General features: G+C 40.4%; 6 protein-coding genes across 15 annotated transcripts; 2 read left to right on the top strand and 4 right to left on the bottom strand.

The window, feature by feature from the left end:
* Window positions 1-32,302: 32,302 nt before the first annotated feature.
* Window positions 32,303-38,951, bottom strand: oat (ornithine aminotransferase). Of its 4 annotated transcripts, none has more exons than XM_008437144.3 (10): window positions 38,794-38,951; window positions 36,875-37,066; window positions 36,558-36,782; window positions 36,351-36,446; window positions 36,114-36,241; window positions 35,775-35,897; window positions 34,203-34,331; window positions 34,006-34,119; window positions 33,719-33,863; window positions 32,303-33,500 (listed from the first exon to the last, which is right to left on the bottom strand). In XM_008437144.3, exons 2-10 carry the CDS (start codon window positions 37,059-37,061, stop codon window positions 33,340-33,342), a joined length of 1,308 nt encoding a protein of 435 aa, XP_008435366.1. In that variant the 5' UTR covers window positions 37,062-37,066; window positions 38,794-38,951; the 3' UTR covers window positions 32,303-33,339. The 4 variants fall into 4 exon arrangements, with proteins under 4 accessions (XP_008435366.1, XP_008435365.1, XP_081456318.1 ...); XM_008437143.3 differs by having other exon boundaries at window positions 38,741-38,864; XM_081600192.1 differs by lacking the exon at window positions 38,794-38,951 and adding an exon at window positions 38,178-38,655.
* A 1,376-nt stretch (window positions 38,952-40,327) lies between these two features.
* lhpp (phospholysine phosphohistidine inorganic pyrophosphate phosphatase) lies at window positions 40,328-64,443 on the top strand. The gene is made up of 7 exons (XM_008437140.3): window positions 40,328-40,486; window positions 40,769-40,956; window positions 41,309-41,462; window positions 41,563-41,626; window positions 41,725-41,817; window positions 42,397-42,488; window positions 63,797-64,443. Exons 1-7 carry the CDS (start codon window positions 40,356-40,358, stop codon window positions 63,897-63,899), a joined length of 825 nt encoding a protein of 274 aa, XP_008435362.1. The 5' UTR covers window positions 40,328-40,355; the 3' UTR covers window positions 63,900-64,443.
* A 7,905-nt stretch (window positions 64,444-72,348) lies between these two features.
* On the bottom strand, window positions 72,349-89,492 carry fam53b (family with sequence similarity 53 member B). 2 transcript variants are annotated; one of them, XM_008437138.2, is made up of 5 exons: window positions 89,302-89,492; window positions 81,593-81,786; window positions 80,929-80,977; window positions 78,009-78,754; window positions 72,349-73,424 (listed from the first exon to the last, which is right to left on the bottom strand). In XM_008437138.2, exons 2-5 carry the CDS (start codon window positions 81,680-81,682, stop codon window positions 73,116-73,118), a joined length of 1,194 nt encoding a protein of 397 aa, XP_008435360.1. In that variant the 5' UTR covers window positions 81,683-81,786; window positions 89,302-89,492; the 3' UTR covers window positions 72,349-73,115. The 2 variants fall into 2 exon arrangements, with proteins under 2 accessions (XP_008435360.1, XP_008435361.1); XM_008437139.2 differs by lacking the exon at window positions 89,302-89,492 and having other exon boundaries at window positions 81,570-81,689.
* Window positions 89,493-92,486: 2,994 nt separating this feature from the next.
* On the bottom strand, window positions 92,487-97,013 carry hpdl (4-hydroxyphenylpyruvate dioxygenase-like). The gene is made up of 5 exons (XM_008437137.2): window positions 96,282-97,013; window positions 95,003-95,169; window positions 94,768-94,919; window positions 93,332-93,459; window positions 92,487-93,260 (listed from the first exon to the last, which is right to left on the bottom strand). The coding sequence occupies exons 1-5, from the start codon at window positions 96,974-96,976 to the stop codon at window positions 93,074-93,076; spliced, it is 1,329 nt and encodes a 442-aa protein (XP_008435359.2). The 5' UTR covers window positions 96,977-97,013; the 3' UTR covers window positions 92,487-93,073.
* Window positions 97,014-98,629: 1,616 nt separating this feature from the next.
* Window positions 98,630-116,139, top strand: zranb1a (zinc finger, RAN-binding domain containing 1a). The gene is made up of 10 exons (XM_008437128.3): window positions 98,630-98,958; window positions 100,706-101,556; window positions 105,047-105,234; window positions 107,937-108,090; window positions 109,449-109,520; window positions 109,791-109,989; window positions 110,586-110,706; window positions 113,143-113,272; window positions 113,775-114,004; window positions 115,127-116,139. Exons 2-10 carry the CDS (start codon window positions 100,740-100,742, stop codon window positions 115,340-115,342), a joined length of 2,127 nt encoding a protein of 708 aa, XP_008435350.1. The 5' UTR covers window positions 98,630-98,958; window positions 100,706-100,739; the 3' UTR covers window positions 115,343-116,139.
* Window positions 116,140-117,930: 1,791 nt separating this feature from the next.
* On the bottom strand, window positions 117,931-235,271 carry ctbp2l (C-terminal binding protein 2, like). Of its 6 annotated transcripts, XM_081601020.1 has the most exons (11): window positions 234,898-235,271; window positions 187,629-187,853; window positions 140,617-140,771; window positions 135,447-135,591; window positions 132,429-132,635; window positions 125,519-125,733; window positions 123,590-123,720; window positions 121,858-121,985; window positions 121,524-121,641; window positions 121,168-121,242; window positions 119,417-119,553 (listed from the first exon to the last, which is right to left on the bottom strand). In XM_081601020.1, the coding sequence occupies exons 2-10, from the start codon at window positions 187,684-187,686 to the stop codon at window positions 121,179-121,181; spliced, it is 1,221 nt and encodes a 406-aa protein (XP_081457146.1). In that variant the 5' UTR covers window positions 187,687-187,853; window positions 234,898-235,271; the 3' UTR covers window positions 119,417-119,553; window positions 121,168-121,178. The 6 variants fall into 6 exon arrangements, with proteins under 6 accessions (XP_081457145.1, XP_008435351.1, XP_008435355.1 ...); XM_081601019.1 differs by lacking the exon at window positions 121,168-121,242 and having other exon boundaries at window positions 117,931-119,553; XM_008437130.3 differs by lacking the exons at window positions 187,629-187,853; window positions 234,898-235,271 and adding an exon at window positions 173,560-175,345.
* Between the last annotated feature and the right edge of the window lie 3,987 nt (window positions 235,272-239,258).

Below are 239,258 nucleotides of genomic sequence, written 5' to 3'. Positions count from 1 at the left end.
AGTGGAAGCTTAAATTCTGTCTGGCAAAAGCGATTTTTAAAGGTAATAATATGAAGAGCTCCAGTAATTGTCAAATATGTGATGTTGAAAGAGAAAGAGATTTGTATTTCTCCCTATTAGATTGATTTTTGATTATTTTATTTTTACACATCATATCATGGGTGTCAATAAATACAGCTGTTTGATTTCCAACATTAAAATTGTTGGAAATTGTATATTATAATTACACATTTGTTTAAAAAAAAAAACATATGGTGGTCCAAAGCTGTTAGATCTTTTTTACAGTGTTAATCAGTAGTGCTGTGTAAATAAGTTGAAAGCAACCTGAGGAGAGTTCTGGAACCTTTGCCTTGGAAACAGGAGGCGAGTGATGACCTTGGACATGAGCTCCTTTATCTTTCAGTCAGCAGAGTCTGTTCTGCTGCTGCTGCTGTGGGGTCTGCTGCTACAACACCTGAGTGAGTGTGAAACAGCAAGCCATCATGATAATGCTCAGGAGACAGCAGGTGTGATTGAATGCCTGTTTGCGTGTGTGTGTGTGTGCGTGTGTGTGCGTGCGTGCGTGCGTGTGTGTGTGTGTGTGTGTGTGTGTGCGTGTGTGTGTGCGTGTGTGTGCGCGTGTGTGTGTGTGCGACTCGTTGAAACACTGAAAGTTCACGAGCGCACACAACGCATACATCCTAGCTCTCCATTACTCACTGACTTGAAGTCAGCCAACACATAATGAAACAAGACAAGCCATTTGTGGTGATGAGAATCCCCCCTACCCGCGCTTCATTTGAAACAGGTTTAATTAACTTCCTCTTCTGAGTCACATCTGTCTGAAGGGTCATTGTCTGGGATTCAAGCTGTGGCGGGATGAAAAAGAGAAAAAAACATTTCCCATTCTTTTTTTTTTTCTTGTCATTTAATTTCTGACGGTTCGTGAATGTAGACTTGTCAAGCGTTAATAACTGGTTGGTAGCCAAGAATGTTTAATAAATTCTGTTTTCCTGAAAAGTTCAGTTTTACCTAAGACCTACAAAAAAAAAAGATGTTTAAAGCAGAAATGTAAGCTTGTTGAAAAATATGTCTTTGTGCTGCACACAATCTGTGATGAGTTCTTGGCTGGGGCTGTTTTTGCATGAAGTACTGCATCAATGCAGCATGGCATGGATGCCTCCGTCCTTTAGGTCTGCTGAGGCTTTCAGGAAGCCCAGGTTGACTTTATTCTCCATCAATGAGTGACAGACTGCAGGTGCTCAATGGATAAAATGACCCTATAACAGGCAAAGAATCACCTGTAATAGGTACATGTATGGAAAGTGTATTATAGTACTTACTTTTCAATTGATTGTCTCCATGTTTGTGCTGCGATTTATTACTGCAAACTAAAAGAACTAATTTCTGAAGTTGAAAATAATGCTGAGCTCTGTGCTTGTCCCCCTCACCTAACGTTTCTCCAGCTAGTAAAAATAAGTCAGTGGTTATAGAGGATGTGAAGTCACCCATGCTGGCAGAGGAACACGGGTTGGCACCTGGACGAGACAGCTGTCTCACTGTCTGTGACTGACAGACGGCACTTTGGGAACCTGGACGGGTAGGAAGCATTGCCAGGCAGACAGCACCGGCCTGGATACCAGCCATTAAATTAATCTCAAGCACCATCAGCCTCACAGCCATTCTGACTCAACCTCCGTGGTGCAGATTTCCCCACCTGTGTTTCCACTCCAGGCCCGATTACAGAAGAAAAAAAAAAAAAACATTTTGAATAAACACAGACACACATTCAAATAGTCTTTTTGACAGGTCTCATAACTTAAGTCTAATACAATGTATTTTTCTACTGTAACATGATCAGATAATATCTTGCACAGAAGTTGATTTTGGCTGTACTTACAAAAAAAAGGCATTCTGCTCATAATTCTTAAAGTATGTTAAAGATATTCCATAGCCTGTCAATCCATGGACAAAGTCATATTTCATTTATTTTGACAGGCTTAAGTTAAATTCTCCATTCTTAATGTTGAATTGAACTTGGATACAAGCCAAACTTTGAAAAAAGATGTGGTTGGATAATAGATGTGAAGTAACATCAGCCTTTGTGAAAGAATTAAGATTTCTTGCACATAGGGAGAAAAAAAAAATTCTTTTCAACATCAAGGATTTTTATGTTTTCAACCCGTATGTGTATTAAAAGCACATACATACTTTAAAAAGCCTTAACGGGTCATTGAAGATTTGTTTAATCAAGCTTCTGTAAAATAGTGATCTGAAGTCAGTGTCTCATCCGATGTGGAATGCAGTCAGAAGAATTTCACTTTAACTGAGGATTCAAATTAGTTATGGAAGGTAGTTCGAGGGTGAAAGTCTTTTATCTAAAATAATTTAAAACTCATCAGCAGTTATATGCAGTAATATTCAGGGGTTTTTTTACTTTACAACACTACATCAAAGATAAAAGTCAATAGAAGATTATTAAAGAGCCTACATTTACCAGCTGAACACCCACTATTTAAAAGAAAATCACTAAAAGATTGAACAGTAAATAGCCTATATGATTCAGTGACAAAAGATATATTTTTAAGTGTAACCGGGTGGTTTTACTGGAAAACATAGTTTACATCCAGTGGTGGTAAATTCCCACCCGTTTTGGGCCCTTGAACACATCTAGGCCCCGTTCCCCACCTTCACTTCCGTTCTTGTCGGGCTCATTAGCGTATATAGGCACCGGGTGTGCGCGCCGATCTGAGTGCGTTTGTCAGGTCCGTTGTGTTGCAGTTGGCTCTCAGTCAGATGAGCGCTGGCGCCGTGCTCATCGGGTTGCTGTGAGAGGGTTCGGATCGCGGACATTTGATACTGGTAGGATACATGGATTTTTGATGTCACTACCCTACCTGTCTGTATTATTGTCAGCCGAAACGTCATTGTTTTCTTTTGGTATTGCAGATTGCTGCTGTGCTGTTGCCTATTATGCTCCCACAAACGGTGCAGAACCAGAACAGTGCATAGCTCCTTATTTTTATTAGCTTATTGGGCCCAGCCAGGACTGGGTTGGGGCAATGTGGGATTTGGTTTTGATTTGTCTAACATTATTTTGTGTTTCTACTAATTTGGTTTGCATTTGTTTTTGATTCCAATTGCTTCAGGTCTTGTCCTGGGTTTGTGAGCTTTATTGAGTTTTTAATTAGAATAATAGTCTATTTTTAATATTGTAAAAGAATGTGTAAATATATATTTTGTATACTATTTCTGTTTCATCAATCTGCCAGACCTACCTGGGTATTATTAATAGGGAAACTCTAGACCACTTGATATTTCAGTGGTCTACCAGTTGGCTTTAGAGCCACGTCCTCAGTCACAATCCGGGTTCTTTCCCCGGTGTTGCATAAGGAAAATGGAGATGATGCATCAGCAATGCAAGTCTTCTATTCTAACACATCACCAAAGTCTACTGGAAATAACTGACCAACGTTCTTCTGGTGGACAGTATTGATTAGTTCCACGTAGCTTTTATTTCCTTAACGTAGACCATCAGAAAACGCTGAAAGTTACTAAGTCAAAGTGGGGACAAAACATTTATTATAAAAGATTTGTTACACTTTAAAAGAAAAAAGTTTCCTATAAAACAGGATATTGCAACAAATTTTAAAAGACTGGCCCTTTGAAGCTACACCTGCAACAACTACAGCAGTAATTGGCACTGATTTAGCAAAACATTGCTTCAACTCTGCAATTAATGCCTGCATCCCTTCACGGAATGACCTAATGCTCAAGACGTTGAGCACTGGCACTAGCCTTTCTTGTCATTAAAAAATTGTGCAGCCCAGCCTCCTAAAAGTACACACTTTCCTTCTTAATGACATTTGCATGCATGCAAAATCTCTCACCCATCTCTCCTTTCTATGCTGTCGTAATCTGCAGGTGCCGCTGTCCAACAGCAAAATTACTAATTTTTGACTCGGCTCTTTCTTTACCCAGACATACCGCAGCAGCGCACACTTTGATGCCAACAAGATCCAGTCATTTCATCCGTTTCCTATCCTCCCAATCATTGTTCCAAAATAAGACACCAGCTATCCTCATCCCGAGGCTTAGACAATCCGCTAATGCAGGAAGAGTGATTCACCTTTTTCCGATTTTCTTAACTTGGTGGAGGATTTAGAATAATGGGTGTTGCGTTAACTAGGGCTTTTGCTTCAGCCATGAAAAAATTGGTTTCAAAAAGCAGTTCAACAATCTTAATAAATAGCAGACCACAAGCATAGGCAAACTTTACCCAAAATAGGGAGCCTAAGGCAAAGATCTACAGGGCCAAGGCTTTAGGAGGACGGGGGAATCACCAGCTTTGGGCTCATCGGGGAACATTGGGGTCTGGTGACATAAAGCAGAGTTTCAGCCAAAGTCTAGGTCTGAGCTTACTCAAGCCCAATAAATTCAGAATTGATCTGGCCACTTTTCCAATGTCCTTTTGACCTAGAGCTCTTTGTATATCCAGTTTATGTTTGATTCAAACAGGTATCCATTAGAGTTTTTGTCTGATGAGAAACATATTTGTTATTTCATAGTCAAATCTGGAGGTAAAGGACATTATCAGACAGTTGATGTCGCGTATGCACTGCAAGAATCATTTCAGTTAAACCATTTACTTCTGCTTGATCTGTGACCACAACGTCAACCAGGCCCGGTGTCTATCTAAACAGCTTTAATCACATTAATTTGCATAGAAATAGATATTGATTGGCAGAATCGGCCGCACAGCTGTGCACTGAGCCATGAGGAAAAAACGTCTCTCCTTCCTTACCAATTCCGGATTCTCATGTGATGCACTGTAGACGAGACGAAAAAACAAGCTTTGTGGCTTCAAGTTATCTGTATTGGTTCCAGTAGGAGGGGAAAAAAAACGGCATGCTGGGGAGAGAACATCAAAGCTGGATATGTTATCAATGTGTTTCGCAGGAAGCAGAGGGAATGCGATCCCCCATGTGGTTCACCTGAAATACTGAGCGGCTCTGTCGCTCCATGTGGCCTCGTGTGCTACAAACGTAAACCACTGCCATGTGTTTCCCATCAAATATGTAAGAACCTGTCAAGCCGACGTCTGAAAATAAACCGGCCCTGACTGATGTGTTTTCATTACTTTGAGATAATTACTTCTTTTGTAGCCTGGAGTTTATTAAAATATACAGTAAATGCCATTAAAAAATCCTATTAAAACATGTTTGAATTTGTATTTGTATCTTTTAGTAAATGTTTTTGTTCCTATTGCTGTGTACATTTATATGCCCTCTCAGATTTGTCCCCCAAACTTGTGTAATTGCCTTGCATTTCAGCTGCATAAAAAAATATGCTACATCCATGAAATAATGCCACATCTGGTAAATAAAGAAGCATCACAGAAAACGGATACAGATACAGAACCTTTCAAATGGCCAAATGAAGCTCCAACTCTTGGTCTAGAGACAAGTCAGTTGCTGGTTTCCATTTCCCATTTGGTTGAACAATGTTTCCCAATAGATCATTTCAGCTTCAATTACAATTTCATAACAGATGTTGGCTGTACATCACATGCAACTATGGTTGTATTTAGTTTACATGGATGGATGGTAGGAAATTTTAGACGATGCAATGAGAAATAATGTCTGTTTGCGCCATTTTTATTTAGACCTGGAGCATACAGCCATCAAATTCCATACCTTTCCAGGCTCAAAAAAAAAATTATATATATATATATATATACATGCGCAAATTGCATTGCAAATGTGCAAAAGCTTTCACACAACCTGTGAACTGCAGGAAAAAGACGTCAACATTATAGCTAAAGTATGTGACATTTGGCCAGCCTGCTGTATTTTTCTGGCTTTCACACTGATTACCAACTACAGCGTCGCTTCCTGTGAAACTCAGATGTATAATTTTCACTCCATGTTTTCAGAAAACACATAATTCAAGCCTTGAAAGAAAAATTGACCCTGAGATGGCTTGCTTCTATTACCTAAATATCTTAAAGCCGGTCAAAGAAATCTGTCCTCATAAACAAATTATTCAATTCATAATTTCAGTTCAAAGAAAATATGGTTTTAGTGTAATGAAGGCGTCTTCGTTGTTTTTGATAGGCTCGTGAAAAGCTGCTGCATTTTTTTAGATCCAACGATCCTAAGATGGAAAGAAAATCAGGAAATCTTTCTCTGCACATCCCAAAGACGCTCAACGCGGTTAGGATTTGGATTCTGTGGTGGTCAGTCCATGAGAGCTAAAATAATACCAGAGTCTCTCTGAACTGATATTTCACAATGCGAGTCCACCGAATCCTGATATTATGTTGGAGTGTTTCCATGCCTTCGAGGGAAATAAAATCTGGTTGTTCAGCATATCTAGGTTGTCAGCTGAGCAGATTCTTTGGGCAATTAAATTTGGGGAGCCTGTCCAAATAAGCTCAGCTCAGGTCATAACACTGCACCTCATGTTAGTTGATACCAGAAATTATGAATAGATCAAAAACTGCCAGTCTTACCCTGATTGTGCCTTTCAGAGTTTCAATCTGAACTCATCAGATCACTAAACCTTTTACTGGTGCTGCTCACTCTCCACGTCGAGAGGAGCCAGTTGAGGTGGCTCGGGCATCTGGTCAGGATGCCTCCTGGACGCCTCCCTGGTGAGGTGTTCCGGGCACTTCCCACCGGGAGGAGGCCCCGGGAAAGACCCAGGACACGCTGGAGGGACTATGTCTCTCGGCTGGCCTGGGAACGCCTTGGGATTCCCCCGGAGGAGCTGGAAGAAGTGGCTGGGGAGAGGGAAGTCTGGGCCTCCCTTCTGAAGCTGCTACCCCTGCGACCCGACCCCGGATAAGCGGAAGAAAATGGATGGATGGATGGATGGACTAGTGGAGTGACTTATTTGAGCCTATAAAGCAACATGAGTTTTGATTTTATTATTATTTGACGAGTAGCATTGATGCATATATCACGGGGATATCTGCGTATGACAAAACTAAATATTTACATTTGGATGTGAGACAGTTTGTTGTTTGAGTTCCTCTTGGTTTCAAAATAAGCTTCCCATTCATTACCAAAATTACCATGGAAAATGTCCATGTTATATAATGCCCAGGTTAACTTCTCAAGAAAAACTTCTAAAAAAATGTTGCTAACCTTTTGCAACTATACGTATCTTAGTCTTTGAATGAGCTCTACTTAATCAAGTCCAATCATTTGTGCAGAACGTTCTGATTGCAACTGCAATTAGTTTTGTGAGATCATTCTGGAATTATTCGGTGCCTTTAACTTACCAGTTCTACATAACACATGGATTATATTAATATTTCCAGGAGTAGCAACTTATTTCTCTGCCTTTTTGGGCTCTAAAAATGTTTGAAGAAAAACTATTGTTGACCCCTCCTAGGGAAAAAAATGATTTATGGCGCTCCTGCTTATGGCTGTGTTGGCTTCCTCCCAAGAAAAACAAATGTTCAAAGAAAATAAACAGGCAATTATAAATCAATTGTGTATTTCAAAGAGAACCCTTCTGTTTCCCCTCCAGCGACCCCTTTAGATTCGCTAAATCAACATAGATGTGGTGTATTGATTTTTTTCCAGCCTTGTAAGAGAAATATTCAGTTTTTACTTTTGATATTGATACTAAGAGGACCTGCTTCCGAAAGACAGAGAGATATGGGAAAAACAATGAAGTGTGGCGGGATCGATGGAAAGTCTGCTGAAGTGCTGAGGTAGCGCTGATAACTGCAGGTACCTGTGTATGTGTGAGATTGCTCAGCCATACATCCTAGAGACATCAAAGCCAATTAACATGCGCTATAATGTTTTCCGCTTTATTCAGAGCTGAGGAAACGCATCTGGTTAAGTCTTTGTAGGGCTGCCTGTGTCCAGACAAAACAATTGACTAAAATGCGACGCTGCTTTGTTCCTTAAAAGATTTTCTATGCCTTTCAGACGGTAACCCATTTTAAACCAGAATAAATGGCAAACATTAAAACTACAAGTTGAAATTGTAGGTAATACTTTATTTATTTAAATATATTGGAGAATCCCTTTCCTAGCAGAGCAAACATTAGTTAAAGAGCAGTAACGGTTTGTTTTTTTTTTCTCCGAAACAACTTAGGAACTATAACACTTGGTATCATCTATTTTGAAAGTAACAACATTGCCAAAGTATTCATACTCATTAAACTGCATTTTCTACTTTTACAGCTTCAAAATTCAATTTCTTTCAGTGGCACTTTAAGTATTAGGGTAGTTCAAACTAGTTGGGAAGTGACTTAACACTTTATAGAATCAGACTGCATGAGGATTTGGTTTTTCCTGTGCATTAATTTAGGTTTTTGTGTTCAGTTGAGTCTCCTTGTTGTCTCTCTACCCCTAAATTGTCTCCAGTTGTCCCTTGTTTCCCCCCCCGATTGTTTCCCTGTGTATTTAATCCGACCTGTGTCTCTTGTTCCTTGTTGGGTCCTTGTCTAGTCTCGTTAGTCGTGTTATCCTGTTCGGTTGCTACCAGTGTGAGACTCCTTGCCTTTGCTCACCTGTGCTGCCTGGATTATTGGGTGTATTTCTCCATTAAAATTATCATCTACTCTTCAAACCACATCTACCTCACCACCACACGTCATGACAGAGTGATTACAATTGTAAGTCTTTGAGGTAGTCCTCTACCAACTACTGTTAAAAATCCCAATAAGGTGCCTTAAAGTAAAAATAATAAAAATTCATGTCACAAACGTACTCTATCTTTTTGGGATACTTTCAGCTTCATATGTGCTGTCTGGCATAGGTTCTGTAGACAAACTGTTTGGATGCAAAAAAATAAAATAAAAGATTGCAGTGAACAAAGTGCAAACGTAAAAAGGCACGCGAGGGGCAGACACACACACACAACGCTTTGCCTAAACTGTCTGGGGTTTTTCTAACTGACGGAGCCATTCAGCAGGAGGGAGAAAGAGGGCAATCAGGGCAATGGCTTTGCTGTCAACAGCAGATTGAACAAGCTCAGGACTCTCTGGAAACTTGTTCCAGTTCACTGAATCTTAGGTTTCTGTTTGAGACATCTCTTAACGCCATTACACAGAGGGGTCATGGGTCTGGACCACTGTGTCACGCTAAGCCTATAGTAATTCTCAATTAAAAACCCAAGCCTTATTGCTCTCAGTACATTTGGATACATGAATCTCCACCTCTTTAGTGCAGAAACTCAAATTCAGACTGAATTTTCATGTTTACTTGGAACTTCACCGAGGGGGGGATTGGGTGTTTAAAACGCCTCTGATGTCCTGAATGCAATGTTTAGACTCTGAGACTCTCTCTGTGTAGGCACATATTGATGGACCTTAATGGCTTGTTAATAAGGATTGCTCAAACATGAATGACTGAGTACGTTTTTCATCAGTGGACAAAATCCAGTTGTGAAATACAGTGTACGCCCAGCATAAAAAGAAACTGCATAATCCAAACAGGGCCCCGTTATAGGTCAGCCTTAGCAAAGTGTTGATACGCTTTTGTGTTTACAGTGGGGGCCACGATGGTTACTGGCTCATAGTGGTAGTTTATCTGCTGATGCCACATAATTATGCCTGCTTACAGAAATCCTCTCTTTCCCTCTGTGTTTAAACAGCAATTCCAGGCTGATCCTGGGATTTAACATTCACACGCTTGTAAGTTCCTACTCCTTATGGGGGGGGGGAGTTGTTTGCACAACAGTGTGTGTTCTCCTGTGTTAAAAAGATAGCGGCATCATGATACCCAAGCTTAGTGATCACCACAGGGTCACCTCCTAAATGTTTTCAGATGGGTGGAGAGATAACAAAAAACTGAGTTTTAATACCCGTTTTTGTTTGACTGTGCTTGAGCTATTTTGTAAAGAAGATAGCAAAATTATTATTTTTTATTTTATTTATTTTTTTGCCTTGCAAATTAATGAAGATGCCCTGTCTTGCCAGATCCTTGGTGGCACCAGCTGAAAAACACAGGCAGTGATTTAAGCCTCAGTAAAAGGTGTTTCATTCTGTCAGTTTAAAAGAAGCTCTATAGGACAACTTGTCAAGTTTACTGTGAGCTAGAGGTAAAATGGATCTGATTTGCTTAGTCAAAGCTTGTTCCCACATCTCTTTCATGTTAATATAATTCCCTTTGAGCCTTTGATGAGAGGATTCAGGGATGGTTGACATCCATTGAAGCTGTCAGTCGCAGTAGTCTCTGTTCGGCGTGCTGTTCAGGTCGGAGACTCTGGAGATTTACCTCGTATCTCTGAAACTCTGTCATCAGACCAACAAGTGCTTTAACCTTTGATGGGGGGAAACCGTCAGTCATTGTAGCCTCTCTATCAAAGATTTTCTTGAAAGATGCAGGCTTCCCTTTAGACGAGATTAGAGCTCTGAACTTGTTAGATAAGAGGATTGGAGGGGGGGGCGAAAGCTGCACATTTTTGGCTAGAGTTGTGCCAACAGCCAAAGGCTAAAAAAGCTTCAGAAACTTCCCAAAGAGTGGGAGAAGATCGGATTTGACTATTTTAGAAATGTAATGACTATAAGGATTAAATGTTAAGACTTAAGTTTAGCTTTTGGATATTCTCACAGTTGTCTTGGAGAAACGGTCCCATTAATAATCAAGAGTCAATATTTTCACTGGTTGTGTTTGTGCGGTTTTGATATTGAAGACTCTGATGGGCCCTCAGGAGGAGCATTATAGAAGCGTCTCCCCCCCCCTCCCAAGACTATTTTAAGCGCTTTCCAACGGTCTCTAAATGCAACTAAATATAGGCTTGTCTGTTACTATGGACTTGGCTGGAGCTCTGAACAGTCAAACCACTGTGCAACAAACCTCAGGAATGTCTGATGCTGTCATATGAAAACCTGGGGGCCTCTCATGGATGTAAACTCTGGTTTGGCCTGTCACCAAGGTGAGGGTGAGCTGAGTGGAACAGCAAACCTCTCAGAGATTTACCAGAGCGAGTCACTGGAAGGGTTGGACCATAGCACCATTATCAAGGAAAAGAGTGAGGTTATCATTGACTGCACTTAGGCTATTTAAGTGTGTAATTATACTTCCAGCTCATTATATTTACAGTCACTCCACTACACTTGGCCTCACTGTTAGCAGAGAAAGCTAGAAGAAAAAAAACTAGTCTTTCTGGGGGGGTTTTGAGCTGACAGGTAAAACAAATATGGTATATTATAAGACAAAAAAACATGGAAATCGCTTCTTGTTTCATACAATCATATCAATATTTTTCATAAATATGTCATTCATGCAATGATAATTTGTTATGGAAGCTGATGTAATAACACAAAGCACTGACAAATTATCCTGAATTATTACGTAGCCTGAATCGGGTCTCCGAGCTCCTTCCTAACTGCAGCTGTGAGAGACGGCATACAGCAGTGCAAAATGAGCTGCTCATATAGTTTCCCACTGCATTATTGCATACTCCCTGAAACAGCCTTTCCGAAGTCCAGGGGGAAGCACAGCGAGAAACCTTCAGCTGATGTTTTATTCATGCTTCGTATTAGCCGAGCCTGATTGTGTTCCGTCTTTTATTTATTTTTTTCCCTTTGCAAATTGTTTGTTTCTCAGTTCAATAGAAAAATGCTGCACAGAGTTTGCCATCAAACATGGACGGCCGTCCTAGCAGCGGTGGAGGTGCTCATTAGGAAATAAGCTTAACCCGGCTGGGCTGTTTACAGCGAAAGGGAAGCCTGGCAAAATAATGAAACCACATACAATAGGTCAGTTCTCTAGCGCAAATGCTGGGTTTTCACCAATTTACACATTAGGATTATGACCACCTCCCAAACGGTGTGCTTGGGCTCTTTTGTTGCAAAAACATCACTGATTCACCAAAGTGTGGATTCAAGTGTACATCTGAAGGTGCACTCTGGTCTCTGGCTCCAAGACGGCACCAAATTCTTTAAGTCCTGCAAGTTGCAAGGTGAATGCTCTGACCCAGTCGCCTGTGCCTCATACACTCACCAACCAATTAGCGACACTGGTTTGATTGGTTAAAACAAATAGTTAAATGGAGTTTATGTTTTATGTTTTTTTAAAGGTTCTGTCATCTCGAGTGCTGTTTGACAGTGGGTTGTGAGAGAGGGGGAAGACGTGCGACAAAGCTAATGGGAGAGGACTCAAATCCTTGTAGGCCACATTGAAAACTAAGGCCTCTGTATATGGTACTGTGTTTTACCCCTGCACCACCCTCTTGTCTATTTTTTATATAATTATTTTAATGCAGAATTAAACTTGAAACAAAGATCATTCTAATCCAGATGTTTCTTGTTAAGTAATCCTGGTCATGTATATATATATATATTTTTTAAACCTACTAAATGCCAGTCATAATGTTCGACGTAAACAACTTTAAGCCACTTTTTCTGTTTATAAAGCTAAACGTATGTGATGAGTCAAACTCATAGCCCAACCCTGCTAGGTCGACTGAAGCCAGAATATGCCCTTATTTGACCCGAGAGTTAAAAGATAACCCATAATGAGCTGTTTTACACTCACCAGATATCGGAGTGTTGGTAAAGCTGTTGATGAGGCCAGATTCTGTTTTTCTTTGAAGAACACTTGTTGGTTTTAAGGTTGGAAATGATGAAGAATCGGCCTTCCCCGTTTACCTCTTCCTCTTGAATTCTGTTCTTTTCAACTCTGACCCTTCTAAAGAGTAGAGTGCACGCATTTCCTATACTTGATTAGTGAACTGCTGGGTCGGGTTAAAGCGTCTTTCCTTCATTACTGACACAGGAGGTTTTGTTTGCCCTGCAGCTCACCACCCATGACGACACACTCTGAGCTGAGCTTTCCTCTATCCATCACTTCACACCACCACAGCCGTCCTCTCCAGGTCCACTTTTCATTTCTCCTGACCTGCTTTACTCATACCAGCTTCTCTGTGAGATTTTGGAACCGCGACATAATTATAATCTTTGATCTGGAACGTTAAAAAAGTGATCTTAGATGATCTCTTTGAAGTCAACTTATTTGCCTTGTTTTCTCACAATAAAACTTTTCAAATTGAATTTCTGAAATGAGGAGAGTTTTGAATGTTTAAATATCTTTCGATAATGGGGTCGGTCTCTATCTCAGTTCAAATGTTTTGCGGGTGCAGCGTCAGTCTTTGGTGGTAAAGAAAGATCTGAACTGAAAAGTGAAGTTCTTTATAAGCCAGTAATTCTCCAGTCCAACAGCAGTGCTTTCATGTTGTTTACGCCACATTCTGACCCCACCATCTGATCCCAGTAGATCCACAACATTTTAAATCTTCAGAACAGCCTGTCTGGCACCAACAACCATGCTGCATTCCACTTCACTTATATCCCCATTCTTTTCCATTATGTTCGATTTAAATTTTAGCAACTCTTTTGCTAAATGCTCTGAGTTGCTGCCACTTGATTGGCTAATTTCTGTTTGGATTACCAAGCAATTGAACATAAGGTCCCTAATAAAGGGCCTAGCATTCCCTTTAGCCCTAGAAGGTCTTGGGATCCCACAGAACGAGAGAAAAAATTAGCTGGGAAGATCGAGATTTGACTTTCCATCCTGAAACTTTTATCATTGTGATTTTATCTCAGATAAGTAAAAAAATTATGTATGCATGATATGCAACCAAGCCTTTTTCACATCTTTTTAAGGGAGCATTTTTCAACAAAAAGCTAAACATCTGATTTGGTTGTGTGACATCGTTAGGACTTGGTCTGTTTCTGTGTTTTGTGCAGACAAAGATTGTTTTGATGCCTCAGATTGTTTTCCTTCTGGTTAAACCTATCATCAACAAAGCGCCATTTAGAGTCCCTGAAAGTGAGTGAAAAACAATAAACCTCAAGACTCGGTGAAGATTTTCCCTGGCTCTGACAGTGAGATTTTGGCATGTTTTGGAAAAAGAAAGCAGACGTTTGTATGTCTGAGTTCTTTTGTTTTGTTTTGTTTTTCTTGCCTTCTTCATTCTTCCAGTCTCAGTTTGAAAGATTAAACACCTGTCCCGTGTTCCACATTCACTCTCTTGGAGAAGGAGCAGCCATTTTGTTCTTAGGTTTCTTAAGCTCTTTCCACCGAACACATCCTGTTTTTGTAGCACGCCCTATAAAGAGGGAAAAGTCATTGTTGGAAATTATGGACAACCACACTTGTTAATGTAATTAACCATCTTAATCAAATGAGACAAGGATTGGAGTTATTTTAAGATGATGGCAAATTTCCTTCCTCTAGTGACCCACTCTAATGAGCCGTTCACTCTAAAGCTAATATTTGTTTCCTTATTATGAAGCCACTATGGGAATAATGGTGCCACTAAAAATACTTGTAACTTTTCACATTTTGTCAATGGGAATTGGAAGAGAAACGCATGCATGGTTTTCAAAATGTCATTTGTCCGTTTTGCTCTGACACCCACAAAATAAAATCTAGGGTGGCAAAGTATTAAAGGACATTCATTGGTTAGTAAGTCAAAGTGTGAACACATGAGCTCTTACTAAATGTAAATTAAGGAGAATGTAAATATTTTAGCTGTGAATGATGCCCACCAACTGTTCTTCGGAGTTTTCCTCAACTCTGATAACGTTTTAAAACAGAAATTGCTCAGAAATGACGCACACGTGCACGCGCGCGCACACACACACACACACACACAGAGACTTTACCATCAGCTCCAGTCAAGTAAGAGTTTTTTTTTTTTGCATCACTTGCCTGACTCTTTGGCCACCACACAATGAAGACAGAGACGTGTTCTGACATCGCAAGAAGAAGTTAGATCCATATCACTGTCCTGAGGACGGAAGTAGTAGCAAAACATGACATGATAAACATTTCAGAATTAACTTTATTGGCCAAGCTTTATATGCACACAGCCTCAAAGTATACATATAAAACTTTAGAGGGAATTAAAAAATTATTAAAAAGAACAGCATGTACAGCCTACTGTATTTGAAAGTAAATGAAGAAAATAGAAATAGGCAGGATGTGGTCATGCAAATATGCTCATTTTCTTTCACAGCAGAGTAGCTGACTTCTGTAAGGTGTTTATTGTGTTCATTAGAGTGGTGTACAGGTGGAAGAAACTGTTTCTCTGACGACTTGTTTTTGAAAATGGTGCTCTGCAGCACCAACCCACAAGTAATTCCTAACAGATTGTGTCCAGAATGTGTGGTCTGCAGAGAAGATGGCTGCCCTTTTCCTGTACACGACCTGGATGGAGGGAAGGTCAGCCATGATAATTCACTCTGCAAACCAAATTTTGCATTATAATTCAGTCTTGTCCTGTGTTTTTGGATGAGACAAACATCACAGTGATTGATGTTCATGGGACAGACTGAATCATGGCCATTAAGAAGATGACTAGGAGCTCCTGTGGAAGATTGTACTTTTTGAGTTGCCACAGGAAGCAAGAAAGTAGCCGCATGTGAGGACCAGCTCAGGTCCAGAGAAAGGGAGGCTCCCAGGAACCAGATGTGATCCACAGTAGACACAGTGTTGCTAAGGACGGTGAGGAGGAGCAGTGTGAGGAGTGTTTACTGCAAATCCACTATCATCAACAACATGCGCGAATTTATATTGTTCATATGATTCAAATTTGGTCTTCACCTACATACGGATGTCCTCACAAAAGCTGATGTGTGGTACCGCAGTGTGAACAAGCTCATTTAGGTCAGTGGCTGAAGTTTCCAAAAACACTCCAATCTGTGCAGTCAAAGCTGCCCTGTAATTTCTGCCTTGACTTATTAGTTTACTTCCTAGCCTAGTACGAAGCACAGGCTTAAAGGTTTTCAGTTATTGTCTGCAAGCTGGATAGAGAGAGTGGTCAGAGAGTCCTAAGGCTGAAAGGGGAACTACGTGGTACGCTTTTTTTAAGTCTGTCTAACAAGGGTCCAGTATGGAGAGAAGCTCATTTGAGGGGGTTTGCGCTGTTAAAATTCTCAAGAAAAATAATGAGTGTGTGGCTGCTCCTTCTCCACGTCTGTTGTCAGCTCAGCGAGCTGTTTATCAGCTTCTGATGCGCAGGTTTGTGGTGGGACGTGAACAGCAGCCAAAGCAAACAAGGAGAACACCCGGGGTAAATAAGAGTTTACAGTTTCTAAAGCAGTGACTCTAGGTGAGGGTTGCATGTCTTCTTTGCCCAAACTCGAGTCTGTCAGAGTTGCATCTGCAACATAAACAAAGTGAAAATGCCTCATTTGTGGTCAAATGATGTTATTCATAAAGGGCATTTATTTTGGTGATAGAGCAGTTGCTCAGCACAGGCAGAGTGCACTTCCTTTATGATGATGACCGTCTTCATAAATAATGTCTTTGGGGTCAAGTGGAATTCAGTATTTATCACACAAAGCTGAACAATGACTTAACAAATTCCTCAGCCAATGACAAAGGTAAGCAGCAATGCTCTTAAAGTTTTAATCAAATGAGACGTTACTGGTATTGTTCACTCAAAATTCTTTTATTTCTCCAGAACCTTTTTATTTTTTATTTTTTCAAATCCTCTCATGAAAACAGTCCACATCCCTTGAGCTCGTTTAATGCTGTGTTCACTAACAATGAAGTAAATGTTCAAAGGCAGCTGCTTCACTTCTTATTTAGATCAGGTTTCTTTTTCTGTGAGGGCAGGTTTGTCTGTTTACTCCAATTTAAACGACAGCCTATTATACGCATATGCACGTATACACAGCGGAATGAAATTATTCACCAATGGGTTTTTTAATACTAACTTAATTAAAAGTGACTTTTATAAAGTTGCGAAAGCAAAATACGCCACTTAGCTTTGGTAAGGAATCAATCCCTCTCGAATTGTCCCACATTTCTCACTTTACGATTGCAAGCCTCACTATCAAGATTCTATGTGATGGTCTAATGAAATATAGTGCAAGACTCCAACATGGTTTCAAAGCTAGCTTTAGCAACCACTTAGTTTGTAAATAGTCTGCCTGGGTGAAATGTATTCTCATTTTAAATGCAACAGTTTCACAAAAGCCTTCGAGGTTTTGTAGAGAATACAAGAAATAAACGGCATCATGAAAACCAGGGAGCAGAGAAGAAAGATCAGGGGTGTTGTTGAAATTTTTAAACCCGGGTTTAGTTACAAAACATTACCCTAAGCTTTAACATCCCCCAAAGCACCATGTAAGCATCACGTCGACCAAACAGTTGAAGTTTTTGGTCTACATGCAAAGAGCTGCACAGTACACTGAAAATAATTCTCTCCAGTATTATGCATCTTGAGTACCATCACTTGATTCTGGTGTGGGTTTAAACGGCTAACTATTATTGTAGTCCAAGCAACCCTTTGTCAGAGTTTTTTATTGCCCAGAAAGATATTACAATAACTATATATTTGTAAAATATCCTGCAGCTCAAAAGCACTCTACACTTTTTGGTTGTAAAAATTAAAAAAAAGAAAACCCTGTATTTAATGTTCTTTTATTTCACATTTAAGCAGTACTTTGGCGCATAACGCAACATTTTAATGTCATAGATTAAGTTTGTCTGTGCAAAAACCTGTACAATTTCAAGGGGTATGAATATTTTTCCAAGCCACAGTGAGTAGCTGGTTTCAGTGCCTTCATTACACTTGTGCTCATATTTACATTAAATTGTTCAGTGTGGTTCAGGCTACGCATGCATAAAACTCCCTTAAATCCACATTCCTTCTTTTAGACGGAGGTGCTCACATTTTAGCGCCGAACATGACTGAAGGACTGCTCCCTGAGGCTTCCCCAAGTAAAACAGGCCTGGCCGTCCCTCAGTCTCCTCTGCTGTTCTCCTGACTTTGTTCAATAAAAAATTGCCTCTCCACTTTAAAGGCTGCCATATTCCACAGCTGACTGCTTCTACAATTATGCGCAGCATTTTATGCATACTTTCTTTTTCATTAGCACTTCAAATGCATCTGACAGCACAATCAGCACTGCCCTAATCTGTATGATGCAGAAGCTATTTCAGTCCTTCTCTGACTGAGGTCTCCTTGGAGAACCCTCTCTTTATACGAAGCGAATACATCCACACAGGATGTTGTGATCCAACTGGAATTTGCCGCGGCCCAGAGGTGTTCTAAAGACGGAGTCTTGTTTCTTTTGAATTGGAGTTTTCTATGCGAGGAATTTAGTCACAGAAGGCGTGTTATCCACCAAGGATTGTGATAATAAAAGCAGCCAAGGTTCCCTGCGCTGACTACTCGCTTTATTCTGATTTGCACAAGGGCACCTCATGAAAAAGACCCCCCGCTCGAGCAAATCCCTATAATTATGAATTGATGGCCTTGCAAAAAGCAGGCAGATCTGTTGAACTTTTTTTTTACATTTTGTCCCTTTACAATTATAAATGTCAATGCATTAAAGTGGGCTTCAAATTTATACATATGAATATGCTTTGATCTGATTCAAACGTGTCAAACTCCAGTCCTTGAGGGAAAGGGTCCTGCAGACGGATGTGTCACAGCTTAAGCAAACCTGAAATAAATAGCAAAAGCATCGTCAGGACTCTGAGAATTTGATGATAAGCTGAGGCGCATAGACAGTTTTAGACCTTTTTACAGATGTTCAATCGGATTCAAGTATGAATCCGATTGGTCACCGTCCTGGAGGAAAATCAACTTTCACCCCAGTCTGAGATCAAGAGTGCTCTGGAGAGGGTTCTTATCCAGGAAATATCTGGATATTTTTTTCTTTATTCATCTGTCCCTCTTCATTTCAAAGACTGTGAATACTTGAGTAAATGTGGGTTTTTTTTGTTTTGCTTTTCAAATTTCAATAAATTTAAAAATATCTGAAAAACTTTTTTTTCCACATTGTGAAAATGGGGTATTTGAGAGCAGAATTATAAGGAAATAGAATAATTTTATTCAATTTGAAATGAGGCTGTAACATAACAGAAAGTGGGGAAAAAATGAAGCACCTTGAATACTTTCTGTATGCACTATGATGGAATTTAAGGGTGAAGAAATCAGCAATATAGAAGAGGAGTAGAGTGAAAACACCATTTTCAAAATTAATCCCTTGAAGAAAATGCGAAGAGTTAAAAGAGGAAAAAAACAAGAGGTAGGTCATGTTTACAGAAAAAGAAACCCAACAAAAGAACGGCATAATTGTGACAAGATCTGGCACTCTTATGGCTCCTGCTGTCAGCACAGTAGCAGCATTGTCCATCTTTCACGTTCTAACAAAAAACCTGGGGTCTTTCATTGCAAACCCCCTCTACTCTGTCTGTCCACCGGGGAGGGGATGTTGGACTAATGCTGCCCGCACAAAGCGGGAAATTTTCTTTCTCCCCTCCAAGGACACTGAGAATGTCTTTGTGCTGCTATTTATTTTAGTCTTGATGCCATTTTGAGGAAAAACAGAAAAAAAGAAGAGGGATGTAAATGGTACAGCTTTTACAAAAACATGCAAATCTGACTGCTACAATGGATAAATATAAATGATACCCATGCAATGCACCCCAATGAACCAATAAAGTGTAGCAGAGAGGTGAGAATACTCAATACCTCTGTATACTGTTTTAAAATTGTTGCTTTTCTTAATGTAAAAGGAAACTGTTTCCAATCCTGGCATTTACAGCTCTTTTCTGGATTCGGTGAAAAAAAAAACAATGATTAGCTTATGCTGGGAGAATGTCAAGGTGGATAATATTACCTGCTATCTATCACAGGTTCAGTACCAAACTTGGCAACCCGTGAATTCACTTTTAATGGTTGAACAAGAACAGTCAGAGTGGGGGGGTGGGGGGGAGGCTTCCCAGTGCAGAACCACTTTGGAGCTTTGGTGTTATCCCCAGCGCTCTTGGAATGTGTTCTGATTCAGCGTAACAACTTGAAAGTGAGCAGCTCTGGAGGCACAATAGTAAGCCTGTTCCTAAATCTATTAACTATTATGTTTTCCGGCTGAATTGTTAGAGGGGCTGGGGGGCATGTCAATGAAAAGTGAGCTTTTGTAAAACAATTTTTTTTACACTTGACCCAAATCCTTAAATATTGTTACAATGTTCATGAAAGAAAAAAGGCTCATTTTCTAGGTCCTTCTAAAACTTTCTGCAATGTTGGCTCTGCTATAGTCAAAATCCAAAGTAGTTTAAATGTTAAAAGGTTTCTGTCTAAAGAAATTCCTTCCCGTTTCAAAATGACTTCCAAACAATGCACAGATGGTGTGAGTTAGTTGAGAAGGACCTCGACCAGTCGGCACAGAATCTTGAAATAAACCCAACAATCTGAAATAAAGTGGAGAAGGCAAGCCATGTCCCTTTTGTCCAGCATTAGTGTCTGACCTCACAAATGGGCTTCTGGAAGAATGGTCACACATTCGTATAAGCACACTAGTACATTTTAAAAAAGACTTCCCAAAATAATTAAACTTGTTATAGCTGCAAACGGCGGGGTAACACATCATTAAACCCTAACGATCCGGATGTCACTGAAGTTCATATGACAAGCAAACATTTGGGAATAATGGGAATATCTTTTCAAATTGAATTTTATGCAGCTTTATTTAGATTTTCAGAATCCACCGTTAGTCCTCCATTTAAAAAAAATCCCTTTTGGGAAATTAGAATATGTAACATATATTTAAGATTCACAAAAGATGAGGTCCAATTATCACTAAAATGAATAAAAGTAAAGTTTGCATCTTCAGGTATCTTTAGGCTTTGTCCATCTCTCATCTCCTAAGAGTAGAAGCTGAAGAGCCAGTGCATGTTAGCCAGCATATTTCATTTCACCCTCTGGCACATAAAATTCTCCATCTGACACCGAGGTGTACAGACGGAGAAAGAGGGAGGAAGACTGAGCTCCAACTTCTGTCACCAAGCCACACCGGGGGCATACTAATCTCAGTTTAGTCCAGCATCTCTGCACGGTTGGATGGGATTGCTTCAATCAGAAGCATTAAAAAGCCGTCACTGCTGCAGACAAACCATTGAACTCTGTGTCACAAAAGTGATGGGTCACAATCCAGGGAAGCGACTGGCCAATTTGAAACAGTAGAGCTTTTTCAGTGTTTGAACGCTTATTATTCTACCAATGTCTGACAGCACCTAAGGCGGTTTTAAAGGGAAATTGTGTGTCGTTTGTTTGGAGGAATTTATATGTCGGATTATCTTTCACTGGGAGCAATTTAGGTTTTATTTAGAGGCAATAATTTGTTGTTTCTACTACGTGTATTGGTTCGTCATTGTTTGTGACGGTTCCGTCTGATATAAAAACTAACTATAAATTATTTTTATAGAGCCTGTCATTGGAAGCCGACTACTTGAATTTATTTTCAATGAACATATACAACAAAGCAACATTTATTTGTTCTGACTAATTGGACAGATGCCTCACATGGTAAATTTTGCCATCTTATACACTCTGAATGTCTCATATTTCATAATCTTCATGTTAATGGGGATGCACTGCACCAAGAAGGATCTTAGAGGGTAAAATAAACGCTCCACCTGTCACAATGATTTTCTTCTGGTTTCAACTTTTTAAAGCTCAAAAATATATATATATAAAAAAAAGTACTGCACATGACTTAATACTAAAAAAATCTGTAATAAAAGTGAATTGTGTCGGTTCATAGGCTTTCATAAGTTTTCATAATTCTCTCATTTTAAAGCACATATGTAATATACAGATGCGAAATGGTATGATTAAAAAAATAAAACTATGATACTAAAGAAAAATGTAGTTGAGTTTCAGATTTTTGGGGCTAACATGTGTGACTTTGTTCCTTCTATTTGCAAATAAGCAACAGATCTCAATCTAAACTCCATTTGCAACAGTCAAAACTGGTCAGTTAGAAAAGACAACCAAATTAAGTTTGACATGGACAATTTCCTTCTCTGATTGCACTTATTTGCAGTTTCTGGTTAATTTCTGAATTTGACTCGCACCAAATGTTTTTACTATTGGTTATTTAGTCAGTTTATAAAGGAGGTTTATTTTTTATATATATATATATAGTTTCCAGATTTTTCTTGTCATCTTTATTTAAAGATAAATGACAAATTTATCATATCATTTAAGAATTGATAAATGACTAGTATATGAACTGGTTAGGCTCATTCAAAATATTTCTAAAGCAAAATGAAAGATTTGCTTAACAGCTTTTTACTAAATATGCATATCCTTATACTTCAATGTTTTGTACAGAAATGAGGAAGAAGTTCCTTAATTAGTGAAGCCAAGAGGTCTTTTGCAACTTTGAAGGAGCTACAGAGGTCCACAGCTCACACAGGAGAATCTGACAGGAAAGCAATTCATTACACACTGTACAAATCTGGCTTTAAGGAGGCGTCTGTCTGTTTGCAGAATCATGGGGGGGATCATTGTGGAAGATGAGTGGAGATGAATACAGAGCATCACTGGAAGAAAACCTGTTAGGGCTGCAAAAGACTCGAATGTCCCTAAACACACAGTTATTGCTGCAATAGATTGGTTTACATCAAAGTAGAAGTAAGTCTTCAATTGGCCCAGTCAATGTAAAAACTTAACCGGGCCAATTGAGAATCTGTAGCAAGAGATGGAAGCCAATGTTCACAGATCGTCTCCATACAAGCTGGTTGAGCTTGAGCAATTTTGCAAAGAAGAATGGATACAATATTAACTTGAGGCATAAGCCAAAAGGCTGTAGCTCTAAGAGCACAAAGATGTCAAAAACTTCAAGGCTCTGCTCTCGTCTTACCACATTAGGTCTCGTAATTCCTTCCAAAACTGGAACTTAATGTGTCTGTAAATGGTTTGACCAGCAGATCAAACAATGTCACAAGCCCTCTGATGGACACCAGGCAGGCCCCTCAGAATGAAAGCATTGGAGAATATTGAGCCGTTTACCTCTGTAGAGCTCCAACGATTTGCAGTCAGACTTTGTGAGGAATTTTCTAAAAGGTTTCCTGCAGTGTCAACGCTTTGATGAAGATGGATGTACACTTTGAAAATAAAGCAAGGTACACCTAATCACCCCATTAAGCCACTCTAAGTGATTTCAGGCATCCAGTTCTTGTGAGAAACGCATTAAGGGAGAAAGGATAGTAGTGGTAAAGAGTTTGTATCACTTAAAGAAAGGATTTCAAGAAGTTTGCTAGTAAAAATACACAATGTGCTGACTTAAAGGTATGCTTAGAACATGTTTGTTCATGAATAATGTTAAGTGTTTATGTTGGCAATAAATTTCATCCTTGAGAATATTTTACATGGAGGAATTTTACAAATTTATGGGCATCAAAACATCTTTTACACATGAGAAATATTGACATTGTTTCACCCAGTGACCTCAAGTCTCAAATGTTTCAGGGTCAAAAACTGGGATACCTCCAGAGTTGGATAAAGTGGTTGGCTGGCATTAAAATTCCCCTTTGGAGAAGTGATGTCAGAAGGCCGTGAACACGCAGGCTCAGCAGGACTGTGGGGGACGCCAAGGATCAAAGCCAGAGAGTGCCATTGCAGGTTCGGAGCTTTGCGTGAGCTAGAAATTAAAGTTTCAGAGCGTGGAGAAGCTGTGAAGACAGGATTTTGCCAGTTTATGAACTTCTATTTCAGGGGGATTTGATTTGCATATAGAAAAGGTGCATGGAATGAGAAGCTATGTGAACGTGCTCCAGTTGAACAATGACGAGCAGCGTCCACTGTGGGAGCAGTCTTCAGATGTTCACTCGGATGGGTTAAGGAATTTGATGTTCTCATCGTTGTAGACCTACGGGGAGACCGTGTTCTCATTGAGCTTTACTTGTAATCGTTTTCCTGTGTGTGGGTCTCCGTGTGTGTGGGCTCCCTTCTACTGTACCTTTCCGTGCGTCAAAAGAAACTGATTTTGAAAAATAAAAATAGCATTTTACTTTTAATTACAGCCTTACTCTGTGGCAGTGCTTGTGGGAGGCCCAGATGAGAGATGATCGTCAATCCGGTCTCCAAGCCCCTATGTACAGGCCACGGCTAAAACGTTTCATTACACCTAACATAAAGGATGATTATGAAGCAGCTTTGATGAGGAGTGCCTCAAGTAATATTTTCACTTCGTATCAGCAGCCGAAAGAAAGAAGAAAAGAAAGAAAGAAGTGTACACTGAGGCACGGCAACAATGCTGCCGAGGGTCAGGAAGAGACTGAGGGGAGGGGAACGCCAAGAAAATTCTGGACACAATATTTGCTTAAGAAAAAGATGAATCTTCATTGTGATGCTTCCCAGTGGTCTGTTTGACAATCCCTCAGTTTCGGGTTTGGTATGGGACATGGCCTCAAAAAGGCATGAAGAGTGAGTGGAAAAGAAGACGATAGGATAACGCTCATACATCTCCTACCTGTCCTGTCCACCTCTCCTCCCACTCGCCAACGTTTGCGCGCTGTTTGAGAGTAAGAAAAACAAGGAACACCGCAAGCAAAAAAAAAGAAGAGCCATAGCTGATGTATGTTTACAGACACTCATTATCTAATCTGACTATCTTTGTTCTGTTCTCTGAGAAAGAATGGGGGAAAAAGTGTCTCTCTATATTTCCAAAGCAGATAGTGACACCTCTAGACCAAGCGTGCTCTGCAGTCCTTAAGTCCTACTTTCCAGCAACTTTAAATTGCATTCCTTATTCAAACACCAAACAAAGGGCTCGTTACAAGGCCTCTGCAGAGTTGAAAGACTGCTGATTGGGAAATACAGCCATTTCATTCAGTTGTGTAAGAGAAGCGACGCAACTGAAAGTTGTAGGAAAAGTAGCTTTCAAGGAATTGACTGTCTTAATTTCCTTCCATGTTACAATATTGACATTTGTAGTTGCAACATGATAAATTGAATAAAAATAGAATAGAAATACCCTTTATTGTCTCACTGTATAGTGAAACTCAGGTGCAACAACAACAGCAATGTGGAAGAAAAAGTGAAAATATCCAAGAGGTATGAGTACATTTGCAAGACGTTTGGGATTATGCAAATAGCGCATTTACATTTAAGGAAACGGGTGAGCAAATTGAAAATATTTTAAGCTCTTAAAAAAAAAATCTAATAATTTGGTTTCATTATTAAAGAGTTAATTTTTCTAGACGTTCATTTTTAAATCCCGGCTCTCTAAAGGGCCTCCAGAGCAGAAATAATTGAACAACCATTCCCAGTTTATCGACTGGCCAAAACACTATGATTTAATCCCCTGGACGAACTGTCTGTGAATGAGTTTCTAAAATGAAATTTGACGTACCTCATTAGCGATTAATTAGCTCAGACAATGAACAGGAAAAACATTACTGATTAATTTTACCTCCGGGTGACGATAAGTGGAGAGCTCGCTCCCTCCGGGGGAGGGGGGTGAATGGGAGCTGACTTTTTTTTTTTTTTTACTCGGTATTTAACTTTAATAGCATTTTATCTTGCAAATTATCACGTAGATTTAATGCACTTTAGTGACTTCTGTCGTGAGCGAGGTTAAAATGTGTCGTTTCGTGTTTGGAGAGCCCGAAGTGCCACGGCTATGATGCTTGAAGTCTTGATGTATCCCTTTATGATGCTGAGAGCCTCTGTGGCAGCTTGCCCACCCCGGGCTTGTGGAGTCCTCATCACTGCCAGCCTCAGTGTGATACTGTAGGCTGCCAGTCTTTTCTTTCTGAACAGCCCTCGTGTTTGCGCTCTCCAGCACACCAACGCCTTCTTTTTCTTTTGCTTTGCAGGCCTCAACATCACATTCATTCACTGAATAAACAAATCCTTTGTGTGTGTGTGTCATTTTCTGTAAACTGTGTCCGACTGTCCTTTTCAAGTGTTTTTGGCCTTAAACTTGGATTACTGTGGGCAACCCCAACGTCCGCCTGCTTCCTGCTGCCGCCTTTTCTTCCCTCACCGAAATCCACACAGTGGGACTTTGTCTGCAGTTGTTGTGGTCAGACTGTCACTGTAAAGTCCACATAAAACATTTTTCTGAGCCCTGAGTCATTGGACAGCCACTTCAGTTGACCTGAAGGGGGGGGGAGTGAATGTCTGTGGCTTGTGTTTCTGCAGATGTTCAAAAACACACATTTTCAAGCCAGAAGAGGAGGAAACGCTTGTTTTTCTGTGGTTTCCATGTTGTGCTTGCTATATGTTGACGTTCTGTTCCTCCTTACTAGGGAGGAATCAGCTTCTAACTACAGGAAATCAGTAAAAGATTTTTTTTTTTTAATTTTAAATCACTGTGATCATCAATAACCTAAAGTAATAGTAAACTTAAACCAAGGAGGAAAATATCTGTGACATCTGTTCAAGATAAAGTCTTGAAAAGAGGTTAACATTAAATTTCCAGTAGGAGGTTAAAATCAAGAACACAACTATAAACCATACTGGGGTGCAACATCGAAATTCTGATAGAGTCCAGAGCAATATTTATATTTATAAATATTTGGATAACAAGAAACATATTTGTCCTTGCTGCCTCAACCTTTCTTGTTCTAGGTCAGTTAGGATTAACAAAATCATTACTCTTTCCTTAATGTCATATTCATAATTTATCACTTCAATTTCAGAAGGTTAGATTTCCTTAGTATTTGGTATATTTGTTTTAAACTGTATGACTCTCCTTCCACAACCTTCTTACAATAGTTTGATGGGACTCATGATTGCAAGCTCCCCCTTTATCTTAAAAATAAATATATAACAGTGGCATTTTGGCTGATTTGCTCTTTTTCAGACCACAGTACATATTTCTAAAAATGCATCTACTTGTCCCCGAGTGCGTTTGCAAACTGTAATCGGTTTTTTAATTATGGCTTCTTCCTTCCTGACTAACCATTTGTAGCCAATGTCGATACAGGGCATGTTTTGCTTTTGATAACACTGTCTTGACAGTATCAACCAGCACGTCTTGTTCTAGTGCTGAAACAAGTTCCACCTTCAGGACACCAGACATGTCTCCTTCCTGAAAACTATAACTGGACATTCACCTTAAGCAATAAATCAATTAATTGTGTGATAAAATGAGCTTGATTGTTTCCACTCTGATTAATATTTTTTGAAGAGCAATTTTGCTTAGAGACTTCATAATCCATTTTATTCATGGTTTTGGGTGTGTGTGTGTGTGTGTGTGTGTGTTTTGTTTCCTTTTCATGAGTTATTCTTGGTTGTGTTTTATTTTGGATATTAAAAAATGTCTTCTAGTTCCAGTGTGGAGTGTTCTTTAAAAAAATGTAAGTTTATTGACTTTTGAGAAGGCAAACTTGCATTACACCATTATCAGCGTACTACTCGGAAATGCTCTCAAAACAACAATTATATCATTTATCACAATAATTTGTGGGACAGTTTATTGCTGTGACAGGCCTAACTTTTATCTAGTGTCAGCTATCCATGTGTTGAGCTTGAGTGTTTTTGCAAGGGGGAATGAACAAAAATATCAGTTTCTACATGTGTGAAGCTGGTAGACAAATATTAGAAAAAGACTGTCAGCTTTAATCACAAAAAAACATGATTCTTATAAACTCTTGCATGCCTCACATTTTTGTTCCTTCAGATATAAATATTTGGCCATGGCAGGGGTGCACATACCAGCACTCGATGCGTTGTTAATCAGATTCATTATGTAATGTAGCGGAGAAAAAAAAATCTCTGAACCTCTGTTGCTGTGACACTTCTGTAGTTTTTTCAGGCAGACATAAATCAAATGGGCCGTGACAAATGGGATAATTTTCTGAAAGCACTTATACGGAGAGTCAAGTGTCCCCGTGCTCGGGGTGTGCAGGGAGAGAGGCATGTCCTTCGGAAGACCTTGCCTGATAAATGTATGTACATTTATGCATCCCCTCAGACGGGGAAGGTCTGCAGCTGTGGGAGAAAATTAGCCAGTGCATTTCCTCCCTTACAGTCCATATATCGTTTGCACTTTAGGATGTACATGTATCTCATCAATGCATTCAGATGTCATAAACTTAATGCAAAAGCCCCATTCATTTGAGTACTGGCAGGCAAGCCCAACATTTTAAGTGATTTATCTGTGGAGCTACAGGAAGCAAAAAAAAAAGAGGAATAGCTTTTCCTGTACTGCACAGCATCCGTCATCATTCTCAGGCTGGCACCTTGCTTCTCCGGACCTGTAATGGATACGGGGGCTTTTTAAATTTATCGTGGTTTGAATGCAACTTCCACCACTTTGATTGCATCCCAGATAAGTACCACAATCTGACTTCTGCATTATGTAAGACGGGGAATGCAAATGGGCGTACTGAGTTGGAGGGAAAGTGCCAGAAAGTGAGAGATGGAAAGTGGTGTCACATAGAGGGATAACAAATTAAAAGACTCGTCAGCTAAAAAGACTGGGAACAAAAAAAAAGGAAAGATTAATTTCTGAAAGAGGGGAACAAAAGAAGCCATTTAGTCTGGATGAGCCTCTCTTGACCCTCTCGGTGTGAGAAATAGTGATGGAGCAGACAGCCAGCTTTGAACCCAGCCCCGAACCTCACGCTCAGAAGGAGACTGTCTGCTGGCACTGAGCGCATGGGAGGGGATAAGCAGTAAGAAGCTGCAGGAGAATCCTCAGGTTTGGCCAGGACAGTTCGAGCCTTGAGCCGGACTTCAAGTTTTCCCAGCTCCTCACAGGGCCAGCAGGCCTGTCAACCCCCTGCCAAATCTGGAGCTCATTTGTGGAATATAGTGTGTCTTCCTGCCGTGGCAAGGCAGGATGCGGGTCTGAGCAGAGTGTAGGATCAAAGTCTGCTCATTTCTCAGTGTCACCTGGTAATAACGCTCATTTCTCCTGCCAAACTGGATTCCACTCATATTTCTCAAGCAAACTCGGGACAAACCTGTTCGTCTCTCGGCTCAGTTAAAAAAAATAAAAGACACGGCAATTTGCACAAGTAGCCGTGCATCTTAGAACTGTTTTATATTTTATTGTGCTACATCTAAAAATGTTAATGTGTTTGGGGGGGATTTTCTGCTACATTTGGGAGTGATTTCAAGTTTCTGTTTGCAGTGCATTTCCTAAAGATCACTATGAGATGATCTAAGAGGTTCTTTAAATGCAAAATCAGACTTTATGTTCCCTATTTTCAGCTGACCTTTAGATAAATGTCAATGTTAGCAGACCGTTTCCAAATAAACAAAACCAGCTTAGTTTTAGCTTTGAAAAGATTTTCAAGAGTCCGAAGAAAAGGTAAAATAAACACAGTCTTGACAGTGGAGCAGAGATTCATCTTCAAGCAAGGCAAGTCTATTCGTAGCAGCAAAACAATTCAAAGTATTTTACATAATAAAAATATTGTAATAAAATTTGTGTTCCAGTGATTACTACACAAGGGTAACTCTAAACAAATGGGGTTTTTAGGCTTGATTTAAAGTGAAACTCACCCCCAAATCAACTTTTTTCCTAATAAGCTGTCCAAATAGGTCATTTAGGGTTCTATCTTTACATTTCTGTGTGATTATTGATATTTCTGTGCAATTCTTTTAGTTTGGCATTGTTTTATGTTGTGATTTCTATATCTGAGCAATATATCTTTTGGCTCCGCCTACTTTCTTGGAATTGTTCAAAATGTGTCAGGGTGGGCTTATGCTAAGGGAGGTTAGTTTACACAAAGTGCAACTAAGCCGCCCATGAAAGCCAGACCCTCTGGCAAATTTTGAAAAACTTCCAAGAAACTGGGCGGAGCCAAGAGACACTAAGCAAGTGTGGGGTTATGCAGGACTGGTCAGGATGAAAAATGCTAATTTATCCACTTTGTCACCATACTTGGTGACTTTTCAGAAACTCTGCAACAAGAGTTGGTAAAAGTTGCTTGTTTACTTAAAAAAGCAACAAGCAACAAATCATCTAGCAGCATTTTTATTTTGAGACTTTTTATTTTGACATGTGCATTTAAGGACATTTTTATTCCTTCCAGCTTTTAGTTAGATTTGAGGTTTTACAATATGCTTTCGGGATTTTATTATCTTTTGTTTTGACTGTGTAATTTTTTGGGGGTCAGCTTTTCTTGTGAAGCATTATGGAATTTGTCTATGGAAATGTGCTACATAAACTTTTACATACTTTTTTACTTTGCTTACATAGAGAAATACTTGTAGCTGTACGTGCTGCTAAAATGATTTATTGGGGAAGGGGAGAGTTGGGGGTCAATTATGCACCAAACTGTGTAGGTTTCTGGTATATCTAATCCCAATGCTGTCTTTGAGGGGGTATAGACACTTTGCAGTGCTCTGTATTTAGTAGACAGCAGTGCTTTGTTCTTTTTTTGTCCAGAACTAAATAGATGGTTTGATGGTAAACTTGTAAATACATGTACATTTTAAATGATCTTTTACCAAACATTTGGGGGTTTAAAAAGAAACAACGAGGTAACAAAAGCCTTAAATCTTCAGAAAACATGCTATTTTCTAAATTGTTGTGGTTTCAGACCACATACTTACAGGGCTGACCAGAGTCCAACCAGAGGAAAACTGAATGTCAGCTTTTTTTATTTTAATGTTATGATTGAGAACATAATCAACAAATGTATTCCTACAGCAAATAATTTAAGTCTTTCTTGGCTGAGTGAAAGTTCCCAAAGACAAAATCGATACAAAGCATTTAAAGAGGAGTACGTCATTAAATGTGCAAAACATTAAACAAGATTGAGTGAACTTTATCGATCTACTATTACAAGCATTATTTTCTGTTTTTTAATACATTTACATAGCGTAGACTTTTTTTCTATCCTGAAAGTTGTAATTCATCCAATCTGACAGAGTTTGAGCTAGTTGAGAGGAATGAGGAGAAATCTCAGTCAAAATGTGACTCTATGAAGCATGTCATATTTAAAAATGCAAATATGTACCCCTTGGTTCTGTTTCACAATGATATACTGCTTTGTTTTCATAAAATCCAAATGTAAATCACTGCAAAAAGAAAAAAAAGAGGGGTGTGAATATTTTTCTAAGGTGTTGAAACTTATGGGCACGTTTTAACTGGTTGTACTGAGAGGAAAATCATGTACATGTTGACTTGACAGCTCTTTAGAGTTTTGATTCTCCTAAAATCCAGCTCAAATCTGTTCCTTTCTTCACCGCATGTTAGTCCTCGCACGGATTTACTTTGGTAAGAACACAGCACCACCTAGTGGCAAATGATGGCATAAGCTCGATTCACAATTCAAAAACACAGTTAAATAAATTAAATCACATATTTAAATGTTTCCAACCTGTCAGCGGGTTAATAATGATCACACAGAAGACCAGCTTTTAGAAGGAAGCTCAGGTTGTTTGTTTGTCTGGAGTGTTGGGTCCAGTTCTTCTCATTCTCCTCTGGACAACGATCCATGGGTTAGGACAAATTTGCCGCCCTATCAAACACATGAACACCATGATCACAAAAACCGGTGTTGTTACTTTTTGACAGTTTGGGAAGAGGCAAAGTCCGCCAGGGAAAATAAGATCAGCAGATTCATAACACTTGTCAGCAGAGGGAAACATTAAGTGCTTTAAAAATATTCTAGTAAACCATGTCACTGACTTTGAATTTGATAAAACACATTTTTACCAACAGCAGCAGATCACATGGCTCCCAAATCAAACTTGATTCTTTTAATTTTTTTTAAATTCTTGGATCTGAGCCACAGTTTCTTTTTGCCCTTTGCCCAGAGCGGCAAACAGAACAGTGGTTACTCATATCCTGGTTAAGTCTGTGTGTTTCGGCTCTTGGAGCTCCAGCTCCAGCTCCTTGCCACTTCTTGTGAATCTCCTCAAACTCTTAACGGGCTTCAATCAACATTGTGTTTTGTTCTTTTTTTCTTAAACTCCACTTTCCATTAACATTTTTAGACAAAAGCAACTCTGCAAACAGCCAGCATCTTTACCAATTACCTTTTGAGACTTACAGGTTGTCATCAATTACTGTCTGCTTGACAAATTTAGCATTTTTTCCTATGAGAAATTGACATAAACCATTCATATAAGTAGTAGTCGTAAATCTATATCATAATTTACTTATTTTAGTGATGTTTTTCAATCATTTATTTGCACCTGTACATTCCTTACTCTATTCCCACACTGAAGACCCCTGCAGTTTTCCTTATTTAACTAAAATACACTTAACTTAAATACACTTAATTTAGTGCACTGTTACAACAGGAAAATATTTTAATTCATCTCTACATGATTGGGTTGCTGTGATAATATGCGTTTAAATTTGCTTTGAGATCACATTTGATAGGAACTGGTGTATCAATAAGTCATTTGTTTTGTTTAACCTGTAACTACACAAGTTTCAAGCAACAAAAAAAAATAAGGTGGCTTAAAAGACTTCTGTACAAAAAGCAAACAAGTAAATAAAAAAATAAAAATTATTTCTAAAAATCCCATTGGGTGTGTTTTAATTTAATTTAACTTCAACTGGACAACTTTGGCTCATCGCTCAAAAAAAAAAAAAAAAAAAGAGAGAGTAGCAAGAGACTTTGTTGAAACTATTTATTTGGAAAACAATGGGTTTTATTTTAATGTCTGGTGTCTTCAAAAAGACCATCTTCACATACATCCTGCACAGACAGCAAATAGTTAAAACTAAGCCAGCCTCCGCCAGCGCCACTGACATCCAAACATTCTTTCATTTATCCTAAAGCAGCGTCGGAAGTGACGTTTCTCACATATTTTCTTTTTGCGGCAGCAATAACGGTTATAGAGAGAACGCATGAAATTTGGTCAGTTGGATTATGAATTCTTGCAACTTTAGTTATCAAAAGTGGTAATTACAGTGCAAATGCAGAATTACATAAATATATATATAAAAAAAAAAAAAGAGAAAAACCTAAATCGCAAGATATCTAGACTTTTGACCTCTTTTGTAACAAGACCGTTTTCAGAACGTGTCAGCAGAAAGCAGTCGAGCTGAAAGAAATGCAGCAGTGTAAACACTTAAATGATAACCTGTTATTGGGTAAGTCCTACTAGAGTTGGAGCTGTAGACGCAAACACAACTCAACGTTAACATATCAGACTAAATGTAAAGGATGGTGGAAGACTGACGGTTTGACCTCACTCAACCTGTGCGGTGGGAGCTTAAGATGATTTACATTTTTTTTTAAAAAAGGTGCATTTGCTTCTTCACTGTCCTATAGGAGGTCTTTTCCCTTCTTGACCAGACCATAGGCTTCAGTAGTAACACTGTTTCTATATATTTTTTTAAACTGAAGGTTTCCGAAAACCCCCCCACAATTATAGTTAAAAAATCACACACGGTAAACTAAAGCACATCAAAAGTTTAAGATCTTCCTGCAACCTCTCCTTAGGAAACCAAACTCTATTCTCTCTCTCTTCTGCAGCAGTTACTCTTACAAAGGTGTCTGTGTATCTTTATACAATTCCTACTAAACTCTTTCGAATAGCATGAAAACAGTCTCGAAAGTAAAAAACACAATCTAAATGAAAGCGACTAAAACATTACGTGTGGCCTTCCTTGGCCTCAGAAGGTTTGGGCTACGTTTTCTTTTCTTTTTAGAAGGACATGATGGTCCTCTGAATGATGTCGATGCATTCCTGGAGCTCATGCTCTTGGATGACCAGAGGCGGGGCCAGTCGGATGATGTCCCCGTGGGTGGGCTTGGCCAGGAGTCCGTTGTCCCGAAGGCGCAGGCAGACCTTCCAGGCATCGTAGTCTGTTAAGTGCGGAAGACAAAGCAACTTACTGACTTGTAAGGTTCAATATATAGAATGTCAGGTGTTGCAATAGTCCATTTAAAACTCTTTTTGTGACGGGGCTAAACGGACAGTTCTCCATTAGTTAAGTTTTTTTTTAGCAAACACGATATTTGCCAACATTTTGACTCCTGCAAAGCTTGGTCTTTGTTCTCTCAGAAATAGTTTTCTACGTCACCTTTAGTCTCTTTGATCACAACTGCATTGAGGAGGCCTTTCCCTCTGACTGTTGTCACAATGTCTTTGGGCAGTTTCCTCAACTCGGACCGCAAAAGTTCTCCCATCCTCTGAGCGTTTTCCGCAAGCTTCTCTTCCTCCATCACCTGGGGATAAAAACAAAAACAAAACAAATAAAAAACACCATTTTGGTTTAATACAGAGGCTCAGATAAAACACTTTTGACATAGAGAAATACTTAAAAAGGCAAAAACAACGTTAAAGTTAAAACTGCTGCGAAATGTTCACCTCCAAAGCTGCAATAGCGACACGACAAGCCACAGGGTTTCCTCCGTATGTGGATCCGTGCTCCCCAGGCTTAATGGTCAGCATTACGTCATTGTCACTAAGTACTGCAGACACCTAAGGGAATCGAAAACAGCTGAAGTTAAAGCCGACATGGGTGTAATCAAGTGCCATCTGATGAAATTACAGACGACGCTCACTGGATAAACTCCTCCGGAGAGAGCTTTGCCCAGTATCACCAAATCCGGGCGAACACCTTCGTGGTCGACGGCCAGGCGCCGGCCAGTCCGTGCCAGGCCCGTCTGGACCTCATCAGCGATCCACAGCACCTGCAAAAACCACAAGGTTTTTTTTTTTTGTTTTTTTTTAAGTGACTGCAGAAACATCTACACTCAGTGATGTTGTCACGGTCAGCACGGTTCTGATCAGTTTTTGATGCAGCAGTAAGATCACCTCAGGCCGTTTCACACTAAACCACAGCCGAGGATGCCCTGTGAGCCAGTAGTTGTTGTTGTTGGCAACAGTTTGGAAATGGACAAAAGGAGAAAAATCATTCCGGGACTCGAGACACAGCCAATAACTTTCTTTGAGCAAATACTTGTTGGCAACATCCTCAAGACGGCTCCAATTCAGATTTGATTGCAATTTGGGTCTTAGAAGTTGGAATAAATCTCCCAGTAAAGTAGTCCGCTCCTGGGGCCAGGAAGTACGATTACACGCCGCTAAGAGAGTTAATCTCTGTGCTTGCTGACACAGCTGCAAAATATCCATCTGCAGCACTTCCCACACACAATGTTAGCTTTCTAGGGAAAAGAACATGCTGTGGTCACGGAAACAGTCTCTTCTTAGAAATATTTGCTGGATGCCTTTTATCTGAGAATCTTATCAAACTCTGATATTTCATTTACTTTCATTCTTCACGCTCAGTTTCCACAACATTTCAGGGTTTTTTTTTTGTTTGTTTTTTTAACGTGACATATTTTGGTGTTGAGAATTTTTAAAAGGAAGATTTCCTTTTATATTAAAGCAAGATTCATAAAGCTTAATAAAACCTTCGATTTGTCTACTCATAGAAGGACAATTTATTTATATCTGTTGGCAGCTTAAAATTAAACAGAGAATATTAAGGAAGATCACTTTTCCTAGCAGGAGAAATGAAGTTTATTTCTTAACTAAAATGAAGGTCTGCCAAACCGTCCAAAAATGTTTTGGAAAAAAATATGCCGATGTCAAATCAAAAGTAGGTGGTTGTGCAGGTGTGTGTACTCTACACACACCTAAACCTGTACCTCTATTGCAGGAATGTCATTGAACGGGAAAAGCTCGAATCAGGGCATGTACGGCCCAAAGGGGTATGTCTAAAAACATTTAACCGTCAAACACCTTACAGCCATGTAAAAATACTTTAAAAACTTACTTTGCATAAACGTTGCAAGCACTCAACATTATCTCTGACAAATGGATGGATTTTGAATGGATGGATACACATTTTTTAAAATGGGGCATTTAATAAGATTAGAAAATGCCCATGTTTTTCCATGCTCTCTTCTCATTTTCCATAATTATCCAGACCTGGGAAATAACATAAAAATAATACTGTAGATTCTGTTTAAATCTCGCTAGTTGTAGTGCACCTTAGACACTATACCATGTAAAAACATGAACATTTTAAGCTCTTTGGCATAAAGGTGGAGGTTTTTAAGATATTGCTTGATACAAACATCAACCTAGTCATTATACTCTTTAGTTCTAGTGCCTTCATATGGACTTACGTTGTATTTTGTGCAAAGTTCTCTGACTTTAGTCAGGTAGCCTTGATCGGGCACAACCACGCCTGCTTCTCCTTGGATGGGTTCCACCATGAAGGCGGCGACATTTTGGTCCTGAAGAGCTTTCTAGAGAAAGAGAGGGGCATAAAGCAAGTTAAGATTTTTAGACACATTAATCCGTGGAAAGACAATGTCTCAACTCAGAGTCAATGTTTCTCAACATTCTGCAAAACAAGTTAACCCTAAACTAAGCTGATGGGAACTGTATTTGCACAACCTAAGCTGCTCCGTGTAAAAAAAAAAAGAAAAAGAAAAAGAAAAAAAAACCCATATAACCTGTACCTCTAATGCAGGAATGTCATTGAACGGCACAAGCTCGAACCCGGGCATGTACGGCCCGAAACCCTCGTAGCTGCTGGGGTCAGTGGAGCTGGAGATGGCAGCCAAGGTGCGACCCCAGAAGTTTCCCTCTGAAGAAAGAAAGAGAGCGAAATACAGCTTCAACAACAGTCTCACCAAACTCTAGGCAAAATAAACTGTGGCATTCTGGAAATATTCCAACACAGGATGGCGACTTGCCTGCGAAAATGATCTTGGCCTTATTGTTTGGAACCCCCTTCACGCTGTAGGCCCACTTCCTGGCAAGCTTACAGGCCGTCTCACCGCCTTCAACCCCTAAATCCATACAAAATAAAAAGTAAGTAAGTAAGTAACAGCAGGAGCTCCTTTAGATTTTATGTCAAAGAAATTTGAAAGACCCGTCCCAAGGTGAACTTCAGGACCTACCTGTGTTCATGGGTAAAACTTTGTCATATCCAAACATGTTGGTGATGTACTCTTCATAGGCTCCGAGCACATCGTTGTAGAACGCTCTGGAAGTCAAAGCGAGCGTAGACGCCTGCTTGGTGAGCGCAGAGACGATCTTAGGGTGGCAGTGACCCTGATTTACTGCACTGTATGCACTGAGGAAGTCGTAATATCGGTTGCCTTCCACATCCCACACATGGATGCCTTTAGTGCATTAGAAAAAAAAAAGTTTAATTATTTCTTCTTCGATATGGATCAGCATTATTCATAGAAGATTTGCAAGTTTTTGAACTCACCCTCGCCTCGCTCCAGGGCCACAGGGAGCGGATGGTAGTTGTGTGCCCCGTGCTTCTCCTCGCGGGCGTAGATTTCCTCCGAGGTGAGCTTGTTCACGGCGGCGGGGCGTACACGTGTGTGGATGCTCCTGCGGAGAATCAGCCCGGCACGGCTCAGGCTCCCGAGTTGAAAAATCATTCCCTTCATGCTCGCTGTTTTGTGTGGTTGGGCACAGAAAAAGAAGAAAAAAAAAGAGCTTTGATATCTAACACGATTGTGAAGATACTTATTCAGTGGAAACACATTTTAGGTTTTTGTAGCAAAATTGCTTTTTTCTTTAGCGACAACCGCTTCGAAATTTCTTACAGGATTAGAATGAAAAGAAGGGCTTTGCATGCTCTGCTTCACGCTTAACTAAACATAGGACCTAAATAATTTGTTCAGCCCTGCGAACTCTGCGGTGTCAAGTTTAGTTTCCAGCAGATACGAGAAGCTGAAGGAGAGAGTCAGTTGACTGGTTAATCAAAGCTGATTTGATAGGAAAATACCAAAAGTACCTTTGGGAAAATGATAAGATAGCATTAACTAAAAACATGATAAATCAAAAACTCCTGGACATATTTTATTTTACAGTAGGAATGATTGTTACTTTTAAATGAATGAATTAATTTATTTCAATATTTCTACAGATAACCTAATGACTTGGAGAAAATGAACCAAACAGAAGTGGTTAAAAAGAAATCTATTGCTACATGAGTTTCCATGGATCACCGAGGATTTGCAGGTCTGCTGAACCAAGCTTCTCTTTCATGTCCAATACAAAGGAAGGGACTGAATACCGGTTAACAAAAGCACCAACACTGCAGCTCCAGATTTTTCCATTTGCACAGAAATGAAAAGTTTACAACTCTGGTTTGAAAGAAGAAAAACGACTTGATTTGATAGTGTGACTTTTAGGAGATTTGGGCATTTAAATGCAGGCTCATCTGAACAGTCAGCACTGAATTAGCCAAAACAAATATATATATATATATATACATACATACATATTATGTAATATTCTAATTATCCAAGAACCAAATTTTGGGTTTACATTAGTTATAAGCCATGCATATAAATTATAATGAATAATCACCTGAAATAATACACATAAATCTTTAACTTGTGAGTATTGCAGAGTTTAATTCCTGAAAGAAAGCGGAGAAAAGTAGTTGACATTCTGAAAGTTGTGGAAAGCTGCAGTATCCAAGACATGCCAGCCACCAACCTGTTGGCAGCTGCACACGACCTCAAATATTTCAGGAGCTATGTTACCTATCCTACCTCTTTTAAAGTGTTGAAATCCACCTTTAAATGAAGATATCAGAGTTTGTCGATCAATGAGCCGAAACTTCAATAAAGCAAACATGCACCTTCTATCGGGGAGTTGACCTGAGCCTGGGCTCATCCCTCGGTCCCTAACAGCTGATAGGTTCCTGAGGAGCTGCCTCCACCGCACCCACTGACCTCACGGTGCCAAGCTAAATAAAGAGCTGCATGATCATTTTCAACCGGTTTCTAGAGGGAACTGTTCACTCCTTAGCATCCAGACATTATGCAACACGGAGCGGTTACATATCGGGAAGACCTGAAACAGCCTCACGGAAAACCTAACTGACTGCATTCGATGTCAAAAAATAACAAAATGCATTCAAAAGTGTATGTCAATCGTATAAATAAATAGCCGCGTCTCCAAGCTCCCGAGACTAATGATACCAGTTCAGAGCCTTGTGGTGTATCATCAGTTGTTCTGTTTTTTTTTTTTTTTTTTCCTGCTGGTCTCAATCAATATTTTAAACTCAGTCTATCAAAATAAGACGACGAAGAAAACAGGATTGAAAATGCACCTGGTGTAAACGGAACAGCAGTTCAGAAACCCTCTTTGTTGATGTTCACTCACCCCGCTGAAAAATATGATGCGTGTTCTGTTCCGGTGCGGATTATTTGACTGCCCAACTTACCAACGCTGGGGTTCTTTGTGCGTGCTTACGTCAGTGGAGACGCACGCCTCCATTGTGCAATCTCAGCCGATGATTTCACCGATATACTTCATACCAAACTACCAGAGTTAACCTGTGTTCCATAATATAATACATAAATATTGTACATAATACTTAAGTATCTATGCCACTTAATGTTATTTATCTAACGACAGCTGATAGTCACATAGTTAGGTATTATGTAACGATCTCGAAAATGACTAGAACCCACATGCATAAATGAAATCCCACGTGAGATTCTATAGAGTCCTATTAGTGCCAAAGAATGTAGATGAAATTCTACAGACTAACGTTAATTTAAAAAGGCAGTAAAACAAATTATAAATAAATAAATACAGTCAATGTAAAATAAACAAACAAAGAACATTGTAGTGTATAAAAACAAAATATAAGAATGAATCAATAAGCAACATAGAGTTAGGGTGAATCCAAAATAATCCTCGCTAATTTGGTCAAAATTCAACAAGGTTATGTGATCACTGCTGCTTATGTGAAAAGAGTATTAGGACAATCTGCATTTTCCTTTAAATCAATTACAATATGAAGTATACTCCCAACTGAGTTAGAACTATGCAAAGACAAAAAAAATATATAGTAAAAGTATGTAGGAACTTTTATAAATATCTAGATGTGTTAACGTTAAAAATAAATGGAACAAACAAAAAACAAACAAACCCAAAAGGAAACAAAAGTCATCTCTATTTAATTAGATGTCATCAGTGCAGGGTTGAGCACAAGGTAATAGGTTTTTATGTTTTAAGTGCCTTTTACTGAGTGTACTTTTTATGACACATATTATAGCACCGTCTTTAAATGGTATAAATTGCGTAGTTTTATGTACACTGTTGCTCTGTGTTTTAAGGACTGCAGATGGAAAATAGCTCGAAGACCTAAAGTCTGATGGAAAAAAGCATCTCTTCATATCGATATTATTAGTCCTCCTTAAACAAACTAAACAAAATATTTACAGCATGTTTTCATGGAGTCATTGCTTACGATCCAGAAAGGTAACACCTCAAAGAAGCACTTAATAAATTAAAAATTAACTACACAATTGAAAATATTTTTCGAATTAATATAATTGAAATAAAAGATGAAAATTTTGTTTTCTATCCACCTTCATAGGTGGTCTGCCAACTACCATAAAACACTATAAGAAGAAATATGTATTCACTTTCTACGACAGTATACACTATAGTATGTAGTGTATACTATGGGTTATAGTGGCTTCAACCATAGTATATTTTTATATACTCACACTTTTTTGTTTTACTTATGTTTCTTTCATTTAACCTAAAGCCAACATATTTACATACATATTCTTTTTTTTCCTTTGCAGACTTTTCTTTTCTTTCTTTCTTTTTTTTCTTTTTCTTTTTTTAGTTTTCATGGCACTGTTATAGTTCTATACAGGTTATCTTCGCCACGTTACAGGTCACGCAGGCGCAGTACACAGAACGTCATGGCTGACACAGGCTGGCCAGGCTGTGCGAAGAGTTTGAAAGGTGTTATTTTGGACTTGTGTGGAGTTTTGTATGACAGCGGGGAGGGAGACGGAGTTGCTATCCCTGGCTCCATAGAGGCTGTGAAAAGGTCAGTGTATGACTGTTTGCTTGTGGCGTTGTTTGAGATATTAAAGTTTATTTTTGCAGAAGTTCATATAGCACGGAGCGAAGAAATCGTGTCTGACTTACGACGGTTGTGCGCATTTTCTTATGGGATAGAAAGTCAAAAGTTGTGTATGCAATGCATTCATTCTGCATTGATTTAGCCATTTATCCCAACAACACAAGAACAGGCAAACTTTATGTTGCTGAAATTGAGTTTATCCCAGTAACCTTCATATCACTCTTGCTTTTTTTTTTTTTTTTATAGACTCAAAGAATCAGACCTGCAGCTGCGTTTCTGCACCAATGAGACCCAGGCAACCAGAGAGAAGTTCGTAGCCAAACTCCAAAGACTGGGCTTTGGCATTTCTGTATCTGAGGTCTTCCCTCCTGCCCCTGCAGCCATTGCTGTTCTCAAGGAGCGAGGTTTGAGGCCCCACCTACTGGTGCATGACGGTATTGCCCCTAAATATCCTAAAATAATTTTTAAAAAAGCAAAATAAATAAAGCTGTTCTGAGAAAATCTTAAGAGGCTGGAGATTGCATATCACTCTGAACATCCCATAATCCTGTCTTCATGGTGGCCAGTGGTGGTAGCAGCATGAAGCTATTCTTTTGTATGGTTGGAGTTGATCCATAAATCTTCCCTTCAACTCTGACCAGCTTCCTAATGTGGAGTTAGTAATCGATCTAAACATTAATAAAGCAATAAAAAGAATAGTTCTATTAATCTTTAAAAACAAATCCTCACTTGCTCATTCAAATATGACTTTTTGTTTTTTTTTTTGTTTGTTTGTTCTTTTTGCAGGACTTCTCCCTGAGTTTGATGCAGTAGATAAGACCAACCCAAACTGTGTGATCGTTGGAGACGCAGCAGAAAACTTCTCGTACCAGAACTTAAATGAGGCATTTAGGGTTTTGATAGGATTGGAAAAGCCAGTGTTATTCTCCCTTGGCCAGGGGTAATGATTTCTTTAAGCGCAAGACAAGACTGAATGTATTTCACAGATTTAGCTAAATGCTTCTGATTCTTTTTTCTTTTTTTTCTTACTGCTTTCTTAGGAGATACTATAAGGAGACAGATGGGTTAAAACTAGATGTTGGTGTTTACATGAAGGCCCTTGAGGTATGTTTTTTTTGTATCACTTGTTCAATTTGGCAGTTAGAAATAATTCTATCATAATGCCATCCTACTTATAACCTGAAGTTTCTTTTCCTTTCTAGTATGCCTGTGATTTAAAAGCAGAAGTAATTGGGAAGCCATCACCAACGTTCTTCCAGAGTGTTCTCAGTGACATGGGACTGAAACCACACGAGGTAAGTAGCAAGAAAGGATGCTGCATGTGGTCAGAGCACACCGATGAAGATTTGTCCTTAAAACTACACTAATTCGTTGGGTCAAATACGACTTCAAATTTAAGAGGAATTTGATTTGACCGACTCATAATCATATGGTTCCTTACACAAAGTGGTAAATTCAATTAGTCATTTCCTGATCTGGATAATTATGGTCGTACGTTCTTCAATTCATCCATTTGTCCATCCAATTGTAAAATTTTCTATCCTCAAATTTGCTCATCCGTTTGTCAATCCGATCGTCCATCTTTCTGTCCGTCCAATTTCTCATTTATCCGTCCGTTCGTCCACCCACCCACTCCTGCATTTAACTAATCATAGATCTGTCATCTATCCATCTGTGTTTTTCTTAAAAATCCATCAATCTGCGTATTTTTCTATCTGTCCATCCATTTGTTCTATTGCTATTTTTAAAAAAATCATACTTCAGAAATCTTAAAATATTTACTCACAAGATCGGTACACAACATTTCGGTATGCAGCCATTAAGCACTCAAAGTTTATGTACCAATATTCTTCTCTTCTTCACCACAATTTCAGGCTCTTATGATTGGAGATGACCTTGTGAATGATGTAGGAGGGGCCCAGCACTGTGGCATGAAAGGTGTGCAAGTCAGGACAGGCAAATACAGGTCAGTGATATCCTCAAGCCTGATAATTCATTTCATTTCAGCCACAAATGGTGCTATATCCAATATTTCCAACTCCTTTGCAACTGGGTTTGTTTTTTGAAGTTTCCTTAAAAGTTGAAAAAGTTTTCCAAATCTCTTAGAGATGTTGCAAAAAAAAAAAACACGCAGCAGTCTATTTTTAGAAACGTGTACCCCTTTAAAGGAAAGACGTGACCATATTTGGAGCAAAGTGCGTTGAGAAGACGAATGCTTATTTTCCACCACACGATGGCGCACTTTGAACACGTTTTCCTCCACAGACCCTCCTGTGGCCCAGACGACCCCGTTCTTTAATCTTCCAGATTTGTTTGTTTTAAGACTCTGCCAAAAATAGAGTTTATTCTCTCCCCCCACGTTGACCGCAACTTTTGAGTCACTGAGCGATTTATTGGCCCCAACCTGGGGATTACTGTAAGGCAGCTCTTAGGGTGTCATCACACGGAAGTTATGGCAGATTATTTTTAATGGTAAATGCTGTGCTTATGGTTTGAAGGAAATAGAAACATTACTATGGGAATATGTTGATGCTTGTGTGGAACTGCACATTATGGCATGTCTGTTATGTGTTCCAAATCATAAATCCAGATCTTTTTTTTTTTTTTTTTTGGATCTAAACCAGATTTCAATGTGTATTTTAGCTCAGATCGCCACTGAAATTTACATTGAAGATAATTTTGACACATTACCACAGGATTTGATGTGATGGATCCTCTTGTAGTTGCTCATGTTAAGTGAAAGGAAGTTATACATGGCTTTAATTATGTTTTATAGATAATAGTCAATGCTTTGCAGAAACCTCTGAGGCCTTCAGAGCGTTCTTTGGGTTTATGCTGGAAATAATTTCTCACACTCTTTTTTTTTTTTTTTTTTTTAATATTAATTGAGTGACTTCTGAAGACACTTTTGTGCACTGGATTTTATAGGAGTATCAGAATCAAGAGTACTGCATCCCGCACACTATCTTTTCAGATTTTTGTTTTTATTTTATCAGTGAAGTCTTTCAATTCGTAGCTGTGCTCCACTTTATGTCGGTCCATCGCATAAAATCTGAATAAAGGACATTAAAGTTTGCGGCTGCAATATAAAACAATTGAAGACTTCGTCCCAGGAACAGCAAAATAAATATCACACATTGTGCACTGTGAATGTGTTCGTGCTCTGTCTAAAGTGAGCTAAGACCAAATTAAATCTATCAATCATTGGTGGCTTAAAGCCATCTCACCAAAATGGGGTCACTACTATAATGTGTCTAATCATGAATCAACACCTACCCTCAATTGGCCAGAATCGGAAAGCAGCGTTTGTTCAGTGCAGATGTAAACCAGCTGGGTTTTGCCGTGGCATGGCAGGGCCTACTGCAGACTGTCACGGCAGTTTGTTTTTTTTTCTTTTTTTTTTTCTTTTTTTTTTTTGGTCATGATACCGAGACAACACTGAGTAATTTGCAAGAGCATCCGTCATTTTAACCCTGTAGTCAGACAACAGTTTCTCACAACTCAAAAACTATACCTCACCTTTGTGCAGTTATTCTTGTGCATTTATGGGATATTTGGATTTGTCTGTTTGCACTTTGCTGTGCTTTTTGTGTGTTTGGCTAGCATGCACATGCATGTATAGTTAACTCTACTTTGTGTTTGTGCCTGTATATAAGCTGGAAAGCCATCTTTGTATAGTGATTCAGCACAAGCTTAGGAGACGAGGCTATTCTGGGTGAAGCTCTCAGTGGAATAGGCTCAGTTCATGTGGTTTATGTTCCTCCACAATGTTGCTCTAACAGTTTCAGTCAGTTGGGCTCCAGAACGCAGAGACTCTGAAGAATGTCTGTCACATTTAAGCTAAACACAGGATAAGGCCGATTATATTATATCACCTCTTGACTCATCTCATTATGTGGATGTAAGCAAGATGAATGGAGCAAAGGAACGTATGTGCTATCAGTTTTTGGCCTTATCGCAGCTGCTGCTGGATATTTCTATAATCGCTAAGCTCAGGGACTGGTGTAGCCAGTTTGTCGCATGTCTGGTAAAAAGAAGAGGCTGTTATGTAGTGGAACTGTCTTGGTGCTTCTGATATCAGGTGTGTCAGTGCAACAGATCATCCAAATGTTGCTCTATAGCAGCTCTTGAGGACTGAAGCTGGCAACCCCTCATCAAGGAGAATGAATATTTTGCCCAACTTTGAAAGCCTTCGCCTGTGGATTCAGGTCAATGTTCTGGTTGTTGACCAATAAGTTTTCTTTTCAGTTCCCACTACCCCTACAGTTATTCCAAGATTATCTTACAAGTCAGACAAGGTTTTGAGAAAATTATCCCTTTTTACAATGTAGATTTCCTTTGTTTGCAGTTAAAGGTTTTCTAAAAATGTAACTTCGTTTCTGCTTTTGTCACTTATTATGGCCACAAATAGTTATTTTGTAAAAAAAAAAAAAAAGTCTCAAAGTTTAATTTAATCGATTTTTCTTTTAAAATGAAGAAACCGCTTTGCTAATAGACGTAAACTAGAAATGAAAAAGGGGATTATGTTGGTATTTCAAAATAAAAGAAGAAATAAAACCCATGATTTCTTCAGTTTTTTCTTAGTAATTTTACCAAACCAGTAATTAAGAAAGAACGGATTGTGTTGAAATTTCAACATAAAACTCAAGACACCAATAAAAGAAAATTCTATTTTATATAGTTGTATTTTATAGTTTGGATCACTACTAGTAGATTCACTAAAGATTAAAAATTTATTGTCAAGTCTTTTCAAAAAACCACATTCTGCACATCGTCTTCAAAGTAAAGGTTCAGGTTTTTCTCAGAATACATTGTTGCAAATCTAAGTTCCACATTTCTAGTAGGACTGAGAAAAATCACCTGATGGCATTTCAAATTAAAACTCAAGCATCATGTTTCCATTGCTTGTTTGGGCCAAAACAAGCCCAAGCAAGAAAAAAAATTACTCGTTTTGCTATGCACCAAGTGGCAAGCACTATTAGCTTATCTACTTTTTTTTTTTTTTTTTACACTGCATACAGCAATTACAACAACTTTAGGACATCTAAACAGACATTTATGTCTTAAACAGAACCAGCTCATAATATTTAAAGTCTCTCAAATGGCCAATTTTACATACAGCGTGTCTGAAAGAAATAAGAGTAACTGTGACAGTAATGGTGTTTCAGAGAGCCATGGGAGACGTGAGATTTAACATTGTTTAGGCAAACAGCCCGGGTGAACCCTGGCCTGCTCAGAGGAGCTATAAACCCTCAGTCAGATCTGTGAAAACACAGCTGTTTCCAAGTCAACCAGATGCTGCACAGACCTCCAATTCCCATCAGGTTTGAATGAAGGCAGCCTCAAAATACCCCAGACCCAGTGACGGGGCAGGAAGGTGAAAAGGATACAAATATTAGACAAATCAGACATAAGGGGCTATTGGAAAAACTGTGGCTGAGAAACGCTCCCCGGTTGGTTTCGCTTAAGATTTACGGCTACAATGAATACATAGTACCATTTAAACGTTTTGTCTCATCTCTTTTCTTTTTTTTTTCTTTTTCTTTTCAAATAAAACCTGAAAAGTGTACGTTGCTTTTATATTCATTGCTTCAAAAATATAGCAAGGATTACATTTTTCACACATGACAAACTTTTGGCAGATGCCTACTGTTAAATTTTTGTTGTTGCTGCTACTGAGGAAAATGTAATAATGTTGACTAAAAGACTTGTCGCGAATAATCCATTCCCCCCCACCTCCCCAAAGTCTTTTCCTCAATCTTTAAGTTTCCATACAGCATGTTTGCATGTTACATGCATCGTTGCTTTCTAGAAATAACGAGGCTAAGGCCTTGGCAGAAACGAATGCCGATGTGTAGGCAGATCATGGGGATAATTGTAACAAAGCCGTTCTGCTAGTGCTCAGCTTTTCCTGGTTCTGAAATAATGAGCTACAGTTAGTGCAATCCAAAGGAGCCCTTTGCTCTTTAATATAGAACAGGTTTTCAGAGTGGGGCCTTTGAGTGAAATGTGGCTGGATTTTACATGAGGTGTGTGGGAAACCTGAGTCCTGATGTTAATCAGCTGCATGGAGACAAATGTGCCAACAGCGTGCTCTGCTCCAACCTTTGTTCAACCTTTTAGATTTTTGTTGTTGAGTGTTGAGTTGCAGCCAGGGAGTTAGAGGTGTATAAAATTTTAAACATTATTTTCCCTGTGTAAACATTTGGGGAAAAAAAACAAAAAAAAACTCACAAGCGGCTCCTTTACGCTAACTCCAACTTTATCCCTACGCTTAGAGATGCTGTAAAAGCTGCAAGATTATGGCAGGTAGAGTCATCATTCAGCTTTTTTTTTTTTAAATAAAAGTGTAGTATGGATTTTTATTCAGTCTCCCTGAACAACAAACCTCCTTTTGGCTGGGATTACGGCTGCGATCGTTTGGGGATTTATTTTTGCCGGCTTTGTACACGCAGACTCTCAATAACTCGAGCTCAATCAGATTGGATGGGTGGGGTCTGTAAACATGAATTTCCGATTTTTTTTCCCCGGATATTCTTTGACTGGGCCATTCTAATGCATGAATATAGTCATGTAGGATACTATTGAAAAGTTCATTTATTTTAGTAACTGGACTTACTAAGTAAAACACCATTCAGCTTAATTACACAAAGACTGATGTTTTAAAGCCTTGGTTTCTGCTAACTGTTATGAATAATAAAGACAATGACATTTAGAATTAGAATGTTAGATCAGACCAATAAAAAGATTAGCTCAGGCATGTGGACTTAATGGGAAAGTATGTATAACAGCTGCTTAAAGGTCATTTCTAAAATATGATGTTAATCTGAATAACAAGTGTCATCATAACCTTTATTCTAACTTAATTAATATATCTTTACAGTAAGCTTTGATTGAAACAATTTCAGTATAGCTCCGACTATGCGTTAAGGTTTATTGTTCTGCTAACAATTTAACCTCACTTCCAGTATGAACTATTTTATAGCTTCTTTACCGTGTTTCTGACAGGACTGTCTTTTATTTGGCTCTATCAATATTCCATTAAACTGAGCAGCTTTCCTGTCCCAGCTGAAAACAGCATCCCTACAGTGTTGCATGATGCTGCAACACTGTGTTTCATCATAGGCATGGTTATTGGCTTTCTTCCTCTCTTCCATAAAGGTCCAATTAGGGGAGTGCACGAGTCCTTTCAACAGATTTTCCCACCTGAGCTGTAGCTCTCTGCTGCTCCTCCAGCTTATAATACAAATGAAAGTACAAGGCCTCTTGGCTGCTTCTCTGATTAATGCTGACCTAGCCTGGTTTAGGTTAGGTCGAATGTTCACACTATGTGTCACTTTCCATTTTCAGATCAAAACAAATGCTCGCCACACTTTGTTTCTATGAAATGTTGAAAAGATAATGTTGTCTTTCGACTTTGTATTGTGCAACACGCTGTGTTCGTCTTTTACATCACATCGACTGAGGCAACACTGAAGGTTTTGGTTGAAATGTAACACATTGTGAAAATAGATCGAGGGGTGTGAAACGTTTTGCAACAAACCAAGGCAGGTACTGAACCAAAACAGCTAAGTTGCAAGCAATAAAAAGAAAGAATCTTAAACGGAAGATCTCAAAGTGCCAATCAAGAATTGAAAAGAGGAACTAAACATTTGGATCTTTGTGGTCTCTTCACGGGGCTGTTTTTGTCATCACACATTTTATATATTAATATAAGCAAATTAAAAGCCGTATTCTAGATTTTAGTACCGTGTGTTACCAGAGTATGACGCAGCCACTTGAATTCTGTGTTTTTGTTCTTGCTTTTTCTGTCCTGTGGCTTCTTGCTGTTTTCTCGATTTTGGACAGGGCTCTCCCACAGTCTCTGACCTTAGCTGGTCCTGTGCTCTTTGTTGCTTGTTCTCTTATCTTCAGGGAGCTGCATCAGCACGGAACTGGGGCGCTTTGAAGCAATTTAAAAGCGGCTTCACGTCACACTGCCTCCTTACATCCCATTTTGTAACATGATTTCATTGCTGCTGCTGCTGCTGCTGGTTTGTTTGCATTTTCTTTTTTCTTTCAGATGAAACACAGATTTGCTAAAACTCTCCGTACACGTCGACATCCTTTTTGTCTCTGTAGCAGTGTGTCAGATCTTAACCAGCCATTGATGAGTACTTGTTGCATTTCTGATGAAATCTGGCAGAGAGTTCATACACACAGCAGTAACCGTCTTTACTGCTGTGTGTAGGTTTACACTGTAAACCTCCCACTCTGGCCAGCACGTCACTGCTAATGGGAACATTGGGAAACAAGCAGACCGAGCCAGATTAAGACTCTCAGGAGGGAGAGAGTGCGAGTCCCCGATGATACGAAACCACAGTGCAAGTTCACTGAAACCGCACCCAGGCTTGTGCCCTCTCAGTCGGCGGTCGTCACAGAGGGACGCAACAGGAAGCAAGCTCTGCACTGGGGGGGTCAGTGGTCATGTGATTATAATCCAGATAAGTGTTCCTCCTGCAGTTTAACTGCACTTTTCTCAAGGAACAAAAAATCCACATGACAACAAACCACATTTTTTGGCAATTGGCATAAAATTATCGCATAAAAAAAAAGGGTTAGAAGTATTTCAGGGTGTCGGAACACCCTGAAGTGTGTGCTACTTTAGGATCATAAATAGGAAAGGAAAGGATTTGCGTTTTTAATAAACGACTCCCTCTGAGCAAGCCCTTGGCAAAGAGCTTGAGAACTGCTTTTGCAGTTGTTGACACTACAGCAAATATGTAACTTCCCTGAAACGTCCACTTATTGTAACCACAGCTCTCTGTTCCTTTTAATCAGTATTATTAGTCCAACATGACTCATTTCCAGAGGCCAACTTAAAGATTTTTATTTTATCTACAGGAACAGTTTTCATTCATTTGAAGTTAAATAAAAGTAGTATGTGTGGCAGTTTTATATAAACAGTGCCCTCCATGATTTTTGACACCCCCAAAAGGAAGGTGTAAAAATCATGCTATGAGGCGGAGATTTTATTACGCAACATTAACAGTAGTGCAATATTTCTGCTGTCGAGATTGCATGCAGCTTTATTTTGCTAATTCCATAGAACTTTGTCATCTATAAAATTTCACAGTGTCTATACTTAGAAGGAGGGGGACGTTTAACTCTTCTTCCCGGAATTTTTATTTTTTATTTTTTTTGTTATGGAGAAATACTCCATAACAAATTTTCGGTTTTCTCCTCCGCCAAATTGTCATTTTAAATACTCTGGTATTTTATACAGTGTATGATGCTTTCCAACAAGCTTTCCACGTTCTTCAGAATATAAATACACCCACAGAATCACACCTTCGCCTTTCTACTTACCGGTATCCATGAGATGGATTTTCCGTTGCTCACCTTTGTTTTACATCAAATATGCTAAGGAGTGTTTATTACCAAATAGCTCAATCTTGTCTTATCTTGGACCTTGTAGTATTTAGGACTCTCCACCTGTTTAGGTTCATTATAAAAGTCTTTTTTTAGTCTTACCTTTGGAGCAAGCATTGGTAAATGGTTGCTGGAAAATTTGCTACATCCAGCAGCTGTTTTAGAGTCATGATTCAAAGACGCATCTTTTTGGTCCAGTTCTTTAACACTGAGCGTTGGAGATTTTGCTCTCTCTAACAATCCTTCTCTTAATTCATGGTAGTTAAATTATCTTTGGTCCCCATCCAGTCTGGTTTGTCATTGTCCCAGTCGTTTTAATCTTTTCATTTATTCCATTCGACTGCGTACATGTCTAGGCGACTTCTAGGCGATGTTTGTAGATCAAGACACACCTCTTGTCTAGGACTGAGATAATTTAACTTTGTTCACCTCATACTTTATCCAAGGCAAACAAGAACTAAAACCTGAAATGTTAAAAAAAAAAATGCTTGAGTTACATCTGTTTCATTAAATTGGAATATAAAGAATTGCCATCTAGACTTCACAAAGGAATTCCCCCATATCTGAAACATACCGTCATTGACCATGTTATTTGGTGCACCCGTTCAATTGCTTGCTAAAAGAAATGGAGAATTGGCCAATCACATGGCTGGAACTGTTTTCATCTGGGCAAATAGGTGTAGTAAGGAAGGTTTACTGAAGTTTGGGCCAAGCATCATGAAGGGTAAGAAAGGTGATATGAACACCAGGTAGCAAAAAATATAACCGAGGCTCTTTATTTTACAGGGTCACCAAAATTGGACAATGAGAGATTGGAAAAAAAACATTATCCATCCAAAATAAACCCACTACCAACTTTACTTGCCTGTGGATGTTTTGGGAACTGTAATCTGAATCTAGACCCAACTCTCCAGGAGAACTGGTTGTCTTGAATAAAAAAATATTAAAATTAATTGTAAAAGGTAGTTTTCCTTTTGAATGGGCCTACATTTTGTATAAGCTCAGAAAATGGATCTACACTAACGTATCTAAAAAAAAAAAAAAAAATCCCTTCTCAAAATTTGTTTTTAATATGTTAGGCAGTGGCTTGCATTACAGGCAGCTTACTTATAATGCACTTCCTTATTTAGTTTAGAATGAATGGTGGGAATTGTGTAACCAGGGTTATAAAGTACAGAGGTTAGTGCGTTCTATCAGTGAAGCTGTTGTGTTTGTGCAAAAAAATCACACATATATGCACAAGTGCAAGCTTGTAAATGAATAATATCAGTTGGTGCACAGTTACCCCCAGATGGTCACTATGCAAATATCCAGACATTACTGTAACTGCTCCATTTTCCTGCAGTCAGTCGTCAGAACCACGATGGCCTGAGACTGAATAGGGAATGAGCGTAGAAGGAATGTGGGTCAGCGTCACAGTGAGGCACTGCTACCCGTAGAGGTGGTACAGTATATTTTGATGGAAAGGTACACAAGAAGGCTTAACACTCATTTGTCACACATTGTACTACTAAAACGCCTGTTATCTATTGCCGCATGAGGAATGTGAGGATCCTGTAACTTTGAAACAGTGTGAACATCTAGGAGTAGTTTTTGTGGTCCTAATGCTACAGTGGCGATAATTGTTGTCCAGCCTCCACATCAAAGTGTTTGTGGAGATGAAAGGAAAGTCTCCAGGAGCAACGACCTTTTAGCAACTGATCAAAGTTGGATATTAGAGTTGGATCATTGAATCATTAGAGCTTCTCTCTCTCTCTCTCTCTCTCTCTCTCTCTCTCTCTCTCTCTCTCTCTCTCTCTCTCATATAGAAATTGCTAAATCGATGTGTTCACCGTCACATTTACAGTAGCTTGGTTGCAATATTTTGTTGACTTATATTTTTTCAATAATAATAAAATGATAAAAAGTTGAAACCAGATATTTACAGAAACTGTACAAAAAGACTAAACCTTTCCTATTTAGTTGAGTTAGCTGTAATTTTGGCTAAATCCTCTGGACAGAGCTGGTCTAACTTTTAGGCCTCTTTGATATCAAAGACATTTTCAGCTCTGAGATCATGGCTTTGTGATGGCAACTCCAAAACATTGACTTTGTTGTTCTTATGCCTCTTTGTAAATAATTTGGTCCCATACCTGGGACTCATTTATCACTGTGCCCACCGCTGCATTTGACAATAAACTGTTTTACTTCATTTACTGTTTTTGGTGCCACCATTTTGGATGGTAGCACTATTGTGCTGTTAAGAGACTGCAGTCAGAAAAACATAAATGCCTGGTGAATTTAACATTTAAGTGTAACAGACATTGCATTCTCTGGTAAAGGACAGGACACATTTTCAGAGGACATTAACAGAGCAGCCTGATCAGTCAGGCTAGGGATTTTGTTAAAGCAGCTATAAAACACCGTAAATGTGTTACTGTAGGATTTATGTGCGTCTGCAGAAAGCACATGCTCTTTCCTATCCAATCTCCTCCTCATTGACTCGACTAGGCATCGGACCGAACATAAGACCGTAGTGATTACGGCTGGCCTTTGTTCTGTGCAGACCTGTGTCACTGAACCTCGACAGGGTGGCTATGTCTTCTGTAGCAGCAGCTTAATCTTCTTTACAAACCGAGCAGTGCCCCTAGCTTAGCTCTCAGGTACATACTGTATTTCAGCCTGGCTTATCTTTCATTCCTCCATCGGTGTCCGATAACGTCTGTAACATAATTTATGTCACCTTCTATATTTAATACCCTTCTCTGTAGGTTTCACCTATGCAACTCTATAATCTCTCACCCACTTATTGTGCCTTTAATTCTCAGGGTAGTGTTTTTTTTGTAGAACCAGATTCTTCTTCTTGCAGTCATGCCTTTGCAGGTTCAGTCTGAGTCACACTTTGACCACACAATTGCTCGGCTTTGTGACGCCTTTTCCTCCGTAGGCAAGAGTATGGTCGAGCAGAACGGCGCAGTCCCACACACCCTGTCCTTTTTTAACCACTGTTTGCAGATGAGTTTTGTCTGTGTGGGAAGGAAATGGAGTTATCTCAGTGCAACTCGTCTCCATTGAGGTTGTAAACTTGTCAAAGGATCGTCAGCTCACCAGTTTGTGTTTCTAAATGTGTCACTTCAGTCGGTTTGCTTCCACGGCACAATCCACAAAGACACCGTTTTATGCTCACAACCTCATTCGAAGAGAAAATGAAAAGCATTCTGACTCATTTAGGGATTTTTGTTATCGAGCTAGGGCGTTTTGAGTCGAGCTGTTTATTTTTCAATGATTTATCCCACCCAATTTCGACATAACAAATTTTATCTGTGCGTTTATTCAAATTTTGATATCGAGTTGTGCCAAAACAACATAAAAATATAAAAATGCATATTGAATATGCATGTATGCACATTCTTGTCTGCCAGCTGCACATTTCTATGCACCTCCTTTGTGAGCAGCTGGTGAAACACTTGCATGGTAAATGGGAACATGCATTTTACAAAAAGGTTAGTATTTCCTTTGCTGTATCTCTTTTATTTTTAATAGATGGCACAAGAAAGCTTGTTTTTGTTTTGTTGCCCCCCCTCCACTCCTTGCATCTTTACTCCACACTGATCTTTTTTTTGCTTACAAAGAATTAAAGTGCATTAGGATGCCACTCTTTTCATTTTCATAGAATTACACAGGTTACAACATTTACAAATGGGTAAAGTTCATAGGATTTTTATTTTTCTTTCAATTGAAATTTTAGTTTTATACCTGGATCAGCTTCTTTGTACACCCATTTCATGATTGTGTGCTGCCATTTCATTGCTATACCTTCGTTGAGTTTTGACATGGTTCTACCTTTTAGAACTCTTAATTTCTGGCATATCATTTAAAGTTCAAATCCAGGAAAGAGAGTGAAAGTAAATTGTGCCTGTATAGAGTAATGCAGTATTGCCCCTCCTCTACTTGTTGCTGATGCACAATGCTAGCCAGCTTCCTTTTTTTTTTACAACAAAGGCCGTTTTGGTTTTTGGAAGAATTTCTAATTGCCAAACCAACTCCAGTTGCTGCTGTGCCAGACAAAAAAAAAAAACAACTGTCAGTCTAATAAAATGTTGAGGACTATGTTTAAAGTTTTAGAGCTTTAAACATGGTGGTAAATGAAGGAATTTGTCTGGAGAAATGTAGGAAATCAGCACGCTGAATTATGAAATCTCAACTGTCAGCAGACAGCACACTTTTTCAGAAAGCCTGTTGTCCTCAGCACCATGTGGTGACTGTTTCCTCCGGCCTCCTTCGAAGCTTATTTTTTGTTGGAACTCAATAAGATATCAATTATTAACCTAGGTTCTTTCTCTTTTTTTTTATGGTAATACCAGACTGCCACAACAAGACAAAAGAGCTGACCGGGCCTTAGCCTCTGACCTCCACAACTGTACTTTTCCACCCTTTGACAGAGAAAACAAAAAGTGTTGAAGAATCTGAGCACTAAAGTCCACAAGCAAAAGCGTTGAGCAGCTTCTTTAACACACAAAGGAAAATTCTTTGCCGTTTGAACGGATAATCAGTCCTGCTGAGCAATTCCTAATTGCCAACCTAATCAGCCAAGCATGGTGTGAATTTGGGGATATGCCTAGTTAATGTTATTTGCCACCGTTTATCCAAATGCATGTTTGCTTGGGTGTGCACACGAATGCATTATGCGTGTCTGAAGCAAGTGACTCAGCAGAACCGCGTCGCTATCTTAAAACACTCATTCAGAGAGATACTCAAATAAAAGCTGTGCAACTCGTCAGCAACACTGCAAATAATAACACGCTGGTTAAAAGCCTGTGGTAAGATCTGGGTCACTTGAAGCTCCGCATACTGAGCAAATACCAACAGCTGTGAAATAATGAACTTCTTAAAATGCATTTAAGAAGACGAAGATGTTCAGTAACGGTTTGTGTCCTCTGGTCTGTAATGTTTGGAAAAGCTGAAAGTTTCCAGTGGGAGGGAGTTGACGCTTCTGACTTTCTCTCTTGCAAAAAACTCTGCCTGGCTCTCTCAGGAGGCTTTTTTTTTTTTTTTTTTTTTTCTATACAGCAGCAGGGTGAGTGGAAAAAGGAAAGCAAATCTAGTTGCTCATCATGCTGCACGTAGGGAACCCCCTTTGAGTCCAGCTCGCCTGAAAACAGCGGTTAATCAGAGTGAAGTGTGAACACCGTACTGCAGCTGTTTGCTGCTTGTGAGTCAACATTGCACATCTTTACAGAGAAAAGGGATACGTCTGTTGCCACAACATGCGAAAAGATGGTGGTTCGTCATTGTTCCGTTGGGCTGTTTATTTTAGTAAGGCCTTGTAATACAGATAAAGGAGGGAGAGATATGAAAACATAGCCTTGAGTTGATTGGGATGAAACCACGCTGCATCTCGGTTGGCCTGGAGCTCTTCACATTTTTGAGCATTTAAACTGTGATCACATTCTCGCCCTCAAGGCCATTAAGTCTCCCGTAGCGTTACTGGGTTTAGGGAAAACACGAGCAGCTGCTCACCTTCGTTGCGACTGCCCCGGGGTTGGAGCAGGGAGCTTTGTCTTGTGTTTGGCATCTAATATCCACCCACAAGGCTTGGCTGAACATAACGGCTATAGTTATCATGCAGTCATGTTTGCGTTCAGGTTGTGTGTCTGTGTAGGTAGCTTTATTATGAAAATACAATCCTTCCCATTACTCTTTCCCTGATTCACTAGTTTGGTATGAAAATTTCCACTTCATCTCCGACGGTTTGCTGTCATAACAAATCCGCCCTCGTTGTTGTTTTTTGGTGATTTGCAGCAGTTACACGTAGGTGTTTTTTGCGAACTTTAAAGCTTTTGTGTTTTGTCATGAAAACCACATTTGGAAACATTTAATAACCTTACTGCAGCAGTCAGATGGGAGCGTGACATGCAAAACCGCCCAATCAAGAAATGTTCGGTTACTTTATTTTGGAGATTAACCAAGAACTCGGTTGTTGACCGAAATCGGCTGGTTTTCTTGCTTGCTTGACAGACCAAGTGGGAAACTCAAAAAATGAATAAATAAATAAAAATTCCCTGTTTGGTTATACAGAATGCTCATGCTATCAACATCTCTTTTTCAGCGTGGAAGCTGTTACTGAGGAAATTGAACCCAAAGTTAGCAATCTATAGTATCGGCATGATCAGTGAGGCGTTTAAAAATGAGGTCAGAGGAAGAACAAGATTCGATTAGCTATTTTAAAGTCTTTTCCGCAACATGTGAAAACACATCTGTGCTTCAATTAGGTTGAGAAAGATAACAGTAAAGTATGGTGTCTGTGTTTTTTTATGATTTTCTCTGTCTATTAATGAACATATTGGATTTAAAATGTTGGCAGCTTTTTTTTGGAAATCTGAGTGTGAAGATCATCATCTGCAAACTAGTGAACATCAAAGGAGACTGATGTGTTTTTTTTTTCAGTGGTATCAGATTTAGAAGTGTTGATCTCTAATATAAGATAACATAACATAGAACTGACCCTGCTAGGAGAAAAAACGGTTTACTTTTACCAACACATTATTTGTGTGTCATTTTTCAAATCCTTTCTTCTGCACTACTATCTTGTTTAATTATGGAGGAGAAATAAGAGATGTGTGCTTCCAGTAGATGAACAAAGTAGTGACCTACATTCAACTATACCTCAAACATGGTTTATTTTCCATTGCATGTTAATCATACCAGCATCCAACAAATGGGACCAAATAAGACAAATTGATACCAGTCAGAATTTGTCATAGTAAATTACAGCACCCCATTCAGTTTCACATAAAATCTTTTCTAACTTATGTTTGCTTCTGTAGAAATTTTTATAAATATGGAAGCCACAGAACACTTCCATATTTCTGTTTTTGTCACTGTAGTTTTTCCCCATTTGGGACAGGGGAAGTAGAACTAAAGTAACAATAATTGCACGCTTGCTACTATTACGCAGGGGTCATGAACATGTTGATAAACGTTTGTTTATCCAATTTGAATGTGCTTTTGAATACTTTGCTGATATGAATCAAAATGTTCTTCATGTAATGTTCTTTAACCAGAGGACATGTAATTCAGAAACAAATGCCGTCTTTAGACGTTTTTCCTTGCACGTTATCACTTTAAAGTTAGCTCTGATTGCCTGGCCTCCTTCATCACAAACAAAATGGTCATTTCAGTGTGATGGGAGCAATTTTTTCCTTTTTTTTTTGCCTAATCTGACATTTTTAACTTATTTTAGTTTATGTCAGCTTAAATTGAATTTTCAGTACAGTTTCTAGACTTTTATGGGTGTTTGTTGTGGTAAATCCCACCTATCCACAGCAATCTTGAATCATTTTACCCTCATCAAGAGTTCCAAAATTCTGCCAACATCTGTTTTTAGTGCAGTGGGAAAGTGTATCAGTCCAGCATCAAATTACCATGCGACACAGTTTTGGGCAGTTACAGTACCTTGCCAAGTTTAACTTTTCCACATTTTGGGAGATTAAAACTACTAACTACCATGCCATTTGTTGGGATTTTATGTAATAGAAGAACACGCGTTACGGCACAGTGGTGATGTGGAAGGAAAACGAGATATGGTTTTATATAAGTATATATTATTTTACAAGCAAAAATCTGAAAAGATTTTGCCGTTGTTATTTATGATGCATTTGAGGATTAGGTCAGGCTTGAGGTTTTGCTAGTATGTCCGCATTTTTTTACAAAAGAGGTCCCCAGCATAGTGAAATGAGCTAAATACAATTGCACGAAGTCCCGCATTGTCGTTCCAGGTCAGTTATGAACCATTTTATGACGCTTTTTTTTATTTTATTTTTTTTTTGGCATAAACCCCAATAAAAAAGTTTTGTATTTGACATCTGTAACAGCTCAAGGCACATGAGTACTTTTGCAAGACCCTGTATAATCCTGAGCTCCAATTAACGTTGATGCATACACAACTTTTAAAATCTTTAAAAGTGCAGGCTCATTTGCTGTCCTTCCCACAGGCTCGTCTAGATGTTGCTCTTATTTACCAAGTCACAGGTTTTGTAGCAGTCAAGGTTAAGATGCTACAACTAACAAGGGGAAAGAGTTACCATTTTTTGGACATATTGCATCTTGAAACCGGCTTTAACGTCATATTTTATTTGGGACGTAGTTTAGGAAACACATTCAGGTAGGCATTTTGGTCATTTGACACCAAGTCCCCATATAGATAATCAAGGTCAAAACAATAATAACCGTGGTTGTCACGGACCAAGATTGTTTCCATTTACATTGCAAGAAAAACAAAACAATTTTTTATCCTGGTTTGTTTTTTTGTCACCATCTTCCCACCATAACTACTAAGTAGTTCACTGCTGGCTCTGGTTGAACTTTTTATCTCAACCCCCTGCTTCATGCCTGCTTCATATCTGCGCCATCTGCACTCACTCAGCTGAAACACCTACTCAGCAAAAAAGGTGGAGAGGTTAAGAGAGAAGTATAAATCGAAACTAAGTTTACATTATGTGACAGATTTGCTTCCCTCGGTCTTGTGCGCGTGTTTCTCATTCATGTTTCCTGTGTGGTGGCCAGTAGCGTTTGGGAGAGTTGTCACGTCTTCTTTACCTTGCGGGCAGTTGCCTTGACAATGCATGCAATCAAAACAACAATGGAGTAGTTCTTCTAACGAGAGGTTTAATGATCCCGTTTCCCTTTTTTTTCTGTGCGGTGTCTTATCTGTGTTTATCTCCCATCCACAGCTGACTTTCACAAACAAGTTTGCACTTTTTATGACTCATTTGGGTCCACTTTCATTTCATCATGGCACAGTCTGTACTCACAAACTGTTTATAGAGACTGGTGGTATATTAACCACCTGTAAGTTCTCTAAACCACCATCGTCTCAGTAATGCATGAAGACCGTTCACTTGCAACATGGGTTCAGCTTTTATAATGTCTGACATGGGCAGGATTAGAGGTTTACAAATGCATCTTTAAAACACATACAGAGCAGAGAAGAGATTAATTTCTAAAACATTAAGTAGTTTAAGTCCTTGAGTCATTCCAAATACACAGCTATGAAGGCCCAACTTTCAGTTGAGTAAATCAAAATGGATTTCAAATGGTGTGATAAAAGTGAAATCAGTCAGACTTAAATGTTGCTTGTACAGAGATAATAAAAAATAAAAAAAAAGGTTTGGTTGTACCTTTGGTTAAAGATCAACCACACAAAGATGAACCTCTTGTATTTCCTTCTATGCAGAATTTTATGGTTTGCATATCAGTCTGCTAACTGGTTCAAGCTAGAACAGGGGTTCCCATTTTAATGTGCTTACTCAAAGGGATTTTCCAAGTGTCTGTGTTAGACATACCGTCTAATCTGCCTTTATTAATGCATTTCTGTAGGTTGTCCATTAAACGGATTTAGAGTTTTGTTCCTAATTTGACAATTTGCATTCTTTCCCGAACATCTCGTTTACCATGTTTCTGACTGGGGTTGTAAATATTTTGAACACTAGTAAGGTGTGGCATTTACCTCAAAAGAAATTATGCTGTAATTCACTTTAGTCAGCCCCTACAGGTGGCCGGGAGGTTGGAAATTGCTACCATATTGTAACACTCTTTTGAAGAGTAACTGGTGTTAATCAGTGAAAAATATTTAGGGTTTTTTTTATTTTTGAATGTTAATTCCTTCCAAAGGATGTTTAATTGTTTCAAACATACATGTAGGAAAATTTTAAGTATATGCTATGACCTGTGGATAATTATTTCAGGCTCACATGAATGATAACAGCAGATAACAGGAAGACTTAATTTTTGTAATGAGTAAATATACCATATGTATCCTATCGGTGGGGATAAAAACCTTTTCAGTATGTGTAGGTAAAGATTTTTGCAACACAGAGCTATAAGAAGCATTTGGAAAGTGTGTTTCTTTATGACATCTCTAGACATGTCTGCAGTTCATTCATGCTGCAAGAAAGCAAGAGAGAGCAAGACTTTCAGCACACAGCAGTTCCGTTTTATCATAGGCAACAACTGTACATTAAACTATGTTAACATGGACTAATGGCATGTTAGATTTGCCTTATAATGCATAGAGAGCATTCACTTCCCACATCCATTAGGATACTCATGTCCTATCAAATGCGCAAGACTCAACTGTTCAAAATATGCATTAAGCTTAATAAGCCCAGGCCAGTGACTGGGGAGGTCATAAAGTCAAATTTCTGATCTTTTCCTGAGCAGGAAATGCACCATGCTTAAGCACTGCCAGGTCAAGCCAACAATAACACTGCTAGTTGTGGATGTTGTTACTTTTCAACATTGCTTTATCTTCCAGGTTGCTATGGTTTAACTTTTCTTCTGCGTAACATCTGAGTTTTGTTTTTTTTCATCTAATTATTTTACCCAGTTGTTTGAATGTATTTATTTTACAACTACTCAGTATAACTTCCAAGTTGCAACTAATCAAATAAGATGATATCACCCTATACTACATGTGGTGGATAAAAGACAAGCTAAAGCTGAAAGTAGTTATCATTTTTAAACATATACGTATTTTAGAAACTGAAAAATTGTTCTAATCTTATAAACTTTATTCTCACAAACGGCTTATTTAGTTACCTGCCTGGTAACTTTGTTAAAGCTTTGTCTTTGTCATGGGAGGAAGTATGTTGTGTTCTTTTACCTCAGGCTTTCAGTGATTTTTTTGTTTTTGTTTTTAATAAACAATAAAATAGCCAATTTTGATTGAATTTGTCTTATGGCTCTAAGTTAAATGTGTCGTTTAAGGAAGCAAATTCAACTTTATGGTGTAATCTTATCTAATCTTACAGAGAACATGATTTGGAATGATACTCCAAGCAATTCTGTTGCTATTATGTGTACCTTTGTAACAGTACAAACAAACAAACTAAAAACTCCCCAATTATACAACAGAAACAATAATTATTATTTTTAGCAAGATTTCTGCCCGGTGCATTATAATTATACACTACTTTTCCAGGTTCCACATGCAAAGTAAATCTTGTGGTGACTTAATAACTTTAATTCAGAGAAACACTTTGCTCTGTCAACGTGTTAGCAGCTGTGCTGGCCAAAATCCCTGACTGCTGCTGCTGTCTACCTCCTACTTCATGGCTGACCTCATCGCTGCACAAAGGCTGCGCAGTGTCGGTCAGTCGCGGAGGCCGAACGGATCTGCTTATGCGGTATTGATATTGCGCTGACCTGAAGGGCACGGAGCAAGCCGCAGATTACCTCACCGGTAACACTAGATGCGTTGTCCTGAATTTTGCATGGTCACATTGACCTGGTTGCTCCTCTATTATTCATGGCAGAGATTGGAAAGCAGCAAAATGAATACACGCAGACATGCATGCATGCGTGGATATCTGGAGGACGGGAGCAAAGGGACATTTGAAAGATTTAATAGCGCAAAAGGTAAAAGAGGCAATGCGGTTGAATTCACTGCTTGAAACCTAAGAGCCATGTGACCGACTTGCTTGTGAGTTCATGCCTCCGTGTGCGTGTGTAAACTCTATCAGTCCTCGGGCAGAAAAGGGTGCGGGAGTAATTCTGCACAGGAGACATAACACCCCGACCATTAGTGCAGCAGCTCACATAACCCAAGCGCTGGCAGCTGACAGACATGCGTAAACACATGGCACCGCTTCCCCCGTATTCAACGTGGCTTCAGTATTCAACACCTCTCTGCCCCCACCACCACCACCTCCAGGCCTCTTCTTTCTAGCGCTACACTTGGGCAGCTCACAAATATTTGCCATGGTTCTCCGCAGGCTCTCAGAAGCGAGGATTAATGGTGGTGTGTGCCGCACGGCCGTAGCCAGACAAAGAGTCCCCATCTGGAGCTCCAACCCGTGACTGAGGGACAGAACAGAGGCAGCACACAGAGTCTGGTCTAGGCCAGTCTGAGAAGCGGGTGTGTGTGTGTGTGGTGGGGGGGTATCTATAGGCTCCCCTTTATAAATGAACAGGACTCCTGTAGTTGAATGAAAAGGGTGTCCATGTCTTTTGATGTGATTGGGAGGAAAAGGGTCTTGCATGCCGACCCTGGGCCGGGTGCCACACCAAATGGATTACATTTCCTCCACCAGCTGATTAAACAGCCATATCTGCATCCATCAGTGGACCCTGATCCAAAGAAAGGCATTAGTCAGTGGGGGAGATGTGAACCATTGGGGCACGCTTTGTGAAGCTTTCCCACAATTTAGGAGCAAAGGCAGAGCCAAGATTATGATTGTAACCTCAACCAGTCTGAGACCTTTTTAGTTGAGTTTTCAACAGCAAACAGTTTTCACTTAAAGAAAACCTTTTCCCAGGCATAACTTTTATGACCACTGACAGATGGGCCTTCACCTACGCATTGCTATTTAATCACTTTCTACTTCCATGTCAACTCTGTAAGCAAATATTTTCCTGTTAATGTTCCTGTTTCAGTTTATTTTTCATTGTAGTTCAGCGTTTTCTTCAATTATCATTGAATATCTGAACAGCAATCAAATACAGCGACTTACAATCTTGACAAATGTGTTTATATCTTTATATCCAACAAGATGCCAATGCCTGTGTGTGGCTATTTCCATTAAAGATCAATTGGAGGGTATTTTTTCTTTCACGGTTTGATAACTGGATAAGGGAATTGTTAAATGCTTTTTGTGTCGAGTCCATCACTTAAAGTTGACTCTTGCTAATGTTACACAATTTCTCCAGTTGGACCATATTCTGTAAAGTGTGTCTTTATGTGGTCTCGGGGAAAGGTGAATCTTTTTTTAAGGAACATGTTGTGTCAACCCACTCTTCTCTAGTGGGTGGTTCTTCTTTCATGTGATAGTATTCTTACTTCCAGCCTACGGTTATTCAGGATTATCATGAATTTTTGTCATAAAAGAAGTCAAATCTTCCATAGCTTATTTCAACCATGTAATATTTTCTGAAAACGTTCTAAGACACCCCATTTACTCATATCAGTTTAGACCAGTTGACTCATCCATGCAACCTCCTGCTGGTAGATATCATTCATCAACACCGTGAGTAGACTGTCAGTTGTCAAAGCAGGTACGGATAAAGACATAGTTGGTTAAAAAAAACAACAAAAAAAAGCAACTACAAATGTACAACATGATAAAAAGTCTAAATCAGAACAGGTAAAGTGAACACTGGTTGTCATAGCATTTAGAGGCAGGGATATTTATATAGCATAGTTTATTGGGTACAATGGTACTAGCCTTGTTTTCTGATTGCGATTTAGTGATTGTGAAAGCCTTTGGCGTAAATTGAACTCATTGTCATGTCCAAGAAACCTGTTGGAGATGATTTGAACAGAAAGGTTGCATTTTTTTTTTTTTTTTTGCTGAAAGTGGCCAAATTCAGGTGTTGGAGCCAAAATGAGTTGTAGAATCTGGTATTTATGTCTTGAAATGTTTTCCCTTGGGTGTGTGTGTTCCAGTTTGTCTGTTTCAGTTAGATGCCAAAATAGTAAAGGTTTAGAACGCACCGTTGCAGCTGGTGATGAAGGTCAGAAGCATGCACTGCCCTGCATTTCTGTAACACAGGCAGCTACACGGATACCCTCTTTTAACAGCACTAATAACTCCGCAAAATTTATTGCAAACAAACATTATTTTTATTGCTCTGCTATTCCTTCTTAGAGACTATAAAGCTGTTTCTACTGGGACATATTTCCACAGAAGCTCATCAGGGTGGTCTGTATTCTAATTCTGGCTTGTGTGGGTTATTTTTAAGCCATCTTGTCCACTTTATAAGCCGCCATTCTGCGTTTTTTTTTTTTTTTTTTTTTTTCACATGAGAGCTAGATTCCATGTTTACAGATTCTCGTGTAGCAGCTGCTCCTTCCTGTTTCTTACGGTTTCACTTGTCACCCTGCAGGCCAAGTGACGAGAGGCACCCAGCTGTGACCGCCGATGCAACTGTGGACAACCTGGCCCACGCTGTGGATGTGATCCTCGGTCAGAGAGGGCGTGGCGCCTGAGAACGCTCCGCTTGCTGTGGCCCAGAGCCATCCGGGCCCACTGTCACACTGCAGCGCTAACTTATGGCTCATAAAAGTGTCGTTTCGTATGAGGAGGTTCCTCTGTGTTGAGGTCGTTGAAGAAAAATGTGAAAAAAATTACCAGAACTATTCCCATGTTGTCTAACCACTATAAACTGTGCTGTTAAACATGGGAGCGGATCAGCCATCTGCTTGCCCTACATAGTGTTAACCTAACTGCAGTGAAACTTATCCTAGATGGTTGTAAATGCTCTCGAGCTGCGCTGTTCATTTGTCGGTACACGATTGGCATAGACGGGATACCTCCAGCTTGACACGAACGAGCACGTAACCAGCTGCTGATCGACGGTTAGATGTGGAAAGTCGAGGCGTTCAGAGTCGTTGGAAACACGTAGAGAAGTGCAGCTGAGAATGACTGGTGATCAAGTTGTTGTACGTGTCATAACACAAATGATGACTGTGCTTATCAAATGGATTATATCATGCATTTAGTTGGAAAATAAAGATATTTTATCCTCTTGAAGTTTTCAGAGTAATTGTCACGGAAACCCCAAAGGTTTCAAAGCACCTGGGAAAAGTTTGGCTTTCGTTTCTTTAGTCTTTGAACCTTAATTTGTAGCAGAGAAGCCTTTTGTTTGCACAGCAGTAAAACTCTCGAAATGGGAAGTGAGTTAATCTCAGAGAGACATGATGATTCACAGTGATGTTGCATTTATAACCGCAAAGTACAATGTGTTGTGTTGGAATTTTATATCCTAGACCAGGGGTCAGCAAGCTGAGGTTCCTCAACCTCTCTAGGTCCTTCACGGTGGCTCTTCATAACTTTGTCCAAAAGAACTGAGTGGTATTCTTAAATATAAAATCAATACAAAAGTCCAGACATGGACAGCTATGTTTGTTTTGGGGTTTTTTTCTCCAAGTTATCTGTGCAAAGACTTACGAAAACAGAATTGCTGGATTTTTTTTTTTTTTAGCTCATTCCTTTGATCATTAGGCTACGAACTGCATGCTTGTCCACTTTATTTAATAAAACATATGAACCTTTTATTTAAGAAGTTAAATTAGAAGTTAAAATTTATTTAATGTGTTAAATTAAATTTTTTTAACTGTTTAAACTGATACATTTTGCATTCTAGGTGCTCATAAAATGTCTTCAAAGGGCAGAGTAAGTTTTGTAGCTCTACATAAATTCTATGTACTGACAGTGATTTCAAAAATGGTAATATTAGCTGACCCTTGTAATAATAGAGTAATAAAAATGTGTTTAAAAAGAACTTTTTGGTAAACTAGCATTTATTTTTATTCCAATCTCCCTTTCCACCTCAAAATAAATCTAGGGCTTACCAATTGCCTTCAAAGTCATGTTTTTTTAGTGATTATTCTCAGTAAAAATCCAGAAGCTCTCTGAAGGCCTCAAAGGTTGACCAAATGATGACCAAAGAACGCAACAGGCAGGTCAGAGATAACATGATTGAGTTGTTTAAAGTAGGATTCAATTATAAAACAATATCCCAAGATTTGATCACCACAAAGGCCTATGGCTAATGCTAACTTTATGTGTTAAATCACATAAAATGAGCACGACACAACTACAAACTTAACAAGATCGGGCCATCAAGCTAAACATGCAAGGAGAGCTTTAATTGTAAGCAGCCAAGAAATCAAATAAGAGAAGAAAATGATTATGGCACAACTTTTAGTTTTGCAAAACACAAATCATGTTTTTGGGGAAGTTGAATTGCTGAAAGAAAGCCAAAAGAATTCCCCGCTGCATTTGGCCACAAGCGCCTTTTTAGACGACAGCGTTGACGGGAAGATGGGTCCAGAAAATTACAGGGCAATTCTGGTAGAAAACGTGTGAGGCTGCAGAAAACCAGAGACTGGGGCAGATGTTCACCTTCAAGCAGGACAGCAACCTTAAAAAGAGCTACTGCTTTACATAATTAGCTAAAAACTACATCCCCTCCTCCCCCCCAACTTCAGGATTGCGTGCTGAATCAAAGAAAACGAAGCAGGCACGCCATAAGAGAAGAGGGAAGAATCACAAATCTCTGCTTATGTTTATTGTTTTGACTTGAATTCCTCCCCTGCTGGCCTCTGATGGTTACGTCACATGTTGTCTGCACTGCGCCGTACAGCTAGGGCTGATAAAATGATGAGTGTGTAAAAATCCCTGCGTGCCAGCTGGATCACAGAGGCCTTTTTTTTTTTTTTTTTTTTTGAAGTGGGGCATAAAACAAATGATTCTCAATTGCCTGCCCCCAAGGTCCCAGTGTACATTCTGCGAGAACAGAAATCCGCTGCCAAGTGATTCATTGAGGTCTGACTGGTTCATTTCACCATTAGCTGACACACATGCTTGAATGTTATTGGACAATTAGAGGTAATAAAAATGCTGCAAAGTGTTATGAAACCGTGCCTGAGCTGGCTGTGTCGCTGCTCCTTCAGATTGCTTATTAAATATTAATGCACCCGGCAAAGTGCTAGCAGCTGGTGCTGCTGGTGCTGCTGGTGCTCTGTTTTCTAACAGCTTATGCTCTGCTTGAATGAGTGTTTTTGTCTGCGATACTTTCCCTGCCTGTTGTTGGCCTTGTATGTGAAGCAATTAAACATTAATTTCACTGGTTTTATTTGATTTTTTTTTTTCTCCCAATTTTTCGAACGGAATCTAAAACGGAAGTTCTCTTGGAAAGTTCAGCATTACTCCGTCTCAGACACAAACGCATCTCATGACCCTGAGATGCGGCTGGTTGTTAACCGCACCTCTCAGGAATTGCCAGAGGTCTTTTTTTTCTTCTTCTTCTTCTTCTTCTTTTTTTTTTACACGAGTTACAAATTAGTACGAGTTAACCCAATTCAGGTTGCCATGTTGGGTAAACAGTGGTAAGTAAATCCTGCAGTCCAGCGCATTGATTCCTTCGCTGTCGCTGCAGAGCCGCTCCAGATAACAAGCAATGACCTCATTTTCAGCTGACATGTCCGGACATGTGTGAGCTCACTCCCATTATTGACAGGCTGTCGAACAATTAAGCAACCGGCCGCTCTTCTTGTCACCTCTTTACTCTTCTGCATGGTGAGATTTGCTCGCTGCCTGGTTTTGGTTCATGACGTGACGGCAGGCCGACCTCACTCACTGACTCACTGACTGACTGACATGCACTTGTGACCTTCACGTGCGGCTTCTACTCCTTTTCTGTGGCTTCTTCGCAGCTCAAAAAGAAAAAGGTATTTGTAACAACTTTAGCAACCTGGCTGCGGGCTGACATGTTCTGATAATTCCGACTAATTTCAATAAGGAGTCGCAGAGCTGTTTTTACGGCTTTCAAACTCCACAGAGAGCCGTTACCTACAAATGGAGAATGCAGAAAACGACTCTGCCTCTTCCGGCGTCTGGCATTTACCCCGCAGCGATCTTTTTGAACAACTTTCACATATTCATAAGGATGTAAGGTTTTGTTTTTTAAAAAAAACAAACAAAAAAACGATTCTATGCGACTTAAGAAAGCAATTTTTAAAAATGCTGTAGTAGATATTCGTTGCACTTTTTAGAAAAATTGGGAAAAAACTTTTTTTTTTTGGTTTTCCCAGCAGAAATGACGCCCATGACGTCCTACTTGGCACACATCATGCAGCGTGCTCCCTGCAGTCAGCCTGAGCCAACGTTCGTGCTCGGCTGTATGTCACCTGGTTGGGTTAGCCTCCTCTTTAACTGCACGCACACTGCCACACTTGTGCCACACCTGCACTCACCCACCTAAAACAACTTCCAGCTGTGTGCTACCTTGAACTTTCATCTCCTCTCATTTGCCTCTTCCTGTTTAACAGGAAATGGTGGGGTGAGGTGACCAGACGGAGCAGAGCACCTGCAGCACTGAGCGGCTCCGTTATCCATGGAAAACTTGAACTTGTTTTTTTTTATTTTTTTATTTTTTATAGCGGCCCGTTGTTTGTCACTCCTTCTCCTCCCTCCTGAGTGTGGAATATTTGCCTTTTGCTTGCCAGGCTTCATGCTTTCCTCCACATTTCATCACTCTCCATTCCTCCTCCTGGGCAACTGTGCCAACAGTTCCAAGAGGTGTGGTACGGTTTTTAAAAGTCTGAATAGTTACGGTTTGAGCCAAAAACCTGATTTTTTTTTCCCCCTTCTTTTTCGTTCTCCCTCCAAGTCCAATCCCAGTTTCCCCATGACAGCCTTTACAAGCAATCTGAGAAGCATCCCAGTTCAAACACAGAGGAGTCTGTATTCTGCTAATGTGGCCCACAGTCGTCACAATCCCCCCGCCCCCCTCCAGGGACACGACCCCTTCTCATCTGCCCACTGAAGCCTCTGAGGCCTCGCGCTCTAGACACAAAGCACGTCCCCATGATGCCGTTCTCAACCTTGTACGTATGCATAATCCGGGTGTAACGGCGGTCGTATGTCATCATGCAATGTAAACCGATTGTCTTGGTATTCAAAACATCTGAAAGCTTACAGCTGACCTCGGCTTTGTAGCCAGGTGTCTCTCTCTCTCTCTCTCTCTCTCTCTCTCTCTCTCTCTCTCTCTCTCTCTCTCTCTCTCTCTCTCTGGGCTCCTTTTTTTGCAGAGGATTTCCAGTTGCTTTGTTGTCGGAGTGAAAGGAGGCCTGTTGAGTGCTCCTATAATGGCTCCTGCAACCATCCTGGAAATGGGATCTTTCTTGACATCGGGAGAGCTTTTATAGCCTTAAATTGTCCTTTTTGCGACAGCTTAGCCTTGAATCAACCCAATAAACGAAACGTATAAAAGTTGGTGCCCGGCCCACAGGAGAACGTAGGAAGAAAAAAAAAAAACAAGTTTCTGGCACGACTTCAACTCCCCAGGTGCACGAAAAAGGGTCAAAGGTCTGATGAGACGAAGACCCACATGAAGTTCCAGAAAACAGTTTAGCTTTATAAAGTTAAATGAATCCCTGAACTTAAAATTAGTAATTAAAGGAGTGTGTTTGTTGTAGGTCTGTGAAAAGATGTAGTCCTCCTTGCATATTTTTTTTGTCACATTTTACTGTAAATGTTTGACACCCATCCATCCATTTTCTTAACACCCTGGTCCCTCAGTGGGGTCGGGAGGGTTGCTGGTGCCTATCTCCAGCTATCGTTTCGGGCGAGAGGCGGTGTACACCCTGGACAGGTCGCCAGTCTGTTGCAGGGCAACAGAGACACACAGGACACACAACCATGCACACACACACTCACACCTAGGGGCAATTTGGAGAGGCCAATTAACCTGACAGTCATGTTTTTGGACTGTGGGAGGAAACCGGAGTACCCAGAGAAAACCCACGCATGCACAGGGAGAACATGCAAACTCCATGCAGAAAGACCCCAGGCTGGGAATCGAACCCAGAACCTTCTTGCTGCAAGGCAACAGCTCTACCAACTGCGCCACTGTGCAGCCCTGTTTGACACCATCAAACTAATTTTAATATCAGACACAGATAACCCAGAGAACAACCTGCAAAATAACTATCCTTGTTTTTTTAAAGTTAACTGCTACTACACGTTAAACCTTTTTTTTGATTCAGTTCAACTAACCAGGTGAATGCAGGTTCTAGCGTTCATTTTACATTTTAAAAGTTACATTTCTGAATGGAATGAAGAAATTGCTTAAACAACACTGTATCAAACACCACCAGTCAAGAAAGAAAAGGAGCATTTTTGAAAGGTTGCCCTTGTAAACCAGAATTAAAACAAACGGCGTTTGTTTTATTACAAACCGACAGTCAAGCGTGGTTGTGTTGGTGCGATGGTCTGATGCTTTGCTTATCCTGGATATGAACGACTGTACCAGAAAATCTGGAAAGATTCAGTTCATGAAATTCAAGATCTCTTTGATTGTCCAGCAGAAAAAATTCTTCAGAGCAAACAAACAAACTCACCTGCGAATGGCTTACAGTTTTTGTAGTGGGCAGAGTCAAAGTCTGAACTTAAATCTGATTGAGAATCTGTGATAGAATAAAGCTGTTCATTCTCACAAAAAAATAAAAAATAAAACTTATGACAGTTCTCCGCTCTGAGTGCACTTTGTTTTCCACACAGGGCCAGGTTGGTTTAGATAGCTTTTTCATCATTTGAAAACTGGATTTTGCGTCTACCCTGGTTATCTTTATCTGACATTAAATTTGGTTGATGATTTTGAATCAGTTAGGTGTAACAAAAAAAAAAAAAAAAAGCAAACGTAGCGACTGGAGCAGAAAGGACTGTGTGTATAACCCCTTATGACAGTTCAAAAGTGACCAAAACTCTGCTGAGTTAGTGCTTGTGTGTGTGGGGAGGAGGGGGGGGGGGTTGTGAGAGCATGCAGAGCTGGACCTTGACATAGCCCACCCCTCCTGTTGTATGCCTATCTTCTCCCAGAACACAGCCTCCTTTCACTCCTGTCACTTCGCTGATTAAAGCCCAGGGGCCCTCGGTGTGTCAGTCTGCCGCTCAGCACGTTTTTAACAAGGGCCATGTTTACCCATTTCCAGGGCCGGTAAGTGGCTTGCACGTACCACAGGCGGCTGACAAGAGTGAATGTGACCTTACTGTGCAAGCATATACAGATTCTCGTAGGACAACATAATCATCCATTCCATGAACACGCAGTGGCCTTGGAGGCCACTTAAATTCCCCACAGATGGGGCTTTGTGTGCTATTTGAGCCAGGAGAATAGCATGTCAAGCAACCTTCGAATTACTCAGCCGGACCTTTAATGATGTGACTTCATCATTCCTTCAGAAGGTACCTTACACTTTCAAAGAATGTGGAGCAGCATCACTCTCAGTGTGAGCACGCTACAAAAGGGTGTGCAATCACAACAGAGCCCAAAAAAAAAAAAAGAAAAGAAAAGAAAATGGAACAATACAAACTCTTGAGGTCTACACAGGCACCAGAGCCGGGGAGGGGAAGCAGACAAACGGAGCAGCAACAGCCCTGACACATGGCCCACATTCACTGCCGCCTCCCACGTCACCGCGCTCCTTAGAGAAAAAGCCCCTTTTGTTTCCCAGAGCGGGGAGGGAGCGAGGTCTTTGGGGTGAACCGTCGCTCAAGCTTCACCTCTCCACCCGCCATCAAAAAAAAAAAAAAAAAAATTATTTTGGAAAAAAAAAAAAAGCGGACTTCCCTCCCCTGCTCAGCGTCCTCCCCGCTTCAGCACACAAACACAGGCCCATCAGCCGCACCACGCTTACTGCTGCAATTGTTTTCATGCAACTTAATTGGGTCAGTCTGTATTACTGCGGCATTGACGAGTAAACCAACAATGGCATTTGCTGCTAAATAGACGTGCCCTACTAATACCCGTGTTTTAAAACTCGAATGTGCAGTTTACTGGAGAAAGGCTGTAAAAGAAAATCTGTGCAGAATAATCTAATCTATAAACTCGCAGTGCATCCACATCTAAAACAATTATTTGCCTGCTTAAAAAGCAGCGTGAGACCAAAGTCCTCGAGTAAACTGTTGAATCTATTTCGCGTGTAACCTCTTTCATTGTGAAACTGTTCCAACACATAAAATGTCAGACCTCATGTCATCTCGTAAAAAAAAAAAAGTAGGCCGGCTAAGGAAACATGGCATACAGTGCTGCGCAGAAATATTTATGACCCTTGAACTTTTTCCATATTGTCGCATTACAGCCGCAAACTTAAAAGGGACCATATTTGGAGTTTATGACACATCAACACAAAGTACTCCATGATTGTAAAGTTTGATGGAAACAATTCTTTACAAATAAAAGCCAGGAAGTGTGGCATCTATTTGTGTTCGACCCCCATTTTATGCAATTGTTCGTACTTGTTTTGTTAATAGTATATATGCATTTTTAATTTTTAAAGCTTACATGCAAAACACATAACCTTGAACACACAATCCCCATTGTAAAAGCATGGTGATGGCATCATCATGCTGTGGAGATGCATTTCTTCAGCAGGAACAGGGAAGCTGGCCAGAGTTAATAGGAAGACTAAAACCAGTTGGACTTGAACTCTAAAGTAGGACACCAACAATAAATCTACAGCCAGAGCTAAAACGAATTGAATTCATGAGTAAAAATGTCCCAGTCAAAGTCCAGACTTGCATCCAATAGGTCGATATCAAATCACGTGAAGACTAATGATCCAGCTTACTTTGAGAAAGTTTGCAAAAATGAGTAAAAACTTTGCATGTGCAAACCATGAAAAGACTTGTGGTCTGAATACAGATAAATATTTCTAGATTTTCATATGTAAAATCTGCACAACTTTGCATTTCTTTGCGGTATTTGTCAAACCAAACCAAACCCAAATAAAGCGGTTGTATCGTGAGAAAACGTGAAAAACTTCAAGCGATATATTTTTTGGCACAGCACCTGAGCACAAAAACAAGACACAAAACAGCAAAGCGTGCAAAACAGATTGTAAACATCAAGTCAAATAAAGTGACTACAACTTACACTTTCAAACCTGTGTTTATTTTTATTTTTTTTATAGAAATTATGTTCGTGTTTTACATAACTTTGTAGTTACAAATCATAAGAAAGAAAGAACATTAACACAGTTAGCATCTCAAAGCGTCTTCCAGACATTCGGGAGCTCAGATCTCAGAGTTGAGCCTGAAGTTACTCAGTAAAACATGAAGCATCCGGATACTTTATAGGCGTTTTGTGCTGCTTGCTGCTCAGCAAAGAGTGAACAGAGCTTCAACAGTAGCTCGATAAGTGGTGTTCATTCGTCCCCATCATGTACCTATGTGCTAGTGAGGAACGTCAGAGGAAAAATAAAGACACTCTTTCTAGTGCAGAGAATTTATACAAACCTGCTGTGAATTCTCTCCAAACAAAGCACAAGTAGGCTATTCAGGGTTAGAGTGATGTCAGAGTATCTATTTTGTTTTTTGTTTTTTCTTATTTCAACTCAGATCCTTCTTCCCTGACTTCCGTTTTATCCTGAGACACCGCACAGTGGGAATGGGGGTGGGGGGCTCGCCTCTAACAACACAAAGTCCCCAAACATGGACATTTAAAGCACAAAACTCCTGTTCAGTCTCTCCTTAAGAAGAAGGAAAAAAAAAAAAAAAGAAGCCCTGGAATGCTCTCTGCATGAGCTCCCCTCTTGCTTTGTCCTTAAGACTATCAGCACTGTTTATTGTACCACCTGGTGATAAACTTCCAGTCCCGTGATTAGCTTCCCCGCCGGAGGAGGAAAAAGCAGCTCAACTCAGTTCCTCTCAATCTGCTCGATGTCGAGCTCTCCTCCCAGCTGGTACATGTCCCTCGTCATGCTGCACAGCCCCACCCACAGGGTCTCGCCGTCCTTCCCTCCGGTCGTTCCCGCCACCGTGTTGTCGCCGCGGCCCCTGGGGTTCCAGTCGGCGTCGGACGACTCGTTCCCGTTGAGCTCCGAGCCGTCCTCGTTGTCGGACAGGTCGTCGGCGTTGGGCCTGAGAGAGCGGGCCGCCGGGCCGGACTTTAGCGGGTCGTCGCTTGTGATCCCAGGGCAGCTGAGGCTGTGGAAATTCCGAAGTTTCTGTAGAAAAACGGGGGGGGGAAAAAAGAAATCAAAACAACCTTGTGAATATCCTAATTTCTGAATCGGAACAAATTAGTAACAATAAATTACTCATTTCCTCTATGAAAGGTCTGCCTGAACTTTTGATATGAAAAAGAAATGACTAATAAAGATTATATTAACAGCACCAAGATTACATAAAGGTGACTCAGCAGTGCTGAATATTAAAGGCAGTTTATAAGCCACTTCTTAAAAAGATATTTATACTTTACAGCCGCATCTAAATGACCTAGAATATCTTTGAAATGTTAATTTATTTTAGTAATTCAGATCAAGAAGAGAAACTCAAAGGTCCATTACGTGCACAACGATGAACCTTATTAAATTTCATTTATATGGATAACTTAAGATAAAAAAACGTTTTGTAGAGATATGGGATGTCATGGCCTCGGCAGTCACTGGGAGTGGGTTAGTTGACAGTTTTCCAGCAGACGGTCAGTAATTCATCCCTAAAGAAACTGTGGCTGGTCACAAAGTGCATCACCCAATAATATTAAAGGAGAGTTGAGTGGAATGAAAAATGTGGTAGAAAATTTTACATCGAAACCAAGGAACCAAAGTATTCTTTTCATTTACTGACATTTAGTCACATCTGTATTTAAAAGATGAAATTAATCTGCACCATTGCTTCTCGTTATTACTTCTGAGACTATGTGATGAAAGTATGGAACCACAACAGCGCTACTTTTAAAAATGCATGAACAATATATAATAAAAAAAAACCCCAAAAAACTGAAAACTTGGGGCATTAATTCAGCTCACATTTCACACTGGTCGAGGCTACAAAGCTGTGATCTGTGTTTCGAGTACCCACGCAGCAAGCGGCCGTACATCACTCGTGTCAGCCTTTTGACTCCTCTGGCCTCTCGATGGCCCTGCACAATGCGCACTTAGATCTGGGGAAACCTACAAGCTTTTTCAGGCGAATACACATGTGCCAGTGGTGCTGCGGGCATGCCCTGCGACAGCTGTGCGTGCCGGAATGAGAAGCCTTTACGACAGAGGCTTATCCAATCTGTATGGCTAATATGGAGAAGGCAGGACAGCTGCCTCATGCCTCGCCGGTGTCGGGCCGGGGGGACGAGAGAGAATGGGGCCTCTGTGACTCTGTGAATCCCCCCCACCCCGTCATTTGCACGCTTACGTAACCTTTAGAAGGAATAGGACTGTTAAGTTAGAGAGCCGTGTGGATGAAGTTGATCAATAGCTTTAGCTGACTGGGGTGGAAAAACCTACGATTTCAAGATTCAAATGAATACGTTTTGATTGACAAAACTTGATGTGTGCTCTGGGTGAACTCATAAACACCAGCAGTAGTTGGCCATTACGCGTTTCTGTAGACAATTCAAATGCACCGCCCGTCTTTTAAAAAGCCATTCCCTTCACAAACAAGTGCAGGGCGAACAGCTGCAAGCGGTGGAAGTGGCGTTAGCTGCAACATCCATAAATCTGCACATCTCAGATGAGGCGCAGATGTAGCATTAAGTGTAAGCCACATTCAGAACTGAGGAGTAAAACTCGAGCTGTTATGATCAGATAACTCTCTGCTGAAAGGAACTGCTGGTGAGCGCAGAGCTGTTTATTTTCAACGAGTTTAATCTACTCAGACCCAAACTAAAGGGTTCGCTTTTCATTTCCGAACTCCAACTTAGAGCTCTTAGGTCATTTATCTAACAAACAAAAAAAACAACAAACAAAGTGAATTTAGTTCAGATATCTTAAAAGTGATTTATCATCATTTAACAGCAGAAAATGTGAAGAATGAGGACCGGGGTAGCGAAAGCTGAAGCCATCACCCATGACCTTCTAGACAGGGACGATCGCTGGAGATCAAAGAGGAATACTGATGTTTTTCTTGGCTCTGGGAAAGCAGGGACATTCGTCTGCCATGCTGATTATTGCATTGTTGGATTAGCATTTCAGACTCCGGAGTCAGACCTCCGGATCAAAACACGGGACAGAACCGGTGGAAGGGACCCAACAACAACATGGGACTGAGCAAAATGAAAAAGTCATCAAAGCTTCAGATGCTGACCTCAACTCCACAACATCCAGAAAGACGAGATCAATGCAGTTTCTTGCAAAAGTTAATTCCCCTTTCATTAAATTATAACCACTAGGCTTCAATGTATTTTATTGTTTTTTTTTTTGTGACAGATCGAAACAAAGTAGTGCATAGTTTTGAAGTTGAAGAAAAATGATACACGGTTTCCAGTTTTCTTTTACAAATAGTAAGCATTTGTATTTAGACACATGAACCTTTTGTCTCTGTCTGAAGTTAAGCCAGACCAAACGTCTTATCTTTTAGGTCAGCTAGAATTACCAAAATTATTTATATTTGCTAAATGCCACAACAACCAGAGGAAGAATCTAAGAGGTTCATTCATTAATATCTTCGAAATCAGGAGTTTTCATACGGAGTGATTGCTATCCCTTTAAAACAGTGAGAGAAAAAGCCCGGATGATGTCATGGCTTTGGAAGCTTCTGATAGGTTAACTGATATATTTGAGATAACTGGAGTAAACACCTGTAGATTTATGTTAAGGCCACACCTTAAACACTGCTATCTTGTTTGAAAGGACAGAAGGGATGTTTTTTATGTAGTGTATGTAATCTTCTGGTTTCAACAGTACCTGCTCTTATTTCCTTGTTTGTTCTACCAGCTTTACTACCACTGCTTTGCTTTGGGATAGCTGCTTTAAAGTCCTGCACACCTTTCATCCCTGCCCTGCTGTGTTCCTTGGTCTTCATTATGCTGCTTGTTAATTAATGTTCTCTGAGGCTTTTCACAGAATACCTGGATTATTAACACCGAGATCAAATTACACAGCTGGACTCTGCTTATTAATACAGTGGCCAACAACAAAAAACAATCATCATTTTCTTCCACTCCACTTTTATGCACTACCTTGTACTTTTCTATCCCATAAAAGTCCCCATGAAATACATTGTAAAATATGATTGTAACTTGACAAAACGTAGAAAACGCCAAGGGGCATGGATACTTTTATAGGGCCCCGTAGAAAGCTGAATTAACAGAAATCCGTCTTATCTTTTTGATAATCTATAACCTTCAGCCACCACCGCTCCACTTCCTGACATTAGTAAAGCGAGGCCGAGCTCCGCAGCAGGCGACTGGTTTCTCCTCGGGAAAGCTACACCGCCGACGTGTCTGGATGACGGTACGCTCCGGAGACGCACATTCAGCAACGCTGCGGGCAATCGTTGAATAGTGAAGTGACTTTGAGTCCTGATAAGGTAGATGGGGAAAAGTCCTACAGCTGGGTGGGGGGGGAGTAACCTCAGAGTCTTATCACCTCTAAACATGTCTTACGAGTTTCTTAATTTGAAAAGAGGAACTCTTTAGATTTCTGCAGAACTTTTTCCAAAATGGTAACAGCTTTCAATTTTTTTTTTTCTCTCCCTGCCTTGCCTGACGTCGTCCTTCCGCACAGAATCAGAGAACAACACATAATCAATAGAGAAAATCCGCAGATGAAAACAGTGTGAAAACACTTTTGCTTGTCTTGCCTCTGGTTGTTTTTCTCTGCGTTGACCTCGCCTCTGTTTGAAGCTCCTGCGGCGTCTGCTTGCTGTGTCACAACAGTGACACAGCAAGCAGACTCCAAATGACTGTCTCCGAAAGGCCAAGGCCTGCTTTGTGTTTATGAAAATACGTGAAACTTTACTCCGTGCGAGGGCAGGAAGACATAACGCCTCCATGGACGTGCAAACTAAAAAAGAGAGGTGTGCTGGATTGCGAACCCGTTTACTAGAAATCTGCTTTGACCCGGCTGTCTTCTCCCAGGCAATAAATACAACAGAATCCTCCTCTTTGAATGCGAATGCAAATACACACCCACATAATGGAATGTGAATCTCAACAGGCCTGCATGAATGAATGACTGCTTTCAACGACAATGCAGGGAGACAGACACTTGCGAGGTGTGTCGAGGGAGACTGCCGCAACCTTTACCAAAAGTGTTTGTTTTCACGCCATGACAAGCAAGAAAATGTTTTAAAATATGACGTTTGTGAGTGTAACACGCAAATGTTACAGAGGCTGGAGGACATGGACTAAATCTCACAGGTCATGATCGTGTTTGGATCACAAAATGTAGAATTTTTCCAATAGATGTCTGTAGAATTTACATCTGGTAGATGTTATAAAGACTAAGAAGTACAATTATTATTATTTATTTATTTTTTTACAGAAAATATAATTTGCACTGTTCAGCCCCCGTTAGAAGCCAATAAATAAAACCTACATGTTCAGAAATCAATCTGTGTGCCATTTAATTTGTTTTTAAAATCAGTTATTTTTTTCGTCTAAGTTCACCGTTTCTTCCTTTCCATTTAAACAATTTTCTCAGTCTCCAAACCAGCATCCCTTTATTTTCCTTTTGGTCTTTGTTTTCCTTTGTCTCTTATCTGAGATGCAGCATTTTATCTTGTCCTTTATAAATAATGACGAACTGACTGAAAACAGGAAATTCTTCTGCATATTTTCCTACTTTATGGTCTGTTCTCCAAACACTAACCTGAGTCATCTTTGCCAGATCCAGGGAAGGCCTCTGTTTCTGAGAGTCTGCCGGCCGCCTGCGTTTCACACCAATCTTTTTGTCGTTTAAGACACACGGCTGGGAGCGACTCCGGGCAAGGCCACCTTCCCCACTGCGACGCTCGAGTTCTGGAGTGGAGTCTGGCGAGCTCGCCGGTGAGGATTCCTCCGCCTCAGGGAGGCAGATTTGTTCATGGGAGAGGTAGAGGGCCTGGGCAGACGGATCGGTGGAGTTGGGAGTTGGGCCAGAGAAGGCGGAAGGTCTGGACGACAGCTGGGGGAAGCAGGGCTGCTCCTGGCCGTTGGAGCGGGCAGGCAGGCTGAAGCTGGAGCTGCGCTGCATGGCCGGAAAGCAGAGCTGCGTGTTCGCGAGGCCGCCGCCGCGCTGAACGCTGCCCCCACTGTGGCACCTCCTCTTCTCCACCGAAGTCCACACGCGGGAGCCCTGAGGGCGCCAGGTGGAGCGGCAGCTGCTCAGCTCGTCAGAGCAGGACAGGGACCGGCACTGGCGCTTGCTGGGGGGCGCGGTGGAGTGCGAGGCCTCGGTCAGGCTCAGGTCCTGCAGCAGGCTGGAGATGGTGCTGGAGGTGGAGCCCACATCCCAGCCCCAGTGGGCAGAAGTCCTGTGCACGTCGGGCAGGACGTCCCACAGGCTCTCCAGGCTGGTTCCGACAGGCCGCTGCTGCAAGGCGCAGCTGGTCCCCACCTCACGCCATCGGCTCGTCTCTGTAACAAACAGCAGCGGCGGCCTTTTCAAAATGCTCAACGCAAGACAGCAGATGCTCAGAGCAAGCTCGTTAATAGTGTCTCCGATAAGAATGGGCCACTTACTGGTATCGGGGGGAAAAACAGAAAAAAAAACACTCAAATTTTCCAAATAGGTTGCAAAGCATGTGGGTCAAACTCAAGACCAAAATGTGGCCCTCCAGACTAACACATAAAACAAAACTTACCTCAAAGAGAAAAGATGTTTAATATTATTTAACTTTAAGAAGTACTCATCAAATACACAGACACCAATTTACTTTTATTAATGAGTTTCTGGCACGGCTTCCCTTTGAGGACATTCCTGATCTCGATTTTGTCCAAAATGAAAATGAGTTTGACATCCCTGCTGACTGTAAGGTTTAAAATACTATAAATCTAAGTTGCTTGCCTTTGTTTGCCGTTGTTCACAGATGAGTCTCACATGGTTTGTTGCAGAGGCTTTGTTAACTTGCTTGAAATCGTAGTGGAAAATTGACACTATGAAGTAAAATTCAGCCCCCAAGCCGCGACGGTTGTATTACTATTGATGAAAAAGCCCACGCTCGGTCTGTATTGATTGTTTTGTTCAATAGTGATAGAAGCATTGAGGTTTGAGTGCTGAATTTCTTACTCCATAGAGACAATTTTCCACTAGAAAGAAAGTACATTATTATTATTATTATCCTGACAGACCAAACTGCTGCTCTTTTGTTACTATATATGCCAAGGTTGTGCAGACATAAGTGACGTCAAACTTCTGCTTCGGGATTGTTTCCGTATTCATAGCACTCGCTGCTTTGTGTTGTATTCACCACAAACACACCCTGCCCTGTCCCTCAGGCAGTGCTGTAGTCGCCGTGCCGACTGGAAAAAGGAAGGAAGCTCAACGTCCAGCTGGCTCAATGTGCTGGAGTCGGAGTAAATATATATACATCGCAAACATTCTGATGACCCGAGTTGTTGCTAACAGGAGCACAGGAAACCAAGTCACCTCCCAACTGATTTTTGTCTTTTCTTTTGAATAAAGGTACATGAGTGTGGTGAGTCAGCAGCTAAACACGGCAGCAACTATCCATTCATAGCATGCAGGACGTTTGTTCCTCTCTCTCTCTCTCTCTCTCTCTCTCTCTCTCTCTCTCGAGATAAACGTCACTGATGATCAAAACAAGAACCAAAAACAAGGCCTGTGGGAAGTATCATCACCTCAGTTCATAGTTACTCCAAGAACATCAGACATTTTCGTCTCATCAGGAAAGTTGGAAAAATCAGGTTTACCATGTTTGGGTGTGAGGAGATTTCCACAAAGATAAACTTACTAACATGAACTCACTTGAACACATTCTTGTACGTGAAAACCACCTGTAAGGCATGTTTCACATGAATCCACACGGCCTTAAACCAACTGCAGCAGAGTCAGCTTCCATATCTTAAACCCACCGGACACTTCCAAGCTGCAGAGCAGCATTTAAACCACTTTGTGCCTTGAATGACATTGTGAGCAAAGTTCAGCTTAGGAAAATGAATAAAGCATATTGAATCAACTACAGACTTGAACTTGACATTCTGGCCTTTCAGTTATGATTATTAAGGATGGTGGTGGCAGAATAATGCTGTGGGGTGGAAATGATTTAGAACGAATGCTTTAACCTCAACTTAAATCAGCAGCTAGATGATTGAACTTAAAGTAAAACAGCACAGTGATGGCAAACAGACAAACCAGTTAGAGGATGGATAAAGCTGGCTAATGTTTAGCTTCGCCAACCTTAACCAGATAAAAATATGTAGAAAGTTAACTTAAAAGTTAGAACTGTGCCAACAAACTTTAATTTGAATGAAGTCCACAATTTATAGTCAAATATCCGATCAGGAATACATCAGAAACTTGTTGGTGACTTAAAAAAAAGCTAGAAGGTAAACAAATATTAGTGGTTATTTATGTATATATTTGAGCATCTATCCATTTTTTTTGTATAACTAATTTAAACGTTCTTTTCTAGACTTTAATGATGCTTTTTGCATAACTATTCCACTCTCCAGAAAAAGCAGCTGAGACAAAATCCTCAGAAGCTAGTAAGTCACAGCACACGTTACCAAAGTGTGTAAAAGTTTCGAGCACATCTGCATATCAATCAAGTGAGATAAGGAAAGCTTACCCATGAGTCCACAAGAAAAAAGTGCTGCTCCCTGGCTCATGGTCGGCGCCTGGAAGTGTTAGAAATCAGAACAAGATTCTCTGTCAGCTCATTTGAACACCACAAAAATAAAAGGAATGTGGGATTGCAGAGGTAGCAGTTAATAATTTCAATAAAACAGAAGAAAGTGGTGAACAAAAGTTCGGCCGCGGAGTTACGATGACTTCACTTCATGAGACTGAGGGCAATCTCAGTCCACATAAGTGGGGGAATTTTCTTCTCTGCTGGCAGAGCTTCAAGTTGCAGGGATGCAGAACCAAAAATTAGTCAGACTTGGTCAGCCTTGTGTAAAGAATACTACACTGTCATTCCAAGAGAAATCTTGGTTAATGCTACCAGCTTTTATGATGCAATCATCTGTAATTGCAGCATAAATGTCCTGCATTTATAATCGTAAAAAGCACTCGCGTTGTTTCTCTTATGTCATGTCCTGTGAGTCACTCGGGCAGCCGTTAAATATTCTGCCTGAGAAAGTTAGGTTTCAGCTTTGTTTTAAGAGAAATAGGTGGTTTTAATTCAGAGCAGCACCTTGTGCTCTCCTTTGAAGAGCACACGTCACACAAACACCAAATGACACATTCCACACACAAGGAACTGCTTACGTAATCTGAAAACATCCTCTCACCGTGCCCAAGTCCGTACGTGTTGCTGTTACATCGTCGCCGCCCTTTTTTTCCACTGTTTTCTTGTAAATGATCACCATCACAACACGCATCCCTGTCCACAGCCGGTCCAGTAATGGCAGTTCATGCTGAGGGCCATCTCTTCGGGCTTGGTGCTATTAGTTGGCTGGAATGCGCTTCATTTCTCGGCCCAAACCTGAGCGGGCACAGGGAGATGAGAGCGGGATTAGAATTGGGAGCATTTTTAACATTCTGTCGGCCTTATAAAAGCTGTGAACAGAGAAGAAGGGATCCCCGAACTGGAGGCTCTGAAATGCATCATCAAATGGAAAAGAAACCCTTAAGATCCCCAAAAGGAATTCTCTGACAATCGCTTTGGTTTCCAATGCCGACTGGAACAACAGGAAGATGGATGGACACATGGGTGGATTTAAAAAAAAATAACTCAAATAAAAAACTTTGTAAATCTGGAATATTATCAAACTATTGCAGATTTTCTACTACAGCCTCTACACTAAACACCAAACTAACCTGAAACCCAAAGCCCCTCACAGACATTTAACCATAAAGAGTGGCCTTCCAGGCACAGTTAAAGTTTTAATACTGAAACACCCAAGCTCCATTTCTCCCTTTCACACACACACACACACACACACACACACACACACACACACACACACACACACACACACACACACACACACACACACACACACACACACACACACACACGCACGGATTCCGTTTCTGCAGTTCCAACACGTGCATCCTGTTCAACATCTACATATGTGGAAGATAATGGGAATTCAAGTTTTTTTCTGAGGCTGCATTCCCAGAACACACTGCATTTGTCTCCTCCGCCATCATGTGTTTTCACTTCCGCATGGCCTCCTCAAGAAAGCCACATTAAATGGAACTCCACCTTTTTAGATTCGTGCGAGTTTCCTTAAAAGTGTCCCGCTCTGGAGCTCACAGAGGAGTTGTGTAATTGACTCCTCGGGGGCCCGCCAGGAATAGCTGACCTTGCGGTTATCAAAACAGGCCTCCTTGTATTAACGCTGCTCCACGATTACACTAAAAACTGCTGATTGCCTCCCCTTCCCCCCTTGTCAGATGTAAATCTATATAATGGTCGCAGAGGATCTCGCTACCACAGCAATCAGTTGCATGCAAGGCCACGTCAGGTAGAGCAGTCATGGAACAAAGAGGACACGAGATGGTCGTATGACGCCCTGAAGGTCACTGCAGGAAACCAGCAAACAAAAACAGAAGAGGCGCAAGCAGAGAGGCCTGGCTGCTGCGGGGGCTGGAGTGGAGTGCAACAGCGTCATAAGACCATGCAGGAGCACGCCAAAGGTGCTGTTTGAATTCAGCGAATGACTACCATCACTAACACTTATCACCTCGAGACGACAGAACAAGAGAGGGGTTCTGAGGAAAAGACACAACACTCACTGAGCTCTTTGGGCTTATCTGGTGACAGAAAGGAGCAGAGCTTTGGGATGGATAACGTGCGTGGTATGGCCATCGACTATAGAGATCTGCAAGATGGCTGCGACTGACGCTACGGAAGGGGAAGCAGTTGTTTACGCATCTAAATGACCCAGAGACAGACACACAGCGACCAACACGAAGTCCTCCCGACCGACGACTCCCAGGGTTATCCGACATTCTTCACGCTCCCATCGTAAACACCGCCAATATGTTCAGCTAGAGAAAATTGCAACAATTAAATCATCTTTCTCTCTCTTTTTCCTTCTCCTCTCCCTATAAATCTGAACTGAGTACTTCAAGTGGGTGAGGTTTATAACATAATGATAAACATTCCTCTGCTGCATGACATAAGTGGAACACACAATTATAAAAGCCTAACCTAGCCCTGCAGTCCTGGAAAAACACTCAAGCTTGTCTTGGATTGTGAGTAAAAACACAGGATGAAAATGTTAGGATTAAAAAAATAATAATAATAAAAGGAAGAGAGTGAGACTGCTTTTTCTTGGACAGACAAAACCTGGAAAGCAAACCTAAGATCAGGCATGGGCCAATATCAGAATCCCATGACATGATAACTTGAGATGCACAGATCACGCTTTACCCGTAATATAGATTTCTGGTTTTATATAACATCTGGTTTGCCAAATGTGATTGATTCCTTTTTTAAATTTTCCCAAAAGGATAAATATATTTGCAGCTGGCTTCTTTGAAATCAGTAAGTTTTACGACTAAAAGTTTTCCATTACGCCAGTCGTATGATTTACATTTGAGATGCAAAAATGATTAATGGGATCCCATAGAAAGTGCTGGGACCACTCGAGTGTAGAGTTACCAAGCGCTGCCCCTCTGCCAAATGCTGCTGTACACTAATAGCAAGTGTAGACTGGCTACCTGAGCAGATAGCCCAGCTAATTCACATGTTCTATGCAATAATTAATTGAAAAATAACTAGTTTTTGCTCAAGTCTTTTGCATAAAAATAAATAAATACTCTGATGAATGTTAGGAAACAAGGGTATTTTTTTAAAGCCTAATTTCAAATTTTCTCGTTTCTTGAAACTTACCATGAGAATCTCCAACCAGCCCCTGCTTGGCACTCCTTCATCCATTACCGTGCCCAGAGCTGCATCTGACAAACTACCAAATTCAGCAACAAAAATATCCAATTCTGATGTAAAACCTGAAAGCACCTCTATTGGCGACATCGCCATTTATCTGGAATTGGTGGGAGTCTCTACGCTTCTGGCATCCGATAACCGTTTTATCTTTAGCCACCATGACAACAGAGAAAGTCTAATCGCTGAGCACAATGCAACAGAACATTTCACTTCCCATCAAGGGCAGACTGACAAACTGACTTCCAACACATCTCTCTGCAATGCTGTCTGGCGTCTGTCCTGAAAGGCAATGACGATGCTGTCTTGGATGAGCAGATGCTGCCCTTCTTCCTTTGTGGTCACTGAAAACTTTTCAACCATGGTCGCTTTGGTTTGTCAGCGACATCAAGCAATCGTGCTGCAAAAGTGAGATACGACATGAGGAAACCACAGAGCTTATTGGGTCAACTCAACACAAGTGGGCTTTTTGTCAAATGTTCTTCAACTGCATTATATTGCGTTTTAATTAGGATCTCAGTCCCACTATGTGACTGAATTGCATCGTAAGTGTATTGATTTAAAGTGAGTTAATACTTTTTAAAATATAGATAGATATGAATGGGATCTCTTTGTCTTGAGACAGCATTTGTTTATGAAATTTGGTTAAATCTAGAGCAAATAAAGACCACACAAAGCAATCCCAACAAAGACCCCAACAGCAGCGTCTGCTCTGTTTGAGCAGCTTTTCCATACATTGCCTAGACTGTAATCCCGTGGGTTAGGCCACCATTACATAAGGATTTGTCAGCTTTGTGTCTGACAATTAGAGCTAATACTAATCTGTTTTATAGCACTTGGACAGCTGGTAGAAACAAAAGTGTTTGATATGGCGTCAGCTTAATTCAGATTTATTACTCCGAATGTAATAGTAATGTAATGTAATCTTTGATTTATTTTTTCTAAGAAGATGTTAAATTTAAAAAAAGAACAAAAATATTTAATGGAGTTTAATGGAGAAGAGGTTTGGATATTCATAAAGAAATACCAATCAATGGAAAGACAACTGTGGCTGTCTCAACAAAAGGAGAATCAGTCGAGCGCCTGAGATGGGCGGCCTTGGAAGGCTAACTGGGGGATTTGTACTGTTCCTCATCTCTGTAACCTCTGCAGGAGGAATTCAGAGTAAAAGGGACATTTTATGCAGACAGTATTCCTGAGGAAACAAAGCAAATAGCTAAACCCCTGAAGAGTAACAAATCTACGCCCACCTTTTGAGAATTCAAGTTCATCCCAATGAGTTAAAGTACAACCAAAATCTTGTTTTTTTTTTTCTCATTCAAAATAAAAATAAAACAAATCACTATTAATTCTGAAGGATTCGGCTTACAGCTGATAAAAATCCAGCACTGAATAGAGCTTCTCTAAAACTTGTAATATTTCATAAGACCAAGAAAAAGAATGTTTAACACAGAAATGTTATGTCATGACCATGAAATGTCCTATTACATAAACAGACTGCTGACTTGCTAGTTGTCCAGCAGACAAACACTGACTTCCTCCACAGGCAGGATGTTTTTGAGGGAAAGTTGAGTGGAAGAAAAAAAAACTTGCACAGCATTTTAAGGTGCTTGATATTCAGTGTGAAGTTGCTACACATTGATTGGTAATTTGGAGAGACTCGACCTCTTGCTTGTGCTCTAAAACTGTCAAGAGGAAGATAAGAAATTCAAGATACATTACCAACAGAAGCTATTAAAGCAATGTGGGTTTTACCAGCAATTCTAAATGTCATGTCACACTGATGCAGTCATGCATACAAAATATACCACAAGCTGAATGAATGTTCTGTATTGTACGTGCCTTCCAGTAGGCCCACATTTCTATACTAATCTTTTGGTTCGTCGGATGTCAAAGCAAGTTGGATTCCATTCAACATTTTCCGCCACATTTTTTTCTTCCACATAATTTTCCATTATTATGTTAGGATACGGCAGTCTGAATAGCCGACTTGTACAGCAATTACCTTTTTGGGATTACCCTACTTGTGGATTGTCTCAGTGACTGTCTGCTGGACAACTGCCAAGTCAGAAATCTTTCTCCATGGTTAGGTCAAGACAAAAAGGCTCTAAAAACCTTTATTTTGGTGTTTTTGTAATATTGTAATTGTCTCAGAAACTTAACTGGAGGGTTTTCATTAACTGCAAGTAATTAACAGAAAACAAAATGTGTCATTTGTGTATCTGTGTAGAAACTGAAACTCTGATATGAAATAAATGTGAAATCTAGCCATCTATTTCTGCTTTTTTTTTTGACGCTGCAGCAGCAGATTGCACATCACAGAGAAAACTCCAGGTTTTCAAAACCTGAAACTTCCTTTGTTGGGGTCATTATTTAGCTCCCAGTGAGCAGCAGGTGGTACTTAGTACTGTCGAGGCCGACTGAATGAAAGGAACTTCATGAAACACATTGTAGGGTGCTGGCAAGCACACAGCTGCCCAACACGTTCACAGAAATTAAACCAAGTCATACGGGAGGCTTGCTCCACATTTTTTAAAGCTGTGAGTGAATAGTCAGAAATGAGCATGGCCGGGAGGCTTCAATGGCAGCTATCGGGCTCAGTCGAGGCCCTGGGGTACAGCCAAGGTCTCACAGGCATGCAGCTGCCCACTTACCATAAACACAAAGGCTCAGCATGGCTACGCATGGCAGCCAGGGAGGCCCAGGTTCTTAAAGCTGGCTCGCCGCTTAATTATCTCATACATAATCGCTTGCACTGTATACATTTGTCCAGAACAAGAGCTTTGTTGAGCTCGGTAATCGAGGCTTTGGACAAACTTGTCCAAGTTGGAGAAGAAAGTTGTCCGCTTGAATGCTAAACCTAACAAAGTCTCTTAATTACACAGTGGATAAGGGGACACAACAACTAATGGTACAAAATAGGAATCGGCAGGAATAGTTAATCAATAGGCTGATAGGCTTATTAAATCTACAATCATGTTCTCTGCGTCATGTGTTTGTTAATGTAATTTTGATTAATAGACTTGGGGATAAATAATTACTTAATGTAGTGTGCAGAATATCATCCTTTTGATCTTGACACAGTATTGGTGCTCCTACTCCCTAGGGGGTTAAGCAACCAGATATTAGCTGCTTAATTAGTCAGGGAACCTGCTAGCATAACCAGCCAGAAGTCAGTCCCACTCATAGTGTAGTTTAGATTAGGAGCCTACTTTTGAGCTATCTGACCAGCGGACATGCAGCAACAGGTGGGGTGGGGGCAGCTCTGCATTACGCTGTGATCTGTACCGGGAACTCTGGTGACTTCAGCAAACTTTGGGGCGTCTCGTTAAAAGGAGCTGAAACTACAGATGCACCAACAAATGGACTGGATATAGGCTTTGATTGGTGATCGACACGTCAAACATTGCCGTGTTTCAAGCTCAAATGGTTATTTTATTTAGAATTAAATAGATAAATAATAACTAAGAACTTAAAAAAAAAATTATCTCTTCTTAGATGGGAATAATCTTCGAATATGGCTTCAACACTAATATCTTTTAAAGAGTATGTGGCCTGATCTAGCTTGATAACAAAGACCACATCTAAATGTTGTTAAAAGTGAATTAAAATATGTTTTACGATTACGGCTAAGTATTTCCAGTGGCACCTAAAAAGGAAAGGTAAATCATCTGGGAGTCCTGATGATTGACAACCCTCTCATGGAGACAAGTTAATAATAATAATAATAATAATACATTTTATTTCAAAGGCGCCTTTCTGGCACTCAAGGACACCGTACAATAATAAAAAAAAAACTGTGACAGAAACAATAAAATGTAACAAGTAAAAGTAGATAAAAATAAATAAAACAAAACAATGTATCTATATAAAAACTATGTAAAATCAGGCAAACCAATTGTGTCATGTGGAAAAGGCAGATCTAAAAAGGTGTGTTTTGAGTTCGGTTTTAAAATTTGATAATGACTTTATGTTTCTAAGGTATGGTGGTAATGAGTTCCATAGTTAAAACGTTCAACATCTTTTCACATGAGCCTGCAGCTAACCTTCCAGCTGGATGGCTCTTGTCACAAGAAAAAGTGGCCTGAAAACTGAGCCGGTCCACAAGTGACTGGCACACTCTATTAAAACCCCATTTCTAATGAAAGGGAAACGAGTTTGGCAGAGGAACTGAACTAAACCACAGCGAGAACATGATTTTGAACATGACAAAAGCAGCTAAGCCTTTGTAACTGTAAAGTATTAGCTTTACATGCAGAATATATGAAATTCTTTAGCAGTGAAACACTCGATTTGACTGCAAAAACTTAACAGTGACAACTGCGGCCATCTGGGATACTTCAGTGTTCACGTTTCTCTGTTTTTGTTTATGGTGCCGGGATGGTAAACTGCTGAATCTGTAGGATGTGTGTCAGCTAACCCTGACTTCACACCTGAGGGACAGACTGGCTTTCAAAATGATAAGACAACCACATTCCGCTGCGGTGCCACAGTCTGAAACCAAAAGTCAAAAGGAAAAATAGCACAGCCATAGAATAAGGTGGTGTCAGTAAGTATTCAGCTGCAATGAAAACTTTTTTTTTTTTTTGTTTTTAAACAACCAAACATCTTGGTTTGAATGTGGAAACCATACTTAAATGATCGTGTCCTTCATAATCAGCACCTGATGCAATAAACTTAATTAACACATTTTATCAAGTATTAACTAACTAATCGTGTGCATGGTTATTATTTTAAAACACTTTTGAGAAGTTTCTCCAACATATTTCTCACAGTTTCGGTCTCATACAGATAGAGTACAGTAAAAGAGAAGCTGACTTTATATTTAAAAAATAGTTAAAAGGGAAAATTATGAGTGCTAAAACAGACAAAACAAAGGGACACAGCTAGAGCAGTTCTCATGAGGAAAACTTAAGCTAAGCTAACATAAACTCTATTCAGACTCCCCCGAAGACGCTACCACTTGCAAAAATAATGACAATTCTCATAATTTAGGAGTAACATAGCTTCAAAACGAATAACATTGTTTGTAGTGTAGCTATAGATGTTACAGTAAGTTTTCTGAGCAATGTTGCTAACATTTGAACAAAATTTCCAACTCACGAGCATCACTGTGATGACTTCCTCGGGTTTCCAACAATTCAGAGAAGCTGTTTAGTTTCTCGCAGCCATGGCGAGTTTCCTTTTCGCAAAAAATAGAAACAACAAGGTAGGAAGCAAAGGGAACAGCTCACTTCAGCTGCTCTCTACTAACTACAACACTGCCCCACTACTCTACTGTCCCACAGAACTACACGCTAATGAGCTTGTGACGACTTGCGTGGACGATACCACTCATACAGTGTGAGGGGGGGGAGATATGAGGCTTCCGTTTGATTAAAAACACCTTTAAATCTCATACTTAACGGTCATTATCTGTATTATTTTCAATACTTAAAGTTGCTATGTTTTCTGGACTGAAGTTTGAGGAACACGAATGGAAAACATTTACTTTGAATGACTTTTGTTGAGAGAAACACCCCCTCTATCCTTTCAGGCAGTCGTCTAACCCCCTTAAAGTAATGAAAAGTAACCACAACTTCTGAGTCAGGCAAAATAATAGTGGGATGTCCGTCTCTTTCAGAGATCCTGATCATTCTCCTCAGTCCAAAGGCAGGATTAAGCAGATGGAAAAGTAATAAGAAGTGAACATATCTATAATAAGTAGCTTTGATTGATGAACAGGGTCAATTCAGCTATTTCTTTAAGGAAATGCAGTACTTTTTTCATATTGCATTTTCACAAATCACAAACTGTTGAAAGGCTATTAAATAATTTTTAATCATGATTAGGCTAGTCTTCCCATTTTCACACTTTAAATGGGTAAAAATATCTTCACACAAACCCAGTCCCTGCTGAAGAAAAACATCTGCACTGTGATACAAAGAGGTGGCAGTATGACGCTGTGGGGTCGGTGTTTCCAGCGTCAGTTTTATACCAAAGTTTGCATTGTTACTGTAAACCAAATAGTTCAGTTTGGTTTTCTTTTGACTAGAACGCCTTCTTCCTCACATTTAGTATGTCCTCTTTATGGTGTGCAGAAAACCTTAAAATGTGCTTTTAACGTGACTCTTTATTTGCTGCTCTTCCATGAAAGCTACATTTGTGTTGTGCAGGAAAAATATAGTTTTTCTTTCACTTCATAACAAGCACTACTTTGTGTTGGTCTATCGCAGAACCTTGTTAAAATCCAGTGAGGTTTGTGGTTGTAATGTGACATTTATGTGTAAAGGTTCTGAATATTTGAATACCATTGCAATGGAATAATAATAATATCAAGTATCTGACAATTTTGAACCATAAGATATTGTGGTTTACTGTTATGAATACGAAAGTAAACCTTCGCCACCTTCGCCATAAACCTCCGCCTACTGTAATATCCCAAAAAAAATTTTTTTTGTTTTTTTTTACAGTAAGTTGAAAACATTTCCAAGGGGGGCATAATGAATTCGCCTAACTGGGCCTCATAAGGGTGGGGAGCTTGAGGCTCACCCCTGGCAGACACTATTGTTAATCAAGGAGTAACATCTGCTGTGTTCTTCTAATCTTCTCCAGACTGTCCTGCTCGGTTTTAGACTGTCTGCTTTTATTTTTTGCCTGCCTTTTGGGTGACCCAGGATTTGTCTCCTACACAATATCGGATACCAGCCTAGAGTTAAGTTGTTGGAAAAGTGCAGTTCTTTAGTGATCACATGCAAAGTAGCACTGGGGAGAAAGAAATACATGATAGAAAAGAGGTTTCACATTTTCATAAATGACTTTCATTTCTTAAAAACATAATAATGTAGTTAAATAAACCTTGAATTAAACTTATTAACTAACACATTATCTTTTCTATAATTGGTCAAAATGTTATGTGCTCTGTACATCATGAATTATTTAAAATTATAAATATGGCTCATCAGGTAGATCCTGAAATGTGATTGGTTATCTACAAAGTATTTTAACTGACAGTTAATCTTATCCACTGACTGTGATGTGTAATACTAATGAATAATGTGTGTGTGTGTCTGTGTTGTTTTGATCATTTGTCTATTTACTTAAACTATGCATGTTTACTTACATCTAATTTATCACATGAATACCTATTGATTACTTAAACATCACGGATAAGAAGCAGGTGATTAAATCATGTTTCTTTAATCAATTTATGTTTATTTATACTTGCTGAGTACAAGAAATTAAGAGTTGGCTGGGTGTGTTGTTGCTGTGGAAACCATAGGGGGCAGTGTCCACCAAACATGTTACAAGAAAAGAATCAAAAAGTGATCAAGACGTATTATAAAAAAATGGACATTGTGACTAATTGCAATCATTTTTAATTGTTTGATTTTTCTTACTTTTCATGGTTTTACTGTTAGATCAGAGTAAAAAAAAAAAGAAAGAAAAGAAAGCCGTCTTCCAGAGAGTCCCCTGCATAATGCTGGGTGCCATCTGCGGCTCACACTGGCCAGGGACAGATGGCTGAAGAACTCCTGTTACAGGAGCAATCGCTTCTCAACTTTAATGAACAGTTAATCCCCTCTGTGGCCAACAATTCCCATTTTATTACAAGTAGAGGTTGGTATTCATGCAAAGTGTCCAATCAATCCAATAAAACCATATGGCTTTCTAAATATGTGGCAATTGGTTTCTCGGCTGATTAAACAGAAACGAGTTACTCTTCATATCCAAAGTGTGTGCGTCATTCCACCTTCACGCAAAAAAACATACAAACTCTCTGAGAATCTGGTTGCTTCGCGAAAACAACCAGACTGATTAAAAGAAAAACACTGACACCATTTGTCAAAAATTTAGAAGTGCACGACTTTAAGAATCGTCTTTTAATAGGTTGTTGAAATGTTCTCTTACCCAGCGGGGTCCTGTAACTACAGTCGGGACATAAAAAGAACCATATGGCTTTCATGGAGTTCCCCATCTAGGTTTCATTGCCTTTCATTCTTCCCACTAATCCTCACCCATTATGTTTATAGCCAAGTTTAAGTGAACAGACTCATCTCAGTGGGTCTCAAGGTTTTCCTCTCAGAGGATCCAAACCCAAGTCGCTGCCAAATCATGATTTAATAAAGCTCCTCTGTGTCTGGAAGAGGGGCAGCTGTTTGCCCAGTGACGGTTCGTGAGGGATCCGGAAACATCCATGGTGGCTAATCAACACCAAGAGTGTGTACCACCTCTTAAATGTAATTAAATTAATGTGTGAATAATAATTTTTTTTTTTTTAGATGGACAGGCAGTAGCTAAATAAAAAATACATGTCATACCCTTTTTATTTTTATTTGTAAAACATTTTGCAAACTACTTATTAAATTCCAACAAATGTACAATACATTGCTTTGACCAGTCATATTAAACCCCAATAAAACCATTTGAACTTTATAGATGCAAAACGAAATGTGAAAAATTGAAACGACTGAATAGATTTGCAAAGCGATGCACGAAAGAAGTGCTTTGAAATGTAATTAGAGGAAGCCTCGTGTGTGCTACCATCTAAAACAAACTGCAGGTTTCTGCGAGCTTTCCAGTTTGCATGGTCCACTTAAAGGCAGAGCTTCGTCTCCTCAGTCTGTGGGAAATCGATTCATTATGGTGCGGCTGCTTTCCGTTCACTTGATTTGCTTTGATAAACAGAGAACAGCCCTTCAAGTGTCACGTTCATGTTCCAAGAAAAGCAACCGACACAACATGAAGAGAGGAGCTTTACGATTATTTCATACATTTCTTTTAGCTCCTTCGCATATGACCTCCAGTCTAAGTGTTATAACAGTACGTATAAAACACTCATGCAATAAGCTACGTTTTTAAAAAAAAAAAAAAAAAAAACACAGAGCGGCGGTCATTAGTGAGCAGACTGCACGTTCTCTCCCTGAGAATCCCTCCTCTCGTTCTCCATGTACGCCTGCACGGACCTCCACAGCGCCCGGATGTTCCCTTCGCCAAAACCCGACGCCCCTCTGCGCTCGATCAGCTCCAGGAAGAAGGTATCCTCGGCGAAGAGGGGCTTTGTAAACACCTGGAGGAGATATCTGAAAGCATAACCGAAAGGTCAAAACACATTATGAACCACCTTGACTCTGACTGCTAGGTCGTGACCCACCTTCTGTTTTCGCTGCATCCCGTCTGTGACGATGGAACCTGCTGCAGGTCCGAATCCAGAAGAATTCCGTGCTCTGAAAGCCTCTGGGGATCGAGTCCCGCCTCCTCCATTTCCTGTAGTTTTCCGACCTGCCGGAGCACGCGTCACGTGTTAGATAAATCGCTCGTTTGCAAATCAGTTGGATGGATTCTCAATGCGCCTGACGCCCACATGCAATCTACGTATGAGGGACAAAGATCGAAATGCTCACAGAGAGCGATGCGGTTCTCATGACGATGGTTAAAAAAGGTGTGGCGTGAAGGAGGGAAGTGAATCGTGAACCATATTATCTTAATAATATTCCAATTCCGACTTTTTTTCTTGACTATTTGAACTCTCGTTTTGTTGTTGCTTCTCCCTAACTTTCCAGGTTTTATTTAAAAATTTAATATCCTCATTGTACAAAAAAAATTTATTTATTTGCTTTGATTTATTAGGATATTTTTGGAATTTACTACTTAGTTTTCAGGAAATAGTCTTTTTTTTTTTATTTAACCATAACTGTATACCATCACGGGCTGCACAGTGGCGCAGTTGGTAGAGCTGTTGCCTTGCAGCAAGAAGGTTCTGGGTTCGATTCCCGGCCCCGGTCTTTCTGCATGGAGTTTGCATGTTCTCCCTGTGCATGTGTGGGTTTTCTCCGGGTACTCCGGTTTCCTCCCACAGTCCAAAAACATGACTGTCAGGTTAATTGGCCTCTCTAAATTGTCCCTAGGTGTGAGTGTGTGTGTGCATGGTTGTTTGTCCTGTGTGTCTGTGTTGCCCTGCGACAGACTGGCGACCTGTCCAGGGTGACCCCGCCTCTCGCCCGGAACGTTAGCTGGAGATGGGCACCAGCAACCCTCCCGACCCCACTGAGGGACAAGGGTGAAAGAAAATGGATGGATGGATGTATACCATCACAGAGTACATTAGCTATTTAAAAACAATATTTTATTGAGTATGTTTTGCTTCACAATCATTTTTCAGTTATTCTTTTGCTTTTGTAGCAGTGGCCTTTTCTGGATTATCGTAAGCCATAATCATCCGCATTAATAGAAATGAGTGCTTGAAATATGTCATACTGCCAAATAACTCTTTAGGAGTTTCTCTTTTTAAAGCGAAATACTCAAATGAACACATGGCATGCAAACCAGACTCTGTATATCTGTCTTAGTCTGTGTTGTTTTCATGAACAAAGAGCGGCTCTGTCCACGCCGTGCTGGGCGGTGTCGTGGCCTTGAAGAGACTGATTATGAGCTGAGCTGTGTCAGGAAATCTACACAGAGAGAGGCTAAAAAAAAAGGAGTGAAACCAACTTTGATTTTATTTTCTTAAAAAAAAAAAAAAAAGACAGCATTGAATAAACTGACCTTCTAAACTTCCTTCTCTCTTATTGCGATAAGGTGTGTGCAAACCTCTGTGTAGTACGCAGGAGGAGGGGAGAAAAACTGGACTCCAGCTTCAGCCATCGCGTGCGCAGTGGAGACAATGTCTTTGGTGTAGAGTGCGACGTGCTGGACGCCTGCCCCTCTGTGCTGCTCCAAGAAGGTGTCCACCTGGTTGCGGCCTAAAATATGAGTAGCGGTGCAGTGAGAAGCTGCAACGTCATGAACTGTAGAATAATCCGAAGTATCAGCCGGGTTGCTGTACCTGCGTGAGGAAGGGATTCCGCGATGACAAACTTGCAGTCGGGTTCTTTTTTGTCAGGGAAGGGAAGAGCGATGCCCGCTTTGCTGCACTTCCAGTACTGCATGGCAGTGAGTCGAAGTCCGACGCCTTCCTGGTTCACAACGAAACCTTCGTGTACATCTTCATCGCTAAAAAAAAAGAAAAAAAAAAAAGGGTTGTTTACATTGGGATAAATTACTTCATAATGTTTGTTCTAATAAGCATTCATTGAAAAATACCTGTGGTGCTTTTTCCATGAGGGATTGTTTTTTTTGTGGGTGTCTGAAAAATCCAGTTACACCACTGAGAAAAGCAAAACACAATGCCTTGCAAAAGTATCCTAATCATTTTTATTTTTTACATTTTGTCCCATTAAAACCACAGACTTTAATGCATCTTAACTGGGTTTTTGATAAACCACCACATAACAGCGTCACATAGCTCTAGAGAATTATGATTTTGCAAATTAGAAGGACGTTTTTTGGTTGTTGTCGTTTTTGGAGATTTTAATTACAGATATCTGCAAAAAGATGTCTATTTTCAGTATTAAATGTCAACTTTGGTCACCTAAACTAATTTAGGACGCCAAAAAAAAGACTTTTTTTTCCGTTTTCAATACCCAACAAATACGGATGGATATTCCTCCTAAGTAATATCCATTTCTCACCAGTAGGTGGCACTAAAGGATTCATTACAACTTTTGCCTTATTCAACGCTCAAATCAACAATGATCATCACAAAAAAAGAGACAAATGTATATATATAAAAAAGAACCAACTATAATTAGCATGTAGACAATAGCTTCAAATAGAAGGAATTTTTTTCAAACCATCTCTATTTGTGTAAGATGGAGCCTTTATCTTCATTCCCCCCCCTTTTTTTGGTTAGGGAGGGAACAATCTAATCTTTGAAGAATTTGAAATGTCAAAATGTATCCAATGTTAAAATCAAAACGTAGCTGAGCATGAACCAAGTTACAGGTTAATAGTGAGCTCTAAGCGCAACTTAAACCAACAAAACGGCCTTGGTGACGCCGCTGTCAACATGAACATTCATAAACAGCATACTACAGCAAGTGAACTGGAAGTAATTTAATATAACATATTTGAATACATATGTCATTCTGAGTGTCCCAAACAAAAATTACATTCCCATCCTAAGAACAAAATTTGACCGAGGAATGACATTCAGTGTGGCTTGATGATGCATAACTACTCTCTGCCATACGTTCTTTTTTATTTTATTTTTTGCCTTTACTTACCCATCAATGAAAAATCTCTGAAAGCCAAAAAGCTTCTCGTACCACCCCATGACCTGGTGGGATGACTTTCTGGGACTGGCATAAGTTATGTGGTCAAAATGGGTAACTGGACAAGACAAGTCCTCCTTTTCCAAGCTCCAGTCCTTTTCAGTGATAGTAAACCCAGGCAAAAACGTCCCTCCGTATTTTGTCTTGTCAACCAACGTGTGGCGCACATTTCCCACAATCGATTTAACCACGGAGTAGGTGACGAGACCATTTTCGTCCTCGACTGTCGTGGGAGGCACAAGGAAGTTGCAGCCCAGTTGGCGGAGCACCTTGAACGACCTTTCCACATCTTCCACCTCGAAACACACGTTACTGACAGAGTCCACCGGATGGTGGGTGTGAACATCGTAAAGACACGACGGGTTACTCAGCTTGTGTTTCTCCGAGTGGACTCGGGGAGCGTTATCGGAGTGTTCGCCGGTTCCACCGTCCCGCGGCCATTCATTCAACCCCACACTGCCCTGAACGGGTCCTTCATTCACAACGAAGACTGACGTTCCCTTCCGGAAAGCCACCTGTCTTGACTTGTCAGTCAGTCTGGTGGCAAACAAATTAAACTTGTATTTTGACACGAGGTCGTGGGCTAATTTCAGCCCGTTAGAAACATGAAGCGAAACGTGGTGTAAACGGCGCAAGGGGACTGCCATGTTTTCCCTTTTTGAGTGACGGGGTGCGCATCATTTGTAAGCCGGGAAGGAAGGTGGCGCGCCGTGTGGGCTTGGTTTGAACAGACTATCAAATGGCGCCACTCAGTTATAACAACAACAACAATAATAGTAATAATAACAACTGAAAACTAAATTAAAGGGAATCATATTCACAGTCTGTTTTTCTTTTTTTTTGATGAAGCAAATGCTTAACGAAACACTGTTTAGTTATTATGATTAAAACCGATGAATTAATTTAAATGTTGAGATAAACTGTGTTACATGTCATTGTGTCTTTATAAATTGTGCATTATAAAGACACAATTTTCATATTGGTTGTATCAATTTGCAGATAATTCATGGCTTAATTATTTATATATTGTTAAGACAAAAAAGATACATATTATAATGAAATTCAAAGGCAGTTAATTAAAAATAAGATGATTAGTTGACGATAAATGTTAGTCTTTCAATCTGAATATTCTTGTATTAATACCTTTCAATGTAAACTTGACACTGACAATATAGATCAACATAGTGTTTCAGGAAGAAATGACTGGAGGAGTATTTTGAAGAATTTCCTTTCGTATTTTCAGTTTTATCAGGAAGAAAACAAACAAGAACACTGTGGTTGATAAATCATGTTCTTTGTTTCTGCTTTGAAAAAACATATGATTAAAAATAGTACTTTGTGGTCTTGAAAAATGCCCTTTAAGGAACATTTTGAATAGTGTACTTAGATAAAACTTTGTTCTGTGAACTCAAAGTAAAACTCCATAAGACAAATTACAGATCTACAGATTCTGTATGTATTTTTATATGTTTTATACAGTCTATATAATCCACCATCACATCCCAATACACCAAATTTGTCCCTTGCTTCTAACTAATCAGAAAAAAAATAATGCAGAAATGCAGCTGTTGAAAATTTCTGGTTCATAATGCTTTGAACATAATGCTCGAACCTGCAATGTAGTATTAACTTGTTGTTTGTGAGGAAGAAGAATTAGTCTTTTACATCAGTTCCCCTTATTAAATACGTGTGAGGCATGAAGCATAGCAACACTTCATACTATGTTACTTAAGTGCTATTTATAGGAAACTTGTTTAACAGCTATAACTATCTGTCACAGCTTTGTTTAAGATTACATTTTCTTCACCTCTACCAATATTCCAGAATATTTCGTGATGCATTGTGAATAGCAAGTGAAAAAAAAACAAACATTCTATATTAGACAAGATAATACATCGTTCACTTGTTATTAAAACATAGTGGCATCTAACTTGCCACTGTCAATATCGATGTGTGTGTCTGTGACCCGTGGCTTTAATCAATTACCTCTTGACTTCCATAAAGGAGGGTAACTCCTCCCACTCCGTTTCGTCATAACTTCCCAAGCCGTTCCCCGGCTAACTGTGGAGGAATGCACCCAAACGCATTTAAATGATCAGTGATGTAAGTTTTAAGCAGGAGCGTAATTGAGGACATAATAATGAGATGAGAGTGATTGTCAATCTATCAATCTATCTATCTCTAAAAGTTGTTGTATGACAAAAAATGGGTACCAATGTGAAATCTTGTGATACCAAAAATTCCGCCGGTTCCTGAAGGCATCCCAGCACTCAGCCAGATGATTGGTGACGACACCATGCTTGCGTTTATTTTGGCTGTGCTCCTCATTTGTCTAGCTGTCGCCGCCATTAAACCAGACGGGGACAGCTGTAAACCATGGAGAGCTGTGAATTTATACCGTGAGTCGCGGACTTCGGAGAGTCTGTCTTTGTACTGCGAGGTGTCGCTGGGCTTGTAAAGGTGAACATGTGAGAGACAGACGGAGTATTTCGGACAGGGAAAGGTTTGATTGAGCAGGAGGAGGGGAGACTTGGAGGAGGAGGCGGAGGTGGAGAGGGGCAAAAGCTGGACGGGCAGGATTTGTTGTGGTTTTCACCAGCTTTCAAGAGACCAACACCGTCACGAAACGGTAATATATTGCGTATTTATTTACCTTATTAGGTAACGTTGTGCCCTAGCAGAAGACTGTCGGTGTTTTGTCGATACTTGGCTAACGTTCATTCGCTACGAAGTTAGCTTGCCAGCTAGCAAGCTTACGCTGAAGGCTGAAAATCCAAACAAAGAATCCACACTATTGCACAAACTCAACACTGCCTCTGATAACATACAACTACTGTGTTGCTTTACCTATGTTGAAATTACAAGCTGCCACATTCTGAGGAAGAAATTGGAAAAAATGCGAAGCATTTAAAGGGTTCGCACAATTTAACAGAGCTCTGTTGATTTCAGAGTTCTTTGCCTCCTAAGCAAAAAAAAAAAAAAAAGCAAAACAAAACAAACTTCTTGTAAATATCGATATTTTTTTTCTTCAATTTTCAGCTATGAGATTTTCCTCTAAAATGTCACAGTATATTTGCAAACATGAAACTCGTCTTACTGCTGCAAAACAAAGATCCAACAAATTCTTGCAATTTTGTTTTTTCAGCATTTTGTTTTTTGTTATTTTGTACAGAGTAATGACTCAGATTTTCCCTGCTCTGCTCTTTGTAGATCAACAGGGTAGCAAGCTGTTATTATCTTGTTAGAGGGGCTATTCGGTTGTGTAGCCAGCCTGCAGTCGGCTGCCTAACATTGCGCTCGTAGCTTGCTTAAATCAAGCTACGAGCTTGATTTAATGTGTTTAATGGTGCTTTACACCATTAAACACAAAAAAACAAGAGTCGTGCAACGTTGAATAAACAATCAAAAACATAAAAGTTTGATTGCTAGCTTCAAAACTTATCTAGTTTTAATATTTTCTTGGTTCATTTTAAGAACTTTACAAAACTTCAAAAGTTTCCTATCATGTGATGCCCATGATTTAAACCTTCACCTTTGATCTTATGTCATAATTTTGTCATTAGCTCTACTTTCTCATACAGCTCAACCATGAGCAAGACCAATGTGCTGAATTTTACTCGCACTGTAACCCACACACCTGATCGGTTCGGTCAAAAAGCTTCCATGTCAATTTGAAAACTTGGAAAATCTGATTTACAACAATTCAGTAAGTTTGAGCGTTATAAAACTGAGCTTTCATGGTGTTGCTTTTTACCATTCTGCTTTAATAGACAAACCCATACCTAAGCAAATGATTTTGGCTCAGGTTACCAACCTTAACTTGCCAATTGTAGCTTAAAACAGCATCTCTCTTTTCTTTTTATCAAATAAAAGCTAATCAATGTAACAGCCAGTGTTCCTTTAGTTTCCCACATGGGACTAACGGCTACATTTGTCTTCCTCCTGCACTCCGTTAAAGGGAAGCTTTCTCTGGCATCCCATTAAAAGATCTTTAAATTATATGATGAAAGATTTTATCAGTTTAGAGCCTGTAACTTTTTAAAGTCTTGAAAACCGTCCCATTCCTACTTGAGACTGATGTGGTGGATGAACAAAAAGATATCCACCTTGTAACTGTTAACGATTCATGTAAAATCATTTTTGTGTGGCCTTTTTCTGATTTTTTTTTAATGTAACCTCAGATTATATATATATTTTTGATACATAAATAGAAACTCTGGAAGCACAATGTTTTTCTGCTCAGTCATATTTTTCCATTCTTATCTATATTTGAAAAAATTCTGAAGAAATGCTTTTCTAATTGAATCCTAAACGAAACTTTCAATAGAAGTTTTACAAAGTCTGACAAGCTCTTCTCTTTTTTGTCTCACTTGTAGCTGGATTTTTCCCACCAGGAAAAAGCAACCCACAATGACGGAACAAAGGGTGAAGTGGGCCTGCGACTACTGCACCTACGAGAACTGGCCGTCTGCTGTCAAGTGCACAATGTGCCGCGCGCCGAGGTTAACGGGGCCCATCATTACAGAGGAGCCGTACAGAAACATCCCCGAACCCGATCCCGGTCCGGACTGGGATCCCGCTAGAACTGGGAGCGAGAGCAGCCTGCTGATCTGCCCGGACTCCAGCGCCAGACCCAGAGTCAGGACGTCCGGCGTGGCCGAGCTCGCCGGCAAATGGTCCTGCCAGGTGTGCACGTACCTGAACTGGCCGCGCGCCGTTCGCTGCACGCAGTGCCTGTGTCAGCGTCCGCGGGCCGGCAGCCCGACGGAGTCGCCCCAGACTTCAGGTACCAACGCAGGCTGCCGCCCCGCCGGCGTCCACTCCCCCGTGGACCCGTGCGAGGAATATAACGACAGGAACAGACTCAACACGCACCAGCAACACTGGACATGTACAGCTTGCACTTACCAGAACTTGGCCAGAACTACAAAGTGTGTCATGTGTGACCTCCCCAAACCCAACAACCAGGAAGCAGTGGGGCTCCCGGAGCCCGCGCAGTCCTGTCCCCTGATCATCGAGCAGGACGCGGCGCGGTGGAGGGGCAGCTGCAGTGGCAGCCAGCTTCAGAGGAGATCCCCTCCTACGGCCAAGAGGGAAGACTTCCAGAGGATCGAGGTCGCAGCTGGAGCCATGAGCACGGAGGAGCATGAGGTCAACTTCAAGAAGCTGAAGCAGATCAGGAACCGGATGAGGAAAACTGACTGGCTCTTTCTTAGTGCGTGTGCTGGTAAGCGTTTACTTTTCTTATTACACTTTCAGTTTAGGTAAAGAAACAGTTGTTGTTGTTTTTTCCCCTAATCAACATAGGTCGCAATTATACATACAACCCCAGTAATACCCAGTAGAAAGTCCTTTTTGACGCTTCGAGCATAGTCGATGCATATTTGAAAACTTTTATCAGAATTAGTGTTTTATTTTATCGAAATTATTTGGTTTTCTGGCACAGGATGAGCTTTTAAGCTTAATCCGCACTGTTGGTAAAGTGGAGGAAGGGGTTCGGAGGATGGAAGATACACATTTATTTTTCCTTTTTCTGAGTAGTAACGATGTTAAACAAACAAAAAAAAAAATGTTGAAATTCGGTCCAATTTAACCTTGAGGCCGAGTATGTTCTCAATGTGCGACAGAGAGGATCTTTGAGCATCTCTGGAGTGTTCCCCAGCTGGTGGGGCTGAATGGGGCGTCTGGGCAGAGCAGTGAGAGTGGAGCCTGTGACCAGAGTCCCTCTTGGCTGCGAGTCAACACACCCTGTAAACAGTGGCGCTTATGTCCCGAGCACGGACCTCCAGCAGACAAAAATAGCCTCGACAAAAACATGAGAAACTGTCAACAACAGAAAACCTGAAGGCAAAGCAAACATGTGACCAGCAGTGCACTCTTGACCTTTGCACCGACTGCACCTCCCAACTTGCTGTTGAGGATCAGAAATCACTACAGTTGTGCTAGGAGTACTACTTTTAGTCGGTTTAGCACATGTACGGAGGCAGCTGACTCGCTAGTTCTCCTTGTGCTGTTTCTAAGCAGGAAGTGTCTGAATCAAGCGGCGTAGTTTGACCAAGACGCCAAGCACTTCCTTTGGTCTGAGAACTCAAGTCTCACTTCACTGTGTTGTTTCCTCATATTTCTGCTGCATTAGACATCTGCAGTCGAGCCAGAGTCTCTGTCCCATTGGTTCAAGTGTCACCTTAACGATTGCCAGCTTCTGTTTTTGTTTTGTTTTGTTTTTGTTGTTTTTAACGACCAGGTTCCACTGACAGCAAGTTTTTGAAACTTTTAATTAGCGAAAAAGACGAAACGTTAGCCATTTTCAGTATCAATATCAGCAATTGTATTCGAGGCTAACAATCCGCAAATATTTGAAACCCCCTCTAAAAATGCTTAAAATTCTCTAGTTTATTAGTTCAACACCAAATTTACCTTAGTATTCATAAGTACCATGGAGACGGTCTTGGCGCTAAAGCAGAAGCTAACATCAACAGTCTTCCTTATCGCTGCTCTTTGGGGTTCAGCCAATCAGTGCCGAGGAAAATAAACGGTGCTCCTGGGTTGGCTGCTGTGGAAATGCCAGCCAATAGAGTATCAGACAGCATTGTGTCTTGGTTTTTCAGCTTCCCAAGCTTCATTCCTTTAAAATATATTTAGATAAACTCTGTTTACAATGATAGTAGTCATTTTGTACAGCAGCTGCTCTCGCACATGCAGTCTGTTTCTTTTGCTATTTAATAGGAACACTGTTTTTATGCTTTCTTACATTATAATTCTTAAAGAGAAATCGGAATCGGGTGAACTCACCGTTGACCGTTCAAGTCTTGATTTGAAAAGTCCTGATCAGTGTTTCTTTTAGGTAGTGAATGTACAGGAATTTTTTTGTTTGTTGGTTGTATTTAGTTTTTTGGTGGTTTTTTTTCTTTTTTCAATCACTAGTTGTTCACATCACAAATACTGTTGAGTGAAGTTGAAAACGATCAACAAATGGGACCGGGAATGTAAACACGATTACCGTCTAAAGTTAACTCTGTACCTGATGCTCTTTAGCAAAGAACACAAATGAAAATCTGAAGATAACATTTCAACTTTTATAGAGGAAAAAAGTAATCTAATATTTTACAAGTTCCTTTTCAGCTCTGTTGCTGTTACAGAATGTGCCAGCTGGAGTCATTTAGTGCCTCGTTATAGATGCGGGTTTGCAGAATGTCACTCAGCGTGTGTAAAATGAGACTGGACGGTGTTATGGAAATTTCATTATCAAGGAATGAGAATCTGTTTCAATAATAAGAGAAAGATTAATCTTTGTCTTTAAGTTTCTTTATTCGAAGGCAAAAGCGTTCGAAGACCCTTCTCACTGAGCGCAGTCAGTAGAAGAGCCCTGAGCAACACACATCACATCGTTATATAGTCACAGCAAGACAAAGACCCTCCCAAAGTCTGATGTTATCTCTACTGCCAGATGGCCACAGAGACACCCTGACCCCCGCCTCATGAACTATCTCTCACCTCTTGGAGGAGATGATTTTATGGCAGGAAAGACAGTTGATAAGGATTTCAGGAGGAACTTCTAACACTTCTTTGTCAGTTCATGGGTTCAGCTCAAACAGGGTACAAACTACATTCCACACATCAGTCCTTTAAGACAATCATTAGATCAAGCATTTTACCCAAGACGTCTTCAGGTCTCTTCTGCTATCACAGCTGTAGAAACATCTTAACATTATTTGCAAAACTTATTTAATGGACAAACACATCTTGCAGAAATACAAAAACAAAGCAGATATTATCAGTAAATAAATGGTAAAAAGTATCATCAGTTCCTTCAGGAATGAAATAAGACTGAAAACGAAATTTTCTATTACAACGGCTCTCAGGTTCGACTCACTCGCAGCAGCCACCCTGTTTCCTGGCAGAAAGAACTTCCTCACTACGGAGAAGCTGTTTGAGTTTTCCAGCGCCTTGGTGCCCCGTGTGCCATCTAGCTGTTGCACTTTTCACTCATCGCAGATGTTGCCCACAGGGTCCAGAATTAGAGGGGGTAACACTAATCCGCACAGGCTGTCCTCTGCCTGACACAACCATCTGACGGCTCTGGGTTTAGGCTGCAGGGTTTCGCCTGCTTTCCGCGACTGTATGAAAGCTGTTCTCACGCTAGCTTAGCTGGACGTTGCAGCTAGAGGTCATCCAAACTGTTAACTGACATCAAGAACTACGTTTGCAGTGCAGTCATTTTGACCTTCGCTTTGTCCATTTTAAACTACGAATGTTGTCGTTGGCATGTCTTTCAGACTAAAGTTGCTTTTACGTGCCGTCTTTTGTTAGCCATGATGCTGAGTGGAGGCTGATCCAAGAGAAAAAGTTAATGCGTTTTCTCACTTCTGTGACGCTATTGGTAAATGCGTCCCACTCAGTTGGCCCAAAGTCAGAATTGGTAAATTTTCCCTTGATTGACTCTGATTAAAGATTGATTGGTCAAATAATGCAATCACAGGTTTTATTTATTTTTTAATTTATTTTTAATGTCAGTTATATGCATTCAAACTAAACACTCCCAAGATTCTCAGGCTGTTAACAAATTGACTAGCAGTAGTTTAATATCAAACAGATGAAGTTTTGTATGAAGCTGATGGACAAATGAGGATTGAATTATCCTGCTGAAAGGGCTTTTATTTACTTTGTGTTTTTAATGCTGGTTTTTTGACCTTGCCGTCTCCCTGCCTCTGGTGTAGGAGTCGTAGAAGGAGACCTGGCCGCAGTGGAAGCCTACAAGTCGTCTGGAGGCGACATCGCTCGGCAGCTCACCGCTGACGAGGTCCAGCTCCTCAACCGCTCCTCCGCGTTTGATGTGGGCTTCACTCTGGTCCATCTGGCCATTCGCTTCCAGAGGCAGGACATGCTAGCTATTTTATTGACAGAGGTAAGCATTTCGACTGCAGACTTTTATTAGCTTCACCTGCCTGGACTGAAGCCATGCTCTGTGAGGAAGCTGGTACACAGACATCCCTTTGTTAAGCTTATGTTTTTTTTTTTGTTTTTTTTACATGCTCTTTTTCTGACCCAGCCAGAAAAAGCAGCTGCTGTTTATTTAGTTAGAATTTTGGTTATTTTTACTTTAAGATATCACTTCAAGGTTAAAGTTTTCTGCCTGATAGAATATGTTTTTTTTGAGGTTTGAACTGCAGTTTCAGTCTTGGGAGAGTTGTTTCGGTTTTCTTTTTAAGGACTTAATTGGAACAAACATTGGTCATAAAGCCCTTATGTAGTCATCTAAACTTGAAACAAAATCCATATTTTGCGATTTGCTGATGCATTACCGCTCACCGCCGATCTTGAGTTTTAAACTTTGATAAATTGAGTGAACAGGCAAAGCCTTGCCTGTCCGTGGTATGAGGAAGCATCTTAGAAATATGATCTGACTGTCACCATGAATGGCAAAATAGATGGGATGCCTTATTCTGCATTCTAAAGTGACCTGCAACTTCTAGATGTCTCTGCTACTTCACAGCTGAATTAAATAATTGGGTCATTAGCAGGACTTAACTGATGCCAACGGAGGTTTTATTTGCCCATTACGTAAAGGTGTGTTGGACCAAAGACGCATCTAAGAATTGCAAGGCACCGGTCCCTCAAGGACTGAGGTTGTCACGGTGTACAAGACATGTTGACAGTCTTATTGTCAGTAAAGGGTCCCCAATGAGCTCTCCATGGACCCCCAGGTTGGGAAATGATGCGTTATTACTTCCTATTCCCCACAGTTCACCGTGCAAACCGGATGTCTGTATCTGCAGTGGAAGTGCTCTTTAAGGATTACATGGAGGATTAGCCTGGCTTCAGTCACTTCTTCCTAATGGGGATGTTAATACAGACTTGGAGTGTCCTACAACCAGAGGAAGCAATGATACTGGAAGACGGAGGGTGAAACAAGGCCCTCAGTAAGAATTAGATTAACTAAGCCTGCAGTTATTGGTTTTAGTTGGCTGTTAATTGTCTTAGTGTTTGCGAGTTGTTTCCCTGGTTTGCGTTGATTTTATACAGTAGTTTTATTAATGCACAGGAATTAAGTGTTAGATATGAATCACTAAATACAAGTGGTGTAACATTTACATAGTGTGGATTTTAGGAGGGAAAAGCAATCAAAGTTAACTAATTAATGTACTATTTACAGTACAAGACTAGAAACGTTAATTAATCTCAATACTGATATGCAATTCTAAACTAAGTTTAGAATTAGTTTAGTTTAGAATGTCAGCGCTGTGATAATTGTGCCTTTATTTTGAAATGGTAAAACCCTCATTTTATATAAAATGTTCCCTCTCGTGCAAAGTGGAATCTATAAGATTATTTTAAGTTCTGATCATGATAGCTGCATCAATTGTTTGCCGATATTGATATTTTCTGAACCAGAACTCCTTTACTTAAACATTAAGTGTTACTTTTGGTCTTTGTGAAGTACAAGTTAATATGAATAAACCATGCTGAAAGTGTCAGTAATACTCCTGCATAATGTGCATATGCCATCGCTCCATTTATGTGTACAGAGTTCATCACGGCATGAAGATTATAATTTAATCTTCATATTCATTGTTGGTCACAGAGCTCCTAAGCGTGAGCTACCGAGGTGGAAGGAGACTAGACGCACTTCAAAACGTTACTGGTTTCCAGAGACTGCTACTGTCTGCTCTGTGGGTTTTTGTGGGGTGAACTGTTGGTTAAAATAAAGTGAAAAGCAGCTACACCCTCTTGTCATTCATGAGCAGAAACGACACTGCTGTGTGTACACAAGAAACCAAGAACTTTCACCAAACGGCCTACATAAATAAGAGTTTGCTGCTTTGGTTAAATTGTGTCAAGAACATAAGACGGTGCCCATTACTAGCTGTTCTCAACAACTTTAACTTAGCAGTTAGGTTAGGGCGATTAGCTTCGCTAACTTAAGTAGCCGTCCTTGTATATTTTCTACGCCATAAATGTTCTTATGGAAGTCACAGTTTGTCACCAGTTTGCTAATATTCCCAGAGCCTACATTTCCCATGGAAGATGATGGTTGAAATCTTGGAGGATACGAGCAGATGGCCTTCCTGTTTGCTCAAGTTTTTTGTGGCTCTAAAATTTCTCAATTTCCACCTCTTTTCACAAAACATGCATGTTTTGTCTCATCACAACATTAAATATATCCCAAAGAAGACGTTGTCCTTGGGTAGCTGTTTTAAACTTGAAGTAATCTGACAAAATTGAGAAATGCACTTATTAATATGCAAAACATTTACCTATGATACAAGAACGTAATCTGTATATTTTGTCATTTTAAGGGTGAAATTAAATTCTGGCTGCAACCTTAAGCTTCCAATAACTTGGGACCATGTCAGCTTGGTGGCCTGAGCCCATTATCCGCTCCATAGTCCCAGCTATCACAGAAAGAATTAAAAAAAAATATATATATATTTTGAATGCAGTTCTTAATCTGTACACAGTGTTTTGTTGTATTGCTAATATTAATTGCATCTCTACAGAAAATTACTCGCACTGGATTAAAAGTTCCCGATCCGTCTTTATAACAAATGAATAATTTGACAAAGACGACGTCATTTCCAGCTATTCGGTATCCTGTTCTTGTTTAAGGTGAACCAGCAGGCAGCCAAGTGCATTCCATCCATGGTGTGTCCTGAGCTGACGGAGCAGATCCGGAGGGAGATCGCGGCTTCCCTTCATCAGCGCAAAGGAGACTTTGCCTGTTACTTTCTCACTGACTTGGTCACCTTCACCCTGCCTGCAGGTACTCATCACACGTCGAAACTCATCACACGCCGATATTCATCACACGCCGATACTTGCAGCTTCTCTACACGTGTAATGTCCCTTGTACGCTTTATAGCAACGTATTGAACAATTGATTACATTGACTTTTAGCTCCAACTGGCAGAATTAGTGATTTGTTTTCATCTGTGAGTTTGACACCTGCAATAAAACGTTGCCTTTTTGACTGAAATGGATTAATCTTGTTAATACAGTGAAACTTGTAAAATGCGTAGGGCTGTTTTAGAAATCTGTGAGATTTTTTTAAACCCTTAGAAAAGATGCTGTGTTGACTGCAGCTGCTACTATTCTTGTTTTATAGCTTTCTTTTTCTGCAGACGAATTTCTTGGTAAAAGATTTGCTCAGAGAGATCCTGGGACCCGAGGCATTTTTATGACGGTCAAAGAAAATTGTACGTTTCTAGCAACTTTTATCTCCAACCTCTGTTTGAACTAGAACTTGAACGAATTATCTGCAGGTCTTATCAAAACAGAGAGGAAATTGACCAATGTCAGCCTAGCACTTCACTTGACCACCAAGGAGCAAAAAGCTTCAGTTCATTTAAGAAGTTTTTGTAAGAGCCTGGTGTTTAGATCTAAAGATGTAAACTTTAGCTGACGTCTTATTATAGTAGCCTTAGTCACAAAGTTAACTCATGTGAAATTTGTGACTAAGACTGTCGAGACTATCATACTGAAACTGATGTTGAAATAAAATCTATTCGTCATGATGACAAATGGATACTGCGGCATCCTGAATATTTTTCCAACATGTATATTAACTTTTATGTCGTATCAGACTGGAACAACTAAAAGACATGACTGGTGCCAGGCAGGAGAGAAAAAAAATAAATAAAAAAAAATCCTGATCTGTGCTTTCCAGGTCGGAACAGTGCTGACAACAGAACAGCCAACATCATGACTCAGAACTTCTTGAATAAAAGATTACAAAGCACGCAGTGTTAGATGTGAGGCTGTGCGTCTATAATGTGCATGTGTGTGATGCCAATTATGTTACTGCCGAATGATTTTTGCCCCAGGCCAGCTGCGGGGTTCGGTCTCTCCGAGAAAGCCGTACGGTTCAATACCGAACCAGAAAATAGCCGGCTGTGTTCTCGCTCTCTGTCGCCTCGGCTCGATGCACACAGAAACGCACACTCCTGCGCCGGGCCGCAGTGTTTACACTGGACCATCGACTAAATGTCATGAGGGGAATGGAAGTGCAAAGGGCATCCCTCCTCTGCGATCCATTACTGTGGAGTTGATGTTGCTCTCCGCTCACAGCACAATCACTAAACGACGGCCACGAAAACAAACGTTCCTCCTGTGTTCCGGCAGATATCGAGGACTTGCCCCCTGCTGTTCAGGAGAAGCTGTTTGACGACGTGCTAGACCGAGATGTGCAGAAAGGTATTTGGGATTTATTTTATTTTTTTACGTATCTGATATCTGGAATGAAAGAGTAAGCAGTAAGCCGACTGTCTATTGGAGAAATCGGAAGCAAATAAAACGGCTACTTGAAAACCTTCTGAATCATCCTTTGTTAAATGAGAAAAATAAAATTTTTCTTAAAGCTGTTTTAAGTTTTAAGTTTCAAATAAATCCTGGTTTGATGGAATATTCATTGTTTTGTAGTCTTCACGACAGATCATCATCAACCATTTGTCATTTTGTCCGCAGAACTTGAAGAGGAGCCTCCGGTTATTAACTGGTCTCTGGAGCTGGGGACCCGCCTGGACAGCCGTCTCTACGCCTTGTGGAACCGCACGGCCGGAGACTGCCTGCTGGACTCCGTGCTGCAGGCCACCTGGGGGATCTACGACAAGGACTCCGTCCTCCGCAAAACCCTCCATGACAGCCTGCACGACTGCTCCCACTGGTGAGGCGGCAGAGTTCTCGGTACCGGGGAATCCTTTTGACATTTCTTTATCCACACTAGACAATGTTGTTTTTTTACCATTTTAGAGTGAACCTGCTTTGGCCTGTTTGACAGACACTAAAAAAATCTGAATGAACCGACTATATTAGATCTATTTAAGCTTTAAAACTGCATCATTTTTAGCCTGTGAAAACTCTTACTGAAGCCAGTTTTCCCAATTTACATGTTCTGGTCTGAAACGTGAAACCATTTTTAGCGGTTGCCCCTGAGGCTTCCTCATTGTTTTCAGCTTTGTAAGTGAGGATTACTTCTCACTTTCTTATGCTTTTTCTTTGCTAAAATAAAACGCAGGTTGTTGATCTATTTCTGCAGGTTATTTCCATACATCCTAGGCAGGAAAATTCTAAAGATTTAGGGAGAGATTCAACATATAAAAAGTATAAATTATGTGAACAGCTTTGATTTATTTTATTTTTTATGTGGATCACTGACGAAAGGTCCTACATTGAGATTTAATTTTTTAAGTAGGACATTGGGTGAGTCAAGTAAAGGGAAAATCTAGTGTAACCTTTTCTTTTTTCCTTTGTATTTAAAAGGTTTTACAGTCGCTGGAAGGAGTGGGAGTCCTGGTACTCGCAGAGCTTTGGTTTACATTTCTCCCTCAGAGAAGAGCAGTGGCAGGAGGACTGGGCTTTCATCCTGTCCTTAGCCAGCCAGGTACCTGTTCCTTTATGACTGATGTTTACAAAAAATAGAAAACTACGAGAAATATATTTGTATATACAATGTAATCACAAAAGTATTTACACATTTTTTGAGCTTTTTTAATATTTCGATTCAGTTTAATCAAACGTTAACTGGCTGTTTTAGATGAGACGGGTAAGAAAATGTTTCAGGGAAACACTGGAAGAAAACTTTGAGACTGAAAGACTTGTACTGGAAATAAATGGTCCACCTTCCAGGATGACAACAACCCTAAACATAAAGAATCTTTGGGTTTCAGTGTGGCCCAGTCAAAGTCCATTTGAAAATCTATGGCAAAAACCTAAACATGGCTATTTAGCTGTATGCTTTCTTTAATTTTGCCACTTCTATGAGTGGGTAAAACTTTCAGTGTTGTGCAAGTTGAGACATAACCTCAAAAGACTTGCTGCAATCAATTAGAGCAAAATCAGTCTGGAAACAAATACCTACTTTAGTTTTTAATTTAAAAAAAAAGTGTATCCTTTTCCTTCTACCTTGTAGTTATGTGGCTATTTTGTCACTTAAAATCCCAATAGAATGCATTGAGGCCTGTGACTGTAACCTGACAAACTGGAAGAGTTCAAGTAATACTGATGTTTTGCCAGGTGCTGTAGAAACAGAAAATATCAGTTAGTCTAAGATATAGAAAGTCATTTTGCATATATATATATATATATATATATATATATATATATTTAATATACGCAACAGCGCATGACTAGACTGCACGACTAGACTAGGTATTATTTTTCGTACCAGTACTATTAAGAGATTTGCGAAGAACTGAGGTGGATTAATGGAGTTGCAAGGAGAGTAGCTGCAGATTGACAGCTGATCTACTTTAGTGACACGCCTGCTGAGGCAGCACTGCTCCTCAGCACGTGATTTGGGGATTTAGCTGAGCCACTACTCTGACAGGATAAAGAAATATCGCAGAAGCTTTGATTAGATATCCTCCACTGAGCCTGAAAGTGCCAGACATATGATGTTGGATGATGGCACATTTTCTGTGTCTCACTTTGTTTCTTTTGAAGCTTTTTGATGCGGATTGTTGCGTCTATTTGAGAGAAGTTACATAATCTGCTTTCTGCTTATTCAGTTAGTACAAAGATAAGATGAGCAGGTTAGGGATGGGCATGGAGACAGAAACAGAACTGCTGTGTTGCTTTAAAAAAAAAAAAAAAAAGCCTTTTTTTTAAATCCCTGTTGCCTCTTGTGCAACTCTCTGTATGTTTAATGTACCAAGATGAAATTGTCTCACTGTTCAGCGAGAATCACATTTGGATTTAGGCATTAAGTTGCTTATCATGTTCCTACTAGCTATGATCCAAGAAACCAGTTGGAAGCTTGGAAATCCAACCTTTTTTTTTTTTTTTTTTTTTCTCCTGGTGATTTAACGCACCATAATGAAACACCGCTGGACCCCAAAGCAACACCCACCCTTCAGTGGGAAAGTTGTTACTGAGTAGAAGTTTGCTTTTGTCTGTATCATGGAGGTGGTTAGGTTGAAGAGGAAGCACAGATGTAGGATGCTAATAAAAAGGAAACCATTCTCTGTGTGGTGAGACACGTTTGCGGTTTGTTCAGTTTTGCTAAAAGCATCAAGCGGATGACAGGAAGGCTGAACGGAGCAAAGGTGATCTCTTGGTTACTGTCGACCTTTACTGTCTGTTATGGGACATGCCGCATTAGGAAATATAGGCAGACTTTTGAAAATCTTTAGAGATAAACATTTTAGACTTTCTGTCGTGCGCAGAAGACGCCTGCTGTTTTTAGTAAAACTGGCCTGACAAACTGTGCTAATTTGTTAAAGAAGAGTTTAAAAATAATCTCTAAACTTTTAAAATCCGGGTTCCTACAGCCTTGAAAAATACAGAATTTGTTTCACCTTTTTCATATGTCAAGATTGAAAAAAAGAATGGTATCCTTTAATTTTCTTCCCATATTTCTGAGAATAAGTTGCTCTACTAATCCATGTAATTTCTCCCCTGCCCCCATGTTTTTTTGTTTGTTTTTTTTTTAATTAAAAGATCACATTGTAGCGTCACACTACTATGATTGGTCCATTTGTGATTCTATTTATCCTTCAAATTGTCTATCCGTTCATTCGTACAGCCAGGTATTTGCATATTTTATATTTAAAGTGAGTTATTTTGCCTGGACACTCTCTAAACTTAAGTCGGGAAAATATTGAAATTTGACTTGGCGAGAGAATGTGCAAGAATCCTTACAATAAGTAATAAAAGCCCAGTTATAGCTGCAGCAGTGGAATGTTTTTCACCGTTTCTAGCAAATATAACTGTGTACTGCTAATGGGAGAAAGACTAAAGCACAAATCTCATACACCTGACCGGAAATGTCTAAATATTAGATGTGAAATGAAATGTTGTCTCCTCTGCTTTCCCTCAGCCCGGGGCCAGCCTGGAGCAGACCCACATTTTTGTTCTGGCGCACATTCTTCGAAGACCCATCATAGTCTACGGCGTAAAATACTACAAAAGTTTCCGTGGGGAAACGTTGGGATACACTCGTTTTCAAGGTGAAGAGTCCAGATCTTAGTCGATGTGGTTTACTTACTTTTTTTTTTTTTTTTTTTTTGCTTATGCGTTTAATTTTTTTGTTGTCGGTGAATTCTTCCACGTCAGATAAAAAAAATGTTTTAAATTATTATTTTGCGAGGAAATTTGCAAGTTGATATTTTCATGCAGTTATACCTCTGGCTTTCATATACAAACGCATCGAGCGTACAGCAGGAAGTGCTCTGGCAGAAGTGGCAGCACAGAGTGTGAGTTTGCTTCAGACGCTCTGCTCTGCTCTGCTCTGCTCTAACAATCCTCTGTTTGTTTCCAGTCAGCTGAAAAGCTTCTGATGTCAGATCTGAGCCGGTGCTTTGTCCCTGCTGACTCTCACACACAGTTTAAAAATAAAGTGTACAGTAGGACAGCCTGTTTGTTGCGAGGGGGGCCTGCGGGGTCACCGGGTTCGCCCGGTCCCAGCTCGTTGACTTCGGGGGTTTTTTTTGTTTTTTTTGCGTCCCCCAGGTGTGTACCTTCCTCTGTTATGGGAGCAGAGCTTCTGCTGGAAGAGCCCCATCGCCCTGGGTTACACGCGGGGACACTTCTCCGCCCTGGTGGCCATGGAGAACGACTGTTACGACAATCGCGGTGCAGGCGCCAACCTCAATACGGACGACGACGTCACGGTCACCTTTTTGCCGCTAGTGGACAGCGAGAGGAAGCTGCTGCACATTCACTTCCTGTCTGCTCAGGAGGTGGGCACTGATGTTACTAATGTAGCTGCAAATTTTTTCTCTCTCTCTCTCTTTAGCTTGACAATTGATATGCTTATTTATTTTTTTAATATTTCGCATAGAGTTGTGGTCAGAATATTTCATTCTTCCTTTTACATGTTTTTTTTGGTTTGTGAAAAGGAGAAAATCCTAAAAAATAATATTTGGATGAATGCAATTGTACATTTTTCATGGCCATAAACAAGCTTCTGACATGATTCTGATGAAAGATGTTTACCATTTCTAATATTAATAGAGCTCATTCATTATAGCTTTCCTGGCTCAGAAAGTAATTTTGTACAAAATTCCCTATAGATTGTGTTGTGGGGAATCGGCCTGCTTTATCCACATCAGCATTTTTTTTTATCCTGATTTTTTCCGCTAAAATGGATAATTAAATTCCCACAACTGTTGACTTTAGTTTTAGGTGAAATGAGATCCATTTATACCAATTATTTTGATGGAATTATTTTCTTCAACAAGCAACCCTTTTAGGAATTCTAGACGTCATTTTCATATGCAGGATATTGAAGTTCTATGTGATGTTTTAAAAAAAAAAAAAAAAAAAAAAAAAAGATTCCCATTTTCAATTTTCATAAATCTGACAAAAGCTGTTTAAGCGTAGTGCACCTCACTGGGGTGACATTCAGGAATGAACAGATGTGTGACCGTTAGCTCAAAGCTAAGCTCTTCTAACGTAAGGAAGTAAACTTAGGGCAGAATCTGTCAGCTGTGGTGAACGCTGCGGCTCGACTCTTTACCGTTCACGCATCATCAGTGAACTTCTACCAGGAAGTGTTAACGGTCAGACCAATGTCTTTCACTCTTGCTTTGGAAATTTGCAGCTTCTTTAAAACATATCGTAGAAACGCGTATAACCAAAATAACGGTTCGGAAATCTCGTTCAACCAACACAAGTTAGTTTTGGGAGAATATTTTCTGCTTGGATAAAATGAAAGGGTAAAAAAAGGGTAGGAGGGAAAACAACAAAACAAAACTTGACTTCAGCTTCCGGTTTGTTTCAGCGCATAGTCTCACCTTGTAAAAGACTTTTGAGGAAACTTTTATGTTTGAAGTATTTTGACGTGGCTTGCTTGCGACCAGATGGGGAACGAGGAGCAGCAAGAGAAACTGCTGAGGGAGTGGCTGGACTGCTGCGTGACGGACGGAGGCCTCCTGGTCGCCATGCAGAAGAGCTCCCGCCGCCGCAACCACCCCCTGGTCACCCAGATGGTGGAGAAGTGGCTGGACAGATACCGCCAGCTCCACCCCTGCACCTCGCTCTCTGACGGCGAGGAGGACGACGACGAAGATGAGTGAGGACAGTTGGAGCTTTTGCTTCTTTGAAATGGACATCGTAGGCTCTGGGTGAGAGTACCGGGCTCTCTAAGCTTTTGTTTTGTTTTTTTTTTCTCTCCCCCATCCCCCCTTTCCCTCAAAATGTAAACCACTTCCCTGTTATAATGCATGATTTCCGTGAGCTCTGTTGCAGAGAACGTATCTCTTCCCCCATTTAAGCACATAAACGCTTCTTAGTTCAAATTCCAAGGCTCACATTCCCTCCCCACGTTTGTTACCTAGTTATCTCAAAGAGCTAAAAAAAAAAAGAAAGAAAGAAAAAAAGTCAGAATATGTTTGAAGATGTACCGTATTCCCCAAGCTGCAATAGATTAGCATTTTCATCTACACACTTGCCATGAAGAAATTTGCTAGAATGCCAATTCCATTTGTTTCGTCAGTGGTTGAAGAACAATATGTTTCGCTGAGCACTTATCTTGCCTTATTGATGCTGGATTTATTTATTTCAAACGCCCGGCTTTTAGTTCTCCTCTTTCTGCTCCCCCCACTTTCGTTTTAATTTTGACCCGAGTTTTATTTGATTCACCTCGTCTTGAAGTATTTCATTTTGCACAGTTTAAAAACCTACATGTTGTCAGGGGAAGGGGTGACATTCAAGTTTGCTGACATTTTTATGTGCAACTCGTAGCTCATGTTTGTGTTTTGAAGAGTGAGGGGTGATTAGGGGTGACGCCGGCGGGGAAAAAAAGAAAACCAAACACTCTGCCTCTTCTGTGGAGAGCATTAGTATTAAACTTAACTCACTTGCATCCACTTAATTTTTGTCTTGGTTTTTATTTATTTATTTTTTTTTGTTTTGATATGAGGATTAATCCGGTTGGAAATATTAAGATATGTTAAATTGGATATAATCTTTTGGAATTGCAAGAAAAAAAAAAATCAAAATAATTCTTTATACCAATAAACTTTATGGATTGGTTTTGGGAGGCGTAGATGGCCAAATTTCCCTTTACCACTTTTTAAAAAAGTCGATATTAATATTTTTACATTTTTGCCCCCGGGAAACATTACATATTTTTCTTTTTATCCAGTACTATCCTCGCAGGCCTACTGTTTTTTGTTTTGTTAAAGAATAGTTTCTATTGATAATATAGTAAAAACCCTTAATTGAAAATCAGAAAACATTTTTTCATCTCGTAGTCAGACCAGACTGGATGCTTATTTTTATAAACATGAGTATGAAAAGTACTGAAAGTGGCTTGTAATTTTGGCTTTATTGTGACTATATTCTGAAATGTTACAAAAACAATTACCCAATAAGTCATGGAGGAAAGATGGAATGCATTATGCATAATTACTGACATCATTTTGAATAATGTTGTAAAAAGTGCAGATACTTTTATATTCAGACCTCAAAGGTTAGATTTTAAGAAGTAACAGATGTTTTGGGAACATTCCAGAAAGCAACTTGTAACTTTGTAGGAAAAATATTGACTGTGATAAATATAACTTATAATATTTACTGTTAAAAGTTCCAAGAAATGCAAAACCCGGGTTGGGTTTTATCCAAAGTGTTTGGATTTTAAATCTGTGAGTTCAGAAAAAAATGTGGACAGTATTAAATTCAATTTCTGCATTTTTGTTTTTTAAACATGAAGGAAAAACTCCATTCTATATGTGTAATATATGAGATCAAATATTTTGGATATCTACAACTGGCGATGCACAGATATAAAAATCTGGGGAGATATGGATGAGAACTGATATTTATCAATATTATATACATTCCCCTACCTTTTCAACACCAAAACAAATGCAGCAATATCATGTACTCCCTAGAGCAAACATTAAAAAAAAAATAAAAAAAATAAAGTTGAAAAAATCTAGACTGTAGCCTGTAACTTCAGAAAAAATATTGGCTACATTATCAATAATTACAGTTGGAGGATTGAGGGGAAAAGAACATAACCACTTTTCAAATTCTTTGAAGATAATGATTAATTTAAAAAAAAATAAAAACGTTCCTTCCATGGGTTGTGCTATGCATCATTACTGAGTACTTTTAGTGTGGAGAATTAAACACAGATGTGTAGAGTCCCACAATATTTTATTTTCAGAAAATAACCTGCAAGTCTGGGGATATGTGGGCTGTAATGGTCTTGACCACATCTATAGTGGTTATCGTAATATTGGTGCTTGGAAGTAGCTTTTGTTCGTGGGAAAACTCCAGAAAGCAACCTGTAAGTTTGAAGAATACACTGGCTGCATTCCATACGAGGTAAAAGCCGCCGTAAGATGTTTTCTTCTAACGTTGCACGTTGCCTTCCAAAACGTTTCAGAAAGAAAGCCTGTAAATTCAGAGGAAGTACAAACTATACGATCCATGATTTCAGACTTTATATTATTTATCACAGCCTACTAGTTGTGTCGTTTTCATGAGAAGCGAACGTTTTTAAAGATGGAAGGCTTGATAGTTCATTGTACTACATTTAAATGTATTTGATCAGATCCCGGAAGGCTTCCAGTCGCGTTCGAAACAAACGTACTAAAACCAAGACGTCTTCTGAAGTCGCGCCTAAAGATCGGAATCAAGTAACACGACCACTGGATCTCTGAATCATCTCTTTATTTGAACTGTACTGAATGCTAAATGTTCACCTTGTACAAGAAACAAATACAAATACTCACACTAAAAACAAAAACATACTGCTGGCTGCCTCTTCCGCTATTGTCGGGACACTAAGGAGTTTCAGCTATTGCTCTTACAGAGTACAGGACGACCCCCTCCCATTCCCCAAAGAACCAGGCCTTGAATAGAACAAAGAAACCATAAGGAGGGAGGAGAGAGAGAGAGAGAGGATGGATCACATAGGACTATGGTTATAGGAACATTTAACTAGGCAATACAAATCTAACAGGACTCCTCAAAACTCTTTAACACCAAAAACATATGATGCACCTTGTATAGAAAAATACCACAATGGAGAGGATGATGGAGGAGAGAACATATCCAGACTCACCGGATTAGTCTTAACTTTCTTTTTTTTTTTTTTTTTTTTTTTTACAACTCAAGCGATGACAATTCAATGGGAGGGAAATCTGCAAAAAAGTGTTTTTCCTGAGTTAAGAACTGAAGTGTGCTTTAACCCTTTCCTGCCAGCAGTGAATTTACTCAGGAACCTGAATGATCACTGATGGTAGTCGCAGGTTCCCCCTTTTTAAAAACCGAGGTAGCTGTACACCTCTGTATATAACTTAAAACTTTAACCCTCATATCGTTCACCTACCAAAAAGTGGACATCTCCAAAGTATAAAAGTGACCCCTGGTGGCGATGGTGATATTGCAGCTGTGAATTGCTGCCAGGAAAGGGTTGAAAATCACTATAGATTATTAGAACTGATGACAAATCTCATGTTTATTTGAATGATAAATAGATATATGTTGATAATAAATTCTTAATCATTCACACTAAAAGAAAACGAAATAAAATCTTTTCTGAGCCTTAAATGGGGGGTGGGGGAAATCTAAACAACGCACACTTGTTACATAAAGGAGGGATCGGAAAGGTGTTGGGAGTTCAGGAGGGGGATGAATGAGGTCCAGTAGCACAGGATGGTCTTTTTTTCTGTTCTTCTGAGAAGTGGGCCTATATTTCCCATGAGCTCTGGTTTGTATAGGGTAGGCAGAACAGAGTCTCATCAGGTAATCATCCTGGAGCACTAAAAGCACTGGACTCTGTGTCCACAAGCATAGGCATGTCCCCAAGGTGGAGGAGGAAAAAAAAAAAAACAACTCAAAAACATCATCAAAGAGTAAAGTCGGTACAGAACTCAAACGGACAGAGTAAAAACCGAAACTTTAAAAGTACAAATTCCCCCGTAACACTTCCTTAGTTCCCATTTCCAGGCTGGTTCAACAGGCAGCCGCTTTGTGTCGCTTTTCACTGTCTCTTGGTCCCCAGGTTGGTCGGTTTACTTCGTGATCGGTTGTTGTTGTTTTTTTTCTGAACGTCGTCAGATGAGATGTTCGCTGCTCGGATCCCTTCGGCTGCTATTGCTCGGTGAGGTGCTCTCTGGTCTCGCCGTGTTTGGAGGGCTGGTTTGGTGACGGGGCCTGGGAAGGGTGTGTACCAGAGGGCAGAGTGTGGGCGATGGGGACCCCACCGGGCACCATGCCCTCTAACGCCCCCGGGAGGCCGCCTGGAGCCACTCCAACGACACCCGGCGGATATCTGGCGGCGGAGGAGTCGAGGTTAAGTGCAGTGTAAGCTAAAATATTGAATTTCAGCACACATCTAGAGATCCTACTGCCTCTTTTCCACCACAGAAGCCTCTTCAGGAACTGATTCACACATTCTTATTAGAAGTTCCTGCATTTAAGAGTTCGGCTTTGATGGGAGTTAGACTTTTAGAAGTACCAGAATTAAATAAAGCTATTAAAATCTTTAATGATTGTAATTTGTGAAGAAGTGCTAAGCTAACTCCCCTATGCTACGGTATATATTGAACAAATTTAAAAGTGCTAACCATTTGAGATTACTTATTCTGTTATCTCCGTCAATATTAAATGCTATTTCAAGCTGAATAAAGGGCAACAATAGGGACAACTTATAACCAATCAGTTAGATAAAAATGTACTATTGCCGTGTTTATATCATCAACTTACATCTATATACTGTACAAAGTAAAAAGTACTGTACAGAGTCTGTGCACCATTGTGTTCTGAATGATCTGAAAATGCTAATGTCGATGGCCTTGGAATGCTCCCCCAACTTACTCGGAAAGTCGAAGAGTTTTTCAAATGATTTGAGATCCAACATGGCCGCTCAATTGCATCATCAATAGTAACCTTTGGTGGAAACATGCTTATAAGACACACACCTAAGAGTGTGTCCAAGATCAATGTTACATGTGTCTGCAAATACGAGCAGAACAAATTAAAAGTGGCGTTTGTGGAAAGTGTCGCTCAACGCATCAGAGGTGCCCAGTTGAATGAATGGCGTAGTTGAAGTCGGAATTTCAACAGTAGCTTAAGTAGCTACTGTTCGCCGTACCTCTTACGAAACATCGTTTTAAGATTTACCTTTCACATGAAAGCTCAACTTAATTTGTTCAGATTAGAGTCGCATAATCTTGCAGCGTTGATATTAGATGCACTCCTACAAGTACGTGTTGTAAAATAAACATGTTTTCACCACGTCTTGGTTGATGTGAGGAGCGGCCATCTTGAAACTCAAAGTTGGTCTTTATGTGACACTTTTGTAAAAAAATTTTTTTATTTAGACCTAATTACAGAAACATTTTGTTACTTTTAATATCATCCTCTTTGGGAGTCATGGATTTTCTTCATTTTAGTGAGACTAAATCAAATCCTCATATTTGCTAAGCCTCAACGAAAAACAACTTAATTAACATAAAGTTAATTTACATAAGCTATCTAAAGCTCTTGTTAGGCATTTTAAAGTAAGTAAACATTTGTAGTTCCTGATTTGGCTCTGTGATATATTTGAAAGAAAGAGGCACTAAAGGCTTTCTAGGAAGAAAAAAAAATCACAATAAAACCCATAAACCAGCAAAGAAATTATCCCCAAACAAACAAACAAAAGAAAAACCCAGAAAGAGGAAACCACAGAAAATCTGTCCATCCATGAGATTGCATCTGAATTGCATCATGCTTACTGGGACACTCAAAACCCACATTCACTGCCATCCAGCTCTACTCTGAGTTCAGTCAAACGGGTGAGTTCTTGAGGGGGAGGAGGGGGAGGGGTCTATAGAGGTAGGGGAGGGCACACATCAGGTGAGTTTAAGGTGAGAGGTTTCCCATCCATTGGTGTCTCATTTACCTGCTCCTGATCTAGGCATTAATTTTGTCTTGGGGGATGCCAGTTGTTACAGCCGGGAGAGTTTGGTTCACTTGGCTGCATGAAAGAAGGAGACGGAGGCGGACATGCTGAGATAAAAGAACCCAGAACTGAATATAATGGACACACAGGTAGAGTGTCTGGGGGCTCTGTGATACAGTATCTTGCTTTTTTTTTTTTTTACATTTTGTCCCACCACAACCACAAACAACGTTGATTCTTATTGAGATCGAATATAAAACGAGTTCACTGCGAAGAAAATTATATAAAATGATCTCTGTCCTTAAATGAACTACTTTTGAAGACGCATACTGCCCTCCAGAACTTTCCGCTCCTACCTGTAGGCGGCGCCGTTGAGCTCAGGGTGAATGCCTGGTTGCTCCATAACTCCCCAGGGTGCCGTGGTAACAAAAAACTCCTTGTTCACACAGTTTCGTAGACTATCAGGGATTCGTCCTGCCAAGTGAAACGGACAGAGTAGAGGATGAATCGATCCAAAAAGATGGAATGAGCCGCTAGATGGCGCCGAGGAGCAAACGAGTTGATTAAACATATGCAAATCAAGATTACGTGACAGCCTGGATGTTGTTGTGAAATGCTGGTCGAGCATAAGGACACACGGAGCCAGAGCTGACACCTGTTACAGGGGGGATCTGTGAATGTTCTGCGTACCTGTGATGGCTCTTCGGATTTCAGTGGCAGCCGCCTCCCTCATTTCCAGAGAAGACTGCTCACTGTACCAGGCTGTGTGAGGCGTGCAGATCAGGTTTGGCGCGTCTTTCAGAGGGCCCTGTGCAAAACTGCAACACACACACACACACTTTCAATATAATTTCCGATTGACAATTTTACGGTTTTATAGTTTCTAATTCTTTTTTTTTTTTTTTGACAGCTTCTAACATTTTTAATAAAAAGCAATTTCACTTTTTTTTAATTACATGAGTGTTTTCCATAAATCAACACTAAACCTGTCTTCCACTTTAACAATATGGTTAAGCGGCTAATTCATTACTTTTGTGGTATTTGGAACGTTAGATTGGCTCCATTTCAAAATCTAGAATCCTTAGAAAAATCAGATCAGCTGAATTATTCAAAAAAATAATGAATGAAACCCACAATTCAGTTTATGTGAAAATGTAAAAAATTACATTAGGCCGATAAAAACATATTTTAAATGCAGAAATGTTTGATCATGCGAGGGGCTACGCAATGATGTGGAAAACCGCCAACTTGGCAGTTCTCTAGGAAACCATCACTTATAACTCTAAATGGCAGGACGGTGAAAACACAAAGACTCATTGCTAAAGAAACCGGATGTTCACAGAAAGCATCCAAAAGCATAGTAATGGAAAACTTAAGTGAATCAGTCGACAAGAAAGTTTTAGAGCCCTTCATGCTTCCTTCTGCTTACAAGCCTTCTGCAGATGCTCATGTGATTTTTCCGTCAGACTTGTCACCTGCCCACTTGAGTACTTCTGACAGTATGATAATGGTTGAATGGCTAACGATGCCTGACCAACCCCTATAAAGCATCTATTTTATTAAAATGACAAAATAGAAAATAAATCACATTTTTTGTTGATGTTCAAAAATCCTGAGATGCCCCCTCATTGTGTAGAATCAGCCAGCCTCCTGTCGAATAAAGACAAAATTTCTCATCCTGTTTATATTCCTTCTCCTTCTCTTCCTCTGTCCTCACAACATTCCTGTTTGATCTGCTTGTGCAACGTCTCGGCAGCAAATCGGATCCGTGGGACAATAGGGGGAAAAAAAAGTTATGAAATCTCTCCCCCACCCGCCCTGTTGACATATTAGGTTAGTAGAGCAGGAGCTCCAGATCCATCTGGATCACTTTCAACCCCCCCTCCCACGCTGCAGCAGCAGCCAGTCAGTTGGGCAGCCAGCCGGAAACGCACAGCATCCAAAAAACTCCCATGATGCCCCTGATGCGTGAACGACGCATCAGCACCAGCTACCCTCTGAGATCTGAAACATGGATCTCTAAAAAGGTGGGAAACTGGAGGACAAGAGTTAAGTGACTTCTTGGCTCACAGCTTAGAAGGCAGAAGGCGGATGTTTCTGCTAGCAGTTTTTAGCCGTTTGAGCTCAAATTCAGACACAGAAATCTACAGTTAGCTTATGGCCAACTAAAGCTTTATCTATTAAAATATGTTTAAAGCTAAAACAATTACGTTGTCATTGCTTCCAGGTTGAACAGTTTAAGTACATTAAACAAAGGGTGGTGAAAACACATTCTACTGGAATTTTCAGACTTGCAACACATTGTCAGTCAAAGCAATTCCTCCACAACTCTCTGATTGACCCTTTTAGATGAAGATCGGGTGCCTTCCCCCAACTGGCTGAACTTCCTTTCGTACGTCCCGGTTCTGCCTGAGCGACTTACGCGAAGGGCTCAGTTTCATGGACGTCCAGGGCGGCTCCCCGTATCCTGCCCTCCTTCAGCGCCTGGGCCAGAGCTTTCTCGTCCACCAGGCCTCCCCGCGCGGTGTTGACCAGGAACGCGCCCTGACGCATCTGCGACACACACACAAAGAAAAGGAAAAGAAAACGCAGTTAAAAAGTGGAGAGTCCGCCTGTCTTTTCGATTATTTGCGTGATCGAGAGCTGATCATCAGACTGCGTGTTTCAGGTTCGGCCTCTAAAGACCTGAAAGACAACGATGGGGTGTTTATGGAATGAAACGTCTTACAACAAATGTGACGGGGAGATAAATAAAGCCAATCTGCTCAGATGAGAGTAATACCTTCATCTTGACAAAAGCCTTTACACTGGCAGGCAGTCTTATTAGGCTCTGCTTGTTTTCACACACACATATGCACACACACGCACGCACATTTACATTTTAGCAGCTGAGAAGAACCGGCAACATTTTTTAGACGCACTAGTGAGGAAAAAGTGTCGCTTCATCGCAGCACTTAAAGAAGCAACTGAGAGTCATGAGCTTTGTAGAAATATGCATTTAACTGGGTTAGGCTGTTACTCCCACTCCTACTTATCTCTTCATGCATTCAGAACATCTCGAAAAGGAAATAAGGAGGAAAAGTGCAGTCGTTCGCACGCCGACGCAGTCCCTCAGCTTCCCTGCAGATGTCGCCTCAGACAGCGAGTCGGAGAGCAGCTCTGTCCCTCCGCCTCCCGCTGTGCAGCCAGTCAATATATTTGCTATAGCCGTGGGCTGGTGCTAATTGCATTTGACAGAGCAAAGGAATGAATTTGTGTCCAGCTTTAGTGGAGCTATCGGATAAAGAGCTGGTTCTTTTTTTTTTCTTTTTTGTCTTCACCCCTCCTCTTCATTCTCTGCTTTCTTCAGGTCGGGACATCCTACAGGTTGGAAGCGTAATAAAAATACAGCTCATCAGGGCCCACTTACCAGACATCGCTGCTTTGTGTTCAAGTCAGGGCGCAGTGCACTGATCACTTCAGATTTAACTTCTATCCTCTGAGGTTTTTTCCCTGCTGTCCGTGTCTCTGACCTTTTAAGTCCAGTCACAGCTACCTCAAAAATATCCACGACTTTATAGCTTCAAAGTGTTATCCCAAGAGAAAAACTCAAACGCCTGTCAACGTGCAGTGACATGAGAGTATTTTTTTTTTTTTACTTTTTTGCTTTCTTGACGCATAAATGTTTCAAATCATATGAGTGTTAACTTCAGACAAAGTTAACAAAGTTTAAAAAAAAAAAAAAGATTATTTCCTTTATTAGGAGAAGAAGTATATCCAAACAAACCAAATACAATGTGAAAAAGTAAAAAAAAAAAAAGAAGTAATAGTTGCAATGACTGCGTTTCAGACATGAACTCTTTTCTTTTTGGAATTGTCACTATAACCCAATACAGACGTCAACGTTGGAGAGACGGGTGTTTTTCTTGTCTTGAAAAAAAAAAGCCAGGACAGACTTTTAAATCGAAAGACCAGCTAATCTTGCATTTCTTCAATATTTGTTGAACATGCGGTGTGACTGCGAGACCTTCAAAGCAAAAGCACAAGGATATTTGTAGTAAAAGACAGGCTCAGCAGCTTTATTAATAGCAGAGAGTAGAAATAACTTGAGAGCTGTCGTCTGTGCAGTTCTTTTAGGTTAAATTGATCAGAAGTAAATACCTTAGTCAATTAAACGAATTCTCGATTACATTGATTACAAGATCCTCTGGGTTTGTTTTGTGATACTAACCGACGTATAATCATCTTTGATTCATCCTGATTTATCTTAATCCGAAATATTTAATGAATATAAAGACCTCATCCTTTGGACAGAATTTTGATAAGATTCACCACACACCACTGTGGTTTTAACACGTTAGGCTGTTTTCACCTGTTTGATGGTGAAGTCGTTGATGAGATGGTGGTTGTGCTCGTTCAGGTTGCAGTGCAGGGAGACGCAGTCGCTCTGGTAGAGCAGGTCCTGCAGGGTGTAGACGCGCTGCACGCCCAGCGAGCGCTCCAGTCCGTCCTGCAGGTACGGGTCGTAGAAGAGGACGTTGAAGCCGAAGACCTTAGCCCGCACGGCCACCGCCTGACCCGAACGACCTGCGGGCGCAAATCATTTGCGTAAACGCACGGTCCAAATGTGTGCTAAGGAGAACATTAGTAAACAGATGGCCTTAAATTACGACCGAGGAACATAGCAGTCAGGTCAGTAAATATGAGATGCAGCTGCTCTTCGTTGGAACAATAATTTTCAATTAAAAATAGTTTGATAGTTACACCTCCGATACAGATTTTTGCGCAAATTCTGCGAAACACCTCTTATCTTCAAATGCAAGGGTCTCAAATCAGTTCATGACTGTTTGTTGTAACAATTTCCACCAGCGGAAGCTGCTTTCCTCGTCTTGAGGAGATTAAAATCATTGAGGAATTTAGGGAGAGAGTCGTGACACAGAAATCATCTCACACAGCGAGGTAACAGACAGTGATTCAGAGTGGGACTCTGCCGCACATATTAAGCCTCTCCGTCTCTCGCGGACATGTGTTGTGTAGGATGAGAGTCTCCTCTCGAGTTGTTGGCTGGGGGAAGCGTTCTGCTCGGTGGCTGCAGAGCAAAGGAGAGCTGTCTGGTGTCAGCTGCGGAAAGGAGCGATACGATGTCCTTTATGCTCTCTGGGACTCGTGATGGAGCGTCGTGTCCATTAAGAGAAGGGAGGATTCAGAACGGGGCAACTTGAAGTTGCAGCTAAATTAACAGCTAATTATTCAGTCATTTTCTAAGTAGATTTTAAAGCGACGGATGGCGAAGTGTTTCTAACGTGATGAATCGTTTCACTTTTAGACGCGCCCGGCTTCGGTTTCTGTCGTAGCTACTTTACACCCGGGTATTTCCCGAGCACACTTGAGCTCCTCAGAGTCGAGGAATCAGGGTTCCTGCACATATTTAATGACCCATTTTCAAACGTTTCCAAGCTCAGATGAGCAGATGTTCCCTGTTCATTTTAAATGCACTAATGGATAATTGTGGATGCTGCCTTTGACCTCAAATTCTACCTAAGTTACCAAAGTTAGCCTGAAAAAAAAAAAAAATGGATGGATGGATGGAAGAGAGATAAAAGCCAGCAGAGAGCTTTGCCTGGGCTCAAGAAAATACCATCTCAGATGTATTCTCTGAGTCGTAGAAAAAGGAATTCATGTTTACTACTTAAAGACATAATTTTTAATTCATTCTGTCTCATTTTTTTCTTCCTCCATCTTCTCTCCTCTCTGCTATATATACTTTGCATTTTTAGTTTTCCGTCTTAGAACAGGTTCCAGATGATATTCCTTCTAATTGAAGGCCAGTCATTAATATATTGTTACAGTTGATCACTTGAATAAAATTTTAAGTATTTATCTCATAAAAATACATATTTTCTTTTCAACACATTGGCACTTACTGAAGTACTTAAATTGTGGAATCAAATAAAAAATTGAATGAAACTTATATTAAAATCATACAAAGAGATGTATTTTTTTAATGGCTTTTTTGCTTCCTGTTCTAAAGTACACCATGAATTAATTTAAACTGCTGTTGTGTCTCACTTAGTAAACCCTAACTGATTGGTTAACCTACACCGTTGAGTGGTTTTTTTTTGTTTTTTTTTACATAATATACAAATCAAAAAGCAATTAAAAAAATATTTCAACATGTCTTTAAGATCAAGATGCATAGATTTATTTGCCACACAAATTTCCAGGTGTATTGCAGTTTTCATATTCATCGATAACATTTTGGATCCTTTTGCAGTATTGAGTTGTGGCACTTTTGGCTTTCCTTAACCCTGAAGCTGGGCTACGGAAAGCAAATCGTTCATATTTTAGGATACTGCTAGTGTGGGACGTGTATATTTGCACTCCAAACGTCATAATAGGAACCGTTCTTCAGCAAACGAGGCTCTGCAACAATATATCTCAATTTCATCCACGGCCGCTCACCACCAGACGAAAGACGTCAGAGATGTGTCTGACTTGGTGCTAACAAGTTTTGTTAACACCATGAGAGCAGAGAACACAGAAGAGAGAAGACCAACTGCGAGGGGAAGTGGTTTAGGGAGTGAACTGAGGCGTGTTTGTCAGGTGACGGTCGCGGCGCCGTTTATATCGAAATGATGTAGCAGCTGCCTGACCCAGAGCAGGGACAGATTGTGTTTTCCTCTCTGCTGTGGCGCACAGAGTATTTTAGATTTTACTGGCCTGAACTAACCAAAGATTAAACCATCTTCATCACTACTTGTAACTTAAATACTAATGCTACATTTCTATTCACAAGCAAGCCTCTTTTGAAGGAGGAGAATTATACACTGGCCATAATTTGATAGTCGAAGGACCCAGTTCCAGATGCCACGGGAACAAGACGATTGTCCCATTTGTCCCCTCCCTGTCAGAGAGATTAATAGCTAGACAGATGTATAACAAATGACAAATGGACGGATGGATGATATAGAGATGGATGGACAATTAAGCAATCCATTTACTCCAGACTTTTCCAGACGGTGTGAGAACTCTGAGGAATGAACTGATCGCCATCCTCTGTTGTTTCTGATTGCAGTCTTAAAACTGTGCCGTCAGCAGCAGGAAGGGAGTGTCTGCAGGTGGTGTGAATCACAACAGCCTGTTCTGAAGCTTGGAAAAAAAAAAAAAAAAGTTGCCCTGCAGCTGCAGGCTTCTTCAGGTATTTTCTATCTATATAAACCTTTTTATAGTTGAAACAGAATCAGATTTATTTACAGCTGATGCATTGAGCACAAAACAATATTTGCTTTAGTGGCACCGCGGCTGTAATGGAAGCTATATAAAATACCCCGAGCATCAAAGCTCGTTTCCGTTCGGCTTCTTCATGCGGCTGATCAATACCAATAACTGTAAAAGAACCAGAGGATCTGTCGCCCACGGGAACGCTTCGATGTCTGGCTCATTCTCCTCGACTCGACTTTTTTTGCTTCGTGTCGCCGATCTATTCACAGAGGAAGAGTGAAGACGAAGACCGCCGAATGTTACGTGAGGTTAAAACACATTCCTGAACTTCGCTTCATTCTAGCTGTCAGCACCGAAGCCAACGCGGTAGCTGGGTGTGACGGAAATTCAAAACGGGTGAACTGGATGCATTTAATGCCTTTGACTGATGTGTTGCTTCCAGTACCAGGGACAAAAAAAATGTAAAAAAATCTAATAACCATTTTAATTTGACATTCAAAAATGTTTAAACATGCATTGATTGCTTATAGTTAGCTCTTGCTCAATGAATTCGTTTGTTATTCAGATAAAGACAACTAAACAACAGCTACTTGAATTAACTTAAAAATCTAACGAAGCAGAAAAAGCAGAAGTGACTCAGGTTTGACACCTGAAGAACCTTTTGTATCTGCAGCTGGCAGCCTGAGCCGAGTCCTGCAAGTGAACTCCAGGAGGCCTTTTGCTTTTCCACTAACAATGGGCACTGTTTTGAGAACTGCTCGAGCCAGAAGGACTCTGGGATGAGGCTGGAAGTGGGAGGACTGGGTAAAAACAAGAGAATGAGGAAGGCGGTTTTCTATGCCAGAGCCCGGTGGCTCAGTGCACAGTTAGTCTGCGCAGCTGTCTGGGACCTGCAGGTTGTGTGTGTTTGTGTGTGGACACAGAGATAAGGTGGCACTCTTCAAATGCTTATGAGAACGCCGAGCATTCGAGTGCCTGGCGATGCTGAGACAGGAGACAATGGATCAGAATCCCCCCCCCAAAAAAAACAACAAAAAAAACACACACAATCAACAGAGAAACGGTAGCAGAGAGTGAAACGTACACATTTACACACACTGAGGCAGAATGGAGTACGCCATGAGGGCTGATTATGGCCGCGCGAGATGTCAGGGGAGAGCAATAACAGAGACGAAGAGTCGGAAAAACAGAAGAGAAGAAAATAATAAAGATATTATGGCGGAGCATTAGAGCGGTGGGCTGTGAGAGCGGATAGAGGGAGTCGGCCCGGAGGGAGGCCAAACAGACAACCTTGAGATAATCTGGGGGACGAGCGGAGCGGGGAAAAAAACAACAACCTTATCAGAGCAGAAAAAACAGAAGGCCCTCTGACTGGCAAGGAGATCTGAAAACACACTACATGAAAGTAGGGATGCAGTGGCCGGTGGTCGGCGCTGATCAGCGAATGCGTGGTACCCAATCGCTACCAGATTGCGGGAACAATAATGATCATCGGCGTGGAAGTTATTCGTGAAGAATACTAAAAATGAGCCATGTTGAGCGAGGTGTTGAAGTCAGAGGAAAACAAAGAGATGCAAAGTATGGATATATATAAAAAATAAATAAAAATACGTCTAGTTTATAACACAATACCGGGTTCATTAAAACGAGATGAGACGAGAGGAGATGAGATGAAAAACAGATTTGGAAAAACTACGAATCCACGTGTTTTCTTTTCGCAAACGAGGCGGCTGCTTTGTTGCGGCTTCATCTGTGATTGTTGCCACGCTCCGTAGAATGTGGAAAGGAAAGCCTAATAATTCAGGAGGCCTGTGGAGGCTACAAAACCTCCTGCTGCACTTTGCATTTGATGTGCTGCAGGAGAAACAACCTTTTGCTTGTTTCTCCTGCAGCCTCCTCAGACATTATCTTGATCAATCTTTGTGCACTTAAGCATTTTTTTTGTGTGTGTGCAGAATTTCCCACGCCATCTTTGACTAGTCAGTATATTTCTGCATGTCGACTATTTAAGTAGTCCAGCCAAAAAACACATTAACATTGTCACACTTTTGTATTTTCACGGACAGAATAAAGGTTTTAGAAATCTGAAATCGGATTTTGGTCACTAAGTATTTCAGATTTTCACCAGAGATGATCATTTGCTGTCTAGAACAGTGTTTCTCAACCTTTTTCTGGCTAGCGCCCCCCTAGCCTTTATCCAGGTCCCTCACCGCCCCCCACCAAAGAATGTGTAGGCTACTTTGCACTGACAATTATTTTATTATTAATGTTACAATCATTATTGTAGATGTTTTGAATCGGCGCACCAATTATGTTTTCCCGTACACTTCAGCGCGCCTTACGCTCCTTCACCTCGCGCACATAACGGGGTAAATGTAGCGAGTTTTGCCCTAAATGTATCAGCGTCTGGAGGAGGGGGTTGGGGGGGAGGCGAGCGTATGTTTCTACACTCCTTTGTGGGGGGGGCGCCGATTTATGTTTTCGCATCCACCTGAATAATGTGTAGTTGCGTCCCTACCCATGACACTTCAACAATATTATTTTACCTTTAATCTGGAAATAGTGTCTGTTTATTCTTGCCATACAGTCTCTGTATTAATCATTGCTCGAAAGGTCTTGCCATACCAGTTTATTCCTCTGTATTTACTTTAGTTTCTTAGTTTATTCTTGCAATTTGTTCTTCATTCATTTCCATTTAGTTTCCTTTGATTAGTATTATCCTCTCTTGGTTTATTGCTATGTCCACTTTAATTTCTTTCCTGTTGCTAGATTTATTTTATCGTTTATTGACCACCAGTAATTTTCACTCATCACCTGCTGCGCCATCGAATCGTCATGTGATTCACATCATGCGTTGATTTTTCACTGTTCAGCGTCAGATTCTCTGTTTTTATGCCATAATTCACATCTAGTTCGTCGCTCCGTTTTGCCCGCTTCTCCTGTTTCAGAATTTTGTGCAATGTGCGTGGCGTTTTATTATTTTTGTTTGTTTGTTTTTTTAACTCCCTAAGGTGCAGGGCGGTTGGGAAACATATTGATGGGGAAAAGGCAGACTGACATAAACTTTTTAAAACAACAGAAACAATTTCGGTATTCTGATTATTGAAATTTAAAAGTGCTGTGGTACCGTTGATCCATCAAACCCGTTTCATACCGGACCACTTACAGCACCGTGTTAACGCTATAAAATGAACGCTCTCTAACGTGGTATCACCCATGGAGGGATTTCTTTATTTAAATGGGTTCATTTTTCAGAGGTATACAAAGTGAAGGTATCGTGATTTTAGTAATTACATGTTGTCCTTCCATGGTAGCGGGCAGCTTTCAAACGGAAATAAAACACTTTTTAATATAAATTGCTGCTTTGACATGATCACAGAACTGCCAAAACATATGTAGCCTACATAAATACCAGACAAAGTGAATCACAGCAACGTCATCAGCCGGTGTAACGCTGAACTGATGCGGAGCGGAGCTGCGCCATGAAGCTACAAACACTGAATAGAAGAAGAGCTGCCATCGATACAGTTGCAGCCAAGCATGATTTAATGTTACACAATACAGTTTTACCAAGTTGCTCAAAGTCTAAACTGGCATTTTTGTGCATTTAAGGTGTAACGTTTACCTTCGACTAAATGCCCCCCCAAAGGCATCCCAGCGCCCCACTTTTGTAAAAATGTCCGCCAGCGCCCCCTGCCGTCCTCTGAATGCCCCCTGGGGGGCGGTACCGCCCACGTTGTGTTTCCGTAGTCTAGACGGAAACACAACTTCAAAGCGAATGGCACCGTTAACATTCGCGGCTAAAGGCTAGCCAGTCACATTATTCTGATGGTGCTTACCTAGAGCTCCAGGATTGTCTGTTTCTTTTTTCTACCAAGTTCTCAAAATAGTACCAGATTAACCATTTAAAAATGGCGTAGTGTTGCCGTGGAACCTAGTAGCATTTTAATTAGCTTTGTCAACACAAAAGAGCAGAGAAAATCATCGTGGCATAGGAAGCATTTTAAGGGGAAAGGATGAGATTCATTACTGGCACAAGAATGAATATGCTGGACATTCACCAAATCCGATGAGGCCGAGGGTTTCGCCTCGGATGCGGGCGGCACCGGAGGCCACCTCGCGGATCTGTTCCACGCTCTGGACCCTCGTGCCCTCCCGGAGAGCTTGATAGAGCCAGGTGTTCCGCCTGTAGAGGTTCAGGATGTGACAAATGGTGGAATCGGCCGTCTCCTCCACGGCTGCAGAGGGAATGTTGCACACAGCGATACCTGAAGGAAGAGAAAGAGGCCAAAAGAGTTTCAAATCAATCTGAATAGGTGATATAAAAAATAAATAAAACAATCAGTTTTCACCCAAAATATGGTTAGCAACGTTAAAAAAAAGAAAAAGAAAATTGAATTGTCGCTTGGAAAATGTTTAGCTTGAATTGGATACAAGAAGCAACGATGCAAATATCTGTCAAAATGTGTTTGCTTCACACCAAACACGAATGCTGTGTTAAAGTAGCCTGTGTAAACCCAAAAATCTTTATTTATGTTGCACCTTTTTAAATCAAAGTGAACTATCACGGCCAAACACAAGCATTCTACTGTCAGTAACAGGATGACCTGAAAACATTGAAGTTTTAGGGACTTTCTGTTGAGTTATACTCCAGCAGAGTGTTCTCAATTTAGCTGCCTTCAAGCAATTTAAACCTCTGACCTCGTGGTATTACCTCGTCTTTCCTTCGGGTCTTTTTTTATTTTTTCATACTCCTTTCAAAGCACTTCTGCCTGCCCCGGCTCTCCACTAATGCCCTCATCCCACTCTGTATCTCTGAGTAACAGCACGGTGGTCTGCAGACAGCAAAAAATACCCAGAGCCTGTTCAATGTTCAATCAATGGCCTCTTTCTTCTCCTCTCAGCCGTCATATCTGCGCTGCCTTCTCGAGGCCCGATAGCTTTTTGACTCCTGTGTTGCAAAAGGCAGCACGCTGTCGGCGAGTGGGTGGCAGTTAGACACGGTATCTCGTATTGGCAGGGAAATGGCAGCTTTGTCAGCTCTAAGAGCCGTTTGAGCCACCGAGCCTGCTGATAGGAGCCTGGGTGGTGGTTCAGAGGATGAACCAAACTCTTGTCTTCCTTTTCCTTTCAGTGGCTTTGAAAAGTCTGGCTTGGACGTAGTTCCATCTTCACGGTTCGTCTTACCGTTAACTTCGGCTTTAAACACTATTCTAAAAATGCATACCAGGAAACTCAGAAAAGGTACTTGAAGCAAGTCTTTTCAATGGAAAATTCCCTTCAGACATAGATCTTATTTTGATCACCATCTTCAGCAACCCCTGTTTGAATATTATTTATTTATTTATTTATTTTTTTTGAGCACATTGCAAATGATTTGATGAATCACTCATAAGCTATCTGGATAAATCCAAACACTGGCGCTTAAAGTGAAGCATGTCATTGACAGGTAAACAAAAGATCAAACAAGGAAGATGGCAGGCAAAACTCTCTGCGTTGGAATCAATGGAAACCATTTGGAATAGAGCACTTTTCACAGCAACACCTCCAATCAAACACCTGCTGCTATATTGATTCAGGTTTTCTTTAAAGTAAAGCAGTGTTGCCAAACCCCCCCTCGTGTTTGGTCATGTGACGAATAAAGCTTTTAAGTAAATTCCACATATTTTCATTGGGGTCCAGAGGTCAGGGCGGATGTATTAACCCACTATAAACATGCATTATCTTTTGCATAAGCAGTTTGGTGTGTCTGGAATCATCGTCCTGTTGGAACACGCATTTAAGTGTTACACTGAGGCAAAGTCGAAGACTTCAGAGGTACACTTTTTTTTCCAACATGCAGTTGTTTTTGTGTAAATAATCAGAAATAACCCCACAGCATGATGGCACCACTGCCATACTTGACAGCTGCTACTGTGTTTCTAGATTTGAAAGCCTCACTTTGACTCTTCCGAATATACTTCTCATCACCGGTCAAATGGTTTGTCTCATTTGACTGCACAACTTTTTTTTCCCCAGAAAAATATTTGACCTCCACATGCAGATGGTCGCAAATTTCTAACAAGCATGAAGGTGTCGATTCTGGTGCAGGGGCTTCGTTCTCAAGAAACACCAAACCTGTGACGTTTATAGCAAAATGAAAGCCTCAGCAATGATTGAGAACACAGCAACACTTTTTCCAATTCATCGCACCTTTTGAGTCTCAAAGATTCCCAAGTTGTTCCTGAACTTTTAACCAAATTCCCCTCATATCACTACTTGCACCTACTAGAAATGATAATTTAGAAATATGCAGCTCTTAAGAAATGACTCCAATATATATATATATAATATTTTTTTTTATTGTTTGGGTCCATTTTAATCATAAATATTTACTATTCTTCTAAGATCTTCATTGAGTTTTTCCATTGATCTACGTGTTGCTCAATCAAACGTGTATCGTCAAACAGACGGTTTAAAGCTATTTTCAAACCTTAAGACAGAGCGGCACAGAAAGGCAACAAAAAGTAGGAAAAGATGTCAAATGCCAGGGTCTTTTCCCAGTCTATAAAAGAAAACACAAAAATAAACCACTTGATTAGCTCCCAAACTGAACAAAATCTTTCCTATTTAAAAAACAACAACAAACAAATTAATTTAAAAAAATTACTTCCTGCAAGACCTAAAGGTAGTGCCAAACTGTCAGCCCAATGGCATTTGGTGGTTAATTTTATAGCGTAAACCTCAACTAGCCTTTGTAAACTAGACGGTAAAAAATTGCAATGCCAGGATCACGAACAGCTTGCCATAACCTCTCTTTTAAAATGACAACCGAAAGCAGCCAATTGTTCTCCACTCTTGGACTCTGTTGCTAAAAACTGAGGTCGTCATTACAAACCATTGCAGCATTTCTTTCGGGCCGAGTGCTTTAGATCAAAGCCTATTCTAATTCCGTGTTGTTGCACCAAAAATAAAAGCATTAAAAACGCATTATCGGTTCTAAATGTGAACACGATAGTTCGCACGAGCACAAGCATTCATGTGTAAAACGTATGCGTGAATAGAGGAATATTTTAAACCCCAAAATAACAATTCATTACCTAGCTCTCCAGCCGCCTTGATGTCGATGTTGTCATATCCGCTACCGATGCGGATGATGATGCGTAGGGCTTTGAACTTCTCCAGGTCCTCTCTGGTCAAGGTGATGGTGTGGTACATCATGGCTCCCACTGCCTCATTTAGCACCTGCAGATAAAACCAAGACACAAAAAAAATATTTCTCTATTCCTTTTAATTAAATTCTTATCTCTTGCCATGTGCTTACAAAATTTGCTTCTCTTTTGAATGGACTTTGCAACTTTGCACAGATCATGTGATTATTCACACTCATTAAGCCAAAAGATTTTTTTATTTTTTTATTTTTTACCCAACACGATCAAAACGTTCCTGCACTGGATATGTGTAGTTACAGCCACCAGAGTTGAGTAGTTGGTTGTCTTCCAATGAAACATCAGGAGGCCTCTGCTCTATTCAGCTTCCCACTGACAAGAGACGCTGCTTTGGGTCAACACCAGCCAAACTGACCAACAGCACAGACTGCAAAAAGCCGGACTGGGTAAGAAAGAAGGCTGTGTGCAGTAAGAGCCCATGAAGACCGGATAGAGAAGAGGAGGGGGCATTCTTAGTGTGTGTTTGCGTCTGTGTGTGTGTGTGAGCGTGGGCAGGGAGGCGTGCATGGACAAAAAGATAAGGTAGAACTCTGGAAGGGCTTGAGAGAGTAGAGCTTCTGTCAATCCAGGATGTTGAGAAAGGCCAGAATGATGTACAAACAGCGGGAAAAAAAAAAAAAGAAAACATGTTGCAGAGTGCGTTTGCCTGGATCTGTACTGCTGCGTGATCACCAGGACTCCACTCAGGGTGTTTATCCGTCTCCATAGTGAGGTCAAGGCTGACTCTGACTACACATTCACAACAACCAATTTCAAATTTTGCGCTAAGAAGATAATATTTAAAAGATAAAACTACACGCCCGTGCCCATCACGATCAAATATCAATTTCAGAGTTTCACAGCGTTGCATCAACTTCTCTTGAACAAATGCTCTAGCCAGTCTTTCTGTGAATACATTTAATGCATTTCTGTTTAAAAGGAGACAAGTTCTGTGTTTAAGAGATGAACACGGTTTGGGGGGAAATGTATAAATTAAACCCAGAATAAAAGTAAGAAAAAAAGATCTTGTGAAAATACTGTTGAAACTGTAAAAGAATGCCATTTTTTCATAGTTTTGGACCCTAATAGGCTCCCAACTATTTGCAAATTCAAAGTGACAAAGACTTTCAATCTTAAATAAATCTCTAGTGTTTACATACTGTACAGTATATAAACTATTGATTATTGTCAGACAGTCATTGAAATATGATCTCTCTTTTTATACTGTGTATGTGAATATCTGCATATCCATTTCAGCTGTTCATAAAGCCGTTCATGCACAAAAAGCAAAAATACAAATAAACATAATTACACCCACTTTCGATATTTGCAGAGACCAGCTGACTCATCTGAAACGACTATTGATTAAACCAAAAATAACTAGAAGTGACCTCCTGCTGGTGGATAATCATGACTGGAGTCATATAACCACATTTCTTTATGCTGAGTGGATTACATAGAAAATTACTTTCAGTAAATGGCGATGAAAGTAGATTTAAAGTATCTTTAGTTGATGTGTAGTGTCTGCACCGGTTCCGATTACGTCACCTTAACACAAAAAGACACACGAATAGACCAGAGCTGCAAACGACAAAGATGGCAAAGTGAGGAAAAAGCACCCAGAAAAATATCTTTATCCAAACGACATTAGAAATGATAGTCAAGCTTTTGCAGCACATGGTAAAAAAATATATAACCATTAAAAGGCGCTTAAGAGTTCAAAAAGGAAGAAGCTATTTATTCTCCCCCAGAGGACAGTGGAAATAACTTGTGTTCTTTTAATGTTTGTTCAAAAAGTTTTTGTTTTTTTTGTCGTTGTAGAGCTACATAATTCTGGTCAGTGAATCAGCCTGGGAACGAACAGACGTTCATTATTCAAACCAGAAAAATAAATCCTGTCAAAGTTCAAGAACTACACTCGGAAAGGAAATAGGGATGTGCCGTCAAGCTGTGTTAAATTAATGCCAACCTTTGCATATATAGTTAAAGTAGTTATCTTTTAAGTTCACGCTAGAAAGTTTTGGGGTATCCCTCAGAAGATCCAAAGAATCGGCAGTGGACGAATCTGAATTGTGCCACCTACAGAGATCAGTAGCAGTGAAACACCCGAGGGCTCTCAAGGTGACCCGGCCTGCTAGTCGGTTTGATGAAGATCTAAACTACTCCCCCTCAGTATCTGCCCGGGCCCCTGTCAGCGCCTAAATAACAGCGCTACATTCAACCTCCAGCCAAACTGAATTAGCTTTCCTGTGATTAGTAGATTAGCTCTGAATTTCCATACTGCTTTTATTAGCACTGTGTCCTGGACAGGCCTTCCAGATACTAGTTCAAGGTTAAAACACTCCTTACACACACACACACACGCACACCAACATCCCTCTGCACTGAAAGCTGACAGATTTTTCTTTTTCCTTCTGAGCTTGAGGAGAAGATTGTTGGAATTTGGTCATTTATTTTAATGAATATTTTTGATCATTATTTTATTCAGGGTTCCAACAAATTTTACGTCTAAAAAATGTCACACTTTTCCACACTCAATTTTCTTAGGCTTTTATGGACATTTTAAAATGCAACACAATTAAGTTCGCCATGAATTTATAGCTGTTATTTCGGCAGTGGGCAGGCTTCAAATGTGCTTCAAATAAATAAACAGAAGCTGGGAGAAAGGAGGGAAAGATGGAGGGATGTGGGGAAGGGAGAATGGAAAAAGAACAGATAGAAGGAAGGAAAGAGGGAGGGAGAGGAGTAAGGAAGAAAGGAAAAAGGTAGGAAGGATCATTAAGACGACGGGACAGTGAATAACAATCGAGAGAACCTTTTCACACTGTTCACACCTGGGATCGCTGAAATCTAATTCCGTACTTTTCAAAACGGTACAAGAACTCTGAGTGTTTCGTCACTGCGTGGGAGTTTCAGAAAAAATAAATATCAATTAGACGCCTATCAAACAGAAAACCATTTGTGTGTGTTTGTGTGTCTCTGTGGTTAACCATGGAAGGATTTCATGGTTATGAAGTCACCAGGCACACGGTCCAAAGTGGACGCAATGTGGTTGGAACATTGAGAACAAACTTTTTTCCACCTGACAGGAAAAGCTGTTTTGTTAAAATAGTTGCCGCTTAAAACTACTAAGCATTGATCACTTATTAATAAAAGTGCAGCAGGGAAATGACAGAATAACCCCATGTTTAGGATGCCATCAAAACCTCTTTTTCACCTCATTTTTAAAATCCATGTTGGCGATAAAACAGGAATGTGAGAAAAAGGGAGAGCAACAGCTTATCTTAAGTTAATAGTATACTGGAAACCTTAATTAAGGGCAACATTGGGGATATATGGCCAACATTGGGGATATACCAATGTTGGCCATATCCAACTGCAGAAACTGCTATTATGCTTTTGGGGTGACTGTCCTATTGCAAGCTCCCCTTAACCCCCATCTGTGAGTTTCAACCATCTAGGTGAAGTGAGTTAGAAATGAGAGAATTTGGAAGTAGTCCAAATCCACTTTGTGCAATGTCCCTACTCCACTGACATCAAAACAGTCCCATAGGATGACACTGCCACCGCTTTGCTTGATAACTGTGTTCTTATGTTTAAAAGCCTCAATTCAAGAAAGACTCAAGAAACACCTATGTTCACTTGCTCGTCCAATCGTTTCGCGCTTTATTTGGTTTGTTTTATCAGGTTTAGCCCTTGAGAGATGCCTTCCTTTGGAAACGCCGACTTCGCCTGCAGACGTACATACTTGGTTCCATCAGTTTCCAGCTCATGGCAGGCCTGAATCTTGTTGTTTCTGAACATCCTAGCCAAATAGCTGTATGAAAAACCATCGGGGAAATACTTTCAATGCCGGCAAAGAGAAACTACCAGCTGCAGACCTTGATTACTGACAAAATTATATTATATTATATTATATTATATTATATTATATTATATTATATTATATTATATTATATTATATTATATTATATTATATTATATTATATTATTTACTGGGTCTCACTACATCGCTAAGCTTAACACTTTCAGTGGCTGAGTCAAGCTGAACTGTGTGATAAGCCATTCTTGACAGAATGCCATGTGGGCTGCGATCCAAGCTTTACAAGCGGTATATGAGGCTGTAACGACCGAAACAAACACCAAGGATCATTGACCTTGGCGGATGAGCACAGGTGCTGAATTTCCCTGAAGTGGGTTTGTAACGTTTTTCGTGCTCCGTCATCGCTCGAGTGTCATCATTCACGTCTCGCCTAAAAAATAAAAAAGTTATGGCTCTGGCAGGAGATCCATTGGTCTTCTAGTTTTACACAACTCGCAACTCCAACGTAGGCGCGCAGTCGCGCTCGTCTACATTATGCAGAAATTCCACAGTTATCAACACTACATCTCTGCATACATGCAGCGCAGGAAAGATATTGGACATTTTCAATCTATCACGCCCCTCTGGGTATCCAGACTGCGGGTTATTACTGCGAAGTGCTGAATATGCTGCTGAGGTGAACATTACAATCATGTTTTTCCTGATAAGGTAGTGTTAAAAACAAACAAAAAGGCACCCCCCGCTCTCCCCCTCACCTCGCCTCTTCTCTGCCCGAGGTCTTGATTGAATTGATCTTTATGCAAATGCTTCTTTTTTAATATGTCCTATTTTCATAAAGACAGCGAGACGAAAAGATGTAGCGGCTCGCTCTCCATCTTCAGATGGAGAGATCGCTCCTGGGTGATACCCATCTCTGCAGACGTATATTGTTTTGCAGCCGGAGCGCTGCATAAAAGACAATAAAGAACCTCGACAAGCCAATGTAATTACACTGCATCCCCGCCGTACAAGACTCTCTATTAGAACAATGGCACTGATATAGGCATCACACCCAATGCCCCAAAGTGACATTAAATCATAATGAAGCCACTATTTTTTAACTGCCGAGTGTACATGAGGCCAATATAACACGATTCACACATCAGCTCGGTGATCGAGGTGGACACGAGCAATCTCCCCCATCAGCTTTCGGTTGCTATGATGCATGCCGCTGTGTGTGTCAAAGAGTGTGTGTCCTACCTTCTCGTGGATCTCCTGTGTCGACTGGGCATCGCAGAAGGCGACGGTTGCTAAGTCTTTCAGGATGGGCATCTCCACGGTGCAGTCGCGCCCATCCAGCAGTGCCACCAGCGGGCGCGGATGCATAGGCCCGTTCATGATTTGGGGCCGAATACCTGAAAGAGACACATGAGAAGAGAGGGGGGCAATTAGTGTACAGGGCTACAGAGAATCATTTGTTGTATTTAAAGCACTGATGTTTTTTTCTTTCAAGAAGTCATTAATAATTAAGATGCTTCTGAGTAAATAGTTCTTTAGGATTTTGAAGGTTTCTCAAAAGACATTTCTGACACTTTTTTTCTTTTGAGAATCTGCCTTTTTGTTGGTCTGGCATTGCCTTATCTGACACTTTGACACCAACATTCAGTTTGATCAGCTTTTTCAGACATGTAGAAAAATTAATCGCTGGAGGAAAGCTGGAAGGCGACGACGGGTCTACTGCACATGTACACCCGCTGTTGCAGAATCACTGCAACCGTGGCTCAAATGTGGGTGGCACCTTTCGACGGTGCCTGGTACCATGAACCCTTCTCTTTGTTTTCATTTCGCTGAGCTCTCCCAGAGAACTGAAGCTGGGTAATCATTGGGTCATTCAGCAGGACACTGATCCAAAAGAAGCGCAGCCTTTAGAAAACGTGTGAGGTAGAGCTGAAGAGAAGAGAGCATAAGAGAGAGCCCAGAAGAAGAACGACCTAAAGAGATGTGGCCTGTTGCCAAAAAGGGGTTGGGATTCTTTTCCCTCCCTTGAATAAGTAAAATACTCAAGTTAAAACTTGGAATATTCCCAATTTTTGAGGGAGAAATTATAACACAGGAATAAAAGGTTAATTTAAAAAGCTAAGACTTCTTACATATATCCACTTGGAGTGGCGGCGATTCTGCCTGGCAAAATGCAATGGCCCATTAATCGTCCAGGCATAAAAAGTCCATAAACCGAAGGATTAGACATTTTGTACAGACCCAATTGACAGGCTAACGAGAACAAGAACTGAGCTGAATTGCCTAAACAAAAGCCAATTTGGGGAGAAGAACTTGTTGGAGGGTTCACAACGAAGGCTGAATATCAATAAATCCGTTAAGGTAAGAGGAATGTTTTTTACCCTGTATCGTGGGAAACGTAGTTTTTTTGAAACATAATATCCGAGTTCATCAGCCACAGCTATAAAACGCTAACTAATGCTGCATCACATAATGAAAAAGACAACAGAAACAGCAACTGATCAAAAATTGTACATGCTCAAACACATCTAATACTGACAATGCTACCAATAGCTGATCACACAGAGACAATAATTACCTGTTTCTCTTACTGAATCTCTGAGTGAACATTAAAGGCAGCAATTTGAGACAGAAAAGCCGTCTCTACAGGAAGAGCAGATTGTACTTCTTGAGGAAGTTTGGATCACATACGTACTACGTATTGAGGCAATGCTTTCATCAGACAACAAGAATGTTGAAACGAGTACAGTTTATTTTCAGATTTCGACCTGTCTCCAGTGGAACACGCTGAGTTTGCACTAAAATCTCAACAATGCAAACTCATGCAAACTGCTTCTAAACTCGTTTACATGACTTCTTAAGTTCTGGGTGAAAGCATCGGAGTTTACTAAAACTGAAAACGGAAAAATTGGCAACAAACACTAGCATTGTTAACATCAGAGAACTATCAAATCAAACGCGCATGGAATTAAAGCGTGGCTGGTTTCATTGCATCATTCTGGTCCTGAAAAATAAAAGGCTGGGCGTGAGTACAGGAGGCGATTAGAATGTAGCGGGAAGCACGGCTGCTCCGTACTAACAAGGCCTGCTCAATAAATCAATGCACCTACTCTAGACTGGATTAGATTTACAGGAACACTCTCGGAATCACAGCTCTGAAACACCTGCATTACACTCTCAAAGTGTGCACCTAAACATGAGCGCAAGCAGCTAAAAGTATATTCACACAGCAAAAAAAAAAGAAAGAAAATATATTCCCCACGGTGGCGCTTTGACAACTACAAGCTGAATGAACAAGCATTTCCTCGCTTTTAAAGGCAAGGATCCTAGATTTGCCTCAATGGGGGAAAAAAAAACAACAACAACAAAAAAACCCTGCAATCGGCACCTTCACAGAAGAGTTTCATTCGCGGCGTGCCTCAAAAGAGCAATGTATCACCAAAATGGAGAATGCTTGAGAAAACGTTACAAGCCAGGAACAAACCCCGTAGCCGGTTCACATCTGCACGGCGGTGCGGTTGACAAAGCATGTGTCGCGTTTATGGTTCTGCCGCCGAACGGGTCGCTTCACCATTTTCTCACTTAGACTGAGGAGAGCGGAGTGGAGCCGAGTTCCCCGGTGGCTCGACCTTCTCACACATCCCCGCAGAAGACGGCGTGTCGCGCCCAGAAGACAGACAATTATCAGCCCTGCTTCATGCAATGTTAACAAGTGAGGAGAATGAATATTCATGTCGCTTCATGTACAGATGGACCCGAGATGGAAAGACTGTGTTCCTTACGGATTAACAGCTTTTTTACACCTTAGAGATCATGTTTATCGCTCATGAATAGCAGCAATGGGTCAATATAAGATGACGTAACACGCTTAAATGAATCAAATAAAGACCTAAAAGTCAAATCTCTTTCATGGTATCTCTGCTCATCATTTGTTTTTTGGGGTTTTTTGTTTTTGACCCTTCTTGGGTCCCGCCCCTTTGTTTTGTTTTAATTTTAGAATAAATTTGCCTACATGCTGATGCAAATTGCATAAACATGCAAAGCTGTGCTTTTTGGCTGAATTGGAAGTGTTTACTAGTCTTTCATATGCTTTTCAAACTAAATCAGGAAAGCAGGCGTTTTTCCAAAACTGCTAAAAAAAAATGAAATAACATAAAAAGACACAAACTGGTCCCCGAGGCTGCCACGAGATCATTAGAAACTTTGAATTCTAGGAAAAACTTGTTTTTGTTTTGCGAAGAAAACATTCAGGCCTGTCTGCAACATTCACAAAGACATGCAGGAGAATGAGTTGCAGACTGAAAAAGCTGGACTGAAACTGATGCTTAATCCAAAAAATATATTTGGCCCAACACAACACTTGAGCATCACTCAAAGCGCACCACGCACACTGAGAAACATGGTGGTGGCGACATCAAAATTTGGGGTTACTGTAGTTCAAATGTAACAGGGCTTTTTGTCATTAAATTATTAACACTTTCAAATATCTGTCAGTTTTAGCCCACAAGCCTTTCAGGTGCCTGTTGGAAAGATGAAGACGAAAATAAGTTTCCTCTCCATCCTGCAATGAGTTTAAGCATGTATTCACTAAAATAAATGCAATGGTCACTTGAAAAACATTCATATTTTTGAAATGACCTTACCAAATCCAGATCTAGAGATAACAGAATATCTATGTAAGAGCTGTAGAGACAGATAAGATAAGATGTCCTCGCAATTTGATAGCTGAAGTAAAAGGAGCTTTATGAAAGTATGAGTTTAAGGGTGTGCACACAGATTATTGCATGTTTTTTTTTTCTAAAAATGTATTTTTCCAGATGAAATGTACAGTACAGAATATTTAAATAAATGTGGAAAAAGTACACAGATCTTGTTTACCATCTAGTTTTTATGCCACCAAATCTGGCATTTTGTTCAGCATGTGTACACATTTGAGCGCAATATTATGGGAGTGGGAAAAATAAAGGCTTTCATCACTGAAACTGGAATTTAATGGGTTCAGTTCAAAATGTAATAATATATATTACACAGATCCATCCATCCATCTATTTTCTTAACACCCTTGTCCCACAGTGGGGTCGGGAGGGTTGCTGGTGCCCATCTCCAGCTAACGTTCCGGGCGAGAGGCGGGTTCACCCTGGACAGGTCGTCAGTCTGTCGCTGGGCAACACAGAGACACACAGGACACACAACCATGCACACACACACTCACACCTAGGGAGAAATTAGAGAGACCAATTAACCTAACAGTCATGTTTTTGGACTGTGGGAGGAAACCGGAGTACCCGGAGAAAACCCACGCATGCACAGGGAGAACATGCAAACTCCATGCAGAAAGACTGGGGCCGGGAATCGAACCCAGAACCTTCTTGCTGCAAGGCAACAGCTCTGTTACACAGACCTTTAGTTAATAATGCCACTCATAAAAAACCAAAAAAAATGTTGAGCAATATTTGTATTAACTGTACAACTTGAGACACAGGTGAATCACATAAAAGACTCACTGGATCAGTGCGCGTTGGGATTACGTCAGCGCAGGCTGATTAGGGTACATAACAGTGAGATTAGGAGGTTTAAGATTAATAGGGTTGTGTAGCTGTTGCAAGCACAAAAATAAACAGATGTAAGTGGTAAGGGAAAAGCAGTATGCTTAAAACAGACCGAGCACTGCCTGTTAGCCTTAAAAGCTCCCAGGGGTCATATTAGAGCAAAGGGAGATGAAAGGGGAAAAACTGAGGACGTAAACGACAGGAGAGGCGCGCAGAAAAGCGAGCAGTCCAGCAGTGCAGCCTCTTAGGGCAGGCCGAGTGGATATCATAGCGCGAGAGGGTTCGCCTCCCCGTCGCCTGTCTGTTGTCATGGTGATCGCTTGACGGGCTTTTGCCGTCCGCTTTAGCACGCTTTATTTTTAACACCGCTCGCGTGCAAGGCAAGGAGAGGAGGTCGGAGGCAAAAACCTCCGTTATCCTCGACTGCGTTTGTGGTGCCGAGACGATGTGTGCCGTGATAAACAGACAGCCTGACCCCTGCTAGTGATGCCTCCTCCTACGTAACCCCCCTGCGCTCCCCCCGCTGCGGACAGGTGATGGCATACCGACTGTCTGTTGCCTCTGATTTGTGGCAGCTCATTGAACATTAATAGAGGCAGATGGCAGAAAGCGGACTGCAAATACCGAGTCCATTACATCTGCAATCACTAACCTGGATCAGACAAATTATCTACGCCTTTAAGTCTAAAAATATTCACCTATTAACCAGGTCAAACACAACGTGTCTATATTATATGACGACCAGCATGGGGCAATATGATAAGAAAACAATATTTAGTGATTAAAGTAAAATAACATCGATTACCCTTTTGTAGCTTTCCTTTACAGTAGAGTCTCTCACTTGTTATTTTGGTGCTAGTACATCTTTATTTTCCCACTAAGGGGCAATAAAAAGATATCCGTATTGTATTCCGTATTTTTATATAAATGGACGGATAATTTACAAACTAATGCAGATGGATGGACGGCAAACTATTTACATGTTCCATGCTTTCCCAAACACTCGTGTATTTTTTCAGACCGTGTGACTTGACATTTGCAGTGAAGTCGCCACTATGTAAATAAAAATGAGCTGAAGCCACCAAACACTGTTTTGGCAGCTGAAACTCTTTGCAACACTTTCCAGCAGCCCTCTCTGAGTTTGTTTGGGGGGGATTTTCCCCAGTATTTTCAGCAGAAATCACTGATTACTGAAGAGTTTGTGCAAGATATTTCTTAGCTCTCTCAGGGGAGACAGTGAGGTGAAAGTTTTAGTTTGCATCTCCTCAAAAACAGCCCTATCTTTGCTCTGATCGCCATTGGCCTTTTTTTTTTGTTGTAAAAATCAGAGTAGTGAGCTAAGCAAAGGGGGAACTGTTAACTTCCTCCAGCTCGACGAACCCATTCACATCACACCGATTTCATGTAACATGAACATTTAAAAAAAATAGAAGAAAAAAAAAAGCATCAACTGCGGAGCTCTGCCTTTCAGAAATAAGCCACAAGTGCTATAATCGAAGCGGTGCTTGTATGTAACAGTTTTAGACAGGAGTGGGTGTGTAGGTGAGAGAAGCATTGGATGAAGCAGGAAAGGAGAAAAGCTGTTGGCAGGCCCCATCAAACCCTCAGGCACAAGTTAGATTGGCTGAACTCTGTGAATCATCCACTGAGTTTCTCTGTGTCTCTAGCTAACCTTTCAGTCTCTTACTCTTTAAATCTCCCCGCTGCAGACTCTTTCCTCGGCTACATCTCACAGCATCGTCTTGCCGTATCGCGCTTTATTCCTGGGGATTCTTGTGCGATAGCGTCTTCTGACAGCTCTTCTTTCTCTGCCGAAGTCTGGCTCCGCGTATTTGTTTGCCCGCTGCGTGTTCGAGTCATTTATCTCTCTTCTCACATAAAATTTCCTACCGACCTTGGCTATCATTCCTCAGCTGTCTTTCGGTGATCTCCAACCTTCCCCTTTCCGTCATGTCCTCACCTCGACTGTCACTCCTCCTCCCCCTCCTCCTCCGCTTTCCCCATCATTTTCTCCTCCTTCTCCGTTCCAGAAGCTAAGGCGCACGCGGCGCTGCTCGGATGTGTGTGTCCTCCGTGTGACAGGCTGATTTTCACTCTGCTGATTTTGATGGAGAGGAGATGATGTATTCAGGCTGGGGAAGCACGGAGGTGACAGGCAACACTCCCCTCGTGGTAAACTGACAGCGTGTATATCAAACCAGCCTCAACCAGAATCACTGGGTCTGTCAGCCTCACAATGCCGCCGCATGCGCTTCTGATAAGTGATCCATTCATGACACCCTTATCAGCACCTTTCCCTCTGCGCCGTGCAGCTTTGACAGCATGCCTGCGGTTTGTGCGTTGGAAATAGTCTGTAATTATGTAGGATAGAATTTCGTTCGTTTAGATGTTGTTTCTTGTGGGGAATTTTAAGCACCTTCTTATTAAAGTGGGGGAAATAGATTTAGAGTGATGGCTGTGTGATTAATTATGCTCAGGTCAAAAATATCTAGCGGCGAATCGTCTGAACTGGATTAGAATAAATGTGAAGATTACACAAAATATTCAAAAATTCCCAAAGAGGGAAAATAAATGTTCGAGTTGAGCAATTAAGTTAAGTTTGGGGTTTTAGGTGAAAGAGCTGAAAAAAAAAATTATCCCATGCGTTCTATGAGAGGGATTCATGTAACAATCCTAAAACCTAAAAATAAAAACCTAAAAAGTGTTGAGTGTATTTCTATGACACCCCACAGGATGACATTAGATAAACTCCTGCGCAACCAAACGCATTCAGAGCTTGCAATAAAACACGTAATGTGTTATAACACGTGTGTGTAATTTAGTATCAGTATAAATCCACCTCTTTTGCGAAGGCCTCCGAAACACCTTGGAAAACATAAGGGAACAAGATTCATCGTGGAGACCAAAGAACACAGCAGGTAGGTCAGGGATAATTTTGTAGGTAAGTTTAAACTAGAGTTCAGTTATAGAACATCACAAGCCAACCAACACATGGTTGGCACCTAAACTGACAATCATTAACTTCTGGAAGAGCTGCATAAACCCTCAGGCGGGAGACTCTGTCGACAGACAACTACTAGTAAAGCATATTCTCACAAATCCTTTACCACTTCATGTCATTGAACTGCTACATGAAGTGGTGGCAGCATCATGCTCTTTAGCAGGAATATGGAAAATGGTCCAGGGTAATCCTGGAAAGGTTTGTTGCAAAACACACGACAGGGCTTGAAAAATAATTTAAGAAAGATTATTCAAAGTATTACATCAAAAGGGATGAATATACACAAGATTACTTTGCTTCAAGAAAGAAAAAAAAAGCTAACTTTGAAGACCAGGTATCATCTTCTGTCTACTTCACACTGATGGATTATGCATAACTTTGTTTTTGTCTGTCGTATAAAATCCCATCCAAATATGTTTAAGATTTTAGCTGTCAGGTGACAAAATGAGATTAATACATTTGCAAGGCACCGACTTATTATACAAAGACTCTTTAACATGATCAAAGAAAAAAACCATCAATGCAATGAGAAGACTGAGCAATCTGCAGGAAATGTAATTCCGTCCAAGAATAAAAACTGTAACGCTCTAATGCAGATGTCAATGTGTCAACCATTAAATCTTAACTGAAGCGTTTACTTTCTATCACATTACTTTTATCCGTAGTGTATTTTTAAAGATAATTAACCTCCTTGATGGCTAGATCTAAAGAAGTGCATCACATTCTGCCAAAGCTTCACATAGGAGGAGCTGCTCAGGGAGAACCAATTATCCAGGTAGAATCCTCTATTTTCTACCCTTTAGGCAATCACCAGATTTCATCAGATTTACTGTCACCTCCAGGTTTGCTCATATTTAATACAGACCAAAATTTAACTCCTGGGCTGGTTAACTCCCACTCGGTTAACTCTCTGCTTTAGCAGCGGTGTGGCGACGTTGCAGAGCAACATCCAAGAGTAGTTTCCAGCATTTCAGCCATGTTTTGTTTTTTTTTTGTTGTTGTTGTTTTTCCACAGGCGCCGGAGTTGCTGCTTGCCCCCCTTATAGTAACCAACCAAAGATATAAACCGAGCTGTGAATCGCGCGGAGATGAGAGAGGGAGATGCACTTAGACATGGTGCATCAAATGTCAACAAATGTGCTAATCACAGAGGGCTGGAGCACAGTGGAGTGTTAGGGGGCATGAGAGAGTGCTCTTAATATCCCTCCTCCGTTAATTAATTCCCCTCGCTTCCTTTCATTCCTCTGTCTTCTCGCTTCCTCTGCTTGTTGCTAAACTGTTGCCAGGCTGCTAAACGTGTGTGTGGATTCATTTTTATTATTTTTTTGTTTCTAATGATTCCGCTGCGTATGAGTTAATTTTCACTAAGGGAGGCAGATGCCGCTGTGCATTTACCTGCCAAAAGAAACGTGCAGCACACTTCGACACAAATACACAACCCCTGCTGGGTCTGTGTAATGATATAGTCTGTCAGATCCAGAGCTGCGGTTAATGATTTTTCTCACTGGTGATTAGTCCTGAAAATGATTTTCCCCTCTTCAAAATTAATTACCTCTAAGTACTACAACAAGTCAAAAGCAAATCAACAAAAACCAGGGATTGAAGAGATGTCTGCTTGTTTAATTACAAAAATAAAGACATAAAAATAAAACATATTTTACGTTATGAGATTCTCGGGTTGAAGTAAAACGATCGCGCCGTTTACTCAAATGTATTTGCGCTACAATATAATCTTTATAGCCACCGTAACGTCGTCTGTTACTTATTTTCCCGCTTCAGTTTACACAGTGTCTTCAGCAAAAACATACAACAAATTACTATATTCAGAAGCAGCTTTTAAGTTCTTACTGAGCAGAATATTCACTGTTTGGAGTTATGTTCTTCCTAGAGTGCGAAAAACAGAAAGCTGACATCTCCTGACTCACTCCTGCAGTCAGCTGCTTCACAGACACGACCTATGAGACTTCCCAACTGTGGTTTTTAAAACAGAGATATGATGAATGTCGCTCTTTGGTTTACAAACTGTTGCTGGCAGCGATTCGCTGTGCATGTTTTGTTGCAAACATAAAAAACAAGACAGCAAAACCTTAGGAAATCCTGACAATGCTAACTGCAGCAATCGTTAAGAGAGCTTAGAAAGTTAGCGTGGAAATAATTTTGTCTTTGTTTCACAGAGATTTTGCTTGTTATTAATAATAATTGACTGGTTGGGAAGGATAGACAACAATAGTGTGTTTACTGCTGTGCAACTATTTAACGCTTTCATATACCATAAAACTTGCAGTAGGCTGATTACTAGCCTTAACATGGTAAAAGCAGGCCATATTAAAAAAATGATATTGAAAGTTTCTTTTCAAATCCCGGCAACAACGCGTGTTGTCCCAGGTGGTCTTAAAATAAAACCCCTTTCCTAATTAATTAAAGAACCTAACAGAGACAAGAATTAGGTCAGAATCATATTTATTTCGGAAAACTAGGGGTTGCTCCAAAAAAAATGAAGAAAGCAAAACACCTTTTTAGTTAGAATACAAGGATTTTAAAGATCTACACAGCCTCACATCTTAAGGTTTTTGATTCTAATCACCCCAGTAGAGGAATGGAGGCTGGTGGCTGGAGGCCTCGGATTTTCAGCCAGCAACACTTAGTGAGAGAGTCTGGCAGCGGGATACAGCGGAGCAGCGCTGGGAGATGAGACCAGAGTTTCCATTAGGTGGTGGTAGGGAACGGGGAGTCTCTTCCTACCGCTGGCCTCTGCTGTTGGTGTTGGGTTGCCTTGGATGGGGGTGGGGAACGAGGGGGGAAAGGGACCAGCAAAGACGGTGAGGGGTGGCTAATGGGAAATATGATGTGGTCATAAGTGAAGAAAAGAAAATGGGGAAAAAGACGGGACAGAAGAGAACAGCAGGGCAAGAGAAAGGTAGAAATGGGGGACCAGACAAGCCACTCCACTCCACTCCACTCCACCACGCTCTCATTATCATCATCATTATCATCTGCTGTTACCAAGCAACCCCACGCTGCTGTTTGCTAGTGTCGGTACTAGCGGCAGTTTGCTAGTGGCCGGCAGTTTAACCCCCCGAAACACGGTCGCCATCAGGCAGTGAGTCAAACAACGAGAGGCTGGGATGTGAACATCGCCTTGTATGGACGGTGCACTGGGCCAGCTCTTACTTCTGCTGCTCAACATAGCCACTTTTATTTCCCCTCTTCATGGCTGCTACCGCGATACAAAGATCTACAGAAACAGCTCCAATTTGGGAAGATCTATTTTTCATATTTCCCTTTAGATCATTGCTAAAGAAGACACCACAGAATGACTTCAACTCGGGAACATAAACGTTGCCTATTCAACAGCAAACATACCCCGATCTCCCACTTCTAAGGAACCGTCATGTCCCTATTGACCGAAATAAAAGCAATAGCAAACGTGTTCTCGGCACGACATAGCAAATTATGTTCTTTATGGTGCTTGTTCGTCATCCCATTTTAATACCACCCTGGGTTACTGGCCAGATCAAAAACCTGCCACTCTCCTCGCTTGTAAAACTTCCCCTAAGCAAACGTGTTTAAGTCTTGATTAAAGCCGCAGCGGTACAAAATCTAAAATAAATTACAGCCCAGAGCCAAACTCAGCTGAAATAACTTTTTATTCTCATTAAATTGTGACACAGACAACTGAATTACAGCCGTCTTGTTTTGTGCCCTACAATTCTGGGTCACAGGCAAAATACCAAGCAAACTGTAAGTGATACAAGTACATTTTTCAAGCAGTTTGCTCGAAAGTTAAACAAGTTTTGCTAAAATTTGAGGTCCACAAGTAAAATAATAATAACAACAATGTTCACCTTTAGACCTGATAAACACATCTCATAAATACAACAATCAAAACTTTGAGGAAACAAATATGACACTCATTTTGTGGTGTATTCTTTTCCACTAACAAATGTACATAGACAATAAAATCCCTGCTGGTCAACAATGATGGATTATCACTGATGCATTTTAGAAAGTGCAACTTTTTATAGGAAGGGTGTCAAAGAAAAGAAATGGGTCATTCTGCTTTGTGTGTATTCGGGTCAATGACATCACAAGAGGCGCACATATGAGGCCAATCAGCTGGCTTTAGTGAAATCTATAGCAAGCAAGCAGGATTTAACGGACTATTTGTTTCAAAATAGACTCTGACGCAATGAACGCTTCTGAATGAGGAACTTGAACAGAAGCATGTAAACAAATAGAACCCCACCACAACCGTTAGAGCAAATGACAAGAGATGTCCCCTCTGAAGAGGTGTCTACAAATCACTGGTTGTCACGGTAACGCTGCACACATGTATACAGGCTCTCTGTAATGTTTCTCGACAGTAAAAGTAGTCGATGTCAGCTTCCAAGTTTGCCTACTTTTGTTCAACACAGCCATCGTGCGGTGTTAAACAGGAAAAAAAAAAAAAAGCCACACAGTTGGCAGTTCAGAGATGGGCATGGTCTCCAGTGAAAGGGTGCGTTTGATTTAACAACTGGGAATATTTACCCACCATGGGCTTTTAATGGTTTATTCCAAGCTGTTCACGGTTTCCTTGAATTTATGTTCAACAAAACAAAATCTGTATTACATGACTGAGTCATTTTGGAGAAAAATGAAAACCGAAGTCACCACTGGCATTTTATTTTCTTCACCTCTGTTACTTTAAAATAAAAATAAAAAAATAATTTCCTGTTTATTATGTTCATTCAGAAATGTATTCACCTTTCTTATTCGGTTACTGCATCATGTCTAGCTCTTCAATTTGTATATACTTGCATACCTTGTGACACATTCACTGCTCACATTAGATGGTAAGGATTTTGAAATGCATCTTTAGAAGGATTTCTTAACAGGCAAATATTCCAGCTAAGAATGAGCAGAAGGAAAGCCTCTGAACACGGCTTCTTGTGTGAAATGGGTTAAAGCTTGTTAATTTCTAATTCAGAAGCACAAGATCATTTCTACTTTCTTAAAAAAATACTAATGCATATTTTTAACAAAAATATCATTGTTACAAAACAATTCACAGGAGTTGAAAGAAATCCTTTTCCACATGTTGAAAAAATTTGTTTTAACAAAGATAAAGATGCTAAGTTTTCATGTGCTATATTAGGCTTCAGTTTTAGTTTCTAAAACAGCGGCCTAAATGAGATTAATGCCAGATAGCCCATTTTTAGACTTCTGCCTTATGTGATGTCACCAGATGCATGTGCAACGGAAGCTTGTTTTTTGGGAGGGCAGTAGATTTCATTTTGACTAAATTGTACTTTTGGAGAAGTGAAAAAAAAACCTAATGACATTACAGTACAAGGTACTGCATAGATGGTAAGCTATATCTGAAATGAGCTTGACTGATTTTACAGAAAAGTCAAGCAGACAGCTGTAAACACCAATGTTCCACAGTTTGCAACATGCATTAAGGACAAGCTGCAAATGCAAAGCGATGCCTACAGGAACCCACCGATACAGTGGGAATGCACTTGTATGGACTCAGTAATTAATGGATGGAAACCAGTTTAGAACCTTGGCAATGAGCCAGCAGCTTGACTGTGGTATAATGCACAGATGTGCCATTAAGTCAAACAGCACTTTGTTTTCCTCTATGGAGCTTCCTTCCATTTCCAATGGCACTCCGCCAGAGTGTGTGGTGAATTTACACAGTGGCTGAAAAGAAGAAGGGGGTGAAGAAGGGCGGGTGTAAGCACCCTTTGTTGACAGCCCCCTCTGTGCCCTTCACTTCTTTCACTTTCCCAAAAGTAGCGCACAAAGGCCACTTGTCCTGGCGCTGCCAGTGCCCCACCCCTGTCCCCAGCTGGCGGCTCGCCACACCAGTACGTCCCCCTGCCAAGAAAATGAGCGCACACATGTTTAAAGCGGTGCCCTCTGTGGGGCACTGACGAGCCGGTACCCACATGGCACAACCGGGCTGGAAACCCGCCCCCCCCTACCCCCGTCATTTTTTATTCTTCCATTGAGACCCCTAAGTGCCGCAGGTCGAAAACCAAAACAAGCCAGGTGCAGACGGCCACGTTACTGACCACAGCGACCCACACACACGTCAGGCCTCCTCTTATTCATGACACTCACACACCCCACCACCCACTTCCCCTCCCATCTCCCCCGACATGCCAGACTTTATTAGACATCCAGAAAAGAAAACAGGAAACATGCTGCTTGCCTGGAAAATGTTGCCTCCACATTCTTAAAGGCTCAGAGCCCGAGCATCGCAACAAAAACAGAAGTCGGTGGTTGAAAAGTTGGAGGTAAAAAAAAAAAAAAAAAAAAAATGTTTGTAAACAGAAAAATCAAAAAGGAAGACCCTCTATGAAAAAAACAAAATTAAATCCAAGAAGGGTATCCCCTCCTCCTCCTGCAATGCCTCAACCCCCCCCTCCCCTCCCTGCCGCCCTCCTCTCGCAGAGTCACTCTTCTCGCTCTGGCCTCGTCAGTGAAGGGAAGGGGCTTCTGCACTGCGAGTTCACACTAAGCCCCCCGGCTGCATCATCTTTTAGTCCGTGCCTTTCATGGCTGGGAGAAAAAAAAAAAGCACCGTTCACCCCTCCGCTGCGTCTCTGTCCACACATACACACACACACACGCACACGCACCCCCCCACACACACACACACGCACACCAGGAAGATGGTGCTGGTGATCGGCTGCAGGAGAAAAGAAGGAAAAGCTTTTGTCCTTTATAATCTCCCGAAGAAGAAGAAGAAAAAACGCGGTCAGGGGAGGACGCTAGCTGGAAAGTCTCTGTGCTGCTTCCTTTGCTGTCAGCTGCGCGGCAAATAATCACTGTGCATCCTCTTGGTTTGGTTTGTTTCAGAGGCAGAGAAAAAAAAATCTCACCGAAGATACAAAAAAAAAAAAAAAAGAATCAGTAAATCAGAAATGCCAGCTTGAACATGCGGAGCCGTGCTCTCTGGGCTCACAGGCTGCAATCACTTCATAGGATCCGCACAAGCACAATCCCTCCTCCCTCTTTTCCCCCCTCCTCCTCCTCTTCGTCCTCCGCCTGCTTCTGCTCCCAGTTTTTTTTTTTTTTCCTTTTTCGCTTTTTATTCCTGATCTGGACTCCTCGATGTTTTCAGAACGCCTGCCCCATTTTTTTTTTTGCGCCACACTTAGCTGCGCACACTATCCCTGACTCTCTTCTCCTTCCCAATTATTTGGTCCCTCCTATCATCTTCTCACTTTCTACAATATCCAGGCAGCCAACCTTCTTCTTTTCTGCATTCCCGCCCATTACTCTCGTCAGAATTTCAGAGTTTCACTTATTCAGATTTCCAGAGTTTGCAAATCTTTGCAGATGGTTTTAAACTATAAAATAAAAAAACCACACACTTTTTAACAGAACAACTCACAGGAGTTGGATTTTATGAAATCAGGAAGAATGGATGGATAGATGGATAGATGGATACATGGATGGACGAATGAATATATCTTTAGTGAATGGGATGGGGAGTAAAGTATGACACTCATGAAAATGTAATATTTGTTACTATTTCTATCAATTGTTGACTGTATGCTATCTTTTATGACTGTACTTTTGCTGAAATGTGCTATAAAATTGAATCAGATTGATTGATAAAGTAAAATTAAAGTAAAATATAAAATTCATTAATATAACTCCTGACTTTTTTAGACCTTTTTTTGTTCCCCTCCCTGCTTCATCCCCAAACAGACCCCTGCGCCCATTCTGAAATGTTTAGTGTCACAAAGGGAGATGTGAGTGCTGATATCTAGTTAGAACAATACTTTCCGCTTGCAGCTGTTGCTGATTTTTTTAAGGAAGTTATCAGAGGGAAGTGTGCTAAGTTCACAGTTTGATCCCAGGAGAGAGGAAGGTAGAAGCGGGGCTGGAGTGACAGATCGTTTGGCTGAATGACCGGCAGGAGGAGCGGCTGGTCGGGGAAAAACAAAGCAAGTGGAGCCTCCCTGCCACTCTGCAGCAAGTTCATGGCATGCCAGAGAAAACACACACACACACACAGGCACACACACCTCATTGACTGCATGACAAGCGCAACAAATATACAGAAAGTCCGGCGCCAGAAGCGATTATCAGTGACAGAAAAGTGGAAAGGTGGAACCACTCTGGCACTGTGTGGCTGGAAGTGTCCATCTTTGTAAAAAAAAAAAAAAAAGCAATGTCACCTGCAGGGAATAATGATGTGCATTCACTTCATGTGTGTGTTTGTGTGTGTGTTTTTTCTCAGCGGCAAAAGCCAAACAAGCAGAGACACGGCACGTCACCGGAGCCGCCGTCTGCAGAAACGACACATCTGAGGAGCGTGACCATCAAAGGCTTCAACTTCCTGCCAGCCGGCGAAACAAACACACGCACACACACACACACACTCACGCACACACACCCTTGATGGAGTGTAGGGATATGGCTGCCCCTCTGATCTTTCTGGCTTCAATAACATAAGAGAAAGTGCAGCAGAGGGTAGAATGAGAGGGGGGGAGGGCGACTGACAGAGATATGTTAATATGGAACATGATAGAGATGGATCACATCCCAGCAGACACTGAATCAATCTGGGAGGTTGGGAATTTTTAGGGATAAAAGCAGAGGTAAAGGAGGGTGAAGTGTGAAGGAATACTGCAGGTTTATTTGAGTGGTCTCCTCTGATGCCACGGTAAATAGTGCAGAGCGTTTTCACTTTTTAAATGTTTGTTTAACATAAAATTAGTCACACTACAAATGAATATTTTATTCTAGTAGAATAATCCGCAATGAGTCAAAATTAGGAAAAAGGCTACCTTTACATATATTGAGTATAAGGAACAAAAAAATACATGATTGAGAAATTACAGGTAACAAACTAATGGATCAATACTTTTTACAACCCCCTTCTGGTATTTCACATGTCTTGGAGCTTACAGAAGGATTTTTGACCATTTGTTTTTGCACATTCTGCCCAGAGTCCTGGGTTTTGTATTGTTTGCTGAATGTCGCAATATATATTATATCGTGAGCAGAATATCGTGTATCGTGAGATTATTGTATCACTACAGCCCTAATATATATATATATATTAGAGATGTGCTGATCAGGTTTTTTTCCTGCCGATACCGATTCCGATCACCCATGAGGGCCGATCACCGATCACCAATACCAATCACATTATTATTTTTTTAATCATAAGCACTACTGGTTACATTATGTGGAAAAAGGAACCATAAATTCACCTTAATTTAGACAAAAACTTGTTTTAATAACTTTTTCCAAGAAAAAAACAAAAGAGGCATTGTGCAAATTGTACTGCTATCGGTAATACTATCTTTAACAGACTGATAACATATGAAGGTTCTGAAGAGGCTAAACAATGCAAAAAGTCAAAATAAAACCTCTCAACATTGCCAACTTAACATTCATTCAAAGGCACAAACAGGATCCATTACAATAAAGACCCACCTTAAGCCACCTGAGTTACTGAATGAAACCTTCCTGATAGCACTGTGGCTGGCTGATTACTGCTAGTTCTGATTGGCTGTTTCTGACAGAGTGGAGTAATTATGCAGATCAGGGAGGAGATCGATTATTTTTTCAGAGATTATCTGTCTCATGTTAGGACAACGAAAGTTTTAATACGTATGTAAAATTTATTTTTTTAAGTTAGATGCTGCAGCTTTAAACAGAGGTTCGGTGTGAGAGTCACTACCAGGTGGAGCAGAAGCGGCGCTTCGTCTGTGAAATATTAATACCTGTAGCACGGAGCAGCGGTTCAACAGCGAGAGCAGAACCAGCGTCTTACATCGCAGCTCGAAGACTTAAATAATTTTGCGGGTTATTTGTTTAGCTTTCTGACCGTCATGCTAATAATCCGGGTGAGTGTTTGTAGCTGTGAGCTGCTTTACCTGCTATCTGATCCTCCATATGTCTTTTTTTACTGCAGTGAGCCTCAATATAGCCAAACTCCTCAAGTATGGCATTGTTTTTATGCCATATTAGATTCGTTGTGTTGATGCATTTTGACCTGCTTCACCCCATATGCTTCGGTTTTCCACTGCAACACGCAAACTTCCCCATTCTCTCAGTGCGTTATAGTTACACATCGCTGAGGATTTGTTGCTGCGCATTTGCGCAGTGTGAAGGAAAGAGGAGACCAGCTGCACAGGCAGGCTGCGAAATTAGATGCAGGTGATCGGTTTGTGTGATCGGCAACAAGGGACCGTGATCGGCGATCACCGATCATATACTTTTTCACGGAAATCGGCCGATTATGATCGGTGGCCGATCGATCGGCACATCTCTGAGACCTCTTTATATATATATAAAGAGACCTTTATATATATATATATATATATATATATATATATATATATATATATATATATATATATATAATACACATATATATATGTACACCTCTTTATATATATATATATATTTTTTTTTTTGTTTTTACTCCAAATCAACGACGACCAATTATTTTTCAAAACAGGCCGACATGAGGAACTGTTTATGATGACAGTCCAATTATGATAGTAGCAAGATGACGGCAGCTGCATTAATTGTATAAACAAATATTCCACAAACGTGAAAATAAACTTTACACTTTTATTAATCGACTGCTATTAATAGTAGACTCTGCAATTGACAGCTACAGTTTAAAATGTCGTACCAACAACAGAAACTTTATTCTGTTTGACTGCTAATTGTTTTTTGAAACAAACTCTTAAAAGAAAAAACATCACAAACATTGATGCTCTTGTATTTCGCAGCAAGTTTCATGAAAAAAAGGTTGACTCAAGATGTAATCCCTGCTCAAACAGAGCCACTTTACAACTGACATCAGTAAATAAATAAACAAGTAGAGCTGCGTAATGTTAAGAAAAGTGATAGTGTGAATTTTTCGCTTCCATTTCTCACCCGTTTAGTTTTAGCACACTGGGCACCATCAACTCTGTAAGGTGTGAGCGTCAACCTCAGTGAGACTTCATTCAACAAGGTAAATGCATTATTAACAACCAACTAATGTTTTCTTTTCAGCTGGTCCTTTGCATTATTATTAATGCACACACTGATAGTGCCATACTGCTGTTGTGCAGCACTATTAGCAGGTTATGCATTATTAAAAACTATACACTCTGCACCAGTCTTTATTTAGCAGTTGAGTCAATTGTGCTAATATCGCTACCGAAATAGAGCAACCGCAGTGGTCACCTTCACAATAAAAGCAATACATTTGGATTTGCATGGGGAATTACATAATTTGCCATGGTTTATTGTAGTGTTTCTCCACCAACCACTACAGCAATTGTAGGACAATGAAAGGACTTGATTCCAACAACCAGTTGGCATGTAGACAGCATTTATTGGTCAATATGAAAACATGGTAATCCCTGTATGACTCTCTTTGTTGCAGTTCCCTAAAATGAACATGGCAGATTAATTATTTACCTGTCTTACAATCTCACCATGAGTTGTGGCAAAATGAAATACGTCCTTATCTAGCCTTACCCCTTATTCAAGGGACTCCTCACTTAGAATTCCCTTGCATTCATTTTGGGTGTAAAGGATTTCAAATTCAGCTTAATTCTTTATATGAGAAACAGTTCAAATGATTCAAATTGGAGGACTACTTTGCCTACTTTCTCCTCTCTTTCTAAGAGCCATATAAAAACGTTGATCTCAATGGGCTTAATAATGTTTGAGTCCAACAGTTGATGAAAACGTTGTTACGCGTTTGGAGAGGGCGACGGAACACTAATGAGAACAGATTGGCACAGCAGGGAGCCTCCCTGCAAACAAACAACTGCTTTCACAGACGAAAGGCAGCCAGACACGAGTTTAAACCAGGACCGACTTCACATCTGTTTCCACAATGCACCGGTTCAGCCGCAGCAACGATCCGTCCGTCGTCAGTAAATATTACCGCATGAAAATAAATGACTTGGTTATCCGTGTTTGTTTTTATAGCTTGCTCTCTTCTCTTATGGTTCTAAGCCTTCTAAGTATAATGTCACGCAAAAAAATATTGCAACCTCCCTCCCCCACTCCCACCAGAGTCAACAGTGGTAAATCCATCTCTTCTGTTGGCTGCTTAAAGCACAGTTACATTGCAAAACACTCACTCAATGTGCTCATGAAGAGGCGAGATGACACCCGAAGTGGATCTTTTAGACTGCATGGGAAGCACTAGTATCCTGAACACATCTTCCCCAGTATCAGCATGAGACGTGACGTTGGCAGCATCATGCTGTGGGGATGGTTTTCTCTAGCAAGAACAGGAAAGCTAGCGAGAGGAGTTGGGACAACGGATAAATAGAAATACAGGGAAAACCTTAATGAAAAAAAGAAATCTTATGACTTCTAGCAGGAAAACAGCCAGAGCTACAAATAAAGGATTTGAATTCCAGTACGTTCACATTTTAGAAGGGTCCAGTTAAAGTACATAGGAATTCAGAGTCTGAATTCCTATGTACTTTTTGCGGATGTTTTACAAAGGAAAAAATGAGCAAAATTTCAGCCTCCAGATGTCCAAAGCCGGTTAAGACATAACTGACAAGACTTGCAGCTGTAAATAAAGCGAAACGTTTGATAAAATATTTAAAAGCAGGCATCGTTCCTCATTTTGCAAATACGCTCTAATTTGTGTCGATCCGTCACATTAAATTTAAATAAAAAAACCCAAAAGTTTGTTGTTGTAACATCATCTAATCAGAAAGAAATTCAAGAAATTAGCAAATTCTTGCAAATAACTTTGCAAGACATTGTGCAGTCCAAAATAATGACCACTCTCAATAGACTGGCTGAAGAAAAAAAAAAACTAGCTGTTGTGCCAGCTGTTATTCTAAAATGCAGTTTGCTTTTTATTTATTAGATTTATTACGCAGACTGTAATCTCCCTCCAGCTGGATGCCTTCTTTGAGCCCCGACCCTTGGCATAGTAAAACATCAGAAGCAGCAGTCGCGCTCTGGAAGACCCCACAATTGGCCCAAGTCTCCTATGTGGATTTAACACAGAAAAGAATCCCTCTTCTTTAACCAGCCTAATTATACTGTATTTGCCCTTTTCCTGTAAGTGCAAGAACTTGGCTGATGAAACGAGCTGAATGTAGAGGCCAGTTAAATCCCCCTAAAGCCCTTAAAGGGATTTTTAGGAAATCAAGAGGGCGAGCCAACCTGCTGCTTGGAGACGAGGCCTGAGTTCAGGGCATCCGACTGGAGGTTCAGGGGTTCAGTGCAGATACTGGACTTAGGTTAAAGGGGGGAGGGGAGTTCCACTTCCCACCAGGTTTACAACAGAGGATTTCCCATGTAATCTTTTAAAAGGAAGCTTTCCATTTTCTCTTTTTCTTCCATTGCTACTGCCTTTCTGAAACACATTCTTTAGCTTTCCCTGACTTTTAATCTACAGGGAAATTCAATTGGTAGTTTAGGACGGGCAGTCGGGAATCATTATCTGCTAATGTTCACACTGGACTCGTGAAAAATCAAAGTGAACTGGATACTTCTGATTTACGCTGCAATCACAAAGCCACTCTGAAGATGCAGCTTTTTAGCACAACTTGAACTTAGCTTCTGTTATTCTCTTCTTGGTCTATTTTTTTCCATCTGCTAATTAAATACAATAATTTCAGCATTTTTGAGTATATAAACAATAGCAAGGTCCAATGCATTTCAAAGAGGCTTAATCCTTCTTTATTTACTTGTACATTTTTGAAGCATATGGTGTTTCATTGTGAAACCTGTGCTTCTATTTTGTAGGTTTTACCAGTAAAGGAAGTTAATCCTTTACTGGTTCTATATATATACATACATATATATATATATATATAGAACCAGCATGAACAGCAACAAACAGCTGACTATCTGGATGAATAAACAGATGGCAGGATAAAAGATAAACAGATGAATGAGAGAACAAATCTCTTGTGAGTAAAATAAAAGCCACAATTCTTCTATGATTGAACAGATGCAACAATAATTAACTCATAAGTTCAACCTTGATGCTCTGGGGACTGAGAGCGACAATTTCTCCCTGTAGTGCTTTGAAATATGGTTTCTCTTTAGCTCGACGCATCGAAACTAAGAACTCCTACCAACAGGATTTAGTTTGATGCATTTTTTTTAGTTTAATAACAGTCATGAAGTGTTGCATAAACTGGAATAATTTTGTGATTTCCTTTATTTTCCCAAGGATTTGAAACCATTCCGCTCATCTCTATTGAAAAACCCGCAGCACAATTTTTTCTTTTATTTCATAATCTGTAGGGAATAAAAAGGTGAAAAATATGCTACTTGGATCTCTGCAGGTGGCATAGTTTTCTTCTGATGCATTGTTAATTTTCATGTATTAAATATTTAACTAAGAAGCGCAGGTTTATTCACCTGACTCGTACTTGTAGGCAGGGTAAATGTCACCCCTCAGGCATGTATGTGTTGACATACATGCCTGAGGGGTGGGAGACCTCCCCCCCCCACATACACACACACACACACATCACAGCAGCTGTCCAGATAACAAACCTAAGTAAACAGTGCTTCTCTGCTTTTGTTTTCTCCAATTCCCCATCTTTTCTCCTCCCCACCCCTCCCTCGACTTGGTCCCCGCGGAACCGCGAGGAATGGGGCTGAAAATATGCAGGGATGACGGATGGAGATAGCGAAAAATGGAAAAGAAAAGGGATAAATTACAGCATGGGAATGCAAATGAGCTTATTTTATTTGGGGGTAGCCAAGGAGGGCAGGCAGGCTTTATCTTCCAGGCAGGAACAGCCCCCCTGTGGCCTCTGGATCAGTTGTAGCATGAGCGGAGGGAAGAAAAGCAAACATTCTCACTCTGCCTTTTTTTTACTTGGGGAGAAATAAAAAAAAAAGGAGAGAAAGAAAAAAAACAAAGCGAGAAATATAGCAAATACAAAAACTCTCTACTCTCAGAGGCTGCTGCAGCCATAAAGTAAAAAGACATTCTGCTCTGCTGTTACGCCGTCGCCACTGATTTTCCTGCACCTCCTCCACCCAGCGCATAAAGAAAGAAAGTTGCAGGAACATGGGCACAGAGCCTGGCTAAACACACCCCTGCCACCACTGCCTCCGACTCACCCCCACCCGAGCCCCCCACCCCTCTATCATGGAGTGAGAAAGTAAGCATGGGGAAGGAGCTGGGGAGGGAGGAAGCAGTTGGAGCCAGCTGCAGGTGGTCTCCAGATGTAGCGGCTCTGGGGACAAGGCCACTCCAGCTCCGTTAAGGCCAACTCCGAGCGCCCTCCTTTTCCCCCCCTTTTCCTTCCATCGCTCCTCCTCTTCTTGCAGTGACAGGAGCCATCTGGCCTGGCAGCGACAGAGAGAAGCACAAAGTCCCACCCTCTTCAGAGTGGCCCCTGGATGCCACTCAAGAGTGCACGAGTAAATAAAATGCATGCACGCACACAAATGCATGCTACCCCCCACCCCAATGCCCCCTCCATTCCCTCTTGAAAAGCTGTCACATGGCTATTAACCCGTCCAAGCTGCAGCCCAGCTGTGCTCCATTACGATAAAAACTCCGGGGTCAGGGGGGGTCCTGTCGGCTAGGAGTCAGCCCCTCAGATATTTTGTGGTGTCCACTTACAGCCTTTTAAAGCTCGATTTGCTAAAGAGTTGCAGGCGTTTTTATCACCATAAACTCCCGCCCACCTGCTCATCCGCCTCCCTCCACCGTGCCAGATGATGTTTCACACTTCCCCAAAGGTCCTACAATACCCAGAAACCCATTGTAGCCTGCAGAAGGGTGCATTTTGTGAACACCACGCCCGTCACCTGATGCTGTCCAGGTATGACATCAGCACCAGAGACGCGGTGGAGCTTAAAACATGGTAACCTGGAGGTAACATGATGTTCCTAAACAAATGAGTCCCACCAGGGTTTCCAGGAAGACAAAGAGATTGACTTGCCTTTTTTGTTTTTTTTCTTTTTCGCAGAGAAAATCAAATTGCTTTCTCCAATTGTCAGTCATTATGTCTTGGTTAAAAATAGGTTTAGGAAAAAGGTTGGCCACTTAAAGCCCCTTACCACTTCCTGCAGGAACATTTGGTCTTTGTTCAGCCTGGGAATACTCTTAAAAGGATTCCTGGGTAATTGTCTGTGCCGAGGTAGGAACTGGTATTGAAGGAAAATGGACTGTAATGACCGACAGGAAGCACGGTAGTAACATAATGGCATATGGGAGCCACGCAGGGTCAGGTCTGTGTGGTTCTCCGAGGTATTAATGAATAATAAAACATTAAGTCCTCCTGTACGAGCCTGGGCAACATGCAAAGCAGAAAACAAAAGACTGGCACCTTGAGTAGGTTTTGGTTTTATTTCATTTATTGTTTCTGCTTTGCTTGACAGCTATTTCTCTTTGCTACTCTTCAAACTTGAAAAGACCTGAAAACATGCAGTTCACAGAAGAGAAGTATGTTTAGTCTGTTTGTAGTGCTGGTTGGGTATTGGTAACTACTTAGTCTGCATTCACACCAGTCCGCTTTAACCGATCTCTAGTTTGTTTGCCTACAAAGTCTGGTTCATTTGTCGAGCAGTGAATGCGCAGTCGTACTCTGATGTGGAGCAAAAAAAACCAAGTCCGGCCCACCTAAAAATCTTGGTCTCAGTTCGAGTGAAACCAAGGTTTTAATACATATGTAAAGTGGACAGGAGACCGCTCCAAATGCAGGGCATTCTGGGTAAATACAACCAAAACAAACAAGTGAGAACAGCGCTAGTGAGAGAAATGGCTTGTGGTCTTTTATCAACAACCGTCCTTTTTCTACAGGTTTGTTTTGAGAAATAACTGCAACATTAGTTGTTTGTTTGTTTGTTTTTTGTTGTTCTTTCATAGCAATTAGACACACAAATTAGTAAAGGGGTGAACCAGTAGCCAGTCATGAACTAGTGATCTGTGCTACAAAGAAATAAGTTTTAACCCATCTGGGAACCAGTATTCAGTTTGCTCATTAAAAAAATAAATAAATAAAGACATCGATGGAAGTTAATACTGGACAAATAACGATTCACATGAGAGCATAATGTCTCCAGCATTTAGAAAAAGAGAATAAAGTCACAGCAGAGAGGCCACTGACACTTAAGAGACTTTTCCTGCTAATCCTCTCTGCCTTTTCTAAAGCGTTCTCGCATGGGAGATGTTCTGAGAGGCTCCGCTGTGTTTGCTGGCAGCTGAGCTGAATGAACAAGAACCGGTAGCATTGATTTACAGCATGAGCCACAGATCAAACCACAGGGCAAGGTACCAGGCTGGAGTACAATGGGAAATGAATGACAACTGGTCGATGAGGATGGCCACAAACGACCAAAAGCACGCTTGTTCCAGGAAGAGAGGCGGTGCAGCACTTCAAGAAAAGAAGAAAGATCCTCAGAGAGAAAAATATCCACCGTTTCACCTTTTATTCCCAACCTATTTATTTTCCTCCGTTTTCCTCTTCATCCTCTCTCTTTCTCAACCCTTTCTCACCTTGCTGGCCATGAACCATGAAAAAAGTAAATATGTGCACAAGGTAAAGCAATTGGTTAACCTTTGAAATATCCTTCCAAAGAGATCGGCTGCTCTTTACTCGATTCAGCTGGAGGTAAAAAAGTAAAAAAAAATAAATAAAAAAAAGAAAGAAAGAAAGAGAGAGAGAGAGAGAGAGAGAGAGAGAGAGAGAGAGAGAGAAGAAGAAGAAAAAAAACACACACAATGTTGGCCACCACTTCAGAAAAGATATTCAATATCCATGAGCTTTTTCATTTCGTACTGATGAATAATTCAGGGTGACCTGCCCACTGCTGAGCGAGGGAGGTGGGAGGGGGATGGAGATCACACACACACGCACACACATAAAAAATAGAAAAAGAAGGAGGAGGTGTGCAGAGGTAGTTGTCTGTTTAAGTGGATGCAGCTGTTGCTGTTCAGCGAGCACAAAACCGATCTCCTCCGCGGCTGCTGTGGAGAGAGGTGCAACCTGCAGCACGATCGACGGCGGATAATTGGGAAGATTGGATGAAAGGGAAGCCTTTTTTTTTTCTAGAATGCTCAACAAACACAAATTGCCGCTGACATGTAAACAAAAAAACAGAGAGAGGCGGACGGAAGGGAAACAAGCGTTCTACTGGCATCTTGAAAATGACGCTTATCGTTTATTAAGTAAACAATAAAAACATTCCGTAACTGTCGATTTTTATCTGTAAAAGCAAAATTCATCTTTCTGGACTGTACGTGACGTGTATGGGGGAATTAACACTTCTACCTGAGTACAAACAAAAAAACAGAGAGAGGCGGACGGAAGGGAAACAAGCGTTCTACTGGCATCTTGAAAATGACGCTTATCGTTTATTAAGTAAACAATAAAAACATTCCGTAACTGTCGATTTTTATCTGTAAAAGCAAAATTCATCTTTCTGGACTGTACGTGACGTGTATGGGGGAATTAAAACTTCTACCTGAGTACAAAGTACAGCCCCGTTACAGTAAAACATGACGACGGAAGCATTGTGATCAGAACCCTTCAGCTGGACAGCAACTTAAAAACAAACAGACTGATGTACAATCAAACGACGAAGATCAAAGCCCGACCCAATCAAAGTCCAGAGTTAAATCTAGTTGAGAATCAGTCGCAAAACTCGAAAGTTGATTATCAGTAGATGCTCTATTTCAAGTCTGACTGAGCTTGCGGCATCTTTTATAGGAAGGATGGCCAAAAAGCTCCGTGCGCTCATGTGGAAAGTTGGTGAAGACTTGAAGCTGTCATTTGCTGTGAAAGGAGGATCCACTTCACAGCTACGCACCACTGTTGCTACATAACATGAAATCCAAAGAAATACAGTGAGGTTTGTGGTCGTAACATGATCAGTGTTACAAATACTTCAGGGAGGAACTTTATGGAGCATTGCTGCCTGCATCATACTAAAAAAAAAATACCACAAAGTCACGAAGGAGTAAAATGTTAATCCTCATGGTTCTCCTCTGATGCATTTACAAAACAACTGGAGTCACACACTGGCTAATTACTCACCACTGTACTCCGTTTACTAATTAGGCTTCTGAAGGCAATTGGGTCGAACTGGATTAATTTAAGGGCATCAGAATAAAGGCGGATGAAAACAAACCCTGCCACATTTCAGTGATTTTATGGGAAAATAAGAAAAGTACTGGAAAGCGACAATAATTTAGTATAAGTGTATTAAAACAGAAAAGACAGAAAAAGGAAGTTGCAATCATTTGCTATTTACAATTATTATAGGTTGTTAAATTATTATTATATTACTTTGGGTTTAACATTACACTTATATTCTGTTCTAAATACTTATTTTTAATGACTTCAGCAAAAAATTTTCTGAACTTTCTACTTTTGACTGAGCGACTTGCAGCCCTCAACTCCTTCATGATGACACGGTGCTACTTTAAAGCCAAATTAGCACAGCTTTCAAAGACTGAAGTGATTAAGCCGCCGCTTTTAAAGATTCTCTACTTAAGTGCTATCAGTTGACATCTCCGATTTAGTGTTATGTATAAATGGATTTACACTAAATAGAGTTTGAGCAAAAATAAAGTTCATAATCTTAGCGCTTTTTTCACCATCATTAAATACAATTTCACAGTAGATTCAATCCCGTGTGGAGGAAACCTTGACCTTATAGGCTTTTTTTCAGATCAGGAGCAACACATCTGATCCCGTGCAAAGGTCAGACGTTACCGCTGCACACACAAACACGAATTCACACTCAAAACACTCGAACTGCCAAGGAGAGGGGAGACCAGCTGTTCCTCATTCGCTCGAAAGCTCCATTCCCTCCAGAACCCATTAATCCCTTGGTGAGCACGAGCGATGGTTTGGAAATATCAAGACAAGAAACGGGGAGTTTGGGGGAGGAGTGGAGGGCGGCGAGTGGACGGACCCCTCGACGACACTTTTCTTTCGCTTGGTTCGTAGAAAAAAAGTTCCGCAATGGGAAAATTGATTTTTTTCCTGGCTGCACTTCCCCTCAGGACACAAACTTAGTTTCGAGAGGAGATGGTCAAGCAGATAGCACGAAAAACTTCATGTAACATTTAACGACTTCTCAGGAAACCGGAGACGCAGAAAAAAGAGGGCTGCAGTCTGAGATGAGAGAGAAAATATAGAGGTTAACAGCGGCCGTTTAACAGTTTGATCTCTGCAGAGCATATGGTGAATAAAGAAATGTGAGAAAGTTGTTAAATTTGTATGTTTGTAGCGTTTATATAAAAAAATAGTTTAATTCCTCTAGATCAGAGTAATAAAGCTCATTCTGATAATAATAAGTAATGTAACTGTATTTAAACTGTTACATTGCTGCTAAGAAAATATTTGGACCCTTACAGATATTTTGCTGCTTTTTTTTGTTTCTCGACACGCTAAAACATGACAAAACCGTCAAGAAAAATCTTTTTCTCGCCAAAATCCAAAAGGCGGCACGTAAAAACTGAAATGCTTTCAGAATGACAGCGTGAAGCCTCAGTGGTACAAGATGTACACTTGTTCCCCTTTAAGATGGGTTTGTGCACAAAAAAACAAAACACTCAGACACCTTAAAGCAGTTTAGCAGAGGACAAATGAAAGCACATTAGGAATGAATCCTCGTGAATGTCCTTCCAAACACAGGGAAGGAAATGAAAAACCCATTCAGCCCCCCGACAGGATACATGTGCTGGGAGATTACATAACTGTCGGCTGCAACATCGGAAGTCTCCAATCAGAAAAAACTGATTTGCAGCTTTTTGTGTCACAAAATGGAACCTAAAACAACACAGAAGAGCTCCAGGTGAAGCGACACGTCTAGCAAGACCTGCCCACAAACACAGCGTCCCTACGCTGCCTCCTAATTCTCCTGCCCAGAAAAGCGCATCTAAAGATGCTCCACAGATTATCCCCACAGGGAAATCCACGTGCAAAGCATCTACCTTTACCTAATCCACTAAGCACACACACACCCCCGCACACGCACGCACGCACACGCACACACACACGCACGGTAAAAGGCTACAAGCCAATCACGTCTCTTTCGAAGGGGGCCAGGGTTGTTTCACGTGACGCTGAAGCCAGGGTTTACTCACCTGTGCCGCTATGTGGGATGCCACTGATGGACACGTCCATGGCCAATCTGAGGGCTGCACGGCACTCTCCCTGCTTCAGGTGGAAGGGAACTGTTGCATCTAAGCTAGACTCTACCATTTAAAGCCACAATTAGCTCTGCTTACGGCTTTAGCCAACCAATACAGTTTCAAGCGGAGAACAGAGAACAAACGTGGGCCCTCCCACCTGAGGTCTGCTTTAAGAGTAAGATTCGATTTAAAAAATAATAATCAAAAGAATTTGTGGTTTGATCTAAGGTAATTGAATGAAAAAGTGTATTTACAAAAAAGCAGGTGCATCCAGACTAAAATAAGACTGAAAAGTATGTCCTATCTGTCCAATGAACCACTGAAGTACCAGCCGCAGTATGCATTAAGAAACTTTCGTTCCTCAAACCTAGAGTATTTAAGAAGACTGATAGGCTTTGAATTCTTAAAATACTTTGCCATTTTACATGATTTGTATGTTTAAATAACAAATTACAGACAGAAAAAGAGCTACGGTATATCACACCAGCAGAAGCTATAAATACTTGTCAACCTTGTATTTAAACATAAGTGCTGCAGTAACTCAAAACCACCTCCTGTGACTCATGGACCTTTATGAAGCTCCCTTCTACACAAGAAAATACCTCAAAAACCACAACAGACATAATCGGAAAGGTGAAAAGATAGTGAAGTAAAGTCTATTCAAGAGCTGCCACCTGCAAAGGTATGCAAGACATGGAAGTAATCTCTGTGTTAAGCCACTGATGAACCAGAGACGATGTCAGAAGCGTCTTACCTAGGGGGTTCAAAGTCCTCTTTTCATCTGGAAATACAGAGCAATTTTAATCTGCTCGCGTTGGTCCATTGTGTTTTATCAAGTCCAAAATAAAACTGGCTGTCCATCAGAAAATTATAGAAAACCTACTGCTTCTCTTTGCTGACGAGCTTTTTGGAGATCCTGATATTATGTTCCAGTAGGACCTGGCCAATCGACAAAAGTTCAAATACCTGTTTGAACGACGGTGGTGTCACTTTGTTTTATCGGCCAATAATCTAAACAGAATGATGTCAAGATTAAGATGAAAGACCGAACCATACAGACGAGCTGTTATTAAAGCAACCTAACATTCATTTCCCTCAGATGAGCCACAAGCTGATTGTCTCCATTCCAAACCGCGATGATACAGCAAATCAGAAAAAAAGGAGCACAAACTAAGTACCAAGGGCGTATACCATGCAGTGCAGGGACTGTGGATAACAAGTCTGCATTAATTTAACATTTTTTTTCACGTGTATCTTGAAGATCATAAAATATAGTTTGAAATAGAAGAGGCTCTTTGCAGATGTGATAAAGCCTTCGCACAAAAATGCAAAGTAATACATGTGCGGCACAACAGGAAGAAGGGGGGAGGTGAGCAATAAAAAAAAAAGTTTCATTAAGCGCCCTGCAGCGTCTCATTATTTCCACACTATATTCATCCTTGAAAGCAAAAAAAAAAAGGTTACAATTGAAAAAAAATAAAAATAAATAAGTGCTAAACTGCATGCAGCTCCCCACATTTCCTCTTTTCTTAAATGTAAAGATTATCCATCTCTGATTAGCACAGAAAATCTAAGTTGCCTGGCAACGCACAATTAAGAAATATGCTTTCCGATCAGTGGCAAGAGCGACCTCTTATCAGATGAAGTTGGAGCAGCAACAAATGTTGCAGTCACATGCAAATGACGCCAGCTGCGATAAGAGTGCTGTGGGTAGTGGTGACCCCTGACAGAAGAGGATGTTTTCCACGGAGCTCGAAAAAGCTTCTCCCTCCCCCATCTTCTGGATCTGCTTCTTATTTCTTTGACAGCACATGAAGGGAGGCCACTTCATAAAAGTCTGTATCAAGTGCAGCAGACCACAGAGCCATTAGGAGGGGAGTAAGATTAGGTGTTACACAGCTAAAAACAAAGGTACCAGCTCCCATTAGAAGAAGTTTGCTTGTTAAACTTGAAATGTAGGTGTTTAGGGATAAAGAAGAAAAAAAAGTATCCCGCATGATGGTTTAAAATACAAACTAGCTGTGTGTAAAACTCAGCATCACATTTCTACAAGATTTTTTGAGAAAACTTCTGTAGAGCATAAAATAAATACTTTCATAACTATTTGCACGTAAACCCATTTGTGTGACCTTCAAAGATAATACAAGGCTGTAGTATTACATTTCACTACGGCTATAAAACCATATGACAGAATTTCTAAGTGTCGGTCATAACTATTTATTGGCGATGATTTTAAATGTCACATCAAGACTAAGATGAAGACAATCGATGACTATAATAATCAGTCGACATTAAAATATTTATTAAAGAGATTGTTTTTGTAAATTAATCTTTTTAAATTAAATTTCTCCCTGAAGGTTAAGCTGCTGTGCTGCTTTAGGATCCAGGAGGACAAACTGACCACTTTCCCTCTACCTTCCTGTAGGAGGGCATTGCTTGAGACAAATATTAATCTCTCTCTTTCTCCTGCTTTTTACTTAGGAAGCACTTCTACATCAGCTCTCCTCAGCTCAGTATGAGGAAGCATGCAGCAAGCGATTGTCTACAGTTGTTACATGAATGAATTATGTAAGTCAATGACGTGATCAAATCTTGGTTCCCTTCAAAACTAATTTGAACAATAATTTGAACCTAATGCACTGATTGTTGGCTAGGGTCAGTTTAACTGAAATGTCTTATTTTTGTAAAGTGAATTGACCCTATATAGTTAAACTGAATTGGATTGACTTTGTCCAATTGATGTGTGAGAACTGACATTTTCTCCAATCACTGGTCAGTTCCATCTAAAAACTACAATTTCAAAACAACTACAGTGGACAAAGGGTGAATCAAGATTTTTTTGAAAGTTTTTAAAGACTGAAAAGCTCTAAAGTACAGGGGTACTTTAAGTTAGGCAACAATAAATATGTGCTTGCATGCTAACCACGGCAGCACAGGCGCCTTGCCAGAGAAGCAGCTGATGACACCCAGGGGTTAATGATGAAAGATAAAACTGGCCTAAGTGCTTTTTTAAGGTGCTGAATGCACTCTAGGCAGTCAGACACATCTGTCTCCTACATTTTTCTTTGCAAAGGGGTTTAATGGAAATGTTTAGATCAACGTTTTGCTAATTTTCTATATGTGGTACTGAGCAGAATTAATGCAATCTAAACTCACCCCCTTCTAATTACATTTACTATGTAGATATTAATACAGGGTATTTTAAACACCATGCTGTGCTATGATTTGATTAAGCCAAGGCCATAATTTCAAAAGTGTAATTAAGAACATCCACTGCCAGATTGTTGGATTGCTGGATGGCACACAATAAAAAACTGTGCATGCACACAATTAACTGTTACCAATTAACAGAGAAGGTTTTGGACTGGGAAAGAAGTACTCCAGTATGCACAGGGAGAGCATGGACACTACAAGCAGGAAGACCCCAGGCTGGGATTCTGCATCAGGACCTTCCTGCTGCAACGCAACAGTGATACCAAATGTAAAAGTTCATAAAAACTAACTTTTCTTTTCTTGGAGGAATGCAGGCTGTTTTGATTAAGCAGGAAAATAGCTTAGATTATTTGAAAAAACAGTTTAGGTGAAAAGAAGAATTGATGACTTGAGATTAATTGAGAAATAAAAAACACACAAAAAATACTTGATATATTGATTTGAAAAGAACAACAAAAATAGCTGCTAGTGGTAACACTAAAAAGTCAATTAGAGAAAGCAGAATAAGGCATATTTTTTATTAAACAACGGTTTAAATTAAATTTTGAAAGAGGAGAAGAGAGAAAGGAAATGTCTTTGAGTTGTGTTGCACTACAGAAACACAGCTAAAGCTACAAAAACCAGTTGCCTATTATAGTCTACACAAACGTACATCCAATTAGTGTAATTGGATTTTTAACTGTTAAGCTCCAGATTAGGTGAGAGTACGACGTAAATTGAATGACAGCAACGTCTCTTACATACTAAAAACAAGCGGTGTATTAAAATAAAAACCCCATCTCAAAAGGCAAAGTACATTTGAAGAATGGCTGATGAACACTACCTCATATATTTATGTATTTTGAGAGCACTCTACAACAAAGTGGGCATATCATTTAAAATTTCACCGTTACCCTGCAAAACAACCACGAAAGCACAGAAAATTTGACCACCAACTTAATTAAAAACAAGCATCCCAAAAAAAAACTGAGTGGTGCTTGTTTGAAATGTTTCAAGTTGGTGATGAGACACAATCCCCTCTGGCAAATGACACAACTCTGGTGCAATACATGTATAAATAGTTGCATAATTTGGAGAGAGAAACCTCTGAGAGCAAAGCAGCTTAACTTGTCAGAGTCATCTTACATGCTACTCCTCCAAAAAAACAATGTCAGTGTGATTTCAATTTTGCATACCGCAAATTTATCCTGAGAGTAGAATCACAGGGTGGAAATTGTCGTTATCAACAAACAATATGGATTTAGATATTAAAGCTTGGCATTTTATGAAATAAGTAATGAAAAAGTGAGGTTTCACATTACTTGTGTCGGGTGCGGTGGCCATGGTTGAGACTATAACAGGTGGACCAGTGCGACGTCCAACCAGCTTGTTGTTGGTGGTGGTTTGCCCTTGGAGAGTGGTGTTGGAGGTAGAAGGAACAATGGTGCTCTCAGGAGCAGCACTGATCCCTTTCCGGAGAAGTTGTGGGCTGTGGAGGGGGCTCGCTGCTGCAACGGGGGAAGCCGGGGGAAGGTTTGGGGCTCGCTTCATCAGCTCCATGGGTGAATAGGAGCCAGAGAAGGTTTTGGGCGCCGTTCCGGGAGTGCCAGGGGTTGGTGGAGGTTGCTGTCCAAGCGCAGACATGGCAAGACCGGTGTGGGGATTGTACATAGAGAGAGGTCTTCCCTGAGGCACTACATTGTTGTATCCTCCAGGGCTAACTGGGAAAGCTCCAGTTGCCAGTGGCCTTGCCCCAGGGTAGGTGGTGGTCTCGAGGAGATGCTGAGAAGGAGCACTGCTTGGCCTTCGGCCGAGAAACTCCCCCATTCTCGGAGATACGGTCTGAATAGTGGTGGAGGGTTGCTGCATCAGACTGGTGTCCATCGTCAGCCCCTGTGGCTGCATATAGAGGTCATTGCGATGGCTAAAGCTGTTAGACCGGGTACGTGTCGCAGCGCCACTTGTTTTACATCCCATCACCAGGCGGGACAAAACACGAGCTTGGGCCAAGTTCGGGGCCACAGACCGAATATCGTGATCCTCCATCATTGTCAGCGTGGTCGTGGAATCGAAGCCGTGTTGCAGCAGCAGAGTGATGGTGCTCTCAGCCAAGCCTTCGGCTCGCAGAAAAGCCAAAAAGGTAGGGTCTACCATCTTCTTGGGGTCTGCAGAGCTGGGATGGACTGGAGGCAGGCTGGAAGGCATTCCAGCTGTGGCGGCCACCATGACTGAGGCAGGGTCATAGTTAGGGTCATAGGGCAGCCTCTGGGAGGCCACAGCTCCATAGACCCGTGGGAGAGCTCCGTCCATCACTTGAGATACTGGGTCCACCACTGACCTGGTGCCAGTTGGCTGGCGAGGTTCCAGGGGCAAGCTGGTGATGCTGTTAAAAACCTGATGTGCAGGCAGAGACGGCGGTTCAGAGGCGTAAATGGGAAGAGGGGGTTGGACCCCGTAGATAGCGGCCGGAGTAAAGGAGCTGCCGCCAATACGCTGGACGTCTGGGATCATCTTAGATCCCAGAGCTTCCCGGTACAAACGGCTCAGCTCGTGAAGAGGAGGGGGTGGAGGTGGCGGGGGAGGAGGGAGAGGAGGAGGAGGCACGGATGTAGGTGCAGAAGCAGAGGCCAGTATAGAAGGTGTGGCCCTTGCCTGTCCTTGATCCCACGCAGGCCTCACCCCTCCATAATGCGAGGCTGATCTGGTGAGTGAGTGCTGGTTATCCCTGTAAAACCCAGACTCTTCAGGTGGCTGACCAAATAAGGAAGCGTCAGCCAGGTAGTAATCCTGAGCTGGTACCGAGGTCCGGCCTGCCATGGCTTGCCTCAGGTAGAGGTTACTGCTCAGATCAGGAACAGAGCCCTTCCTCAGGAGCTGCTGTCCATGCAGGCCTTGATGCGGTTTCTCAGCCTGGTCTAGCTGATGAAGGAAACCAGTTGTGCCGTCACCCAGCAGCAGAGAACTCCTTCGCCCCTCGACGGTACCGCAGTAGAAACAACGACTTGCCGGCCTGTCGTTCTGACCCTCGCTCCACGCAGCGACCTGCTGGCCCAGAGAGCCACCGAAATGCGACTGCTCGCTCGAGTCAGGCATCAGTAAAGACAATAATGAGTATAGCTACAAAAGCGGAAAATAGAGCAGAGTATTGGGTTTCAAACTCTCCAATTACACTGACCCCCCCCAATCATAAGGCAGAAGTGGGGAGGAGAGAAGGACAGGTGAAGCAGCAGGTACCCTCTTACCTGATCTGCAGCTATACACCCCCTCCCTCCCTTCACTCTTAAGTCTGAGCTATCATGTAGCTCCCTGCTGGCAGGCTGTCTAAATAATTCAGCCCTGGAAACATTAGAAATCCATGGGGAGAGACATACAACATGATAGAAAAAGAACACACACGCAGACATACTGCCAGAAAAATAACACACCTTCAGAGTGAGGCTCTACTCCGTTCTGCTGGGATCATGCTTGTGCTGGGCATCCCACACTAAGACTGAGGGGTAAGAAATTGGGGTAAAAACACATGCTGGACAATGACAACAGACTGGAGGAGGGGACGAGATGTACTAATCCAACGGGGGCTGATGCATGCATGCATGCTATTGGCAGGGACTGCCCTCTCGTTTACTGCGCTCACCACGAGGGGATTAGCGTCAAACTAAAACCTGCTTAAATCCACTGCTCCTGTGACATCACTTGGTCTAGATAGTGCATGTAGCCGGCAGTCTGCAGAGGCCCAGGGGTGTGTTGAGGGAGTGTAAAACTACACTGTTTATGGTGTTTGCTGCTCACCTCTCTGCTGGCCTGCAGCCCATATCCCTGTGGGTTTGACTGAATCTTACCCAAGAGGCAGAGGAGGACAAAGGGTGGGAGGGGGGTGGGGGGTGACATGCTGCACATCCCCAAAGGGATGGGGAGGGATATGCAACAAAGTCGACTCCCACAAGTACTTCTGAGGCTTACACTTAATCTGATAGCTGTTAGAAGAAAACCAGGACATGCTCCACTTCAACCATGAAGAACACAGAGCCTCCTCTACTGGGCAAACGCATTTACAGAATATGCATACTCCCAAAGTTTCCATACCCACTGGTGTGCAGTCCAATGTTAACAAGTACTAAGGTATTATTTTTATTTTAATAAGGGATTGAAGTTTGTAAAAATAACTTCACTCGTTTACTCATGAAACCCAAAAATATATGAAAGGAAATGAAAATACAGCCAAAAAATCAATATGGAATATCTTACACACTCATTTGGAGTGTGTAAGTTAGCCAGTGGATTCTTATCAATAAGCCTCAATAAAAAGGCTAAACCACAAATTAGTTATTAGTAATAAAAAAAATAAAATAAAATGAAAAGAAACTGGTGGTTTACAGAGTGCTGCGTGTAAGCAAACTCTCGCAAGCTGAGTGGAAAGAAAAAGGTGTGGGAGAAAACTGTGCATTAGTAAAAACCAACTCCAGTAATTAACATGGAGTCTGACTTATTCTGTGACATTTTAGATGCAAAGTTAGCGAGACACGATGCACGAGTTTGTTTTTGTCCAAATTTACTCAAACAGATAACAGCAGGAAGTCTTTTATAATTTAATGCTTAAGAAACGATTTGAAGATGCAATTCAGTTCAGCTCAAAAATAAATATACAGCAAAAAGCTACGACTGCTGCTGTACAAAAAAAACCCTCTAATTGTTTGCATTCTCTTATTAATAAAACTCAGATGAGGTCCTGAAAAAGTAGTCTTGATTTCAGCATGAGTAAATATAAAAGTCGGTTGGAACCAATGATTCAGCGAGCACAGCAGCTTGACAGGTAACAAGGAAATTAATGCAAATGAGACATAAACAGGAATGCAATAAAAAGTGTGTGCAATAATGTCTGCGGTGACTACAGGTGTAACTTTATATACACCTGAAATGTTTATGTAGTGAAACGTTGGTGACAACCAACATTTCAATAAATACAACCTAAGGATGGTCATTGCAAAATTATTGACAATATTGCTAAAAGGTCGATGCAGGCCTTAGATTTATTTCAGAAATGTTCCATAAATGGTATTACAAGATCGACTTGTTACGCCCTCAGGGAACGAACTTTATGAACTTTCCTGCTACATACCAAACACACCAGATGTGCAAACATTGCTTAGCTGGCATGCTACCATTGAGAGGTAACTGCCAGCGTTTATTTGCGGTGGCAAGAGTTATTGAAACGGCTTTAGAAGGAAAAGGAAGGACTCTATAACTGAAGATAGAACGAAAGCGACAAAGGAGATACGGTGACCGGGTCTTTTGACTTATGTTAATCAGCAACACTGCAAAAACATGTACATACAAACAATGCTTACAGTTTAAGACTGTTAAAAATATCTTTAAGAAGTTACTGAGATATATACATAGAGCTGATCTGAGAAATTAGCTGATTCAAAACTCAACAGCTTTTCTTCAACGGTGGCACATTATTTGATGTGGATGCTGTCACTGATGACCGAAGAAGAAACAAAATGAGCTGTTTTCAGTTTGACTGACGTGTTTGATTGAAGTCATAAGGATCGTGGAGACCTTAGGTTAAAAAGGAAACTGTTTTCTAAAACACAATTGAGTTCATTTAGGCTGCAAGACAGAATTTAATTTTAGCAGATGACCGGAAGTGCTGAAAACAGAGTACCGAACAGAGTACTAAAAATGTTAAACCTGACGCAGTCAAAGTAAAAGTAAAGTAAAAGTTTAAAAAAAGCTATGGATAGAAAGAAACTGAAAGAGACAGAAGTGTCTTTTCCTAGTAAGAGAAGCGTTACATTTCTAATATTCATCCTCTATACGGTCAAAGGTATTTGCTCAAGTATCCATAACTTTGAATTCAGTTGTTGCAATCACTTCCACGTCTGTCGGCCAAGAACAGAGGCATGTTCCATCCTTGTTTTTCAACTGGAATCCTTCAGGACAGAGTTAGTTCAAGTCTCTTAACAACAAATAACTTTTATTCCATCTCCATTTAGCAGATCCTTCATTGAATTTATAAATTATTTTAACATATTTAAATCTAAATGGGCATTTTGTCACCACAATGCTGCGAGATTAGTTTTAACTGTTGCTGGCACTCAATACTGCAAATTCAATTACTATATGCTATTTGTGTCTATGATTTTCATAGACTGTGCATGAAGTCTATGAAGTCTCGTTTGTGTTGATGTAAACAAAAAATGCCCTTGAAGAGATAATAAGGTTTTCCTGGTGTGGCTGCAAAGAAGGTGCCAACATCACATTAAACTGCAACATGAAGGGATTGTCATTCATATGGTGCATACACAATCTGTGGATTTCCAGCTATAAATGTATTAGAAGTTCAAGAAATCCCATGACATAATAATTAGAGTAGCATGGGTTATCGAACTGCTATTACATATTAATGCTTGTAATGTAGTAATTACAAAGGACTGGGTAGTATTTTGAAGGTTTGTGACATTTTGGGTGCTACTCATTTGAACTCTGACAGCAATATATTAGCCATCTGGATGGACCTGCACCGTCCTTTATGCCCACAGCTGATGCAACAGGCACCTGATCTTAGTGAACAACATGCAAAACCTCACAGAGAGGAGCCGGCATCAAGATGATGTAAAAGAAAGAAAAGCAGTGGAAGAATTGTAGGTTAAGTGCAACAATTCAACAATAACGCTGCAACGACCTGTTTTTCAGGTAACATGCAGCTCTAGTAACAATGACATAATATCAGAAATAGTGAAATGTCTGTGAAATGATTCCACATTGGAATTAAAGAAGTAGTAAAAACAAAAAAACAGACAGAAGGATTTAATTTTTTTCTTCAGACTCTTGTCGTTATTGAACGAATGTTTCCTTTCATTAGACACATAACAGCCTCCCTGTAGTAATTTCTCAGCACTATATCCTCGCAGATCTGAGTCTCGGTGTCCCCGTTTCCACACCACAAAAGACACCATTAATCACCGTGTTGTTTCTCTACAGCAATCATAGACAATAACTTTTCTTAATAATCCCCTTCCAGGGCGGTGTGTCACTCAGATGCCCACTTTCTGACAAAACATTATTAATTATAAACAGCACAAGTATGGTTAGGCTTGTGTTGGTACAACGGTTGGGAGGATATTGGATATATACCCTCATCAAGCAACTTACTATATTTTCCCACAATATATAAGCAGGAGTTGGATTACTACATCCATCTCCTCTGCATTCGCTGACACGCCTTAGGGCTGCTCCGTAATTAGGAGAGCAGTTTATCCAACAATCACCAAGCAACAGGGATCCATGATGGTTTGGTTAAAAAAAAAAAGCCAAAAACAAGAAAATCCAAAATACACCGTGGCTGTGTTTGGTTAAAACATCAAAATTAACGTCATAACCGAAGGTGCTCACACACAAACAGACGTTCAGTTCTGTCAAAGACTTTTAGGTGCAATGTGTTGAACAGACGTCCAGGAACATTCGTCGCTTCGGAGCAATCTGGCCATCTTTCTAGGGCACAAGATGCTAACGGCAGGACTTGGCAGGCCGCGCAGAACAGAGATGGCTACCGAATGATTTAGATTGTGGCGACCCTACAACTGCTGATACATTAAACTTTCATAAATTAAAGCTGCGGCTGCAAGAACTCCAACATTCCACTCAATTACTGTGATTGTACAGTACATTAAAGTTTTAACAAGCCTCTGAGCCTTTCCTCACCAGAACACAAGCGGCAGGGAGGAAAAGAGGGGGCGGCGGGGGATGGCAAAACACATGGTACCAATTCTGGTTCGATGGCCTTCGGAGGGTTTATGTGCATCTGCTGCGTTATCGAGACGGTGCACATCTCCGCGGAGTGTGACGCAGCACGTCGCACATTTGCACAACTAGAAGGAAGAGCGCGAACCGCTGCGGGGTGAGACCTCTCGCAGACTCGCCGAAGCAAGCGAGTGGAGCCTCGTCTTTTATTTTTTTGGGGGGGGGCCCGTATCTTGGGCTCGCGCGCAGCCCCGCGCTCAGCCCGCCGATCGTTACCGAGCCAGCGGCCCATACTGCATCGCAGATGGGGCGGACAGAAGGGAGAGGCGACAGCCCGCTTGCTTTTTGGAGGGATGAGGAGTGTGCAGCTGAGTGAGAGAAGAGGGAGGGAACGAGTGTATTAGAGAGGGGAAAGGATGGAGAGAAAAATGTGATTTTCCTGTCAAAGGTGGGAAAAAGGATAAATTGTATAGTTAGATGAAAGCAGGCTACGCTCAGCTCAGCTGGGGTTTTAGGCAGATATATAGAGTGGTTCAGCTGTCGAGGACTGAAAAATCTAATATGACGTTCATGGATTTTTCCTGTGGTGTTAATGGTTTATAAAAGGTCTGTATTTCCTCTAGCACTTTTTATTTGAAAAAAAAATAAAGGCGTAAGCTGCTGTAAAGCATCCTAATAAAGTCACTATAATGCCTACTGCTTTGAACGATTTGGAAATATGCTAAATTGTAACCACAAATCAAAAGATTAAATCAGCAGTACTGGATAATAATAATAAAAAAAAAAACTATCTTTTGAACATATTATATTTAATTAAAAGTTGGAGCACCCTGATCAAAAAATATTATACAGTTAAGGTTTAAAAATAGCCACTTTAAGTAAGGAAAACATATCCATTCACTTAGGACATGTTAATCAGATCTAACAAGAGGTGGATGCCAAAATACAAGCTTTATAATTTGGTTGGGATGGAGTCTGACAGATAAATGATGTTTTCTAGATTAGTGCTGTCCAGTTTGAGTACTCTACGAGAAGTGTCCTACATGTTTCACCTGTTCCTGATTTAACATATCTGATGTAAATGATGGAATTACTTCCTAAACATGTCATCAAGCAGGACACATGCAGGATACCAACTTTCAAGCTATTATATTTCACACTTCCAAAAGTATAAACACAGATCAGGTCCTGTAGTTCTTATACTGCCTCACTTGGCCATAAGCTACAAAAATGTATAAAAACGGCAATTAACTCTAAGTAAGGATCAGATTCCTAAACTCCCTGTTCCCTGTTCCTAAACCAGGCAACCGAGTCTCCATATTGGGGATATTGTTATAAATTTAGTGTAAAATAAAGTTATTTTTATTTACAGAGAAGAGAAATTCTGCACAGTCCACAGGAGTGAAAGGAACACAAGATGGCTCCTAGTTTTTCTAAAGTGACCTGTGGTTGTTTCTGTTACACTCTACTAATAATCAATTAATAAACTGCTCAAACTTTGAGGGTTTTCATTTTTGGTTGAGCCGGGAACTAACAGCTTCTCCTTCCCTAAACAACCTGAGAGACCCATCTTGTGGCCTTTAAAAAGAAGTTTCTTTGTTTCATAACATAAAATACATTTTTTACTTATGGAAACATCAGAAAATGTCTTAATAAACAACATCTAAAGGCTTCTTCAACAAGAGCACCTGCCTAAACTTATCACAGCTACAGACTGAAGATGTCAATCAAGTAACTGAGATAAATGCTAAAATGACGCTATATTCATTTTCCAAATCCATGTAGCAATAATGACATAATATAAAACAGAATAAGCTGATTTCTCTCAGCAGAGCCTTGACTGGCTTCAAGATGTTCAATATTAATGTCGGAGCTCTGAAACGTAAAATTATTTTGCGCAATAACTCCTCTTTCGTTCAGAATCTGATACGGATAAATTATATTCCTAATTATACCGGCATAAAGTGCCATCATGTTGCACACGACGAGTAAAATGCAGACGTTGATTAAAACATTATCTGACAAGATTAGTGCGGCTCCAATCTAACCCAGAGGGAGGGGAATATTGCAGTCTACGAGCAAAACAACAATCTCAGCAAAGAGAATAAAATCGAAAAATTGGTTTAGGAGCAGAACTGTCCCTGCCTCGCTCTCAGCCGCTCGGCCCTGTCGTTGCAGAATGATAAACATTAGATCAGCTCAAATTAAGATGGGAACATGAAAGGACCTGAGGCTGAAAGGAACAGGGGCCGTGGCAGATCACTCCTCATCTCTTCAGACGACAGAAATGAATCTCCTTCCCCCTGAGAGAGAGAGAGGGAGACAGATAGCTGCTCTCTGTTCCTCATAACGCTCATGCTTCCCAGCAGCGGCTTTGATTGAGCCAACTAGCATCTTTTGATAAAAAGCATTCCCAACCAGCTTCCTTATTTGCAGACAGGCCAGATTATGTTAAATACATATCAAGGACTTTAATGGCATAATCAGCCTTGTCATCTACCCACCGGGCATCCGTAGATACTTCATTTGTGATCCTGCGGCCTTAATGAACAATTTGGATGACGGTATAATTCAAATAAATAAAAACCTCTCTTTGCATAAAATGAGAGCTGAGTTGTTTTGCTTTGTTTTGGGAAGCAAATGATAAAAAGAAAAAGGCGAATCGTTTTTCTTTTTTTAGTTTCTTTTTTTCCTGTGGAAAAACACGGAAAGAAGACGGCAAGAATTATACGGCTTTATCTCCTCTGTAGATGTTTGCCAGCCATGAGCCTGTTTAAACTGGGAACCTGGATTAAGATGAGTGACTCCCTTGTCTTGTGAGGATTCTACCTGCGAGGGAAAGCAAAGGAAGAAGCTCCCTTTATTTGTTTTAACCCCCCCCCCCTCTAATACACCCCCCTCGCTCTGAGACAATCACCATGGCAGCCTTATCACGCCTCAACATGCAATCAGTGGGACAACTCTGCCTGGTCACTGGCTCATGAACAAACCACAAGCTGTTTATTTGTTTTTACACCCTCACCAAGGTGGCTGGAGGACAGAGTCTCTGATCCTTTATGACGACCATCTGGAGAGCTGTGTACTTGTGTTTGCATATTCCAGCATCATAGCGAGGGGCTTTACATTTCAGACCCGGTCCGGATGAAAAGTGTGCAAGCCGTCGTAACGTCTCTCCTTATTTTTTTTTCCTCTTGGAAATTAAGCTGTCCCATTCCTTCACAGATACAGCGACGCAATGGAAAAATTATGACTGGACAAATCTATCGTTCTACAGGAAAAAATAAAAAAATGTTTTCTTAAAAAAAAAATCCACAATGCTGAAAAAATATATATATAAATGAAAAAATGATACACTTTCAACTGCAGCTATAATTGTTAAAACTGTTTAAGAGGCACAGTCTGTTCCTTGGCATAAAGGCCAGCTAGGGAATCATTATGTAAGAAAAACGATATGGATACATATAGTTATACCAACCCCAACATAATTGTCTCACACACCAAACTTTTTCTAATTTAAACAAATGTCACGCAAACTCACTATATTCTGTTATCGTACTCATAAAATGAGTGCATTAAAAACAGCACAAAATGGCAGTTTAACTAGTACTTCTAATGTTTTGTCCCACCTGCTGTGTCTCTTTTGCATTTCAGCTTTGTGGTAGCAGCTCTAAAATGTTTCCTAAAGCTACTTTCACACAACACGTCTCGATGATCGGTTAATTATTTTTTTGTTTTTTTGCAGATCGTTCATTTAATTAAATGCGACCACAATCAGATTTCTGTGTGAACGGTTTATGACCCAAAAGCAACCCACGTGTGCAGGAGAGCGTAGACGTCGGACAGCGCCGCGATGTTTACAGAAGTAGTAACGGATGCCTTTGGATCAATTTTCTAGTTATTCAGCAATGGGAGGAGAGTGCTGTCACAAGATAATAACAAGATGAAGGAAGCTAATAAAAAAAAAAAAAAAAAAGCATAACTAAGCCCAACTTTTACAAGCTGCTTAAGCTTCGTCCTGATAAACTTCCTTATACTTGATAGTTGATAGTCGAATTGAGAGTTATATTCATAGTCCGATCACAAACTTTTGACTGCAACAGCAGAGCACCACCAGCTGCTGAGGTCTCTCTGAGCTCAGAGCAGACAAACTGCCATTCCCACAGGAATGACTAAACTGTCTCAGGTGTTTAATACATACAAATTCAGCAGCTGGACTTTAACAGCCCATCTAATCAAGAAGGATTCCCCCGATTAAATGTACACAGCTGCGCTATGAAATATTAAAGCTTCTATAACTGCCTCATAATGCTGACATCTGACTTGGAGTGGACTCTTTTTTTTTACCTGGATATGAGGCTGTTTATACAAATATGACATAAAATCAATCATATTATTAACCCGTGATAAGTGTGATTAAGTCACATGTAAATACTTCTCATTTGGAACATAAAAATTTGTGTGGAGAGTGTCTGTGAAAATTGGTTGTGAACTGTAGGCTACAGAAACTTTGACTGGACCATTCAAACACATAAACATATATGGAAGATATATATTCTTCCATATATCTATGGAAGAAAACTTGATTTGCATTCTGGTATAATAACCCTTCAATCCGTTTCTCTGTCCCCTCCAGGGCTTGCAGGAAAAGAAACTCACAGCTTTCTTTTCACTGGTCTCGATGCCTATTCAGTTAGATCAAATTTGGTTCATTTTAAGTTGCTTCAATTCAATCATATATACATTCCAACTGATCATAGTTATCAATCAATGTACTAAGTTCAGTTTAGTTCATTTGCATCAGTTTAGATGCAAATGAGCTTAAAACGTCCTCTATCAAAGGAAGCAGCAGGTTGCATCAAGTCACTGACCTGCTGCATTCGTTCTTCCAGCCTACTACATAGCACTGGATTTTATTTAGGAGTCAGAGTGAGTGGAGTAGTATATTGATTTATACGAGCGAAATCCAACAGCCAAGTATCATTTCCTTCCTCTTTGCAATTATACAGCGGTTTGTGTTGGTCTACATCACATAGACTCCCGATACGAACCAGCCCTCAGTGTGACAGCTGAATATTATTCTGCAGTGTTTGTAGGGGAATCATAATGTTTCAAGGACCAGTTTATGAGCCTTTAGAGGAAGTGTGGCTCATGCCCTTCATTTCAAGTGCACAATGCTGAGGTGCTTGCATCATGTACCAAAACAAATATGCTGGCACTGGGGGTAATGGTGCATCAAGCTTCATTTTCCAGCACCGCAGTCATGTCTGCCTCCTCCCCGCACCGGCTCCGGGAGGGCCCAGCAGCTTAACAAGCCTCTCGGGGACCCAGACGGCAGAGTGGAGATGATTTTACCTCAGGACTCCGTCTGACTGGCACGCACACACAAACACGCGTGCGTACACGCACAAGGTGGAGGCAAACAAGTGGGTTTGAAAATGTACATTTGCCAAAGCTTTAAACTTCACCCACAGGAAGGCACGTAGAATCTCTGCCGCCTGGACTGACTTTGTAACAACGTGCACAGCAGAAGGTTGAGGGAGGGGCTGCACTCCTATTCCACGTCTAGGTCCCCCACTGCTCTTCAATCCGCAACCTAAAGCCTAAATAAAAAATTGGTGCAGTTAACAGTCATAACAGAAATGAAAGTATTTCAGCCCCTCCAGTAGTTGAACCTCAGTTCAAATGTCGAGAGCTTCTCCAAAACAATAAGTCGCATAAGAGACACTCCTACGCAAACAGCCCACAGGTCAAACTGAGAGGGTCAGAGTGAGGCAGAGATCTCACTCTCATCTCTGGAGATAGCTGCAGAGGTCAACAATCACGCACTGATTTCTGCAGCACAGCAGACTTGTGCTGTGCGCCAGGAGGAAATGATTGAAATAATTAAATATTCCTCACAAATAGATGATAAAAATGTGGCAATATGACCGAGGATAGCTGAGGCAAAATGAGGATTTGTTATGCAGTCAGTTAAAATTATGTTTGGATAGCCTTGTTGAAAAGTTAGAAACAATTATGAAATGATGGGTGGATGGATGGATTGATGGATTGATCTACTTAAAACATCTAAGAGGAACATATTGTATAGTTTCTAATCAAGCAAAGCTCAGTTAGTTAAAATACCTGAGAAATTAAAGCAAAAAAAGAAAAAAAAACCTCTCAGGAAAGTTTTGTCAACTGTGAAGTTAAATTTCTAAAAGCTGAATATTCCTAGAACCATCTAAAGAAAAACTCCCCTGAATCGTCACCATATATATTCATTTGCACATTTGCAAGTTAAAATACAACCATGAGGTTACAAAGAGGAAACGTACGTGTGAGGAGCAAAGCGAAAGGAAAAAAGGAGGAGAATTTCTCCAAAGCGAGTAAAACAGGCTTACTGCTTCTGATTTTGCCAGCAGCTCAGCGAACACAGGAGGAATGGAAGGAGAAGTCTAATTAAATAGCTGCAAATTTCACATCGTTTGCATGGAAAAAGAATAATGATCGCTACCCAGTTTTTCTTTTCATTTTTTTTTAAGAATGAGCAATACTTGTACCCTCTGCTTTTGGGAAAAAAAATTAAATGATGCAATTTGGCAAAACATTTGAATGGATTTTATTTTACAAATACTAACGTTCCCATCGTTAGCTACCAATTTATAGACTAAAGAAAATTTTGTTTATTGACTTACTGAATAACAGTTTGATAATGATATTAAAATATGACAGCAATAACTTTGCACTGATAAATCATAAAGTCTTTCCAACTTAATCAGCAGAGTTCTGCAAAATCTGGTGACCTCCAGAGAGTAGCAAAGAAATAGGTCATAACTACTAGAGAAAATTTGCCACCAACAACATAATAGAAAAATCAATCTGTGCAGTCCTTGAAAGTACTTTAGCAACATACATGTGGCAACTAAAGATGTACAGTGAGCTTTTCAGCCTTAGCACAAAGTGGGTGTTAAGGAATTGTGTTAATGAATGCAAATATGTTATTTTGAGATGTTTTGAGCAAATATAAAGAATCAACACCTTTTTAATGTTTTTAATACTTTTCACGTGCATATTATGACGAATATTTTTTTTTGTCATTCCACTCTTTGTAAAATAACCTATTGAGCAATCTTACCTGGTTAATCAGTTTCCTAGCTTTACTTCAAGACAAAAGAAAAAAACATGTTGGATGGCAGAATCATTCTCACAGCAAGATGCTGTGAATGCAGTATTATTTTTAGTTTCCACACCATAACATACCATGTTCAAAGAATTAAGTTTGTGTTTCTTGCAAGTGAGTGTTAAACATAAGAGCCTTCTTTCAGCCAGCTGATTGGCAGTATGCAGCAAGTGCTGGGAAGATGGTGCTTCGATACTCTTACAGCCAAAGAGAACTTAGGTCACTTCAGCCACTTCTGTCCGTAAACCAAAGGTATGATTTGATGGAAAATTCCTACAGATTTGACTTTTTTAAAACCACTTTGATAACTAACTGGCACTTCTACTGAAAGAAACCCAATACCAATCAAGAAGTACCATTTTTGATTAAAAAATGAATAAATAAATGTTTTAATGCGCAAGAGCAATTCTTAAAACAATAGTTTGTTGAAAAATCTCCCTAAAATAATCCCGAAAAGCGTGAGGAGCGATAATGAGAAGGTCTCTTTACCTTCGCAGATCCGGTCCAGTCGCTGTCTCTTCACTTTATGTTTGTCAGTCAGGGACATGGCGTCAAACGCTGCTCGGCACGGCGTGCTGGGGGGGGGGACCTCTCCTCCGTCTCCTCCTCCTCCTCCTTCACCTTCTCCTCCTCAGCCACAAACACTGACAAGGTTCAGACTCCTAGTGCACAGTCAGCGCTGTTCCCCGGGGCATTCCGCCTCGGCACATACACCTACAAACACAAGGAGGCTTGGGTAAACACAGACACGCGGTGTAATAAAAAAAAGAAGCATATTATTGTCGTAAAAGCACAGCAAAATGCTGACTTGGAAGGCACTAAAGAGACCTCGACAACAAAGTCGCTCTGCCTCTTGCTCAGAAGGAGCTCCAGGCAGCAGATGCTGAAAAATCCCTTAATCACACACGTACATTCTCACACACGGTGGTGACAAAGTGCTTTGTTTGCTCTAGAAAGCGACAAAACTTTGATGCTCTAAGCGCTCCAAATTTCCTCGATTTGGCAAACACATCTGCAGCATCATCTGACTCACCATGTTTTTCATCGCTTGCAGCAACATCTCAAGTACATTTTTTGAAGAAAAAAAAACAAAAAAAACATTGTAGTTTTTACTAAAAGCTCATTCATGTGACATATTGAGTTAATTCAATGTGAAGGAGGTGGGCAAGACTTAAGCTTGACAAAATAAGGCTGTCCCATAGCATGACATGCAATTGCACATTCAGCCCAATAGAGGGTACTTAAAATCACTCAGAGGGAATAGCATAGTATGTATTGATTTCTAAAAAGGTATCTCCATAAAGAAGGATATCATTGAAAAGCTAGCTTATTTCAGTAATTCTATGCAAGTTACACTTGTGCATTATATAGTCAACATAGATTAGACACAGAGAGATGTATTTCGTTTCTTTTATTTTACATGAGTTTGGATCAGTAACAAACCATCAAATTCGATGACTATTTGATAATATATCAGAGTGAAAGGTGTGGAATTTATTGTGTTTTTTTTCCCATCACATAAAATCCCAAAATATATTAATGTTTTTGTTTGGAATGTGAGAATAATTGATAAACTACACAGAGTATAAATAGTTTTTTTTTTTAATAACTGCTTTTTCTTGAAAAATAGTCATAAAGGAAAAAAAAAGAAAAAAAAGAGTGATTTTGTCAAGAGGAAGTTGGCTCATAAGGTTACTTTCAAGTCCGCCAAACAATGCGAGACGGTGGCCTCATCAAGTTAACGGCTGCAGCTCGACCTCACCGCGCTATTTGATTCATTTCAGCCGTCTTTCAGTCCCTCCTCCTTGCTTTTCAACTGTCCGTCTTTCTGCAGAGCTGCTCCCTCTGAGGTCTCTCACAGAGAGTCATCAATCACCGGGCTGTCTTCCAGATACATGGGCGTGCGTATGTGTGAGACATGAAAACGAGTCGGAGTGGGTGGAAGGTGGAAAAAGTGCTCATGTGCACAGAGGCCCACTTCTCATGGACTTCCTCTCTTCTGTACTCCATTTACTTTTTGCAAGCAATGAGCAGAATGGTCCTGAGACTCAAACGCCTCATCCCATCAGCGTTCAACAATTCACACTTCAAGTAAATCTAGTCAAAGTGTGAAAGAAGAATAACAGCAGAAGTCTATAGTGCAGCCACACACGTTTCGAAGGGTATTCAAAGTTGCATGCTAAATCCAAACACAAAGGTCATACACATGAATCCTAATATTTAAGAGGCATTAGGAGTCAGATGATCGATAAAGCTCTCGGCCCGCGTGGCCCCTGGCTCCCTGAAAGAGAAACGTTTGTCCACAGGATGGCAACGCAATAAATGTGGAAATCCATATTTGTTATGATTGAGTCTGTGAAGCATAATCATACTTCGCAGTGAAGCCGTTCACGGTAGACAAACTCTTCCCAATATCGGCAAATGCACAGCAACCTCAGCAGAGGCACCTGAGAGGCACCTCTGCGTTCAGAGGTGCTGAACGCAGCCCGACAGAGAAAACAGAACCATCAGAATTTCGCAATGCAAAGAAATTGGACCAACATTAATCATTTAGCATCTTATTCCACCGTTTATGTGGAATAAGAATACAGAGTTCTTTCAACTCTGTATTCTCCAGAGTTGAAAGAAGCGTTTACTTTCAAGCCAAACATCTAGTCTTCTTCCTTGAGAAAAAATGTGTCATGGTGTGACTAAACCAAACCTAAACTTTTTTTTTTTGACATGTGAAAGGTAACACGTTGACAAAACAACACAAAACATCAGCAGAAGAACACGAAGCCCACAGTAAAGCAGGGTGGTGGCAGCATCATAATCTGGGGATACTTCTACACAAGCGGAACTGAGATTTTTGTCACCATGATGACCTAATTGTTGCTAAGCGAACCAACAGCATTGGTTACAGAAGACTTTCTAAATTATCGAAGAGCACAGTTAAAACTATTAGGAACATAAGGTGACAAGTGGAAAGAACCATATTACACTATAAACTTGACCATGATGCAATGATCCCTGCTAGACTGCAGATTAGTGAAGAAAATTATGAGTTGTCCATTTTTACACCTAAGCACAATTGTGGGGAGTTTCAGAAAAACCCAAATTTGCCAGATACAATTACTCACAGAAAACAATTAATCCACTGAAACACCATGGTCTGTATGAGTGTCCACACTCATTTTGGCCGCTTGTATCCAGGATCTCATTTTTCAGGTCACGATCCATATCTCGCCACCACAGGTGAGGGTCTGAACATAGGCGGACCAGTAAATCAAGAGCTTTGCTTTTTGGCTCAGCTATTTCTTCACAGACTGGAATAACACCTGCATTACTGCAGAAGCCCCAATGTGTCCCAGTGATGTTTTTTCTGTCCCCAATCAACAGACTGAGTTGTGTGATGCCAGTAACTCCACCCTAATCGTAGCATTGTCTAAAGGATCTACAGCTGAAGTGGCCCAAGGAATGGTGTGGTACAGGTTGGTTTTATGGGCCTTTTTTTAATGATGGAAATAGAAATAAATAAATAAAAAGAGTACCGACTCATGCTGTACCGCTAAGAGTAACCGAGGCATTAGATACTTAAACTCCTCTGCTGGAAGCAGAGAGAGACCCTGAATCTGAAGACAGTTTTTCTCAGAGAATGGGCCAAAATCACAACTGAGCATCACATGCAACAGGTTTAGTCATATAGGACGCATAATGAAGCTATACGCAAATGCTATATGCAAGTTTTATAAAAAGCTTTTTCCCTATCAGTTTTAGTAAGCCTAACGTAATCACATCTATGGTTTTATTTCCTTGCATGTTTGGGCTAAATTGGGTTGTTACAGACATTAGGGGAGAATTTCAGGTTAATTGAAACTGAAAGCAAAAACCAAAAGTATTCCTAAACCACCAAAATAGGCTCACACCTCAAAAGACTTGACCTTGCTAATTTAGGAAAAAAAGAAATTTTGAACTTCAGTGATCCTGGATACCATTTTCTTGTAATGCAATTAAATTTAATGAGACTATTGCTGTAGCAATCCATCATTCTGATAAATTTATCAACGAATAATTTACTTCGTGGGAAATTAGAAAAAAAAATAAAATAAATTGGTTTTGTGCAAAGAAAAATACAAGAAAAAAATAAAGGTTTTCTCTGTACAGCAGGGAATTTTTCCTAATCCACTTCATTATAAGACAGAACGGGAATGTTTTGCATCAAGCAGGCTTCCGTAGTTATCGTGTGGTTAGGTCCACGTCGATCTAGATTAAAATCAGAACGGCGGAAATATCCTCTTTTGTTTCAAAAACAGAAATGTGTTGGTGATAAAAGCCAAAGTGGATGCTGTGGATAGGTTTGGGAGGCTGAATAATTAAAAAGGTCATGCTACCTGCCTGCTGCGTGTCGTTTCACACATGCAGACAAACCCACACACACACACACACACACACACACACACACACACACACACACACACACACACACACACACACCCACACACACACCCACACACACACACACACACGCACAGTTCCTCTAAGAGAGGAGCAATGCTCACTGGGGCAAGGACTGAGAAGAGACATCATCTTGGAGAGTAATCATTTCCCCCTCAAACACACAGTGTAGTTTGTGAACTAATTGGGTGAATCCATAATTAATTTGCTGACATTAAGCCTTGGGGTTTGCTCCGGTAAGACTTGGCTTTCCAAGGACGCGGAGAACAACCAGTGAAGCCCTGAAGCTCAGAGCTGAAAGGAAATCTCTTGTTCTGAGGCTTCACAGAGAATACGTTTGACATTTCTACATCTAACAGCTACACATTTCCACACTTGTCAGTTATTTCCCCCCCCGATACTGTAGGGAATCCTTTATTGGAGATTTTCACAAGGAAACATTTGAGTGACGGATAAATCCAGAAAATCAATGTGTTTTCAATACGTATCAAAACATGACAAGTGATACTTCTCGCCGGGACTTTTCTCCTATTCTCAGGGGAGAGAAGTATCACATCCAGAAAGACATTGAAGACGAAGCTTTACTGCACTGATAAGACTTTTAGACATAAACCTAAAATACGAGAAGCCCTAGCACCCGAACCACAAGAAAAGCCACAGGGGACAGTCGTTTTCAAATTTTCAGAAAATTAGAACATTTACAGATTCTAGCCATGTTCACGTCAATATTTATTTAGTGGTCGGAATGGAAAGCTTTTAACAACCGTTGTGGTTTCTTTCAATACAACATCATAAGCTGAATCGCTGTGCAAATCTTTAAAGATTAAAATGATGAAAAACCTATGGCTGCTCTTCATTTTATTCTGCTGCATCAAATCATCTTTTACATCCAATCAACTCTCGAGGGACAAACAAAAGAACGGCAAAACCACAGGGAAACCATAGAGATTTTAGTTCAATCTTAAAAAAAAAACAAAAAAACTATAAGATTGACTGAATATGAACAAATCTTTTGAGATGAACCTTTTGTAGATAAATTACATTGATGGGAGGTTTTAGAGTACATACAACCGAGTCTCAATGCCTCACATTTGGTATTTTATGTGACGTGGAAGAAAAACAATATATATGACAGCAAACTCATCATCAGTAGAGGTTGAGAGGATAACATAGCTCAGTGCTGCAGAAGAAAAATGTCCCTACACTAAGTTGAAATAATTTCTCATAAGAAAAAAATGGCTTGAACTTAATGGAATGCTTAGTTTGAGATTATCATACGATTTTTTGTCTTTAAAACATCTTCTAAGTTTTCTTTTGTTAATCTTGAGATTTTTACATTTCAGCACGTAAAAGCATTTTAAGCACTAATTCAGTAATTCTGCTTCAAATACAGAACTTTACTTTTACTAGATTGCTAATAAATCATTTACATGTCAATATTACACAAATTGGAGGTTGTTTTTTTTAAAAAGTGAACTGTAAAACTGCGATGTTAATGCAGTGTGCTCAAAAATTTGGGTGCGTATAACTTTTATAGCTGGTGTGCCTTACTTTTTTTCTTAGGCACATGCAGAGGGAAAAGTTAGTCTAAAGCCCGGTGGCCAGTGAGTTTAGGTGGACAGCCATGTCTTGGTACATTTGAATTTCAGCTTTTTTGAATGAAAAGTTCAACTGGTGTGAATACTTTAAAAGCCATGGTTCTCATTTTACCGGCTAAACTAAAATAATAAAACGCAGTTAAAAAAAACCCTTTGATTACATCTTTATATAGCGTTCTGAATACAACTTAATTTCTCTCCCAGCCTGTGCTACAGCCTCTCAGAGTTTAGATAACATATCTGCATGCGAGTTCTTTGCAGATTCCTGCCAAAACTTGCTCACAAATCGAGCTGGATCACTTTCTGCAGTTATTTCTCCTGACTTAATTTCCCACTGGAGCTTGACAAGAAAATTGTGAGAAGAGGCAACTGTTAACGTTATCTGACAGTGTGAAGCAGGGATACGCTGAGCAATCTCCAGCCCTCTTACCGCTGATTCCAATCAAACGCCGGTGCTCAGCGAGCCTCTTTAGGGATTCAGACATGAGAACCTCCTCAAAGAGAAAGCTGAACTTTTCACTGGGACTCAACACTTTCACCCTCGTGGGGGGGACTCTTCACTGAGAGGAGAAAACACCTCTATTCCCTCAATTTCCTACAGAAATAACAAACATGTCTCGATGACAACACTGTTTACAGGACTCGCGTTGAAAACCATGATTACTCCCTTGTTATTTTCTTCAGAACAGTGTCTGTTTTCTTTCCACTAGAGACCAATTTGAACAATAGAGCCTATTTTTCCGTTTTAGATGCTGGAGTTCCTCCAGTGGTAAATCTGTCAGTGCTCGGCCAAAACAAAGACAGAGAAAACAGGAAAGTGCGGACACCCTGTAGCAACAAACGGACTCTACTATTAATATCGGCTTTCGTGCCTCGATCCTCAGCACCTCGGGCACAGAAGAGAGTGATTTCCCTGAACTGAACACGGCACGTGACGGCGTAGGCAGTTCGACACAATTATATTTAGCCCCGGCAACTGCACAACTGTGGCACTAGGGGTGTCAGTGATGAAGATTTTGTGTAAAGTAGCCCAGATTGTGCCACAGTGACTCACAGAGCTCAAAGAGAGAGTTCTGTTCAATCCGGCTTCTAATAATTGGAAAGACCGTGACGAAGCAACAAACCCAGACATGACCGCACACCTAAACTGAGAAGACGGATATTTATCAAAGATGCAACCAAGAGGACCGTGTTAACTCTGGAGGAGCTGCAGAGACCCGCAGCTTAGATGTGAGTCTTTGTAAACAAATATACAATAGTCCAGTAGGCTCAGTTTGAATAGAGACCAAAATTTCAACATTTGTTACATTTTCAGACGGTGCAGTGTCAAATGAATCAAACTCTTTGAAAACTGTTCACTCTCTAGCCCAGTGTTTTTCAACCTTTTTTGAGCCAAGGTACATTGTTATAATTGAAAAAATCACGAGGTACACCACCAACCAAAAATGTAAACAAAGATACTCTTTAGCCGCCTATATTACACATTTAGTCATTCTTATCAAAGTGTCTTGAATAGGAATCAAATAAACACAAAAAATTATTTTTATCATATTTTACATTTCTTATTTCAAATTTAACTTAACATGTCCACTTCAAAAATACATCTGAACAGTGCCACAACACTGTCGTGTGTGACGTGCAGATAATCAATTCGTTTTCAAAAAATCTTTTAAGACCAATTACCGTATTTTCTGGACTATGAGCGCACCATACTATAAACCGTACATTCAAATTTTTTTTAACCCCCTTCTCCCAGTGGCGGAGCTAGACTTTTAAAGTTGGGGGGGCTAAGGGGGGGCCAGGACTACCTCTGGGGGGGCAAAATTTAAAATGTGTGTGTGCACATCTATATATATATATATATGGTTATTTTAAAAAATAACCAAACTGAATATTTTGTTATTTTTTAAGCCCCTCTGTCATTTGACATGTTATAATTAACACCTTTGACTGGCGCACTTTACGCAAAGAGTTCATCGCAGAGGCAACTAAAACCAATCAAATAATTTTGAAGCAAGCGCAGTGCGCTGGGCAATAAATGCGCATAAATGCTCCACCATTAAACTCCAATTAATCACACATGAGATGACAAACGGCAAATATACAATATATAGTTATACTGCTTACGTTAATGGTGTTTTAAAAACAAAACCAGTGAAACCTTAACTGAGTTAATATGTCAGATTCCCTCCTCACCCTCGTCTTGATAAGATTGGCCGCTATAACAGACCAGGGGCTTTGGAGCGCCTAGCGCAGCTGATCCGCTTCTGCTGGGTTTTTCTCCGGCCGATGGGATCAGGAAACGATCAGAGTTCTGTCGTCTTCTAATCACGTCATTTCGTGAAATGTTACCTGATTTCAAAAATGTTCTCGCAGAGAAATAATAAATGTTTCGTTTGATGACTACAAATTGGAAATAAAATGCTTTTTTTCTTTGACGGACAACGAAAAAACTCCAGCGCAACCTCTGCTCCAAACTACGAACATTGTCGGCCCCTCTTCGGTTTTTTCTCTTTTTTGCGGAGGATCAATAAATAACTTATTGGTGTTTTACCATCACCACCAGGTATGAAGTGCCTTTGAGTTGCACCACAGCGCAGCAACTGAAACACCCAGGAGAACAAATTCAGCTTGTTTTTATGAGTATAAAGGAGGCTGGTATCGCGCCTGATCTAAATCTATTTATTTATGACTTCACATGACCTTATATAAAGTTTTATACATTTTCTTTTCATATATTTATTATTGTTTTTCTTCTTTAGATATTAGGTTGACTTAGATAGGTTGACTTAGAATGATTCCAAATAATGTACAGGAATAACCTGGTGCTGGTACATGTCAATTATCAGGGGGGGAGGGGGGTCTGGGAGAGGGGGGAGCAATCAGATGACAGGGGGGGCCCTGGCCTCCTCAACTTAAGACGTTGCATCATATGAGTTTGAAAACATTTCTCCGTCGTTCCTGCTGCTAGCATGTGCTTGTTCTAAATGAAAATTAGCGCGTTCGTCTTTAATTTCCAATTTTGACTTCCAATGATTCACTTCCTGCTAAAGAGCCCCCTGGTGGTTGAAGAAAAATCCACAGAAAAGCCACATGTTCAAAGTGTAGAAAAAAAAGTAGCAGTTTATAATCCAGAAAATACGGTAGGTGAAATTGGATAATTTCCACGGCACACCTGACGATCACTCACGGCACAGTGGTTGAAAAACACTGCTCTAGCCTGTGGTGGCGCTGCATCAAGAACTGCTGCAGGAAACTACATGAAAGTCTCTGAAGACATGAGCACAACTTCCTTCTTCATGACACAAAAAATGAGTGGCATCAGATTTTAGAGGTTATACAATTTCTGTTGTGTCTTTGCAAAATCAAAAAAAATAAATAAATCAATAATAATAATAATGGACAATGAATGAAGAAAATCTGTTAGGTCCAACTCCTACATGAAGGTCAAAGTTAACCAAAAACACACATCTTTTGCTTAGTTCTACATCATACTTTTCTTAAGATTTTTATTAGTAGGAAAATGTAAGAACCGTGTTTCTTCTTTCCACTTCACATTTTCCTAAATATTGTGTTGGTCTATCACATAAAATCTCAATTAAACCCACTAAAGTTTAAGACTGTAGCATGTAAAATTGCAAAATTTTAAAGGGGGGTGTAAACAGATTCACAAAACACTGTATCTATTAAAACCTTGCTTCTTAAAGTTCAGCAGGGTGAGGTTATCTGTTTCTTCCGCAGGCTGAAACTGGAAACACTTCCCAGTTACAGGAAAGCGCCTGCAGCGTGCCAACCTGGTGAGCAGAGGGAAGGCGGGTGAAATAAGAACTGCTCTCATCACCAGCTTGGTGTCAGCGAGAGGCCAGGCTCCGGCTAAGACGGCCTGCTCGAGTCCAGCCGGCTCTGCCCCGTTCCCTCTGGGTCTCTTCCAGGAAAAGCCGGCATGATTCAGAGCTTCCCGGTCCAAGGAGAGAGAGGTGGCTTCGACAATCCCCTCTACCCTCCGAATGCTCCCACCAAACACATGCAGACTACAGACGCGCACATCACTCAGCTTTCTCCCAGCGGACAGTGAGACGGCCAACTCCGTGCTGTACTCGAGCTTACTTTGGGAGGAGGCCAAGCCAAACGACGTGTTGATAAAGTCCAGAACAGGGTGGTGTAGAGAGAGAACACGAAGACGGGGCATGAGCATCGTGCCGTAACACCCCACACAAGATAGGAATTCACAGAGCCAGGAAGATCACTGATGGATCATTTCACTTCAACTTTTTTTCTTTTGCAAGTTCTGGCAAACGGATCTAGAGGGAATGATGGCTGAAAGTTAGTCGGTGGCATAAGAGGAAATTACATCATCATAAAATAAGTTCACAGAGAGGAACAAATGTCTAGAAGAACTACAGACAGGTTTTTAAACAAATTTATATCTTGGAGGTAAAATAATGATCACTAGTCCTGTCAACGGTGGACAAGTGGGCGGGAATATCACAACATTCCAGTACAATCTTCATGGCCGAATGAACTTCCTTTCAGGACCCAAATCGTCTAGGTTGTCAGTTAATTTCTGATCAACGTTTCAAATTTATGTATGAATATTGAAGACTGTGAACCCCAGGGGACATCGGCCTCCTGCGAATAGCAAGAGACCTTTATCACTCCTTACTTTAAGAGTTCATACACAGGGGTGCTGTGGTGGCGCAGGGGCAAAGCACAACCCACATATTGAGGCCTTAGTCCTTGTGACGGTGGTCGCAGGTTCAAATCCCAGCCTCTCTGATTACCCTGTTTCCTGTCTGACTACTCAAATAAAGGCCACTAAAGCCAACAAAACCATTGAAAAAAACAGTTCATACACAACAAATACCTTAAAACACACAAGCTAAAATCCAAAGTTTTCCTTGCCTCTGCTCTTTGGTGTACAGCCAATCACCACCAAGGAAAATAAAAGGTGCTCCTGGTTTGGCTGGGGGAAAAAAACAGCTAATATCTTATCAAGTAGCATTTCATCTAGTTATTTCAGCTTACTACGTCGCATTTTCTGTCCAATATTTTTCATTTGCTCTAGGGAAAAAAAAAACTTCAACCGGGCAGGTTTTCAACAATTAATCAGGAGTCACGTCAAACATCAAAATCCACAAATAGGTGGGGGCCCACTGAACTGATATAATAAAAATTTTAATATGAAGGGTTATGCTTTACATTCAGATGGATGGATAGGCAGAAAGGTAGGAGCCCTGATAATCTCTACAAAACCACCTGCTGCTCTGAAACTTTGATTTAAGCTGATGCTCACAAAGCAGAAAAGAGTTAAGGAGATGGATGATTCTTCCGTTCTTATCCATACCTGGAAAATTCACTTAAACTCCATGAGTTTCTAAATTTTTCCTGTAGGCAGCAAAAGAACTAACTTTCTTTGTGTCCATCGTGAGTGTCACGATACCTCATTTCACTTGCATTTCTGTCCTCCTTTATGTCATGTTATCCTGTCTGTTACAGTAAAGTTGTGCCCCCCACTTTACAAGAGTTTTCCTTTAAAAGCAGCATTGGTTGTGTGGCATTTCAGCTCCCAGCGCAGTTTTACTGGATGCATTTGTTAAGCCTTTTCATCTGAGCCCCTTCTGATGGGATTGCAACATCAGCTTGGCCTCTCTTCCTCTCTTTACATCATCCTATCATCTCACTGATGTGCACAGCTCCAAGAGACAAGGACTGAAACATGCACACACACATATATGCATATGCAAACACACATATACACAGTCAATTAGTACTGGCCCAACCTCGCAGCAGAGAGATAAATGGTGCGGGGGTCTCAGCAGGCTTCCGCGCGAAGCTGTACTCCTTGTCCGCCGTATGTAGAACAGCTCTCTGGAGGGCAGCTAGCCCCAACAGCGAGAAGACATGTGGCAAGTATGAGGCTGAGGGGGGCCTCGAAGTGCTCTGGCTTGTGTTAAAATATGACCACAAGGATCCCCTAACTCCCTAATCGGAGCTGGCCTGACAAGCAGGAGGAGCGGAAGGAGGTGGGGAGTTCCTGGTTAGCAAAGCTGTGCAGCATTTCATGTCATCCCACTTAGACTCCATTAACCATCTGCTTCACCTGTCTTCTACACAACACAAGACGCAGGACGAGGAACACGTGTTTTCCGTAAGAAACAAAAGTGAGAGCAGTGGACAGTGTGATTGTATCGACCACAACTTGTTGAGGCTGGAATTTACGAAAAGTTTCTGTCCTACCATCACAAACATTTGCAGCTTGCTGTAAACCTGCAAGACTCGTTAAGACGGACCTGTCCCTCAACAAACTTCTCCAGCTGAGTGTGGCTGGAATAAAGAATAATTTAGTGGGAAAGCTGAGGGCCTGATTCTCTACCAAAGAAAATGTTAACGTTGGTAGATTCCGAACTGCTTCAATTTTAGGAAATTACCTTCCAGCTAAGTTCTCAGACCTAAAACTTACAGAAAACTAGTGAGGTGAGAGGACGTTTAGCAGAAGTTTCCAGAGCAACAATATATTACCTTGTTAAATCCAGTAGAAGTGCTGTCATGTATGCAAAAACTGGTTGTACAAAGTATTAACCGCTGAGGTGAATGCTGTACACACAGCATAGTGTAAAAACAACTGTAAAATTTTCAGTGTGAATTTATGCAACTACAATAAAAGAGGCTTTTTACTCGTCTTTACCATGGATGCAAATAATTGTGGACCATGTCACAGCTGGAACATGGTGTCAGCAGGAGGCAGGGCAAGCAGAGCCCCTCAGCCCCTCTGGTGTAGTAAATCAAGAGGCTAAGCTGCATTGTCTGCAACAACATGACAATCCTTTTAACACTTGACACACAACGGTAACAAGGCTTTCCCCTCACCAGCGCCTGCTGACATGTTATATATGGCTCCCACTCCTCACTAACTTTTCACAACATGTCAATTCTTTCAATCCACACTCACACACGCAGACATACACACACGCACACACTCTAAATCAGGCTCCAATGCCAGCAGGAAGGTGCAGATAGCAGGAGCCCAACAATCGGCTGCAAGATGTGCAAACACACGCGCGCACACACACGCAATCTCTCACTGCAAGGTGAAAAATTGCAGCAGAGGAGGCACGCATGGCCTGGCGGATTAACTGCGGAATAAAAGTGCTGATAGGCAACAAAAGAGTAAAAACAGCTATTCATCACTCTGGCGCAGGATCAAACTCACACACCTCTCAGATGCCCGCATTGAGTTATTGTGCGCTGCAGCTCTGGTGGCACAACCCCCAGATAATGCTGCCCTAACTGAATTGATTAGAGAGCGAAGCATCCCATCTTTCCAAAGACGGAGCACGGCTCTTTGGGAGAAATCTGGTGTTTAACATCTAGGCTGAGACTTACTTCTCAGCAAGGTTTTTTTTGGTGGATAACTGAGTATGCAGCTGTAGTGTGACAATTTTTTTTTCTTTGAAATGAATCTCACTGGGCTGTTGCCGAGTTTCTGCTGGTCCGGCAGTTCTCCGAAGCTGAGTTGAAAAAGAAAAGGAAAAAAAATAAAAATCAGAGCACCTGTCTTGGACCTAAATACATGTTTTTCTTATTTATAGATCATTAGTATTTTTGCTAACGGAAATAATACTTGGGCACACATTTGCATAGCAAAAGTATTCACATCCCTTACAGCCCGCTACAAATAAATTTTATGCAATGGACCAATACAAAATGGAGCGAAGTTCCGAGGTGGAAAATATGTGTCGCCATGTGCATTCGTGTCTACTTTAATATGATAAAATAAAATTGAACGCAGCTAAATTGTGGCCTACTTTGTAAAGATGATAGATACCTGCCATCTTTGTATATGTCACAAATTTAACATTTTATTGGTTAAAAACCTTTGCTTCCAATTCACAGTTATCCACTACTTTATATTGGTCTAGTGAAATCCTCCCACCAAAAAAAAAACTGAAAAAAAAGAGAAATCACATAGGCTGTGATTTATGATAAATTATGAAATAGCTTAAAGTGTGTGACTTTTGTAAGGCAATGTACAAGTCCCACTATTAAATGCTGAATTCTAGAAATCCACACTCGCATACCGCTGCTAAGCAAATTAAAGAAGCAAAAGCCGCCGAAAAGCGGAGATAAGTGGCACAAACGGAATGATAAATAACTATTTTTTTAACAACTCAAACAGTCGTTTAGACTCTAACATGGATAACATTGAAGCGGTCTCTCTGCTGCACGCTGCCATCTGTTCCTGTTTCATGTCTCTTCTCAAAGAGCAGCAATCAGCGCTTCATTTTTATCAAGAATCAAAACATCAAAGGAGCACAAGAATCCATTATTATCAGCACAATGTTAAAAGCTTTATCTAAAAAAACTGCAGTGAATGCTGTACAATATCAGGAGGTCCACTAGATAGGCAATTTAAGCCCATCAAGTCAGTGATAACATGTGAATAGGCTGTAAGGACCTGTGTGCGCCAAACTGCAGAGAGCTCAATGAGATCTCGTCTCTGGCGCTGGCGGTACATCGTCCCACACAACAGGGGAGGAAGTGCCATGAAAAAGGATGAATCATGGGATTGTACTCACATTAAAGACCCACTGACCGCCTGAGGCTTTAGGTCAGCTGAGGGGCAGAAACTCGCCACACACAAATTTGTAGATTTTCCAAAATTGTACAAATCATTTCTCTTCTTTGTTCGTTTTTTTTTTTTTTTTTTTTTTAAACAACATGACTGTTTCTGTCTGGGATTTTTATCGCCTCCAACTCAATTAGGAGCGAGAATTTTAATGGTGGCCTCCGTTTCAACTCTCCGGGTCACGGGGGTCGTCACGCCTTTTTAGGAAGAGAAAAGCCCCTGTCACAGCGCTAAGGTTTCTCCCCGTCTCCTGACACAAAAGCCCTCACGCTCCTATCAGCGCACTCCTGCAGCACCGCCAACAAAATGTGACCTCCTTTCTCTTTTTGTTTTTTTTTTCTCTCCCTTCTTTCCCTCCCACTGCTGAAACAAACAAAAAAAGAAAACTGAACTCACCTCTTTGCTGCCAACTGAAATAAAATAAATGAAAACAATGTGCTGTGCAGTTCTGCCAGACCACGTAGAGAAGTTTCTTTTTTGTTCTCGGTTAACTCGTGCTTGAGAGAGTTTCCATGTTAAGAGTGGAGGTGACGGCTTCAACTTTATACGGAGTTGCATTTGGGGCCTGGGGGAAAATGCTTCTCACTGTTTATCTTTGGCTGTGCTGGTCTGAGCCAAGGCTTGTGAAACAGTGCACAAGACTAATGTTGGCACTGTTAAAACCTGCAGGAATTCACGAAAGCGTTTCCAAAGTGTTACCATGTCTTTAAATCGTAAGCTAAAATGTGGAACAGAGATGTTTTTTTTGTAACAGCTTGAGGTTAATTAGAGCGTTCTGCTTACCATACCTGACATTATGCTGTTTGTTACTACAGTTCGGTTTGTTTCATGGTTTTATTTGCGATAGAAATATAAATGCGTTGGTCATGTCGTAAACTGTCGATGTCGTATGAAGCTAGCATGACAAACGTTTTCAGCTTATAAAGGTGGCTCCTTGCATATTTTTCATGCCAAAATTTCACACTTTGCACGGTGTAATTTCGAGAAATCTTATACCAACTTTTAGGCGTTTTCTTGTTAATATAAGCAGAAAAGTTCAGAGTGCATAGGACAGTGTTTTGCACAGATACAATTGTTTTAACTCAAATATAAAACCAGAAATTAGATGCACGGATGGACAGAAAGATGAATGGATGCATAGATATAGAACATGAAGACAAATAAAACTTATCCCTACTTCAAATAAGAGACAAATAAATCTATCAATAATGCAAATATGCATTAATTAACGCCCAACAGTTCAATTCAATGAATCGTTTTCCTCTGAGGTCAAGGCGTGCTCCTATCCATCTGCCCTCATAACAAGTGACAAAATGAAAACACACACACACACTGACTCACAAACCCCACTCTCAGGGGTCTCTTCGGATTAAAGCCTGGAGATCAGGGTCCCCGTCACCCTGCAGAAACCACTTCACTGCTTGATTCCTATCCAGGATTTATTCCCTAATTATAAAAGCAGGAACAGAAGAGGGATGTGGGTGGGTGGGGAGAAGTCCCATGTGGGAATGACCTTTGTGAACTTGGAGATGGTGGGGTGAGATCAGGACGTGACCGTGGGCCCAGGGTCAGGAGATGAGGGTCCGGCTCGATGATAAGGGGAAATAATGGGTTTAGATTTGGCTCAAGTCTGAGAGGACGGCATAATGGAGCAGGGAGGAGACAAGAGGGTGGGGATCAGTTTGTAGATTAGGTGACAGAGGTGTGTGTTGAAGATGAGAGGGGGCCGAGGGTGTAATCTCAGCAGCGCAAATTAACAATTCCACCCCGTGCTGTGTCTGCAAGACACTGAATGCATGAATTATTGCCCAGGACGGACTGAATTAACTCTATATATCAAGCTTTGCTACACAGTTCAGGGGTGAGGGGCTAAGCTGATGAGAGGGAAGAGGAGCGAGGGAGGAAGGGGGGCCAGTGGGGTGTTTGTTGCAGCGAGGAAGAGGGGGGAAAAATAAAGTAACCGAACATTTCTATCTCCACCCATTAAAGTCGACCACTTCTCTCTCCACAGCACCATAAAGCTGTCAGCCAGACCTCTGATTTATTCTGCCCTTGCCCAGGCTCCTGTCCTAACTATCACATGCTTCCAATTAATTTTTTTTCTCGGGTTTTTGTTGCACTTCATCCCTCCCCTGTAAATGTAATGAGACTGCAGCTCCGAAAGCTGCTGACGCCCGTTAATGCACGGCTTGCTTAATAGCTCCGAACGCAGGAGTTGGAAAAACTGATAATCACGTTTTAAAGGTGCCGTTTTGTCAGGGAATTAATTAGCATTATTAAGCCCATTTCTTAAACATTTGCAGACAGACAAGTTTGAACCTGGCGCGAGCGGAGGCAAAATTTAATGCATGAAAAGACGCTTTGCAGAACTTAGAAAGCATCGGCGCTGCATCCATTTGTCCTCCTACTCCTCGCCCACTCAGCTGTTCCTTTTAACAGACACTCAGAGGCTGTTTGGATAAAGATGTGCATTACAGTCAGGAGAAGAAAAATTATACAGCATTAAGATGGATGGATGGATGGATGGATGGATGGATGGATGGATGGATGGATGGATGGATGGATGGATGGATGGATGGATGGATGGATGGATGGATGGATGGATGGATGGATGGATGGATGGATGGATGGATGGATGGATGGATGGATGGATGGATGGATGGATGGATGGATGGATGGATGGATAAAAGAATGAACGGACAGACAGATGGATGGATTAAATCAAAGACAGATGGACAGACTGACCAACGAATAGATGGAAACTGTTGAGCAAAGAAAAGGAGGAGGTGGGATAACAGATCCTAACTGGCTTCAGATACAGCGCCCTAACCTGCCGATGAGGTCAGCCATGCATGCCGAATTGAGTCGAGATTTTAATTACCTCGATCATAACATTCAGCAGCCTCCAGTAGACCAACAAAGACGCTGTTTATTGGAAAAGCTGATTGGTGCGATAGAGCTCTGATAGAAATGTTACGGGTGGGCTGCAGGTGCACAGCAGGACACACTAAATAGACCGGTTTTGGTCAAAGCTAAGCACAGCTGGCAGGTGTTGGCGTGGAGGGAGTTTATTACCCTATAAACTATCCGAGACAATTTGCTCACGCTGTCTTCTGCGAGCAGCAAAAGCCCCGATTCAATTACTGCCGAAACCTGAGCGAGGAGAGCCCTCGGAGACCGGCAGGGCCCCGACTCATTGTTCCTCGTGTCACCTTCCTGAGCAGGGAAGTGCAGCGGGGAATGTTTGAGCTCTTCTGCCACAAAATGAAAAAGGACTTGTAAACACAACTCGATGCATCGGGCGTAACGCAGCAGTCTTAAGACAAATTTGCTCTCACGGGTGACTATTAACTATAGTCTGCATGAAAAGTGAGATGCAGTGATTGATTGACATGTTTAGGACAATTACAAGCTCAAGTGAAGCGAGTGCTTCCTGCCTGCTTTGTTTGTCCTTTTGTTTGTGTACATTGAGAAGATTCATTAGGCCTCAGCGTGGAGGATTTGAGGCCTGCGGAGAGTGAGGGACCCAACCCAATTGAAGCATGTCAAATTAGTGGGAGAAAAAAAAAAACACTGCTACTGGGACTCATTACAACCTCAACAAACAGTATTTTGTTGTGCATTTGTGTCTGTATGCATGCAGTAATAAAATAAGAGGAGCAGTTGGGCTGTGTTTTTTTTTTTTCTCATTTTGTTATTTTCATCATGGCTGTTTGTTTTATGAGGCACCGAAGCCGAGAGACTCACCAAGCAACTTTTTAATGAAAGCAGGGATCTCATGGGAACAGAGGTGCCGAAGAACAGACTCAGAGATAAAAGCTTGTCAGGCTGCAAAATTAAAAGTATCGGGTGACTTTGGTGAAATACCCAAGTCTCCTGGCTAATGACAACAACAAGGACAGACAGTGTCACTGATGCAAGGCGAGGGGTGTTTGCTGAAAAAAAAAAATGCTGGTTGAATACTAAATATCTCTGGATGACGTAATAAAAGTCAATCCTTGTTCAAAACCAGTTTTTAACGTATTGCAATGTCAATCAAGATGAACGGCTGTAATTAGGCATGGGGCAGCATGAGATCAGTGACGTGCGGTCAGGGGAGGCAGGTGAGGATCATGGAAAAATAATATATAATAATAAAATAATTTATAAAGATATTTTTATCCTGTAGTTTGTACTATAAAGTACCTATTTTTCATTTAATTTAACCAAATCTGATGATGTTTTTTCTTCAAAATCGTTGAATTTTCGCATTTTCCCATTCAAATGCTTGGAAGCGAAGCCGGTGAGGCAGCAGGGAGCTGAGCCTCACCTGGGATTGCGCAACCTCTTGCTAACTGCACCGGTTGCCATTCTATGAGAGAGCATGCTCCTCCTGTCTGTACGTCGCCAATAAAATGGTTAAAAACATTTAATGTATGAACTGATTTTCCATAATTTAGCTTATGTATTTAATGTACTGTGTTTTTATTGTCACCAACTGTTTGTGTAACGTGCTTTGTGTGCTAAGGAGCGATCAGAAACGGCAGAGAACATATTCGAGGTGAGGCAGGCAGTTTTCGTGCCTCATCACTGGGGGGCGCTCATGAACCCAGACATTGTGACTCAACAACTGCAGAGTAAGAGACGGTAACAGTGAGCTAGCCATACAGTCGCTGCGCTGATACAGAGAGCGAGAAATACGTGGTTTTGAGTTGTACTTTAACGGTTTCTCCCTTTGCTGTTAAGCACAGCACAAAATTAATAATATCTACATGTCTAAGTTTGACTGAGATAACGGAATTATTCTGAGGTGGCGGCGTGTAAAGGAATAGCCTTTTTGCCCTCCAGCATTGTACGCATGGGCGAAATTTCCTTATGTAAACAATAACATGCAGGGGGTGTAGATTTATAAATCCGATTGTAATTAAGTCGGTGCCTCACCAGCTATAAACCTCACCGCACGTCACTGCATGAGATTCATGTAGCATAATATACCTGTGGAAATGTGGCACAGTTAACACGATGGTGGCAACGTTGGTAAGAGTTTGTCCCACAATAGTCGAGTTACTGGTTTGATTATTGCCTCCGTCGTCGTGTCCTTGGGAAAGACACTTCACCCACCTTGCCTGGTGGTGGGTGACAGGAAATATTTCTAAGCAGCAGACTTCTACTTCAGTATTTTTACAACTGTGCTTAGCTCACTCACGCTGAACTTAATTAATAATCTGAGAGACATCCTGCCGAACATAAACATTATAGTTTTACAAAGAAAAAAATTTGGTAAAACTCTAAACCTGCCTGTAGCATTAAATCAGGCCCATATACCATGGGAGCTGTAAAGTCAGCAGACATGCAACCATATTCCCAAACTGTGTTGAGAGAAGTCTATCAAAAGGAGATTATGCAAGGTGAGTTCAATTACTGCTTTAGATCAAAACAACATCAAAATAAAACTTTTGAATTGAACTACAGTAACGAAGCTTTTTTTGCTAAAACCTCCTAAAAAAAAACAAAAACAAAAAAAAAACTTCTCACATTCATTGAGTAATGAATGGGCTTTGTAAAAACACTTTGTAGAAATCACTTAAGAGGTTGCAAGGCTTGAAGATGACAAAATCAGAAAGATATCGTACATGTTAAGGAATATAATCAAAAGTAAATTCTGTGTCAGTAAACAAGACAATTTTGTTTCCTAGTATGGAAAGAAATTGTTTCCATACTATACATACATGTATATATGTCACATATATACATATATGTGACATATATGTCACATTGGGACTTTGTAGAAACACTTCAGATCTGAAGTGCCACCCACTGGCACTTCAGATCTGTGCCTGTGGGTGGCGCCATTTAAAAAACACCTTTAGATATCTCTTACATATGATCCATTTGGTATGATATGCAATTCCAATCATTTTTTCTGAAAGTAGAACTGGGTCTGGGTTCTTACGGTTGTCTTAAGTGACACAAAGCAACTTTGTGTCACTTAAGACAACCGTAAGTAAGTTGTCTTAAGACAACTGACTGGCTAAGAAAAGATGAAACACTGGAACTGTGCACACCAGAAAGCTGGAACATATCGTCTCACCTCAGTTGGCATCACAGTGCTTACAGGGGCTTCCAAGTATACAAGAGCCAGTAAGATGTGGGATTTTCACCCGGCAATATTCCGCTCAACTACAATGAGGAAAGGGATACACGGTTTACTTTTAAGTGGTTTGAGACATATGCTTTCCGCTGACCTAGGGGGAAACAGGGAAACTAATCTATCCCCAGGCATATCTACAGTAAGACCATCAACCAGCTCACTTTACATATACACAGTTTGAATCCAAAAGCTGTGCTCTAGCAATCCACACAGATTTTCAAAGTGCTTCCAGTATTTTGGAGGCAGTAACCTGGGATGCTTCTCTTTACAGGCAGAGCGACAACGCATTTCCCATTCTCTTCCGATTCCTCGGATCCTTTCAAAGAGCCCCTCAGATCAAAGTCGGTCCGTCTTTAAAACCGGACAGGAGTGAGTATTTAGTTAATCATTTATTTAAAAAGAGAAAGGGGAAAGAAAAGCCCACCCCTGAACTCCCTTCCAGTCTTTGTCTCCCCACTCATGTTTTTTCCCTGTACATCCTCTGGGGACCTAGCCTGCCACTTCTCCAGGCAATTTTTAATATGCAGAGAAAATAAGCTGGCCGTCTTCTTCAGGCGATGGATGAGCGGTAAAGGCCTTGGGAATACAGTTCGGCTACACACGAGCACCGTTTCTGATGGATTAACTCCTCCCGCGCTGAGATATGAAAATCATCGAGCTAAGACTGTGAGTCGATCTCAAAATGACAGACACAAATCTCATTAAACGTGATTTACGTTGTTTGTCGAGCTATACCTACAAAGTATTGCTCCGTTTGCTTTGCAGTGAGGCAAACATTGAATTGATCCCTCTGATCTGTACGCCATATAAAAGACACGACAACATGGAGTGGATTATCCTATCACGAATCCTGACAAGTGTCAAATCCATCACTCCTGCTGTCTGTCAGTTTGTTTTTCTTGACACACAGGCTACCAACATCTTGGCTGAGTGGCCTTCTGCAGGCCGGGTGACCCCGTGAAGGGGCTCTGTCACAGTCTCTGCCCAGTCAATGAGCCGCGGCCTGGGGCAGATAAAGGCATAATGAACCAACCGCAGCCCGGAGTGATGGGTTTTGACCACAGGAGGAGTGGGGAAAGATGGAAGCGATGCATGTACACACTTTCACCCATGAGGGATGGTCATAGATCCATCTCCATCATTTTTGATACCACTGATGTGTGAGAAGCCTGTCAACCCTACATGCAGTAGTTTTGACTCTAATGATGTACTTTTATGGGGTGTAAGCAAGTTAAAGGCACACATACATCCAACCTGCTTATTCTGTGCTGGGTCACGGGAGTCTGGTACCAACATTTCCAGCTTTAAGAGCCACACTGATCAGTATTTCCACCGATTTCATCCAATTTCTCTTTGTGAACTATAATAATAAAAAAAAGTCTTCTAACTCTCTGCTCTAAGCGCTCGTTTTTTATTAATGTTAGGAGCAAAAGTGGAGATTAGCGATTACAGCCGTTAGCATTACGAAAACAGTAGTCTCCATGTGAAGGGAGTACTGTTCATACACCTTAAATGAGTTAAACTGAACTTTTGTGTGAATAAAAGTTTCACATATCTAGGCACGTGAGGACCACACCCTGCCCTTATTTCCTGAAAGCTGCAGACATTTCTAAGTCCGACGTAACAGACAGGAGTAGGAAGTTCAGACCAACATGGAAGTAATTTAGTTCAGTCCATTCTTCTAGGCAAAAGTCTTCAGTTCCTGTCAATTTTTGAATTGTCTGTAAGAAAAACAAGTTTAACATCTCTCCATAGCAGCTCCATACTGAGAGGTCAACTTTCCGTTGAGTTTTGGGTTCTTGTCGTGTTGGAATGTCTTCTTGTTGGATATTTTCTAAGTTCTCTGTGCCTTTGTAGCACCTTTGTATTCCCAAAACATCAGCAATCCACCTCTGTGTTTCAAAGTGGAAATCGTGAACGTTGCTGAGATTGGATGTTGCTAACTTTTTATAAACAACATGCTAAATACAAGCAAACAAAACACAAGAGGGGAATGGTTCATTTTTCCTTTCCCCAATTCAAAAAAGGTAAAACATGAATCAAAGAGTTTCCTTTTTCATTCGTTTGAAAGGTAAACTTGGCCTAAACTTGTAATTTATCCATTGGATTTACCTGGATATTCACTTGTTGCAATGTTCTTACTAACAACGAGGTACTGAGAGAGACAAAGGTGGAAAGTCTGACAACCTCTTTACTTTTATTGCATCATCTGCAAGAATATCTTAACTGTGGACAAGTTGGGGAAACCATACTGCATGTGACAAGCCTCAGAAACCCGTCAGAAAGCAGAGCTGCTGTAATGTGGAGTAAAGACCCCTCTTCCCCTCTGTGACCTAGATGTGAACGGGTGCATGAACTGGGGTAAGAACTCTGTGTGGGAATCCGTGCTGGGTGGTCTCGTCTGATTTACCAAAGGTGCTGGCTGTAACCCTCTTTCTATTTCACCTGGGATGTTCCGCTTCTTTGTACATCCGAGTTATTCCCTTCTCTCTATCACAAAGACACATGAACGCTGGGCCCCCAGACAGGGAAGAGGAGTTGGATGGAGCAAATTAAGCAAAACAGACAAGAGGGAATGGCCCAGATGAGCCGCCGAGTGTAGTCGGTCAGGCAGAAGTGGGCCAAGACGGTGTTGCGCTCAGGAGATGACACACAACTGAGCGCAGAAATGCATTGCAGTCTCTTGTTTTTCTCACGTTGCTCGCATTTACAATCTCACACCTCCTGAGTCCTGTTTTCATCAGAGACGCGTGCTGATATTGTGAAGAAATGAGCTCAAACACCGAGCTGACTCGACAAGAAAAAAAAAAAAGAATTTAATTCTAGCGAGATGAACACTGTTCGTACCATGTTAAGCGAAAAGGTGGTAAATAAACAATCGGCCAAACCGATGATTAAAACTCGTCAACATCAAAGCGAAGCACTCAAGCGCCCCTATTATGCTCCTGAAGGTGCTTGTTATATTATTTCGCACATCTTTTTAGAATACACTGAATTGCTTGATTTTACTGTAGCATCTTTTTCTGTTTAAGCTCTCTTTATAGCTCTTGCTTTTAGATGTCAGCTGCGTGTTTGTGGTAAACCAAACTTGCCAGTGGTAAGAAATTATGCAAATATACATGTAGACGAGATGAAACCTTACACTACAAACACAGTGTTTCAGGCAGCTTAAAACAATGTTTAGGTGGCAAAGGAAAAATTACAAAAAACAATTTTTGTTAAGATTTGTATGCACAGGAAAAACACTTTTGAGAGTGGATTTCAAACACATGCTTAAAAGTTTCTCATTGAAAAACTTGCTCAATCCGCATTGTGGTTTTCAGATTGGAAGCTGAACAGAAACTGAAGCGAAAGCTGCAGCACTTTTTTTTTTCCTCCAAAATCTTATCTTGATGAATATCTAAGCAGCTTCAACCCCAGTAAATGGTGATGAAATGCTTCCTATTATCTTTAAGATAGATATAAATTGTTACTAGACCACCAATGTTTGTAAATTTTTAAAGTGTGAAAAATGCTAATTGTTAATCGATTGGCGTGCCCCAAGGCACAACGCTCAGATCATCAAAGTATGTAGCTTTTCTATAAGAGCAATATACAATAAATTCAATAAATTAGAGTATTATTTAAAAGTTAATTTATTCCAGTAACTCAGCTCACTAAATAAAAAAACACATTATACAAATTAACTCCCCACAGAGTGATGTTTCCAAGCCGCTTTATCTGTGAAGATCATTTTCCACTTATGGTTCATGAAAAAAATATACATTTAAGAGTAGAATATTACATCAGACCAATGGAAACGTGGGCTAAATGAAAAGCATGATTGATACTTACTATTTTGTAATTTATTGAACATGCCTACAGATGATTGTCATCAAACGTATATGTCATTCTTGCCATATTATCCCACAGTCTCAGAAGAAAATCTAGCCTTATTTCACTTTCAGGGCTCAGATAAGCAAAATGTAATGATGTATCCATGGCAATTGTTCAGTCAAACTATGGATTAACAAACTGTCTTTTTGCACATTTTTCCAACAAAGGTTACAAAAATCCTGATTGTGATGTTCTTTGTACAGGATGTTTTTGAAAATGTTACTGTTAGCGCACAGAAGATGTAAGGGAGAGAGGGGGAGGGGGAGCTGCAAAAGTGAGTAACACAAATATAATGGAGAGAATAGCAAGGAAAGTATTGCATATTTCGAGGCAGAAAACTTTTAAGTATGCAACATCTTAAGGCGCTCGAGAGAAAATCCATGGAGGAAAACTGCCAGCTCGTTTTAATAATCAGGTCAGGAAATCCAATTGGAAGCTACTTGAAATGTAATGCTAAAGACGAGAGACATTTATCTCTAATAAAAATTAAATGCTTGATATAGATCAAGCCAGATTCATAAGACAGCAAATCTGATGAAACGTCTTGCAGCGTGTGTAGTAATCTCCCGAAGATTACTCGAAAATCATTTTGTTTGAACTTGACTTAACCTGCTCCTATGCATAACGCAGTTTCATACTGTTGCTAACCTTAAATGTTTTTACTAATTTATAATTTACTCGGAATAAAATGGTCTGACAAATGGCAAAAATTAAGATGTAGGGGAAAAAAACTCAGCACATAATGTCAACAAAGGACACTAATTTACATTAATGCATAATTCATTATCCTCTTGCAGTTACTGAAAAATATTTCTCCAAAGACATAATACAGGCAGGTAATAGTTATTATAGCTGAATGAAAAATATGTGAGCTCTTAGGTGTTTTAGTGCAGCTAATGTGACCCTGAGTACAATGGACCAAACTAATGCACAGGTTAATTAAGGCTTTTAGGGGTCGCCAGTTTGGGCCCTTCACAGGTTAATTATTCGGCAATAAAAGGACAATGACTTATACTATTTTTTACATGCTCCCAATTCTAATATAATCAAAGCATATCTATTTTTTTTTTATCAGCTGATCTATATAAAAGAGCATAGTAACTACAAATCAACAGCTTAAAATCATTTCAAACCATGGCATCACAGAGAAATTCACAAAAGAAAACACATGAAATAAAAAAAAAAAAGATCAGTTTCACGAAATTAACTATTTTCCCTTCTTAGCAGTTTCAAAATTCAATACAGAACCAAATCTAAAAAAGTAACCCGTCGTTTTCAGGGAGCCCAATTTGCCTTCTTTCTCTACAGGAATCAGAGGAATGTTTTCTGAATGATTACAGGAAAATTCAGAACTTAAATGAAATTTCCAAAGCAAGAAGAGATGGAGCATTCTATAGTTTAAAGATTTAACTTCATCCATATTTCCTTTGTCTGAACTCAGGATTTTTGCTAATAATTTGAAGTTCTAATAAATATTTGCAAAAGTGTGAGGCAGAAGTCTTACGTTAAATGATCAACATTCAAAAACCACAAAAATTAATTCATTCACTTAAAGTCTATGTAGTATTTCCAGTCTAAAATGGCACCTAGATAGACACAGTGGTTTTTAATTAGGCCAGCAATAAAGTTATATTCAGATATTGTTTAAATAACTCAATTTCCCTTGATTACAAGAATGTCAAATAATTTTTTGGCATTTTTGATGCAAACAAAAATCTGCAACTCAATCAACACTTTAAAGAAGCCGTTCGCCATCCTGAACCCGTAACCTTGGATTTGAGGTGCTTCAACTCAAAAAAAAAAAAAAAAACAACCTTCAGGCACTTTGCTTTAAAAGCAAACAAATTGTAGTTGAGTAGTATTTGTAAACTCTGCTACGTATAGCCGTGCTGACTCAGAGCGTTAAATAATTGCTTGAATTTTCTAAATCCCAACCTTGTTAAAATATTTGTGCACACCGCAGAGGCAGAAGGTCAGAACATTGAAAGATCAGATTATGAAACAAAAATTTTATTTGATGCAAACGTCTAATTTAATCTACAGAAAACATTCGCTGTGGGCTTCTTATACTGTCCAAATAGATCTTGAAAACATGTAAGAAATAATTATACACAAAATATGAAAACATATTTACATTTGGTGAAAGGATTTAGGATTGAAACTGTTCCTCAAAATCTGCGATGGATGAAACATCTGAGAGCAGAAATTTGGAAGCCTTGTCAAGCACTTTGGTTGGGTTTTGTTTAACAAAAAGAGCAAATAAATAGACAAGGCTCATGCTTTTAGTGAAATATTAGTTTAAAAAATAGCGCACTAGAGCTTTACCCATTCTACGTCTGTTAAATAAACTAGATTTCTCTTGTCTCTAAAATAAACAAAAGCTCGACCATTTTATCCACCTTAAAGTCCGTATAACATCAGGTGAATTTTAAGCACAAGAAAAGCCACAATACGAGATGTCAAACCAGACAAGCTGCCGGTGTCAAATAATGTTCATGAATCTACCTACAAAATACCACCTACAAAATCTGTAACAGCAACCATACTGGCTCAGTAAGAAATAAAATAAACCATCACCCTTTATATTGTTTTTCACCTTTCTGAATTGGATAATTAATGTTGCCACCAGGAATTACATAAATTGCTCATTTAAATTTGCATTGAATTAGGTCAATCATAGCAGGAGACTCTTAAATCTGCGACATCGTGTCTTATCGGGAAACAGTGGGAGGCTTCCTTGTTACAGCACGAAGCAATGACCCGCGATGATGGAGCTGCCACTCGCGGCAGGAAGTCGCACACAATCGTTCCTCCTTAGCCCTACCTCCCAATGATTAAAAAAACATCTGCAAACACAGGCAGTCCTCTCCACTTCCTTTTTTTTATTTTTTTTTAAATATATTTTACACAAGCAAACTCCAGGAATCATTACCCCAGCGTTGGCTCATCATTAGCACATTCATAATTCAGCGTAATGGATTATTTAATTGCTCCATTAATCAAGAGAGCAACCCTAGCAGTCTTTCCTGTGTGTTGGTTTAATTATGGGCAATGCCTCTGTTAAAACAGATGCTCTGTTTGCATTAGTGCAATGTAAAACTCTCAATTCTGCGCCGTAAGAGCTCCGAGCAGGTTTAGAAGTTTTTGAGGCGTGCGCCAGTGAAGGATTTCAAGACAGAAGGCCTTTGCAGATAATTTTCTGATGGAGAACTGTTTTTGGTGTATAAAAGTTATACAAATAAACCAGAGTGGCACAGTGTTCACCTTTATCTATATTTACAACATTGAAAATCATGTAATGAGCCTCCAAACTTAAGGAATTTGACAGTGACCCGTTTTAGACCGTTTTTATCAACTTCTATCGAGACGTTAGCAAAGTTAGCATAACATATAATCTTTTTTTAATGACTTCACATTTGAAGACTTATCACTGTTTTCTCTTGTGTGTATTACGCACTAATTCACAAGCTTGGTGTTCTGCAGCTTTGTGTCCGTGGCTATGTTGTATTCACCGTTCTTCATTCACACTTTTTTTTCTTCCCCTTTACATATTTGTTGATATCAGACATGGAAATTAATAAACAGTGCATCTGGAAAGTAGGTATTCCAAAATTTATCAAATCGACATATTTCTTTAAAAACTGTACACACAATTACCTCTTTATGACAATGTGGGAAAAAAAAGTTTTTTTTTGCGATTTTGTTAAAACTAGAAAATCAAGTAATGAAGCCCTAGGCGTAAATTCAACCTGTAAGACTCTTCCGGCATCACATATCATCACGCCTTCACCCCAGACAACTAGGACGCACCACCGCTCCACCTCGATCCAATCACCTGGCAAGAGCTCCTTCAAAAGGTAAAGCAACCTAAGATCCACCCGCTTTATTTGTGCTTCAACCCACCTCCTCCCTGTTTCCACCACCAGCCTCCCGGACGCTTCCAGGTCCCCTCAAGACTGCTCTCTCCAAGCTCCGCTCCACTACCAGTGACTGGGCCCGGGAGAAGACCTACCTGAGCTTCGTTCGAGCTGATCATTCAAGCTCACCGCGATTCTCAGCCCGCACATCTTCCGCTGGTGTCCGAGCGCCAAATTCTCGGTCCAATAAAATTGTCTAACTGCTGTTTCTCTCTCTGTGTGAGTCTCTACAGATTGAAATCTCATTTGCGTCCCACTACAAGGCACAAAGTTGAACACAAAACTCCAAAATAAAGTGCTCAACAAAAGTTACAATACATTCCCTTTAAGTAACTTCATTTGTTGAAATTTGCATCCGGCACGTCTGTGATAAATATTCCAGCAATGATGCTGGAAGGCTCAGAAATGGATTAAGAGACGGTAGACATCGAGGTACTTGTCATCTGATTCCAGCAGCTGGCATGATCTGTGAGTTCTAAATCCAACACTGTCATCAGTTATTTGTCAAGCAAAAAAAAGAGACGGAGGGCTCTGGAATCCATCCTCTTTACCGATGCTGAAAGCTCAGTGCGAGAGTCTGAACATGGTACTTTAGTCTGAGTGACATTTGACTGTTATCGCTGCGAAGAACATCATGTATTTTGGTTATTTTGGTCATGACAGGCAGAGACCCCTACGCAATCATAGCTACACTGAGTGATAGAAAGAAATAACAGCCTTTGTTTGTTACATAAGGTAAATCTCTTTGCATGTCCAGAAAATATTAGTTATTTTTCTCATCTGCATCCTCTGCCAGCTTGCACTTAAAATAATTTATGCTCTTTTGTCTTGTTCTTGCTGTCACAAGAGAGTGGGAGAGGCAGGGAATTAATATGTATTTTATACTCCTCCATATATACAGTAGTCAAGAATAAGCCTCAAATCCAAATAGGACCCGAGTTAATGGACCTTCAGTCAATACCAACACAGAACAAACAACTAAATGATTTGTGGTTACTGTCAAGATGTTGGCAAAGCTACACAGAGCTTAAAGCCTTCTGCCAATATCACAGCCTGAGCCAAACAGAGAGAAAAGGGGGGGGGGAAACTATGGCAGGCAATGTTTTTTCCATTGTCAGACAAGCCAATGTAGTGCTTGTTTGGGGAATATAAAAAAGAGCTTACATATTCACCTCAATGGAGTGACATTTAAATAAGCAGGAGCCATTTTCTCCCTCAATCCCTGCGTCCTCCCCTCCCTCCTTCTCCCCGTCCCTCCTTGGCACAGTAATTTGAAGCTGTCACAAACAAAATCCTCTTCGTAGACCTCTTCCAAATGTCAGGTTTCATCAAACCGCATGACGGCACACACCCCTCCCTCCTCCCCCACCCAACAACAATAACAAAAAAAGGTGCTCGAAAACTTTTGTCAGGAGTTCAAGCGTACATGCATATTTATGGCCACTCACAAACTCACTCCTCGCGCAGTAGCTGGAGCAAGTAAAGAACTGACTGAGCCGCTGATCTGACAGTTACTTGACTCCACTTTTAACAAGTGCTGCCCAGCATGCACACATGTTTATTTTTCTGTCAAACTCCTGTGCCGCTTAGGAACATTTTTTTGTATCTATTTATTTATTTAATAATCAGTCGTCAGCCACATGGCATCAACTCTTATCTCCTTAGCCAGATGCTAACAAACTATGCTGTGGGCTAAAGCGAAGACGATCCGCAATCAGAGCTACATTTATCGCCGACATCTGGGACTGTTCCGTGGAAATTAAGAGATGCGCCGACTGGACATTTTCCTTGCCGATACAGATCTTTTCATTGATTGAGACTTTTGTAGAGGTTGAAGTTTTGCTTCTAAACAACAATGAAATGAATTAAAAGAATACCCCTCATATTTTCATCAATGCACCCATTCCTAGCTTTTTCAGATTTTTATTCAACTCAAACAATGTGCATGAGTGTTGGTTGATGCATTTATAATTTGAAAATTATGGGATTTCTTAGTTCTGATTTCACCAACATAGACAAAAAATATTGTGAAAACATATTTTGGTTATTACATACTATATTTAAGCATTAGACAAATAAATCATCAATCGGAGTTGATCAAGGAAAAATTGGTGAATTCTGACATTACATGATGCAAACTTTTGAAAATCTGAACTTGCTGAAAAACCCTTTGTAAGGTAGCCGGTTTGGTGGTGAAGGTGGTCAATATAATCATTTTTTTAACAGCTCTAAAAGTCTCTCTCTCTAAACCAGTGGGGCAAACAGTGTCGTAGTACTGCTATCATTTTACCCATTTCCCATTTTGAACTTTCATAGTATCATTTTTTTAAGTAATTCTGGGTACAAAAAGGTGTTGCTACATACTGTACCAACCAATGCATTAATTTGTACCTATTTTCAGCAACTGATGACTTATGTAATTTCGTATAATTGCCTCAAAATGACAAAAGATGTTTAAGTGACACGTAAAAACTTATGATATATTTTCATTTTTCATACCAGTTGACTAAATATGAATGAGAATCGATGTCGCATAAAGTATTTCAAAATTATGAGATGAGATTTGTGCGTGTTTTTGACTATTTGTTACCATATTAATATTTAGCTGAGAAGAAAAATAAACTGATATGCAATGGATGAGTACATGGACATGAAATGTTTTGTTCACAGGTATAAAATGGAAGGAAGATGGGACAAAATGGTACTAAGTGGGCTACAAACTAAGAGGAGCCAACAAACCCCTGCTGGCAGTGACTGGATTAATTTTGGCAAGACAGATTTTCTCCAGACAAAAAAACACCTTACTTTGATATCCTGAGACTTTTTACACCCCCATTTTGTCAACATATTCTGTGACTTATACCAATCAATTGGAAAGCAGAATATCGGTTTGCTTATGTGAAATAAATCTTTGCAACACATCTACTTAGAGATTTAAAGTCCACTTATGCCAAATCAAAAAGAAAGATTGGATGAATACTTACACAAAAATCCAAAATAGGCTGCTGCTGACAATGGCAAATCACAGATATTTTGTAATCACAGAGAAGTGTAACAGAAAACTCAACAGTTTCACCGCTGAACACTGATTAAAGCAACAGTTCTCGGTTGAAAATGCAGAAAGCGAAAAAGGACGTAATCCACATTTCTTCCCTATGTAACAAGCAAAGGTTGCACAGAAACCCCGCTAGAGGTCAGATTCAATTCTACAGGCAAACATTCAGGCTCTGGATCATTTTAATGACCTCTGGTATGTATAAACTTAACAAGAAAAAGTTAACAATGTGCACAATCTTGCGAATCATTTTCTTTCCCCCTCAGTGTGAGGGAATGAGACGAGGGGAAAGCAAGAGGAGCTAATCAACTTGTACTCTTCAGCAGCATTTTATGAACTGTCTGCCACTGGTTCAGAATGCACAAAGGGCACGTAGCATCGATAAGTCAACATGTTGCTACAGCCAGAGTGGATCCAGACTCCTCAGCCATGAAAGAGAGAGACACATCTAATTGCAAGTGGGAAACTAAATTAATTCTGCCGCAGAACCGCTTGAGGGATTGAGTTAACATGGTGACCGTGAAGAACATTTGAATATATAAAGACAAAAAAAAAAAGAGTCCTTTGACAACACTGTGTAGGAGAGAGGCTGAGCAAGAGGAGGCAATAGAGGGAGGTTAGGAAGAGATGAAAAGAAGAGGAAACTAAGAGATGCACTGAGAAATCAGCTGTGATCGAAATGCTTCCATCCATCCATCCATCCATCCATCCATCCATCCATCCATCCATCCATCCATCCATCCATCCATCCATCCATCCATCCATCCATCCATCCATCCATCCATCCATCCATCCATCCATCCATCCATCCATCTATCCATCCATTTTCTTCCGCTTATCCGGGGTCGGGTCGAGGGGGCAGCAGCTTCAGAAGGGAGGACCAGACTTTCATTTTAAACAAATTTGCAAAAAGTATTGCTAAAAAAAAATAAGCTAACTTAAGATTGTTTCAGGATGATAATGTTATCTACAAAATGCTCACGCGTTGTGCATGGATCAATCTGCACTAATTCCCTTAATTTTGGGTGATCAGAAATCAGTCGATACTTACATGGAAAGCCAATCTTATCCAGGTTAGTTTAAGATGTGAATTCTGTAATGACTTATGTTTTAAAAATAATAATAGATTTCTTGGTTTCGGTTCCAAACATAAACTGGAAAATTGGAATGGAAAAAAAAATAAATAAATATATATATATATATATATATATATATATATATATATATATATATATATATTCTGAAGGCTTATATCATTATTTACAATGGCTCCAACAGACAAATCAACAACATCAGCTAAAATTTCTATTAACCAAGGCTTGTGTTCGCACTCTGCAAAAAGAAAAATACAGAAACTGGCCGCGAAGTTTGGATCAGGGCATCTCTACAAATAAGCAACATTCCCAATTTAGTTGACCATTTTCAAATGTGTGTCATCATGGCTACATTCCATGCTGAAAGGCCAGACTGGTTCAGAGTATATCTTTTCCCTTTTCGATGCCTCCCATCAGACGCAAGATCTAAAGCTTTAATATGGCTGCCAGGGAGGCAACAGCCATTTAATAACAATGCAATAGTTCCTCACAGTAGTGGCCCAGTGTCGCTTATACACCCCGCTGCGTGCAGATGGTACGTTGTCTGTGATTTACCAAAACACTTTCCTTTCCTGAGATGCTCTCCCTGCTTCCTACCCCACACAAACACACACGCGCGCGCGAGCAAACACACACCGAGGCCCTTTTTTGTCAGGACTATTTAACTCTCATCTTGACAAAAACGGCACAGTTTTTCTCCACAGCCTTATTTCATAACAGGTCAGCTGAGGTGGCTGCCCCCAGAGGTGATGTTTGTGTGTGTGTACATGCGTGTGTGCGTGTATGCGTGTGCGTGTGTGTGTTTTGTTAGCAGTAAGCTCCTCGCATGTGCCTCTCAGCCTCCCGCAGCGGGGGACATCTGGAGGAGGCGTTACCATGTACACAGAGAAAAGAAAAGGAGAGTAAAGGCCAGAAATATAATCCTCCAAGGACAAACACGGATTTCATTAACGTGCAAAGGGGAAAATAATGGTCATGATTTATTCGTATCAACACAGTTAATGTTGCCATAAGATAGTCACCTTGCCAAATCAGCCAAAAAACTCATTCTCCTCATCGGCAGATCAGTGCCTCCCCAGCTCCCCCGCCTTCCCTCGTCTCGATTCTGTGCGCAATTAGGGCACATTTTGATGAAAATGACCCGTAATTCAGCGCAAGGGAGAAAAAGGTTGAACTCGAACTGTTACACAAGGTAGATGTTCATTATGAGCCAGCAGGGAAGAGGCTCCTCTTAATAGAGTGCGAGCCATAAACATAGCTCTTCATCAGCAAGCCTGCCATTTGATCTCACCTCTGGGTGCTCGGCGCTGGGCATCTTCATTCGTTTCTTCTGTGTTTACTCAGTAATGGACTCTGCCCAGAGAGTTGTTAAAGGGGGACAAAGTGAGAGTGTTCCGACACGTCTGCTGGGCCGGTGATTAACGAGCGAATTAGAAAACAACTCCGGGTCACCTTCTTTAACGTCGTGATGAATGACCTGACGAAAGAATCATGATGGCCTTTTGTTGCTGTTTGGAGTTTTAGGAACTTTTCCATGAACCAGCGAACTGTCATGCCTCACGCCCCTCGAATTTGATGCCATTTTTCCACGTTTTTATAATCTAGATCAACAGAAAGTAGTGCGCATCTCTGATGTGAAAGGAAAACAATTGACGATCTAATGATTCCTCTGTACATAAAACATCACCCACAGTAAAGCTGCAGTATGTAACTTTTATAAACAAACTATTTTTTTACACATTCGTTAAAACTGTCACCGTGTTGTGCCAGTATAACATGAGACTGATAATCTGTCAAAAAAAAAAATCAAGTTCCTTTACCTCCTTTCTGTGGTCCTACTGATATCTGCAGAAATACACCACTCCTGGTCAGAAACAACCAATCACAGCTGGGAGGAGGCGGGTCTTAGCACTGTCAATCATGACTGTTTACATGAATCAAACATGGAACTAGATCCATCATCCCCAAAGGATGCTTTACTTCAAATTTTCACATTTTTATTCATGAAAGAAGTATTGAAAATCAAACAATATTCATTAGATGACTCAATTATGAAAAACTTTGTGTTGTTCCATTAGACAGAATTCTTATAAAACTGATTAAAGTTTGTAGTAGTAATGCGAGTATAGATGCCTTTTGCAATGATAAATACAATCAGCAGTTAAAACGTTAAAAACAGAGAATAAATCATTCTCATATAAAGGTTTCTGTCTGATGAGGGTACATGTGACTGTGTCCACCACTGTCTGTCAAGCCTTAGTTAGAAGCGCTCTGGTTCAGCTGTGTACATGCCATCTCCTGTCACAAACAGTTTACAAGACTGGGAACGAGGACAGCCATCTGTCCCGCCTCTATGGGGTGCACAGAGGGACGTTTTGCACGGCTCTGACATGCATGACTTCTCCTAATGCTCCACAAATGTTTAGACATGTTACATAAGCGATGCGCCTGTTACACTCAATGTGGAGGAGGGATGCAGAAGACTACCTGTCGAAGGAAAAAAAGATAAGAAAGTGCAAGGTAAAAGGAGAGTTAAAAAAAGGGTTTTAGAAAGCAGCAGAGGCTTTTCAGGCAGACAACTGCACCACAGGGCTGCGTTGGTGTTGCTATAGGGTACTTGTAGAGAAAAGAAGTCCAGTTCGAAGGAAATTCAAATGCCAAGACTCCACATGGGGTTGTTTTCACACTGTTGAAGGAGGAGTGTTGCAACCTACAAAGTTTCCACAGCTGAAGCGAATTTATCTGACATATAAAGGTAACGGCTGGAAAGAGCTTAGGCCAACACAGCACAGAGCATAGGGTTGAAAGTGAGCTTTTTATGGTGGTATTTTGCAGGATGTTTTGTTGTTCTTCAGCTAGAGAGAGAGAGGGACAATCTTAAAGCTCCTCCAAGATGTCAAGTGCATGAATAACCCTTCTGCCAACAACTGCATGTGGTCAAAGTGTGCACATGTTTAAGACCGATTCAGATCTAACTTTATCTGACTGCAGCTAAACAGCACACTGGGAGAGGGATTGTGATAAAATAATGTCAGATCGATTCTAGTTACCTTTTAAATAGTATTTCACATCGCTTTTACATGAACTTACATCTCTTTTGATGTAAAAAAAAAAAAAAAAGGTCAAGTCAACTCAAAGCTTGACTCAAAAGTAGTTCACTTTGAGGATTCTTCAGTCAATGAGAGCATCCATCCCGAAGAGTGTTGTTTCCAGTGAGACTTGGCAGTGCAAAAGTACGGTGCGTTTACTGCTGAAACTGTTATCCAGCCTTATCTGGACAACAGCTGTATTTCTGGTGCATCACAAACAATAAATAAATGCAATATAAAACTTTATTATACCAATAACTGCTGCTTTTTTAAAATAAAAGCAAATGGATCCATCCATCTATTTTGCATACCTACTTATTTTTGCAGGTTCAATTGATTTCTACAGCCCAGGAAATAGATCATGTTATACATTTTCTATCTCTGTTTCGATATGAGAATCTCAACGAAAAGCACCTGTGCATTTTTAAAGTAATAATCTATAAATGAAAACTTTGCTACCATGCATGTTTCCTTAAATGTCTATTCTTATGTACAGTGAAAAACAGCCAGTAGCAGGCAACTGTGGCCATCCTTCCAAAGCCTGTTGCTTTTTTAAACAACCATTTAAATAAAAAATGCATTTTTTGGGGGAAAACTCTGCTAAAAAAAGCTGACAGCGTGACAACAACGTCGACTCTATAACAGTACCTGGTGACTGCTCCGGGAGATTTTCTCCACTTAGTGTTCCACTTCTACAGCATTTAGGTTTTCTCCCTGGGTTAGTTTCTAACTATACAGAAAGCAGTTAGCCAAACTGATATGCGGTCCTTCAAAAACAAATTCAACAGTAGGCAGGTATTAGCAATTATGCAGTGCTCAATGCATATGCTGATTAATTGGAGGTAGAAAAAAAATACAAAATGAAATAAGAAAGAATCATAATTTAAAAAGCAGAATTAAGCACTTGAAGCACAATACTGACTATAACACTGCCTTCAATGCTTCCAGACAGCCGAGCTATGCCGCTGTGAGAGCAGCCACAACACCAACTCAAAAAGACGAACCCTTGTTCTCAGACCTATAACCATAGCGAGAGATTAGTTAAAATGCGTGAACATGAAGCCGTCTACAGCATCAAAGCAGAGCAGCTGCAGAACAATACAGGAACACTTAATGGCATTTCAAGAAAAAAAAGAAACTGTCATCCACCACAGCCCTACCCTTCACTTTTAGCTGGTAATCTCTTTAACAAACAGTTGCTAGTTTTATCTTCTCTTATTGTTGCTTCTGGGTTCACATTCAAGTCAGAGTAAATTTTTGTCCTTTAAAAGTCTTCTCTATTTAAAAGTCATTTATAAATGTTCTAAGGTCACAGCAATATGCCAAAATTAGTTTAAGACATATGCAGGGCTTGCAAGTAGATACAGAGTTTTAATAGCTACATTTTTACCTACGGACCTCCTCTGCGTAGCTACACTGTTGCGGTTCACTTTATATTTTACAAAATTGTAGAGAAAGAATCCGAAAGAGTCAAAGATAATACACAAACTATCTGTAAATATTTTCCAACCATTAGCAGAAAACATAGCAAAAGTAAGCCAGGGCTAATGACTGGAAGTAGCAAAGTTCACCTATTTTGTTGCTACTACAATTTTGTCTTTGTCCATTCAAACTTGCATTTCACTTCTGTAGCTAGATCCACATCTTAGTTGAGACCAAAGTTGGACGACGCTTTGATTACATTTCAAACCAGTATTTATGCAGCAGCTAATCTAAGGAAGACTAATAGAATTTCAACCCAATGTATAGTTTTAAATTTTAACCAGCTTAAAAGATAAGCTGATTATTTTCCCTGCACATGTTCATTCATACTTGTGACTGTGACGCAAGAAATGACTGAATGTGCGAGAAATCCTCTTTTGGTTAAATTTTAAAGAAATATTTTTTTTTTGTGTGTGTAAAGTCACCAAATGAAATGACCCAACATTTTTATGACTTTTCCTCTACCATTTAACCACTAAAACGTGATGAGTGAAAAATGCTAACCAGGGCGCCAAGAGCCATAAAAAGGTCTGCATCCAGCCCACTCGCTACTTCCAGTGACTTTAATAGCTGATTTTATCACTTCCTCATACTGTATACATATCACCGGGCTGAACAAATGTATCTACACTCCTGCCATATGAACTACATGCATATCTATGAGGACATCTGTATTGCAAAGAATTTGCCAGCGAGATGAAGCAACCGCTTTCATTGGCTGGGCCGACCTAGACAGATACACAATGAAAGGCTGCCGACGCAGAGCGATAGAAGTGTTGGTTAGGCTTCTTTAAGCCAACAGAGCAACAAGGCATCTGTTAGCGCGACGGTCCATCTCCCATTCTTAGAGCCTGCCCTGTAATTAATGATGCACTGTGATTTTTCCTGCAACACCCTCACATCCCCGCACATGTTGACTTAGACATTTGTGACTATGATGCAATTGATAATCGAATGCATGAGAAATCCGCTTTTGGTTCAATGTTACGTTGTGAAGTTAGTAATAAGATGAACGATGGTAAAGTTAGAACTACAGAAATAGGCAAAGACCAGAAAAAAGATCTTATTAGTGCGACAACTGTTGGCAAAAATATCACGTTTTGAGGATACTGCAAATATAAACGTAATAATTAAAGAAATGATCTAACAGCTTTTTTTTAAAAACTGAAAAGCAACAGTTATTTTTAGAACTCCTATAATAACATGACATGTAGATTATTAGTGTTCAGCTAAAGTTAGATGCTACTTAACAAACATGTTGCTCAATATGAGTGGTGATGTGCCATCCCTACAGCATGCTGCTGCCACCACCACACTTCGCATACCTGATGCTGGTAACCCTCCAATGTTCAGATGGCTTCCTGGAGTTTGAGCTTCTGATGTTTTGAAAATGAATATTTTGTATTTTGTGTGTGTTTAAGTTAGAACAGTAATAAAATATGCTTCAAGAATAATATTATAGTATAGGTGACATTTATAATCATATTAGTAAATAAATTATTTTCACTTCTACATCAAAGTAATGAAAATCATTTGGTACCTATTTCAGATTGTATTTTTAACTAAGATATCTAATAATATTGCTCAAAGTTAAGAAACAAAACCTCATGCTTTTTACCTAGAAAACATGTAGAATTACATGAATTACAAGCGCGCGCACGCACACACACACACACACACACACACACACACACCCAACCTAGCTTTCTGCTTTGATCAGGTTTCTTCATCTCCCTCCCAAAGAAAAACAAGGGCAGTGGAGGAGGAGATCTTACAAATCATATTATGGGACATGAAATTAATCCACCCTCCCCAAACATTTGGCCTTCACACAGTTTAACCTTGAAACCGGCTTTTTACTCCCTCGCATGAGGACTTCATGAAAGACCCTCTGTCATATCCAAAAGAGCAAGTCTGACATTACAACAATGGCTCTGCAGAGGCAATTACTCAATAGGATCCTTCACCGTGCTGATGATACGTTGTAATTTCATTTCACTTATGTCTGTCTCATAATGTAACACACAATTGAGCGGGGGCCCCCTTTACATCCCAAAAGACCACTTCCTCCTTAAGATAATAAAAGCCTTTTGTGCTCGCCTTTGAGAAATCCTTGGTGGATTATGCGAATGTGAATTCAGAAGCCCATCAATTAATATGCATTAAATTAAAGTGTATTAAGTTGTTGGGGAAAAAAATTAATAACTCTAATAGCAGCGCCACTGCTTCACCCGACAACATCTTACCCGGACGCTAACAAGGCTGTCTCAGACACGGTCAAAGGGGGCTAACGCTGCAATACTTACTTGACCTTTTGCAAACAATGCAGCTGCCGTTCAACCACCTCAGTGTCCCCTGACACTAATGAAGAGTGGTGAGTGTTACATCCAGTCCAATACCGGCAAGAAAATCTTAGCGGCTTGCCAGACAGCCATGCGGTTCGGCTATAGAGGATTTAAACAATGTTTGGATCTATTTATGGTTATAGTACATATTTAAAACACCTAATCATTTGGCTCATACTGTTGCTGCCTGTGAAACGTATTTTAAGTTGCCAGAGAAACTGCGGGGGGGTGTTTCCTGCTCAAATGGAGCATAAGTAGCTGTCTGTCTTTCCTGCCTGTGCTGCAAGGTTTCCATCAGCTGTGTGTATGCCAAATGAGAGGGATTCATCTAAACAATTCTCCATCTATAAAACTTAACTCAACTGTTTACAAATTTTCAAGCAAAAAAAAAAAAAAAGTACTTCCAACTAGAGAAGCACTTCTCCCCACTTCTTAAAATGTAACACTGTAAATAAAATATTTCTCGTTCTTTGTAGTCGGGTTTTATTTGTACGATAACACAAGACTGGTTGGATTTTATTTATTTATTTATTTTTATTAAACAAAATTTTTATTCATTTTTAAAATAAATATTGTTATCACTTACTCTTAAAAAAAGAATCTAAATCACCAACAATGTATGTTGGCAGTTTACTGATTTACTTTTTTTAAACAAACTGGAAATTGTCGCCAAAACCATCTGTCCTTATTAATCCTCATCACATGAGTATTCCCACCTTCATTTACAAAATATCTACAGCTGACACAGAAAACATCAACATAAAGACATTAATTAACCCAAGAAAAGTTTAAAGAGAGCGATGACAGTCGACTCACTAATCTACTCTCATTGCACTTGTACTGTGCATCAAAATTGAAATATATAAAATGAAAATAACTACGTTCAAGGTTCTTGAACTGTTTCAATCTCACATCCTCCTCAGACATGAAAAAAAAAGACAACAAAAAAACCTTCATACACACAATGTCATAATATCTTATTGTTCCCTACAGTACAGGGAATTGTTCATGGGGATTTATGAAAAAGACATGTATGGTGCTAATTAGTCTTTACCCGCATGTAGCTCCAGATACAATTGCTGCTACTGTCACTGAATTGATAGCAACAGGAAAGGCAGCAATGACAGCAGAACAGCCTCTGAAAAATGAAGATACACAGAGCCTCTAGAGAAGAGAGAAAAAAGGGAACAATATGTCAGGTGTTTCTTTGCAATACCTTTCCAATACATCACTGCTAAAGGTTAAAGGAGTTTGAAAACCATGAGAGCAGTGGAGTGACTACAGCTTCAGTAGCAAAAAAACATATTAGTTTCCCGCTGCTATAAACCATCGCGATCAATTTTCAGTTTTACCTTCACGTTTTTGCCCCCTTTTTAAAAGACAGAAAATTACCCCCGCTTCCAGCTAAACCAATCTCGCCTTAAGTTGGAGATAATGAGCATGTTCGGCAGACTTCAAAATGAACACCGCCGCTCCTGGGCACCTCGGCTCAACACAGACACATCACACAGACAGTTTTTAGAAGAAAGAAGGCACAAAAGGGGAAAGGGAGAAGTCTTAGGCTTTGGAGACCAATTAGAATCACATATTAAAACTGACCTAAAAGAACCATACAGGTTACGCTACTTACCCCTTCCCCAAAGCTGCTGTTCCCAGTCCAAACAAAGCAACCTCCACAGAAAATAAAGATGAAAAATCTGCCTCCTTGGAAGGATTGAAGAGAATGTCGAGAGGTGGTGAACACACATAAGGGGCATGAGGGAAGCATTTTTACAGGCTCAGTAGTCTTCCAGGCATAAATTACATGATCCCCTTTAAACACCCAAGTCACTCTTAGATCACAACCATCACTGACATAAGAAAGACTTGATAGAAAGGGAGGGGGGAGGAATTTCACAGAGACGTAGGATGTCATTCACAGCACTGCAAACTACACTGCTCAAAAAAATAAAGGGAACACTTTAACATTTAAGTGAACACTGAAGTGTTCCCTTTATTTTTTTGAGCAGTATATATAAATGTTAAAAAAAATAATAATAACAGAAGGCCAGAAAATGCTAATACCTTACCACAAAGACCAGAAAAATGTCTACATTTCTACATATAGAGAAATGTGAGTTTTTCTATCATATTTTAATATGATAGAAAAACTCAGTGGACCAACACTAACAGATGATATAAGCTTCATTTCACAATTATTTCAAGGCTATGATTTGAACACTCTTCTTTCTTCCACTAAACTTTCCATTAACAATTAACAATACGCTTTTTAGGGGGTTACTCTTCTTGTGTCAGTGACTGCAATCTTGACAACTGTCAAGTCAGCAGTCTTTCCCACTATTGCAATATTTTTTAAGGGACTGAATTTGGGGTTTTTATTATCTGCAAATTCAGAATCATCAAAATTAAATGAAATAAACACTTAAAATATATCACTGCCTTATAATCCGAGTTTCACTTTACGGACTGAACTGAAATGAATCAGGATTTACCGAGATGCACATGTAATAAATCACCAACAGCTAAACAGAAGTCTAGGCAAGCTTTACACAAGCGATGCATCCACGGCATATTTCGCATCACAGCGGTTCTGAGACATGCTCCGTCTCGCTTCCACGGCACCTCCAGAGGTGGACGCCGCTCTCATAAATCCCCTCTAATGGTCGTCAGCGAGGGAAGTTTTAACACAAGAACTTAGCGGCCACTGTTACTCACCCGCGCAGAGCGAGGGTCTGGGGATGATGGATGGTAATAAATATTGCAGGGGGCTAACAGAGGTCCCTTCGGAGACGTTCGATTGCCTCTGGCAATGGGGTGCTGCTCGGCAACGCGGGAGACGGTGGTAGGGAGAGGGGGAGGAAGGCTCTTTGCCGGGGCTGAGACTGATGGAGTCTGCTCGATTTCCAGAGAAAAGGATAAAAAAAATAATAAAATGCCTCCAACTCACCATACGTATAGCGACTCTGTTGGTCACAGATGGAGACAAAACAATCGACTGCTGAGCAATGATTATTGTGAATGTACCTGTTATGACCTCCTTCCTGCTGCTCTTGTGACAGGAGCTTTTCTGACAGGGATCCCTGTTGAACTAATCTGCCCCACCATCTTAACTGCTTCCTTGACAATATAGCTTCACAGTAGAGCAGATGTCCAGGCTGCACACATCTGTAGTGGCCTTCCAGTCCTTCAGGCACACAGGCCCACCCCCATTCCTGACGCTAATGCATGCACACGGACACACTCATGAGAGAGACAGAGCTAGCCCACCAAGGTCATCTTTATTTTGTGAGATGTTTACAAAACTCAAACCAGTTTGCAGCAAAGTATGTCTATTTCATACTGTAAAAGTATAAGATCTAACCTGCCAATCGCCAATCAGAGCCAAATGAGGGGGTTGTGTTGTGGGTTTGTGGGGCTTATTTCAATCTCGAGTGCATCTCTACAAGAAGAACCTACTTGCATTGTTAATAGCACACTGGCAGATACACTTACAAATGACCAGATTAATGAAAACGGCCCTTTTTCTGAAATTATGCAACACGACAAGTGTTAAATGCTAATCAGACGCTGTTTGTTAGTAGAGATACACCAACTCCTCAGTCAGAGAATGGAATCAGTTTCCATTTATCAGCTTTGATGTGTAATCAATAGGTCGGTTATATTTTTCAAATCTACTTTTTTTGATTCTTTACATGTATCAAAACTACAGTTAATTTAAGGATAAATAAGAGAAAAATGAACAGAAGAGAGAGGCCAGGGTTTAACAAAAGCAGGAAGTAGGCATTAGCCGTCACAGTTTTCCTTAATAATACAAAAGTCCTGTGTAATTTTAAGCTTGGCGAGATGGAGTTTTTTTTTTTTTTTCCCCAAATACTTTTACATATAAAGGAGAAAAACTGTGCTGCATGTTCTTTGTAAGAGTCAGGGTAATTCAACAGAAAATGTACTTATAAAAGACAAAATATATATTTATGGTTAATGATTTTAACACACATCATTAACTATTATCTGAACTCAAGAAAGCTGCATCGAAATATTATTTGGCGTATAACATAGACTGACATAGTGAGACTGGCGACCTGTTCAGGGTGTACCCCGCCTCTCGCCCGGCACGCTAGCTGGAGATAGGCACCAGCAACCTTCCCGACCCCACTGAGGGACAAGGGTGAAAGAAAATGGATGGATGGATGGATGGATAACATAGACTGACATAGTGAGAGTTCTTAGTTTGGGTGCTTTCAATAAATCGGGAAAAATAATGGGTTTTCACTGTTTGACTCGTTGATCACTGATCAGATCTGACTATGAACCTTCTGGGATTAAGATGCAACTCTCAATCTGGGTGACACTAGTTTTTTATTCGACTGACATCTTCTGTTAACATACTAAAAAATTCTAATTTAATTAGTCTGTTAATATGTAACAGTACTTACAAGAGTGCGTAATTAAAAAGTTAACAAAAGGCCATTAGCAGCTCATTCATAAACGGACTACAACCAAACAGTGATCCACTTTGTGGTTTTTTTGTTGTCGTTTTTTTAAGTTCACACTTACAGGCTGTTGTGCAAGAGTTTTATTGGAAAAAGTATGTTTTTTTTTATCTCACTCCATCTTCCATTTCAGAGGAAATGATTTTGCAGTTGCTTTCAAAGCCCCCCTATGGATAAAGCCATGGTATATAGCATTAGCGAAAAGGGGATCTTTTCTTGCTTTTTTTGTTTCATCTTCTCTTTCTATACTGCAAAACACAAAACCCTCCATTTCCCACCACTTCAAGCCACAAAGTAAGAGATGCAGCAGTGATGCTTCGTCTGCTTGAAACAGATTTCGAACTTCATTGAGATCAGACTTTCTGGTATTTCTAACTGCAGCATAGAAAAAAAGTGCTGCAAATTTGATGATAGCTGCACAAATGCTTAAAGTCTTCTTTGTTTACCCTGCCGATCACAGATCAATAATTAAAGGAAAATCATTCAGTTCCTTTAATTTTTAATTTCTTTTATGCCGAGTTTTTTTTTCTTAGTAACCATATGCACTAATTAAAACACATAAAGGAAACAATGTTCTATGGTAGATGTGCTTTTGTCTCCAAATAAACATTCCGATTTCTGCATCAGAGTATTTAATCTCAACTTTTATTTACACTTTAAAAAACATCAACAACATCCTTACCAAACCCAAAATAAAACGTGCTGCGACAGATGATGCGTCACGGATTAAGCAGGTTTGGAAATCTTCGTTTGAATGCATTTAATGAATAAGAAAATAAGCCTAACGTTTTCTATGACCTGCCCAAAAAAAAAAAAAGAGTGGACAAATTTCACTCATTGGCTGATTGATTGGTGCATCGCTATGTATGAACACAGAGGAAATCAGATAATCAAACACGTTCTGTTGACATATTTTCAGGAAATGCTGATTTAATTAGTCTGCTAATATGTAAAAGTACTTGCTCGAGTGTGTAATTAAAAGTTAACACAAAGCAATTAGCAGCTCATTCATACACTGGCTGCCCAAAACAGTGGCTGTTAAATCAAGATCCACTTTCAATTTAGTTTGATTACCATTTACTCTTTTAGCTGTGGTACAAAAGCTTCATTGAAAGACTACAGCTCAGTTACAGAGACAGACAGCTTTTTTTTCTCTACCATCTATTCCTCATTCCGTGCTGCAAACTTCCAGATCACCAGTCCACAACACAATAAGCGATAACAACCTTTCAGGTGAGATTCCTCAGGCAGTAACAAGTTTTTGATCTTCAATTTTTTTTTTTTTTTTTTTTTAGTCATGAGATGCACAAAGTTTAGTGCGGCCTCTGATCCTCTGTGATGATGTGTGGCATCTTCTTCAAAGCTACCCCCAGGGGAGGAACGTTTGAAAAATTGGTTATGTGTGAAAGGTCAGTGAGACCCAGACTGAAGATATTGTGAATTGTGTTTATTTTTGGACAAGGCACACAGGACGCCATCCTCTACTGAAGTGTTTTTCACAAAAACTAGTTGCTGGGGATCAAGTATGCTGTGCAGCATTGATATTTTACTATCTTTGAGTCACTGGCTCTGCTCTGTTTCTGGTCCAGTCGCTTCTTGTTTACCATGTGGTTTCAAGCGTCACCGTCGATAAGAAAGTAAACATACCCAGGATTCAAACGTATTTACTTCCTGTTAGCAACATCTTTTGGTCCGAAAGCACTCACTTGATTCATCTAAAGATCAGAGTAGCCATTTTAAAATCAACTCAATAGCCTCTTAATGTTTCCACTCCCCTAAATATTAAAAATCTAAGTTGATGAGCGCATGCTTTTTAAACGCTGCAAAAACCCATGTCCAAATGGAAAGCGTTCTTAGTAGCAGAATAAGTGGGATTGCGTGCTATGTTTTGATCCTCAACACAAATATATATTTTTTTATCTTTACGTCAAAATGTAGTTACTAGATATCCTTTATATTTTAAGGTGAAAATTTATTTTCACCATAAAAAAAATAATTTATGAAGTTCTAACTACACAGACAGAACTTTGTGCTAAATAAAGAACTATTATAAGTTAAGTGATTCATGTTTAGCATTGGCTTGTCTCAAATTCTCTTGGTGTAAAAACACCAAGAGATCTCTATCTAATGGTATTAACAAAAAAAGTTTAAAACTAAGATTTATCACTTTGGTTTACAGCAGGAAAGTTAATGCTGCTAAAACAATATATGGATAATCACATCTACTACATTAATTTACAAAGCTGACATTTGTTTTGATTTTGACAGTAAAGAAATGCATAGAATATTGCCAGATGCTAAATAGTGACGTTAACTTGGCTGAATAGGAGCAAGCATCTCCACAGCATAATGCTGCCATTACCGTGTTTTTTACTTCCCACACCAAGGCTATGTTTCTCCCAACTGGAAATATTTATAAACACCCAAATTTGTTGCACTCTGTGTAGCCCACAGAAGTACAACAAAAAGTTCTTCTTCTCCTCTTCTGAGTGTATAAACTAGCACATTTTCATCACCTCAGACCAACTTTGTTGGTCGAGGCAGCTCACACACACGGATACTGAGAAAAGTGAGAGGGCCCTTTAACAGTGACGGGTGTTATACCCACAGCATGATGCTGCCACTACTGTGTTTACACATAGTGAATGTTTACAAACATTCAAAACATGTCCTTCTTGCAAGTGGGGTAAAAATGTAGTTGTCCTCTTGCAGCCAACTGACCAGCAGTGCACAACAACAGGTGGAGGAGAGGCACCTACTTTAAACCAAAAAAATTGGTGTGAAGGACAATTTTAACTTCTTTGAAAGCAACAGTACACCTCAGTAAAATGAATAGGCAGACACCATAGATACAATATTGGTAAAGGAACTATTACTGGCAACTTGATGGCATTTTTTTTTTTAATGAATGTAGAAATTATGCCATCTTTATTGCTGAATGCCCTGTTTTGGGTCACAACTTTTCAATTTTTCAATGTAAATTTAGGACAACAAATAACATCATAATAGAGGATTTTAAAATCAAGTTGCTTTCTTAATTTTTAACCTACATACACGATATTAGTACCATTCGAAAGATCTCGGAATGCTTTTTACAAATAGTTCATTTGTTATGCTGTAAAAGTCATAAACAAGCCCCACTATGACGGGGTTTGTCTCAGCATGCAACACTCTCTGGGTGACTATAACACTTCCTATTTTCTTCTGAACGACACCACGCTCAGTACTCGGTCTTATTGAGAGCAAAAACAAGCGCCAGTGTCCGCGTCCTGGCTGAAAATACAGATGAAGGTAAAATATATATATATATATATATATTAATTGTCAACAGAGAAGGTAAATACGCGTCTACATTTTAACAGGACAAGCCTCTACTCGGTCAAAAACAGCGTCTGTGAGGGTCCAACCCACCCGTCCATTCCCCCCCCATCTTCATGGCGCAGTAAGGTGGACACACATGGCCGGAGCTGAATCCGGACCTGAGCACCCTGACGGCAGCCACTCACCCCCTTTACCCCCCCACCCCCCCAACCCAACTCTCATTCAACCCACAAACTGGATTTTAAAACGCGTGCTTCTCTCCTCTCTCAATTTCTACAGTAAAAAAATATCGCACACTTACCCGAATAAATGAATGAATCGCCAAGTTGAGGAGCCGACTTTCTCTCTTCAGGCACACGTCCTCGGCGGCGGCGGCGGCGGCAGCATCATCCGGCTTCAGGATTAATGTTTCATGCGAAGATTGTTCTTAATATTATGATTTCGGAGTAATTCTGATTCCACCTTATAAATCCTCCGTGCAGCGTGTTTTTTTTTTTTCTCCCCTCCAGGAGAGTCGAAGAAAATGTGCAGATAACAGGAGTAATGGGGGGGTAAACGGGCTACAGTGTGTTATAGTCTTGTTTATTATGAGCATAAACACCTAGTAGGTGTCCAAATGTTTCACCGCTTTATTTTTTTCCTCCCCCTCTCTCTCTCTCTCGCTCCCTGCCTGCCTCTCTTTGGCAGTAGTCTGTATAACTCTCTGGGTTTTTTTTTTTTTTTTTTTTATCAAGGCGGGGTCTTGGGTCGTTTAAACCAATGACATAAACCAAGACGAAGACGAACCCCCCCCCCCACTTCTTCCTCTTCCTTCTCCTCCTTCTCCATAAAAATCGCTCACACACACTCACCTTCTGCTCACATGCTTATCCTAACTGATGAGGTCAAACGGGAAATTTTGGCTTCTTAATAAGGAGGGTTGTTTTTATTTGTTTGTTTTGTCTTTTAAATGAAGGTAATCTTTATCCAGAAAGACCACTTTTCTAGGGACCTGACTGTAATTTTAAACATTTTACTCATGGTATGCATTTTTACTAACAAATGTCCACCTACTGTGAAAACACAGCTGAATAACTAATGAAATACAGATTTACTTAAAGATCTCACAAAACACAAGACTTTTTAAAAACACGCTTGAGACAAAAGGTAATGGCGCTTTGTGATTCGAGTTGATGACATCAAAAGAGGCCCAATAATCATCATTAGTGAACACTATTGCCAACAAGTGACAGATCTTAAATATTCTGAGGCGCTGCAGGTTGCATTTACGTGCCGAGCCAGAGCTGAACTCCGATTATCCAAAATCATTGATGGATACTGTCGAGGATGGCGAAACTGAACCAAAAAAGCGACAATAAAAATGATAAGAAAGTTTATTGTCCTTTTCAGGATTTCCATTTCACTATTTTCCATACACGTTGGTCACTTGTAGTAAATATCTTTCTGCTTTTGTCACTTTAAATATTAATGGAACGTGGCAACAGCAGCATTGACTGCAGGAAGCATCTTTGGGGCTTTGTGTTCATTGTATATTTCCCTTCATTTATGACTAAGGCTAAAAGCCAAAATCATAATCAACCACTAATTTCAAAACAAGTGCAAATTTTACAATAAGCAGAAATCCAATAATAGCTGAATAAATACATTAAAAGTGCAACTTAGTTTACACTGATACAAAGTTCAGTCCAGACGTCGACAACAATGACCGTAGGAAGGGTGACTGGAGAATTCTTCATAAGAATCTGAGGATGAAGCAAGCATTGATTTCCTGTGGATTTCAAGCACGCAGTGAAGAAAACTCTTAATTGGTTTCAAAGGAAGAATGTGAAAACGATAAACTAGTCTAGTCAATCAAGTGACTTGTATCCAATGGAAAATTGAAAAGAATTAAAGATCAGAGTGCATAGAAAGTGAAATGAATCCCTAATTAATCCCCGCTGCTGTTGAAATTATACAAGACATTAATTATGAAAGTTGTACAGTTTTCTGTGACATTTCTTTACTGCTAGTTTGATTTTGATGGACGTTAGCAAAACCGTCACAAAAGTAACTGCTAAAGAGCTTAGCGAGCAGAAATTTACATATTTCTGTCGTTTTCAGACAGTTTTGCCTGAAAACATTAATTATGTGGAAATTCTCAACATGACGGTCCAACATGACAGGATATGTTTTCAAAACTCCATTGTACGCAAGCAGAAATTTGCTTAGCTTTTTTTCCAGTTGTCTGACTGTCAATGAACAGCAATATGTGGGGGAAGGGGAAACTTTATGTTGCTACACATTCCATACAGCTGGGATAAAAAAAATCCAATAACCTTCTCTTGAATCTCATCAAAGAAATTTAAAGTCTAAAAACAGGAAATGTAATAGTTCAGTCGTTTTTAAGCATTAACTATTTAAAACCTTACTTTAATAACTACGGCTGGTAGGTGCCCAATAAATAACTCCTTTGTGCAAATCCAAATTCCTTGTTTTCAGGAAAAAAGATAAGCCATGTCTAATGGTAAGAAAGTTGCAAACATGAACAGATGAACCAAAAGAGTGGATTATAGAATTTGCGGTTAATCCTGCCTCATGTGGAGCAGTAGGGTCTGGTTTAGAAGCCAAGGTAAAGGAGGTTTTCTTGAACTTTAAATAAGTTAAAGTAACACAATTCAGACTGAAAACAACTCATGCTAATTAGCCGTTTCAGTTCTACTGGTATGGCACCTGAAAGCTCTAAAATCTTCATAAAACTTGCGTGGGTGATTGTAAAAAGTCAATTATCCCACATGGAAGTACATTTTGGTCTGATTCTGATGGTTAAGTGCCACTTAAGGCTAAAAGCCGGTCGGATTATCCGTGTGTGTGTTTCAAACTCGGACCAGATTTAATATTTAGTTGAACGGGCCCTTACCTCAAGCAGTCCAGACAACAGATAATGAAACGCTTCTTACAAGTGAAAAGCGTGAAAAATAATTAGCTGGAAAAAATCCCTAATCTATTTCATTTGATGATGTGGAAAGGTTCGGAAACAAAACGTCTAAAAATCTGAGCGAATACAGCGAAACGCCTCATGTGCTCTGCGGGGTACGTTGCAGGAGCAAAGAAACGTGCGCCTGTGATGCTTGAGTTTGAACATATTATAAATAAGTAATAGAAGTATACATAATGGACTTTGATTCACCCTGCATATAAGAAAGCTTAAATAATAGAACATTTAGGATTAATTTGTGCACGGAGAATTTTTTTTCTTCCCACAAACACTCAATATAAAGACCTGAAACTACCTCATATTGACAATTGTCTGCGTTCCCTTAAACTTTTACACAGTAAGCCCTCTGCAAGCAGAACTGTGAAGTCAGTAAGGGAAATAAATCTAATTTAGGAAATATTGTGTGACTGTGTAAATACCAGAACCATGCACAATTGATTTGACAAGTCTGCGTAGCAAAGCCGGTGACCCAAGCACACACTGCAGATGCACAGGGTCACGGATGATGTCACATGATGAATCTTTGCTCCCTTGTTTGGTAAATTGCTGCACAAAGGAACAACTTTAAGCCACATGAGCGTCAATTAAAGCATGCAGGGTTTTTCCTTTCAGCAATATGTTCATAAGGGTGACCCTGGCCACATGGTACACCAATTAAACTGAATCATACGCATTCTGTTTTATGGTTGCTTGTGAAGATTCCCTCTCGTTGACCTTTTTGAATTTCGTCATGTTACAGCCAGAAGCTTTAAGGTAGTTAATTGCAATTTTATGTGACAAACAAATAAAAAAGCAATGCATAGCCACGAAGTGAGAGAGAAAATAATCCATGTTTTCATGTTAGAGAGGACATTAGCGAACGGTTTCATAAAGACCGATAAACAATCCATACAAGTCAGAGATTAAGTTGTAGAGAAATTTAAAGCTGAGGACATTTTATCTGAGATTTTTGTGTCTATAAATTTAAGGATTCACTTGTATATTCCTATCATATATAAGATGTGGGGGTTTTATATTTATAATTTAGTTTGAGTATGTTTATTTCTTCGTCTCTATGATCTATTCATCCAGTTGGCATCTGGCAGGAGAATCTGCAGCATCCGCTGTGGAACCGCCAGGCTCAGAAATAGTTATCTCCCATTGGTCATCAGATTGCTCAACACGGACAAACCCCCACTAAAATGTTATGCATATGTAGTTATATATATGTATATATATAGAAACATATTTGTATATTTGACAATAAAATAAGTCTAAGTCTGTTTCTCCATGACAATATTTATCTACTTTTTCAACTGATAGTTGAGTAAAAAAAGGAAAGTCAAAGGCCTAAAAGTTCTTGTGAAGCATTCTGGTGAGATTGTAACATATGGCACCATCTCATCATGGTAAATGTTTTTCTTGAACTGTGTCCTCTATTTGCTCGAAATTGCTCTGCATGTTGAAAAACACAACACACTAATATAATCTATGTGAAGAAAAACGCAGCAATCTCTTCCTCCCCCACTCCTCATAAGCACTTTGAGAATATTCTATTTTGTTTCCTTTAGATCTCCGGTTAAATCAAAGCCAGCAATGAAAGAAAGAAAAAAAAAAAACACTTTGCTACATTCTTTGATCTGATTCTGTGTTTTGATTTTTTTTTTTGTTGCATTCTTTTATCCCTCCACCTGTTTCTCAACTTGAAA

The sequence above is a fragment of the Poecilia reticulata genome, chromosome 19, assembly GCF_904066995.2.
Source record: "Poecilia reticulata chromosome 19, P_reticulata-male-v2, whole genome shotgun sequence".
NCBI lineage: Eukaryota > Metazoa > Chordata > Actinopteri > Cyprinodontiformes > Poeciliidae > Poecilia > Poecilia reticulata.
This window is presented reverse-complemented; position numbering and strand designations above follow the sequence as displayed.

What these genes read in the sequence shown, in the direction of transcription:
- ctbp2l (XM_008437129.3), bottom strand. Translation starts at nt 175,330, where the DNA reads ATGCCTGACTCGAGCGAGCAGTCGCATTTCGGTGGCTCTCTGGGCCAG. An exon ending in CCTCGGCCTCATCGGATTTG is followed by an intron (nt 125,734 to 132,428) that starts GTGAATGTCCAG and finishes TTGCGCCCGCAG; the next exon opens with GTCGTTCGGGTCAGGCGGTG. An exon ending in CTCAACGGCGCCGCCTACAG is followed by an intron (nt 119,554 to 121,523) that starts GTAGGAGCGGAA and finishes CTCCGCCGCCAG; the next exon opens with ATATCCGCCGGGTGTCGTTG.
- lhpp (XM_008437140.3), top strand. Translation starts at nt 40,356, where the DNA reads ATGGCTGACACAGGCTGGCCAGGCTGTGCGAAGAGTTTGAAAGGTGTT. An exon ending in CCACCTACTGGTGCATGACG is followed by an intron (nt 40,957 to 41,308) that starts GTATTGCCCCTA and finishes TTCTTTTTGCAG; the next exon opens with GACTTCTCCCTGAGTTTGAT. An exon ending in TTTACATGAAGGCCCTTGAG is followed by an intron (nt 41,627 to 41,724) that starts GTATGTTTTTTT and finishes TTTCCTTTCTAG; the next exon opens with TATGCCTGTGATTTAAAAGC.
- oat (XM_081600192.1), bottom strand. Translation starts at nt 38,301, where the DNA reads ATGAGCCCAGGCTCAGGTCAACTCCCCGATAGAAGGTGCATGTTTGCT. An exon ending in GGCCCTGGAGCGAGGCGAGG is followed by an intron (nt 36,783 to 36,874) that starts GTGAGTTCAAAA and finishes AATGCACTAAAG; the next exon opens with GCATCCATGTGTGGGATGTG. An exon ending in AGTTTTACCCATGAACACAG is followed by an intron (nt 36,447 to 36,557) that starts GTAGGTCCTGAA and finishes GTATGGATTTAG; the next exon opens with GGGTTGAAGGCGGTGAGACG.
- fam53b (XM_008437138.2), bottom strand. Translation starts at nt 81,682, where the DNA reads ATGCGTGTTGTGATGGTGATCATTTACAAGAAAACAGTGGAAAAAAAG. An exon ending in CACGTACGGACTTGGGCACG is followed by an intron (nt 80,978 to 81,592) that starts GTGAGAGGATGT and finishes TAACACTTCCAG; the next exon opens with GCGCCGACCATGAGCCAGGG. An exon ending in TTTTTCTTGTGGACTCATGG is followed by an intron (nt 78,755 to 80,928) that starts GTAAGCTTTCCT and finishes TGTTTGTTACAG; the next exon opens with AGACGAGCCGATGGCGTGAG.
- zranb1a (XM_008437128.3), top strand. Translation starts at nt 100,740, where the DNA reads ATGACGGAACAAAGGGTGAAGTGGGCCTGCGACTACTGCACCTACGAG. An exon ending in TAGCTATTTTATTGACAGAG is followed by an intron (nt 105,235 to 107,936) that starts GTAAGCATTTCG and finishes TTCTTGTTTAAG; the next exon opens with GTGAACCAGCAGGCAGCCAA. An exon ending in GGGATACACTCGTTTTCAAG is followed by an intron (nt 113,273 to 113,774) that starts GTGAAGAGTCCA and finishes TGCGTCCCCCAG; the next exon opens with GTGTGTACCTTCCTCTGTTA.
- hpdl (XM_008437137.2), bottom strand. Translation starts at nt 96,976, where the DNA reads ATGGCAGTCCCCTTGCGCCGTTTACACCACGTTTCGCTTCATGTTTCT. An exon ending in GGAATCCCTTCCTCACGCAG is followed by an intron (nt 94,920 to 95,002) that starts GTACAGCAACCC and finishes CTCATATTTTAG; the next exon opens with GCCGCAACCAGGTGGACACC. An exon ending in GGATGCAGCGAAAACAGAAG is followed by an intron (nt 93,261 to 93,331) that starts GTGGGTCACGAC and finishes TTATGCTTTCAG; the next exon opens with ATATCTCCTCCAGGTGTTTA.